This window comes from Rhipicephalus microplus, chromosome 6 (assembly GCF_043290135.1).
Source record: "Rhipicephalus microplus isolate Deutch F79 chromosome 6, USDA_Rmic, whole genome shotgun sequence".
Lineage (NCBI taxonomy): Eukaryota > Metazoa > Arthropoda > Arachnida > Ixodida > Ixodidae > Rhipicephalus > Rhipicephalus microplus.
In genome coordinates this window covers 102,932,469-103,216,897 of record NC_134705.1, presented here as the reverse complement: position 1 = coordinate 103,216,897, position 284,429 = coordinate 102,932,469, and the positions used below count along the sequence as shown (strand labels likewise).

At 44.2% G+C, this 284,429-nt stretch overlaps 1 protein-coding gene across 1 annotated transcript; it reads right to left on the bottom strand.

The window, feature by feature from the left end:
• Positions 1–88,489: 88,489 nt before the first annotated feature.
• Positions 88,490–224,437, bottom strand: LOC142765966 (uncharacterized). Its single transcript, XM_075867774.1, has 16 exons — positions 224,282–224,437; positions 218,455–218,514; positions 214,101–214,139; positions 210,765–210,791; positions 205,041–205,088; positions 184,316–184,363; positions 179,250–179,297; positions 178,380–178,427; positions 160,795–160,842; positions 157,785–157,832; positions 150,750–150,800; positions 128,506–128,553; positions 109,089–109,136; positions 104,422–104,469; positions 102,824–102,871; positions 88,490–88,611 (listed from the first exon to the last, which is right to left on the bottom strand). The coding sequence occupies exons 1-16, from the start codon at positions 224,372–224,374 to the stop codon at positions 88,546–88,548; spliced, it is 816 nt and encodes a 271-aa protein (XP_075723889.1). The 5' UTR covers positions 224,375–224,437; the 3' UTR covers positions 88,490–88,545.
• Positions 224,438–284,429: the final 59,992 nt, after the last annotated feature.

Genomic DNA, 284,429 nt, shown 5'->3' with positions numbered 1-284,429 from the left:
GTGACGTGAAACAAGTTATTTTGCGCTCATACTGGCTGTACCTGTGCTTATTATTTTTGTGCGTACTTTGTGTTTAAAATTAACGTGAATAGCTCATCGAATGTTCAGCTGTGAATGCTGTTCGTGCCCTTCGTGTGTGTATCCTTTCTGTCCGTTGTATACTAATAAAGAGAGCACTGCACGATTTTATCCACTTGCCTTTATCCGCGTGACGCTCCGAAATCTTGCTATCGCAATCATGTCTTCACCTTTGCAGTGAGAGTGTGACTTTCCTCTCGAAATCTAGCAACTGGAAGAAGGAAAGCTGAGTGATGTGGCTTTGCCTCAACATTCCCTTTATGGGGAGCCCTGCCGCGGTGGTCTACTGGTAAGGTACTCGGCTGCTGACCCGCAGGTCGCGGGACTGAATCCCGGCTGCGGCGGCTGCATTTTAGAAGGAAGCGAAAATGCTGTAGGCCCGTGTGTACAGATTTGGGTGCACGTTAAAGAACCCCAGTGAATCTTTCCCCTAATTTCCGGAACTCTCCACTAGGCGACTCTCATAATCATATGGTGGTTTTGGGAGCCTCGTCGCAGTGGTCTAGTTGCTAAAGTACTCGGCTGCTGGCTCGCAAGTCACGAGTTCGCATATCGGCTGCGGCGGCTACATTTCCGATCGAGGCGGAAATGGTGTAGACCCGTGTGCTCAGATTTTGGCGCACGTTAAAGAACCCCAGGTGGTGGAAATTTCCGGAGCCCTCCACTATGGCGTCTGTCATAATCATATGGTGGTTTTAGGACGATATACCCCACATGCCAATCATGGTGGTTTTGGGACCTTAAACCCGACATATCAAATCAAATCAACATTAATGGAGAACCCTGCATACGCTTGCCTCGATAGCGGTGAACAGAGCGTGGGCCGATAGTAGGCCGGTTATCAGCCAAATTCGTTATCTTTTGTGGCCTACGAATCGAAACTTGCCGCTTTTTCATCGGTACTAGTGTAAGCTCTTCAATAAACTCGAGTAATCGGGTCCTGTGCACAATCGTTAAATATTGACCTCAACAATCATGTAGCTTATCGAACAAAGCGACGTGTTTTGAGCCAAACGTCGCCAACAGCCGTTGCAGGTGGAACTTGAAAAAATCAAAATAAACGACGCGTAGTAATATGTTTATAATTCGTCCGAATCTGTTTCATTATACTGATTTGTAAAGTGACAGCGTCTCGTGGTCAAAGCGCATTCACTGTGCCTGAGAGACACGCCCTGTGAATATCTGCGATAGGCATGTAATAAGTGTTTTGTTTGTTCAGGGTGACTTTATTGACATCTAAAAAGATTATAAACGAATAAAAATGTATTTGAGTAGTTACATGCACAAAATGATGGACGTATTTTAGTATTTATTTGTAAAACATGTAACCTGTCATCCGAAGAATTCGGGTACTATTATGAGGACACCGGCTGATGTGCCATATATTGTACTCATTTATACATACCATCTCTCATATCTTCTGTAGCCAAAATAAGTAATGTTGTTTGTAAATATGACCGACACAAAGCAAGTGAACGAAAAATTAATGCCACGAACATGAGTATGCGACATGTGGTATTTGATCAAACTGATTTAATAACGTTGAAGCCCTTCACAAAGAAGCATAAAAAGTAACGGTGGGGTTAAGGAGCCTTGGATATATTCTGCTACGGTTCACCGCACCAAAGGGAACTTCAAAGCGGAAGGTTGCACAGAGGCGAAGTACACGTAACCTGTGTTTTTTGCCGCCTCTTTTGCATACAAACATGAAATCAAACAAGTCATTGGGCAGTCTAGGCGGAATGTTCTTCAAACATAGGTGAGCCTTTGAGTGTGTTACGGTTTCAAAACCTAACAAAATACCAAATGCCTTCAAATGTGTCAAAAGAGCTTCATGCGACAAAAAGCTGCTTTCTTTGAAACGAATGACTATCGTGACATTACACATTTAATATAGAAGAAAATTGTAAGCTGGGTGTGTGTGCAGGAGCCGACATTTTGACGAGCTGACACATCCTAAAGGCGGCAGCTTACTTTCCTAGCGCTCATGTGCACATGCTTTTCACCATGAAAAGGGCTATTTCAGGTAACATGGATTTCCTTCCTAATTTCATTGCTTCGTTGATGTTTTTTTTTACAGTGCCTCTCACCATCAGCCCAAGTCTTAGTATACTTCGCTCCAGTCTCCCGTAGCGCACGCAGCTGTCCAATCAAGGCTCACTCTCGTCACAATATAACACCACATGATGAGCACTACTACAACTCGGGACATATCAACGTTGACTAGGACCATCTCGCTGTTAAAACAAATACCAGGTAATCAGAATCACTGCCATTTATAGCGATTGTCTGACATGAAACTAGAATAGGGTCGTTTTCGAAACAATTTGATTCTCCGGTGCTTCTTTGTGATAGTAAAAGCCATTGTTATGGCCTCACTTAGGTTCTGGCTCAAGAAGTGATTTTTATTTGATTCCATCAATATTGGGCGCACAGAGCACAGTGCCTGCGCCAGAACCTATTTTCTGTGACACGGTATCCACGCCGTCACCCTATTGTTCACAGTGAATCTCTTGTCATGTATACTGGCAATCACATGTAGCGTGTACCCGAATACCACGACCCGTGATATGTTCCACAAGTGGCTGGTGGGAACTATGTTCTGGCGTACGGGAAAGGAATTTATTGATTGATTTGTGGGGTTTAACATCCCAAAACCACCATATGATTACGAGAGACGCCGTAGTGGAGGGCTCCGGAAATATCGACCACCTGTGGTTCTTTAACATGCACCTAAATCTGAGTGCTTGGGCCTACAATGTTTCCGCCTCCATCGGAAATGCAGCCACCGCAGCAGCCGAGATGCGATCCCGCGACCTTCGGATCAGCAGCTGAGTACCTTAGCCACTTGACCACCGCGGCGGGGCGTACGGTAAAGAGAACTCAAGACGTTCATAACATGACCAGCGGGTTGTGTTTGTTATTCAGTGCCGTTTTTAAGGCTTATTTTCTACGTACCAGGATGAAAGAGGAGACCACAAGAGCCGCGAAGCGTAGGTGGCGTTACAGAAACGGCCAAAACGAATTTGGTTCCTTATAATGTTTTTGCAATTAACACAGTGGTAAATGAATTGATAAATATACCAGCTAGAGCATTGTCCATGGCACATGCTGCAATGCGTCCGTTTTATTGAAGTACCTGCATTTCATTGGGCATCTTTCCCGAAATCTTCCCAAATTTAAATTTGTTGAACTATCACCCCTTTGCTGTCAAAAATGAATTGGTTTTGTCTTAAATGCATTTCTTCCACAACTTTGTCTAGGTTAAGTGATGAGCTTAAATAGCCAAGAAATGAAGGTCGCTAAAAGATAACATTTAGATTATATGCATGTACAAGATGTAGAGTAACAGTTGAATCGACGCGCTTACCATATTCAAATAGGCAAGGGCTGTGGTCCGCATAGCAGTTACCCTTTGTTTGCTAATCACTGCAAGACCTTCCCAGTGAAATCAATGACTGGCAGAGACCTCGTGAGTTTCTTCGAACACAACAATGCCCGTTTCCGCATTCCGTGCTGTTTATGCAATTCCAACCATATTGTTTGTTCTGCAAGCAGTGAACACCACGTGTTTTTCATTATTTACTGAATTAATAATTTAGTGAACAGATGCAATGCTCAGTCAGTATTGTGCAGGCCAGATGCAATTATCAAGTCTTTTTGTTTAATCAGAGTAGAATAACAGAATTATTTATTTTTATGATTAGCGTTAATATGTCACTGGGAGAACGAAAATTGAAGTACATCGCTGTTAGGCACGAAAAATTAATTATGCCAGCTCTGGTCTTACCTGTTATGCTCTAAGAAAAAAGCCATATCATTTTTGTGTATAAATATGTAACGCTTTCTAACTCTGCGCGGGACATGCAACGCGCAGCGTTGCATGGCCCGCGCAGCGTTACAAAGGCTACGATACTTAAAATTACCTATGTATGCTTTTTCTCGCAAGAAATACACATACATGATATTGACGTGTTGTTACGGTGCTCAGATATGCGCAATAACTGCTTTTTAATTGATAATCACACAAGTATGAACACTAAACTTTATGCAACATTGGTGGCCACTGTGGATTAATTCGGCCGTTTGGAGTATCATTTGGTTCCTTTGGTGCCGTTTAGGGTACCTGTAAAGGTGGACACACAGACCAATCTACATACAGACGGACGGACAGACAGACAGGCAGACAGACCAAAGTTTTTGCGTCACCCCGCCTTGGTAATCTACTGGCTAAGGTACTCTGCTGCTGACCCGCAGGTCATGGGATCAAATCCCGGCTGCGGCGGCTGCATTTGCGATGAAGGCGGAAATGTTGCAAGCCTATGCGCTCAGGTTTGGGTGCCCGTAATAGATCCCTAGGTGGTCAAAATTTCCGGAGCCCTCCACTACGGGGTCTTTCATAATCATATTGTGGTTTAGGAATGTTAAACCCCATATATCAATAATTCACTCAATCATAAAGTTTGCGTCAAACAATCCTAAGAAAGACTGTAGTCTTTAAAAAAACGGGGTGGACATGTATGGCATTAGCACATGTGCCTCGTTCATTCACACCCTTGCGTCCAAGAGCCGTAAGGCAAGTGCTTTTTTCAGTGTAACCACCGCAGCGGAGACCTCCCCGTAGACGTCGTGCTACGGGATGCCCGGATATATGATATGCAACGTAAGAACTTCGATAAAAAAGCCAACAGCAATTTATGTGTGAAAAGTGCTTCCCTACTAACGAACATTGCAGGATGAAGTGACCTTTGTTGTCGGTAGGGTAATTGAAAGTATCTCTTCAGCGTGTCTAAACGTTTACATTGGATTAAAATGTAGATTACGGTGATTGCTTTTCCGCATCTTTCACACAAAGGTAGGTCACCACAAGAAAAAAGAATTGAATGTGTAGTGTGTGTTTGTCCTGTTTTTCACCTTGAAAGCATTACTTCTGTGTGGCGTGATTTTGAAATCGGCGGCCGATGACCAAGTATCGGCTTGATAACATGCAGTCGACTACCTGTGTGGGTCTTATGTGCTTTGCCAATAACACCTGAGCTTTTGGTTTATAAAAAGTTTCAGGTCAAGTGCATAAATTGGTATCGATCTATTGGTAGTGGTTTCGTTGGCGTATTGACCTAGCTGGTCCAGCAAAACATTAACTTTTATTTTGCCGTGCTCTGGCACCAATGGCACACTTCAATATGCTGTTTGGATGAGTAGAGCATGCACAAAAGTAAGTAGAGCGAGACAAAGACGGGTTTTTGTGCTTTTTAAGAGTTTTCAGAACTTTTACTCCGCTTAGAGAATCTGTGCATTATATTTTCTTCTGAAGTTTCATTTCTTTATAGTGTTTAACGGCCGCAAGTATTGCATAGGCTTCAGCAGTGAAAACAGTTGTATCGGACTACAGAACACCGGTTTCCGAAAAGTATGGGCTGATGGCTTCGAACAAGACAGAAGTGATCAATTTTTAAGCATCCGTAAAGAACTCAGAACATGTATATTTCTGTTGTAGTTCTAGGAAGTGTGTCTGAATAGGTGCAATAAGCGCGTGCTTCGTAACCTCCAAGAAAGACACGTCGCAGTGACAGGCATGCGGTGGCAGGCATACTGCGGGAGCCATCAAACGGTGCTCAAATGGTACACCGGTTTCCTTCTCTAGACCTCTCACATGGAATGAGTAGGGCTGTCTCAAAGAAGACCGTGTTTAAAACACAGTGGAACTTTGCATGTCTCTACATGTAGAATGCTGAGGGTGTTCATTGTCTGCGTTCACTTTAGGAGCATTTAAATGACATTTACCATCACTGTAGGTGGAGGGACCATTCATTTAATTCCACGTAAAGGCTTTCTATGGGGCTAGTGCGAAAAGCGCCCGTAGAGAGGCGGATGCCTAGATGATGAACTGGATCAAGCATGCTAACGGCAGTACGTGTCGCAGACTCATATGCTATTGACCCATATTCTAGGCGAGTACGTTTGAGGCTTCTATACAAATTCACCAGACGCATCTTGTCACTTCCCACATTGTGCGTGACAACACATTTAGAACATTCATGGTTTTTACGCACTTGTTTTTAGATTCTTGATGTGTGGTATGAAGGCTAGTTTTGTGTCCAGTATTAGGTCTAAGAATTCATGTTCCGTATTAACAGCAAGGCGTTGCCCATGCGAAAGAACATCAGATTCGGAATGAATGCCTCTCTTCGTAGAGAACAAGATACATGTGCTTTTCTGTGCAATCAGTCGCAACCCGTTTTCTTCAGTCCAATGAAAGACTGTTCAACCGAACTGAATCTGCCGCTCACACTTGGCCAGATTACAAGTCTTAAAATCAAGCTGGACGTCGTCGACATATGTACAGTAAAACATATTTCTAGAATAAACAAGGGCAAAAAATTCATGTTGATAACAAAAAGAGGGCAGCTAAGTACACCACCTTGCGGCACTCCTGTTCCTTGTACAAATGTGTGGAGAAGAAAGCCGCCCACTCGAAAACGGAACTTCCGATTTGACAAGTAACTTTCAATTATGGTGCACGTTCTGCCATGCGCGCCATTGTGGGACAGGTCTCTGATTATTCCGAAGCGCCTTGTTGTATCATAGGTCTTTTCGATATCGACGAACACAGAGAGAAAATATTGTTTATAAACGAAAGCGTCTCTTATCTGTGTCTCGATATGAACAAGCTGGTCGGTGGTTGAACTACCCTGTTGCAACCCGCACCGAAATGGGTCGATCGTTTTGTTTGTTTCGAGGTAACGTACATGTCGGCACTTCGTCAAATTTTCAAAAAGTTTGCACAAGCAGCTTGTAAGTGCCATAGGCCTATAACTTGAAGCTGAAGAGGGTTCTTGCCCTCTTTCTAATTTGGAGTAATAATACCCTGTTTCCGCGAAGTAGGGATAGCGCCACAGAACCAGATAGCATTGTAGAAACGAAGTGAGGTTTCTTGCGTTTTGATTACTATGTTTTTCAACATTTCATACACCACATGGTCAGAACCTGGGGCGGAATCACTGCAGGAGTTCAGTTATGTTCGGAGCTCAGCTAGGCTGAAAGCGTGTTTGTACGCCAGATATCTTGTACATTTATGTTCGAGTTTTTGCTTTTCTATTTTTTTGATGTATTTTTGGAAAGCATCGGTATAGCGTGACGAGATGGACACCCGTTCAAAGTGTGTGCCGAGGAAGTTTACCTGATCTTCCATGGTGTCACCCTGTGTGTTTACTTGTGGGAGTGTGTGTACTTGTCTTTCTGCTATTCTACCAGCCATGTTCCAGACGTTAGCCTGCTGTGTACATGAATTTTCTTCCATAAAAACTTCTGCCAGCTTTCTCTTCTGGTCTGCCAACGCGTTCTCCTGTCTTGAGATTTTCAGCTTTCGGCTGTCGGTGAATTCTGAAGCAACTTCCATGCTTTGTTTTGCTTCTTGCGCGCATTTCGGCACTCAGAGTTCAACCATGGCACACGTCGTTTTCTATGGTGTTTATTTGTTTGTGGGATGCATTTTTATGCTGAATCATAAAACATGCTGTAAAGCAAATGACAGCGGTATCCATGCTTCAAGTACATATGTTGCGCCAACTTAAACAAGCGATGGTGTAAAACTGTTCTAAGTCAGCTTTGCTTATGATATTTTGGGAACCTGTGGCGGGAATTCAGTTGATATAGTCGTGCTCAAAACTACAGAAAAATAGTCACTTGCGTAGAGATTAGTGATGACTTTCCAGTGCAGTAGAGACACAAGCTATGGAGATACTATGCTTAGGTCTATGGAGTAATATTTATTGTTATTGAGGTTATAATAGCTCGGTTCTTTTCGATTCAGGAGACATGCACCACGACAGAATAGAAACTTTTCAATCTGTCGACCGCAGGCGTCACAACGAGAGTCACCCCATAGCTCGCTATGCGCATTGCAGTCTCTGAATTGAACATAAGGTTCCTGAAGTTCATCGAATAAGGACTGGAATTCATGTTTTTGTAGGTAATGGCTCCGAGGTACGTAAAGGGCACAAATTGTGATCAGTTGGCGAAAAGCACAGCGCGAACAGCCTCAAGCTGCCTCAAGGGATGTTTGGAGTTGAAAGTGTGTGCGTGGAATCTCTTGATTCACTAGGATGGCAACACCTTCAGATGATGTCACGGCAGCATCACAGTCCTTTCGCAAAACAGCGTATTTACATGGAAAGTTGGTGTGTTTTAGATTTAGGTGTGTTTTCTGTACACACAGCCCTTTTGGTGAGTGTTCCTTTAAAATTTGTTCGACATGGTAAAGGTTCCTGAGAAGGCCTCTGCCATTCTATTGTATAATTTGAGTATATATCGTGGAAGTAAAGTTGTGCGGTGTGTACAAAAAGCGAGTGGTTGTTTAGGCGGGAAGTGGAAATTCAAGGAAAAGGGCTATCACCAGGCCCCAACATCTGCTTTTTGTTTTCTTTACGCGCACCAAGGAGCCAAGCTGCTCTTTCGGCTCAAAGGGTACCGACATTTCCATTGCCGCTTCGAAGGCACTGGATGCCTGCGCTGCGAGCTACAAGATTGAAATCTCAGCCTCACATGGTGAGAAAAAGCCTTGAAACCTGAGGTTCCTGGACTCTCCTGAACCTGTTCGCGAGAAGGCGGAGTAGACTGGACTACAGCCGCCTTGGGGGCAGGGGCCACAACCACCGTCTCGCTATGCGCGGTCCGAGGGAGTGACGAGGGCTGGTACGGTGGTGCCCCCTGACGCGCCGCATCAGCATATGTTCGGCCAACAAAAGGCGAGGCTTCTTGTCGGGCTTCTTTATATGCGATGTTCTCTTTCATCTTCGGCTTTATTATCTTTTTTTTTCTTCCAGTATGTACAGGTACGTGAGTACGCGGCATGGTTTGCGTCATAGTACATGCTCTGCGACTGCTCTTTGCGATTCTCACACACGTGGTCCAGGACTCCACATTGTGCACAAGTCTGGCGACCGTGACATCTTTTAAAACCGTGGCCATACCTATGGCAATGGAAGCAGCGATGGAGATTAGGTATGTATGGCCTGTGAGAGGTCTTTATGTACCCTGTTTGAATGGTTTCTGGCAGTTTACTCGAAGCAATTATCAGTATGAAGTGTTTCATTCGTGTTTCGTTGTTGTCTCTTTTGATGATTATTCTCTCTACATTAGTCAAGATTTGGCTCTTTCCCCCTTCAAAAGTTCAGTCTTAGTTCACGTAAGTCTGTGTCAGATATCACTATGCAGGTTGTGTTCATTGATCGGTGTCGTGTTACGATGGCCGCTGTGCCACTGAAATTCGAGACACCGTCTAGCTTTTCAAATTGCTATTTTTCCGGAACTGTGAGGAGTAGGTCTCCGCTAGCCATTTTGGTTACGTTGTACCCAACCCAAAGAATTTGAGTAAGACGCTTAGCAACTGCAATGGGAGATGCGGTTCTGGCCATTTTTCCAGTTTTCTCAGACTCAGTGATGTGACAGTGGGGAAATGTTTCTGTTGGCTGGTTTAAAAATTTTTCATTCGCACGTACCCGCTTCAAGCCAGACCGATCCGTAAGTAGGAGGAATGCTCTATGCACGCCGGTCCTATTTTTATTTAGCAGCTTTGGCAACCACCCACATGGAGCCCAACGAGGAACGCAAGTTTGTAAAACTAAAAACTTTCATAAGCAAGTCGTACACTGCCACCATAAACCAAGGCGCCTAAACCAAGGTAGACTGTTAGCAAACAGTTATCTCTTCACTTCCAGGAAATTTGGAAGTATAAAGAAGAAACAAAAAAGACAGAAAAAATAAAAAGGCGTGGAAAGAACGATGAAGACAGAGAAAGGAGAGAGAAGGATAGGAAAAAGGCAACTGTCGATTTCCCCTAGGTGGGTCAGTCCAGGGGTGTCGCCTACGTAGAGCTAGGGTCAGAAGGGTATGTTGCTTCTGCCGAGGGACCTTAAAAGTCCAAGCACCCTGAGTCGGCTCAACACCCAGTATTCCTTTTTCCCCAAATACGACTCAGCAACGCACGGCTAGGCGTGAGAGAGGTCAAACCCCCCCCCCCCCCCCATTAGCTCAGGTCCGTTTCTTGCTACGCATTAAACGCCTGTTTGCGAAGACGCCCCTGCGGGGATTGAGAAACTTTGTGTGACTGATTCGTTGAAAAATAAAACTACCGAAATTCAACGACGTAGTGCGAATTAGTCGAGTATCTTTGCTGCAATTATTATATAGTTACTTTTTGTTGTGTTTGCCAGAAGGTGATTTGATTGGAGCCAGTTAGATAGCTATACAGAAACATCGCTACCTCTTTTGTAAAGCTTGTCTCCGCTTCAGCTGTGAGAAAGATATTGGTATCATCCGCGTAAAAAATTTAGTCTTCTGAGATATAATCAGGTTAATCATTTATGTATGCTAGAAAAAGAAAAGGGTCTAAAATAGAACCCTGGGTAATTACTCTGTTGGTTGTTTTTCAGGATGATGTCATGTGGTTCACATCTACATTCTGTCCGGTTTGTGAAATACGTGCTAATGAGACCTAATAGTGCTCCACGAATACCATACATCTCTTGTTTTTGCAGCAGTGTGCCGCGATTTACAAGATTGAAAGCTTTTGTGAGCTCCGTAAGTGGACCCATAGGGAACAGTTTTTCTAAATTTATTTTAGTTTTTTTCCACGATGTTGATTAACGCTGTCTCAGTCGACTTCCCTTTTATCTACCCGTATTGTTTTTAGCATGCATTTTTCGGGCTGTCAAAAACTTGCCTAGTTGGTTTGTTTTTACAATTTCGAAAATCTTGAAAAACGGTGACAATAGGGATATTGGTCGGTAATTTGACGTATTCGTCTTATTGATTTTTTTAATAATGTCGCAAGCTTGTATATCTTTCTGCCTCGGAATTGATCTTGAGATAAACGTTTTATTGATTATATGGGACAGCGGTTTGCAAATAACAGTCCAACAATGTTTTAACAGTGATACCGACACCATGTCTAGGCTCGTTGAAGAAGTATTTTTAATGCGAGAATTACATTTTTCTCTTCATGTGTATCGATGGGCTTGAGAAAGAGAGAATGGGAAGGGTTGATTCGTGTGTTCAAGTTTTATTCGCATGCATGTGAGTTATTGCCAATTAGGTTGTTGTTCATTGTCGTGAAATAATTGTTGAAGCATTCAGCAATGACAAAATGGTCCCTCCATTTGTGTCATTCATCAGGATTTCACATATAGCGTTTGTGTTACAAGTGTTTAGGGTGGTGTTCATGACTTTCTACGTAGTTTTTGACTCGCCTTGATCTCGCGTAATTTTATCATAAAAATAATTTCGCTTATAATTCATACACAATGTTTCAAGTTTTTGTATATCTAGTACTTAATTTCTAAGTTCACATTTTATTCTACTTGCTTTAACTTTTTATACACGTTATCCTTATGGTTTATTGACTTTAACAGGTCACTCGTTAGCCACGATTTACGCTTAAAGTTCTTGTTCGAGGTCATGCAAATACTTCACCCAGTTTTTTACATCTGTTGAATATCCTCATGAACTGCTCAAATTTATCGTTGGTAGTATCTGCTGAATACACAGTGTGCCAATTTTCTGTCGTTAGCGCATTGAAAATGATGCCGTAAATGTGTGTTATTTGCTTTAGAGCAAATAGCGCTCTTTTCTGTCCTTGTTTTTTTGCTTCCGTAGTTGCGAAGTAACTACTTTTAGGTTGCACAGTTGTTGCAGTCAGTTGCTTTAGAGAAATGCACGACTGGCTCCTACATGGCGAAGACAGGCAGATGATCGCTATTGTCAGATGCCAATGTTCTGCTAGTGAACTTTATGTCTGATATGTTGGTCATGATGCGATCTAATACTCTCTTGCTCAAGCTTTTAATGCGTGTAGACCATTTATTCAGAAGTTGCAATCCATGACTAGTCAGCAAGTCTGTATACTTATAAATGTTCTATCGACGAATGTCAATTTCAGTATAACCTAAAAAATTATTTGAGTGTGCTTGCTATTGTTGGTGCTAGGCCACTCATGTAATTCAGCTAGAAACTAATTTTTACAGTTATGCTGGTATCTGTACACCACACCTACTGATGTGCATTTCTTTTCAAGCGGTAGATCTGTTTGGGCGGAGTTATTTGGAGGTACTTAGATAACAAGTACTTCACACCATGTGGATATAAAGCTACGATTCGCCGTGGTGGTCTAGTGGCTAGGGTACTCGGCGCTCACCCGTGGGTCGCGGGATCGAATCAATATTGCGGCGTCTGCAATTCCGATAGGGACGAAAATGTTGTAGGCCCGTATGCTCAGACTTGCGTGCGCGCTAAATAACCCCAGGTGGTCAAAATTTCTGAAATCCCGCCCCCCTACGCCGGCTCTCATAATCTAATGGTGGTTTTAGCACGTTAAGCCCCACCTATCTATCAATTTAAATGCTATGTCTGTTTTAACTTTGTACAATGCGTCATTGTTTACGTAAAGAGCTACACCCCCATGTGCAGTTTACGCACCTGTCGTTATTGATAAGCTCCGTCTACAACCAAGCTCCAAGTCATAACCGGGGAGTGGGTATGATTGAAAGTGTTTTCAGACAACCAGACATCTGATAAAGCAATGAAATGAAATGTGTGGTGTAGTGTATCGCAAAGATCAACGAACTCATTATGATGTTTTCGCAGGCTCCTTATGTTGAGATGTAGCAATGACAAACTGGATGAGTCACATAACTAGCTACTAAATACTCGTGGTTCCAAATGCTCAAATGCAATCTCGTCAGTTTTTTTTGTTTGTTGTAGCTTCGCTTCACATGATGACGTGTTAATAATCTGGTGATCTTATTTTGCGAACTGGACTGGTTTTTTTTTTTTGCTTTTATGACACATTTATTCGTCCACATATCTGCCTTTGCTTGCTTTTCTTCTGCTTCAGCGCTTCGTAAATAAATAATTTGTTTTCGGACTTAGGTGGTCGTTAAAAACACTTGGCTAGAGTCTTTGCTTTTTCCAAGATCTTTCGCAGTTAGTCGACTTTTCTTAGCTCATTGATTGAAGATGATCTTTTTGTCTGTGGAGACGACCCCACAAATCATATTACTTGCTGTAGGATTAAAAGTAGTGGGCACTCTGTGATAAGTGTAAATGTCTGCAGGAGCAATAATGCAGTCTACTTTAATACCGATGCCAACCATCACTTGCAAAAGATTTTCATCTGTAGCGTTAGGTAATCTGCGTATCTTAAGGTTATTCAAGGGTGAATATTGTTCTGACTGTGCGGTTTGTCTTGTGAGATTAGCATTCACTTTTTTAGGTCTTCGTTGTTATTTTACAGAGCACTGCTTTCAGCGAGAAATTTGTCCCGTTCAGTTTTGATACTGTCATAGTTGTTGCTCAAAAATGCCAGGCTATTTCGTATTTCTACAATTTTCTGTTTTTGAGATAGTGCTTTTTTGAAGAACAGCAAGTTAAGGGTAAAGTTATTCTGACACCTCCTAAGGGAAGCTTTTAGGAGTTTGATTTGTTTTTCAAGCTCCCCAATTGACAGCATAGTATATACCAAAGAGCGATCCTCAATAGCCTTTTTTTAGTTGAGTTGAAATGTAATAAAATGACTATTGCGCACCTGAAATATCACAGAAAAACGTTTCAGCCTTTTCTGTAGTATTGGCGGGGTCAGGGCCATACGGATCGCTCAATTGAGGACGGCGTCAGTGTGTTCCCTGATTAAATAGGCGCTCACAGCAGGTAGTGTTCCCGTAATCTTGATACACAGCAGGGCATGCAGTAGCGGATGTACGGCAGGAAGGCCTAGCCGCATTCAATGCTTGTAAGCGTTATTGTGGCGGGAGCAGCTTGCGGCTCATACGGTCATTGTTAAATGATAATCAGAAATATGACAGAACGACGTTTCAGCCATTTCTGTCGAATTGGCCGGGGCTGGGCTATGCATATCACTCAAACAATTTCCATCGAAGAGCTCAAGTTTCCGAAATAAGTGATATATGTATTATAAATATAGGGAAAACACGGAAAACTTTCGCTAATTGTGAAACTGGCTATTATAACTTCATGAAGTTTCAACTGTGAGATAAACACTTGGTCGTATTAGGGAAGCTCTACGATACAATGAGTCCCTATTTGTTGATCATTATTACGCTCTCATGAATTGTTCGTAGGTTTGATTGGTATGTGGGGTTCGACCTTCCAAAATCACCATAACTATATGAGAGACGCTGTAGTGGAGAGCCCCGGAAACTTTGACCACCTGGAGTTCTTTAACGTGCACCCTAATCTAGCACACGGGCCCACAACATTTCCACCTCCATAGAAAATGCAGCCGCCGCCGCCTGGAATTGAACTCGCGACCTGCGGGTAAACAGTCGAGTACCTTAGCCACTAGACCACCGTGGTGGGGTATCGTTAGTAGGTCATTTAAGATAGGAAGATATATCAGTGCTAGAGCCCACGAACATGTTGCACAAAAACTATAGGTTATGAAAATAACCAAGAAATGTTACACATAAGTGTGGCTACGTTCCAGCTAAAGACATACCTGTTTACAACTACCAAAACAAAGGAGCTTTATATTGCGAATTGTTATTTCTGTATTGGCAGAAAATTAAGCAGTGTTTGAGGATGCCTAATCGGAGATGGTTGTAAATCATCAGCCTTTATTTTTCTAAACAGCTGGAAGTCTGTCAGTTCAAATTTTTCTGATATATTTACGCGAAAAAATGGACGATATGCTAACATGGCACTGTGGCTTATGAAGTTAACCTTTCTTCCTGGCACTAAGGCTTAATGATCCCGACGCAAAAAAAAAACTTACATGATATCTTGGAGGAAAATCTGACTGTTGCTGAAAATTAAAGTACTAGGCTTTCGTTTCAAATTGATAGATAGCGAGCAGCAGTAAAAACGTTACTGCAAGAGCGTATTGCATGCCTGGCTTACGTTGTGCTTATGTAGAATTCAACCTAATCAAATTATCTGAAACCAAGCCAAGAACGCGCAGATTTATACGTCTGCCACTGTCATCGTTCCAATTGCACGCCTTTATAGTGCCTTAACGTATTCTTGACAGGACGTTAAAATGCACAAAATAAAGACAATGTCGGCAGACTGACGTAAAATTGGTGACACAAAATTTCCACATTTCGTGAAACTGTGCTAAGCTGCGTTGTATAAAATTGTTGAGTAGCCACTTTTTTTAGGTCAAAACAGGTCTAACGTGTGATAGATAGATTTGGTATTGCTGAATCATACATATTTTACTATACCATTGTGCAATGATGTCAGCGTGGGATTTTTAGAGGCGAAAGCTCAGGAAGAACGTCCTTCAAATGATAACCCTCTTCTTCTCTTGTTCACAGCTTCCCATATGTACAATGTCTTTCTGCCGTCGTTCTAGTTTTCGCATATTATCACTCTCCTGGTATAACCGTTGCTATACGCATTAAAAACAATGGGTTCACAGAAAAGTTTAAAGTATTGCAAATAGGTGAATTGCAGAGAGATTATAATCTGTTATCCCGAAGAAACTCTTGAAAGAGTTCGAGGGACAATGCTATGGGAAACCACCAACGTTTAAATCAGTTTGGTCACATGCTAGTGATTTGCTGGGGGACATCAGACAAGGTAGTTCCACTGGGTCTTGGCTGGCGGATAATAAAACTTAGCTATGGGCATGCTCAGTCTAGTTGGTCTTTTATTATTTTTTCTCGAGCTCGAACATCTATGGAAAGGCCAGCGCTTGAGTGTGTTGTAATATATTTTTTCCTTTTCTCGGGACAATGCTTCATTAGGAATGAAGACATAACAAAGCTTTGACATACGCAGGTGCTTCGAGAAAACTTGTGAAAGACGAATATTACGCTGATGTGGTGTTGAATAAAAATATCTCTTTGTATTATCCACGTGGCATGGAAGCGAAAACGTCAATGGGTAAGTATGGTCACATGGTACTTTAATTTGCCGAAATTAAAAGAAGATGAACATGCTTGACTATTCCTAACAAAAATCATGGCATGTATGTCATGAATGTGATGAATTACATTTCATGGTAATGCGGCTCTTGTGGTGGTTTCGTTCGCATGGCATGTTGAAAAGCTGGTATGGCATGGCATCATCACTAGGCGAACACAAGCGGCAGACCCTAAAATGAAAATCATTGCATGCATGTCATGTAACAACATGAATACATGCCACACTCATGATGCGCTCGCAGCCGTTTCGCTAGCGTCACATATAATAAATTTGGTATAACAGTACGTGAATGAATGATGACGATATTTGACTTGTGCAAACATGACAATCATAAGATGAGTGTAATCTAACAACATGACTACATGCCACGCTCACAATGCGCTGGCGGTGGTTTCGCTAGCTTCAATTATACTAACTTTGGCATCATGGGTCGAGAATGGACGACGAAGGTATGATACTGGTGCAAACATGTTAATCATGAGGTGCATGTCATGTAAAACGTGACTACATGCCATGCTCATGATGCGCTGGTGACAATTCGGCTAGCTTTTTGGGACGTAAATGGATGACGAAGGTATGATACTGGGGCAAACATGATAAACATGAGATGAGTTTATGTAACAACATGACTAGATGCTAGGCTCAAGATGCGCTCGTGGCAGTTTCGCTAGCTGCACATGTACCAAACTCAGTATTACCCGACGCGAACGCACGACATAGGTCAATGGCACATTCAAACATGATTATCACGACATGCGTGTCGTGTAACGACACAATTACATGCCACACTCATGATGCGCTCACGGCCGTTTCGCTAGCTTCTCATATGCCAAATTTTGTATTACGTGACGTCAATGGATGACGAAGGTATGTGGCTGGTGCAAACACGAATATTATGAGATGCATGTCATGTGACGACATCAGAAGATGCCACAGTCATGGCGACAATACACTTCGACTTGACACAGCGTGCATACGCGCGGCATTGCCACGCCAGGCACCGGTCCTGCCGTACACTCGCAGGCGCGCGCCGCGCTGCGTTGCTTTGACGCATGTGCGTTTCAGCGCGTTCGGCGACCCACCGTAACGAAAAGAGGCAGACGCAGTGCTGCCTGGGTGATCCATCGGCGTTAAATGCAGCATGTCGCATTTTGCGCCGCTTGCCATGGGGCCGCACCGATGGACGATGGTCGCGCCGGCCGCGCATAGCGTGAGACTATAGAGTTCTCGCGTTTTGCTAACGTATATCGTCGCTGTGCCCAGCGTGTGCCTGCGTAAACGTTATGTTCTAGTATATTGGGTTGTTATGATGCACTCGTGGTCGTTTCGCTAGCTCAAATATACCAAATGTGGTGTTACGTGACGTCAATGAATGACAAAGGTATATTACAAGTGCAAACATGATAATCACGATACGCGTGTCATGCAAGAACACGACAACATTCATAGCGTGCTCATGGCCATTTCGCTAGCTTCACTTATGCTAAATGGTGATTTTGGAGCATTAAACTCCACATATCAATCAATAAATTGATCGCATTTACTGAATTATGCAACTTGTGACGTGAATAGATGACGAAGGTAAAAGAAACCTCAAAACATAATAATTATGACGCGGAAGTCGTGTACGGCATAATTTACCTTCACCTGGTAACGTTGCGGTGATTTTAAAGTGACATATCAGCTTTCCTCATTCGTGCTACGCATATCACCAATTCCCACTTTACGTGGAATCTGGCAACCTTTAGGAATGAATTTGTGCAAGCTAATGATGCTATAATTATTCTGCGAAGATTCAGTTTAACAAGAATCGGAAAAGCGGCGTCTTACTGCTCTACGCGTCGTTGATGATGACGTCATAGTGCCACCACGCTGTAATGTAATCGTGCTTGTCGAAAACAAGACATTTCGTTACCCCGAAGAAATAGCGAATAGAAACGTTGGGCTGTTCTTAAACAAAAAAAACTGCGTGGCGAGGGTCTTGTTCACCTAACGAATGGTCGCACAGTTGTCCTTCTTAGGAATTTTGTGAATGAATGTCAACACATCGAGCAAGGTATGGTTATCACCTATTTCCACGAGTTCTGCACGGCGACCAAACTATGCAGCTTGGCGACAACGCCAACCACTCCACAAATGACTTGCAACGTCGATGCATCTGTTAACGTCAACCATAGGCTTTCTGAATTCCAAAGAAACGATGGTATACCCGTATAAGATAATTATCGGACTGCTTTTTAACCATCCTCTAAGGTGCGATGCAGGTCTATTGGAAAGCACAGGCTTATAACAGAAGAAGCCACCAGACCAATTTGCCAGCACCAATATCGAGTATCACAAAAGGAAAGAGACGTCATCAAGAAACATATGTGGAGGAAATGCTTTCAGATGACGTGATCCAGCCTTCCAGCAGTTAATTTTTCTCTTCCGTAGTGCTTGTTAAAAAGAAAGACGACACCATTCTATTCTGCGTAGACTATTGGAAACTGAACAGCGTAACCAAACGGTTCGTATACTTTCTGCCGCGTATCGTCGTTACACTCAATCGACTACAGAATGCAAAATATTTCTCTTCCCTTGATCTCAAGAGCAGATGTTGGCGATTTGGGATGGATGAGCGCGACCATGGAAAGATGGCATTCATAACCCCAGACGGCCTCTACGAATTTCAAGCGCTTCCTTTCGGCCTGTGCACAGTGCCAGCGACGTTTCAGGGAATGATGAACGCTGCCCTCACGGGACTGAAATGGCCGTCCTGCTTGGTGTACTTGGATAACGTTGTCGCCTTTTCGAATACATTTCACTAACATTTATAGTGACTTCACACATTATTAAAGCCATTTTTCCAGCAGCCATGACCATCAAGCCATAAAAATGTCACTTCAGTTTTGAAGAGCTGCCATTCCTCGGACACGTCGTCAGCTCCGAAGGTGTTCGTCCAGATCTCTGAGAGACAACTTCTATCATGAGGTTCCCGACACCCAGAGACAAGAAGTCAGTACGTCGCTTCCGGAGTTTACGCACGCAATATCGACAATTCGTGGAAAAGTTTTCGAACATTGTTTACTACTTACTAATCTAACAAAAGGTAACGTACCCTCTATGTAGGAAAGGGAACAACAGAAAGCATTTGATGAGTTAAAACATTGCCTGCAAGCATCTCCAATTCTTGCCCACTTTGTTGAGACTTTCGAAACTGAAGTTCAGACTGATGCGAGTAACGTTGGTCTTTGAGTCCTTCTAGTCCAACGGCAAATGGCCAAAAAAAAAAATGCTAGCGTACGCCAGCCGCAAGCTTTCGAAAGCTGAGACAAACTACTCTGCAACCAAAAAAAGGGTGTCTCAGGCTCATCTGGGCCATTGGTAAATTGCGAAAGCATCTCTACAGTAGACCATTTTGAGGAGTCAGGGACTACCATTGCTTATGTTGGCGGGCAAATCTTAAGGAACCCTCTGGCCGACTAGCGAGATGAAGCTTTAGGCTACAAAAGTACGATATGAGCGTGGTGTAGAAATCTTGAAAAAAGCACAGCGATGCGGACCGCCTGTCACGCGCACCATAGGACACAAGTGAGTCGGAGGAAAAAGAATTCCCGTTTTAGGCCTCGTCCAGGCAACATAAATTGCTGAACAATAACAAAATGACCTCTAATTGCGGCCGCTTATTCAGCATCTCTAAGGACTCTACGTTAGAGTCTCGGCAACTTTATCTAGAGGGCTCTCTTCGTTCTGTCTTCGAGAAGGGGTCCTTTACAAGAGAAACTTCAAGCCCAATGGTGAAAAGTTTTTATTAGTACCACCTCCATTTTTACGAGACGAGATTCTGCACGCATGTCATGATGAGCCAACATTTTGACATAAAGGTATCAGCCGTACATTCCTCAGAATTCAGCTAAAACACTACTGGCCAAAGCCGCTAGCATCAGTGTAGCGCTATGTGAAAACTTTCCAAGAGTGTTTAAGACGCAAACCTTAATTCGTGAAACCCGCAGGCCTCTTCCAGCCAATACAATCACCGAATGCCCCGTTCCAACAAGTCGGTATGGATCTCCTAGGCTCGTTTTCGACATCGACTGCAGGCAAGAAGTGAATAGTCATAGCCACCGGCTATCTCACAAGTTACGCTGTGACTGACTCGCTGTACAGTGCAACAGCTTTTGAAATTGCCAAGTTCTTCATCAGACACATAGTCCTTAGGCATGGCGCACCCAGCTTCGTGAATACAGATCGTGGCAGAGCTTTTACTGCAGATCTAATGAAATGTCTTATGCGCATGACCCATACAAAACAGAGAAGAGCTATGGCATACCATTCTAAAACAATTGGCCTAACGAAGTGCCTGAACAGAACTCTGACTGATATGCTTTCAATGTATGTCAACGTTGAACATAAGCTGTGGGATGATATACTGCCCTACATCACGTTAGCATATATTACAGCCGTCCAACAAACAATGGGAGTTACAACATTCGAACTTGTGTACGACGGAACAGTTGCCATTCCTCTGGGTGACATGTTACCACTGAATGATAAAAGCAGCAATCCACCCGACCTAGCATGACTTCTTGCAAAAAGCCGAGAAAGCTCGACAGATGGCGAGATACGGTATACGCCGCCAACAGCGTCTCGACTCCTACAGGTACAATCAGCGTCGTACCGAATCGCATTATTAGCTCGGTGACAAAGTATGAATATGTACCCCAGTGCGTCGCCATGAACTCTCTGAAAAACTTTTTACCCGATACTTCCGGCCTTACGTAGAACTACATCGCGTAAGCGATATAACGTACCAAGTCATATCCGCTCTACACGGGAGCCCAAAACGTCGCAACCCTACAAAGGTTGTACATGTAGTTCGGATAAAGCCCTAATATGAAACGTCATCGGAAAACTAGTGACGCCTACCAGGATTCTATTTACTGCCTGACGCATCAGGACGATGCGTATGAGGATGGAGATTATGCCGGGAAATCTTGCCTGCATTCAAACAACGCGCCCATCACCGTGCGCACAGCAACACACATGCGCGCCGTCTTGTGTCGCGCCAGACGATGATGGCACGAGCACCCAGCTGGACCCGGCTGATATGCGCCACGCGCTCTGCACTTCTCGTGGAAAGGAAGAAGAAGGCACCTGAACGACATCTTTGGTGTTTGGCTGACGCGTAGTTCTACGACCACAACCACTTTGAGTTGTGGGCACAGGTTTGCCCTTTTTTATATACTTTTTATTATACCCTCGAGTCCTTCAACATCGCTACAATAAAATTGGGAAAGAATATAAAACGTTTAGGCAGAGGCGTTGCAATATAAAGACGGAAAGAGAAATATGAGAAAGGCAGAGATGGGTTGTAAACTGCAGGCACACCCGGATGGCTATTCACGCAGGGGAAAAGGAACAACTTGAAAAAATAAATTTGTAGACATCCGCTTGATTCATTGGAAATGGCAATGAAAGACGAGATGTTTCTGCGAGTCATACAACATGAGTCTGGGTCTCATCCGCGGCCACTTTTCTTGCTGTTCTCGTATCATTTCTGTCCTGACACGATATATAGAACGGAAGTTTGGTTGAACTGAGTTCATTTTGCTAAGTTATGATCGCAGGCATGCAATTTGTTCGTACAACCACGACATCTTAACAATGTTTTGGTCACGCGTGGTACTGTATAGCAGGAGAGGTTTTGCAGGGAAAAAATGTTTGACATGAATGCATTTTTTTTTGCGTGGAAGGGTCAATATATGTGCTTATACAACTGGCGCACTGAAGTCGACGCACTCCTAAGTAGACTGCACGATATCGTCAGCAGAGGGCTTTTTCCTGCATTGCGTCGCATTTTCGGTGCAGTGTAATAAATACTTGGTTTTCTAGAAATATGTACGTATCTATCTTCAATAGAAAGAGCACACTCAAAGCGCATACCTTTAATTGCTGCGTCAAGGATAAAAGTGAAGTTGCTTTGGGATCTAATACGGCATAAGTATGAACGTATTCGACAATATAAAATTATTTGCAGTTCAGCAAGTGTTAAAACATCAGCCGGGTGTTTTACTTGTGTCATCGACAGGCTTAGAGATAGACAGAACCCAATATCTGAGTTCTAGTATCTAAGAATAACTATTGCGTTTAAAAACTGGCGAGTGGTGAAGCATGTAGTAAAGGGTGTTTCAGCTCCTCTGACGTGACGTTTCGGTAGGAGAGAAAGTGAAATAGTTCACTGAAGAGCTCGTGTTATAAAAGGAGTGGAAGGGCGAAGCATTCAGTGTTTTGAAGGATAGCTCTTTAATGAAACACTGTTGTTTGCAAACTTGAAACTGCGGATACAGGGAAATGTTTTTCAGCTCCAGATACGGTGTCGGCTATTTGGTGGCATAGCTGTTGCCTTCATCTTCAAAATGAGTGGCATTTACTGAATATCCAACGAGAAGTCGTTTATAATGTATCTGGACGATGTTGTTGACTAAGTGGTCTTATACTGTAAGTGAACGTTTTTTCATGAACCTGGTACATTCAGTCGACGCCCAGTAATAACAATTTTTTTACAGGTGCGCTGCCAAGCACCCATTTCAATGCACTTCAGCACACGATTTAAAACATGGATGACCTAACAGACACAACAAAGAAAGGGTGTGTAGTCACGGCTTTTTCGTGCCATTCTGTCGCCACGAAAAACATGCACACCCTTCAGTAGTAAGAAATGGCATAACGGCAATGTAGATTTTGCCCTTACAGACATAATTGAATGTTTAGACAGTACATTTCTCAGTGTATATTAGTGTTTCGCAGCCAAAGCACCGTTTTACATGGATGCACCAACGTTGAAGCGTGGTGGTACATTTCCACCCCGACGGCTAATGTCGATGAACAATGAATAAACAAACCATTGTGTTAGTAGCGTAGATGCTAACGGCACGACTGCAATAAAAGAAAGAGGAGTCATAGCCAAAGGAGCATCACATACTGGATGCAGAACACACGCTAAGGTCGCCATGTCGTGGCATGTTCGTGTGACTGAGGACCACCACCAGAAAAGAGGCAAGCGCTAAAGATTTTCGGTCACCCTGTAGGCATTCCCGCATTTTTTTTGGCGAGTGCCAGCGAGAAGCGTGGGACTACAGCCAGGTAAGGTTAGCGTGTCGCACAGATATTCTGTGATTTTCAGTTTCGAAGGGCACTATGAGCGAAGTCGACGCTTTCGCAAAGGTTGCCACCTCGCGTAGTGTTTTAAGGTGTTGAAGCACTTGTGATTCTATCTAAAAAAAACACACCAAGCCTGCGTGGACCCCACAGCACAGTCACATCAAAAGCTAGAAAAAAGACCTTTCAAAGCAATTCTGAACGCTCTTTGGGCGCAGTGGGCACCCAGCACACTTACCAGGTACCCATAACGCCAATATTAATCGTAATGTATTGGCAGTGGGCCGACATTCGCTATGCTTTCATTCATCATACTTCAAAGAAGAACAGTATCCTCTAAACACTTGCAAGGAATTTTGCGCCAATTCTTTATGTAGTGGCTGACGACGATGAGAAATTATGCCTGAAGTGGGTAACCGCCACAGTGATTAGGTGATCAAGAACAAGCTGTTGTTATGGGTTTCAGCATTAAATGACCCACTGGCTCAGCTATTTGCAATGTTTGACGCCTCGTGTTCCTTTGTTCTAAAATGTTCTATTACTCATAATACCGTGGTTTTTACCCCGACATCGATCCTATCTGAGGCGTGTTTGCGAAGAAGTCCTAAACACTGGCACAGCTCAAGTAATAAAGAAAAAATAAAGCAGCGTGGCTCGGCGGCAGAATACTGTGCTCACACGCAGTGTATATGGGTTCAAACTTTACTGTGTGCTCGATGTATTTATTTATTCAGTTGTTTTTTTTCTTATTTCGTGCGATAGTGGTTACGGACGCCAGCAGCAGCGGCGGTGGCGGTGGACAACAACGATACTGGGCGTGACCCGTGTTGTGATCTCATGACATACTTCACTGTAAAAGTCACCAAGTCAGTGTAGCCATAGAAAGCCTTCGCCCAAGAACTACCGTGGCGTCTGATCGAAACAGAAGAACACGAACCATCTCTCTTGATGACAAGTTATGTATCCTGACACAATCATTGCTATTTTTTTAGAAACACACCAATAACAATTCATGCCAGGTGATTTCGTGGAAGAACGTCCTGTCCATGTTACTCAGTCCCACTTGCTTGCGTTTCTTACGACTATATTAAAATGTTCACCTCGAGGTTGCAGGGAGCCTGAGGTAATTGGAGTGGCAGGTTCTGTCTCCTCATGGCCGAACGAAAATTGTACACTAGTGCATTCTAAGACATTAGAGGCCGACCTGTAGATAAAGCGCCGTCATTATGTATAAGACATTCGGAGCTATGGTAAACTCTCGGAGAAGGTCCAGTGATCATTCATTTTGTTCGAATATGAAGTCTTATTGTTGATACAGTTGGCCCAGGGTTTATGAGACTGACTAATTCTGTCAATTTAAATTTTACCGCTTTGATTTTGTGAGCCTTAGATACTGATATCCGTGTTCTCTCGACCTGAACATAAAGGAAGAGCGAATACTGTTTCCGGACAATCATGAGGTCTGGTATTCGGGTGCCCTGTGACGTTTTGAAGACTGCCTGCCTTCTAACTGGCCATTGCTTTTCTTCAAGCCTTTTTGCCACAAGTCTTGCGTCATTATCATGATATGATACCAGACACATCACATGCATGTGGCTCTTCTGCAGGATGTGGCTGAGTGATTAATCAGAATGACAGCCTCCCCTGCACCACTTGTTCACTTTTTTGCTGAGACGGCATCGCAGCAACTTGCGTTTTCTCAGAAAACTCATTCCCTCTAACAGCCACCAAGAGGAACCCCTCACCTTGCTGCATCTAGCTAGCGTTCTGCCACTAAATAATTTGTGCCACTCAGATAAGCAGAGCCCCGAATAATCTTTTGCGGTTGTATTAAAGGGCTAGTACAAGTGCTGTGTTTTCCTAGGTTCCAGGAAGAATTTGGGCCACGTAAATTTGGGCCTCACCAACTTGCAGCTGGTGCTCGCTGCCATCACAAGTATTACAGAAGGTCATCAGAGCGCCTCCGCTCAACCAAATGCCACAGTGGTAATTACTTTCGTAGAGCGATTAACATAACTCTAGAAGTGTGCTGTGGTGTCCCATAACAACAGCAACGCCTCTTTACAGTCTTTGGTCGCGTGTAGCCCCGTCACACATAATTTCTCTTGCTGGAGAAATTATGTTCTCTTGCTGAAAACGGTTCTCTTGCTGGAGCAATGCCTTCTTGTGACTGTAACAATAAACAGCACAGCAGGCGCCAAGGTTTGATGCCGATAGGCCAGGTGACACCCTCCTGAATAAACAGTGCTTACGTGTATACTCCATGCATGAATTCTGTGCGTAGTATAGGTATATTAGCGGAGAAGGGGGGCAAGGGGGACGCTAGCTCTACTACAAAACTTGTTGGGCTGAGAGCCCCCCCCCCCCCCCTTTAGACTGTGGTTTCTCTTGGCTGCTCGCTGGGGTTAACCAATTATAAGCAAGGCGAAGTTTTCCCTCACCGCAGTAAACACTAAAATATGCTCTCACGGGAGAATGAAAATGCTACGAGGCAATGATACAACAATTTAAAATTTAGCGAAAATTTTCGCTGTGATATTTTTCTTTGCAGGCTCTTTGTGGTGTGGGTCGCCTATGTGATGCTTTCACGTCTTGTGCTGTAGTATTGGAGAGAAGCAAGCGCAGGACAGGGACCTTATAATAGGACATCCCTTTGTCATGATCGTATTCTGCTGTGACTTGTTGATGCAGTTAAACCAGTAAAAGCATTTGCAGCTTCCGTGAAATAATTTTCTTCCAAAATGTTATATCATCACCGCTGCTCTGCCGAACTGGTTACGAGCCAATGAGTGTGACAAATCGTTTCTGATGCAAGTTTTTCCGTACTGAAAAGTCAAAAATCATTTCCCCTTCAGTCTCTCATGAACCTTATGAGCGTTGCTTCTGCTAACTAGAAGCCTCAACGGCAGCTGGCCATGTGGCCTCTAATGTATCAGTGGACTCAAGCTCAAGAGGAAACGCAGCTTTTAAGCATTCCCCACAGCGTGACCCTCCTGACAACGAAGAAGGTGAGAGACCGTAGTTTTTAGCACTATGGAGGCTTAGTTGAACTCAACTTCAATTGCCTTTTACAGCTCAAAATACATCTCAGCCAGCAAACAAGCACGCACGTGCAATGCTGCTTCTTTCTCTTTATTCCTCTTTCTATCAGAAAGTATGAGCTCACACAGATGCATTCACCCACAAACTACTAAACACCGTAATGCTGCAAGTAGAGATATGTTATCATACTCATAATTCATCTCGCTACCTGCTCTAAATAGTCGCTTTTTATGTGATTGTCAGCTAGGCTACTTGAAGTACATTTGGAAGAAATCGCTATCCAGCTTCGTGACGTCATTTCTCAAGCAGGTAATTTTGTGGCACACAGAAAACTTTAAGTGCCAAAGACCCAATGGCAAACAATATGCCGTATCGAAAATAATTTATTTTTCTATTTTTTACTTGGCTGTTCATAAATGATCATTACGCGATAGATCACTTTCAGGTCAATTGTTGCCTTGTTTGACAAGGTGATGTGGTGTGCATGACAAAGACTGTTTACGCTAATCATATACAGCTAACGACAGTTTACAAACGAAGCAACGAGAGTAGTTTAACGTTATAAACAACCACACACATTTTGTTCTTGCAAAGGAAAATTTGGTTTACCCCGTTTGTAATGGCATGTGTATGCAAGTGCCTGGGGGTCCCTTAGGAATGTCAATACAGATGCAGTGAGTGTATACAATGCTTACGTCGCTAACACTACAAATTCTTCATTTGAAATAAAAAGTTGACAAGTTCTTATTAAGTTAAACTGTTATATGATCGTAGCAATATTATTATAGATTGCACACTGCAGTAACATTGTTCAGACTATTAGCGAGAAGGCAAATTATAATACACAAATGGCTGAATATATCGAAGAAAGTTTAATGCTTGTTATGAAAAAAATATAACAGCACTCATTCGTTGAAAAACTGTAGTCGATCCTTCCATCATAAAAATCGGCCTATACCATGAAAGTAAAACGCATCTATATAGGTGTAATGAAATATTTACTGCACATTGATAGACAAAGGTTCGTTGTAGGTACGTTTTAGTGCTCCGCCGCGGTGGTCTAGTGGCTAAGGTACTCGGCTGCTGACCCGCAGGTCGCGGGTTCGATTCCCGGCTGCGGCGGCTGCATTTCCGATGGAGGCGGAAATGTTGTAGGCCCGTGTACTCAGATCTGGGTGCACGTTAAAGAACCCCAGGTGGTCAAAATTTCCGGAGCCCTCCACTACGGCGTCTCTCATAATCAAATGGTGGTTTTGGGACGTTAAACCCCACAAATCAATCACGTACGTTTTAGTGTATATTTTTTATTTTTATTTGTTAGACAATACATGATTGCCGTAGTGCAGGAGAGGAAAGGCGACATTATGAGTCACCTGACTAGGCCTATATCACCACACCACACAATCTTCACACCGAGAGACTGCATTGGCAAAAGAAGAGAAAAAGAAACAGAAAAAGATACAGCAACTATAACCTCGTTCAACATGGGTGTGTCCCTGTTGACACTTCATATATTTTCATCATGAATTCTAACATTATTGGTACATTTATTAGACAATCCATCGTTGTATCTTTATATGTTAACCGCTAAAGCATAATCAGAGAAAAAGGTGCCTTAGTAAGATGAGTGTGAATTATTGGACGCGCAAATTGGGCTAAGGCTGACGTTTCTCAGCCTGAAGTGTGATTGAACTTCGTAGTATCTAAGAAAGCGCGTCGTGTTATATCTGTGTACTCAAATTCATTTACAACTGCATATATATATATATATATATATATATATATATCTATATATATATATATATATATATATATATATTTATATATACATATATATATATATATATATATATATATATATATATATATATATATATATATATATATATATATATATATATATATATATTGTATGCCCAGACGATCGCCAGGCACTCTTTCTCCGTGACGGTGTAGTTTGTCTCAGCTCTCGTGAGCGTACGGCTTGCATATGCTACGACATATTCAGGGAATCCGGGTTTGCGCTGCGCCAGGACAGCGCCGAGGCCTACACCGCTGGCGTCTGTGTGCACCTCCGTCGGGGCCGTAGGGTCGTAGTGGCGTAGAATGGGAGGAGATGTCAACACATGGCGGAGCTTCGTGAACGCGTCGTCGCACTCAGACGACCACGAATTGAGGGACCCGTTACTTCCAAGGAGCTTCGTCAGCGGTGATATGATCGTGGCAAAGTTTCGTATGAAGCGTCGGAAGTACGAGCACAGGCCCACGAAACTACGCAGTTCTTTGACGGACGCAGGTTTGGGGAATTCGGCCACGGCCCGAAGCTTGGCTGGGTCAGGAAGAATGCCATCCTTGGACACGACGTACCCAAGGATGGTGAGTTGCCGTGCTGCAAAGCGGCACTTCTTCAGATTTAGTTGCAAGCCGGCATTGCTGACACGTGCAAAAACTTCTTTCAGACGTTGGAGGTGCGTAGAGAAATCTGGAGCGAACACCACAACGTCATCGAGGTAACACAAGCACGTGTGCTATTTCAAGTTGCGCAGAACGGTGTCCATCATGCGCTCAAAGGTCGCAGGTGCATTACATAGACCAAACGGCATGACGTTGAATTCGTACAAGCCGTCGGGTGTGATGAACGCAGTCTTCGGTCGAGCGTCATCAGCCATGGGTACTTGCCAGTACCCCGAGCGCAGATCGAGAGAAGAAAAAAATTCGGCTCCGTGAAGGCTGTCAATTGCGTCATCGATGCGCGGCAGTGGGTAAACATCCTTGCGAGTGATCTTATTGAGCCGTCTGTAGTCTACACAGAACCGCGCAGAACCATCTTTCTTCGCAACAAGAACAACAGGAGACGCCCATGGACTGTCCGAGGGCCGAATAACGTCGCGTCTGAGCATATCATCAACCTGCTCGTTAATTTCCCGACGTTCAGCAGGCGACACGCGGTAGGGACGGTGCCGTAATGGTGGATGGGCACCAGTGTCGATACGATGCGTAACAGCGGACGCACGACCGAGAGAACTTCGCCCGACATCGAAAGAAGAACGATATTCTCGCAACAGGTTCAGAAGCTGGGAACGCTGTACCGACGTGAGGTTGTCATCAATGCAAGGGTCAAATACATCAGGAGATGACGAATCAGAAGTGGAAACAGCACTGATGGTACGCAAATTGGGACAACGCGAGTCATCAGGTACGTCCAGGACTTGTGCGTTATCCACTGGTTCCACTATGCCGAGACATTCCCCTCGAACCAAGGTAACAGTGTACGGGGATGGGTTGGTCACGAAAATAGAGGCGTTGCCCTGGGTGATTTGCACGGTCGCGAAAGGTACTAGCAACCCTTTCCTTCGGCAAGCACGGTCGGATGGCGAAACGAGTGCAATTGTGTCGGAGAGTCCAGCGCAGTAGACAGATACACCCATCGTGGAGCTTGGAGGCACTATGGTATCGTCTTTCACGAGAATCTTGCTCACTTTCGAAGAACTGTCTTCCGGCGTCAAATGCGAGAAGGGGGAGAGTTCAATTTCGGCAGCGGCACAATGGATGACGGCGTCGTTGCGGGAGAGAAAATCCCACCCCAGGATGACGTCATGAGAGCATGCGGGAATGATGATGAATTGGGCGACATACAGAACGTCCTGAACGACAACGCGAGCTGTGCACCCTGCTGTAGGATGGATACGATGCAAACCGGCGGTACGAAGGGACAATCCAGAAATTGGCGTCGTCACTTTACGAAGCAAGCGGCAAAATTTTTCGTCCATAACAGATACTGCAGCTCCTGTGTCAATAAGAGAAGATGCGTGAACACCGTCCACAATCACGTCAATGACATTAGATGGGCGGCTCTGAGGGCTTTCACAATGCGATAGCATCGCAGTCCTTGCCTCGGGGACTGCGACGACTAGTTTTCCCGCTCGTGCGCAGCTGAACTTGGCCGCATGGGGGACGGGGAACGACGTCGTGGAGACGGTGACCTACGAGAAGATGAAGCTAGGCAAGTTGGCGGTGGCATAGACGGCGTTTCCTCGTGATAGGTACGCCTAATCTGGCCAGCAACAGGCGACGAGATATGGGGCGTCTGTACGCGAGTGCAATAACGTGCTACGTGGCCGGCGTAACCGCAGGCAAAGCAAATGGGCCGGTTGTCGGATGTGCGCCATCGGTTCGCCGGGGTAGGTCTTGTCCATGACGCAAGAGCCGATGGACGGAACGGTGGCTGGAAAGGCTGCAGGGGGTGCTGGAGCTGAGTCTGAGAGGTCACGTCAACATACGTAGCCGGCATACCCGCTGCAAAGGATGGAGGTCGTGCGGCAGCTTCGGCGTAAGTCAGTGGGGCGGGCGCTTGAACGACTGGAGGCGGCCTGGCGACCACTTGGGCGTAACTTGGGGGTACAGGAGCCGGAAGCTGTTGTGGGTGGTACGCAGGCATAACCTCCGCTATTTCCTGCTCAATCGCTCGGCGGATGGGGGGAAAATGGTAGTGGCCGATTGTTGAGCAGCCGGTGGGTGGGCGAAGGGCAGGAGAGAGAACTGCCGTGCGATTTCCTCACGTATGAAGGACTTGAGGTCTGCCAGCAGTGCCACCTGGTCACAGCTCGCCTCCAAGCCTGCAAGCCCTGCATCTCGTGGTGTGGAGCGACGGGTCATCGAACGCTGCCGGCGGAGCTCCTCGTAGCTTTGGCACAGCGTGATGACCTCAGCTACTGTGCCTGGGTTTTTGGCCAGGAGCATCGTGAAGGCATCATCGGCAATGCCCTTCATGACGTTCCGGATCTTGTCTGATTCGGACATGCTGTCGTTGCATTTCTTGCATAGGTCCAAGACGTCTTCAATGTAGCTGGTGAATGATTCACCGGCCTGCTGAGCGCGTTCGCGTAAGCGCTGCTCGGCTTGCAGCTTACGAACGGCAGGGTGGCCAAAAACGTTGGTGATAGCGGTCTTAAAATCGGGCCAGGTTGCGAAATCAGACGCGTGGTTGTTATACCACATGCCGGCCACACCCGCGAGGTAGAAAACCAGGTTGCCGAGTTTACCTGCCTCGTCCCAATGATTGGGGACGCTGACGCGTTCGTACATGACGAGCCAGTCCTCGACGTCGGTGCCATCCGCGCCGGTGAAGACAGGTGGGTCGCGGATGCGGGGGACACCGGAACATGGCGTCGGCGCAGGAGGAAGCGTTTGCTGGGCGGCGTCTTGTTGCATGGTTGATGGCACGGTACGGGATCTAAGCTCCAAGGGCATCGAATGTGAACCGAAGATGGTTGAAGGGCACAGCACTCTCCACCAAAATGTTAAGGCGTTTAATAGCCGGTCCACAGCGAGCAAGCACAATGGCGACAGTAACGGCCAAGCACGGGCTCTCAGTGCGAGCGGCGTCCTTATTGGGTAGCCCCACTAGAAAGTACTCAAGAGTTCGACCCATTTCATAGTTCGGAGGCTTCGCTACAATATATATATATATATATATATATATATATATATATATATATATATATATATATATATATATATATATATATATATATATATATATATATATATATATATATATATATATAGCGGACGTCTGATAACCCGTTCGTCTTCCTTGTGCAGTTTTTCCTCGGCCTGCTTCTCACCTCCGGTGGGGGCAGCTTGCGATCCGGGGAGAGCACTACGGCGCAGGCCCACAGTCTGGCGTACTACCATGCGCCAACAATCCCGTCCTGCACGTCATCGGAGATGTCGCCTCATCATTCGCCGTTACCCATCCTGATTCTGACTGCGCATGATCAGCACCCAGGACCACCCACCAGCTCACCTACAAAAGCTCGTGCAGCGCACTCGACGCTTCTTGGGCACGGTGGCACTTCAGGCATGCGGACGTCTGATAACCCGTTCGTCTTCCTTGTGCAGGTGAGGAAGAAATACGGAAAATGTATACACTCTGACGATCCTTTTTTGTTTGTGCTACCGTGCCCACGGCTTTCTTGTATGCCATGTTGTGTTGGGATGTTTTTGCGAAAATTACTACTCTTAGGGGGAGACATCGAGACTAACCCGGGACCTGCGCAAGATCAAATCGCAAGCGCACTAAAAGAAATCGCCGCGGATATTAAGTTCATCAAGGAAAAGCGTCTTGTCGATATTGATAAAAAGCTAGACACTTTATCAAGACTCGAAGAGAAGGTTAGTCTCTGTCAGGATGAGCTTGTCAGCATGAAACGTGCATATAAATTGCTGGAAAGGAAGGTCGACGACCTCGAAAACAGAAGTAGGCGATCGAACCTAATTGTTTATGGCCTACCTCAAGTTGACGGAGAGACGAGTGAAATTCTTGAACAAGCAGTGATTAAGACTATTGTTCAGGACACCCTCGGCCTTGAACGAGTTTCTATCAAACGAATACACCGCCTAGGACGAGCGGAACGGAACAAAAATAGACCAGTCATTTTCAAGCTGCTAGATTTCAGGCAGAAATCATCGATACTTAAAAGTGGATACAAACTGAAAAACACCAGCTTCTCAATCGGAGAAGACATTTCGCCTAAAATCTGAGACATCAGGCGAAAGCTATGGAACAGCGCCAAAGAAAATCGAGAAAAGAAGGAGAAGGTGTCGTTAGTGTTTGATAAATTGTTCATCAATAACCAAGCCTTTACTTGGGATGAAGAAAAGAACGACAAGGTTCTCGCCCAAAAAAAGGACGAGGTGTGATCAAGACCGCGAACTCGGCAAGCTCGTCTTCACGCAAAATCGAAGCCTTGACTATATTGAATGTTGACGCAAGAAGTGTTCTAAACAAAATAGATGCTCTCGAAAATCTTCTACTAGAATACAGTCCTGATATAGTAGGTGTCACTGAAACATGGCTTTCTTCCGAGATATACAATAGTGAAGTTGTTCCTCCAAATTATTACGTTATCCGTAAGGATAGACCTTCTCGTGGCGGGGGCGTCGCTCTACTCATAAAGAAATGCTATTCATATGTATCGCTTCCAGCTGTAACAGATGCTGAGGCAATTTTCTGCCGGATTCTTTGCGATAGCACTTCTATATTCGTTGGATGCGTTTATCGAGGTCCGTCATCCGGACACGAATGCATAACTGCAGTTCATGACTTCATGCAGCATCATGTTCGCAACTCTCGTGTCCTGCTTATGGGAGATTTTAATCTCCCAGACATTGACTGGACTACGCTAAACCACACATCATCTGCCTCGGACGCTCTTATAAACATAATGTTGAACTTTAGCCTTCAGCAAATCGTGCTATCTCCAACTCGCTTACAGAACACTGCCGAGAGCATATTAGATCTGATACTGATTAATCAGCACTTCCCGGAAGACCGTGTTCGCACTGACGTAGTTGACGGCATATCAGACCATCAGATAGTCATATGCTTGCTGCCGCTTGACTCCAGTATTGCATGTGAGCAGCGTGAATCAACTGTAATTGATTTCAAAAAAGCTGACGATAGAAGCATATTAACCCATCTCGCACATGAGCTCGAAAACTTTTTGCAGCTAGCTTTTGACGCATCCAGTGATACTAATCTACTTTGGCTAAGTTTCAAATTTATTGTTATGTACTGTGTCACTAACTTCATACCAAATAAACACAAAAAAGCTCCAGGGAATAATCCTTGGATAACACGTGAGGTTATCCAGGCCAAGCGTAGGGTAAAAAGGTTGCGTGTGGCTGCGAAAAACCATAAGTGTAAATCATCCATCCAACAGAAGCTGCAGTGTGCAAAATCAGAGTTTAAGCAAAAAAAGAAAACTGCCAGACAATATTATTTTAGTGTTACACTTCCAAGCTTTATTAAAAACAATCCAAGCAAACTTTGGAGATACCTTCGCACTAGCAATAATACACAGTCGCACACGGATTCAGGGGAAAGAACGGAAAAGGCTAACGAGTACAACATTTTTTTCCAATCAGTGTTCACGACTGATAATGGTGCCACTCCTCCAGTATTATCCCTCGATTCGCCAAGCATCGATCACCTAGAAGTCACAGATACAGAAATACTGAACTTGCTTCTTAACTTAGATCCTAAAAAATCGAGTGGTCCAGATGATATTCCTAACGAGTTCCTTAAGAGGTACGCGGAACGGTGTAGCAAGTTTCTTGGGTTAATCTTTCGAAAGTCGCTTACTTCATGCCAGCTGCCAGATGACTGGAAGATTGCAAAAATAATACCTATTCATAAATCAGGAGAACAGTCATTGGTTTCAAATTACCGGCCAATATCCCTCACTAGCATTTCATGTAAGCTACCAGAGCATATCATCCTCAAACACATAACTGTTTTTCTCAAGAAAATAAACTTTTTGTCTCCTAATCAACACGGATTTCGTAGTGGCCTGTCCACTGTTACGCAGCTAACGGAGGTAGTTCATGATCTAGCTTCTACCATAAATAATCGTGGCCAAACAGACATAATTTTACTTGATTTCTCCAAGGCTTTCGATCGCGTGTGTCACAGAAAGTTACTAATTAAACTGAAAAATGCGATAGGAGAGGGGTTATTGTTTTCTTGGATAGAAAATTTCCTAACAAATCGCTCACAGTTCGTGCAGTATGAAGGTCATATATCAAACATAGTCCCCGTAACTTCTGGGGTCCCTCAAGGTTCCGTCTTGGGACCACTACTATTTTTAATTTTCATAAATGACCTCACGTCAAACATTACCTGTAATAAAAAACTGTTTGCAGATGACTGCATTATTTATAAGGAGGTAACCAGCTACACAGACCACATTAATCTCAATGAATGTCTAACCAAGCTAGCAGATTGGTGCGCTAAGTGGCAAATGTCCATCAAAGTGAAAAAAATCCGCAGCTATGACGGTAACACGTAAGCAGAATCCATTGCAATTCATCTACACCATTCATGGTTCACCCCTGACTAATGTTGTGCAGTATAAGTACTTAGGCACTAAATTAACGTCTGACCTGAGATGGGATACACTCATAGCTAACGTCACTGCGGCCGCGCTGCGTAAACTTTTCTACCTAAAAAGACGATTTAGAATTGCAACAGCGCCCGCAAAACTCTTGGCTTACACCATGTTCGCGAGACCAGTATTAGAATATGCTAACGTAGTTTGGTTTCCTTATACGCTAAGTGGTATTAGTAAATTAGAGGCAGTACAACGCAAAGCCATACGGTTCGTACACAACAAGTTCAAACGTACAGATTCTCCCACTAACCTTCTGGCTTCTTCTGGCATTGAAAAACTAGCTACTAGGGCAAAAGAGGCACGCCTGAGGTTCTTGTACCAGTTGTTACATGGCCACTACAAGGTAGATGTGTCTAAGTACGTCACATTTTCACAGTCACGTCCTACTCGTCATAAGCACAAACACAGCCTGCAAGAATATTCCTCAAACAGTGACGTCTTTAGAAAATCGTTTTTCCCACTAACAATACGCGTATGGAATAAACTGAATGCAAGTGCTACTAATGCCGACACACTATCCGCATTCACCACAGTGTTATAAACCATGCGTAATCTACAGTAGTGTTTCAATGCTTCACATACCTTTGCTATTTTCCTCTTTTCTTTTTCTTTTTTGCACAGCGCACTGTAGCAGACCAGAAGGTACTGGGTGAGGCTTCTGTATGACAGTTGGAATGTTATTGTTTGTTCTTCATGAATGTGTACTACCTGCAATGTGCCCTCTGTAATGACTCCAACATTGGAGTCGACAGTATTGCAAATATATATATATATATATATATATATATATATATATATATATATATATATATATATATATATATATATATATATATTGAAGCTGTAGTGAAGCCATCGAACTGTACCTTGGAGTTGGAGTCCGTGCTTGGCCGTGACTGTCGCCATTGTGTATGCTCGCTGGTTGCCGGCTGATAAACGCCTTAACCAATTGGTGGAGTGTGCTGCGATTCCCTTTGATTCCTTCGGAGCTACGATCACATACCCTGCCATCTACCATGTCCCACGATGCCTCTCAGCAAACGCCTCCTTCCGTGCCACCCCCATGTCCCGGTGTCCCCATCATCCACTTTCAATCATACTTCACTGGTGCCGATGGTACTGACGTGGAGGACTGGCTCGTCATTTACGAGCGCGTGAGCATCTCCCCAAAATGGGACGAGGACAGCAAGTTGACCGCATTGGTGCTCTACTTCGCGGTCATTGCCAGTCTGTGGTACAACAATCACGCGTCCGATTTTGCAACTTGGTCCGACTTTAAGACCGCTATCATCATTGTTTTCAGCCACCCTGTCGTTCGTAAGCTGCACACCGAGTAGCGCTTACGTGACCGCGTTCAGCAGGCTGATGAGTCATTCACTAACTATGTTGAAGATGTCCTAGACTTACGCAACAAATCCAATCGCACCATGTCCGAGTCTGACAAGATGCGGAACATCATCAAAGGCATTGACGATGATGCCTTCACGATGCTGCTCACCAAAAACCGTGGCAAAGTGGCTGAGGACATCACTCTGCGCCGGCAGCATTCGATACCCGTCACTACACACCACGAGCTGCAACAATTGCTGGCTTGGAGGCGAGTTGTGACCAAGAGTAGTTGATTGCAGACCTCAAGTCTTTCATCCGTGAGGAAATCGCGCGCCAGTTCTCTCTCCTACCCTTTGCCCCTAGCCCCCACCGCCTGTTCAACAATCAGCCACTAACCTTCTCCCTCCCATCCGTCTGGGCGATTGAGCATGAAATAGCGGAGGTCATGTCTGCGTACCACCCACAACAACCTGCGGCTCCTGCGCCCCTGAGTTACGCCCAAGTTGTCACCAGGCCACCTCAAGTCGTTCCAGCGCCCACCCCTCAGAAATACGCCGAAGCTGCCGCTCGAGCTCAGTCCTTTGCAGCTGGTATGACCACTATGTATGTTGACGCAACCCCTCAGCCTCAGCTTCAGCCCACCATGCAGCCTTTTCAGCCACCATTCCGTTCATCGGCCCTTGTGACATGGGTGAGAACTTCTCCGGCTAACAGATGGTGCACACCCGACAACCGGCCCATCTGCTTTGACTGCGGTTGCGCCGGTCACGTAGCATGGTATTGCCCGCGCGTACAGCCGCCTCCCATTTCTTCGACTGTTGCTGGCCAGCTCAGCCATCTCTATGACGATGAACCGCCGTCTATGCCACTGCTGTCTCGCCCAGGTCCATTCCCTCGAATATAGCCGTCTCCACGACGCCATTGCCTGTCCCCCATGTGGCCAAGTTCAGCTGCGCATTAGCGGCAAAACAAGTCGTCACAGTCCCCGAGGTAAGGACTGCGACGCTATTGCTAGGTGAAAGCCCTCAGAGCAGCCCTTGGATGTCATTGACGTGCTTGTGGACGCTGTTCGTGCATCAGCTCTTATTGACACTGGAGCTGCCGTATCAGTGATGGAAGAAAATGTCTGCCGCTCAAATCAAAAATTGACGACGCCACTTTCTGGATTGTCCCTCCGTATTGCTAGTTTGCGTGGTATTCATCCTACAGCAGGGTGCACAGCTCGCGTTGTCATTCAGGACGTTCTGTATGTCGCCCAGTTCATCATCAATCCGCATGCTTTCATGACGACATTCTGGGAAGGGACTGTGTCTCCCGCCACGACGCCATCGCCTATTGTGCTTCCGCCAAAATTGAACTCTCACCCTTTTCGCATTTGACGCCAGAATACAGTCCCCCGACACAGAGCAAGAATCTTATGAAAGATGATAAAACAGTGTCTGAATGCTTGACAATGGCTGTGTAGGTCTACTGCGCCGGTCTCTCTGACATATTTGCACTGGTTTTGCCATCCGCGTGCGCTTGTTGCAGGAAAGGGTTGCTAGTACCTTTCTCTAGCATGCATGTCTCCCAGGGCCACGCCAATATTTTTGTAACCAAGCAATCCCCGTACACGTTACCTTGCTTCGAGGCGAATGTCTCGGCAGAGTGGAACCAGTCGACGACGCACAAGTCCTGGACGTTCCCGATGACTCGCGTTGTCCCAGTTCGCGTACCATATTGCTGTTTCCACTTCTGGTCCATCTAGTGCTGAAGTACTTGGCCCCTCCATTGCTGACAACTTTACGGTTGTATAGCGTTCCCAGCTTCGGGACCTTTTGCAAAAATATCGTTCTTCTTTTGATGTCGGACGAAGTTCTCTGAGTCACACGTCCACTGTTTCGCATCGCATCAACACTGGTGCCCATCTACCTTTACGGCAACTTCCATATCGCGTGTCGCCTGCTGAACGTCGGTAATTACCGAGCATATTGACGATATGCTCCGACGCGACGTTATTCGGCCCTCGGAAAGCCCATGGGCGTCTCCTGTTGATCTTGTTGCGAAGAAAGACGGTTCTGTGCGGTTCTGTGTGGACTACAGACGGCTCAATAAGATCACTCGCAAGGATGTTTATCCACTGCTGCTCATCGATGACGTGATTGATAACCTTCACGGAGCCGATTTTTCTTCTCTCGATCTGTGCTCGGGGTACTGGCAAGTACACATGGCTGACGACGCTCGATCGACGACCATCTTCGTCAAACCCGACGGCTTGTACGAGTTCAACGTCATGCCGTTTAGTCAATGTAATGCACCGGTGACCTTTAAGCGCATGATGCACACCGTTCTGCGCAACCTAAATTGATACACGTGTTTGTGTTACTTCGAAGATGTCATTCTCTTCGCTACAGATTTCTCCACGCATCTCCAACGTCTGAAAGAAGTTTTCGCACGTGTGGGCATTGCAACCTTGCAACTAAATCTGAAAAAGTGCTGCTTTGCAGCATGGCAACTCAATATCCTAGGATACGTCGTGTCCAAAGATGGCATTCTTCCTGGTCCTGCCAAGCTTCAGGCCGTGGCCGAATTCCCCAAACCTGCATCTGTTAAAGAACTGCATAGTTTCGTGGGCCTGTGCTCACAATTACGACGCTTCATACGAAACTTTGCCACGATCATATCACCGCTGACGAAGCTCCTTGGAAGTAACGGGCCCCTCAATTCGTGGTCATCCGAGTGCGACGAAGCGTTCGCGAAGCTCCGCCATTTGTTGACGTCGCCTCCCATTCTACGCCACTACGACCCTACAGCCCCAACGGAGGTGCACAGGAAGTCAGCGGTGTAGGCCTCGGCGCTGTCCTGGCGCAGCGAAAACCCCGATTCTCTGAATATGTCGTAGCATATGCAAGCCGTACGCTCACGAGAGCTGAGACAAATTACACCGTCACAGACAAAGGGTGCCTGGCGATCGTCTGGGCTTTTACAAAGTTTCGACCTTATTTGTATGGTCGCCCATTCAATGTCGTCACCGACCCTAATGCACTATGCTGGCTTTCATCATTGAAAGATCCATCAGGCCGTCTCGCCCGTTGGACTCTTCGCTTACAAGACTACGACATCCGTGTGCTGTACCGCAACGGACACCAGCATGCTGACGCTGATGCCCTCTCACGCTCCCCTCTACCTCAAGACGGCGTGCCCTGCTCAGTAACCTCAATTGCTGTATCTGCCATCGATGTTGACATCCTCGCTACCGAAGAGCGAAAGGATAATTTGATCGCCCCGCTGATCGACTTGCTCTATGATCCGTCCGCAACACACCATCAACGCGTGCCTTGCGTCGTCGAGCTCACCATTTCGCCATCCGTGACGGCCTCCTACACCGACGCAATTATGACTCTGATGGCCGGCAGTGGTTACTCATCATACCCAGCCGTCTGCGGTTGGAGATATGTGAATCTTTCCATTCTGATCCGCAATGTGCGTACTCTGGGGTATTCAAAACTTACCACCGCATTCGACAACGCTACTTCTGGCGCGGGATGTACCGCTATGTGCAGCAGTTCGTTCGCTCTTGCCTCACTTGCCAACGCCGTAAACCGTCAGCCCACATGTCGCACGCCGGTTTGCAACCGTTACCTTGCCCAGACCGTCCCCTTGGGCGCGTAGGTATCGATTTGTATAGACCACTTCCTCTGACGTCGGCTGGTAACCGCTGGGCCATCGTTGCCGTTGACCATTTAACGCGATACGCCGAAACCGCCACTCTCCCTGCGGCTACTGCGCGCGATGTTGTGTCCTTCCTGCTGCATCGATTTATACTGCGCCACGGACCACCCAAAGAGCTTCTCAGTGATTGAGGCCGTGTCTTCTTGTCAAAAGTCGTCGAAGCCATTCTGACGGAGTGCCATTCTGTCCACCGCAAAACTACTGCTTACCACCCACAGACGAATGGCCTCACCGAACGCTTTAACCGCACCCTCGGCGACATGCTTTCTATGTACGTCACTGCCAACCACACTAATTGGGATAATATACTGCCCTTCGTCACCTACGCCTACAACACCGCCCCTCAGAGTACGACTGGTTTTTCACCTTTCTACTTGCTGTACGGAAGGCACCCGTCGCACACCATGGACACGATACTCCCCTACACGCCGGATCCATCTGAGTGTACACCTTTTTCCGAGACAGCCAGACTTGCTGAAGAGTGTCGTGGGCTTGCCAAGACTTTTACGACGCAAGAGCAAGAGCGGCAGAAGAGTATTCGTGATGGCTCCACCACTTCTGAGCCCACGTTCCTTCCTGGTGCGCTTGTATGGCTCTCGATCCCGACCTCTGTATCTGGCCTCTCTTTCAAACTACGTCCCAAATACGAAAGCCCGTACCGTGTCATCGATCGCACCTCACCCGTCAACTATCTGATCGAACCCATTGAACAATCTTCGGACATGCGCCGCCGTGGGCGAAACATCATCAACGTTGAGCGCCTGAATGCTTATTATGACCCGCTCATAGTAACAAGCTGTTAGGTCGCCAGGCGGCTCCCTATTCGACCCCGGGGTAATTTTAGCGAAGCCTCCAAACTCTGAAATGTGTTGAACTCTTGAGTACCTCCTAGTGGGGCTACCCAACAAGGACGCCGCTCGCGCTGAGAGCCCGTGCTTGGCTGTGACTGTCGCAATTGTATATTCTCGCTCGTTGCCGGCTAATAAACGCCTTAACAATATATATATAGATGATTGTATATATTGTCACGGAGTCGTGACGTGGCCAAAGACAGAAGATTTTCAGTTGGAATTTAACTGTTTATTTGGGCGAACCCCTGCCCGGTAAACGGAAAGTCTGATTACAGTAGCAGTCTTGGACTGATAGCGGCGAACGGAGCGTCGGCTGTCGATGAACTACGGTAGGCGGCGAAGTGCGTCGGCATTTTTACTCTTGCCATCGAATGTTCTAGCGTTATTGCTGGTGGTGGCGTAGGTTCCAGAATAATCTGTACAGTTCGCAGAGTGGGCGTGATTTTATCGAAATGATCTACTTAAAACCGTAAGCTTCTCGAAAACTGCACGCGCGTTTTGCGCTGAGAATTGTGTAATGTTTTGGCGCGATAACAAATCTTGAGTAATGGAACGTGGCATTGCCCCCCTTTGAAAAAGGCATCGTCCCGATGCTTTAACTAAAGATGAAGGTACACCAATAATGCAAGAAAGTACAATGAATAAATTACGATACAATAACAATACAAAAACATTGTTTCAGTTTGTTAACGCGCATGAAATGGCTTGAGGCGCGCGAAATGGACGACTTCAGGGCGCGCTCGGCGTCGTTGAGAGTTCGTGATGCCGTCGGGGACAACGTCGTAATTAAGTGGGCCGAGAAGTCGAACCACCCTGTACGAACCGAAGTACGGTCGCAGAAGCTTTTCACTTAGTCCACGTCGGCGTATCAGCGTCCATACCCAAACACGTTCACCGGGCTGGTATTCCACGAAGCGTCGTCGAAGATTGTAACGGCGGCTGTCGGTTTTCTGTTGATTCATACGGAGGTGCGCGAGTTGTCGGGCATCTTCGAAGCGTTGAAAGTACTCACGCACATTGAGGTTTTCTTCGTCGGTGACGTTGGGTAACTTGGCATCGAGCGTCGTTGCCGGGCTCCTTCCATAGACCAATTTGTATGGAGATATCTGCGTCGTCTCCTGCACCACCATGTTGTATGCGAAGGTCACGTACGGAAGAATGGCGTCCCACGTCTTGTGTTCGACATCGACGTACATTGCTAGCATGTCGGCGATGGTCTTGTTAAGCCACTCAGTGAGGCCATTGGTCTGTGGGTGGTACGCTGTCGTTCAGCGTTGGTTTGTCTGGCTGTATGCCAAGATCGCTTGAGATAGGTCGGCAGTAAATGCAGTTCCTCTGTCGGTCGTAAGGACCTCCGGGGCGCCGTGAGGTAGCACGATACTTTCGACGAAGAACTGAGCTACCTCGGATGCAATGCCTTTTGGAAAGGCTTTTGTCTCAGCGTAGCGGGTGAGTTAGTCGGTAGCTACCACGATCCACTTGTTTCCGAAAGACGACGTCAAGAACAGCCCCAGTAGGTTCATACCAATCTTCTGGAAAGGTCGGTAAAGTCATTCGATTGGCTGCAGAAGTCCCGCTGGCCTTGTCGGCGGTGTCTTGCGTCGCTGACAGTCCCGGCATGTCCTCACTTAACGAGTGACGTCAGTGTTAATGCGCGGCCAGTAGTACCTTTCTTGTATCCTCATGAGCGTGCGAGAAACACTGAGGTGCCCTGCCGCCAGATCGTCCTGCAGGGTCTGCAGGAGTTTTGGTCGCAGAGCTGAAGGCACCACAAGGAGGTACTTGGCTCGGAGCGGTGAAAAGTTTTTTTTTTTGAAGAAGACCGTTTCGCAGGAAGAACCACGCAAGTGCGCGCTTGAATACCTTCGGGACTTCGGTGGTCTTGCCTTCGAGGTATTCTATTAGGGACTCAAGTTCCGGGTCGGCCCGCTGTCGTTCAGCAAAGTCGTCGGTAGTTATCGTTCCCAGGAAGTAGTCGTCAACCGGGTCGTCGGGTGGTGGTTGGCCGACAGGCACACGAGAGACAGTCGGCGTCGGTGTGTTTTTTGCCGGACCCTTAAATGACAGTAATGTCATATTCTTGAAGGCTCAGGCTCCATCGTGCGAGTCGACCTGAAGGGTCCTCGAAGGTGGCTAGCCAACACAAGGCGTGGTGGTCGCTCACAAATTTGAAGAGCCTGCCGTAGAGGTAGGGGCAAAATTTCGACGTAGCCCAGATGATGGCGAGACACTCCTTTTCTATTGTGGAATAATTGGCTTCTGCTTTGGATACCGATCGGCTAGCGTAACTAATAACTTTCGAGTCCGTGAGCCCTCTGAACAAAAACGGCGCCAAGGCCTACGCTGCTTGCGTCAGCGTGTACTTCTGTCTCGGCGAATTTGTCGAAATGGGCAAATAACGGAGGCGTCTAAGGCGATGTTTAAGCTTTTGGAAAGCGTGTTCCTGTGGCGTTTTCCACTTGAACTCCACGTGGGCCTTGGTAAGGTTAGAGAGAGGATCGACGATGCGGACGAAGTTTTTCACGAGCCACCCATAACAGACGCACAGGCCCAGAAATCGGCGCACCGCCTTCTTGTCAGTGGGCGGTGGGAAGTTGGCAATTGTGGCTGTTTTCCGTGGATCGGGATGAACTCGACTTGCTAATAACGTGCCCCAGAAACAAGAGTTCCTCGTATGCAAATCTGCACTTTTCTGGCTTCAGTGTGAGTCCGGACACCTTGATGTCTTGAAGTACAGCTTCAAGGCGCCGAAGATGCTCGTCGAAACTCGAGGAAAACACGACGACGTCATCCAAGTACACAAGGCAAGTCTGCCACTTCAATCCTGCCAGTACTGTATCCATAACGCGTTGAAAAGTTGCAGGTGCTGACAAAGGCCGAATGGCATCACCTTAAACTTGAAGAGGCCGTCCGGTGTTATAAACGCCGTCTTCTCACGGTCTCTTTCGTCGACTTCGATTTGCCAATAGCCAGTCTTGAGGTCCATTGACAAAAAGTACTTGGCATTATGGAGGCGATCAAGAGCGTCGTCTATTCGTGGGAGAGGATACACGTCTTTTCTTGTAATTCTGTTCAGGTGGCAATAATCGACGCAGAAACGTAGGGTTCTATTCTTTTTCTTCACTAACGTCACGGGGGATGCCCATGGTTTTAGGACGGCTGCATAATGTCATCCCGCAGCATTTCATCAACTTGTCTCTTCATGGCCTCACGTTCTCGCGTCGAAACCCTGTACGGACTCTGACGGAGGGGTCTGGCATTTTCTTCTGTTATGATGCGATGGGGCAGCATTTTGGCAAGCGCGTGGAGGAGGGGCGTGGTGGCGGGCTACAGCAACATAGCTCATAGCTTGCAGCTGAGGCTTTTGACGCTGAGAAACGCCCAGCGATTGCTGGATCTCCTGGCGTACGACGTCCGCGATGAATTCCGCGTGAAGCTGCGCTGAAGGAAGTAATTTTCGCAGCTCTTCTTGCACGATCGCTCGGATCGTCTCACGCAAGTCAGTGGTTAAAAGCGCTTGAATGCCGGCGTAGCTGGTAGACGAGAAGCTACGGTTATATTGCCGCGTGCGCATCTCGAGCGTCTTCTCTATCGTAGATGCTTCTCAAATAGATTGGGCGACCGTCTATGGCGGGTTCTGGTCAGCCCGGCAAAGAGTTACTGCTTTACTCCTCGCATGAGAAGGCGGACCTTCTTCTCCTCGGACATGTTGGAGTCAGCGTGGCGGAAAAGTTTGATCATATCTTCAGTGAATAGCACCATGTTTTCGTTTGGCATCTGCATGCGGGTTTCAAGAAGAGCTGCGGCCTTCTCCTTGCGCACCACACTTACGAAAGTGTTGAGGAACCTGGCGCAAAGATGTCCCACGTTGTAAGGCTTCGCTCTTGATTCTCGAACCAGATCCGAGCAGCACCTTCTAAGGCGAAATACACATGCCAGAGCTTGTCATCGTCTGTCCAGTCATTGAAGGTGGCAACGCGGTGAAACCTTTCGATCCAGCTTTCCGGGTATTCCAGTGGCGAACCGTGGAAAGTCGGCGTCTCTTTGGTTTGCCGGAGCTGGAGTGGTGCAGGCTGCACGGGGGCGGTCAGGGTTGCTGTAGTGGATGTCGGGATCCACGTCTGCATGGCTGCTTCAGGAAAGGGCCCGTACTCTGGTTGTAGTTCTCTCTGCATGCGGCGTGTTTGTTGTTCAGGGTTAGCGTCTGTGTCTTCTTTGACACTTGTGCTGGGGTCGTGGCTTGAAGGAGGCGTCCGGTACATGGAAGAAACAGCACCTGCACCTGATGTCACGGAGTCGTGACGTGGCCGAAGACAGGAAACTTTGTGTTGGAATTTACCTGTTTATTTGGGCGAACCTGTGCCCGGTAAATGGAAAGTCCGATTACAGTAGCAGTGTTGGACTGATAGCGGCGAACGGAGCGTCGGCCGTCGATCAACTACGGACAAGCGGCGAAGTGTGTCGGCATTTATATTCTTGCCATCGAATGTTCTAGCATTATTGCTGGCGGTGGCGTAGGTTCCAAAATAATCTGTACAGTTCGCAGAGTGGGCGTGATTTTATCGAAATGATCTACTGAATTTCGGAAGCTTCTTGAAACCTGCACGCGCGTTTTGCGTGAGAATTGTGTAGTGTTTTGGGGCGATAACAAAACTTGAGAAATTAAACGTGCCCATATATATATATATATATATATATGCTATCAAGTGAGGTACGTTCGCCCCCCCCCTCACTTGCGAAAGAGTTGGAGGGGGGCAGTCTCACTGCTGCGTAATGACTGAGACACTGCCGGTTTCTGTTTCTGCCAATGGCGCCGCTGCATGACAATATAAGCAAATACGGCAACACGAAGCACTTAATTAATAAGGCCGTCGAAAACTCAAAGCACTCTCTCTCTCTTTTTTCCGTAAAACATTGATGGTGACAGACCCATCATAGGTAATCTTTAAGCATATGTTGGCAAGTGCACAATATGAAAACACCTATCTTTTGTGTTTCGCCTCTAATCGTGGAGGCTATACTTTATTTCTGAAACAGGACTGCTCACTACAGAACTAACGATGACGTACTTCACTGATCAATTGTCTGTTCTCAGCATATCACAAAAATGTTTACCAACCAAGGAAGAAGCAATCACGTATGCCCATCCTCTGCACATTATACAAATTTTCATATGCGAAATTTTTCCAGTTTATTTACCAAGGGCGGCGAGTATAAACACACAAAATAGACAGCTACCGCAAAATGACCATCATTATTTTAATAGGGTAGCAGTCTTATCGCACTACTTCAGTTCTTTTTCCTGCTGGGGAGATTTTTGGGAACCATCTATGTCAAAAACTGCTTCTATAAATACTAAATTTCCTGTATGGCATACAAGCGTCATCGCTTTTCCATCATGCCCTCTCAGAGAAACAGCGAATTTCTCTGACTGTTTCGAGTAGCGACATTTATGACAGTGTATTGCCACAAAGTGGCCTTTTGAACTGTTACAATGTTGTAAATTGGTAGCGTTTGCGAACGTCATCATTCATTTCCAGCTGCAGCGTCGAGGCACTCAAATAGCGGATTATTGCACATAGCTTTCCGATCATTGCAAAGAAAGAATCGTTTTCATTGGCATGATCAACTGCGCCTCTGCAATCTCTTTACGGCTTTTTCCCCGCATTTAAAAGTGAACCAGACAGAACAATAGAGGATTGGAATTTCACTATTCCTTTTAATAATGCTATTGGCATGTGGAACACGCCAAATACAATATCTGTTTTTGCCACTTCACATAAATGTCTATTGCGTTTTTGTATTTATTACTAGCGGCATGTGAAGCTTGCCTAAACATTCTTCAAAATTTTCCATTGCTTTTTCTTAAAGTTGCCCGTAGAAAACCTATTTTGCAGCCACGAGTATCACTATACATTATGCAATAACTCACTTCACAACAAACAAAATGTTCTTCCGTCAGGTAATACGAATAAGGTGTACTACGCAGTCTAACACCTTCATGTGTAGGGGATGAAATATTTTCATGTTTCTGAGATTCGGTCTCTCCATATCCATAAATTATTAGCAGTGGTTTCTAGTTATTGGGTGGTATGGGGGATGTGAAAAGTTCAGTAAACCTAGCGGCACAATTTACTATTAGTGCCCCGCCCATAACATATCTGTTTGTTTCCCTCTCATGATGCTGCCACTGGACAGTCGAGGTCACATTCTTTGCAATTCCGTCTCCACACCTTTGCGTTTATGATATAATTTACAAAGCTCCGACTCCAACAAGGTGAAATGTAGAACCACGTGGTTCTACATTTCTAAGTTATTCATTGAAAACAGTGTGAGGATTGGGTAGCGGGATTAAAAGCTCCGGTACAAATTCAGATTCTCCAGCTCCACATGCCAGCATTAGAATGCACAAAAAGAGTATTCATGAAGTTTACTAAACACATAAGTGGACAGAGAAGACTAATCGAAAGTAGCTCAATAGGAAGTATCGAGAAATATTTGTAGGCACGAATGCACTCCTCGAAGAAACACAAAAAGTTGAAGTGAAATACAAAAATTACCGCATATTCATGGGGTGAATGATGATTAATGGGCGAAGCTCCGGAGGGATTCATCGGTAAACTGTGAATCTTCCGTGTAATTCGCCCAGTCGATCATCATGTAAAGACGTGAGAAACGCTGTGTGTGTATATACACAAATCAACTTTTATTTGTTCTTAGACGGTGGATGGCTTCCGATGTCCCTTGCCTCGCGCGCTCGCACATCGGGATTCTGTCTGCGAGCGCGCGCTGCTGCCGCCTTGCGCTCTCTCCGCTGTGCAGCCTTATCCATCCGGCGACTCCGAGCGTGCGCCAACAGCGAACGGATTTTATTACAACGCTCTCCTAGCGTACGTCGCCACACTAAATCGAACGATTGCCTTCAACCAATGACACGCGCCATATGTGACATCATTCCTATTTTATAAGATCTCGCGTCTTTCATCAACTACAAGTACCGCTTTCTAGTTTATAACATCTTGCATCTTTTCATCATCAGCTACAAGTACCACCATCTAGTAAACACTACAAGAACTAAACGAGAGGTGGCTACATACAGGAGACGGTACCGCCATCTAGTGAACACTGCAAGAACTAAACTAGAGGTGGCTACATACAGGGGACGGTACCGCCATCTAGTGAACACTGCAAGAACTAAACTAGAGGTGGCTACATACAGGCTACAGGGGACGCACAGCCCACGCCCTAAGGAGCTTCGCCCCTAAAAGTATTGTGAACCAATACCTTTTTTTTTTGAAATGTTTCAATTGCGTTGTGTTGCAACATATAGGTTATATGAAGAGAATACATATCGTTTAGCGCAAAAAGGCGCAATTGCTAAAATTTAAAAAAATGAATTGATTTATTATGTGTGCTAGGAAGTGTTTGAGCACTTGGAGACGTCAGCTTGTGTTGCATAAAGGAACCTTGGAATATTCCCATTGTCTAGTAGGTTAAAATGCAGTGCTTATTTCTAAGGATGCTATAAAGATAAAATGATTGTCTTTTTGAATTTTGAAAGACGCTAACAAAAGCCATACAAGTCGCTAATAGTCAAGAAAGAATTTTTTGAATACAGAGAATGTATTTGGAGTTTGTTTAGCACATACACTACTACAAATTGCTTTTTTGATGTTTGAGTCGCTTCCGCTTAGACCAGAAGGTGCCAGTACCCCACATAAAAGGACCATACATTACCAAGACACGATAAGGGTAAGTTTTAAAGAATATATTGAAGTGCAGCACGGAATTCGGGAGTAGGAGAAATGCCGCGATCAGTTAGAATGTTCTGTTTGTTCATATCAGTGGGCCATGAGGAAAGCATATGTCCAGGAATGAACGTATTCAGGCTGATGATTATCACAAATATAAATGCTGACAGTTCTCTGCGTACAGTCAGAAGTAAGGTTTCATCACTTTTTTTCGTGCGTAGGTGAGTTTAACCTATGTGCATTGATAATGAACCGCATTCTCTTTGATTTAAACCACTAAAGCACTGTATGAAAGGTCAACCTCTAAGAAACTTATTTCGCTAATATGGAAGCTCATTTATTTTCTCTGTACCACATAATCAACAATTAAATTCATGAATCCGAACTTCGTGCGTCTTTCATTCTTGTAGGCATCTGAAAAAGAACAATATGTGTTGTAGGCAACCATAAAACGAACGAAAATTTTTCCCTTCAAGAATACTCTGCAATGTTGGCCACAGCCACCTGTGCTCGGAACGTGCTTTCTTTTCTCAGCTGCATCTTCCTGACCCTGCACAGGTACACCCACACCTACCACCCTCGATTCCTTCACAAAGACCTACGTCACTTGTTTTCGGTGGTCTTCATTCTAATTGGAGCTTATAATCTTGGGACAGAACACTCGTGCTAAAGGCACCTACTGCTTTCTCGAATTTCTCTCTGCGAACCTGACAACGTGTACTGGGCGAGTGATTTTCACTTTCTACGCGCGTACCTACGATTCGCCTACGGCCTTTGCACTAAAATCCCTCCCTATGAACCAGTCCACCTGTGCTCCTCACCGTTTTTCCTCTGTCGTGCTGTAACGAGAGTAGTGTTGGTAACGACTGTGTTCCCGTCACCTTAATGGCTTTAGTTTCATCGCAACCGAGAGCCCGTCATGACACGATGATGTGCATATTATGAGTACCGTATATTGGCATAATACAAAGGCCGTGCAGCACATGTATTTGACTGAGCCCTCGCAGAGTATTCGTAGAGTTCAATACCTTTTTATATAGCATTAGATATGTGCAGAGAGGTACCATACGAATTGCTGGGCCTGTTGTTACCTTTTTTCTGAAGCACTATCGAGTACATTCGTGGATCTGCAGTTGACGATGCGACTGCCAATCAGAATATCTGCGGTATTCATTTTCAGATAATCATGCAGCACTCCAGATAGGAACACCACATACGTACTCACCGTCTGCACCGCGCTGTATTTTTTTCGGATAATGTTTACTCAATGACAATTATATTCGTACTTGATAAACTACTAAATATTTTTATCTTGTTATATTGTTTATTCCACTCTTCTTTTTACTTGTTTCTTAGTTAGTGTTGGTTTTATCAATTTACTCATCTCTCTGTTTTCACCACTACTGCTAATTCAGTAAATTTTGTAATCCCATTTTGAACAGGAGGTCCCCCTGCAGCCTTGTGCTTTCCGACCTCCTCCTGAATATATACTTTGTATACTGTTCCTTTTTCTGTACTAATAACTGAAATAAACTGAAACTGAAACTGAAACTTCCCAACTTGCAGTGATAACTGTGTTTTTGATTCCAGCGCAAGGTATGTATTCTTGGCGTCTATTATAATTTCGCCCTCACAGACAATGATGGTATAATGATTTCGTAGCCTAGGTTGCTGAACGCTATCAATCTATAATTTCCACTATGTTTTTGCTATAAATGGGAGGGTTAGGATCGAAGGACTGCGAATGACAAACCGAACATTGATTAGTACGGAACTGTCGAGTTCGTCATAGGTTTGCACTTGCTGCATGCCATTTTACCATTATGTACGTCACAAATGTGACAAATTTGTAATTAGAAACAGTATGCGTGCTGTTCTTCCGGAATACCAAGCAGACTTGATAAACTGAATACGCTGAGCATCAAATATCATTTTTTTTTCGGGATAAAAACTTGCCTGAGATAAACCAGGGCATGTAGTTCTGGCATTTCAAGGCGATGTGGGCTGAAATAAGGATTGTACCAATGTTAAGAACAAAGAACACACCAACGCTTATCACAAATCTTTCAATTTAACACTCGCATTTCGAAAGAAGTCTTTCTAACTGTGTGCTACCCTATGTTACACTAAGAAGATTTACTATGGGTAGCTGAAGACAAGGTGTGCATTTAATGACCACTTGAAGTACATTTATTTAGTAAATAAAGATTACCATATATATGTAGAGGCAATGTTTTTTATTGCATTTCACAAAATAAATCATATATTAATCGGCAGGAACCGAGGCATTCATTTTAGCTTTGACGATTGTTTCTTGGTTTGAATACTGATGCTATTGAAAGATTGCTAGTTTCTTCATGTATGAGTCCTGTAAGCGGGCCTTCAGTGGGTTGCTTGTTTTTTAAGAAAGAAGTAGGTGCCAGTAAGCTGATAACACCTTGCGTTGGTGCATGACTCTTTTAGATGATTTTTTACGCAATACGTGAGTCTAAAATCATTTATAATAAATAAATTGGTCTAAAGTCAATCTGTCATAATCAAAATTTATAGTTTATTTGTTGATGGCCACACTTTTTATTTGAGAACTGCACAAAACGTGCTGTGAGTCTTGCCTCGAGATTAACGCTTTTAATTGAGGCGTCGTACTCATAATGTAGGAATCATCAAATCACAGCTCTTCCTGGTTTTTGTTTAATGTTTTCGTCATATAATAATTATTCTCTGCTAATATTTCATGTTGCAAATAAGCATGTGGCCAGCATGTGGATTTCATACAGAACAGAATATTTTGGCTGGTTAGCAATCACGTGGAATTACGCGTAGTCTAAGATTGGCAGAACGTAGGAATGTAAATAAAATAAAGACACCTGGTCGTACGTACAATTCCTCATCGTCTTGATATTAAAGTGGGACGTGCTTTTGGAGCCTCACGGTTTCCTAGAACTATATTGAATCTACCACAGGCAAATAAACAAACATAAAAGAATGCAAAACAAAACAACTACGGTTTTCAGGAGTGCTCGTTTCAGAATTAGGTCTCATCTTGACTGCTCTTTGTATCTTACTATAGAGAAAGTTAGTGTTATTGTATTCTCTACATGAATGAATGAATGAATAGACTTTTTTTAAAGTCCGGCAGTTCTACCGCGCGAGGTGGAAGAAGGGAGGATTACCCATGTCCCTTCCCACTCTCCGTTGATTATTATGGTGGTGCCTCAGGATTATTATAGTGGTGCTCGGAGTCCTTGCACCCGGGTGGCATCTTCAGCTTGCCAGACAGCCTAAAGCCGGGCGGCCAGCTCGTCGCTTGTGAGTGCCGCCTCCAAATGGCAGAGCAGCGGACGCCGCCGATCGGCAACAGTGAGAGAAGTCGCGGCGGGGGCCGGCCACTGCCATCGCAGAGTGTTTTATTATAGGGCTCATTTCTTTATTTAGTATTTCAAGGAGTTCAATAGACAATTATTTTACGACTGTCCTATGTAGTTTTTTCATCTACACACATTTCTCTGTAACACTGACGCTGTTACCGAAGACGCCAGGCCAACGTGGAAAGCGCTGCCCAGTAACAACGAAAACAAGGAGAGCGGCCTTTCAGAGCGTTTTCGAAGCACTCCTTGGGTAACTACTGCAAGCACACTTGCTTGATACCCAAGAGGCCATTTTCAATAAATTTATTTAGGTAGTAGGCTGGCATGCATTATGCTATTTCTCATCATTCTTCTGAGAAGCATGTTATCCGCTAATAACTTGCAAGGAATTTTGGGCCAATTGTTCATGCAGTGGTTGACGACGATGAGGAATCATGGCTGAAGTGGATATGCGCCATAGCTAATAGGAAACAAGAACAAGCTATTGTGATGGGTCAGATCATTGGACGACCTACTCGTTACGCTATTCGCATTGTGCGACGACTGGATGTTCTTTTGCTGTATCAAAACACTTTATCAGTCGTATTAACGCGATTGCTTTCTCGTCATCGCGGTGATATTGTGAAATAGGTGAAGGAAGACGCGTTATGCTGGAGTTCAGCATTGTGGATTCTTCCTAAAGCAGTGAAACTGCTTTTGCCAATGTATCTGGATGTGAATTATCATTTTCATGTAAGGCCACTTGTGTTGTTGCTTTGGCTTGTTATGTTTCTTCTTCTGATGGTATGTGCAGTGTTCACAGAGTGAAATGAAACATAGCACTACGAAACGCAAATACTTTTGTTGTCACCATTAGCAGTTCAGCTAATATTTGTGTAAAGTTAACTGTAACACGAACATCAGAGCCAGCGTTGCCTTTACACACCAAGCTCCCGTGGTTTGAAGCAACTGAGCAAACTAGCCCTCATACAGAAATAATATCTCTTGTTTTATTTCGTCAGTACTGTACGTGTAATTTTACACCAACAATAATGAAACATATTGTCATAGAAATGCCTTTTCGCCCTGCAGTGCTGTGTGACCGCTTCCTAATGCACACCCGCTAGACTTCAAGTATCAGTTTAAGTGAGCAGAAAATTGAAACACTTACGCTACTGGGACTACGACCGACAAATGGGAAATTCGAGGGAGATTCAGGCTGAAAAAAGGATAGCATGACAATCAAGAATCAACAATACTGGCATGTACTTTCAAATAAAACCCTACTAAAACATAAGTGTTCATTGAGCAGTTCAAACGTATCATTGCTTCGCAAAAATTGACAAAAAAAAATGGAAGCATGACCTTTACCTCCACAACGAACAACATAGAATAATTTACAAGTTAAGCACAGTCACTATATATATTCTAGTTTGATGATGGCTGCTATTTTGTCAGTTGGATCTACGTCAGACGTAGATGTGGTGCCGCAGATGGCTGTTCCAGCCTTACCCTAATCTCTCAGTTTTGCCCTTACATCACTGCTCGCACTCACTTCCATCTTCCGTATATTCGCTGAGCTATCATAGTCAGACTCTGTGCGACATCGTTCTAAGTGCGTGATGCAAAGTGACATGAGATGCGTCAGATGGTGACCGCATGATTTTTCTAAACATCTACATTCAGATGTCCCGAAAATTTCATTCGTTCTATGCAATGTACACATGAAAAAAACATAACTCAAAGGCTCTTCAAAACATTTAGATTCTGAAGTTTACAGTGAAAATTTTATCAATAGTAGTAGACTTTCGTTTCTTGGTTGGAAACGGTCAAACTCTATTCGTTTAAACTTCCATCATTTGAGATGCTGAGGTCTGGGGTAGAAAAGCCTCTTCACGGGCTTGGCTAGGATCAGGGCCCTGTACAATATGCAGGGATAGCGAAATGTGAAGGGCAATACAATATTTTATGTGAGTGGACAACGGCTGAAGTTCAAATTTTCTTACACATGAAAAGAAACTAATGGCTCAGTGAATTAAAGAAAGAAAGAAAATGCCACATTCCCGCTGTTTAAACTTCAATGAAATAGCTGTGGTGTAACATATATCAAACAACATTATGTCGCTAATTTAGAACAATAAATAATACTGTAAACAAGTACATATATATTTACATAAGAAATTTCTAAAATATTATTCAGTGATTGAATTATTTACACCATTACGAGGCTCTGGCCAATATATTTCTGTTTGAGTTTCCAGTAAATATTTTTTTCATAAGCTGATTAGTGTTTTAAATATACATTTTTTCAGCAGAGAAAGGTTATCAGTGAAAGATAAGGAATGGAACGACTTTTTTAGGTTTTAAGAAAAATGTAGTCTGAGTTCAGCAGCAAACTTTGATTACAAATCATGCACTTAATCTACTCAAAAATAAGATGGCTTATTTTGTAGCAGTTTGGAGCTTTCATGGTCGGCGCAAAATGCATGTTTGAATATATTATGCTCAGTTCCGGACCTAAGCACTAGGTTGATCACAGTATTGCACTCTTGCGCAAGTAGTTCTAGACAAAAGCAAGAGCCACTCAACAAGCCTCCTTTTTATATGTTGCGTTTACACAGGGAAGTGAGTGTTTCCTCATGGAAAGAGTACTGCGTACATATTTGCGTAATACATTTTGTTCGATTAGTTGTTATTTGTTCTTTCATTCATGATATGATCTGCTGCGTAGGAAGGATGCGGCTGCGCGAAGTCCACCTGTTTATAAAAATACGGCAGAAACATAACCTGAATTCTGATGCTGGAGCGAAGCTCCTTAGAAACCAGTCCACATTATTTTATTTTAATAGGTTCAGACCAACTGATCGATGTTCAAGCGCTGCACCGTAAAAGTACGAGTTACTTTCGAGTAGAGAAGCAAGTGGTACACGGACTCCTGCGCGTGGTCGGTATGAGCGCTGCGTGTATTCAGCGAACGATTTGGGCACAACCGTCAACGATACTCTGGCTGTAAGAGAGAGAGAGTTTTAGGGCAAAGCCGCAGCTCTTCTGATGACTAACGGAGACCTACGACACCTACAATTGACATCTTGTGAGCCTTAGAAACGTTTATGCTAGAATGGGTTGTCACCTGTGATTCGGTCAAGTGACAGCTGCTTCTGTTCTCTGGAGGTTTTGTTGAATAGTGTTTAGCACTAAAATTATAGCAACTACAAGCCCTACGTGCTCACGCATTGGTCATTCAATGGATGCCTCGTGTCTGGTGGTTGCTCGCGCAGCCACGTGAACCTCTCGTTAAGGCAATGAAAGTTTATGGAAGGTCTTGCGACGTGTGATCCACTGTCACAGCACCGGACATTTTGCCAACATAATTTTTGTGCTCCTTGTTTTCTTGCCTCTGTTTTGACCTATTACAATGAAGTTTCCCAGTAATGCAAGGATAGTGCAAATTATTTTTTTGGGACAGCACCTTGAGTCATCACTGTGATTACTTCATTTCCTTTACAATTAAGTTCGAGGTCATTATGGTAGCCTGACCTCGGGGATCCCTCTTCTTTCTTCTGTTCCCCTTTGTTCTGCAACGAGCGCGACTGCGGCTGCTGATGCTGCTGAAGCTACTACTAATACTACTACTACTATTATTACTACTACTATTACTACTACTACTACTGCTACTACTGCTACTACTACTGCTATCGTGGCGACGATTACGACAACGATGGCACAGGTTCAATAAGAGAGCTTTGCTGTCAAAGTTGTCGGGCGAAAACCAGAAGTTTGCACAGAGGGACAAGGAAAGCAAAGCAACTACCAATATGGATTGAATATACGTGAAGTAGGGAAGGAGTTTTGCAGAGATCTGTAGAGTAGCCGGGACAACATTGATCCTAATAAAGAACCAGCAGTAACCCAGATGATATCCCATCAGTAATGACACAAGAAGTCAGGAAAGCCTTCGCGGGAATGCAAAGAACCCTAGCTGCTGATGAGGATCAGGGGGCTATAAATCTGCTGAAAGACGAAAAACAGATTGTGTTGGAAAATCAGGCCACCTTTTTACGAAGTGCCTTCCGAAAAAAGAAGGTTCCAGAATCTCGAAAAACGCTATAATTTCAATTGATAAGAAAGGACACAAGGACTTGAAGAATTAGAGGCATATTAGCTTGCTCTACGTCGTATACAAGCTTTTTACACAGGTAAATACTAACAGAATGAACACAAGGTTAGCAATGATTCAGCCAATGGATCAAGCAGAATTTCCTACAGGTGACTTCACAAAAGACTATATTCATACCAATGATCAGCTGATAGAGAAATGCGGGAAATACAACCTACATAAGGCATTCATACATCAAAATCCTTAAGCATAACCTTCATACATAACGACAAGGCGTTGGACTCGGTCGAGATATCAGCAATGATGCAGGCACTTTGAGATCAAGACACTGACGAACCCTACATAAACATACTGTAAGCAATCTTCAGTGGACTTGCTTGCTGAATTCCGTGCCCAACAGCTGTGCCCCCACGATCTCCGACGACAGCGCAGCTCTGGCTGACTGGTTCGTTCTCTGCCGTTTCCTGACGCCATGAAGCTCTCGCTGAGTGGTACCTTGTCTTCGGACTCTTTATACCGTGTCCTCGAACATGGTCGAAACAGTATGTATTCTTCTCATCTTATCTTTACTTCTCAGTTTATTTTTGTTAATTTCTCTCTATCCTCTTCCCTCGTGATCCACTGTTGAGGTGTTGTACTCAGATAAAGACACTCTTTTTTATCCTCTTTTCTCTCATTTATCAATCACTTACCTCAAAAAATCTACAGTGGATTCACAGCACCTAGAGTTCATAAAAAAGCGACGAATTTCCAATAAAAAAATTATGTAAAAGAAGGCACAGTATTTCCGACGCTATTGACCGCGTGTTTACAGGACCTTTTCTTGTGCCTAGACTGGTAAGAGTTTAGGAGGATAGCGCACAATATCTCGGTAACCAGCGTTTCGCTAATGACATTGCTTTGATGCGTAATAGTGTGGACGAATTACAGCTCCTGATTACGGAAATTTAGGCGGAAAGCAGAAAAGTAGCTCTGAACATTAAATGCATAAAATATGTGCAACAGTCTGAGCAGAAAACAATGCTTCTTGATAGGTGAAAAGTCGATGTAAGTTGTAAATAATAATATTATGTGGGGTTTATTGCCGCAAAACCACCATATTTTCATGAAAAAGGCCCTAGGGCAAAGTATTGACCACCTGTGACTCTTTACGTGCATTAACATCGGAGCAAACGGGCCTACAACATTTTTGGCTCTACAGAAACTGCAGCCGCTGCAGCCGGGACTAGATTCCACGACCTGTGGACCAGGAGCCCAGTGCCTCAGCCACTAGACAAGTGGTGAAGGATTGATTGATTGATTGATTATTTAGTATGTGGAGATTAACGTCCCATAACCACCATAAGATTATGAGAGACGCTGTAGTGGAGGGCTCCGGAAATTTTAATCTTCTGGGGTTACTTAACGTTCACCCAAATCTGAGCACACGGGCCTACATTTCGGCCTCCATCGGAAATACAGCCCCTACAGCTGGCATTCGATCCCGTAGCCTGCGGGTCAGCAGCCGAGTACCTTAGCCACTAGACCACCGCGGCGGTTCAAGTTGTAATGAAATATGTCTACTTAGGGCGTGTAATAATCGAAAAGTCGAACCTTGAGAGTCAAAGAACTAGAAGATTAAGATTGTGGCGAAGCGCATTTGCCAGGTACTTTCAACTCATGAATGGTAGATTGTCACTGTCGCTGAAAAGGAAGGTATATAACAGCTGCAGCTTGCCCAGCACTTACCTATGGATCACCACCCTGGAGGCTTAAAAAGAAGGTTCGGCCTAAATTGAGGATGACACTGAGAGCGATGCAAGAGAGCGTGATTGGTGTAACCTTAAGTGACAAGAAAATAGTACAGTGGGTGATAGAACAAAACAGCATATGAGATATCATACTTGAAATGGAGAAGAATGAATTAACATGGGCCGGACACGTAGCGCGTAGGCAAGCTAACCACTGGTCATTAAGAATAACTGACTGGATTTCCTGAGTACGCAGACGCACGAGAAAAAGATAGATGATTAAGTAGCCCGATTATATAGAACAAGTTTCCAGGTTAACGTGCCAACAGAAAGCACCAGATATGATTGATTGGTGGATGATGATAGAGGCAATGACCTTGTAATGAGCTGATTATGATGATGATGATGATGATGATGATGATATTGTGAGCGCGACAAGCGAATGACTCTTTATTCTCTTTGATATCATCATCACCTGTACATCTTCTTCATCTAAAAAGATCATCACCAGCGTGATTTGAGCTCGATCCTGGCTGAATAAACCGGTTCCTCACAAGTGGTGGACTGTGCTTTTCGTTCCCTCAAGTCCTCTCGCCCGTTCTCGCTGGAGCTCCGCTCGTGTCGTCGCATACAACCCCCTGCTATGGCGTCCCAAGAAAACCCTGGCCCATCCAACGTCGCCGTCCTACTGCAGCCACCGCCACCCGCTCCGCCCAACAACACTCGCCTGCGTGATCCACTTGTGTTTTCCGGTCTCCGAGGCGATGATATCGAAGACTGGATCAAGAACTACGACCTCGTCAGCGATTTGAACAGGTAGGACAATCCACAGAAATTGCGCGGCGTCCCATTTTACTTGTCCGATGTTGCGAAAACTTGGTTCTGGAACCACCACCCGGATCTTCCCGACTGGGACACTTCCGAGCAGCAAATTCGTCAGGTATTTGGTGCCCCTGCAGTTCGCTCTGAAGCAGCAAAAAAGAAACTCGCCGAACGCACGCAGCTGCCGGGTGAATCTTACACCTCTTATATTGAGGATGTCCTTGCACTGTGCAAGCGCGTTAACAACGGCATGTCTCAGAACGACCAAATACGCCACATTATTAAAGGCATTAACACCATCGCCTTTAAGGCCCTCGCCACGCAAAATCCGGCCACCACCCAGGACGTGATAACCATCTGTCAGCGACTTGACGAGCTTCAGCCTCTTCGCGTTTGCTACGATGCCACCGATGTTCGTTTGCCTGCAACCCTCGACTTGCGCGCGCTTATTCGCGACATCGTACGTGAAGAGCTGCACGGGCGGTGCTCTTCCTATGCTGCGGAAGTTACTTTACCTCCTGAAAAAGATAGCTTGCGAGACCTCATTAAACAAGAGATCGCCTCCGCATCGCGTGCGACATGTTCCAACAGTCTCTGCGTGCGCCAGACGCGCACGTACGCCGAAGTTGCCGCGCTCTCTGCCGCACCCACCGTTTCTGTGCCTACAACAGCAGACCATACGCCTGTGGTTTCGTTATCGCCGCCAGCGCTTGCACCACCTTACTACGCACCTCAGCGTCCACCTCGACCAATCTGTTACTACTGCGGCTATCGAGGACATATTGCTCGGTTTTGTCGAAGGCGCCAACAAGACGAGCAACGCGGCTACGCTCCCGAAGAACATCGAAGCTTCCGGCCGACCATGAACTACCTAAGACCAACCTTCCGATCGTCCTATTATCGTTCACCATCTCCTACTTACCATACGGACATGCCTGAGAATTCCCGTACGTCTCGCCGCAGGTCGCCTTCGCCAAGTCGCCATTCAGTGTCGCCTCTAAGGCCCGCCTCCCATCCCACAAACGCCCACGCGGAAAACTCCCCAAGGCAGTTTTAGGAGGGGAAACTGCATCCCTTGGACAGCTAACAATTCCTCCAGAGCGGCCATCAAATTTGATAGTAGTGTTTGTAGAAGGTGCACGTGTTGAGGCTCTTGTAGACACTGGCGCTGCCGTTTCGATTATTCGTGCTGATTTTTGTTCCCGCCTTCTAAAAGTCACCACACCTTATGGCGGTCCACCTCTACGTGCGGCGACCAACGCTCTCATTCGTCCACTTGCGCAGTGTACCGTTCGTGTTTGCATAGAAGGCATTCGTCATCACATTGTTTTCCCGGTATTTCGTGAGTGCACCCACGCTCTCATTCTTGGGTGGGATTTCTTGTCTTTTGCGTCCGCTTTCAGATCATGTCATCAGCGCCTCCTGCATCTAAATGCCACTGACTCTTCTCCGGTTGAACACGGTGGACGCATCCGCCTTGTCACCAAGTCAGATTATGTAATTCGGCCATACATCGAAGAAATTATAAGTGTTAATTGCACCGACATTGTGGATGGCGACGTACTAATTCTCCCTTACGGTCATACCTTACGTAGGGGCATTGTGACCACACCAGGGCTTATTCGCTTCTTCGATGGGTGTACGTACCTAACCACCATAAATCAAACGCCCGAGTGTGTACTGCTCCCTTGTGGCTCAACACTATCTTGCGCGGTCGACAGTGAGCCTGTTGCGATTGTTACTCTTTCGAACAACAACCACATCGATGTTCCGAAGTCAAAATCACTGCCATTCAATGCCTCTGCCACACCTGTGTCCGCAACAATAAGCAGTGAATTAACACCTGATCAAACTGAAGATTTGCTCGCCCTGTTAAATAGACACCGTTTTCTATTTGACGTGAACTCGCCCGCCCTCAGCATGACTACCACCGCTACTCACAGCATCCAGACTGACGGCTCTCGTATAGTACATCGGCGTCCATATCGCGTGTCTCAGGTGGAACGTAAGTTCATCAAGGAAAACGTCTCAGACATGCTACGACGCAACATCATACGTCCTTCCTCGAGTCCCTGGTCATCCCCAGTTGTTCTCGTTCAAAATAAATATGGGACAGTGCGTTTCTGCGTCAATTACCGTGCGCTAAACAAAATAACGCGCAAGGATGTTCATCCCCTCCCTCGGATCGACGATGCACTGGATTCATTACAGGGCGTAGAGTATTTTTCTAGCCTCGACCTTAGATCAGGCTACTGGCAGACACCAATGTCGGAGTCTGATAAACAGAAGACCGCCTTTTCAACGCCAGATGGGTTGTACGAGTTCAATGTGATGCCTTTTGGACTCTGTAATGCACCCGCCACCTTCGAACACATGATAGAAGGCGTATTGCGTGGTTTGAAATGGAAAACATGTTTGTGCTATCTCGATGACATAGTAAAGTTTTCATCCACGTTCTCGCAGCATCTACAACGTCTTGACGAAGTCCTCACATGCCTTGCAAAAGCCGGTCTAAAGCTTAACACCAAGAAATGTACCTTTGCTAGCAAGACAATCAAGGTTCTCGGCCACCTTGTCAGCAAAGAAGGAATTCGGCCCGACCCCGAGAAGCTTGCCGCTGTCCTCGATTTTCCTCGTCCACTACGTCAAAAGGACCTGCGCAGCTTTCTTGGGTTATCTTCGTACTTCCGGCGCTTCATACGTGGTTTCGCAAAACTTGCGTCTCCGCTCCATTAAGTCCTCGCAAAGAACGTCCCCTTCATTTGGTCCGAAGACTGCGAAAGTGCTTTCACGGCATTGAAGCAAGCCCTCACGTCGGATTCGGTACTGTGCCACTTTGATTCCACGGAAACACCATCCTTCACACCGACGCAAGTAGTCATGGTCTTGGTGCGGTACTCTTGCAGCGTGACAAAAACTCATGCGAACGCGTCGTTGCTTACGCAAGTCGTGCTCTTACCACTCCAGAAAAGAACTACACTATCACCAAGCAGGGGTGCCTTGCTGTTGTTTGGGCAGTGCAAAGATTCCGACCATACCTTTACGCCCGTCATTTTACCGTCGTGACTGACCATAATGCCCTATGCTGGCTTTCATTGCTGAAAAACTTAACGGGTCCCCTCGGTCGCTGGGCGCTTCGCTTACAGGAGTATGATTTCGATGTCGCCTACAGATCTGGGAAGAAGCATCTAGATGCTGATGCTCTATTGCGCTGTCCTTTGCCCAGCGAAAGCCACTCACCATCAATACTCCAAAATGACAGCACCTCTCCAATCGCAGCGCTAAGTTCATCACCTGCCACCCTATCCGTCCTTGTTTCACAACAACGTGTCGACCCATACTGCCGCAGCATTGTTGACCACTTGACTGGCTCTACTACTCCTTCAAACGCCAGACTCCGTCGATAACTTAAACAATTTAAGTTTGTCAACGATGCTTTATGTCGCTACATTTACCACATCGATGGCAACAAGTGGGTACCCGTCATCCCACGTTCTCTGCAACGTGAAGTTCTGGAAGCCTTTCATGATGATGCAACCGCCGCTCATCTAGGCTATCACAAGACTTACGACAAAATACGAAGTCGTTGTTTTTTGCCTGGCCTCTCTTCAGCCGTCGCTAAGTACGTCACCTCCTGTGTTCATTGCCAATGGCGAAAACGACTGACAACTACTCCGGCTGGCTTAATACAACCTCTTCCTTGTCCCACTTCGCTTTTTGAAGTCGTTGGAATCGACTTGTATGGCCCTCTTCCTATATCATTCAATGGGAATCGCTGGATTGTCACGGCCATCGACCACCTTACCCGCTACGCAGAAACAGCTTCTATACCATCTGGGACTGCCACCTAGATCGCCGATTTCTTTCTTCGCCACATTTTTTTGCGTCATGGAGCTCCACGCATTCTCCTCAGTGATCTTGGCAAAGTCTTCCTATCTTCCATTGTCGAGCAAGTTTTGCGGGCCTCGAACACTGTTCACAAGACCACTTCTAGTTACCACCCACTGACCAACGGATTGACTGAACGGTTTCATCGGACCCTATCGGACATGATCGCCATGTACATTCACCCCAACCACACGAACTTGGATGCAATTCTACCCTTCGTGACATTCGCCTATAATACGACTGCTCAACGCACTACCGGCTTTTCTCCATTTTTTCTCGTCCATGGTCGCTCGCCGAGTTTCGCTCTGGATGTCTCATTCCTTTCGGCCCCTGCACCTTCGACGGCTCCTTACTCTGAAGAATTCCTATCTCGTCTCGCACACTGCCGTCACCAGGCCCGTGTCAACACCGGCCTCTCTCAAGACACTCGAAAATCTCGCTACGACTCGTCTCGCCATGTTGTGAGTTTTTCCCCTGGTGACGAAGTTCTTCTATGGACCCCACTACGCGTCCCCGGCCTATGCGACAAATTCATCAGTCGCTTCATTGGGCCGTACACGATGGTCGAACAGACATCTCCTGTCAATTATCGCGTTTCTCCTCTTAGCACTAGTCCTGATCATCGTTGCCGAGGAACAGAGATAGTGCACGTATCTCGTTTAAAGCTTATGCGCGACGCATTTCATAATACTGTCAAGCGACCAGGCGGCCGCTTTCACCGCGCGGGGGAATTAGTGTGAGCGCGACAAGCGAATGACTCTTTATTCTCTTTGATATCATCATCACCTGTACATCTTCTTTATCTAAAAAGATCATCACCAGCGTGATTTGAGCTCGAGCCTGGCTGAATAAACCGGTTCCTCACAATATTTATGATAATGATGATGATCACCATCATAACATGTAAATATAATTTTACTAGATACGCCACCTTTGATGCTTCTACAGTTAATTTGTATGGTATGCTAGTGGCTAGCTATAGAAAATGTACCAGGTAATGTTAATTAATAAGTGAGATTTAACGTCGCAAAACAACCATATGATTATGAGAGACTCCGTAGAGGAGGGTTTCGGAAATTCCGACCACCTGGGGCTTTTTACGTGCACCGAAATTTGCGCTCACGGGCCTACCTCATTTCCGCCTACATCGGGAATGCAGCCGTGGCAGCCAGGATTCGATCCCGCGATCTGCGGGTCAGCAGCTGAATTTCTTAGCCACTAGACTACCACGGCGGGGCCACCAAACGAAATTACCGATCATTCCTTCTGCCCACAAGAATGCCAGTTCTGGCGTTGTGAGCCTGTTTAGAAAAGTGTAAGCAAGCCAGACGACATGTACGATGCTGTCAAGAACATCACTGATTCCCTCGTTTTCTTTAAGATAAATTACTTACCGTTCTTCGTCCGGAACTGCCACGACTGGGGCGTGATTGGGGTTGAAGCTAGAAAGAATACAGTGTAGCATTCAAGAAAGACAAATGCAAGCAGGTAGAGATAAGCACAACTCTATATCTTTAATAAATGCAAAGAATTTCTTAGCGAACATGTGCGACTTTAACCGCATCTGTCTGCCTAATAATCTATCAAGCGACCTACGACCTTTAGCTCTCCTGCCAGTTTCGATAATGGGATCTATACCAACGTTTCTATGACATAACGTGCCTGTACACACGCTTGACAACTCATAACCTGAAATAATTGATAGGTATGTCATGAGTGTCATGATTTACATATCGTGGTCTCGCAGCTCTTGCAGTGGCTTCGTTAACACGACTTTTCAAAGAACTGGTATGATATGAATATAGTACATGACAAGCGCAAGTGACAGGCCCTCACGTGCTAACCATAACATGCATTTCAGGTAAATCATGACTGCACGCTACAACCATGGTGTGCTCACGGTCGTTTTGCTAGCTTCACTTACACCAAACTTGGTATCACGCGACATGAATGGATCACGAATATAAATGACACGTTCAGCATGGTAATCGTTACGTGCCTATTATGTAAAACATGAATACCTTCTACGCTCATAGAGTGCTTCTGGCAGTTCCTCCAGCTTCACAAACACCAAATTTGGTGTTACATGATGTCACGGGGTGAGAAAGGTATATGAATTGTGCAAACATAATAATCATGACATGAGTGCTATGTAGTAACATGACTACATACCACACTCACGATGCCCTTGCAGCCGCTTCGCTTGCTTCACATATGCCAAATTTGGTATTACGTGACATGAATGGATGACGGAGGTAAATGACATATCCAAACATGATAAGTATGATTTGAGTGTCATTAGAGCATGACTACACGCTAGACTCACAGCTCGCTCGTAGCAGTTTCGCTTGCCTCCCATCTACCAAATTTAGCGTTACGGAATGTAAACGAACGATGAACACAAACGCCCGATTTAAACACGATAATCATCACAAGGAATTGATGTGCGGCATAGATGACCTCTGCCTCGGAACGTTGTGCTGATTTAGAATGACATATAAAACTTTCTCATCCGCACCTCCCATTTATTGGATTACCACTGTACGTGGGATCTGCCAATTTTAAGCAGTGCTACTTGAGAGTTGAAGTGAAAATGTCAAGCTATATTGCATTAGAGCGTAAATTTATTGGACAGGCTTAAACTAGCTGCAGGATGTATTTCCGACAATATTCCAACGTTTACGTACAATGATTCCAAGGTTTTTGTTAGCGTTAGTAGCACTTCTAGAGGTTGTAATGCCAGACTCTATGGTTTATCTTCTAAAACTCTGTTGAGCCTGTGCGATAGATTGCATCATTTATGTTAAAATTTATGACTGTTATAGTATCTCACGAGTGTTTAACACCTAATAAAAATACAAGCGTGCAACACATCAATCGATACTCTCGCCATATCCTTCAAGGGGGCCATTTAAATATTTTTAATGATCTGTTGCAGAAGCCATGCAACAGTTGCCAAACTAAAAGATCTAAAACGCCCAGCGTCCATTACTTGCATCTCAATATTGTGTGCGCGAGAAGCGTCTAAAAAACTCAACAATCTGAAGCTCCTGAAAATCATTGCAACAATCTGACTTTCCGGAGGAATCCCAACCAAGACCACATGCGCTCTTTGTCGGAAACCAGTCAAATAATTGTGTTCTAGTGATCTTATCTGCACACTTCTTGAAGTTACTCATAAATATATATATTAATTATTTATTTTATTTATGATTATATAACATTGATGATAACTTGAAGGTATATTTGAAATCGAGGGCGTCGTGCTCCTTAGGATCATAAAAATCGTGCTTGATTTGGTCGGTATCGGAATCGTGCATAATAGCTGGTGCACTGCAGAATACCTTCTTTTCATTAAGTCGTACTAAGCATTGCAGTTTTGTTTTGCTTATACATTTTTTGTGTGCTTACGTATGGTTGTGTACCCTAAGTACGCAGGAGTGATTTATCCGCTTTATACAGAAAAACAACCCCTATCAGCCTATGCGTCACCTACGTTCTTCAGAAAAACGCCTTTTACGAAATGTGTGGTGTTCAAATTCATTTTTTGCGCTTTCAGGGTATTACAGGCGAAAACTCGGCGTCTATTGGCTAGAACGCATGTTTAACATCCTTTTTAAATTTAGGTAGTCAACTTTTAGATTTTAATGTTTACATAGGTTGTATATGGCTCAACTCATCATGAATATCGCAAACAGTAGTTCTCTAATATATCGAAGAAATTTGGAGAAATAAAATTATTTCTAATGTTTTAACCAAAATATTTTAGAAATCACTTTTTGTCTACGTGAACACCACTTAAAATTCGCAAAATTGTTGAAAGTTGCGTGAAATAAAAATCTCTATTTAAAAACCATTTGCACAACCTCTCAAAATTCGCTTTGTTCTGATTTTTGAGCATTCCGCTTTAGTTGTAAGATAGTTCTTCATGGGTGCGCTATAATTTGTCCTTCTTAGCACGTGCGCAAAGTGTCAGCACATTCGGCAGTTTTTATACAAAGTTCGCAAAACTTCATAAATTACGTGTGGAGTAACATTCATAAATGTAGATTTCTCATATATTTTTTCGCTTGTGCGTGGTGTATAGGCTGCAAAAGAAATACCTGAAATTGACAAAAGCGCTAACTTGGCATATGTTGAGACGTCCGTATACATTCAAAGGTGGTTGAAATAAATAGGAAGAAACGGGCCTACCATTCAGTATTATACTATTATTCTTCGCAAAAAATCCAACGTAATTTTTGTTTTCGTGAAAAGAACATTTTCGTTGCACACAGAGAGTGCAACATTTGCACCTTGTTATGCCCTAGCGCAACGCGTTTTGTCTCAGGTTGAGTGTGCGAATCACAATTTTCCTGGAGTATATCTCTCTTCGTTGACTTTCTGTGCTCCTTTGTGCATGTACTTTGTCACATATACTAAGCAACACATTAGAAATGTTTTTAGCTCATCATTTGTTGTGCATCTGACATGCAAGGTGAACCTCATACGCAGCGTGTTTAACCTTAACTGAAATGCAAGTCGAGAGGCAAGGTTTTCTAACATCACAAACACTATAATTTGCCTTAGGATAAAAACTTATTATCATAACAAATAGAACCAATGTAAAAAATGGAAGATCCAGCGTGCAGTTGGAATCAATGATATGCGAAGCTTAAGTATGAATGAAAAATGTTACTATGTCACTTTAAAATCAGCACAATGTTACGAGGTGAAGGTCAATGATGCCATACATGAATTCCGTGGGATGATTATTACAATTGGTTGTGTCGTTTACCTTCTTCATCTATTCACGTCACGTGATACCATACGTAGAGCTAGCCAAACAGCCATGAGCATACTATAAGCGTGGTATGTTGTCATGTTCTTACATGCCGCGCATGTCAGGGTTATCATGTCTGCACCCGTCACATATTTCATCATCAATTGACATCACGTAACACGAAATTTGGTATATGTGGAGCTAGCGAAACGGCCGTGAGCGCATCACGAATGGCCCAATATACTCTAATGTTGCGTTTACACGTACGCTCGCAACGCACAACGATGCTACGTTAGCACAACGCAAGCACATTATAGTCTGATGTCAGGCGCTACCAGCGTCCGTCGGCGCGGACCGACGGCAACCAGCGCGAAATGCGATATGCTGCATTTCGTACCCATGCCATAGAGTAACATTACTCTATGCGGACGCGTTACGCACACTACACTGCGTCTCCCTTTTAGGAGCGAAACTCTTTAGAGCGGCAACCGTTCGTCCACTGTAGTATGTAACAAGTGTAACATTTTGACCTCCAAGGTGGTGCCGGTGAGAGACTTCTTCTGTGCGTTGTTGAACAATAAAAAATAGTGCTCAATGTACATGTCGATGGTTGCTAATGGGGAATGCGAGACAGGAGCATTCGGCTTTTAGTTAACGCACAGGCTGCGATCACCATTAGCAGCCATAGGCATGTACATTGAGCACTATCTGACAAGAAAAGGTTGCTACGTTATACTCGCTGGGTGTAACCTCCTTAGATTTAGAAAGGTTTAGCGAGCATTGAGCCACAGTGCCATGAATAGAATGAACTTGTATATAGCATGAATGAACTTGAGGTGGTTAAAATTGGGAAGTAGATACGAAGCGCAAGCCATAAGAAAGTAAAAGCCAAATTCTCCGCCTCTCATTTCCCATTAGCAGCCATTGGCATGTACATTGAGCACTATCTGACTGAAAAAGTTTGCTACGTCATACTCGCTGGGCGTAACCTCCTTGGTTTTCGAAAGGTTTAGCAAGCGTTCGGCCGCAGTGCCATGAATACAGTGAACTAGTATATACCATGAACTCGAGCTGGTTAAAGGTGGGAAGTGGACCCGAAGCGCAAGCCGTAAGAAAGTCTGCGTGTGCCACCTCTCGTTTAGTCCCTGGAATGCCCACTGGATGGCGGTGCTTCTATATGGGGAATATATGATGAAAAGATGCGAGATGGTGGTACTCGGAGTGTTGAACAGATGGACGAACGGACACATAGACAGATGCATGGATGGACGCATGAACGGACGCAGGGGCGGCTGCATGGACGAACGCAGGGACAGACGCACGAACAGACGCACGCACGGACGGGCTGATGGACGCATGGACGGTCACACTGAGGGACGCATGGATGGACGGAAGCAAGAACAAATGGACGGACGAATTCTTCGCCCCGCTCTCCATCATTCACTCCGTAGATATGCTGCCATTTTTTTTTCGTGACGGAAGGACGCCTGACGCACTGAAACGCGCATGCGTCATAGCAACGCAGCGCGGCGCGTGCCTGCGAGTACATGGCAGAACCGGCGCCTGCATGGCGTGGCAACGCCGGCGAGACGCGACGAAATGAACGCCGGCGAGCACACCCACCACGTTATGTGGAAATGTATTGGCGTCTTGACGGTGACATGTACTCATGTTCTCACATGACACGCATCTAGTGATTATTAAGTTTGCACCAGTCACAATTCTTCGTAATTCATTGACGTCACGTAGAAATTTGACATATGTAGACCTTGCGAAACGGCATGTATTCATGTTGTAACATGACACGCAAGTCGTGATTATCATCTTTGGATTTGTCATTTACCTATGTCGTTCATTCGCGTCCCGTGATACCAAGTTTGGTACATGTGAAGCTAGCAAAACGGCCGCGAGCACATCATGAGCGTAGCGTGTGGTTATGTTGTTGCATGACACGCATCTTATGTGTATCATGCTTGCATCAGTATCATTCGTTTGTCATTCATTCAAGTCCCATAATAACAATTTTGGTATAAGTGAAGCTAACTTTCAAAACGGCCACGAGCGCATCAAGAGCGTGGCGCGTAGTCATGTAGTTACATGACACGCATGTCATGATTTTTATGTTAGGGTTTCTCGCTTGTATTCGCCATGGAATCATGTCTCACCATACCAGTTTTGCAACATGTCATGTGAACGAAACCATCGCAAGAGCTGAAGGACCAATAAATATAAATCATGACAATGACATACATGTCATGATTTTCATGTTATGACTAGTCCAAAATGTTTCTCATATAGTCATGTTATGCCATACGAAATTTGGTATCGATACCAATATTGAAACGGCCATGAGATCTAAAAGTTGTAGGCTGAAAGATGGAGAGATAGATAGATAGATAGATCAATAGATAGATAGATAGATAGATAGATAGATAGATAGATAGATAGATAGATAGATAGATAGATATGCTCAAAGTCGCCGAAGTTCGCTAAGAAATGCTTCGCATTTAGTGTTGTTGCTGACCAGCCTAAACACAACAAGGCAAAATTAAACAGAGGTAGGACATGCTTTTATCCCCTTTGCCTAGCTGGTACTGTGTTTGTTTCACTTGCCATATTCAATAATATACTTGTCCTACTTGATAATTAGATTTAACGTCCCAAAATCACTATACGATTATGCAAGACGCTTACTTACCCTTAAAGAACTAGCAACGGGACTTATGGGGCTTAATGGTGGCGGAGACTGAAAAAGGCATAGCATGACAGCTTTCACTGAAATATATTGACATTTGAATAATCACTATTGTGCCCTTGCTGTAACACCATTCTTTTTTGTCAAATCATCTTGAATGAAACACTCAACCTGCTCGAAGCAGCAACTGGTTTTACGGGGCTTAGTGTTTGCGTTGACTGTGAAAATCTTGAGAAAACATTGTTGACTAAGATACAGACTCCTTCAAACAATCTTTAATCTGTGCTGGTTTCAGAGATAGTGATGTGTTTCGCACGTCATCTTGAACAAAAAACTCACCCCACTTGAACCAGTGACAGAGCTGATGGGGCTTAGTGGTGGTAGAGACTGAAAAAATAACAGGGCAAGTTTATACTACCCAAGATACTCACACATTGCCTGATCATTGCTGTATGCTTATTTTAGCAGCTGCAGTCGGTGGTGATGACCATGATAAATTAAACACTTACACCACTTGAACCATATGAGGGATTCCGGGAGCGCAATACCGGAGACTGAAAAAAAACACAGCATGGTCATCTTTACTGAGGTATGCATGCATGCAGATAATCACTATGTACGTTTATTGTGGCCTTTTCGCCTTGTTTGTCTGGTCGTTCTGAATAATATACTTACCCCATTCGAACCAGTGACAGAGCTGATGGGGCTTAGTGGTGGTAGAGACTGAAAAAAAATAACACAGCAAGTCTATACTACCCAAGACACACACACATTGCCTGATCACCACTGTATGCTTATTTTAGCAGCTGCACTTGGTGGTGATGGCCATTATGAAATAAACACTTACATCACTTAAACCAGATGAGGGATTCCGGGAGCGCAATGACGGAGACTGAAAAAAAACACACAGCACGGTCATCTTTACTGAGGTATGCACGCATGCAGATAATCACTATGTACGTTTATTGTGGCCCTTTCGGCTTGTTTGTATGGTCGTTCTGAACGATATACCTACCCTATTCGAACGAGCGACAGAGCCGATGGGGCTTAGTAGTGGTGGAGACTGAAAAAAATAACACAGCAAGTCTATACTACCCAAGATACACACACATTGCCTGATCCCCAATGTATGCTTATTTTAGCAGCTGCAGTCGGTGGTGATGGTCTTGATGAATTAAACACTTACATCACTTGAACCAGGGGAGCGATTTCGGGAACGCAATAATGGAGACTGAAAAAACACAGCATGGTCATCTTTACTGAGGTACTAAAGAATGCAGATAGTCACTATGTACGTTTATTATGGCACTTTCGCCGTGTTTGTCTGGTCGTTCCTAATGATATACCTACTCTATTCGAACCAGCGACAGAGCTTATGGGGCTTAGTGTAGGCGGTGACTGTAAAAAATATGACACAACAATAGTTACTTAGATATTGACACCAGCACACACGCGTTACTGTGTGCGTATTTCAGCGATAGTAATCTGTTTCGCTCGTCATATTAGCCAAAAGACTCACCACACCTTGAGCAAAAGACTCACCAAATTTATAGGGCTTAATGGCGGCAGAGACTGAAAAAAGATATAGCATAGAAATCGTGAACCAGATGCACACACATGGATGTATTCACCACTGCATGCCGATATTAGCAGTAGTGTGGTTTCGACAATCATCAAGACTTAAGACTTACAGCACTTGAACCAAAGGTGGTACTTTTTGGGCTTAATGGGGGCAAAGACTGAAAAAAAAAGCACATCACGGCATCTTTGCTGAGGTATGATCGCATAAGAGTCAACACTGCATGTTTATTTTAGCAGTAGTGCTTCATTTTGTTGGTCATCATGCACAAAAGACTTACCCTACTTGAATGGGTACTAGAACTAAGGGGGCTTAATGGCGTCACATACTGAAATAAAGTGTAACACGTCAGACTTGACTAAGATAAACGTTTACATGGCCTCACAATCACTATCCATTTTAGCATTTTGGTTTCGTTTCTGATGGACATCATTAATGAAAGACTTACTTCACTTGAGCCAGCCACAGAACTTGCGGGGCTAAGTGGTGGCGGAGACTGGAAAAGAGCGTGGCGCTGCAGTGTTGACTGACATATACACAAAAACACTTGTACTATCAGCGTCAGATGAAACCCGAACGGCGGCAGGCCTTCGCGATGGTATAGTGCCCGTCATTCACTCATCATCATGAACAGGCACGCATAAATGCGCAAAGTGGCCGAACAGAGTGCATGCGCCAGTCAATGGCGATAACTGGACGGCGTGCACTATACCATCTCGAAGATTTGCCACTGTTCAAGTTTCATTGGACGCGGATTGTACACCTATATACGCTTTTTTACGGTAGCCATGTGTATTGCCGGATATTAGCAAAAAAGAAAAACTTACCAGGCTTGGTCCAGGCCTGGGACTTCCGGGGCTAATTGGAGGTGCAGACTGAAAAAAAGTTCAGTGCGTCAATCTTCACAGATATAGGTCATCAACATTAAAAATCTTGCCTAGTTTAGCCAGAATATTAAAATTGTATTCAAGAACGCTGTGTTCCCTTGGCATATTCCCTCGGAAGGTCAGGGCCCGGATTCACAAAACTCACTTACGAAAACATTTTTGCGCAAGAGAAATTTTGTTGCGTAAGTCGATTCACGAAACGAAAAAACGTCGTAAGAGGCCATAGTTGTCACATCGGCCGCTGCCTATAAAGCGCGCTGTGACTGCCCGGGAACATGTCAGCGATGGTGATGCAGTTGCTATATTTGCTTACGTCACCGAAAAGTGCTCGTAAGTGGATTCACGAAGCGAAATTGTGCGTAAAAACAGCATGGCTGAGAGCAAATCCCAAGAGTGGTCCGGACCACTCTTAGGAACAATGTGGCTACTTATAACCTGCTGCCGCGGCGGTATACTTTGGTGCACTGGCTGGTTTTGAGTTAATTCACGCCCATTAAGGGCTGCCTGATGACTGCTGGTGCGTTTTTATTTCTTTCGGTGCTTTGAGCTTCGCGTGTTGTTTCCCTTGTATGCAGTGGATGGTGTTGACAACCACCATCGTCCAATAAGTTTGAAGTCGCAGTAATTGAAGAATTCTATTCGGCGTCAATGGCATAAAACTACGCATGTAAAGATTTGTGGTTGGATGAAAACCAATGTGATACGTGAATGGTCGGTGCATTCGAAAGCGGCATGGCATAAGATTAACCTTATTTGTTATGTTGTTGTGTTGCGCCCCATTTCATCCAATTAAAAGTGCGACTCGAGATCCTTGCCTCATTGGTGGAAATTACCACCAAAGAGGTTAATGGGAGTACATTCTTTGCACGCTATTGGAAAGAAAAATGAGAGGAAGTTTTCAGTGAGTGGTTGATAAAGTTTGTGCTCTAGTGTACTTTCATTGGCTCTAACTGTCCAATGGCTGCGATCTCTGAAATACAGCTGTCGATACACTTTGGGACGATCTGGAACAAAGCATATTTTGTAAACCAAAGCGTATTAGGGGTACGCGTGATTACGCATGGAACTACAAACAAATCATGCATCTTCACCTTCACTCTTCAGACACCGATATGGACCGTGATAATATGGCAAGCAATCGGAATGAAATGACCCTAGTAACTTTGTATGACACCGAAAATATGCAAACCCTCACAATTCTGGAGCAAACCTTGGCTGAATTCATCCCTGCATCAATTACAAGCCATTTAACTTGGCGCACGAACATCATTCAAAGGTAGAGAGAGCCACTGCCATGTATTTTGTGCGACGCAGCGACCACTTGACCTGAGAACAATAGCGTTGCGAAGGCGAATCCGCTGTCGCATGCTCTGATCGAAGCAGACGGCAAACGCGAGCAGACGACGGCTTGGCTGACAGGCACAGCTTGTGATTGGTTGTGAAGCAATACCCTCTACATCAGCTCACTCCTTGACGTTGCCAGAACACTTCTTTCATCTGGCACGCCTGTCCTGTTCGTCATATCACCCCCCTCGCACATAAGAGAAAATTTTGTCACGCCGTGAAAATAGTGCAAGTACTTTCTAAGAGCTCTCTTATGTGCTGCGCAGTTGTCGAAAACAACATGGCGTCGTAAACAGCATATCGGTCGGTGCGACTTTCAGCAAACGCTTCTCGCAAGAGTTACTTCAGCGTTTAACCGGATGTGTTGTGATTACAGCAGCTCTTTCGGTGCGTGTAAGCAGTGCGGAAAGCTGTGGCAGTGCAATGGTGTACGGTGAAGCGCAGCGAAGCCTGTGCGTCGGTGTGGTTATCAAGCGGAGATCGGCGTCGATGTATCGACGGCAACTAGCACTCGAGAAGCCTGCAATGTGTGTTTGTGTGCCGGTAACAGTTCGTTCGCTTGGCTTTCCAGTCTCTCAGTTTGGTGCTGTGCGACATTTCGGATTGACAGCGTTTTGACACGTTACTTGAGTGACCCCAAGTACGTACGGAAACGTATGAACTACGCGCTCGGTTCTTGCTTCGCCACTAGTTAGCCCGTACGCTTCTATTTACTTGAGAGCAATGCACTGTTCGGGAGTGAAACGATGTTCGTTGTGAACAGTAGTGCTGTGTTGACGTTCCAAGACTTGTGAACAAGCTTTGCTCGTGTGACCGAAAATTGAAAGACAGCGTTGATAACAGTTTTGCCCTGCGAAGTCGTGGTGGGGCAGCTTGGCGCTTTTGTTTGTTAAGTCGTCACTTCTCCTTTTTGTGATAACCATAATCCTAGCGCTGTGATGTGATCAACCAAAACTGCGAGATGCTACATTCTGTTGTGGATCGTGTTAATTTGGAAGCGCGCCTAGACTGTTCTTCGGTAACAAATTGAGAGTTCTATGTGGCAGCGAGAGCCCGTGAACGTCAAGCTTCCCTCCAGCCTTCCCAAACAAGCAAAGATTTCACTGGTGCCTTGCTTTGGATGAAGTTGTAGGCCAATATCGCCTAACTACAGGTTTCCGAGTTCGTCTGGCCATCGTTTTGCACGGAACTAGAGTCTTGACAACAGCCGGTCATGGCCTGTTCTTACACTTTATCAATGGACGTGCACGCCTGGCCAGCCCTTCATTGCTGTCATCGGCAGCTTCCAGTCTGCAGATGCCCTTTGCCTGTTGGCCGTACTTGGTTTCTTATGACACCGACGGCTACTAAATGCTGCCTTTGGTGAGTTCAGCTTTCAGAACTAAATTTCACCGGTACTATAATTCACGCAGTTCTATAACGTGTGCAAGTTTTTAAGCCCATCAGATGTAATGTTTCTCTATGGTAAGTTGAAGCATGAACAATTTACTACTACTGTTTAATACATACATATATTATGGAGCAAATACATAAAAAGTTTTTTGTGATTTGATACAAGTGAGCTCTTGTTTGATTATGAGGTTGGGCCTGTCGATTGACCACGTTTGATAGTTGGAAAGTTAATGTAAATTTATTTTTCAGGAGCCAGGCTGCACTTAAAAAATTTATGTTATTTTGGAAAATTAGTTCTATAGACGATTACCACTGTGGTAGTACTATACTTCTGTAGGACATATATATTGCGGTACGTAAATTTTACATGAGGCTTCAGTTTATTTCAAAGTGAATAAAGCAGATTTTGGTCACTTTAACGAAGTGATAGTTTCCTCAAATAATTATTAGAAGTGAGTGCTTTTAATGATTGTTTTTAATCAAATATCTCGTTTTTGGCTCTTCACAGATCGCAGAGATTGGTTTTTAAGGTCCTGTGATGCATCGGTTGCACATTCTGGCACATCAATCCTCATCATTACTTGGAGCACCTGTACAAAAATAGGAACGACACGTTCTCCCTAACTGTGCAAGCCTATGTCACTGCTGGGACTGTTATCATTCAGCGGATGTGGCGTGGAAGCATGCATGGCAGCCTCATCTGGAAGGACTGCAATCTTCTTGGGAGCTTCGAGGGCACAAAACTGCCTAACGGCTGGCTGCAAGGTTAGTTTTTCTTTAATACATACGATTACGTGAACACCACACACTGTGCACAAATTTAAAACCCAAGCATGGTTGCTTTCAGTGGATACCTGTAATATTCTTACACATAATTCTTATTCAACATATATAGAACTAAATTGCAAGATAATTGAGAATGTTGAAAGCTGAAAGCCTGCAGCTTATGAATGAAACTCCAATAATCTGAGACTCAAAAGCTTTTGCTTTGAAATGAGCACAAATACTTTGATTCCTTATTGAGCTCTCGAGCTTGTGACTCCCTCTGTGGATCAAGTGCTCTGGAAGGAAATAGCAAGTGGGTGAAAATTGCCTGGTTGTTCACAACTTGCAAGTAAAAAGACCTATTGAAGAAGCCTCAGATGACATAGGGCCAGTAACTGCATCTTTCACCTAATGTAGCTTTTTCTCTCTCAGTGCTGTTGCTTGTGTTTCAGCCGAACATGTTCACCACGATTGCATAGTGATATATATTTTTCTACAAATTGTACCTGACGTAAGTATGCATTGTTGATCTCTAAAAGTGACGTTCAGTGTGTTTCAAAATCATGGCTTCTCATTTCTCTGTCTGTGGCTAGCCTATTTCAGCAGCAGAGCGATGCAGCTAGCACACATGCAATCCAAGTCATGGAGCGCTCCTTTGGTGTTCTGTGCAGGACGCTCCATATCCATCCGGCAAGACACTGGTATCAACAATAATCGTGAGTGTTGGTGGCACCTGTAGGAGCCCGTTGTGTTTGTTGCGAATGATTATTTCCCCTGATTAAGTGCATTTTTGAAAGCTTTTCATCATTTAGAATGATAGATGTCAGCAACAAGCACACTCATAATCCACAAGTTCTTTGTGTGTTCTAGACTGCCCATTTGCTCCTATACGCAGTACGGTGAGCTGGCTATGTTAGACAGCCTTAAAGTTATGAACATTGGCTGTTGTGTTGTAATGCAGTCTAACTAGTGTTTCTTAGTGAACTTCTTTGTGGTCTGCTTCTCGCACCTAGTGTCAAGTCAAAATAGAAAAAACTTTATTGGCTTTTTATGTCTGGCAGAAGTTTCATGCCTTCATCTATAACATTGTCGTTTTGCTCTTGTATTATATTAAATATATTTTCAGTCTTCACTGTTTGTGTGTGTGTGTTGAGGCTTGTCATTGGCTTCTGAAAATACAATATCTGTAAATATGAGCACATAATTGACAACAATACACTCTTTCATGTAGCATGGTTGTAACAATGATCTGTATTTTTCTGAATTCCAGCAGTAGTAAGGGGTTCGGTGCTCCACGGTCATGTACAGTGTATCAAGAACAGAGCACAGAAGACCAACAAGTATAAAGGGACTGCCAGTGACTGTTCTCCTGCTCAAAGTTTACAACAGCAGAAAGAGCACATTGTGATGTCAGGAGCAGCTGCTGTTTAACTTCTTAGCAGTGCATTATTCAGCAGTTCATTTGCTTGCATTCAAAACTATTTAAATTTTGCATGGAAGATACCAAACTATGATACTAATTTAAAGGCTGCTGTAGTGTTAGTGGGCAAATATTTTTGAGCTGAAGTTTTTAACATGTGCGTTAAGTGTCTGCGTGCCTCTACATTTACATGCCAGAAATCACATCATCCATGGTCGTCAATGGTAACTGTGTTTGCATTCTTTGTAGTACAAGAAGTAAAGCCATGGATGCAGTAATCATGTATTTAGTCGATGTAATCCTTCAGCGTACACTCATCTGTATAGCACCAATGATGCCATGAGTGTATAAGCTCTGGGAAGTGAATCTATGTGGATTATTTATTTGGAAGGAAGAGGATCATCACTACTCCTACTATATCTTAACAGTAGATTTTAGTGCTTGGGTATTATCCCACTGCCTGTCCGTCCTTCCACAGTCTACTTATCTACTGTGTAAGTGTAACTTTTTAAATGTATACTTTGCTCGGATAGGTTTGTTCATAATGTAATGCAAGTAACTTATCATCTACGCAGCTCTACTGAGACTAGAAATAAAAGTATTTATTTTTATATGTAGCTATAGTATGCATTCACTTGTGTTTTTCTGGGTGCCTGTAAAATTGTTTACCCCTACAAAAGTGCTGGTATACTCTAATATTGAATCTGGCATCTTAAAATAGTTTGTTAGTGGAAGTAAGAATGTGTTTACAACCAATATTACTATCCTCAGATGAACTGTGAAAACTCTGTGGAAATTTATTTACATTTTTTAACTTTGTGAAGGCAAATGTTGTTATGTTCTTTTATTGTGGTTCCTGTTTCATGCAAATGACACATAATTACTTTGCAGTGGCATAGTATTAGTTGTTATTTTACACATATGTGCTGAGCAACATCGCAGTTGAGGCCAACAGCAAGACATACATGCAGTGCACTGGAGCATCACCTCACATAGTGTACACTCTTTGCTCAGCAGTAAACTCAATATTTTTCAAGCAGACTAATAGACAGCTGTATGGGAAATGTGTTGATGTGCAAACTTTGAAGTCTTCTTGAGTGTTTTTCATCATTTTTGTCCAAGTGAAGTAGCTACCCAAGGCCACAACTGGTGGGAATGTGGTGGTTTCCTCTCTCCAAAAGCACTCTTACCAGCTGCCTCAATGTTAGCATGGGGTGAATTCACGAACTGGAAAAATAATTGGTCTTTGTTTTCTTGGCCGAAAGAGTCACTTCCACCGTTGAGCCACCACGACGCGCCAGAATAGAAACATTTAGCTAAGTAAAGTTGATTCTACTTTTGAGAAGTGTTTTGGGGAAACGAAATGGCACCTATAGCTGTCAATATTAACACTGTTTGCATTAAGGAGCTTAGTAGCTTTTAATTGTATTATTCATGTATTGTCTAGAATTTACTCGCGCTGTGCCAACTTTCAGCCCAAGTGTCCTAACATGCTTTGTTAGTGGGTTGTGAATGAGCCAAGCTATGTAAATAAACAGAGTGATATTGCAGACATGTACAAAATATTGATGCACAGCCCTTTTCTTTAGCATGACATTGTCATGGGCTTTATTCTTGTGTTCTTTATAAAAACTGCTTGTCACTGGGCAGTAGCGGAAAATATGCATCAAGCTTTTGTGAGATGGTTCGAGAAACACCGTGTTCAGACATAACAGTGCCGGTGGATTTCTCTCGTAAGTTATTTTCTGTAGTATATTCAAAATGAGTGTATTAGAATTGTTGTTTTATAGCCATTCATTTTAATATTTACACCTTAGTGTATGTATGTATGTATGGGTGTACATATGTATATGTGTGTGTGCGTATATGTATGTATGTATGTATGTATGTATCTTTTATATGAGAATCCGTTTATCATTGGTGAGTAAGTTTGGTAATGATTTGGCTGAATTTGTTTCTAGTTATTTTTCTTTTGAGCCATTATACATTTCAATTTGTTTTCTACTGCATAAAAATAAATGTAACCTTACACAGAATATGTGTGTGTATGTATGTATGTATGTATGTATCTTTTATATGAGAATCCGTTTATCATTGGTGAGTAAGTTTGGTAATGATTTGGCTGAATTTGTTTCTAGTTATTTTTCTTTTGAGCCATTATACATTTCAATTTGTTTTCTACTGCATAAAAATAAATGTAACCTTACACAGAATATGTGCGTTCGAAGAAGTTGTTTCATTTACCAACCTACAGTCATGGGCAATAAATTGGGTAAAATGGAACGAATCTGCGAAGATTAGTTTAGAGCATAGCTACTCTACATGGCATATCTCATACACATTGCGTTGGTTGAATATGTCGATTTCAACCTTTAAATTTTAATCAGAATAAGCAAGCTATCACCCGTGGTTCTATATGTGTGTGATATTTATGCATACTGTGATACCGGTTCGCAATTACAATTAAGGTCACAAACCTAGTCAAGCTGAATACACGAATTTTGTCTATGCACCTTTCATCTGCATTGGAACTCTTGTTATTAAAAATAAATTTCAGTTTAGAAATTTATTCTAGTAACCAAAGCAGGGTATCTTTTTATCACAGAAATCAAATTGCCATTGTTCTGTTCCATTCTGGACAATAGGGGACCCTCTCAGCAGAACTCGATTAACTGCTATAGTTCATTTTAACCATTGACAGCGACATTACACTGAAGCGTGCAGCTTGACAAATAGCGGGAGAGAAGACACAAACTAATCACTCTGTTTGCGTCAGCTCTAACTGTCCGTGCTCTTTGGTCTTGCTGCATGTGATGATGCCCACCAAATTAGCACAAAAGCGTGTCCCTACAAAGGCAGTCAACTTGGCTGCAAGCAGTTAGCTCAGTGCATGTGTAGATTTTCTTCACAACACCGTGAAGACTGATTGCTGCTCAAATATCCAAACACGTGAAAAGTAATATACCAGGTATGATATTGGTATTTCAGCACTGGACACTTTTGCGATAAGAGAGGATGGAGGAGAAAATTATGAACACTGAATTGTTTAATTTTTGAAGGAGCACAGTACAGCGCTTTTGGGTCAAAAGGGGAGTGAAAGAAGCAAGTGCGAAAGCTTACTTCTCAAAAAATTAGTACCCGCCACTACGCATAATGTCAGGCCGGGCCCCCTCTTGAAAAAAAAGCGCTCAGTGATTTTGCGAATCGAACCAAGTACGTTCTAGGTTGTAGATGAGCGCTGTAACCGCTCGTCCACTGCAGCAGTGGTTGCATTCGCCCTATTGCTGATATATCGTCATTCCTTCGAATGAAGCCAAATGCAAAAACGTCCGGTGAAACTTTGTCAAAAATAGAAAAAATAGTTAGAATGCGTTTGCCCAAGGTTACTAGAAGATAGAAACCGCCACGTGTGACTGTATAACAGTGCGCTATTTATTCTTGTACATTACTGTCATGACGTTGGGATAGCCGGCTCTAACGTAGGCTACCATCTCATAGTTTGCCAAATATAAATAAGAAAATAAAAATATATATCGGCCTGTGACAGCACTAATCAACTATTATAAGTTCACTGTCACTAGTGTCACTTTCACTAGATGAATGCTCAGTTTGCTTTCATTATCGTTATTTAGGAAAGTTTTGGCTCATTAACTCAACTCTCCTAATTAGCATTGATTCTCACATCTAAGAAAAGTCACACTTCATCTCGCTTTCTGAGTGGCTGTCACTCCCATATAACGCGTACTCCACTTTTTTATGCTCTCCGAGCATCTGACGCTGCTATGCGGAGACTTTCCCTGACGTCTGCTGGGACAGAAAATTGTCTTTGTTATCTATCAATTTCGAGCTTTCGCGAAGCCGAAACGAGTCTCTCTCTCTCTCTCTCTCTCTCTTCATTCTTTTCGCACGTATGATAACGTCTCTCGACCTCAAGACTCGTATACACGTCCCTTGCTTTGTTTGCGCGCTCAAACAACGCTGGACGAAATATTTGCACCGTGTTTTAAGAAAAGCATTAGCACTGAGACACCTCCCGACGATTCTCCCTCACTTTACCTAGACATATACCTAGGCGTAAGCGTATGCACGTTCTCGCATTCCGGCTTTATAAAAATGCTGCAGTGCATGGAACCAGTGAAATTGCGCTCACAATTTCATTTGATTACTGCTGTTATCTATTTCCGCACAATTCGTCTGCAGGCACCAAAGTCGCTCATGTGTCTTGTAATAAGAATATCGTACCAAAGGCTACCATTGAGCGTAGGTACAAAACACCCTTACGTTCACCACTATACCGTGCTAGATTGCACCGAATTAGTTAAGTAGCAGCGCAGCTTCAATGAAATGTAAGGTAACTGGTCGCGTTAATTAGGGGAAGACATTCGAGGCACATTTTCAAACATTGCATGCATCGATTCATGTGTGGTTTCATTTATGTGGTGCACCTGGAGTGTTGTTTACCTGTACTTGGCGAGATAGTGCATGGATTGCTCGGTGGCTTCAGGCCATCGAGCAATTATTTTTTTAGCTACAGTCGTTGATTAAAGGCGAGTGCTTGGCTTTGCACAGCCCACCAAAACGTCTATTACAACGTACGCGGCATCGCGTGAGTGCTGTAGCAGACGCTCGCGGAACTGAAACTTAGATGCAGCAAATCATTGGCTATCATCGTATACTCTCGATGCTAGACGCTTTGCGTGCTACCTTGATATTATCGGCACACACTTCTTTCTTTCCTTGTCGTTTCATCGGCTATCGTGTGTCCTCCTTGCCCTCTTAAGTGCCGAATAAGTTAAATTCATTCCCGCTCTATAGTAATCCCTCCAGATAAGAGAACTTTTGGCTAAGAAAATGCGTAGCCAAAGAGAAAGCTTTGTGAATTCGGCCCCAGATCTACATTAAAACTTCATGCGTGACTTTGGTTTGGTATTTACGTTTAATGTGGGCAAACATAATTATTGGCACCAAACATTGAGTTATTGGTACATTACCAAAAACCTGACATGCAGCTTATGTATATTTTTTTCAATAATTCACTTGGAAGTGCGCGCTCACATTTCTCTGTCTTCCTCTCTGTTCTCGATTTGAACAATATGACCATAATTGGGTGGTCAATATGCAGTGGCACTTTGTGGGTTTTTTAGACCATCATTTCGATTTTCCCGATTGCCTAGTATGGCCCTTAGGTTTGAATTGCATGAGTCCTGTCTGAATTGTTTTGTATGGTTGATTTTACTTTGTGATCTTACACATACGGTGTTGAAGTGTTCTCAGTTTTTCTTAAACCAACGATAATTTTTTAGTTGAAGCACGCATGTTCTGGGTTACTGAGTGAGCATTGGTGATTTTAATTGATATACTGTGCTTCAAATAGGTGGGAGATACTACTGCATATTTAAACAAAATGTTTTTGAATCACGACTGCTTTGCAGCACGCATGGTGATATAACTATTTTACACTGCGCTTAATTCTTCGTGTTTTTTCGCAGGAAGTTGGAATAGAAATATCAGAACACACTTGCTTCATTTTTTAAAGCAGACAATTATTTATGAATGCAAGGCTAAAATATTGTTGGTGTTTTTTTCCGGTTCAATGCAAGAACTTTTTTGGTGATTTTAGCGATAAGACTATGAAAAACTAGACGAAATATACAAGAATCTGAACTTTTACCGAACATTTGGCTGTTGTACACTGGGACCAAACTGCACAAATAAAAAATTGGTGTGGAAACAAGATTGCAAAAACAAAACAAAACGAGGGTCGTGGAGCACTCCAGTGTCTTTTAGCCAGAAAGCATGCTGTCGCTGACATCGCTTGTACTCTCCGCACTGTACAAACGTCAGCACTTTTTTACATGGAAAAAACTTGGCTTAACAGCACTAGATGCAATTGATTTCCGCAGTGGAAGAAAGTAAGTAACCATATGCAGGCGAAAAACATCTTGATATGTCCCTATAATTTCTTTTTTAAAACCTTTGCACACCGTTAACCGAGGATTGAAGTGTTTGCCAGAAGCTTCATTGTTAATGTCAGCCTTCGCAGGAGAGGACAGGTGTGGCATTTTCCCTGCTGTCACGTCACTGGCGTACTCGAGGAATACAGCTCTTCAGGCACCCATAATCAAAAAAATTCAAAGTGATTGCTTCATAATATTTTGCTCGCTGTTTTGTGGAGCTGCAGATGGACCCTGAATAATTCTAGGGTATGTTGACTACGGATGCTTCGTGAGCGGTCCGGTAGTTGGAACTGAAGTGCGGATATTTTCAGGTGTGCATAGGTTTTCGGTACAAAGAAAGCCCGAACGTCCTTCTACCCCGCTTGTTCTCGTTCCGCTAGCACATCCAGTAAAGAAAGAATTTTGTTCGCTTTCTTTTTCACGGTGAATGGTGTTGCTGGCTCAAACAAATTTGTGTTTGCCAGGAAATTCTCGATGTTAGACTCAGTGATTGCGCAAAAGATGTCACCTACGTATCTCAAAAATCATTTTGGTGGATCGGCGAGCGTGTCTACGACTTGTATTTATATGTTCCCGAACATGAAGTCTGCTGCTGTTGATGAAATCGCGGTTCGCATGGCAGTTTCACTTGCTTGTTTCTAGAAATCATCTTCGAAAGTAAAATTTGGTGTGTTGACGCTGAACTACACTAAGCAGCACATTTCGTCTGCGCTGAGGTTTGTCTTTTTGTGTATGTTTTTACGCCTAATCAGGGCGGTTTGGGTAGTGTGGACGCGAAAGTATGGCTACATCGAGTGATACAAAGCTGTCGTCGTTGCTGGATGTCACCTCCGACATACGCCGTACAAACTTGGTGCTTTTTCTTTTTTTTTGCGCCGTCCTATTCTACATCTGGATGCTGTGCAGATTTCTTACAAGCGTGGTTGACACATTTCTTACATTTGTTGTTCTCTTCTAATTTTGCATGCTGTCCTTACATGTTGTATACAGGACAAGGTGATGTGTAGATATCGGCCCAGCATGCAGAGACGGGATGGTTTTGCGTGAACTATTGGGTGTAACGGTAATCCCGGTTTGTTGATCTTTAGAATATCAATGAATTTAGGTGGCGCACCGTTTCTGCATATCAGGTGTGATTGGGGCGTACCTAATTCTAGGTGGCCTGCAAAAATATCAACCAATTGCTTGTTGAGCTCCCGTTGAATTTTCTAGCGGCACCTATCGTGAGTTTGACGTATTCAGAGGTTTTCAGAAAGTTCTGCATTTTGTCTTCATGCGATTTTCGATCAGCTATTACAAGTAGATTACTTTTGTCTGCTGGTAAAATTGTTATTGTGGAATCTCTTTCAAAGTTCTTGAAGTGAGGCTTTCTCGAACTTTGTTAGCTTTTTCTCGTGATCGTACTGGTAGTTTCTAGAGCATTCTCGTGGCTTTGAGTAGTGCGTTGTATCCGACCTCACTGCCTAGGTGTTCTATACCATCTGCAACAGGTACATTGATATGTGAAACACGGAGTGCTGTTGTATTAAAATTGTGTCATGTAGCAGTAAGCTAGCCTCGTGCACCAATAGTGGTGTTGATGAGGAAGTAACAACGCTTTTTGTGGTTTCACTGTAATTTTGGGGTTTAGCTCTTCTTTAGTGCCGGCAGTTTGACTTTTAAAGATGCTTGATTGATTTAGTCTGTGGTTGTTGTGACATTTCTCGCGGCGTTTCTTTGTTGTGTCTGGAAACTCAAATATATAGGGCACCTGGTACCCTAGTTCCCCAGCAGAAAGTGAAGTGCACTTTATTTTTGCTACGAAATCATCACGAAAGAGCGACTCAACTTGAACTTTCCCATAGTCATTCGGTTTCTCCTCTGCAGCTGAACATTTACACAGTTTTGAAGTTTTGCTAATAAGGTGTACACTCTTGATACTCTTGATGAAGCATTCGTCATCTTCAGGGCCGCGTGGTGCCGATAGACCGCTTGACGCAGAAGTGAGGCGACGAGACTACTCCACCTTCACTAGCATTCACGACAGAGTAATCAATGAACGAATATGTCTATACTACAATGACTGTTGGCAGCGTTGTCAAATGGTAGTTTAGGCTGATGAGAAGGCCGTGCTTGTTAAGATATTCTATGCTGAGAACGACACTCTTAGGTCAGTGCCATGCAATACGAAGCTCGCCGAATCATTCAGTCCATGAGTTAGGATTTGTAGTATTCAAAATTGAGAAAGCATTATGTATATTTATGAAGCTCTCTAAAGTTATTTGCCTTCCCGTGATGCATTCCACGTCAGCTTCGCACCCAATACCCATATTATCACTGCTAAGAAAAGACTACAAACAGGAAGCATTTCTTTGCACACCGCAAGCACCTTTGGCATCTATCTATCTATCTATCTATCTATCTATCTATCTATCTATCTATCTATCTATCTATCTATCTATCTATCTATCTATCTATCTATCTATCTATCTATCTGTCTGTCTATCCATTTATCTATTTATTTATCTCTCTTTCTTTCTTTCTTTTTATCTATCCCCCTACGTTTGTGTGGTCTCCTAATCACCCCGTTAACTTTAGATAAAGTAAGAATACGACTCAATGCTTATGACACGAAGAATTTCACAATCTCATCGCGCGCTTCGTCAAACGCTTTCCTGCTGACAGTGGCACGTATTCGGAGAAGGGTACGTACCACTGGTACGCAGGTATGCGCCACAGGTGATTGGCAGTGCTTACCTTCCAGGAACCTTCCAGGAAGAATGCACAAGGTTCATTTTAACGCAATAAAATTTTAAAAAAGCTGACATTGGCGGCATTAACCCGACAACAATAAACATAAAGTGTCAGGCTTCTCGCAAGAATGAAATCCGGAATTCTGTGTGGCAAGCCAGTACTTACTACACAAAGGCTAGGTCTCACAACAGATTTTCAATTAAACTGTAATATTTGTGAAGCATCAATTGAGAATGCTGGGACGGTTCTCGCAAAAGTGACGCACAGCAAACAACCAGCGTTTCTATGTCTTTTATTTCTCTGCCCTTTAAAGAACACGATGTAATCTTTGCGATTCCGAGTCAAGCAGCGAGGGTTTTCAATTCTGTCACAAGGTCCTCCAATATTCTTGAAAGTAGAAGTAATGACTAAGTGTATTCTCACCATCGTTTCTCTTGTTAAAAAACGGGGCATTGAGGGTTCGTTTCTGGGCCGCTTTACACAACTTTAGACGACTGTTCACTGAAAGTCTACATCTGCCGAGTCTACTGCGTCTTGATTCTACCAGGAAGCGCAATGCCAACATCGTGGCTGCTGTGATAGTGTGCGAAAATTCCCACTTCCTGAAGAAAACCTAGTCGCTTGCTTTCCGTCACATTGACTGCCCGAAAGATTAATAGGTAGGCTCACCCTGAAAATTTCAACGGTTATAACGGTGACACACAAGTGAGTTGAATTTCAAGCTTTAAGCATTGATAGGGTGTTTTCTTACCCAAGAAAACAAAAAATACACAGCTACCAAATAATAGTCTTATTACTTTGATAGCGGTGTGCACGTTCTTCGGTTTCCGTGTAGTCAACCTCTCGCCATCTCTTGTATTTCCGTGAGTGAACGCTCTGGCAATAATGTTCGTACTTCTGTGAGCTCTTGTATAATATTTGCTATACTCTTGTAATATACTCTACATTGTTAGAAAGTTCTTAGGCAGTCATAATGACCACGCGCACGGCCTTCGCCTGGAGGGTGACGCATTTGTGACGGTCGGAGGAAGATGATAGAATGCTTCGAACACGACAATAAGCATTACACAGGACGACTTAGCACCGAGTGATTTTGACTCAACTAGTAGCGTCTCAAGGCAGGAAGTCTCACACATTTAAAAAACACCGTATAATTTTGAGGTGATAAGCTTTATCTAAACACGCTGCTGTACTGTCAAGCAGCATTGACCATACTGCCGAAGACATTCACAAGAATGTTTGAATGTAAACATTTGACAGAAGTCTGTCGGCTTGGGTATGAAACTGGGAGATGATTTAGACTGCAACCAAAAGTTATGAAGAAAATCAACGTTTCGAAACCAACTTGGTTTCTTCCTCAGGGGTAACTGCGGAGACTGCGTAGCAGCGGCGTCTTAAAACACTCGCGGGGTGGAAAATGACCTCCCCTCCTCTCTCTCTCTTGTTTTGCTATGGAGCGCAGTCCATGTAAATACACTGGGGGAAGGGTTCCGAAAGAGCGGTTGACGTTATGCGCTGTACTCTGCATGCGCCACGACTCGAGTAATGAGCTTCTCCTCCAGTTCGGGTTTCTTCAAAACTTTTGGTTGGAGTCTAAATCATCTCCCCCTCACAAAAATACTTGTATCATTGCACACCTAGCAGCCTTTCAACGTTTGTGCTATATGCTTGAGGGTCCAGAATATAATATTTATTTAGACTCAGTTCAATGAATGTAGCGACTTGATCAAGGGTCACGTGGCTTTTTTTATGTTGGCTATGGCAGAGCATCATTTAGTAACTGCCCCGGTTGTCTACCATCAGCTTTTTTTCCATATTGAAACTTTTTTATATAATTTCTGCAAGGAGTTCCACTATGCTTGTTGCCTGTTGTTTTAGGATTCAGCAGGCAACAAGCAGGCAACGTTCTAAGATTGCAGTTACACGTAACTGTTGTGAAGCTACAAATCATGCGTCACTCTCCCCAGTGGTCCAGTGGTTACGGTGCTGCACTGCTGCCTCGCCGGTTGCGTTAGCAAATTTTCGCATTCGCGCTGTGTTTTCGATGAAGGTGAAAATACACGAAGCCGGTGTATTGAGATATCAGTGCACATGAAAGAACACCACTTGATCAAACTTGCCGCAGAGCTCCGCTACAGCATATCTTATCATCATATCTTAATTTGGAACGTCAAACTCCAACAAAGTCCACTATTAACAAATAATACATTGCTAACTGCATCATCATTTGCTCCGATGTGTTGACGTGATCTGTGCTGCATACACAATACACGTTTAGATAGCAGCATCAAAGGCGATCGCATGAATCAGCATGTGATACTTGCCGAAGATGAAGTATAACCGCTTTCAGCGGGACTGAGGGGGGAGCCAGGCTGAAACAAGTACAGCATGAAAATTCTTCAAACAAAAGCAAATAATACAGGTAACCTCAAAATACCAAAAATTTGTTTGTTGTTAAGGAAATTACTTGAACATTAGCAGTAGCAATTGTCTTGTGATGAACAACATTCATTGCTTAGAAATTTTCGGGAGACCTCTTAACAAAAATAAACGGGGCTTAAAATATTCTCGGCCAACAATGAGTTATGTATTTTATAGAGTATGAAGTGCGTCAATAGGAAAGGAGAAAAGTATTTTTACATTCACATTGAGAAAATCACTATTGAAGACTGATTTAAAAAACAAAACGGAATAAAGTAAACATCAAATCAAACAAGGCTAAATGATATATGGAACTAGCAATGTGAAGAAGCATTAAACATAAGCAAATTTCATACACAAGCGAAATTCTAACACCTAAAAGTAGGCAATAGTACATTGAGAATTGTTCTGTAGAGGATAAACAAACCTAATGAGTTCTATGCGTGCTACTGAGTGTTATTGAAATGATGCTAAGTTCTTTTTTTCAATGATGAGAATAAAGATGATTTTATAACTAATAGTAATGAGTTTTAAAGTTAAATGCCTGAAACTACAACGGTAAATATACTATATGATATTTCACACTTTAGGGAGAAACAGATTACGTTGTTTTCAGTTTTGTATCATTGCTATGACATTGCATGAAAAAATTATAACTGCGTGGTTACAACGACTCCAAAGATGATTGCCTCGTTTCTAAAGAAAAAGTTTATTCATTCAGGAAATTGTTCGTGAATAACTATTTTCCTTAAGAGTAGCCCGTTGCGTCCATAGTAATATTTTAAAGTCCAAAATTTTTGCATTACGCGAGGAAGAACCTTGCGAAGAAATGCCACAATCATGACCAGCTACGACACTGAAACAGAGCTAAGTTTAGTAGTCAAACTTGCAAGCTGGTAATACTTTTACATGGTTTGTTTAGACATGTACACTGATGAGGGCTGAATAAAATAAGAGCTTTCACAAATAGGCCGACAGCCAGAAGTAACGTACTACGTACTCCATCTTCAATACCTTGCGATGCCATAGCACGAGAAGTGCAAAACCTATATGCAGAAATAGAGAAAATCGCGGAAACAGTGGCAACTTGCGCCCGCGCAGGTAGGAAATACACTGTGCTATATTCCTGCGCTCTGGAAGTTAACTCTAATATGGGAAAGTCACAAAAAACATCAAGAATAAGAACAATTTCTCAGGCGTATTCATACCAAAAAGAGTGAAGGTAAGACGCCAAACTTCTCTGCCTACAGACAAGACAGGATTTTACGCTAATTATCGCACATGGTGGCCTAACTTGAGCGGGTAGCAACAATTGTAAAAAGAACGTTGGCACAAATAACTCAGCAATAAAATATTGAAAGAATTCGCTCATATGTTCACACCTTCTACAGAAGTCCGCGGTGCGTCTTTGAAAAACCATTGGACCTCAGTACAGCAATCAAAGAAGTGGTACGCATGCAACAAGTACCTCGGACTTCATCAAGAGCGGATGCGGTTAATATTGACCGAAGTGCATAAGGCATCCAACACACGAGACAGATTGTGAACAACAGCCGATGCGGTGCATCCCCATTTAATCTGGAGTCCACGAGTAGAGCATGCGAGACTTCAATACGAAAGTTCCAAATTGGGCTCTTTAGTTTTCTGGAACAAACGGTGCGTCTGATGTGCTTGGTAGGGCACATTGTTTTGTGGCGCGTCGTCACGGCCTTAGAGTGATAAATCTTAGACCGGTATTCCCATGCTTTTAAACGCTTAGATCTCAAAGTGCAAGGTCATACTTTCACCATCTGCGACAAATCTTGGCGTATCCATGAACTCAACTATCATGAGTGTTGGAAGCAGTGGGATCATTGCTTCTTACCGTAAACATCCCACGACATTGATCACTCGCGCATAGAGAATGATTGTCAACAGGTGTACAGTTATAGAAATGTTTATCGGTCATAACTAGTACGTTTTAAAGCAAGAGCTGTTATGAGGTGACAACAAGGGTCGCGTGCGCCAAACTTGTCCGCCAACGCCACCATTGTCTGTATGTACTATCGTGCGAAATAGAAACAGAAAGGTATTCAAAGTCAGAAATCCTGAGCGCCAACCCTGTATGGTACAACTTAGCCACGCCGGTGCTTGAAACTTTGTTAGAAACTGGCCTTAGGCAAGTTTGGGGAAAAGAATCATGGCAATACGAGTAACCGAACCTTTTACAACTGCAAAGGAAAAACCAGGCGTCATACTCTGCGAATGGCGTAACAACGGAGTTATCGGATGGTACAACCACTTACATGTGCTACAGCTATTGTTCTTGATCTTCATTCGCCTCAGAATAACATATTTTTACGAAATCGCTAATGCGTGGCAGGTATCAAGGTTTTTTTCTTAATTGACGAAGCATGGTGCAGTGAAGAAGCGCTACATACGTGTATGGTACTCCACAGGTTTGCGGCTAATAATGTAATGCACCAGAAAGCAAGCGTGCCGGCACTTGTATGTCGATTTTGCATAGTCGTAGTACAAATATTTCTACAAATCACAGGTCATAAGCTAGAAGAACTGAGTATGCCTTCATTTGTGACCCCGACGCCTTCTTGCATTTACAGCAGTTGCCGCCGGGGGTTGTAACTTGTTGTCAAACTCACTTTAGGCAGGCTTGATCTACCACCAATGACACAGTGAGGCTCGAACGCGGGTCCACTGGGTGCCAGCCCAGTATTATAACGCCCCGCTACACCGGTGCTTGTGACTTCTTTTCAACAATGTTTTCAACAATGCCTTAGGCATGCTTGATGTCGGGAAAGCTATCGCGTTAATACGACTTAGAAACTGTTTTAAAACCGCAAAAAACAACCAGTTGTCGCACAATGCGAATAGCGTAAGGAGTGGGCCATTCAATGCTTTAACCCATTTCAATACTTTGTTCTTGTTCCCATATTAACAGTCTTGTCTTCTCTTCTTGCCTAGAAGATCTTGGCTCATACCCACAAGAGGGATTGACCACACTCTACCTTATATTAGATATTTTTGTACGACGCTTGCTAGAAAAAAAGAGAGAAATTAGATAAGAACGATAATACTGTTTCTTTCAAAAACGTGAAAAAGTGCAGAATTTGATAAACCAGAATATATAAAACCAATTAGTAAGAATGAAGAAGGGGACAAAGAATTGTATATATATGTTAGTACCACTAGCAGCGTATCCTTCCGGTTGCATGATTGACTTTATGTAGCGCTGACAAAACAGCACTGGGGCCCGCACCCAACTGACTGGCTCCAAACGATAATAAGGTGGATGTATTAACTGACAATCCGAGCATACCAATTGGTCTCTCAAGAATTATTCGGCGCAGTAGGGCGAAACGGCGGCATGTAAGAAGAAAGTGATCTATTGTTTCCGGTTCATTGCAAACTGAACATAAGTTAGTTAATGTAAATTCTGGTTTGTGGAGATAAAAAATTAATCGAGGAACTCTACAGCGAAATCTTGTGAGGGTCACCTCACATTAACGGGAAAGGCATTTTGCGGTGTTCCGTGTGAATTGCAAGTGCCGGAATTCTTCAGATTTCAGGAGAGATGTTTTGTTGATTTTCAAGAATAACAGGCGTTTGAATCGTTCGGCAGTATTAAAAGGAAACTGTAGAGCTACTAGCACCACAAGTAAATTCAAAGGTGCCGAAGCGAGTGAATCAGCAATTTCATTTAGTACCATTCCAGCATGCCCGGGGACCCAAATAAACCGAACTTCTGATAGGCTATGAGGTACGAGAGACCAAAATATCCTGAGAAGAGTAGATTGCTTTGTGGACGTTAGTTGTGTGCAAACAGACAAAGCATCCGAAATAATAATAGCTTTTGGTTGCTGAGAATTGAGTTTTTGAAGATTCAATGTAATAGCTAGAAATTCTGCGAGATAAATTGGTGTGAAGTAAGGCAATCGGAGCGCAAAAGACAAATTAGGCTGGTGAGAAAAATTACCTACTCAAGCCTTCTGAATATTTCGCAATGGATCCGTCAAAATTACTGCGTAATTGAGAAAACGACTAAGATGGTCTTGAAGCAGGCCTTCCAGAACATGCTTTGGTAGTAACTTGGCATTTTTCGGAAAAAATGTCATCTAAAATTAAGTCAGCTGGCACCGAGCATACGGTTTGGGGAGTTGAATGCTGGAGAGAAACGTGAAGATTTGATAACAGAGACTCGACAAAAATGACTTGGGGTTGTTAAAACCACGTGCGCTTAAAGAAAAAAAATGAATATTTGATGAAAACATTGGCGCATAACCAGTTCAGAAATAATTCCTCATCGTCATCAGACACTGCATGAACAATTGGCACGAAATTACTCGCAAGTGTTTAGCGGCTACCATGCTTCTCAGAATAAAGACGAAAATTAGCGTCGTGAATGCTAGCCTACTACCCAAATAAATTTATTTATATTGACTTGAAGGATATCAAGCAAGTGTGTTTCCAGTAGTTACCCAATGAGTGTTTCAAAAAAGGTCTGCAAGGCCACTCTTCTAGCTTTTACTGTGACTGTGCTGCGTCTTCAGCGCAGGCCTGGCAATTTTCATTGCCTATGATTTCATACACCTTGGACAATTGAGATTCAAACTAAACTGTAAAGAATAAAAGTAAAATCAGAATGGTAATTCAAACTAATGTAAAAATTGAGAATATTACAATAGAATAGAACGGAATTTTCCCGCCCCCACAATTCAAGTTTCACTATTTTTAATAAAGGTTAAAAATTACATTTCACATGCGAAAACAAATAATATTGATGCCTGACAGACGCGGTATTCAATATACGCGCGCAAATTTATGCGTACCCAAGGAGACGAGCGACACCAGCGGCCTGTTGATAAGACATAAAATGCCGTAAGGCTGCGCGCCTCGTTATCACGGGATTTCGACAAAAAAAGTGGGGCAAAGCTCGAGGTCTTTTCGGGGATGGATTTCTTTTGCGGATCTCTTGTTAGGAACGCTGGTACATTTTCCCTCACTTTTCGGGCACAAATTACCCCAAAAGTTATTCTTAAACCATCTGGATTGTGCATAACAACTATAGTGGAGGTGCTGGGTATGTGGCCAGTAGCTCCCATCGGTAGTTAACCCACGACTGAGCCCCTCTAGTACAGCCTTATGACTTAAGATCCACTACATCAAAGCTTTTCTCAGTAACAGAACCGCCACAATTGGTATAGGAGGCATACGCACTGATACGTTTGATACGCCCACAAAAGGAACACCCCAAGATTCTGCGATATCGCCGATGCTGTTCAACGTCGTTATGATCGGCTTAGCTCGGAACCTCGAAAACATTGAAGGACTCAGACATGCCATCTACGCAGAAGATGTTACAATCTGGGTGACAATCGGATTTCTAGGCCAAAAACAAGATCTTCTTCAACGCGCAGCTGATACAATTCATGACTACGTGCGTCAATGTGGCCTCGTCTGCTCTCTGGAGAACTGAGAAGTTCTAAGAGTCTACGGACAAGGATACGATCTGCAAAACTCCATACAAGTCTATACAGGAGGGAAGAAGATTCCAGAAGTGTCTCGAATCAAGATTCTCGGCATGTGGATACAAAGCAAGTGTCGTATAGACCACACCCTCAGACAGCTCTCAAACACTACAGCGCAAATTACGAGGATGATCACCAGAATCTCTAACAAAAGACGGGGTATGAAGGAGGAGGACGCTTGTAGACTTGTACAGGCCCTCGTGGTCAGTAGGATTGTGTACAGTGTCGCCTACCAAACAACACTCCCACAAGAGAAAGAACAACTAGAGGCAATCCTCAGAAAAGCCTACAAGTGCGCCCTTGGTTTACCTGTCAGCACCTCGACAGAGAAATTCCTGAAACTCGTGATAAATAACACAGTGCAAGAACACATCGAGGCGCATGTTGTTGCGCAGAAAATGAGATTAATGTTGACTGCTACGGGCAGGCATACGTTGCAGACATTGGGCATGAGGAATGCGTGTGGAGAAATCAATAACACGGCGAGCATACCAAAGGACATTCGCCAGATCATTGAAGTCAGCCCAATACCTCGAAACATGCATCCAGAAATCCATATGATTCGAAGAAAAGCCAGATCAGAAGCACAAAACAATTTCAAGGCGAGAACCAACGTATTGTACGTTGACGCGACCACATACAGAGAGCACTCCGGGACAGTTGTAAGCGTTGTTGATCACCAACTTAGGGAAGTCAACAGCGCTTCGATCAAAAGGAACAACATCCTCGAGGCTGAGGAAGTAGCGTTCGTGCTCGCCATCACACACCAGAGCGAAGAGTCTACTACAGAAATAGTTACTGACTCGCAAGACGCGTGTTGACGGTACAGCAGTGGACGCATATCCAGTGCTGCCATCCGCATACTCAAGGGAAGAAAAATCAACTTCTCGAGCTGCTCCATTGACACCAGGCCATGAAACTGTGACAGGGAACCAGCGTGCCGACGCCATTGCCCGAGAATACGCCAACCGGGGGGCGCACAACGATGAGGAACCAGCCACAGTTACTAGACGCTATGGAGCAATTTTAGAACACCAGGGAGCCCTGAGGAGGATATATCCTCCCCACAAATACCTCAACAGAGAGCAGTCGGTTGCCTGGAGACAGCTGCAGACGAATACGTACCCCAATCTCAGTCTTCTGAGTAAAATATGTCCGGGAATATACACCAACAAATGCCCGCTATGCAGAGAACACCCTACACTTTACCACGTGACATGGTTCTGCCAACACACACAGGTAGTGCCAAGAAACTGTACGCCAAAACAGGAGTAGTGGGAGGCTGTGCTGTCCTGCTCTAAGCCTGAAGAACATCTCAAGCTGATCGACAGCGCTTGCAAGATGGCAAAGGCCACAGAGGCCCTGGACTGAAGGCTCCACCTTCACTGGAAAAAAAATATTCGTAATTATTTTTTGCATTTCATTCTATTCCCACGACTGAATGGCACATTCGTAATTTTCGAACCACGTTCGTGCGCTGTCCTGCAACGCGAAATAAACTCAGTGCAGATTCCCTTCTTCGGTACATCGGTTGCAGTTAGGGACGCACTCAAAACTCTCCAGCATATTCTCGGCGCCTTCATGGGAATTGCCATGAAAAGGGTCAGGCGTCCGCGGCGCATCCACAACGACATCCTTGGCAGCGACTGGAGGTGAAACGACGTACGTGGAAGCGGTTCGAGACGACATTTTGGTACTTTCACCGGATACAGCTGAGACACTCTAGGCTCTGGTGGCAGGGGAAATTCCGATGGCTCACCGCGTAGATCTAGGACGGCTGGTGCACTGATGAACTGGCGTGAGCTTTATTGGCTTGAGTGGTCGTGGTTCCGGCCTGCTTTCCCGAAGTCCAACTGGGTTTGGGGTCATTACCCTGCTCCTCCACCAGATTTGTTCGTCCGTGAGCAGTTTGTGAGCAGCAGCCACAAGCACAGCTGGTTCAAGCGTTGGTTCTGACGCAGCCTGCAGTTTGCACACCGAGGTGCTGAGACGCGCCCCTGTACCACCTTTCGTCGCTTTTGGACCATATTTAGCCGCAGCAACCAGCCATCTGGCAAAACCTAAATTCACGCCGTCTCCAGCTGGGACGAGGATTTGAAAAGCTGATATATGGCGCACTCCTGATCGAATTCTGCTTTGTTATCACTTCGGCGAAGGTAACCATCTTTAGCGGATGTTTGAATATTGTCAAGAGGGACTACGGGGCTTACCCTTAAACACTGCTGGTTCAATGATTTGGTAACAATCTGTTGAAATCGAGGAGTACTTCTGAACGCGCAAAGGTACTCGCTCCTCGCAGCAGCATCAGTTTCGGTCGACCGTGCCACCAAAGTATCGGTCACCAAGTCTACGCTGATCTTCAAACTCTCCAAGGCGACTTCCCCAAAGCCCACTTCAGAAAAACCAGAATCGGTGACCTGTGGAGGTAAGGCCACTGCCAACGCAAGAAAATAACCTCCAGTGCCGATTTCGAAATGTGATGATGGATACGAGACTGCGTGCGGAAATGGTAACGTCGCTTCTAATTCGTCGGTACTCATAGACGGCTACGAAACAAATCCTTTGGTAGACACAGGCGCGGACTTTTCCACCATAAGCAGGGGACTTGCCCGAGTGCCAAAAAAGGTGCTGATCATTTGAATTGCACCGCAAGTGCGAACCGTCGGGGGACACTTTATTGATCCGGCAGGCATGTGTAACTCTGGACTCGGTATACGTGGTTTCAACTACGTCGCCAGTTTCATTGTCCTATCGAAGTGTGCAAGATATGCAATTGTTAAAATGGACTTTTTGCAGGCCTACGGCACAGTGTAAACTTGCAGGAAACGTGCGTCTTGTTTTTCACGAAACACGGCATCACGAAATTGAAGAGTGAAAAACTATTTGAAGCGCTCCATATTGCAGGCGACGATGTAACATTACTTCCAAGATCCATCACTGTTGTCACCGTAAGAAGCAATGTATACAACGAATGTGAATGAATGGCAGAAAAGAATACTGGGCTATTACTCAAGAAAGGGATCTGTGCAGCAGAAGGTATTCGACGGCGACGTGATGGGTGTGCGAATGTCTTTCAGACAAATTTCTGGAATGAGGTGCAACATCTTGCGAAGGGAACTGGTGATGGTCACCTTCACAATACGTTCTGAATATGGATTTGAATTCTTCTAAGACTGCACCGCTACACTCCGACAGCATAGATTCCATACTCACATCTATCCACAATGAAGCACCCCTATAACAGAACCAGAAAAAGAAAATCGAGAACTTTATATTGGAATAGGCCTCGTGTTTTTCCACGTCATCGAAAGTGCAAAGAACAACCATGATCAAACACCACATCATTATCGATGAAAATGTTACCTACTTACCAGCACCCGTACCGAGTGTCACCAAAAGAGGGAAAAGTCCTCAAAGGTCAACTTGAAAAAATGCTTAGAAACGACGTAATTCGCCCATCGAACAGCCTATCCTCCTTGTTGTTATTGCTGGTAAAGAAAAAGAACCAAACTTTACACTACTGCGTTGGCTACTAAAAATTGAACGTCGTCACCAAGTGGGATGTCTATCTACTTCCAGAGATCGATGACAATCTTGATAGACTACGAGGCGACAAACTTTTTTCCTCTCTAGACCTTAAGAGCGGATACAGGCAAATAGAGGTGGATGAAGGATATCGCGAGAAAATAGCTTTCGTCAAGCCAGATGGGTTTTTCAAGTTCAAGGTAATCCCATTTGGCCTGTGTTCCGTACCCGCCACATTTAAGCTGATAATGGACACTGCGCTGTCCGAGTTAAAATGGCAGTTCTGCCTATCTAGACGACGTCGTGATCTTTCTGGCCACCTTCGACCAGCATGTGGAACGACTACGGACTGTGCTTTAATTAATTAGTTCAGCAGGGCTGACGATGAAGTCTTAAAAGTGTCCTTTTGGTTTTCATTCACTGCTTTTCCTCGGTCATGTGGTTAGCTCTGAATGCATTTGACCTGACCGCGAAAAGACAGCAGCTGCAGAAATGTTTTCTAGACCGACGGATCAATAGGCTGTGAGACGATTCTTAGGACTTTGCGCTTATTAGGGAAGTTTCATCATATATTTTTCGAAGATTGCGGAACCACTAACCCGACTGACAAAAGAAGACACGCCTTTCACCTGGACAAGCGAGCAAGAAGGCGCGTTCAATGAGCTACAGCGGCGACTACTAAACCACCCTGTCCTTGCGCATTTCCGCGAATAAGCCAAAACAGAGATTCACATAGACGGAAGCAATGTGAGACTAGACCCCATCCTCGTGCGCCTGCAAAACGGAGAGGAATGAGTGGTCACATATGCCAGTCGTACTCTTTTGAGAGCTGAAATGAATTATTCGACGACAAAAAAAGAACGTCTGACGGTAATATGGGCCATACGAAAACTCCACCTGTACTTATATGGCAGACCGTTTCTCGCACTGAGCGGCCATCACTCACCGTGCTGGCTCACAGGCCTAAAGAACCCTGCTGGGCGACTTGCTGGATGGAGCCTCAGGTTGAAAAAATGCGACATAACAGTCGTGTAAAAGTCGAGTCGTAAGCACAGTGATGTTGATTGCCTGTCACACCCACCAGTGGAATCTGCACCTGTGGAAGATAGAGACGACTTGCCGTTTCTTGAAATCGTAAGCACCGCAGACGTGACTCAACATCAACGATCAGACGCGGAGTTACTTCAGCTGATCAAGCATCTGGAAGGGCATCCCGTGTGTGTTCCTCGCGCTTTCGTCCGGGAATCCTCGACATACCTGATGAAAAACAATGCTCTATACAAGGGAAACTTTGGGCAAGAGAGATAAATTTCTACTTGTCGTTCTTTTGGCCTTGTGATCCGAAATCCTAGAAGCCTGTGACAACGACCCAGCAGCAGGGCACCTCGGAGTGAATAGAACACTGGCTCACATCAGTACAAAGTACTACTGGCCAAAGTTACTGGATGCTGTACATCATTGGGTGAGGATATGAAGAGATGGCCAGAGACGCAAAACGGCTTCATTGAAACCTGCAAGATTTCTCCAACCAATAGAACCCCCTAAATCACTGTTTCAACAAGTACGAATGGATCTACTTGGTCCGTTTTCTACGTCATAAGTGGGAAACTGATGGATAGTAGTGGCGACAAAATACTTAACATGGTATGACGAGATAGCCTCTCCTCTAACCAGGGGCACGGTCATAGAAGAAGCTAATTTTTTCGTCACTAACATTGTACATGTTTAGGTCATGGTTCCCTAAAGGTGGTTATCACGGATCGAGGAACTGCGTTCACAGCCGATATGACGCAGTCTGCTATGAAACTTGCCCACACAAGTCATAGCAAAACAACTGCTTATCATCCCCCAAACGAATGGACTAAATTAGCGACTCAGGAGAACCCTCACCGATCAGTTGTTAATTTACGTTGACTTAGGGCACCGCACGTGAGACAAAATACTGCCGTACGCCATTTTCGCTTATAAAACTGCTGTGTATGAGACTACTAAAGTGGCGCCATTACAGTAAGTCTATGGTCGAATATTTACCACACCATTAGATGCAATGCTTCTTGTAAGCGACAATACAGAGCACAAGCCAGATATTAGCGAGTTCACTCAGTGAGCCGACGAAGCGGCGCAGTTGGCGCGACATCACATAAAACAACAACGCATTGATGCAAACTGTTACAGCTTTCAGTGGAGAGGAGTTGACTATGAACCAGACGACAGAGTTTGGATTTAGACTCCCATGCGGACGCCTCGCCTATCCGAAAAGCTTCTGCAGTGCTATTTCGACCCTTACCGAGCCCTTCGTCACGTAGGCTCCTTGAACTACGGGGTGACACCGGAAGGACAAGTGAGCTCGTCAAGACGCTGAAGAAGCACAGAAATTGTTCATGTGGTCAGGATGAAGCCATACTATGGCAGGCGATAAACATCGAACTATACACACCCGATCATAAGGAATACATATTTCTCCAATGGAGACCAGGCGTTCAGACCAAGTAAGCAACGCTGCTTCAGCGCATTGGGACGATGCGTTCATGGAGGACGTATAACGATGCAACACAGACGTGGTATTCAAACTACGCGCGCAAATTTGTGCGCCCCCCAAAAGACCAGCGGTCTGATGTTGAGACAAGAAAACGCCGTGAAGGCGCACGCCTCCACAGAACGGGATTTCGACGAAAAAGAAACGGGCCTCGCTCGAGGTATTCTAAGAGATTGAATCTTTTTGTGGATCGCCTGTTAGGAACGCTGCAACAGTATTCTTCACTTTCGGACACACCTTAGCCCCAATAAATAGTTAATATTAAACCGTCTGGATTGTGCGTAACAATTCGGGAGCTACAGATGCTTCTGTGAATAATGAAAAGACCCATGACATTGTCTTTGATCAATTCGGCTGGTTATTTGCCGCGAAATTGCCAGATTCCACCACTAATTTTTAAGCTGGGCAATTGAATATACTATTGGCGCGTTGCAAACTGCTTTCAAGCTAAATCAGTGCAATGATAATGACTGATTCAGTTTTACTATGTACAGCTCTTACAGCTTCAGGACAATGAGTAGAACTCAGCACTACGCGCACATTGTTACCACCACAAATGATTTCAAGTTAGCATAGATCACATGCCACTGTGACACACAGCTGATAAACTGGCCCATTAGGTAGCGCGAGCTTCACTTGATGGACCTGTAACTTTGGTAAGACCAAAAGTCGAGTACAAAGCATATAGGAAATTACCAATGTGTACAGATATGATGGAGAAATTTACTCAATGGACAAACTATGAGCACATGAGATTTTTAGAAAACCTCAATGAAGTCTATCTAGGGATATTGAAGTTATTTTGATCAACATTCAAGGCTGTGCCAAAAAGCATTATTAGTTATATCTCGTCATGAGATATCTCCTCTGTGCCCAACCCACGAAAAAAGAGTAACCTTGAACAAATATTTTTTATCATGTCAGAGGTACTAACGTATAAGGAAAAGAGTTCCAGGTACCCCGTTTTTGGCGATAGGTTTTTAAGTTTAACTGCAAAAAATTGCAAGGTTTACGTGCCTTCTTCATAGTACATTGCCAAAGAAAGGTATTGATGGAGCTTTTATTTAGTCAACAAAATATTAACGGATTCCAACAAAACGGCTGCTTTGTGATGCACTTGAGAATGCTTGTGATATAAATGTCAATTCGAGACAATTTAGGCATACATTGATTTTTATCATCAGAGTTAAACTCAACTGTCTGGTCAGCTCGATGTTTCAGCCTTTAAATATTTTACTCGCACTTTTTAGATTGAATAAATTTTGTGTAACTATTCCCAATATAGAAATAGGCTACTACAAGTTTTCTAAGCCTATTCGCATGATTGGGTATGTGGCAGAGTTTAGAGATAACAAACAAATGAAAATATTGCTTCCCACTACACAAAATATATGGTGATTTATGACATATCGGGAACACTGCAAGCGTACTTGCAGAAATTACCTAAATAGTGTTAAACAAATTCACTAAAAGACTGCTCTACTGACTTACACTGTGACTGTCGTGCACGTCTCGTGCAGACCTGGAAGATATCTGATCTGTGAATTCAATTTTGCCTTCTATATTACGCTTTGTGGCATCGGATATCACATCGGACAAATGTGATATCTGGGTGCCTTCACCTGGTGGTTGTCGGTTATTTCCAATCATAGAAAATGCAGCGCAGCATATCGATATCCCATCAACGCACAATCCAGTCATTGTTCCGCGATCAATCCTATTATCTACATTCTCATCAGCGTCGTCGTCGTGTTCACGATGATGAAGCTGGTGACACATGGTGGTACAGTACCAGCGTATGCTCTATTGTGATGGCAGATGAATAAGTGGGCTTGAACGCATTTCATTGTCTTGAGTGGCATCATGATCAATAAGACCTATAGTGAGTACCTTCCTTGCTTGGGGTGAGCCAGGATGGCAGAAAGAAAACTTTAGGTCTAGAACGTGCCTCTTCTTGATCATCACCATTTTCATCATCATCGTCAATGGTGGCTGCGGTGCAAGAAGCCGATTTCAACGCCAACAGAGAAGTTTAGGTCATAAGGAGCTACGCCTATGAAAACCATCCTCATCGTTACCTAGAAATGCAAAAAAACACAGCACTGCACCACCTGTGCTTTACCTCGCCCTGCCTAGCAGGCGTCAAGAGCAGCTAACGCAAGATGCACGCCCAAATATGGAGACAGTCTGCGCAGCCACAACGCCGAGCTTGCCTGACGAAACAGGAGCAAAGTACGAGCTACAAAACATCCATGTTTCGACCGATAGTGCCGCGACAAGGGCTGAAAATGAGTTTCTGGGGCTGGGTTTTGAACATTCTCGCCAGCTTGGACAGGATGGGTGTTCGGCTCTAATCGATCTACGCCAAGAAAAGACTATAGCATTTTTCGAAATCCCAGGTTAGAGCTCTGAGATACGCCAGCTTCACTGTTTCTTGAGCAGTACACAGCGAGATTAAACTTCTTTTTCTTTTCATTTGAGCTAAAGGTCTACTTTCTTCTGTATTCAATGCAATTGTTATGTAATGTTTCAGTTAACATTAAAGATGCATGGTTTGTTTAGGCATGAAATGCTTACCTGAACTTCGCCTAAGACGACAGTTTCAAGACTAGGAGGAGTTGAAGGCTGAAAAAATAGTACATCTCTCAAAAATGCACTTATATTTGCACAGATATTGATACCCTTTCAAAGTCTCAGTTTAGTGCTAAACGTGGTGCAGCTGCTCATTACAAGAGGATAACTTTTCATCAGTTACAAGCAAACAATGTCTAATTTGGTATCTATAATGGCACCTAAAGATGTATGGAGTCCTGTGTATTATGCTACAAAGTCTACAGAAGCAATCTCTGATCGCTAAATCATCACCTAAAATGACGAGCTCAAATTTGCGCACCATGCAGTAAACCTGTTTAACCTTGGTTCTGAACGCATAAAATTTTGATGGCGATTCCAGTTGCTGATGGCTTTGCCGAAACTGATAATCATGAAGATATTGACACAAAACTTCCACAATCAACACTTCGGACCAGTTAATACCACACGCTAAGATGATACGTCGTTACAGCAAAATGAAGAGTGTAACACAGCTTAGTACAGATATACACAAACGTGAGATTGGTCCAGTGCGCATGATTGCCCTTTTCATCGCTTCAAGGTTGCGGAATTTTTCATCCATTATAGCATAATATTTCAAATGAGACTGAATTGTACTGGGCAATCACTCATAATAGTATCTACCTCACACATTATTAAAATAGGTAGCCAGGCTAATGGACGCATTTTCACATAACAGATATAGAAATTCCAGAAAAACACAATACATTTACCTTTTGTAGTTTTATTTGCAAATTTTGCATCTTCAATTTTCTTAAGTCAGCTGAAGAAGCTAACAATTCTTAAAAATCGAAAAGGACATGGTGAATCAATATTTGGGCCAAAGCACCTCCAAATTCGAGACACTTTACTGCTGTTTTGTGCCTTTTGTTTCCTTTTTATATAAATAACCCATAATAGTGCTTCTTTCACTCGCATTTTATTACAAAAGTGAGACTTTGAACACTGACTTGACCATCAGAATACAGCAACAGGCTGCCTTCAGCGTATGTGCGAAGTCGCTTAATTACAAAATGAGAATAATAGCGAAATTTCACTACTACTGGTTATATATGTACTTACAGAACGAGACATCGTGCAGACTTCAAAAGGTGAAGAGAAGTAAGGTCAAACTTGTTTTCCAGCGCATGGTTAGAACATTAAGCATGCAAGGGGTCTTTCTAAATACTGGTCAGCGAGTTGGCTTTCGAAGCAGTTTTTTTTTCAGCACAAGTTTTGAAAGTTATATATATATATACGTGCTACACCGTGAAAGATTAGTTCATGCAAAACAAAGGTTACTTGAAAGTAGAACTGTGACCAATCCTATGTTGGCTTGTGTGCTAGGAAATTCTAGAGGACCATGGCAGAAAAAGTAGCAGACGTTCCCGAGGACCGTCATATTTAAAGCAAAAGTAATTGCAACGTGCAATTGCCTCAATAATATAAATTATAGGTTCACAATACAAAAGTTTTCCTTCTATTGTCGCGTGTCCCATTTTTACTACGTTCAAGGTAGACATTGCGTAATAGGTTTCTTCAGGATGAAAGACTAGATGATTAGTTACAGATAAAATGCTTACCTTATTTCCACCGAAGAAGACAGTGTCAAGTTTTGGGGAACTGGAAGGCTGGACAGGATAACAGCATTGCATTACACAACTGAATACACATATGCATATAGTCTCTGTGGTTTATGCTAATTAAGGATCTCCAAATAAAGTGCTGTTATTAGTGAAGCTTCTAATTATCAGCAATATAAAATTTTGTGGGTAAATTGGACGCATAAACACTGCAAAACGTAGGAGAGGTTTGCAATATACAAGCAAAACACTCCCCAAATTTCATTCGTAACGCCAATAAATATTTTTTAGCTTTTTATCAGAATCGCTGAGCACTGAACCTAATGTTGTGTCATCAGCCCATTAGGTTATTATGAAGAGTTTACCGTATATCTATAAGAGGGCAGAATAATCTTTTTAAATGACCGCTCAAATCTAAGTGCTATGCAGGAAAAGTTTCAAAGCCTCTTTCTAGGACTTACTATAGCTTCTTACAAATACGTTGCTGAAGTCTGTGTGGCAAGCGATAGCCAAGACAGTATTGTCGCAAGCTTGTGATGTGGAGGAAAACAGCAGTAGCTGTGTTTAGGTCAAAACTATTCACTTAGTGAACCAGTACCTGGAACGGAAGTAGCACAGCCCAACAAAATCAAGCCCCTACATTGATATCGGTGATACAAGCTTGAGCCTCAGAATGATGGTATATGGTTTTCTGTGATCAATGTCGGCATACAGTCATGGCCACGTCTGTGTATAGCGGGCAAGCAGCTGGTCTTGAACTGTGGCATGACTCGTCGCATCCATTACGGGTTGTGCCGTCGCGAGTACATAAGTATGCGTTGCATCGCGAACAAGCGGTGTGCTCGTTTAAACGAACATCTTCTCTCACATTCACATTGCACTTTCACATGTATTTCACAAGACATATATTGTTACGTCTCGACTGAGAATACACGCCTGCATAAACGATGCACTTTTTGTTTCCGTTTGATACTCTGGTCATCTAGACTTTTTTCACGCACCTGTAGGAAATGACATGTTCTTTTAATTGCATGCCTAAATCAGCAAGAAATTGTGCGTCATTCTTGCTGCCGCAATTTTTCAGCCGAAAGTCGCTTCGTCTTATGAAATAGATGTGACAAAAGCACCCTGAGGTAAAGCACAATTTCGGCTAAACAAGATCATCGTTCAGAATTTTCACCCGTGCAGAGGATGTCTGCATGTCTGTAAAGCCACACATGCTCCTGTGCATGCAACCTGACAAGCCACGACGGTCGCACGGTGTCACGATGCAGAGCAAGGCGGCCGCTCGAGCGCTATACAAGGACGTCATAGCGAATGTACATCACTAGCGTGTTGGTGATGGTCTCATTTAGACAGTCGGTTTGACCATTCGTCTTTGAATAACAGCGGTGGTCCGCCTGGATCCATCTCTCAGCAGTCAGAAAAGCCCACGTTAGGCGCATAGTTAAAGACCGAAATGGTTTTTTTGTGGGGGCCTCTGGACCTGTTTTGGGAGACCTATTTCTCCGGCTCTATCATCAAAAAATCGCATGCTCATGTCCAACTCGTTCAAAAAGTAGCGCTTCCGTAGCGATTGTGCTGTCATAAGTACGTTTCTTACAAAACTCCATGCGATGTAAATGTTAATCACATTACATGGTTGCACCATAACTTTACAGAGCTGTTTAGAAATTGAGAGGTGTTTTGACGACAGCTGATGCACATACAGAAGTTCTCACCTAAGTAATCAACCAACACTTGAACAGCTAGAGGGTTCCTAAATCGGGTGATGTGGTCACTTACAACACGAAAGCCATGATTTAGGTTTGCCCTTCCTATGATCATTTCCGAATCAACGTTTTTGTTTGTCGACATTAGCACAACCTTAGAATGTTCTGAGAGTCAAGCACACATATACCTGTTGCCTTTGAGCAACGACTGTCGTAATGTGCTGAGGACACCTCAATTTTCGTACTGTGACGTTTTTGGGACTAACAAAAGACATTTGTCTTTGACACTCAAGAACTTTTTCGGCCTTAACACTTTGGCATCTAAACGTCAGTTTTGACTATATCGGCAACTGAGTGCCACAACTACTCAAGCTGATTCTTATTTGGTCGACTATAAGAAGAGTTGGTAAATCAGTATTTGCTCAGATAGCACATTATAGCGATTAGAACGCTTCACGCTTTGGCCTAACAGTATATTAGGCATTTTTTTCTTTGTTTTACACAGTTATATATGCGCTAGTGTTACGTCACTACCTTGTACGGAACGTACCATGTTTTTAGTAGAACTATTCAATGAACGCACTCAGTTCTCTCATCAGGGCATTCTTCACAGCTCATCGCGCAACGCGTAATCATTACCTGTCTTAATATAGAAATATTGCTTTATTGGAGGTAAGTTATCATGCGAGCCACCTTGAGTTGGTGTTTGAGTCTGGTGAGTTTTGAGTCGGCTGGTCAGTTCCCGCGAAATTGACTGTTTCCACTACTACACCTGAAGCTGAGCAGTTGAACATTCTTTTGGATCTTTGCATACTGCCTTCAAACAAAATCAGTGCAATGATAATGACTCATTCAGTTTTGCTATGTACAGCTCTTACAGCTTCATGACAATGAGTAGCTCTCAGAACAATGCGCACATTGTTACCACCACAAATGATTTCAATTTAGTAGAGGTCGCATGTCTCTGTGAGACAGAGCTGCTAAACTGGCCTATTAGGTAGCGCGAGCTTCACTTCATGGACCTGTAACTTCGGTACTACCAAAAGTAGAATACAAAGCGTATCGGTAATTACCAATGTGTACAAGTATGACGGAGGGAGTTACTGAACGGACAGACTATCAGCACATGATAATTTTAGAAAACCTCAATGAAGTCAAACTAGGAGTTATGAAGTTACTTCGATCAACATTCAAGGCTGTGCCCCAATTAAATCATTATTAGTTAGATCTTGCCTTTAGATATCTCCTCTGTGCCCAACCCACGAAAAAAAGAGTAATCTTGAAGAAATAATAGTTATCATGTTAGAGTGGCTAACCTATTAGGAAAAGAGTTCCAGGTTTCCCGTTTTTGGTAATAGGGTTTTGTGTTTAGCTGCAAAAAATTACGAAGTTTACGTGCCTTCTTCATCGTACGTTGCCAAAGACAGGTATTTTAATTGAGCTTTTTTTCGTCAATAATATTAACGGATTCCAACATAACGTCTGCTTTGTGATATACTTGAAAATGCTTGTGATATAAATGTCAATTGGAGACAATTCAGGCATACATTGATTTCTATCAGCAGAGGTAAACTCAACTGTCTGGTCAGCTCGAAGTTTTAGCCTTTATATATAATAGCACTTTTTAAATTGATTAACTTTTGTGTAACTATTTCCATTATGTATGTAGGCTACTACAAGTTTTCTATGCCTTTTCCCATGAATGGGTATCTGGCAAAGTTTACAGATAACAAACTATCAAAAAATAATACCTCCCATACATAAATATATGGCGATTAAAGACATAGTGAGATTACTGCAAGCGCACATGCAGCAATTACCTATATAGTGTTAAACAAATGCACTGAAAAACTGTTCTACTGATTTACGCTGTGATTGTCTTGTACGTTCCGTGCATACCTGGCAGATCCCTTATCTGTAAATTCAATTTTGCCATATTATTACCGTTTTGTGGCATCGGATATCACATCGGACAAAAGTGATATCAGGGTGCCTTCACGTGGTGGTTGTCGGTTATTTTCAATCATTCAAAATGCAGCGCAGCAAAGCGATATGCCATTCACCACACAATCCAGTCATTGTTCGCGATTGTTATTATCATCTACATCCTCATCAGCGTCATCGTCATGTTCACGTGTATGACGCTGGTGACAAATGATAGTACAGCACAAGCGTATGCTCTATCGTGATGGCAGTTAAAGAATATGTAAGCTGGAAGGCATTTCGTTGTCTTGAGCGGCAACATCATCAATAAGACCTATAGTGAGTACCTTGCTTGGGGTGAGCCACGACGGCAGAAAGAAAACTTTAGGTATAGAACGTGCCTCTTATTGATTATCACCGTTGTCATCATCATCGTCAGTGGTGGCTGCGGCGCAAGAAGCCGATGTCAACTCCAACAGAGAAGCCTAGGTCATAAGGAGCTACGCCTCTAAAAACCATCCTTATTGTTACCTAGCAATGAGGAAACCACAGCTCTGCACCACTTGTGTTTCACCTCGCATTGCCAAGCAGACGTCAAGAGCAGCTAACGCGAGAGGCCCGCCATATACAGAGAAAGTCTGCGCAGACACAATGTCGAGCTTGCCTGGAGTAGCACGAGCAGTGTACGAGCTACAAAACGTCCGTGATCCGACCCGGAGTGCCACGACAAGGGCTGCACGCAAGTTTCTGGAGCTGGGTTTTGAACAATCTCGGCAGCTTGCACATTATGGGTGTTCGGCTCTAATCGATCTACGCCAAGGAAAGACTTACAGCATTTGTTAGAAATCTCAGGTTAGAGCTCTGAGATACACTAGCTTCACGGTTTCTTGAGCAATACACAGCGAGATTAAGCTTTATTTTTGTTTTCATTTGAGCTAAAGGTCTAGTTTCTTCTGTATTCAATGCAATTGTTATGTAATAGTTTCGGATCACATCAAAGATGGCATAGTTTGTTTGACAAGAAGTGCTTACCTGAACTCCACCTAAGATGACAGTTTCAAGACTAGGAGGAGTAGAAGGCTGAAAAAATGAACAGTACATCTGTCAAAAAGTGCACGTATATTTGCGCAGCTATCAATTTTCTTCCAAAGTCTCAGTTTATGGCCAAACGTGGTGCAGCTGCTCATTAAAAGATGATAACTGTCCATCAGTTACAAGCAAACAATATCTAAGCTAGTATTCATAATGGCACTAAAAGATGTCTGGAGTCCTATATAATATGTTACAAAGTCTACACAAGCAATCTCCGATCGCTAAATTATCACCAATATGACGAGCTCAAATTTGCGCACCACGCAGTAAAACTGTTACCCCTGGGTTCTGAACGCAAAAAAATTTAGTGGCAATTCCAGTGGCTGATTGCTTTCGAGAAACTGATAATCATGAAGACATTGACAGAAAACTTCGACAATTAACATGTTGGACCAGTTAATACCGCATGGTAAGATGATACGTCGTGATGGCACAATGAAGAGCGCAACACAGCTTAGTGCAGATATACACAAACGTGAGATTGGTCCAGTGCGCATGATTGTCCTTTTCATCACTTCAAGGTTGCGGAATTTAGCATCCAATATAGCATGATATTCTAAATCAGATTAAATTGTACTAGGCAATTACCTATGATAGCATCCACCTCACACAATAATAAAGCAGTTAGCCAAGCTAATAGACACCTTTTAACATAACAGGTATAGAAAGCGAAGGCAAACGCAATATTATGTGCCTTTTGTAATTTAATTAGCAAATTTTGCTTCTTCAATTTACTTTTTTTGAATTCAGCTTTAGAAGCTGACGATTCTTAAAAACCAAAAAGGAAATGGAGACTCAATATTTGGGCCAAACTCCTCCAAATCCGAGACCTTTTACTGCAGTTTAGGGCCTTTTGTTGCCTACTTATATATATATATATATATATATATATATATATATATATATATATATATATATATATATATATAATAAATAAAGATATATATATATATATATATATATATATATATATATATATATATATATATATATATATATATATATATATATATATATATATATATATGTACATATATATATATATGGCACAACGGGAGCGTTGCGAACAAAGATGAATATATATTTTTCCCAACAGTTTCGGAAGGCGTCCTCACTTCATCAGGCGATGAGTTACACTAACATGAACTTTTATACTTCGTTGCTGTCGCGTCCCTCTCGCCTTGAAAGATGTTCGCAATAGTGAGAGAGAACTAAAAAAAGAAAGAAAAAAAGAAACAGAAGAAAAAGACGAAAAAAAAGAAAAAATAGAAAGTAAAAAAGAAGAAGAACCACTCTCAACACTGACAACGAAACCAAATGTCCGTGTATGTCCACATCCGGTTCTTATCACGTGCTGGTCAGTTCTCGACGTGAGTCGGGCAACCCAAGATTGTCGCCGCGGTGTCGGGAGGGGTCCGTGATGGCGTGCGTGAAGAAAGGGTTTCCCCTTAATAACGGGTCGGTCGGCTCTTTATTTTTCATCTTCGTCCGTTTCCCTTCAATGGTCATCAAGTGAAAGGCGAACATAAACACTTTGTATGTGCATGTGAAAAAAGAAGAAAAAAAGGAAAAAAAGAAGAAAAACAAAAAACAGTGGGCAGATCCAAATCAGTGGGCAGATCCAAACAGTGGGCAGATCCAAAACAGATCCAAATCTGCAACTGAGCACGACGACCAGGTAGACGACGCTCCCACTTCGACTGGTCTCAGCACCGAGAGGGGCGTCCCGTTGGAGCCCGCGAACGCAGGTCTGTCACTCGTGCCTGCCACCTGCACGTCTTCCTCCACCCCAGACAACTCAGGCAGGTCAGTCTTCTCGACGGCAACCTCGCCGCACGCCTTGGAGCCTGCCGCAACTACGGACATCGTCGTGCCTGCTATTCGCCCCCAATCGCGGAGGCATCGCCGTCGACGGTGTCCGAAGATGACTCTCAACCGGCCTTAACGCGCCGTACGTCTTGCAAGCAGCCACTATCACCTACCTCAACGTCTCCCGCAGCTGAAGTTCCTGCCCGTGACATGCTACGACCGAACTTGCGGGATGCTGCCGGACAGACCGCACGTTTTGTACCACCCATGCAGGCGGACAACCACCAGGCTGCCGCGACGAGCACGGGCACGCCACTCAACTCCAAGGCCATGACTTCTGGGCTCCACAACCATCCCTCGGAGCCTTTGACACTGGACGGCAACTACCAGACGTGTGTCCGCAACGCGGGCTCGTTGGTGACACGAGCGACGACGCCCAGTCCTACTGCCTGTCTACCACACTTGACAGCGCATAGAAGAAATCATCGCGTTCGCCGTAAAACAGAACGTCCCCTTTTCAAGCGTGCTGCTATGCAGCCGTGCGTTGCAGCCTTGGCCTTCAAGACGGCGCAAACACCTACGAGGTTTTCCCGACGCAAGGGCCAACCACTTGCCGTGCACATGACTAGCCGCAATGCACGGTGTTTCCGCACCCGTCGACTCGGCCACACGCCCCAGCATGCCGGTCGCAGTGCTACGCGGAGGCCGGTGTTTCATCGACAGAGACGTCCGCACCAGTACGACCGCGACGTTGTTCCTTGTCGACAGCAGGCTCGGCACCCTGTGCGCTGTCCGAGACGCCGCTGTGGCTGTGAAACTTCAGTGCTCGGTCATCAAGGGTGCGTTCCAACCCTTCACACTATTTCGCCCACATTGCCGGCGCGGGCTCTTCAGCGCCTGTCCACAGTTCCAGCTGTGGGCACGTTTGTCAGCCACGTCTACTCGAAACGGTGGGTGCGCATTCGAATGGTCCCGCCACGTAATTGTGGGATGAACGTGTCTATGAACACAGCGACCCGGCACTTCCTTCTTCGTCCCTTGCGCTTCTCCCAGAGTCGCCCACCGGAGACACACTGCTTACCGATGGCCCATAAACGTTGACAACCTGGACTTGCCACATGAACCCTTTATGGATTGCCGTTCATGTATACAGCATTTGTCGCTCTCTTTCTTTTTCATACGCCTTCAAATCGCGCAAAGCGCTAGGGGGGGAGCCCTGTAGTGCCATCATCACCATCATCATTTCTCAACCACCGCGCCGCGCCTCTCGCGCAGCTGATGCTAGCTCGAGCTGCGCGAGGATTAGAACGAGCTCACGCACCTGGCGCGTCGGACGTGGACAGCCACCGCAGCTCCTCTTCAGGCGTGCAATAAAGTGGCTAGATCAGCACGGCCCCGTCGGCCGCCTTCGACGCCGTCTCACGTCTCTCTTCTCACGCCGCTACAAAAGTATTCATGGAGGCGGAGATTACGCGCAAAGTTATCGTGGTATTGGTAGGGTTCAAATTCATTGAATCTACCGGATGACGGACAAAAGGTTAAGCCTCTCGACAAAACTTGAAGCTGAGCGGGTGTGAGCGTTGTGTTAAGCAGATTGAGGACATTTTTCTAATAAGTTTTTGGCTGCTCTTGGCTATCACGTGACACGGGAGTGTCAGCGTCATATTCAAGAGTAAGGGCGTTTTGATTAGGATGGCACTGTAGTTTCGAGTTCCCATTTTTCTCCTCAAAGTTAGGTTGTGGTACGGGTGGTGCCTGGCGTTCTTGTACGGCCTCATTCCTATTTTCCTGTTGCAGAGCAGTGGAGCTTCTGCAGTACTGATTGACTTTTCTTTCTTTTACTACTGAAATTTCGCCTCTCTTTTGTAGTTCATACCTTTCCAGTTCTCTTGCCTCATGCTCTCCGAGATTAGATACCAATTTCTGCGTGGCCTCCGTAAGACTGTATTCGGCGGCTTTACGCTCACTATTGTCCGCATTGACCCGAGTCAGTTGCAAAGACGCTTCTAGTAGTATTGTTTCCCACTTCCCCCTTTCTGCTTCACTTAGTGTAGACATTGAGGGGTTGCAGGCTAGGCGGAGGCCCTTAGGGGCAATTTCGTGAGATAGATATTTGGTTAGTTGTTCCGCGTGTTTTTCGTGGGAGTGGCGACGTCGTCACTGCTGGGACGCTGGATGGCTCTTTGTTTCCCTCGGCTTCCTGTTGTTGAATGGGGTTTGATACTGGAGCTTGCCGTGCAAGCAGTTGCCGCCCATCACTGACTCACTGGTGGGACTCGCTGGCTCGCTGGCCTCGCTGGTGGTAGTGGCGACATCGTCACTTTTGGGGCCCTGGATGACTCTGTGTGTCGCTCGGCTCCTTGTTGTTAAGGGGGCTTGGCACTAGAGTTGTCCGGGCAAGCGATTGCCGCCGATCTCTATGCCGTCGACGTCCATCGCAGCTGCACCCTCGTGTGCTGTGCCAGCAGCGTGACTCCCTCGAAGCTTGCATGTAAGCCGTCAGCAGCCAGGAAGCGGCACAGCGGGAGTGTTGAGAAACAATGTTCGACGAAATAGATGCCTGCTCCCAACAACCCGTAGTGGTAGAGACGGCGAGCCTCTCTGCTGAATCGTTGTACCTCCATATTAAAGTGATTCATTGATCGCCTGTTCGAGTCCCGCTGTCGGCGATTGGGTGCGCGAGGTAGTGGCAGACTAAGATGCAGTGTTTTGATGTTCGGGCGCATCTGTCTCAATCGTTTCAATGCCTCCCTCAACGAATCCAGTCTTCTTGAAGAGCTAGTCTTCAGGATGTCCGTGGTGCCCACATGCAGAAACAACGTGTCCACGCGGTAAGGTAGGTACTCAAGTAGCGCCGGAATATATAAAAACAAAACACCGCCATAGGGGATGAAGCACGGCGTTGATGAGTCGTTCGGGCTGAAGTGCGTGTGGACGTACCGCATGAGTGAGTCCCTGATGACGGCACACTTCGTAGGGTAATTTGAATACCTCCGCGAGAAACGCTCCGTTGATGATGTACTGGCAGCCATGGTTCAGGTCAGTGGGAGTAATAATTCAATGAGCCAGTTTGTCTTCGAGAAGGTATGGGATATGGCACAACGGGAGCGTTGTAAACAAGGATAAATATATTTATTTCTCAACAGTTTCGGGAGGGGTCGTCCCTTCATCAGTCGATGAATTGTACTAACATGAACTTCAAAATTTCGTTGCTGCCGCGTCCCTCTTGCCTTGAAAGGTGTTTGCAAAAGTGAGATATAATTAATAAAGAAAGAAAGAAAGAAAGCGAAGAAAAAAGACGAAAAGAAAAAAAAGAAAAAGAAGAAGAAACAAAGGAAGTAAAAAAGAGGAAGAACCACTGTCAACACTGAGAACGGAACCAAATGTCCGTGTACGTCCACATCCGGCTCTTATCACGTGCTGGTCAGTTCTCGACGTGTGTCGGGCCCCCGAAGATTGTCACCGCGGTGGCGGGAGGGGTCCGCGACGGCTTGCGAAAGAAAGGGTTTCCCCTTAATGGGTTGGTCGGCTCTTTACCTTTCATCTTCGTCCGTTTCCCTTCAATGGTCATCAAGTGGTAGGCGAACATAAACACTTTGTATGTGCATGTGAAAAAAGAAGAAAAAAAGGAAAAAAAGAAGAAAAACAAAAAACAAGAAAGGAGAGTGTACACGTACGAGTCAGTCAGAAAAAACAAGCATGGTCTTCAGCTATCAATATTCGTCACCAATTTCCTCCTGGCTTACATCTCGGAGGCAGGAGAGTCTTCCGGGGTCCTCGTTGATGCCGGCTACCAATGTTCGAAATTTGAAAATAAAATATGCCTCACGCTGTTCACGCTCGCGCCTGTTTGAGAAACCGGACTACAAAAGAGTTACGCTAATATTTCCGGAACTGTGGTTTGGCAGGTGCAGATGTCTAGAAAAAGGTAGCTTCGACAATGAAGTGGCATAGTACCGGTGATTATTGAACCGCCTCCAAAATGGCGTGTCTGTTTGGCCGATATATTTGTCCTCAACCTGTTAAACACAACACTCACACCCGCTCAGCTTCAACTTTTGTCGAGAGGCTTAACCTTTTGTCCATCATCCGGTAGATTAAATGAATTTGAACTGTACCAAGAACGCGATAACTTTGCGCGTAATCTCTGCCTCCGTGAATACTTTCATGATCGCAAGGACTGTACGGACGAGAAGAGATTGATTGGTGGTGACAAATCATGGTGTCCATGTGAGCAGAGGGACAAACACCTCGATATGTATTTATCAGCAGTTCAAAAAGATATTATCAGAGCGTATGAAAAAAATCGGCCATTTCGAAACAACATATCAAAGTCAGAACGAAGGGCACTCGATGAACTACAAACAAAAATACTGAAATTACTATCAAACCGGCTGATAAAGGGGCTGCATAGTAATTCTAAACACGTCGGACTACTTAAAGAAGGGGAACGACAACTATCAGACACAAAATTCTACAAAAAACCTCCAACGGACCCGACTCCCGAATTTGAAAGGGAGATAAAAGTAACCCTAAATAAACTCCGCCGGGACGAGAAAATTACCGGCAAAATAATAATAACAATGTTACTGGCCCATTCTGTTCCCGGTCGATTCTATTTGCTCCCCAAAATACACAAGGCAGGCAATCCGGGATGTCCGATAGTATCCAGTAACAGCACATGAACAGAAAATATATCAGAATTCATCAATTCCTTGATAAAAAACATCCCCCCAAATTTTCACTACTACCTGAAGGACACAAACCACTTCACTTTTCTGGTTTCTGAATATGTAAAATCTGACTCATCAACTAGTGTAAGAGGCGAGGTATTGTTTACACTTCTTGAACTTGTACTAAATTATAACCATTTTGAGTTGAATGGCAAGCATTTCCTTCAGGTCAGTGGCACTGCGATTGGCACGAAAATTGCCCAAAACTTCGCGAGCACCTTTATGGCTTCACTCGAAATCCCATTCATTGAGGGACGCACCTTGAAATCTTTCTACTACAGAAGATACTTAGACTATATTTGCATGATAAGGAACCATGAATAGAGAAGCATTTTTCGCTTCATAGAGGATTTTAACAAGTGCCACCCATCAATTAAATTGACGCACAAAATTTCCAAAACTAGCAATAACTTCTTGGACGTCACTGTCACGGTCATAAATGACCACTTATCAACAAACCTTTACAAAGAGCCAAAAGACCGTCAAATGTACCTACATTTCAACAGCAGCCACCCAAAGCATTGCAAATCGGCTATTCAATATTCTCAGGCCTACCGGTACCGAAGAGTATGCACCAATAAGCGGGAACTTGACAGACACGCAGAACACCTGAAGCATTCCTTATTGAAACAAAATTATCCGGAAGACATTATTGACGATGCCATACTAAGCGCTCATAGCGTGAGCGGGAATGATATAATTAAGGGACCAAACAGAGTATCTAAAACGACTTCTTAAACGAACCTTGTACTAACTTACTCCTCATCAGCACCACAAATCAACAACATACTTTTCCGCCATTTCAACTTAATCATGCAAAGCAAACGACTAACTTCTATTTTCGCGAAACCACCTCACGTGGTGTACCGCCGGGATAAAAAATCTGAAGGACATTCTTGTCAGAGCAAAAACAAGCACCCCCAAATTTCAATCAGGGTGCCATCCCTGCGGAAAAGCTCGATGCAAGGTATGCCCACAGATGGTCACAACACTTGAATCCAAAGCGAACTTCTCGGATTTCAAATTCTGCATAACTGAAAGCCCTAATTGTGACGCCAGTAACGTAATATACATGCTACATTGCAACATCTGCGGACAAGAATATATCGGCCAAAGAGACACGCCATTTTGGCTGCGGTTCAATAATCACCGGTACCACGCCACTTCACGACCGAAGCTACCTTTATCTAGACATCTGCGCCTACCAAACCACAGTTTTGAAAATATCAGCGTAACTCTTTTGCAGTCCGGTTTCTCAAACAGGTGCGAGCGCGAACAGCGTGAGGCATATTTTATTTTCAAATTTTGAACATTAGTAGCCGGCATCAACGAGGACCCCGGAAGACTCTCCTGCCTCCTAGAAGTAAGCCAGGAGGAAATTGTTGACAAAGATAGATAGCTGGAAACCATGCTTAATTTTTATGTATGACTCGTACGTGTACACTGTCCTTTCTTGTTATTTTGTTTTTCTTTTTTTCCTTTTTTTTCGCAGGCACATACAAAATGTTTATGTTCGCCTACCACTTGATGACCATTGAAGGGAAACGGACGAAGATCAAAGATAAAGAGCCGACCGACCCGTTATTAGGCGAAACCCTTTCTTTACGCACGCCCTCACGGACCCCTCCCGTCACCACGGCGACAATCTTGGCTGGCCGGACACACGTGGAGAATTGACCAGCACGTGATAAGGACCGGATGTAAACGTACACGGACATTTGGTTTCGTTATCAGTGTTGACATTGGTTCTTCCCTTTTTTACTTTTTTTTTTCTTTTTCTTTTTCTTTTCGCCTTTTTTTTCTTCTCTTCCTTTCTTTCAATTTTTAGTTCTCTCTCACTCTCGCAAACATCTTTCAAGGCGAGAGAGACGCGGCAGCAACGAGGTTTGGAAGTTCATGTTAGTGTAACTCATCGCCTGATGAAGGGAGGACCCCTCCCGAAACTGTTGGGAAATAATTATATTTATCCTTGTTGACAACGCTCCCGTTGTGCCATATCCCATACGTGCACGAAGACTAACTGGCCCATTTAAATATTACTCCCGCTATATATATAAATATATATATATATAAATTTATATATATATATATATATATATATATATATATATATATATATATATATATATATATTTTAGGAATGAAGATCGATGGTCCGGTGTAATAGATGATTGAAGAGAAGGACGCACGTACGAAATGTGGATTTATTAACGTTTCGGCTGGTGGACCAGCCTTCGTCAGAATGATTGCAGTATGTTACAGGCACTTAATATATAGGTAGGCGGATGTATACACAGGAACAGTGCACCACTGCCAGATGCTATGCGCAATGAAAGCAAGGTACATGCGCATGGTGGACACAACACCGCACTGTGACTCACAATCACAAAAACAAAGATATCGCGTAAAAAATAATAATAATCGCGTCACTGGCCAGTGAGATACCACGAGCACAGAACATATAAAAAATATAGGCAATGCGCCGAGCGTACATAGCACAAGATTGACTCTACAAAATAATAATAATAACGATACATAATGCACTTTTACGAAGGATTAAACATCCATTCACACACACACGAACGAGATAAGTTTGTCGCCGCATGAGGCCGAGCACGCACTGTATTCTACGCAATTATGCTAGCCAGTTTGCCCGCGTTTTCGTTTAAACCCCTAGAAGCCGTTCCGAACTTATGAATTAGAAATGATTCGCGTATCTCACGCTTATAATGCGACGTGAATCCCGCCTCCAATACAGTTGCCCTAAATGATTCAAAACTATGTCCGGTAGTGGCGACGTGCCTTGAAATCGGCAGATGAGGCGTGGAGTGCACATGGGCCTTGTGATTGTTGAAACGGTAGCGAAATGAATTTTCAGTATGACCGATATACTGCAAGTGACAAAAGGAGCACTCAAGCAGGTAAACCGCATTATCTGTGTCACAGGTGAAATCGCCACGAATTTTTAAAGTGAAATTGTTTGCGGAGCTTTTAGCCACAGCGGTGGTTGTCATCTGTTTGCATAACTTGCATCGAGGTTTGCGGCATGGATGGCAACCAACGTGTGAAATGTAATTGTTAGTCCGTACTTTGGAGGACGTGAGGATGTCCTGCAAGTTCCTACAGCGACGAAACACGGCGCGGGGTGGCTCTGAAAAAACTTCTTTTAGGTGATCGCTTTGCGTCAATATGTTGTGATGTTTCCTAAGAATGGCTGCTACATTGGGTGCGGAAGCGCTATGCGTGAGTACTAGGTTAGCATTATTGAGGCTATGGGAATGTTTCTCTGCATTGATCAGTGTTTTTCGGTCAAGCATATCAGCACGTGCCACTGCGTCATCAATCATCGGTGCCGGGTATTTCTGCTTTAGAAGAGAAGCACGCAGTTTATCACAACTAGCGATGAAGTCTGCTTGCTCGGAGCAAAGGCGTTTCAAACGAACAGCTTGGCTATATGGTATGCTGGATTTACAATGTTTAGCGTGACTCCTGTTGAAATGTAGGTATTGTTGTCGGTCAGTAGGCTTTTGATAAAGCTTGGTGGTTAGGTTGCCGTTTATTAGGCTAATAGATACGTCTAAGAAGTTTATGGTTTCAGTCGAGTAGACGTGCGTAAAAGAGATGGAAGGGTGAACGTTATTGAAATCTGATATGAATGAGAGAAGGTGCGATTCACCATGAGGCCAAATAAAGAAAATATCGTCAATGAATCTTTTATAGCATAGCGGTTTTAATAGGCGACTGCGTAAAAACTCCTCTTCAAGCTTCCCCATAAAAATGTTGGCATAATTTGGCCCAATCTTAGTCCCCATCGAAGTGCCGCTGACCTGTACATAATGGACTTCATTGAATATAAAATTGTTCATGTGGAGAATCATTTCAAGTAGCACCGCAATGGTAGTGCTGTTTACTGGCTTATCATCGGAACATTTCTCATACGCTTCTACAACCGCGAAGATGCCATCCGAGTGAGGGATGTTTGTGTAGAGTGACGATACGTCCAGCGTTACCAGAAAGGAACCATTAGGCACGGTAATGTCGTTAACTACCGACAAAAAGTGGTTCGTGTCCCTCAAGAAAGACTGATACGTGGCGGGAAGGTGACGAATCAACGAGTCTACATAACAAGACAAGTCTTCTGTCACCGTTCCGTTTGCAGAGACTATGGGGCGGCCTGGGTTGTTCGGCTTATGAATTTTTGGCAGCATGTAAAATCGGCCAGCAGACGGACTTAGCGGGACTAGTGTTGTGGCTGCCTTATCACATATTTATTTATCTCGCCAGAGTGCATATATCTTTTGTTTTAGAGTTTCTTTGAAGTCCATTGTGGGGTCTGCATCAAGTCGTTTGTAAAATGAAGTGTCATTGAGCTGCCGAAGAGCCTCCTTAATATAGTCTGCTGTGTTCATAACCACGATGGCACCACCCTTGTCGGCTGGCTTAATAGTGATGTCGTTGCGCTTCCTTAATAATTCGATCGCTTTCAGTTCTCCGTCGCGCAGATTTCGACGGAACGAAGTTTTTTGCCTATATGCTTGAATTACATCGCGCTGAACAGCATCAATATATAGATCAAGGTATTTATCGCGTTGTAATGGTGGTGTCCAACGTTTAGCTGACGGCAGCACCCCGGAAGCATGGCTACTGTTATTTCTACCGTGAAAGAACTCCCTCAATCTCAGGTTGCGTGCGAAATTATCTAAGTCACTGAGTAGCTGGAATTCATCGCAATGACCCGTTGCGGGGCAAAACTTCAAACCACGCGATAATACAGACATTTCATCTTTGGACAGACTACAGTTCGATATGTTGACTACGTTTGAAACATCATCCGAACGGGGTGTATTTTCGAAACGGGACGGCGCCGTACTTAAATTTTTAAGGAGTTGCGCGGGTGTGCAATGAGACATCACGCCGTCCCTGAGTAACTTCTTACATTTGACAGCACATATTTCATTGCGTTTCTTTTCCTCGAATATGCACAGCGAGTTAACCTCCAGAGTACTAAGCGGGGTTTGATTACACATATTCTTCTCTTCGTTCATCAGAGATTTCAAAGCCGAGCGGTAATGATTAACAGTAATACGCAGAAGTTCTAGCGAAGACTTCTGTAGGGTGTCTTGCCACCTTTTTGCGTTATTATTTGACAATTGAGAAGTGGCAGGGCGTAGGAAAAGGTTCAGACCTTTTGGTGCAATAGAAGCAGCGAGGTAAGTTTCTAAAGTGGCAGTGTGTAGCTCGTAACGAACTCGTTTTTCCACTGCCCTTCTCATCTTTTGAAATCCCTTGGAACAAAGGTGCGAGGTAAAGTTCTCATTGGCATGCGTCGAAGCTAGTCAATTCTTCGAATTACTTTTTACAGCATCGGAAAATTTTTTTCGAAGTGGATACCTTGGGTGAGCAGTAGGACCAACTGCTTTCGTAGTGGGTCCTGCTTGAGTAGTGGCGATGTCTTCTGTAGCAGTAGATGCCGCGGCGCCAGTAAAGCGTCCCTCACTTTGTTGCAAAGAATGGCCACGGCGGGACAGGATGACGGAAGAACTTGCAGTGGAACCACTCACGCGAGGGGCTGTATCCGCTGTGTGTCGTGATGTGTCGAAGGTCGGGTAGTGTTCCTTACCCCTCTGCGAAGGACAATGGCCAGCGGGTGGCTGGCATTCGGGGGTGGGATTGTTTCGGATCACTCTCGAAGTGCACCCACCATCATCAGTACGATCACCACGATTCTTGTTTTTGCCCGTTGGTTTCCTTAGCAGGGACACGGCTGTGGACGGCTCAGGACCTACCCCTCTAGTAGACGGCGTATGGTGCTGTATAGCTGGGGCACAATCTTGCCAAGATGCAGTGGTTGCTTGACTCGGAGACTCGAAGCACAGTTGTCGGATATGACATGCCACGAGAGCAACGCCTTCAAAGCTGAGATGTACGCCATCCGCTGCTAGGACTCGTGCGGGGGGAAAACATTCGAGTGCATGGTCCAGAAGGTGCGCCGTACTGGAACGTCTGCAATAACGGCGTAAGAGACTGTTGAAAAGGCTGGCTTCACGGTTGAACCGGTGAATAAACCTTTGATTCTTGTATCCACGGCGGCGGTTGGCAGCCCTCGGCAAAATAAGTGTGGCGTAAATATTCCGTATACCTTGATACTCCTTTTGGATGCAGGTAAGCATGTGAATGTAGTTTTCGAAGACGGCACGTGCATTGTTCTTCGTTAAGTCATTGGTGCCAATGTGCACAATCAACGTAGACGTCGTTGAAGGGACAAAATCGATCAGCAAAGGCATGTCAGCTATAACAGCGCCATTATGTGAAACAAAAGCTGGCGTACCTGCCAATAGAGGGTCAAAGTGCTGGAACAAATATTTGGTTTGTGAGTCACCCACGACGACAGTGGAAGGTGGTGCCTTTGGGAATTTCCATGAAATATATTTCGACGTGGTCCTCCGGGAATCCATAGTTGTATAATATTTTAGGAATGAAGATCGATGGTCCGGTGTAATAGATGATTGAAGAGAAGGACGCACGTACGAAATGTGGATTTATTAACGTTTCGGCTGGTGGACCAGCCTTCGTCAGAATGATTGCAGTATGTTACAGGCACTTAATATATAGGTAGGCGGATGTATACACAGGAACAGTGCACCACTGCCAGATGCTATGCGCAATGAAAGCAAGGTACATGCGCATGGTGGACACAACACCGCACTGTGACTCACAATCACAAAAACAAAGATATCGCGTAAAAAATAATAATAATCGCGTCACTGGCCAGTGAGATACCACGAGCACAGAACATATAAAAAATATAGGCAATGCGCCGAGCGTACATAGCACAAGATTGACTCTACAAAATAATAATAATAACGATACATAATGCACTTTTACGAAGGATTAAACATCCATTCACACACACACGAACGAGATAAGTTTGTCGCCGCATGAGGCCGAGCACGCACTGTATTCTACGCAATTATGCTAGCCAGTTTGCCCGCGTTTTCGTTTAAACCCCTAGAAGCCGTTCCGAACTTATGAATTAGAAATGATTCGCGTATCTCACGCTTATAATGCGACGTGAATCCCGCCTCCAATACAGTTGCCCTAAATGATTCAAAACTATGTCCGGTAGTGGCGACGTGCCTTGAAATCGGCAGATGAGGCATGGAGTGCACATGGGCCTTGTGATTGTTGAAACGGTAGCGAAATGAATTTTCAGTATGACCGATATACTGCAAGTGACAAAAGGAGCACTCAAGCAGGTAAACCGCATTATCTGTGTCACAGGTGAAATCGCCACGAATTTTTAAAGTGAAATTGTTTGCGGAGCTTTTAGCCACAGCGGTGGTTGTCATCTGTTTGCATAACTTGCATCGAGGTTTGCGGCATGGATGGCAACCAACGTGTGAAATGTAATTGTTAGTCCGTACTTTGGAGGACGTGAGGATGTCCTGCAAGTTCCTACAGCGACGAAACACGGCGCGGGGTGGCTCTGAAAAAACTTCTTTTAGGTGATCGCTTTGCGTCAATATGTTGTGATGTTTCCTAAGAATGGCTGCTACATTGGGTGCGGAAGCGCTATGCGTGAGTACTAGGTTAGCATTATTGAGGCTATGGGAATGTTTCTCTGCATTGATCAGTGTTTTTCGGTCAAGCATATCAGCACGTGCCACTGCGTCATCAATCATCGGTGCCGGGTATTTCTGCTTTAGAAGAGAAGCACGCAGTTTATCACAACTAGCGATGAAGTCTGCTTGCTCGGAGCAAAGGCGTTTAAAACGAACAGCTTGGCTATATGGTATGCTGGATTTACAATGTTTAGCGTGACTGCTGTTGAAATGTAGGTATTGTTGTCGGTCAGTAGGCTTTTGATAAAGCTTGGTGGTTAGGTTGCCGTTTATTAGGCTAATAGATACGTCTAAGAAGTTTATGGTTTCAGTCGAGTAGACGTGCGTAAAAGAGATGGAAGGGTGAACGTTATTGAAATCTGATATGAATGAGAGAAGGTGCGATTCACCATGAGGCCAAATAAAGAAAATATCGTCAATGAATCTTTTATAGCATAGCGGTTTTAATAGGCGACTGCGTAAAAACTCCTCTTCAAGCTTCCCCATAAAAATGTTGGCATAATTTGGCCCAATCTTAGTCCCCATCGAAGTGCCGCTGACCTGTACATAATGGACTTCATTGAATATAAAATTGTTCATGTGGAGAATCATTTCAAGTAGCACCGCAATGGTAGTGCTGTTTACTGGCTTATCATCGGAACATTTCTCATACGCTTCTACAACCGCGAAGATGCCATCCGAGTGAGGGATGTTTGTGTAGAGTGACGATACGTCCAGCGTTACCAGAAAGGAACCATTAGGCACGGTAATGTCGTTAACTACCGACAAAAAGTGGTTCGTGTCCCTCAAGAAAGACTGATACGTGGCGGGAAGGTGACGAATCAACGAGTCTACATAACAAGACAAGTCTTCTGTCACCGTTCCGTTTGCAGAGACTATGGGGCGGCCTGGGTTGTTCGGCTTATGAATTTTTGGCAGCATGTAAAATCGGCCAGCAGACGGACTTAGCGGGACTAGTGTTGTGGCTGCCTTATCACATATTTTTTTATCTCGCCAGAGTGCATATATCTTTTGTTTTAGAGTTTCTTTGAAGTCCATTGTGGGGTCTGCATCAAGTCGTTTGTAAGCTTTATCAAAAGCCTACTGACCGACAACAATACCTACATTTCAACAGCAGTCACGCTAAACATTGTAAATCCAGCATACCATATAGCCAAGCTGTTCGTTTTAAACGCCTTTGCTCCGAGCAAGCAGACTTCATCGCTAGTTGTGATAAACTGCGTGCTTCTCTTCTAAAGCAGAAATACCCGGCACCGATGATTGATGACGCAGTGGCACGTGCTGATATGCTTGACCGAAAAACACTGATCAATGCAGAGAAACATTCCCATAGCCTCAATAATGCTAACCTAGTACTCACGCATAGCGCTTCCGCACCCAATGTAGCAGCCATTCTTAGGAAACATCACAACATATTGACGCAAAGCGATCACCTAAAAGAAGTTTTTTCAGAGCCACCCCGCGCCGTGTTTCGTCGCTGTAGGAACTTGCAGGACATCCTCACGTCCTCCAAAGTACGGACTAACAATTACATTTCACACGTTGGTTGCCATCCATGCCGCAAACCTCGATGCAAGTTATGCAAACAGATGACAACCACCGCTGTGGCTAAAAGCTCCGCAAACAATTTCACTTTAAAAATTCGTGGCGATTTCACCTGTGACACAGATAATGCGGTTTACCTGCTTGAGTGCTCCTTTTGTCACTTGCAGTATATCGGTCATACTGAAAATTCATTTCGCTACCGTTTCAACAATCACAAGGCCCATGTGCACTCCATGCCTCATCTGCCGATTTCAAGGCACGTCGCCACTACCGGACATAGTTTTGAATCATTTAGGGCAACTGTATTGGAGGCGGGATTCACGTCGCATTATAAGCGTGAGATACGCGAATCATTTCTAATTCATAAGTTCGGAACGGCTTCTAGGGGTTTAAACGAAAACGCGGGCAAACTGGCTAGCATAATTGCGTAGAATACAGTGCGTGCTCGGCCTCATGCGGCGACAAACTTATCTCGTTCGTGTGTGTGTGAATGGATGTTTAATCCTTCGTAAAAGTGCATTATGTATCGTTATTATTATTATTTTGTAGAGTCAATCTTGTGCTATGTACGCTCGGCGCATTGCCTATATTTTTTATATGTTCTGTGCTCGTGGTATCTCACTGGCCAGTGACGCGATTATTATTATTTTTTACGCGATATCTTTGTTTTTGTGATTGTGAGTCACAGTGCGGTGTTGTGTCCACCATGCGCATGTACCTTGCTTTCATTGCGCATAGCATCTGGCAGTGGTGCACTGTTCCTGTGTATACATCCGCCTACCTATATATTAAGTGCCTGTAACATACTGCAATCATTCTGACGAAGGCTGGTCCACCAGCCGAAACGTTAATAAATCCACATTTCGTACGTGCGTCCTTCTCTTCAATCATATATATATATATATATATATATATATATATATATAGTCTAGTAGATCCTCCGTGAGCGGTCACAACGTGGTTTATTTCGACGTTTCGGCCTAGAGTCTGGCCTTCATCAGGAATAAAGATACAGTTTGTCGGTGCTCAGCTTTATACAATCTCAAATCAGAGGGCAAGGAAAGAGGGAAAAAAAGGAAAGAAAAAAAGAAAAGAAAAGGAATGAAAAAAAGGAAAAAAGAGAAAAATGATATACGGTGGACGCCCCTCGGGTGCCCCCCTTCCACTTTTCCTTCCACTTCCCCCCTCATCTCTCTCCCCCCTCTCCCCTTCACCTTTCTGATGTTAGCGGTCTGTGTATGTTTCCGTTCACTAGCGCATTCCTCCCGATCAGACGGCCCCTCCTGGCACTGGCGGTTCGGTGTGGGGCAAAAAAGAGCTTTTCAGGAAGTCCTAAGCCTTTAACTACTCGGGGTCCCATGAACAATTCGTCGTAGAAAGACGGGGGCCGCGTATTGTGGCAGAGGCTGGTCAGCGGGCATTTTAGGAAGTTCTAAGCCTTTAACTACTCCGCGTCCTGTCAACATTTGGTCGTAAAAATAGGGGTGCCCCGTATTGCGGTAGGCTGTGCAAGCGCGTGCAATGCAAATTCCTGGCCCGCTTCTAAATTACGCGTGTCGTGGGGGCCTCCCGGCTGTGCACATGGTTGCTGTTGGGCATGTCGTGCATGGCACAATTGATTGGGTAGTAAAATAAAACAGAAAACAGACGACAGCTGCACTTAGGAAGAGTAGTTACACTTGGAATTGTTTTAGGTTGTCCAGTGCCCTTCGCAGCTGCAGTGTCGTGAACTCAGTTACTATTTTCATTGTTGCCATTATTGTTTTCCAATGCTTTAATTGCTGCAAGTGTACCAGGATTCTCATTTATTCCTCTATCAAGGGTGTTAAATCGGTGGATAAGGTATGACTCTCGTTGTTCACGTTCTCGATTAGATTTAAATCCCGTCTCTAAGAGCGTTACTGATAGTTTGTCGAATGCATGGTCGGGAAGATTGAGATGTTTTGATAGAGGTATACTTGGGGCTGATTGCGCATGGGCTCTGTGATTATTGAAGCGAACCCTAAATGGTGTTTCTGTTTGTCCGATGTACTGCATACCACACACGTTGCATTCGAGTAGGTACACCACATTAGAGGAATCGCATGTTAGGTTTCCTCGTATGTTAATCGAAAACTTGGATTGCGTGCTGGTTGCTTTGTCTGTTTCTCGCATCGCCTTACATACAAGACATCGTGGCTTTAAGCAAAGGTGGCATGAATTATTGGGGGGTGATGTGTTAATTTGGGAGTGGACAAGGGTGTCTTTGAGGTTACGTGGTTGTCGGTAAACGACGCCTGGAGCGGATGGGAATGCGCGTTTCAGACGTTCACTTTGTTCCAGAATGTTGTAATGTCGTTTAAGGATTTTGTTTACATTGGGGAAGTTTGTGCTGTAAGTCAAGCAGAGGTTTGTTCGTTGTGGGCCTTCTCGTGGTGGTCGATTCATAAGTAAGTCTTCACGCTTTAGTTTTCTCGCTTTTTGAACAGCGTCAATAATTACATGTAAGGGGTATTTTTGTTGCTCGAACATAAGTTTTAGCCTCTGTGAGCTCATGTCAAAGTCAGCGTCTCTAGAGCAGATTCGCTTAAACCTTCTGATTTGAGATTGTATAAAGCTGAGCACCGACAAACTGTATCTTTATTCCTGATGAAGGCCAGACTCTAGGCCAAAACGTCGAAATAAACCACGTTGTGACCGCTCACGGAGGATCTACTAGACTATATGTAACGCGCTACGGCCACTCAACCACCATGCCTGCCTATATATATATATATATATATATATATATATATATATATATATATATATATATATATATATATATATACATACATATATATATATATATATATATATATATACATATATATATATATATATATATATATATATATATATATATATATACATATATCTTTATATATATATATATATATATATATATATATATATATATATATATATATATATGAAACCCAAAGGAGTGCTTCTTTCACTCGCATTTTATTACCAAAGTGAGACATCGAACACTGACTTGACCATCACAGCACAACAGAAGGCTGTCCACAACGTATTTGCGAACTCGCTTAATCACAAAATTTAAATAATGGCGAATTTCCACTATTACAGGTTATATCTGTACTGACAAAACGGGACATCGTGCACACTTCAAAAAGTGTAGAGACGTAAGGTCAAACTTGTTTTCTCGTGCATGGTTAGAACATTCAGCATGCAAGGGGTCTTTGCAAATAGTGGCCAGCAAGTTGGCTTTCGAGGCAGTACTTTTCTTTAGCACAAGTCGTGAAAGTGATCCATATATACCTGCTACACCGTGAAAGATTAGTTTACGCAAAACAAAGGTTACTGAAAGTAGAACTGTGACCAATCCTATCTTAGTTTTTGTGCTAGGAATTTGCAGAGGACCATGGCAGAAAAAGCGGCAGACGTTCCCAATGTCCTGTTTTTGTGTTGGTTGGTCCCGTCATCTTTAAAGCACGAGTAATTACAACTTGCTATCGCCTCAATATTATAAAATATAGGTTGACAATAGAAATGTTTCCCTTCTATTGCCGCGTGTCCCACTTTTACTATTTTCAGGGTAGACATCGCACAATAGCTGTCTTTATGATGAAAGACTATATAATCAGTTACAGATGAAACGCTTACCTTATTTCCACCGAAGAAGACAGTGTCAAGTTTTGGGGGACTGGAAGTCTGCACAGAACAATAGCATTGCATTCACCAGATGAATACACATATGCACTTAGTCTGTGTGGTTTATGCTGATTAAGGATCTCCAAATAAAGTGCTGGTATTTGTGAAGCTTCCAATTGTCAGCCTAATCAAATTTTGTGAGAAAATTGGACGCATAAACGCTGAAAAACGTAGAAGAGTTTGCATTTACAAGCAAGACACTCTCAAAAATTTATTTGTAACGCCAGTAAATATTTTTTCAGCTTTTTAACAGAATCGCGAAGCACTGAACCTATTGTTGTGTCATCAGCCCATTAACTTAATATGAAAAGTCTACCCTATTCCTCTAAGAGAGCAGAATAATCGTTTTAGGTGACCGAATAAACTAAGTGCTATGCAGGAAATGTTTAAAAGCCTCTTTTTGTTACTTACTATAGCTTGTTACAAAAACGTTGCTGAAGGCTGTGACGCAAGTGATAGCCAAGACAATATTGTCGCATGCTCGTGATGTAGACGAAGACAGCAGTAGTTGTGTTTAGGTCAAAACCATTCACCTAGTGAATCTGTACCTGGCAAACGGAAGTAGCACAGCCCAAGCAAATCAAGCCCCCACAATGATATCGGTGATACAAGCGTGGGCTTCAGAAGGATGGCATATGATTTATTGTGATCATTGTCGGCGTACAGCGACGGCCACGTCTGTGTATAGCACGCAAGCAGCTGGTCTTGCACTGTGGCACGACTCGTCGCAGCCATTGCGGGTTGTGCCGTCACGAGTACATAAGTATGCGCGGTTTCGAGAACAAGCGGTGGGCTCGTCAACCGAAGATCTGTGCTCTCACATTGCACTTTCACATCTATTTCACAAGACATATATTATTGCGTCTCGACTGATAATACACGCCCGCATAAACGACGCACTTTTTGTGTGCGTCTGATACTCTGGTCATCTAGACTTTTTTCACGCACCTGATGGAAAGGACATGTCTTCCTCGCATGCCTGAAGCATGCCTAAATCTGCAACAAAACGTGCGTCAATCATGCTGTCACATTTTTTCAGTCGAAAGTCGCTTCGTCTTATGAAATAGGAGTGACAAAAACACCCTGAGGTAAAGAACATTTTCGGCTAAACAAGAACCTTTTCGAGCATTGTCTCCTGCGCAGAGGATACCTGCATTACTGAAGAGCCACACATACTCCTGTGCACGCAACCTGACAAGCCAGAACGGCCGCACGGTGTCACGACGCAGAGCAAGGCGGCTGCTCGAGTGCTATACACAGACGTCATCGCGATTGTACATCGCTAACGTGTTGGTGATGCTCTCATTTAGACAGTCGGTTTGACCATTCGTCTTTGAATAACAGTGGTGGTCCATCTGGATCCTTCTCTCAGCAGTCAGAAAAGCCCACGTTAGGCGCATAGTTAAAGACGGAAATTGTTTTTTGTGGGGCTTCTGGACCTGTTTTGGCAGATCTATTTCTCCGAATCTATCATCGACAAATCGCATGCTCATGTCCAAATAGTTCAAAATTAGCGCTTCCGTAGCGATTGTGCTGTCATAAGTACGTTTCATACAAAACTCCATGCGATTTAAATGTTTATCGCATTACATGGTTGCACCATAACTTTACAGAGCTGCTTAGAAATTTAGAGGTGTTTTGACAACACCTGATGCACATACAGAAGTTCTCACCTAAGTAATCAGCCAACACATAAACAGCTAAAGGGTTCCCAAATTGGGCAATGTGGTCACTTACAACACGGAAGCTATTATTTAGGTTTGCGCTTCGTACGTGATCATTTCCAAATTGACGTTTTTGTTTGTCGACATTAGTTCAACAGAACCGCTCAGTTCGGTTCATTTGTTCTAATTATTCCCGTACTGCTAGCATGTCAGAAATGAAATCTAACCTTGACCTACCCAATTTAACTGTCCGGAGGAAACTGGCGCGACTGCATTTTTTTCATAAGATATTTTTTCACAATCCATCAATGAAGCGAGACCTCATTTCACAACCGTCATACCACTCATCGCGCATTGATCATCAGCATAAGGTTGCCATTCCATTTTGCCGCACCAAATTCTTTTCAGCAGCCTTCTTACCGAAAACAGCCGCCGATTGGAACCACCTTCCCTCTTCCGTTGTATCAATAACAGACCCTTTGTTATTCAAGACTGCAATTTCTCAGCAATGCTTGTAACTATACGCAGTTTCCATTATCTATCTTTGTCTTGTATGTGCTTGAATTCTTATACATTTTTAGTTGACTTATGTTGCCTTCCTGATTTGCGCATCTGATACTTGTTTCTTTATTTTGTCTTTTTTCTTGTGTGTAATATATGTTGTACCCACCCCCTCTGTAATGCCCTACGGGCCCTGAGGGTATTCTAATAAATAAATAAATAAACATTAGAATCTTCCGAGAGGCAAGCACAAACATACCTGTTGCCTTTGAGCAACGACTGTCGTATTGCACTGAAGGACACCAAAATTTTTGTACTGTGACGTCTGGGAACTAACAAAAGACATTTGACTTTGACACTCAAAAACTTTTTCGGCCCCAACACTTTGGCATCTGAACGTCAGTTTGACTATATCACCCTCATAGCACCACATCTACTAAAGCTGATTCCTATTTGGTAGGCTATCAAAAAGGATGGTAAATCAGTATTTGCTCAGATACCACATTATAGCTATTAGAACACTTCACGGCTTGGCCGAACAGTATATGAAACATTTTTTTTCTTCGTTTTACACAGTTCTATATGCGCTAGTGTTACATCACTACCTTGTACGGAACGTACCATATTTTAAGTAGAACTATTCAATGTACGCACTCAGATCTCCCATCACGGCATTTTACGGCTCATTTTGGAACGCGTAGTCATCCCCTGTTTCACCATAAAATTATTGCTTTATTGGAAGTAAGTTATCATGTGAGCCGCCTTGAGATGGCGTTTCATTTTGTGCTGTAGTTCATAGAGGAGGCTCATAAAATGCTTTTAACCCACTCATTAGTTCTTTAAATTGTCTTTTTCGCCTGTGAAATCATCTTCATTATCATCAACATCATTACAACCAGCCTGACTATGCTCACTGCAGCACAAATGCTTCATCCAATTTTCGGCAGGTAACTCGGTTCAGTGCTTGCTTCTGCCACTTAAGTTGCTACTACAGAGAATGCTCCATGTGGTGGCAACACTGGTGAATAACAGATGGCTGCGCTTTACAAGTTCAACGCGGCAGTTTTGCGTGGCGCTAGGCTAAGGTTTCTTGTAAAACCGAAAGTTGGGCGAGTTGGTGATAGTTCATGGTTACAAATAAGCAGCGCACGACGTTTTACAAAAGAGAGACGATAGGGACACCGCTGCGGTGTCCCTATCGTCTCTCTTTTGTAAAACGTCGTGCGCTGCTTATTTGTAACCATAAGGTTTCTTGATTGTGGCATTGTGTCATATTGTTCCACTGAAGGTGAAAAGCTGCTGGCTGCGAACCACCTTATTGTCACGAGCATAAAGGATTTCACTTGTGAAACAGCGGAAATAGTTGCGCTGTGCGTGCAAACATTGAGCCTCTATGGTGAACCACGTCTGATTTATTACAAGTTTAAGAAGCAGCCTAGGGGACCTGATGTTAGACAAAGCAGCTGTAATAAGTAGCGGATGAAAGGTGCAAGCTGTTTTGCGCCAGCCAAGGCTTCTAACAGTGTGCTTGGTAACTACGCGGCCACCTGCCCTTCTGATCGCGTGAATTTAATTTATATATACTGTCGCGTCATAATTTAAGTTCCCATGCTATTCACTTCACTACAGAACCAAGCGGCGTCTGGACCAGTGTATATTGAGATAAAGCAAATTGTTAGTTCGATGGTAATAGAAGTGCTCCTTCCTTTTCGTTCACCGATCCAACGTGGGAACAAATCTCTTTTCAATGTTGATCCTGGCGGCATCTAAACACTCGCTTGTTCGTGTTAACATTAGTTTATAATGAAAACACATAGATGAACGCACACTACGCACGCTTCAAATGCACATACATATCTATATGAACAAGCATACACGCAGGCTACGCACGTGCGTCCTTCACGCGCGCGTTTTGTGCTTGTATATACACAAATGCGAAATCACAAATGTTCGGGAAAAGGATTCAATAAACATATTTTATCAATATTTAGCATTGCGACTTGAATAGAAAAGAAGCCTATGCAAAAAATACAGTCACACACGCAACGCAACAAATTTCCTATAGTGCTTGGCTCTATAAGCAAAACTATACAAACCAAATATCAATAAGAGGCTGAATATCAGTTAAAAATGCACGGATGCTATTCAATGGTGTACTCGTCGAGGAGAATTAGATTTTTGCAAGAAAATGGATTAGAACCAATTTCGGTAGTGTGTGTCACCTTCTTCCCAATTCGTAAGTTTCACATTTGCAGTTTTCTCCGTCGCGCATGTTCTGCATCCTGTGGGAAGTGACAGAAGACGATGCCATGTTTCAACTGCAATGCAACGCATTGTGGTACACTGGTAGGTTGGTTGGTTCCTCAACATCTTGGCCCAACCCACCTAGGGGGATAGGCCATGAATGGAACGGTGTCTTGCTTTTTAAATCTATTCACTTCTTGAAAGAGAAGTTTGGAATAATTAGCTAATATAGGTAATAATAAAAAGGTGTTAAATTTCTAAAAAAATCTTGAAAAGGAAACATATACACATACAAAAAAGAAAACAAACGAACTTAAAACAACTGAAGCTACTAATTTTTAGCATTTCAGTCTTTTAGATTCTCGTAAGAAATTTGTAACAGCGGTAAAAACGCTCCTGTGGCTCAATCCAAATGCGGCTGCGCCAAATGAAAGAATCACCGGAAGTGTCAAGTTTAAGTCCAACTTTCGAAGGGGTACTTCTAGTAGATTTTCCCTTTGAGTTTTGAATTTCCGGCATGACAAAAAGAAGTGCTCCAAAGATTCCCTCTCATTACAATAAAGGCAAAAAGGCGACTGTGCCAGACCCGACCTGTGAAGGTAAAAGTTCAATGAGGGGACTCGACAATGCAGCCTGGTAATCACTATTTCTTCCTTTCTTGATGAACACCACTTGTTCTTCGAAGGGAATTTCAGCTGTGGGAAGTCTGATACAAACAAAGGGGATTTTTCAAAGTTATTGGCCGTTGTGCGTTTTTCAAAGCATGCTGTTGATATATATTCCGAAGTAGGCAAAATAGGTAAAACAGGACAATCAAGGGAAGATAGAGCTAGTGAATTTGCATGCTCATTCAGAGCTAAACCTCTATAGCCTGGTACCCAAACTAGTCGGACGAGTCGCACATGTGTAGGAATAAGCGAGTATAAAGTTTCTAGGGTTGGTGAGCTTAAAGTTGGTGAACTTAAAGTTGGTGAACTTAAAGCAGTACAAACCAAGAGACAGTCTGTTAGAACTATCACCGCTGATAGATCTTGCGGCACTTTACGCAATGCAAGGACTATTGCCAGTAGTTCAGCTTGGTAAATAGGTGTAAAGTCGGGTAATCGAATTGCGAAAGCCCAATCTAGCGAGGATGATACGATTTCTACGTCAGCCTTCTCTTCATAAACCGAAGCGTCAGTAGCTATCCCAATGAATGTTTCTAGATTGGCCAAATGATCTTCTAAAATGCTATTTATATAATGATATGGTAGTTTTTTTGCGTTCTTAGGATATATATCGTCCAATTCTATCCTAATTGCATCTACAGTGTTGAGCACAAGTGTTTCCCAAAGGTTAACTCTTAAGGGCTCCAAATGTTTCTGAGTATTTATTACTTGAGGACACCTTAATTTAGGTCACTGATAATTGAAGAATGAGGTCTGCTGGATAATGAACACATACTGTGCCTTCCGCTGAGGTGATGCGTAGATTTTAAGGATGTACGTACTGTTAGAATATAAAATATTTTGATATGAGAAGGCAGACGGGATTCTTCGTATATGATATTGTTGGCAACATATTGGGGTAGCCCTAGGCATAAGCGTAAAGATTCGCGTTCTAGTAGAATCAGTGGTCGAACTTTGTAGGCCGGAGCGCCAGAAAATCAAAGCACAGCCGAATTCGAATATCGGTTGAATGTACATGCAATGTATCATAACGAGCACGTCTCTACGCAAACCGGCACGATATTTATTGAGCATGCGCAGCATCCCTACGGCACGTGCTTCTTTAGCAGCCATGTTTTCTATGTGGGGACTCCAGTTAAGTGTTTCGGTGTAGGTTACCCCCAAGTACCTAACTGACTCGACCTGAGGTATGGCGTCCTGTTGGTACATTAGTGAAATTCGCACTGTGCACTGGGGCACCCTGGAACGGTTACTAGACATCGCTTTTTTTCTTTTTTGGGGTCGTGCGTATGGCATTGCGAAAAAAAAGGAACTAATCGTCCGCTTCTGAACGCGCGCATTGTAGTAACAAATTTCCTTTGAAGGTTCACCCTGTTATTGTCGACTCCAAGCGTGGCTGCTATAGACAGCGAGCGCTTAGTTGCCGTCGAGAATACCTGCAATCTTTCTAATCTCATCTTCGCATATAATTTTCTCTCTCCCCTTCACCCGCTAACCTTCTTTTCGAATCAACTGTGTGGTCCCTATTGACTAGCAGTTATCTTGAATTCGTGTTACGTACCCTGCCAAAGACGGTTTCTTTTTCTTGCTTTCGACTATGACGTCCTTAATACCGCATTTTCTTAATGCTCTCTGCTCTCTTTCTGTCTCCTATGGTTACACCTATCATTTTCTTTTCTATGGCACGTCGCGTCATCGTCAACCTACAACTTATGTTGAACCTCCTCTGTATGCATTCAGGATTGTGCTTCGCAGGTATGTACCACAGAGATGCAGATGCTAAATACCATGCTCTGAGGGGATAGTAGCAATCTAACATACATGACTTCAGAATGCTTGCAGAATGTGTTCCACTCCACTCTAATTCTTCCAGTTACTTCAATCTCGTGGTTCGGCTTCAATGTTACTACCTGTGCTACGTACACGTACACTTTTACAGCTTTAAGGGAACTGCTACTTATCTCAAAGCCCTGCCTTAGTTCAAGGCAGTAGTACATCACTTTTAGTTTCTGCAGTTTGATTCTGATACCTATATTTCTGTTCTTTTCGTCTAATTGAGTAATCATTATTTGCAGTTTTCCCCCTGAATTACTCAGGAATGCGATGTCGTCGGCGAAGTGCAGGTTAATAAATTACTGACCAGTAGCTCGTATCCCAAATTCTTCTCATTATAAATCTTTGCATGCACGTGGTCAATAGCAATGGGCAGATCATATCAACTTGTCTCACACTCTTCCTTTGTGGTATTCTGTCAATTTTTTTATGGAGCACTAAGGTGGCAGTTGATTCGCTGTAGATATCTTCCAGTATGTATATATAGGCTCCATCCACGCCCTCATTTTGGAGTGTCTGCATGCTAGCTGATATCTCTACTGAATGAAATGCCTCCTCGCAATCTGTAAAGGCTACATATAGCAGATGGCTTCGCATTTGCTTAATGCACCCAGATGATTTCTCAGTCACCTGATTCACAGTAGAAGTGTGGGCGATTGTAAAAGTGCGTGCAAAATATCGTGCCTAATACTTTGGTTGAATTATTTTTGATAGTGTCTTGAATTAGTTAGCATTTACCTTTGTAAATGGCCTGTATACAATGAAGAGCAAGCTCATCAGCCTGTAATTCCTCAAGTCCATGTCCTCTTTTTCATGGATTAAGATGATGCTAGTATTCTTCCAGGATTCTCACACTATCTCCATCAACATACTTTTCGTAAAAAGGGTAGACAGTTTTTCTAACAAAATATACCCTTCGTCTTTCACCTGGTCTTATGTTACCTCATTGTCTCCATTATTTTTCCCTCACTGCATGCTCTTTGAGGTTTTCCGGAGTTCTTTCACTACTGCTGTTATGTCATTTGGTGTGCTGCTATATTTCTGACACTCTGGTTGTGGTTACCCCGCCTACTTTACAGATCTTTGTAAAACTCCTCCGCTACTTTAAATATTCGCTACTTTAGCTATTCTACCCTTGTATAGTTACTTCGCCTACCTTGTCCTTTAGTGCATACATCTGGTTTTCGCCAATCCCAAACTTCTTCTTTGCTGCTTTGACGCTTCCTCCATTTTCTATAGCGTGTTCAATTCTCTGTACGCTATGCTTCTTACTATAGATATCTCATGCTTATTCATCATTTTTGAAAGCTTCGCTAGTTCTATTTTGTCTGTTGTGCTTTAAACTTTATTGTTCGGAAATCTATTCATAAAGCTTTTTGTCTCATTGTAAAACTTGCTGGAGTCCTGTCTAATTACCATGCTTCAAACTTCCACTCCAGACTTTATAATTACACACTTCATTTTTACCATTTATTGAATCGATGTCAAGGCCGTTTCTTTCAATAGGAGCCGATTATCTGCTCTGAAGACAGCCTTTGATTTTATGTACTTTACTTCTCAGTGCTAGCTCAATTATTGGCGTCTTGCAAATCAGTTTCTCTCGTTTTATTTTCAAGTCTCGGTGAATAGGAGACCTTACCTTTCTATATTCACTGTATCCTTTTTTGCCAAGCACTTCACATCCCTCACAATGCCTGGGTTTGCACTCATTTTAAAGTACATTTCATTTTTGCTTACGCAATTAGGGCTCCTCTAGGTCCACTTACTGTTCACTAGTTTTCGGCAGAAGGTAATAAAGATCCGCCAACTATTGCGTTCTGTTAACTCCTTTAATTACTCCACTCCGGAATTTATAGTACCTATACCATAATCACCTACTGCCTGTTCTTCAGCCTGCTTCTTCCTTACCTTTGCCTTGAAGTAGTTCATCAGTATAGTATGCTGTGCCTTTACGTTACTAATTACTCACTCGACTTCTTCGTAGAAGTTCGAAATATTACGCCCATGAGATTTCAGTGGTAAGATGCAACAAAATCAGTGCAATAAGCAAGGCATAGCTCATACCAATGCCGTTACGCGAAACTCTCATTCCACGAGGTGAAATGTTTGCTGCCTAAAAAAAGAAAAATATTCGACGCCAGTACCTGGCAATGAATTAACCACAGGTGAGCACAAATGCTGTGAAACTTCACCTACGCGTGCATGAGCCGACGAGCGGACGCCACAAGAGACATGAACATATAAGGAGACAGCGTAAGCAGCTACCACATCGAGCTCGCCCTGTAGAGCACAAGCCTAGCTCGACCTAGAAAAGGCGCGTATTCCAACAAGGATTGCAACGACAACGTATGCAAAAGAGTTCCCGGCGCTAAGGTTTGAACATTTTCGCCATCTCTGAGATCTGCTGTGGTTCTACCCTAATGTATTAACGACGAGATAATAGAGAAAACATCTGTAAGTAATGTCAGCAGTAAAAGCTAAGGAAGACCACGTTCTCTGTTGATTTAACGTTACCAAGTGCAAGTAAATATCATTTTCACATGACCTTAGGTTCCGCATTTCTGTGTACGAAAGACAAATGTTACTCAATAGACTTGTTTTACGCCGAAGATTGTATAATTGTTTACACATAGAACACTTAACGGAATTCTATTTCGGAAGACAGTTTCAAGACTAGGAGGACTGCCAGGCTGAAAAGAGGTATGTACGGCACTCAAGAAATAGATAGACACATGCGCACAACTTCAGCTTTTTCATTGAATCAAGTTTTAAAAATTAGGACTTTACATATGCGCAGCTACTAACACTCTGCCACAGCCACAGTTTATGGGTGTAACATAGTGCTGGTGATCACTAAAAGGCGTTAAGGGATTGCATTTACAAGCAAAAAATACAATCAACTTGAGACCTCTGGCATAGCAAAACATTAATTTTGTCTGTAGAGCTCATAATTGTGTACAAAAGAAATATATCTTCCAGCCTTGGTACTCAACCATTATGAAGTTAGTGTTCATTGTGGCTACTGAAGACTACGCAGCGGCTTTTAAACATAAGCATAATAACAAGAAATCGGTCTACGTTGAATATTCATTGAGATGAAGCGGCACGTTAGCTTGATGCATCGTAATATTTAAAAAGTGCGAGCCAGTTGAGCCCCAAGAAGAACGGAGGCTCGGGGCTGAACCAGTACGCATGTTTATTCCTTTTCTCTCTTCATTGTCAAAAAATAAGCATCTAATATAGCAATTTAGTGTTGAAATAGTTGCCTTGATCCTTTTCTTCTTTTCTGGTTGGTGGAAATGAAAACTCTGCGATTTATACATGGCACAGGTGCTGGAAGCACCACAGTTCATTTCTGTTTTGCACCAACAGCTTGTCTTATGCAAGTAAATCCAGGTAAATGAGATGAAGAGCTGAGTTTATGTCTTAATACGATAGTCATTCGGTCATTCGTCAACACCAGTGACTTTAACTGAAGGAACGAAAAACGTTTATATGTAAGATATAATTTTATTTATTAGGCACTGAATCCTTCACAACTAACAGATAATGCCAGGAGGAATATATAGGATGTTATTTTAAGAAATTGTATTGTACATTTGATGACGGGAACGTGGATCAAAAATCAATCCACCGACAGAATTCAAACCTAGGACACTCGATTAAGGCTTTCAACGTCTGCCGCTGAGCTGATGTGAACGTTCTCTTTTCAATAATTTTGAAGGATTTACATGTGCATTTAGATATCCAAGCATCAATCAGGGCCACCTAATGCGATTGTGGCGAGAGTAAAGTGCTTTTGCTGCGATATAACGATATGGACACTCTCGGCTGCATTTTGCCGCTGGCATCGCTGTTGATTACCCTTATACGTATGAGTACTCATATATTGGAAACACAAGAAAGAAAACTAATTGAGAAAGAGACCAAGCGTGCGGAATCGAACGTGGGACGTCTGAGTCATCATTGCTAGGCGTTAACCAATGAGCCGCCGTTGAGCACCTCCTTCTCCGTTCACATGGCAAGCTATTTAAAGACAATTGTCTTGAAACTAGCTTAAAAATTTTGGTCTGTCTGTCTGTCTGTCTGTCTGTCTGTCTGTCTGTCTGCACGTTTTTCTGTTTGTCTAACTTTAATGGTACACTAAACGGCACCAAAGTTACCAAATGATACTCAGAATGGCCGACCTCATCCGCAGCGCCCACCAGTATTCCTGAAGGTTCAGCGTTCACACTTGTTCGATTGTCAATTAAGAAGCACATATTGCGCATAACTGAGGCACCATAACAACACGTCAATAATATGTATTTGATTTTTTACGAGAAAACGCATGCAGAAATATATTTAGCAATTGTAGTCTTTATAACACTGCGCTGCCCATGCAACACTTGCGCGAAACGGCAAGTGTTTCCAACGCCTAGCCAAAACTACACGCTATTGGCACCTAGCCGTCACTTTGCGTTTTACACCTTATCACCTCAGAGACGGGAGCGCATGGTGCGCGCCCTGTTTTCCATGATAACTGCCAGATAGTGCTCATGTCTCACGTGTGACGTGACTTGATTCACTCGTTCGTCTCCGCTGCACGCTCGAGCCACTCTGACGCAGTGCCTCCAGAATATCATTCAATGATTTTCTTGCGCAGAACACCAAATAAACGTTTTGTGCACTCCCTCCAGACGCAGACAATCGTCTTTTGGCGACATTTGCGGTGTAACATGCAACTACGAGGCAAATCTTTTATCTACCCCTTACCGCTCGGGCCGGCCATCTCGGAGTGGTCGGGAGTGGGGTATCGTGTTTTCAGCCATACCAGCAAGATGGCGCAATGAGCACGCGACATCACATCACGCGGTGGCGCGCGCGCTTATCTCCCGTGCGTACTTTGCCTTGCTTATGGAAGGGGAGCGATGCTTCTTCTCGCGCCCTTGTGGAGAAGAGGATCGTACGTCTTGGCTCGATCGGGGATTTACCTGGAACAATTCTGTTCGAGTTACCGGGCGCCCAAAGGTCACCACAATCATTGGAGTCTCCGTTTCCGAAAAGCGCGTACTTTTGAGACAGAGTGAAGTAACAACTTAAATGCTTAATCGCGAGCATCTTTACTCGTGAATACGTTTCGTGCGCCAATTGTGCTTGAGAAACACAATGCACGCTCTGATCTGCTTGCTATTCTGCACGTGACTTTTTAATTTGTTGCTATCGCGCTCATTGCTTCGCCTTTACCGCAAACTGTGACTTTCGTGTGTATGTGTGCGTGTGCGTGTGTGTGTGTGTGTGTGATTGTGTGTGTGTTTGTGTGTGTATAATGACAAGTGTCTTTCATTTTTTGAGAAGTGGGCTGCCAAACATGCTTAAGTTTTAGAAGAAGAAAAGGAAATGGTGGTTTACTATTTGAAGCAAACTTTCCAAGCATTCCTAGCGGTGGTATGGCACTATAGCGCTATTTTATGCCCTTTTTTACTTGCTTTAGTCCTTCTTTTGCACTCATTTCTTCACCGAAGTAAGCCCCCGCACACTGCCTCGTTCATCAGCAGTCGACCACTGGCTCCCAATAACTTATTTATGAGCTCACTGAATCATGAAAGCAAATTGAAGGCCCAATTTTACTAATGCTGGTTCAAGCCACAGCGACGCAACGGGGCATCTCCCACTCAATAAATATGGAGACATTAAGTCAACCTTTTTAGTAAGTGTTGAAACAGCAACACTCGTTCATTTTTTATGTGTAAATACTGCTGAACAACTTTTGCCTGCGAGCCATTTTCCGTTCTTTTGCAGCTCACGTGGTAATGGTAATTTATACCTATTTTATTCAATCCACGCATTTAAAAATAATTTTAAGTAGAACTGTGACACAAATTGCATTAGGATTTGTACTAAATTATTGTGGAGGCCTGTGTCAGAAGATGGCTCACAGCTCTTTCTGTACCGTTCTGCTTCGTCATGTGTACATCAGATAGCGGCAGGTACTTGTAATTGCATCATTAGTGTATTTATTCATACATTGGAGATAATAAAGCTATTTTGTTCCATTGCGCCTTGTCCAGTTTTCACTATGTTAACGGTGGACGTTGTGTGATAGGTTTCATTCACGCCAAGTATCACTTATTTTGGTTAGAGAAAGACGCTTACACAACTCCACCAAAGTAGACACTGTCTAGGCTTGGGGTACTGGAAGGCTGGAAAAAAATATATCATTACACTCAAAATTGCATAAACACATAAACATAACCTTGGTTGTCTATGGAAAGATTTGAAAGGGCTTCAATTGAAGCCGTCGAATTTGTGAAGCTTCCAGTATTCTGCCTAATTAGGATTTTATTAGTGAAGTATTTGCATCTACGAGCTAGCATAGGACAAATAATTTGCGATTTGCAAGAAAGACGCATCAAAGTTTGTATTTCTAATGCCATTCAGTACCTTTTTCAGGTTTCTGAAAAAAATTTACTCAATACTAAGGTTAGCTTTCTGAGTGTCATAAGGCGAGTAATATATAGTAAAAGGTTAGCTCTAGCTTTAACAGTCCACAAAACTGTCACTTTTATGTGACCAGCTGAAATACGGGTGCACTGTAGGGAAGGTTTCAAATCCTTTTTACGATATCCAGGTACTGATGACTGTGCACCTAGTCAATAATATGAAAATGTTGCTCAACATCTGGCTTGAGACACTTCCGGTGTCTTTTCTTTGCGTTCTTTGGTCCCTTCATCTGTCTCTGGCGCATCGGAATGGAAGATGGCCCACGGGAATTGCTTCAATTGTCTGAATCATACCTTAGTACCAGCAGCTTTCTTTTTCAATGTTCGCCGTCTGATTTTCATTATGTGCGAGGCAGAGCTAATATAATTGTTTTTTTGCATAGAAAAACTGCAGATTTTGCTTCAAAACAAAACGCTTACCGCACTTTTACCAAAACGGACAGTCCTGAGACGTGGCGGACTGCCAGGCTGAAAAAATAATAGAATTACAATAAAAAATTGATACGCACGTGAAAATAATTTCTGTTGGTGACAATCAAGCATCTGAAAATATAAATGCTTCCAAATGTGCAGCTTCCTATACTCTTCCACAGCCACCTTTATTTAGAAAATTATGCGCATCTACGCTCTGCAATATCCTAATGTCGTTGCTTTTTGCAAGAAATACATGCTGATGTTTTATTGATATTGCTGTTACATATATACTCAATTTTTCGGACAGTATTGTTCAACACTGATGTTGATTTTGTGCCATGATGCCAGCGTTGTATCATGCCAATTTTACATAGCCTTCGCGAACAGCAAAACCGCGACTTATAGGAGACTAGCTCAAATCTGAGTGTAATGCCGGGAACGTTTGAAAGCCTTGTTTTGTTCATATACTGAAGCTTGTTGCAGAATCTATCTGCTGGCGGCTCCAAAGCTAGTAATAAAGATGGGACAATGATAGCATGGTGGTGAGGGAGATGGAGGCATCAATCGGCTTATTTAAGATGAGGCAGTTTCTTTGGGCCAACCTGTGCCCAGAAATTGATAGGAGCATACCAAAGCTATTCAAATCATACAGTGAGAGTGGCGAGGACAACGTTGGCCGATGAGTGAACTGATCTGCGAAGGTGTGCATCTGCATTTATACGTGCAACATGAAACACTGCAGTTTTATTACCGGTGCTCACGTAAGCTCTCAAGCAAACTTTACCGTGGTACACGTTAAAGAAACCCAGGTGGTGAAAATTTTCGGAGGTTTCCATTATGACGTCTCTCATACTCATAATCATAAACCTAGGGGTCAGAGACCACGAGACCACTGCGGTGGGGCTACGACTACTACTTCTACTACTACTACATACATCGCGACGCACGACCCATGGCTTGAGGAGCTTTGACCCTAAAAGTTTCTGAGTTAGTCAATGCCGGCTTATCAGGCTCCAGAGCTGAACTCAGTCACACCCCAGCCTGATATTCCACGTGACATCGTTGAAGTTTGGCTGTTCCTTATTCTTTGTTGTTGTTTATGGGAGCTGAAAACCTTTCTGGCTTCTTTAGTGTGTTGATGTTGGGTAGAACGGTGTCGAGCGACGTTGGTGAGCGTCTTTCATATACGAATTGTGTGGCGTCATCCGCGCCGTTTTTGGCATGGATACGTTGTAACAAAAGGCACGCATGGAAGGTTGACATACCATTTCTTGTGTTCGGCGGTTTGCGTGCTAGTCAGCATGTTAGCGATGATCTTACTTAGACGCTCATTGTGGCCTTTTATCTGTGATTCACAGGTGTGATCTGTTGGTTGCTTCTTCGGTTGTGTCTCAGGATTGCTCACGTTGAATCAGCACTAAAAGGCTTAAATTATTTCGTGATTGTGACATCTAGGGCTCCGGTACAAAGGGAATGGTCTCAATGAAGACCTTTGTTATCTAGGTGGCACAATGTTTTGCAGAGCTGTTTTGGTATTGCGAGACGGGCAGTGGGCAGTTACGTTAATCCACGTTTCACTGCACGTTGACATATGGAAAGGCCCTAGCAAGTCTATGCCGATGTGCAAAAGTGTCGACAAGAGGGATCGACTGGCCTAAATCCTGCTGACCTTGTCCACGTTGTCTTGCGTTACTGCCAGTAACGAATTACGAAAAACAGGCACCTCGAAGGACGTAAAACAGAAGAGGCCCATGTACTGTACGATATCAGTGTACGATAACGCACAAGTGCACTCAAATCTGAGCAAACGGGCCTTGAAACCAGTAGAGCATGGCAATGTTGATACTTGTCCTAATAGACATATTCCTTTACAACTTCCTTCGTCTCTTTACGTATCGCAAAGTGCTCTTTTCCATCGAAGCTGTTTCACATTACTTTAGTTTTTTGCATATTTTATTTTCAGACCTACTTTCTGTTTTCTGTGTCCAGTTTGTAATTCTAAGCAGAAATTTGTCCACTGAGTTACTCACCAAAGCAATGTCATCAAGGCAATGTTTTGAGGTCCTGTACCACCTTTTTGCGTTTCATTTTCATGCACATCAACCACCCGCGACGCATACGCTCAAAGTAACAATCACATAGAAGTAGCTAGATAATTTGCAAGACTCGTCAGCTGACAAGAAATGTCAAAGTGGGAGTGCGATCACTCCGACACTGCGGAAACTTTGAAACCAAAAAAATTGAGTCTTGAGTGAGAAAGAAAGAAGTTAGGAGAAATATATGCCAAAGAAGGATGGCTATCAAGGGCACTAAGGTGGCGTAAGCTCGCAAGTTCTGAAGTTTGGTATTGTGGTAGACATACCTATTTCTACAAGCGCAAGTGGTCATACTTTTTGTTACTAGTGCCATTGTCCGCCATTGCCTTGTGAGCACGTTCTTCACTTTGTGTCTGGTGATCGTCTTCTGGTAAGCTCCAAAAACATTAAAAGCAATAATATTTGCTTCAGTACAAAAGACTGAATTAGGTAACAAATCGGTCAGGCTGGGATATAGTCATATCAGCAAGCACCAACGAAGACGGTACGAGCCAAAGAATGTACGATGTGCCTGTGGCAATCTCCCTTGACTGGCAATGTTTTTGATTAGCTCGGCATTGAAATTAAGCATTTGCCCCACTTGAACTTGCACGGGAAGCTGGACGGGGTGGTATTGGAGTAGAGACTAAAAAGAAGTATTGCAATACAGTATTCACTGAAGTGCACAGACGTGCACAACGGCTGCTCTAAGTAAACGTCTAGTAGCGTTAGTGCGAATATCAGTATTAAAATGAGTGTTTACACAATTTAGGCAAATACTGCCTATCATCCATGTTTCACAAAAGGCACACTCGTATATAAAATTATCTCTAACTTCAAACTGCCCGTACCGTAATCGTTCATGCTTCAAGTATATGTTATAGAAACATTCATGTCATCGCTGGAGGCTTTGTTAGTACTATAGTGACCTGTACTGGTGCACTGTAGCTTGAAGTTAATGTATTCTGATGAGAGTGATAGCCTTGCCTTGATGGCATCACCTTGAATGTTTTGTGTATGGCATCTTCCCTGTCTGAAATTACTTCTAATAATCACAAAGTTTCAGTAATTTCACACATGACATATGTTGCTTGTAATAAATTCGTTGTCTATAGCCAGTAGTTCTTGATTTTAGGCGCGGTTTTCAGAACAACCTTAGGAACAAGTGCGCTGAACATTAGCCTTGAACTGGCATTTCCGTGGAAAAATTGCAATAATTGGGTGTTGGTGCGCTAGGGGCCCCTCTGACACCTAACTGATATGGAGTGGTGAGTTAGTCTACAAGAAGACTGAAGGCAGAAAATCTTGGTGCGAATGTGCCTATGCCACTAGTCAGTGGACAGCGCTGTCGAATGAAATTATAAGTTGATAATCGGGTGTTATATTGCATTAATCGCGTGTTAATGGCGTGTTGACAATCGCGTGTTATGCGTCCTCCGCACTGAGTTTAGACACTCAGTGCGGAGGATGCACCTCTTTATTAATGTCATACGAATGCGAAGCCCGCAGGACAAGTCGGTGTGTTGGTAACGCTTCTTGGTGTGTCGATGTGAGTTAGTGCAATTATGTTTGTTGGAGCTCAGGTACTTTTAGTGCAAGCCCACAATGTATGTACTTGCATCACCACAATGTTGCGCAACGAAATATTGATGGCTAAGTGAGAATCTTCACATTTCGGAAGAAGGCGATGGCAGAAAACCCTTGTACATTGATGAAGAACGACCAGCATCTCTGGAAGGGGCTTTTTACTTATCCGCACGTTTTCAAATAAATCAACGTAATTGTTATTGTTGTGCCTCACCGCGGTGGTGTAGTGGCTAAGGTACTTCGCTGCTGACCCGCATGTCGCGGGTTGGAAATCCAGCTGTGTTAGCTGCATTTCCAATAGAGGCGCAAATGTCGTAGGCCCATGTGCTCAGATTTGGGTGGCCGTTAAAGAACCCCAGGTGGTCATAATTTAAGGAGGCCTTCGCTATGGTGTCTCTCGTAATCATATGGTGGTTTTGGGACGTGAAAGCCCACATATCAGTTGTTGTATTTGTATCGGGCGGTCAGAACTCTGATTTGCAATAAACGATGTCCTCGTCCTTTCATCGAGGAAGATGTATAGGGGACCCAGCACCTCGCTGCAGTTCTTTTGTGGGAACTCGTGACCAGATTGTACGTTTGACGCCGGCTTTCTGCTACTTCTTATGGCAAATAATGAAGGCTAGCGGTAACTTAGCCTTTGGTATTACGAACTTATAAGGTGACACAGCTGCTGGAATACTGGCTGTGCTCAATATATTCTTAGGTTCTTATTGTGGTAATGTTGATAGAGCTATGGGTGTGCCTGATTCTGCAGTGTGATGCTGTTATCTTCGTTTCATCGGCTTGCTTTGCATTTCGAAGAGTGCGTTGGGCTAATGAACAGAAAAACGGCGTGCGAAATGCCTTGTTGTTTTGCCGGTGATGAACCTATGAATATATGAGATATAGTTAGCTGTTTTATATTCAAGCAAAATTACACTGGGTTTACCGTAGAATGGCAGCAGGTTCATCAGTCACCAGTGAACAAATTACCGTTGATTTGTATGTGTGGGTGTGAGGGGGGGGGGGAGGGGTGTGCGTGTAGGTGCGTGCATATACGGATGCGCGAGCTTTATTGAGTATTCTAGCAATATTGCTTCCAGCTTGCGTAAGCTATAGAAGGGTCCTAAGTTTTCATGTTGCGCGTGAATTCATTATCTTAAAGTAACGTCCTAAAACAGCTGTTAGTCCCTCTGGTGTTCCCTGCGCGTGTTGTCGGGAACCATCCCAGTCACATTACAACAGTATTGTGGCCGCACATATTGATTCTCGACGCAGAAGCCGCCATACTACTGTACAATATCGCCTTTAAAAAGCTTCTAGCAACTCGGATTGATTTATCACAATGAACTAGAATCAATAGGTCTATTGAAACAGGCTACTGAACTCAAACAAAATCAATTCAAATAAAAAAAGATGTGGGCCAGCTTGGGCAAAAAAGTGAAACAATGCGATTTTGGAAAGACCAAGACCCATGTACAAGGCATATAGTCGGGAACACAAGCTTGCACAAATACTGGTTCAAAGCCAATAATTCAGGTTATGCACATGAAAGTAAATATTGTGAATATTTCCATAGAAATAATTGAAATATTCTCACCAAAAAGTCAAACCTACGCGGAGAATACACAAAACAACAAGCAAAAAGAAAGTTTTGTGACAATGGAAACCATTGTTTGCATAATAATTACGATCAAAATGCACAGAATATATATAAAAGAAAATAAGTACCGCAAGGCTATTGTAAATTAAAATAATTTTACACTATTGTAGCTAATGCTTTTTTCACTACAGTGTTCATTTTTCATGAGGCGACGTAAAAATAGTGTTCTCCTATATCTTTTATAGTGCAGTTTTCTATTTCTACTTCGCTACTCAGCAGATTGTTCAGTAATTCAGGCAAACAATACCGCAATATCTGTCTTTTAAGGAATTGTTCAAGAAATCTTGTTTTCACAGATTTCCACTTAAATTGATGAGATTTCTGAGATCATGTTGATTTGTTTGCAAAAGCTTTGTATTGTAAGGCTAATTTCCAGTGAAACATATTATATACAGGCACAACGTTGAAACAAAGAAATCTCTTGTTAGCACGTGATATGCAACGTTTTCCCTGGAACGAAAAGCCCAGTTTCGAAACATAAATATGTTATTATTGTTTCTCTCTGTGGTATTTCCCCACACCAGAAATCAGTAATTAATATTTGACAAGATAAGCGCATTTCGTTCGTTTTATCGATACTGGAAGATTGTGTCAAAACTTTGCTATTTTTAAACTAAAGAGCTCTTGGCAACACAACGCAATAGCTGGGTAAAGGGAAGCTGTTTTATTTAATTTGGTGCGTGACCGCACCTCAATGTTCAATAATTAAACTTCAAGAGCCCTGAATACGATTTCTTACACTATGGTAAGTAAATGGACTGGACCTGGTCGCGTAGGGTTTCGTAGGGTACAGCTGCGTATGTTTAGCTGTTAAAAGACGATAGTCTTTCTTGGGGACCTTCGACTGAAAAATTTTGGTCTGTCTGTCTGTCTGTCTGTCTGTCTGTCTGTCTGTCTGTCTGTCTGTCTGTCTGTCTGTCTGTCTGTATGTGTGTACGTTTGTCTGTTTGTCCGCCCTAACGATACCTCAAACGGCACCAAATGGCCAACCCCTTCCGCAGCGCCCACCATTATTGCTCAGGGTGTAGCGTTCGTTGTTGTGCGATTGTCAATTAAAAAGCAAATATTGCGCATATCTGAGATGCCATAACAACACGTTTATGTTTTGTATGTCTGCCTTTACACTAGAAGAGGCACACACAACTAACTCTCAGGACTGTAGCGTTTAGAGCGCTGCGCTGACAGTGCAACGCGATGCTCAAGGAGGTGTTTTCAACGCTTTGATACAAAGCCACGGTGGTGGCACCTGCCCGTCGCTTTGCATTCTACACCTTATCACCTCCGAGACTGGCGCGCATCTTTTTCCGCAGTCACGTGCGCTTTCGTTTTTGTAGACAACTGCCAGATAGCGCTTGTGTCTAGCGTGCCTAGATCCACTTCTTTGCCTCCACTACACGCTCGAGGCACTCTAACGCAGTGCCTTCAATATACCATTCACCAATTTTCTTGCGCAGAACATCAAACAAACATTTTGTTCACTCTCTCCAGACGCAAGACTATCATCTTTCGACAATATTTACAGTGTAACATGCAGATTGGGGCCAATTGTTTATTATAAGTTAATATTCTAGTCTTTCATATCCTTCGGTGGAGTACAAATATCTGGCGCTCTTTCCTTGAATACCACTGTAATCATTGTCGCTGTCATCTACGGTGCTTGCATATCTGTGAGGAATTAAAGTGGCTGAGAAACATCTATAATAAATAAAATTTTGAAAATTACCCACGATTTATTGGGATATGAGACCGAGGTCCTCTGCGTCGACGTCGAGTCATTTACCTCAGGTATATGCGGGTGCTTCAAACATACTCGCAGAAAAACTCTATACAGGCATCATGTAGCATAAGAGTTCGCATAAATCTATGTATTTTAGGGTGGTTTAGGAGCAGAATAACAAGAAAGGTTAAAATACCGAGTAATCATCACGCAACGTGATGGCGCAACGAGTGTGTCGTTCAGTGTTTTTCACCTACTCAATAAGGTTGACCCATATTTCGTTACATGATCTTCCACGCACAGCATCAACAAAGTCCACACAATACTTAACAGATGGTTAGTGGGCCCCGCGCTTATGTGTAAAAAGACGAACCTTAGTGGATTGGGTGCATTCGTATACCAGAAGCATCTTGATTAATGACGAATGCGAGACCTTGAAGAAAGCATAAATTTCAAAGACAGCTCCCCTTGCTGAAACATGCAGCTGCATTGCAAATTCGCATGAGAGTATGTCACATGAATTGGTTTAACTTTTTAAAGTTATTTCTTTGCGTACTTCAAAGCAGGAATTTCGCTGTGTGTTTCTGTTGGTCAGTGTGTCACACGTCTCAACGCGCAATACTGCACAACTCGGCAAAAGTTTCAGTACTGCCGAAACGCCCAGCCAGCCTGACATGCTTGCTCCATTAGTACCTGTGAAGATCGTCTATCAAAAAGCAAGTATCAAGCATATCTGAGGTAAACACACGGACTTGAGTATTAGGCCTGTGTTAATTTACATCTCGAATGCAGATATACGTAATTGTGAAGGCAGAAGTGTTTACTTTGCTGCACTAACAATGCAACGCTATAAAGAAAAAGAGGTTGTGTCTTAAGTTTTACTAAAGCGACATGGTTCTGCAACCTACCAGTGGCGTGCATTCTAGAAAACTTCCATTTCTAAAAACAATTGCCAGATTGTGTTCATACCTAACGGAGCGCCTCCTCACCAATCTTTTTACGCACAATGTAAAATGAACATTTTCTTCTCTGTATTCAGAAAGAAGACTGTCTTCTTTTGATGACAAGTGCCACCAAAGCACGCAGCTATGCAAGTATGCTTTATAAGTTTTCTTTTTTTTAAGCATTCCTAAAGAGGTCTCTATAGTATTTGTACTCCAATGCATGTTCTAATGTTCACTTGCTGTTACAATATTGTTGTTTAATGATAAAAATACCACGCTTTTGACCAACACTATAGGTATTGTAGTGTTAATTTCACCGTCCTCTGATCTGATGTTGTAAGTACAGTTTCAAATACATTTGACAGAAATAATATATAGCAACATTAATAAAGACATTATCTGAATGAGGATGAAATACTTGCCAAAGTTGGAATAGGTCCACTGACATCTCTAGGCCTTCGGGGAAACGCAGCCTGAAAATTACATAGCGCAAGAAATACGTCAAGCTGAAAAATAAAAGCAGTGTACAGCATAGAGCCAGAAAGATATTGCTTTACAGTGAAAACTGTTTCGAGATCGCAACAAGGGTCATGCGCAGTTGTCCGACGCCTTCACTGCAGTTGCGACCCCGCTGCAGTGTTTTTGTGGCTAAGGTACTCCGCTGCTGACCCGCAGGTTGCGGGATTGAATCCCGGCGGCGGCGGCTGTATTTCTGTTGGAGGCGGAATTGTTGTAGGCCTGCGCGCTCAAATTTGGGTGCACGTTAATCATATGGTGGTGTAGCGCCCCAGAATGCGGCCCTCGTCAAAGAAGTTGGCATTGGGCCACGCGGCGGGTGCAGCGTTATTGTAGAAAAATCATTTAGAAAACCGAACGCTGTCGGGGAGGGATCTTTCTCGTGTTAGCTCATACAGGTAATGGTGACCAAATAAAGAACACATAGCCCCGATCATCCGCATGGATCTTGCCAGCGCTACCACTAATGCTACCGGTCCTGACGCCCAAGAAGACGCCAGACCTAGCGGTGCTGCAGTCGCTGCGATTCACCATGTCAACGTGCCACCATTTTTGCCCAAAAACCCCAGCACATGGTTTCCGCAGGTCGAGGCGCACTTCCGTCTACGGCAAATCACCAGCCAACAAACAAGGTACTGGCAACTGGTGTCTTGTTTACCTTCGGGCGTAGCCGACGACTTAGCTGAAATGTCAGCGTCGCCGCACCCAAGGCATCCCTACGACATGTTGAAGAGAGCTATCATTTCCCACGAGTCTAAGTCCGAACACAGCAGACTTCAACAGCTCATCACGGCTACAGAGCTTGGTGATCGTCGCCCATCACAGCTCCTGCGACGCATACGCCAGCTTCTTGGCGGCCCCTCCGCCCCCCAAGAGGAGAAGCTGATACGTGAGTTGTTTCTCCAGCGCTTATGGGAGAGCATGGTCCCGATCCTCGTAGCTGCAGGAGATGTCCTAGTAGACACACTTGCTGAAATCGCTGACCGAGTGGCGGACTACTCGCGGGCACGTAGTTTCAATGCCGTTACCACATCGCCACTGGCCGCCGCTGCAGACCCGGTACTCACGAGCATCGAGAACCATTCGGAGGCTCTTGTCAGGCACCTCGATGACTTTGTACTTGAGCATCGTTGACCGTCACCCAGGTTTCTAATGCACAGTTGCTCCGCGACGCCCCCACGTTCTGCAAAACTTCGGCCAACCAACGCGCCGCGGGACGTCTCATCCTCGACCGTGTGCTGGTACCACCATCGATTCGGTGCATCTGCTCGCAAGTGAACTCGCCCGTGCTCCTGGTCGGGGAAATGCGACGACCGTCCACTAACGGCGGCAAGTGGAACTGGTCGAAAATCATGCCGCCTTTTCTATGTTTCTGATAATATCACTGGCGCTTGCTTCCTAATGGACGCAGCAGCCCAGGTTAGCATCATCCCGGCCACATTTGCAGATCGCCGTCGCAACGAACAGACCAGCTCACTCCAAGCGATCAAGAATTCCGCCATTCGAACATACGACCAAAGCCCTATTACACTTGACCTTCGACTACGCAGTACGTTCCTCTGGATTTTCAACTTTGCTGACGTCTCGCAAGCTGTTCTTGGAGCTTACATCCTCAGTTTTTTCAGCCTTGCTGTGGACATGCATACTCATCGTCTCAATGGTCTCAACACCTACCTCTCCATGAACGGTGTACTCTGCACTTCCTCGCTAACGGGACGCCGAGATATCAAGCCCGCTTCCACGTATGCAAAAATACTCGCCGACATTCCCAGCATGACGAAGCCGCACACCAGAGAGTCACCGGTGAAGCCTTTCATCACTCACCATATTGTGACCACTAAACTTTTCGTTTTTACACGACCCCGTCGACTATATGGAGAACGTGTCGCAATCGCCCACCGTGAATTTGAGCTCATGCTTGAACTCGGCATTCTGCAGCCTTTCTCCAGCAACTGGGTGTCGCCATTCTACATGGTGCTGAAGAAAGATCCTGGCGACTGGAGACCATGTGGGGATTACCACGCTCTCAATGCCCACACCTTATTAGACCGCTATCTACTTCGTCACATACAGGATTTTACGCAAGATTTGGCTGAGTGCACAATCTTCTCTAAGATTGACTTAGTGAAGGCCTACCATCAGATTCCTGTAAAACCCGTCAACAATCCGAAGATGGCCATCACCACCCCATTTGGTCTGTTTAAATATATAAGGATGCCTTTTGGATTGCGCCACTATGCACAGACCATTAAGCGCACCATGAACGAGGTCACGTGGGGTCTCAATTTTCTGTTAGCCTACCTTTATGACCTCCTTGTAGCAAGCTCATGTGGCCCTGAGCACGAAGCCCAGCTGCGCACCCTGTTCCACCGCCTGAATGATTACGGCCTCGTAATTAATCCCAATAATTGCTTCTTCGGCACCGCTACATTACAGTTCAAAGGCAGCCTTGTCACTACAAAAAAACCCAACCACTCGCCATCAAAAAGAAAGCTATTCAAGACTTTCCACCCCAGGCTTCAAAGAGACTCCGAGAATTTCTCGGCCTAATAAACATCTATCCCTGCTTTCTTTCAAAGTGTGCCGCATTCCTAAAGCCCTTGACCAAACTATTGACTAAAAAGAAAGACCGGACTGCACCACTGGAGTCAACCGAGGACGCTGCATATGCCTTCGACACTGCCAAGAAGGCTCCGGCAGATGCCATCATGCTCATACATCCTGTCCCTGATGCCCCAACTCATCTCAACACCGATGCATTCAGCGTTGCAGCTGGCGCCGTTCTCGAGCAGCATGTATTAGGTTGGCAGCACCTTGGTTTCTTTCTCGCAAAACCTGAAGCCACCAAAGGCAAAATACAGTACATTTCCCCGAGAACTAGTCGCGGTACACCTCGCCATCAACAGTTTCGTCATTTATTGGAGGGCCGGGACTTTTGCGTCGTTACAGACCACAAGCCCTGACGTTTACCTTCCATTGCAATCGCAGCAGTTTTACTGCATGGGAGATACGTGAATTGTGCTTTATTTCCGAAGTAACTTTGGTTCTCAGACACGTACATGGGCAGGAAAATGCTGCTGCTGATGCACTATCCCGCATCAATGCCTTGTCAACCCAGCCACCACTAGACATGGAAGAGCTAGCAGCTGGCCAAAGCAACGATCCTGAGCTGCATAGTCTTCGTTCTTCATCCACGTCTCTTTAAATTACGTGGTGGCCGCTTCCGTTTTCTACCTCAATATTAACGTGTGAAATGTCTATTATTGTCCCTTGACTCTTCGTGCCTTCAGCTTTTCGTCGTGCAATTTTCGATCAATTGCACAACATGAGTCATTCTGGTATTCGTGCGACCCAGAAGCTAGTCACATTTCGTTTCCTTTGGCCAAGCATCAATGCTGATGTGCGACGCTGGGCGCGAAACTGCCTTGAGTGCCAGCGGGTTAAAGTTCCCCGTCAGACAATCTTGGCAACATCCGCCTTTCGGCCTCCAGACGCAAGGTTTCCCCACGTCCATTCCGACATCGTCGGCCCGATTCCGTCATCGCATGGAGCCTGTTACCTGCTGACATGTGTGGATCGCTTCACCATGTGGCCGGAAGCGTTTCCAATTTCCGACATTACAGCACCAACAGTTGCCAAAGCTTTCACAAAGGGCTGGGTGTCGCGCTTCAGATGCCCTTCTGTCGTCACCACTGATTGTGGTCGTGAATTTTAATCAGCCCTTTTCACCGCATTCGCCAATATCCAGGGCATTCGACACTCATCCAACTGCCTACCATCCTTCCGCCAATAGCATAGTCGAACGGCTTCATCGGCAATTAAAACCTGCCCCCAATGCTCACCAGCCAAGGGAACGTTGGCTCGACCACCTCCCCTGCGTACTTTTGGGCATCCGATCAGCATTGAAAGTGGATCTCGGCTGCTCATCGTCCGAACTAGTCTATGGCGTCTTCCTGCGTCTTCCAGGAGAATTCTCGGAGCCATAATTGCGACCTTCCACTCACGATGCCTCCACGTACACTCGAGAGATGCACACCACGTTTCGGGAACTTGCTCGTGTGATTTCTGCCGACTGACTCTCCCAGTCTGTTTTCGTCAGCCAGGATCTGCATGACTGCAGTCACGTCTTCGTTAGGCGTGACCGAATACGGCCATCACTCCCACCAGCCTATGATGGCCCATTCCGCGTACTCGATGCTACACCTAAGACGCTCACGCTGGACTAAAAGGCCGTGAAGACGTCGTGGCTGCTGACCAACTGAAACCTGCATATATCGCCGCTCTCGCAGCCACGGGATTTCGATCTTTTCTTAATGCCCACGTCCAAGCATGTTCACTGGGTGACTCCTGTGGTGACTCCTACGGCGCTCGCTCCACGGGAGCAAGGGGGGAGCCCTGCAGCATCCCAGAATGCGGCGCTCGTCAAAGAAGTAGAAATTGGCATTGGGCTGCGCGGTGGGTGCAGCACGATAATAAAAAAGTCAGTTCGAAAACCGAACGCTGTCGGGGCCAGATCTTTCTCGTGTTAGCACCGACAGTGGTTTTGAGACGTCAAACACCACTTATCAATCAATCAATCCGCCGAGCCGCCGGTATGTGAAACCAGAACGTGCGACATTAAAAGAAAGACCTACCGTCGAAGACATAGTGGGGCTCGAATACCGGTTTCCTAGGTGCCAGCCTAGTATTCTACCACTGAGCTGCGCTGGCGCTTGTGACCTATTGGAAAATATCGCACCAAGGTCACAGTGGGTCCCGATGCTGGGTCCCCTGGGTGCCAGCCAAGTATTCTACCACTGAGATGAACTGGCACTTGTTACTTGTTGGCCAAATTGTCTTTTGCAGGCTTTACGTCGGAACTGCAATCGCGTTAAGGGAACTTATAATGCGTTTTAAAACAGCGGAAAAACAACCAGTTGTTGAGCAAGGAGGAGGAGGAATAAATGAGCAATGCAAAAAAACGTAACGAGTGGGCCATCCAATGCTCCAAACAATTAACAAAGCAGTTCTTTACCTATCAAGGGCGGCGCATACTACTTCAGCCATAATTTCCCATCGTCGTCAGCCACTGCATGAACAATTGGCACAAAATTCTTTGCACGTGCTTAGCGGATACAACGTTTAAAGAATAATGACAATAAATAGCACAGCGAAAGCCATCATACAACCCCAAAGTTTATTATTAATGCCCTAGTGGACATCAAGCTAGTCTGCTTGCAGTAGTTACCAATGAGTGTTCTGAAAAGGCTATAAAAAGGCGCTCTTCTAGCGTTCGCTATGACTGTGCTGCGCTTTCCGCACAGGCCTGGTGTTGTTTTCTGTAATGCAGATCGTTAACACAAGCAAGAATTATCCAGCTGTCGAAATTGGCAAGAGTTACAATGCACATAAATTCTTCAGTACAAGGTCCCTACTCAACAGCGAATTCTTTGCTTTGAGTGAAAAAAGGGCCAACTAATCTACAATAAAACTATTTATTAAGCGTCCATTTTTCGTAAGGCCTACTTGTCTTCAAAATTACTTCTTTAGATGCCACCCTCTTCAATTAACACGAGCGAAGTACTCGGACAAAGAATGCCGCCCCCAGGACTAGTCAGTGGCAAGAGTCATCTATGGAAGCCAAGCGTGGAGGCTGCTAATATAGCATAAACACTCTGTTGCTAAGACCACTGCTTACAGGTAGTGGTGTTATAAATAGTGTCGCGATAATTTTACAGTGTGGTTGATGTAAGGTGGGTCAGGCTGAATTTCAAGACAACGTTACAAACCTATGTGATATAAAGTGAGAAAAACTTCCAGATAAGTTCAGTAAGCTGAGGCTTATGAAAGTAAAATGAAAATGGTGACGTTGTTTTGATGTCACCATCATGTCAAGAAAATTCACTTATCCAGGCGCATGATTGAAGGCTGATTCTCACAGTTATATGCACAGTTTCCACAATCTGGACGCCTCCATAATTTCACAAAGGGGTCCAATAGCATTGCAGATGAGATGCTTGGTAGTGGCTGAACCTCGCTCACTACGCATTTGTGTAAGAAGAGGCCAATCATGTGTGCTACAGTGGTACGTTAATTCTAAGCTTATCTAGAATGCTTCGCATAGTTGTCGTGATAGAAGTTCGCCTCGATTGATTGACCTGTTAAGCCACTGCAAGCTCTTCTGTGGCATTGTGAAGTTGGCGACAGAACAATGCACCTACTTCCAACTGTATGTTTTTATATGGCAAGATGGCAAGCTGAGCCGGTCTTTCTACGATCATGCTTATATTTCAGTTAGGCGCACTGAAAAACATGGACAAGGTTGGGTAGACAGGACGGCGCGTAACATAAATTTTCAAACAGACGTAGCACACTTATGTTGACCAAGTGCGTAGTCGCTAGGCGCAATGCCTAGGTTCACAAATCAAAATAAATGAAACAATGTCTTGACCATTATTCATTCAGTCAATCAATCAATCAAGTGTATGTATGCATATATCTATCTATTTTTATGTTTATATGTCAATTTACCTATCTACGTATCTACCTATAAATCTGGCTATCCAGCCTTGTTCTAAGATTTACAACACAGCTGCAAGAAGGCCTGATTAGGTGCACACCTATCAGCTGCACTGCTTTTTTAGAATCGCACCTCTATGGCAGGCCGCGGTAATCTAGGGCAGGCCACATTATATTCTGTAGATCAGTTAGGCCATTGTATCTTGATCATAGGAGTTAAGGCTCTCTGTAGTGGTACTAGCAGTGCAAGTACTGGCAGTAGTGGGAGTTGTAGTAGTAGTAATCGTAGTAGTAGTAATCGTAGTAGTATAAATGACAAGAGCATAAAGTACTATAAGCAGCACACGAAGAAAATGGCAGTAACAAATGAATGTTCAACATGCCTCACTGGTCTTCCGCTGCTAGCATCAAGTTCCTTTGGCTGGACATTATGAAACACTTACCCCACTTGGACCAGCAATAGGACTTGTGGGGCTTGATGGCCGCGGAGACTGAAAAGAGTAAAGCATGACAATCTTGGTACTTGTCTTAATAGACATATTTTTTACAACTTCCTTCGCCTCTTAACCCATCGCAAATTGCTCTCTCCTGGGAAAGCTGTTGTACATTACTTTAGCTTTTGGAATATTTATTTTGAGACCTACTTTTCTGCTTCGCACGCCCAGTTCTGCAATCTCAAGCTCAAATTCGTCCCCTGATTTACTTATCAAGGCCTGTTTCACCTTTCTGCGTTTAATTTTCCAACTGTAACCACCCGCGACGTATACGCTCAAAGTAACATTAACATAGGAGTAGCCGAATAATTCGCAAGACAGGTGCGCACCATTTGTTCGTTGACAGGAAACGTCAAAGTGTGAGCGTGACCACTACGAAATAGCGGACTTTTTTAAACCAAAAACGTCCACTTTAAGTGAGACAGGAAGAAGGTAGGAGAGAATATACGCCTGAGAAGTACAGTCATCAAGAGCATTAAGGCGGCCTAAGCTCGCAAGTTCAGAAGTTCGGTATGGAGGTAGACATATGTAATTCTCCAAGTGGAAGTCGTCGTACTTGTTTATTACCAGTGAGATTGTCCACCATTGCCTGGTGAGTAGGTTCTTCACTTTGAGTCTGGTGGACCTCATCTGGTGAGCTATAGAAACATCAAAGCTAATTTTTTGCCTCAGGATAAAAGACTGAATTAGGAGCGAATCGGCCAAGCTAGGAAAGAGTCATATAAGCAAGCACCGAGGCACCCCTACAGTTTGTATAGCTAACCAATATTATCTAAATACGCGAGTAAATGCTTTTTCGCTTGCCTCTGTTGCGCGAAGCTGGGGAAAAGGCTCAGGACACATTCAACTGATAAAGTTCTTTGGGTTAACAGATGATTGCAGTGTTCATACAGCACACGCTCATCGGCACACGCTCGGCACTCAAACAGGGTATGTTTTACAGTTTCTATGGAGCCACAGTTATCGTAGTATGGACCGTCTACTTGACCGAAGCGTTACCGTAAATTGTTTCCATAAGCGCTGTTCAGCCAGAGACGGTGATAGAGACTTTCCGAGGTGTCGAGGGATTTGGGATGGGATACTAGTCCTTAGATGTGGGTCGATAGAGTAGAAGAAAGCATAACGATGTGTCGGGAGATTTTAAAGCCTCTTCTTTTCTTCGGAAGCAAGCCTTTTAGCAAGCTGACAAGCATCTGATTTAGTGAAATACGTTCGCCTGTAATTTTGCCGTTGAAGTCTTTGCGGGCTGCTTCATATGCTTTCTCATTGGCCAGTATACCACACCGAGCCAGTATTCATTGAAATGATGTATCGTGACCCGCGATAATAGACAAGTGGTGTAAGTATGTTATATCAATTGAAATCGGATGATAGTTTGGCTTCTTTAGGAGGCAAACTGTTATTTGTAGAGCTCCCTTAGAGTCGGTGAAGATCACCCATTGGTTCGACGTTTGACATAAGATGTAGAGGACTGCTTCTGTAATTCCATGAAGTTCTGCTGTCATTGATCATGTCCTGCGTTGAAGCGGATATGATAAACTTTGTCCTGTATGAAGAACATAGAGGCCATATGACGAGAACTTCTGAGTAGTTGAGGCGTCAGTATAAATATGAGAGTTTTGAGTGTAATTCTGGGCTAAGTAGAAGAGAGTTGTCTGCAGCAGTGTCTTCTGTGCAAGACCTCTTTTCGTTTCATTTATTCCTGTGATACACTGTTTAATATTAAGAGTTGAAAGCGTCCACGGAGGCTATATTGTAAACGTGAACTTCTTCGGTTGTCTAATAGCAGTAAGTTCCTGCATTTGCACAGCATGGCCGAATCCTGAATATCTGTGGGTGAGATGTATGCGGTACAAAAAGTGCTTTTTTTTCCTGTGACATGCCGGAAGTGAGTGCACAATATTTCATGAGGGCAGATGACATGTAGCGGAAGATATCCTGCTTCTGCTACAGTTCTCAAGCCCCATGAGCTCTTCGGAAGGCCTAGACAGATTCGTAGGCAATTGTTTCTTGCAGCCTCTAAAGTTCCCTTGTCAGTTGGTGATAATCGGGGAAGCGCCTGTAGGCAATAACGCAAGGTTCCTTCAATATACGCTTTCTGAAACAGGATCATTGATCCGCACCTGTATCCTCAGCGTGTTCCCACCATGAATTTGGAGAGTTGTGATGCTGAAGGTATTCTCGCTTGAAGTTTCTTCACCTGAGGAGACCAGGAAAGACTTCTGTCGATGACTATTCCAAGATATTGCTCAGATTGTTCATTGGTCAGTGGCTGGCCACTGAGGAGGAGCGGGCTTTTGGTCAATTTTTTTTTTCGTGAGTGCGATGGCTGTGCTCTTTTCTGGAGTAAAGTGCACACTTCTAGAAGCCGAATACGCGGAGAGGTTCTGTAGAGCTTTTTCAAGGCGTTGTTTGGTAACAAAACGCGAACCTTGCACTCCAGATACATATACCGTCGGCATAAAATATCATGTGCACTCCTCGTGGCAATATTCTTGTTATCTGTATCAAGGTTATGTTGAAAAGGAGTGGACTGAACACTGCACACTTGGGTAGGCCCTTCTCTTCTGCGTAGAACTGCGTGGAATAGTTTGGAGTTCACATATATATTTTCCGTTCTTTTAAATTGCTCTCAATCCATATCATGCTGTCAGCAGACATCCCTACCTAAGAGACAGAAAAATGTATGTAGATTTACTTTTTTGTCAATTTAATTTCTAATACTTTTTCTCTCTCTCTTCTTTTTTTTCAGTCCCAAATCCTCTTCCACGCGCAGAGTATTAAGTAAGCGACAAACACACGAATTTAAATTATCTGCTTTTCAATAAAGAGTTTTCTCTCTCAAAGCAAGCACCAACAGAACATGGTACCAGCCAAATATTGTACGACGCACCTTTGTCAATCTTTCTTGACTGACATCATGTTTTGATTCGCTCGGCATAATGAATAAAGCACTTACCCCACTTGGACTAGCAGGAAAAGTTTGGTGGGTTAATGGAGGCTGAGACTGAAAAAAACGTGTACCAATACAATTTTCACTCAAATGCACAGACGCGCATAACGTCTGCTGTAAGTGTATGACTAGTAGCAGAAGTGGTAATATGACTATCACTATTACTAACAGAAGTATTACCATCATTTTAGCTACTACCGCCCATCATTCATATTTCACAAAAGACACAATCGTATTTCAGAAGATATCGAGCTGCTAACTTCCAGTTCCGTAATGGTTCATCCCTCAACCATAAATTATTGAAACATTCATGTCATCGCTAGAGGCCTCATGATTACTACAATGGCCAGTACTGGTGCACTGTAGCTTTAAGTCAATGTAAAATGTGAGACTGGTAGCTTTGCCTAGATTACATCACCTTGAACGTTTTGAGTTATGGCGCTTGGTATGTCTGAAATGACTTCTATTAATCACAAAATTTCAGTGATTTCACACGTGAGCTGTGTTGCTAGAAATATTTCATCGGTTGCCACTAGTTCTTAATTTTAGGTGTGGTTTTCTGAAAAACCTTAAGAACAATTGTGATTAACATCAGCCTTGAAGTAGTAATCCCGTTGAAACATTTCAATAATTGAGTGTTGGTGCACTAAGGGCCGCTCTGATGCCGAACTGATATGGAATGGTGAGTTCACATGCAAGAACAGTTAGGGTGGAGAAACGCGGCGCGAATCTGCGTATGTCACTAGTCTGTTGACAGCGTTGTCTAATGGAATGAGAAGTTGACAATTGCGTCTTATAGTTTTAGAAACTCAGTGCGGAGGATGCGTCTCTTGATTAGTACCATATTTTTGCGAAGTCCATAGAACAACTTGGCGTGTTGATAAAGATTTTTGGTGTGCCGATCTGAGAAAGTGGTACTATGTTTTATGGAGCTCGGGGGCTTTTACTGCATGCACGGTATGTATGTACTTGCATCAACACCATGCCGCGTAAAAACATAGACGGCTAAGGGGAAACCTTTATATTTTGATGATAGAAATTTGCAGACAACTCCTGTACACTGTTAAAGAACTACCAATCTCTATGTAAGGGGATTTTTACTTATCGCACGTTTTTTTTTCAAATCAACGTAGTTCTTATTGGTGTGTCCGGCAGTAAGAACTGTGTTCTGTAACAAACGAGCTCCTCATCCTTTCTTCAAGGAAGAAACCTGGGCGACTCAGCACCTAGCCGCAGTCCCTTCTGTGGGAACTCGCGACCAAGTCGTATGTTTGACGCCGGCTTTCTGCTACTTCGTATGGTGACATATCGAAAGCTAGGGGTAACTTAGGCTTCGGTATCACGAACGTATCAGGCGAAACAGCTGCTGGGATGGTGGCTGTTATCGAAGAATGGATAATTCCGCAACGTGGTAAGAAAAATAGTGCCAGTGGTGTGCCTGTTGCTGCAGCGTGATGCTGTTATCTTCGTTGCACCGGCTTGCTTCACAACTCTACGGCTGCGTTGGGCTCATGCACGAAAAAAAAACGGTGCACGAAATGCCTTGTTGTTTTGTCGTTGATGACCCTACGAATGAATACTTGAAATATAGGTGCTTTCAGTTCTAACAAAATCACACTGGATGTACCGTGGAATGGCAGCAGGTTCATCAGTCACTGGTTAACGAATCACCAGTGATTTTAAGCGTGAGTGTGAGAGGGGGGGTGCGTGTGTGTGGGTGCGTGTATATGCGGGTGCGTGAACTTTATTGAGCATTCTACCATTTTTGGTTACAGTTTGCATAGGCTCTACAATGGTCCTAACTTCTCGTGTTGTGCGCGAATTCGATATATATTTAGACCGTCCTCAAACAACATTGAGTGCCGCGCTAGTTTCCTGCGCTGGTTGATCGTAAACCCTCCCTGTCACATTATAACAATAATTCTGCCGCATATAGTGATATTAGACGCAGAAGCCACAGTATTACTGAACACTGTCGCCTTTAATTATTGCTTATAGCAACTCGGGCTGATTTAGCACAAAGCAGCAGAATCAAAAAGTCGTTTGAAATAGGCTACTGGACACAAATTAACTCAAATCAAAGTTTATTTAAATCTTCAAAGATGCGGGCAAGCTTGGGCAAAAAGTGTAACAATTCGCTTTACGAAAGCCCAAGCCCTCATGTACAAGGCACACAGTAGAGAACACAAGCGTGTACAAATACTTTTTAAAAGCCAATAATTCGCGTTAAACACATGAAAGTCAAAGTATCGGGAGTATTTTTATAAAAACTAGTTTAAATACTGTCGCCGAAAATTCAAGCCAACGCGGTGAATAGAGAAACAAAAAACAAGCGATAAGAAGTTATAGTGACAATTGAAATAATTGTCTGCATAATATTTATTCTCAAAATGCACAGAATATGTATGAATGTAAATAAGAACTACGACTCAATCGTAAACCAAAATAGTTTTCCATTAGTGAATGAAAATATAACATTCATCAGTACAGTTTTTATTGTTGCATAAGCCGACTTACGAAAGTGCTCTTTAATAACCTTTAAAGTGCATTTTTCAATTTCTATTTTGCTACTCAGCAGATTGTGGAGTAAGTGAGGCAAGCTATACCATAAAATCTGTCTTTCACACTCAGTTTCTCAAAAGAGAATGGCCCAAGTGTCTTGTATACGCTGAGAACAAAACAAAACACTTCTACTTAGATTTGTTAGATCATGTTGATTTTTTAACAGAAGCTTTGTATTTTCAGGCTAATTTCAACTGAAACAAATTCTGTGTCTGCATGACGTTGAAACGAACAAATGCCTTGTGTGCACACGATATGCAACGTTTGCCATAGAACGAAGAGCCAATTTTCCAACATAAATATTTTATGATTGTTTCTCTGTGTGGAATTTCCTCACATTGAAAGTCAGTAATTATTGTGAGACAAGCTCAGCGTATTAGAGAGCATTAGTTTTTTCAATACAGGAGGAATGTGTCGAAATTGTTCTTATTATTAAACTGTGGAACTTTTGGCTATGCAACGCGAGAGCTCTGTGCAGACACGCAGTTTTATTCGATTTTGTACCTGAGAGCGCCTCAGTGTTCAAAAAATAAACTTGGGGAGCCTTGACCAATATTTCTTACAATATGGTAAGTAAATTGTACATGACCTGGTCGCGTAGAGGTTCGCTATATCCCGTACAGCTGCGTTTTTTAGCTTTTCATTTATTATAAGATAATATTCTAGTCTCTCATATACTTCGGTAGAGTACAGGTGTCAGGCGCCCTTTCCTTCAATACCGCCGTCACCATTGCCATTGCCATCTACGGTGCTTGCATACCTGAGAGGCATTGAGGTGACTGAAAAACATATAATAAATAAAATTAGAGTAAATCATCACAATATATTCGGATATGAGCTTGATGCACTCTGCGTCGCCTTCGAGTGTAGTTGCTTCAACCTTACTTGCAAAAAGACTCTATACAAGCAACATTTGGTGTAAGTGTTCGCATAAGCCTATGTATTTTAGGGTTGTGTACGAGCAGAATCACAAGAAATCTTAAAATACCGAGCACTCATCATGCCACGTGACGGCGCAATGAGTGTGTTCTTCAGTGTTTTTCACCTACTCAATAAGCTGACCAAAATTTCCTTACGTGATCTTCCATGCGCAGCATCAACAAAGTCCACACAATATTTAACAGATGGTTGGCGGGCCCCGCGCTTATTTGTAGAAAGAAGAACCTTAGCGCATCGGGAACTCTCGTATACCACAAGCTTCTTGATTTATGGCGAATGCGAGACCTTGAAGAAAGCCTAAATTTCAAAGACAGCTCCCCTAGCTGAAACATGCAGCTGTATTGAAAATTTGCAAGAGAGTATGTCACGTGCATAGGTTTAACTTTTCAAAGTTTTTTCTTTGCGTACTTCAAAGCAGGAATTTCGCTCTGTGTTTCTGTTGGTCAGTGTGTCGCACGTCTCAACGTGCACTACTGCACGACTCGGCAAAAGTTTCAGTACCGCCGAAACACCCAACCAGCCTGATATGCCTGCTGCATTAGTACTTGTGAAGATCGTCTATAAAAAGCAAGTATCAAGCATATCTGAGGTAAACACACGGACTTGAGTAGTAGGCGTGTGTTATTTACATCTCGAATGCAGATATACATAGTTATGAAAACAGCTGTGTTTATTACGCTTCACTAACAATGCGACGCTATAAATAAAAAGAGGTTGTATCCTAAGCTTTACTAAAGTGACATGGTTGTGCAACCTACCGGAGGCCTGAATTCTAGAAAACTTCCAATTCTAGAAATAATTGCCAGATTGAGTCCATATCTAACGGAACGCCTCCTCACCAATCTTCTCACACACAACGTAAAATGAAATTGCTATTATCTCTCTCCAGAAAGAAGACTGTCTTCTTTTGGTGACTTGTGCCACCGTAGCACGCAGATATGAGTGCAATTCTTTATGTTTTTTGAAACATTCCTGAAGAGGTCTGTTTATTATATTTACTGCAAGGCATAGTGTCATGTTCATTGGTCGTTGCTTTATTGTTGTTTATGATCGAAATAACACGCAATCTACGAACACAATAAATATTGTACTGTTAATTTAGAATAGGTCAATTCTAAGTTTGAATAGGTCAACAGCCATCTCAGAGCCTTAGGGGAGACCGAAGCTGAATATGATATAGCGTGGCAAATGCGTCAAGCAGAAAAAAATGTATTGTATCTGCATGTTAGTCTGCAAATGTCGTTGAAACATGGTGGTCTTGCGTCTGGAGAGAGTGAACGAAACGTTCATTTGATGTTTTGTGCAATAAAATCGGTGAATGGTATTCTGGAGGCGCTGCGTTAGAGTGCCTCGAGCGTGCAGCGGAGGCGAACGAGTGGATCAAATCACGTCACACGATAGACATGAGCGCTATCTGGCAGTTATTTGGAAAACGAAGCGCGAGGCTGTGAGACAGGAAAGCGCGCCCGTCTCAGAGGTCATAATGTGTGTTGCGCAAGGTGACGGGTAGGTTAGACTACAGTGTCCTCTTAGCAAGGCGTTGGAAACTCTTGTCTTTTCGTGCAAGCGTTGCATGGTCAGTGCAGTGGGATAAATGCTACAGTGCTTAAAATTACCTATAAATGTCTTTTCTAGTAAAAGACGCACACACAGATTGTATAGGTGTTCTTATGGTGCCTCAGATATGTGCAATAGTTGCTTTTTACTGACAATCACGCAAGCATGAAAGGGGGAGCTTGAGCAACGCTGGTGTGTCCTGCGGATGGGATCTGCCGTTAGGAGTATCGCCTTGTGCTGGTTAGAGTACCCGGTACCGTTAGGGGGGACAAACAGACAAATTACATCCAGACAACAGACCAACATTTTCGCGTCGAAGGTCCCCAAGAAACACTGTCGTCTTTAAACTACAATGCATTTACTGCATAGCGCCGGAAAGATATTGTTTTACTGCGGAAGCTGTTATGAGATCGCAATCAGGGTTACGCGCTGTTTTCCGACACCTACGCTGCATTTGCCGCCCCACCGCAGTGGTTTAATGGTTAAGGTACTCGGCTGCTGACCCGCAGGTTGCGGGATTGAATCCTGGTGGCGGCGGCTGCTTTCCGTTGGAGACTAGCGTGCTCAGATGTTGTAGGCCCGCGTGCTCAGATATTGGTGCACGTTAAATCATATCGTGGTTTTGGGTCCTTAATCCTCGCATATCAATAAATCAATTCGTGGCAGCGGCCGGTATCCATAACCACATCGTGCGAAATTAGAAGAAAGATCTACCGTCAAAGACACAGTGGCGCTCGCATACCGGCTCTGCTGGGTGCCAGCCTAGCATTCTACCACTGAGCACGCCGGTGCTTGTGACTTGATCGAAAGCATCGCACTAAAGACACAGTGAGGCTCGAACCCGGGTCCACTGGGAGCCAGCCTTGTATTCTTTCACTGAGCCGAACTCTTACTTGTTACTTGTTGGCCAAATTGGTTTAGGCAGACTTGATGTTGGGACAGCCATCACGTAAATACAACTTACAATGCGATTTAAAACAGCGAAAGAACAAACAGTCATCGCACAATGCGAAAAATGTAATAAGGATGCCGTCCGATGATCCAACCTATAGCAAAACCTTGTTATTGTTTACCTCCTAACTGTGGCGCATACCCACTTCAGCCATAAATCCTCATCATCGAACGATTGGCCCAAAATTTTTTGCAAGTGTTGAACGGATACCACGTTTCTCTGAACAATGACAAAAAAGAGCATAGCAAATGCCGCCCTGCAACCCAAAAGTTTATTAATAATGCCCAATTGGATATCAAGCTAGCGTGCTTGCAGTAGTTACTGAACGAGAGTTTTAAAAAGGCTATGAAAGGGCGCTCTTGTACCTTTGCTGTGGCTTTGCTGTGCCTTCCGCGCAGGCCTGGCGTTTTGTGTGTGTGTGTGTGTGTGTGTGTGTGTGTGTGTGTGTGTGTGTGTGTGTGTGTGTGTAATGCCTAATGTTGGCACTAGCAGCTGTCCAGCTGTCGAAAAATTAGCAAGAGTTACATTACAGAAAAGCTGTTCAGTAGAGGGCTTTTACTCGACCACAAATTGTTCGCTTTGAGTGAAAAAATTGCCAATAGTTGTAGAATAAAAGCATTTAGTGAGCGGCCATTTCCTGCAAGGGCTACTTGTCATTCTCAAAGTTACCCCTTCAGATGCCACCCTTTTGAATTCACGTTACGAAGTACTCGTACAACGAATGCAACCCCCAGGACTAGCCATGTAATAGTGACATGAGTCATCTTTGAAAGACAAAATTGGAAGCTACTGTTAATAAGCGCCCACACCGTTGCTTTGACCACTGCTTACAGGTAGGGGTGTTAGAACTTGTGTCGCCATAATTTTATCTGTGATCATTGTGAGCTGAATCAGGCTGAATTTCAAGACAACCACACAAACTTATGTGATGTAAAAATAGGTAAATGTAAAGATATGTTTAGTAAGCTGAGACTTACGAAAGTTAAATGAAAATGGTGACAGTGTTTTTATGTCACCCTATTGCCAAGAAAATTTACTCATCCAGGCGCACTATTGTAGGCTGATTTTCATAGTTACGCGCAGTTTCTGTATTTAGGACGGCTCTATGACTCCATGAAGAGGCTTCGGATTTGATGATTATGACGCAACCCAGTGGCGGTTCCTGACTAGAGGAATCTGACATTACGACCAGCGGTGCTTCTGATTGGATGTTGGTGACGTAAAGGTCTACCTGGTGCCCATAAAAATACTAAGCGACGCGTTGCCAGCAGGTTACCTATGTGTCAGAGAGCAGCCGACATATGCGTCAGAAAGAAGACATCCCAGCTCTTCAAGTCCCCAGGCTGTCAACCCCATTGCCGAATTCGTAACGCCTCTGTTTCGATGCTGTACATAAACCTGACCTTAACTCACAGTCGTCTTGTCCGCTCCTCTTTGAGTTCTGCGCAGAAGCAGTCGCGAGATAAATACCATACGCTACCAAACGGCTAGTGACCTTGCCGACGAGTTTCGGAGCAGTGGCGCCTTCAAGTTCGTGTTGGCGTCGCACCTCGTAACGGGGTATGGCAGCTGCAGAATGAGCCGGTGTCAGCGACATAGATGTGGTGATTTACTGATGTTTTCACCTCAGTTGGCCAGACTACTCTAGCAGACGTTATAGTAGTTTATAAAACGGCTGTGTGAAGCATTCGAGTGAGCTTAGATCGTTACAAGCCAAGTCGGAGCGCTTGCTTTAAAACCAAAGTTATTGCAGAGGGTGTCAACACGGCAGTGTTGAGTATTACTTAAACGTCTTGCCAGTCGACTCATAGCAGGTGCGGCAAGTTGATGTTTAAAGGAAGCAGACAGCAAGAGGCTTGTGTGAATTCTGGAGACTCTTTAGGGGAAGGATCTCATCGAAGTTTGTGATGAACTTGGCCTTATTTTAGGTCGTCCGAAACAAAGCAAGCAATCTTTGAGGCCATAAGGGATACAGGAGTGACGACGGGCGAAGTCGATGAGGCCTGGGCGAATATTAAAGCACGCCGCGAGGAGGCAGGAAACGAGCAGTTCGTGAACGCGAAGAAGCTGAAAGGCGAGGACGCCATGAGGAGGCTGCGAGACAGGAGCGCCTCGAGTTGAATCGAATAGAATTGGGGAATCCTACACTGTTCGCGGGTGCCTAGCGTAGCTTCTTCAACAGTTCAGGTCAGCAGCATCGAAGTCGGCACTAACTACTACCATTCGTAATCGGTGAGACTTGGCAAAGTATCTCGTCCAGTATGAACACGTCTGTGAGCGAAATGCCTAGGAGCAGTCTGTTTGGGCGCGGAACCTTTCAGATCTTCTTCCCGGCCAAGTGTCCGACGTGATAACGTGCTTGTCGAGGGAAGCGTTTGCGAGTTATGACAAAGTTAAGGATGTGCTTTTGAGACTGTGTAAGTGGTAACCCAAGGCTTTCCGGCAAAGGTTCCGGTATGCTAAAAATGGAAATAAGTCACACGTTCACTTCGCGTTTCGTCTTAAAGCCGAATTCACTGAATGGCTCAAAGGCAAAGGTGTTCATGAAAATCGCGATAAAGTTGTAGAATGCATTGCATGGGAGCAATTCTACCACTGCATCGAAGAGCATGTCAAGCTTTGGCTGCAGGACAAACTTGGTCAAGTACAAATAGACAAGGCAGCAGAGTTAGCTGAGGAGTAATATACTCGCCGAAACTTCCATAGCAGGGCAGTGCGAATTGAAAAGAATTAAAAGAAAGAGGGATTTTCAGAGAAGCCTGATTGACGGAAAGGCACTCCGCACCGTAATTTCAGGAAGGAGCCGTCTCTTACGAAGGACACTGTAGGGAGTGGCAAACGGAAGCGGAGAATTAGAGTGAGGTTCCTATACAACGCACTGATATCCCACGGGCGTTTGGAATCACGGAAGCCGCTAATCTGCTACAACTGCAAAAAAGAAGGGCACATCACGTTAAACTGTAAGCAAAAGTTTTCTTTCGCAACAATCCGAGAATCGGGAAAGAACATATGGTTGTTAGAGCCGTACCTCCAAGAAATTAGTGTGAATGGGAAAGCGTGTCGAGCACTTCGAGACTATGTGGCAACCTTGTACGTAGTCCATCCTTCGTTGGTGTCTCCAGAAGACTCAACAAGAGAATGCGTGTGGAACAGGCAAGTCGCCGAGCAGCAGAGTGCTTACTTACCAATCGCTACGGTTGTCAATGAAGGCCCGTTCGGTAAGGTTCGCACCGAAGCGGCTATGTCTGCATCGCTTCCCGATCGTTTTCCTTATCTTTTTTTTTTCAATAACTCCGAGCAGCTCCTCAAGAAGCAGGGCAAATCATTCTTCTTCCACTTAGCGTAAATGGCCCTCACGCGATCACTAGCGCGGCAGCTTTTGCAAAAACTTGATCCCATTCAGTGTAGTGAAACACCACCTGCTAAAGAGGCTGATCTATGTGACCTTGGCGGCGAGGCGATGATGCCTCCAACATGTTATTCTCCAGATGAGTCACTCGAGCTGCCCTTCGCAGGTATCAACGCAGGTATCAGGCACTCCTTCTTTCACTGGCGCCGTCACCATTGCCATTGCTTTCTACCGTGCTTGCTACCTGAGAGGCATCAGATTGACTGATAAACAGGTATAATAAATAAAAGTGGAGAAAATACCTACAATTTTTTAGAGATAGGAGCCCGACACCGTGTGCGTTGGCGTCGAGTTATATACGTCTTATATATGCTGGTGCTTCAAACTTACCTGCAAAAATACTCTATGCAGGCATCATATGGGGTAAGGATTTGCATTAACCTATATAATTTAGGGTGTTATAGGAGCAAAATAACAAGAAAGATTAAAATACTCAGCAGTGATCATGCCGTGTAATGGCGCGACGTGTGTCCTTCAGTGTTTTTCACCCTGCTCAATAAGGCTGACCCATCATTCTTCCCATGATCAGCTCCATGCAGCATCAACAAAGTCCACAATATATTTTTCAGATGTGTGGCGCATCCCGCACTTATACTTGAAAGAACATTGGCAAGTTGGGTGCTGTCGTACACCACAAGCATCTTCATTTATGGCGTATGCGATACCTTGAAGAAAGCCTAAATTTCAAAGCCAGCCGTCGTTGCCGTAACTTGAAGCTGCACTCAGAATTTTCATGAGAATATGTCACGTGCGTCGGTGTGATTTATAAAGACCTTTCTTTGCGTACTTCAAAGGCGGAATTTCGGTCTGTGCTTCTGTAGGTCAGTGTATCGCACGACCCGGCAAAATTTCAGCACTGCCGCAGCACCCAACCATCCTGATATGCTTGCTGCGTTCGTACTTGTTAAGGTTGTCAATCAAAAAGCAAGTATCACGGATATTTGAGGTAAACTTATATACGCGTGTATCAGCGTGTGTTAAATTATATCTCGAATGCAGATATTCGTAATTCTGAAGACAGCAATGTGTATTACGCTGCACTAAAACAATGCGACGCTATAAACAAAAAGAGGTTGTATCCTAAGCTTTACTAAAGCGTCATGGTTGTGCCACCAACCAGTGGCCTGAATTCTAGAAAACTTTCATTTCTAGATAAAACGAAAAATCAACCTGTTATTCTCTTTCTTTCCAGAAAGAAGACCTTCTTTTTTTGACAACATAGGCCACTGAAGCACGCAGATCTGCGTGCAATTTTTTATATGTTTTCCTTTTGAAACATTCCTAAAGCGGTCTTTGTATATTTGTCAAGTTCTTTGGCCGTTACTTAGTTGTTGTTTATGATCGAAATTACACGCAATTGCCTAACACAATAAATTTTGTCTTTTTAATTTCGCCGTCCTCTGATCTCATGTTGTAAGTACGGTCTCAAATACATGCGACAGAAAAATTATATAGCACCACCAATGAAGACGTTGTTTGGCTGAGGATGAAATACTTGCCCAAGTTGGAATAGGTAGACTGCTGTCTTCGGAACTTATGGCAGACCCAGGCTTAAAATGATATAGCGTGACAAATACGTCAAGCTGAGAAACAAAGCACACTCTACTTCATAGCACCGAAAATATATTATTTTACCACGAAAGCTATCATGAGATCACAACCAAGGTCACGCGCAGTTGTCCGACGCCTCCGCAGCAGCCTCCACCCCACCGTAATGGTATAGGCGTTAAGGTACTCGGCTGCTAACCTGCAGTTCACGGGATCAAAGCCCGGCTGCGGCGGCTGCATTTCCGATGGAGGCGGAAATGCTGTAGGCCCGTGACTTGAATTTGGGTGTACGTGAAGTCGTATGGTGGTTTTAGGGCGTGAATCCCCACATATCAATCAATCAATCAATCAATCCGCTGCAGCCACCCTATTCGTAACCACATCGCACGAAATTAGAAGAAAGACCTACCGCCAAAGACACAGAAGGCCTCGAAACCCGAGTCTGCTGAGTGCTAGCCCAGAATTCTACCACGGAGCTACACCGGTGCTTGTTACTTGTTGAAAACATCGCACCAAGAACATTGTGAGGCTCGAAGCCGGTTCCGCTGGGTGCAAGCCCAGTATTTCACCACTGCACTGAACTGGTACTTGCTACCTCTCGCCAATATGCCCTAGGCAGGCTTGATGTCTGGACAGCAATCACGTTATTAAGACCTATTTAGCGTTTTAAAACAGCGAAAAAACAACCAGTTATAGCACAATGCGAAAAATGTAACGAGGGGACCATCCAATGCTCTAACCCGTTACAAAAGCTTGTTCCTGATTACCTAATAACTGTGGCACATACCAACTTCAGCCATATATCCTCATCATCATCAGCCGCTGCATGAACAATTGGCACAAATTTCTTTGCTAGTTTTTTTAGGATACCACGTTTCTCAGAAGAATGACAAAAATGCTATAGCAAATGCCGTCCTACAACCCAAAGGTTTATTAATAATGCCCATGTGGATATCAAGCTAGCCGCTTGCAGTAGTTAACGAACGAGTGTTTTAAAAAGGCTATGAAAGGGCGTTCTTGTAGCTTTTGCTGTGACTGTGCTCTGCCTTCCGCAAAGACCTGGCGTTTTTTTTGTGTGTGTAATGCCTAATGTTGGCACTAGCAACTGCCCAGCTGCTGAAAATGTAGCAACAGTTACGTTGCACAAAAGTTGTTCAGTAGGGGGCTTTTACTCGACCACAGGTTCTTTGTGTTGAGTGAAAAATTGCCAACAGTTGTACGCTGAAAGTGTTTAGTAAGCGGCCATTTTCCGTAAGGGCTACTTGTCGTCCTCAATATAACTTCTCTAAATGCCACCTTCTTGGATTCACGCGAGGATGCACTCAGACAACGAACTCCGCCCTCAGAGCTAGGCATGTAATAGTGGCGCGAGTCATATTTGTAAGCCGCGCTTGGAAGCGGCTGTTATTACACGCCCCTTTCGTCACTTAGACCACAGCTTACAGGTAGTGGTGTTATAAATTTTGCCGCCATAATTTTACACTGTGACTGATGTGAGGTGTTTCAGGCTGAATTTCAAGACAACCACAAAAATTTATGAGACGTAAAGTGAGGTAATTTTCAGGACATGTTTAGTAAGGTGAGACTTATGAGAGTAAAATGAGAATGGTGACGATGTTTTGATGTCATCATGGTGTCATAAAAGTTTACCTATCTAGGCACACTATTGAAGACTGATGATCACAGTTACGCACAGTTTTCATTATCTCGACGCTTCCATGATTTCACAAAGGGGTTCAATGACATTGCGGATGAGGTGCTTGGTGAGGATGAGGTGCTGAACTTGACTCACTACGCATTTGTTAAGAGAGCGCCATTTCCGTGTGCTACAGTGGCGCGGTAATTCCACAGTTATCCAGAATGGTTCGCATAGTTGTCGTAATACAATGTCGCCTCCGTATCGACCAGTTGAGCCTCTACAAGCTCTTCTATGCATTGTGAAGTTGGCAACAGGACAATGCGCTTACTTCCAAATTAATGTTCATAAACGGAAGCTCAGGCAGTCATCCTACCATCATGTTTAAATTTGAGTAAAGCGCACTGAAAAACAATGTCAAGGAGTTGTAGACAGGAGGGTGCTAAACCACAATTTTTGAACAGCCACGGCACATTCATGTTGATAAGTTTGCGTATATATATATATATATATATATATATATATATATATATATATATATATATATATATATATATATATATATATATATATACACACATGTATATAGATTGGTACGTCTACGAGAGGGGTTTATTCAGAGCCGACGTAAAGGTCGAATCGACGGTATACAGCAGTGAACGCGCAGCAGCGAGCTCTTGCAACCAACCGAACGACCTCTTCTGCCACCACCATGTTCCCCACTACACAGGTGCACACACCTAATTTACACATGTAGTAACATATCTCTCCGCGAAGACGAAGCCCACTGGGCGAGTCAAACAGTCTCTCGAGGAATAAAGCGCTTCAAACGTGCAACAGAGACAAGTTCGGTTTTTGCAGACCGTCGGCCGTTTGAATGGAGATGCGCTATGCGGTAAACTAAATCACTGATACGGTCTACAACAAGATAAGGCCCCGCGTATTGCGCTAGCAGTTTCTCGCTCAAGCCGCGTTTTCTAGTTGGTGTCCACAGCAACACTTGGTCGCCACAATTGTACGTCACGTGTCGGCGTCGGCGATCAAAATGTGCCATCGAGCGGTCCTGCGAAGCAAGAGCACGCAAATAAGCAAGGCGTCTAGCTTCTTCGGCCCGACAGATGATCTCGGATATGCAGGGATTATGGTGGTCCGAACACGGAAAGGTGGTATTCAGGGTATGACGAGGAGGTCGGGCATATAGAAGAAAGGATTGTAGCCGGTAGTTTCATGCTGAACGGTGTTAAATGCATATATGATAAAGGGTAGAATACTGTCCCAGTCCTTGTGATCTGATGCAAGATACATAGACTGCATGTTTGAGAGAGTTCTGTTCGTTCGTTCAGTTAGCCCGTTCGTTTGGGGATGATATGGCGTAGAGTGCCGAAACCTTGAAGCGCAGACACGAAGCATCTCTTCAGTCACGTCTGCTGTGAATTGTCGGCCACGGTCACTGATTACAATTTTGGGAAGTCAATGTCGTAGAATTACAAAACGTAGCATAAAGGAAGACACATCGGCTGCAGTTGCCGATGGTATGGCAGCTGTCTCGCAGTACCGTGTTAAATGGTCAGTGCAAACGACTATCTAGCAATTTCCATCAGAAGACCGGGGAAAGGGTCCAAGGAGTTCAATCCCGACATGCTCGACTCGAGTTCTAAAGGGGGGCACCGGATATAATTGCCCTAAAGGAGCACTTGTTGGGCGCTTATGACGTTGGCACTTGTTACAGCTAGACACGTATTGTTCCGTCGTCTGGCGCATTTTGGGCCAGTAGAATCTTTATTGAAGACGGCAAAGAGTTTTCGCTGGGCCTAGATGAGCGGATGTTGGGTATTCGTGCATAGCCTGCAAGACATAAACGCGAAGACTCTTCGGAACCACCAGAAGATATCGTGAGCCGGTGTTGGTGTAGTTCTTTTTGTAATTTAGCCTGTCTCGGATGCAGAAGCGCGTAGGCAATGATTTCGGTTTGGTGGCCAGAAGCTGTTGCATGGTGCTGTTCTTGTGTTGCTGATCCTTAAAGGTGTGGTTATCGGGAAATGGTTGGCCGAGTGATGCAATGTAGGTATCGAAGGTGTCCGCGTCACATTCCGTCGTTGGAAGCGGTAGTCGCGAAAGACAATCTGCGTCAGCATGACAACGGCTCCTTTTATAGGAAACCGTGAAGTCATATTCTTGTAGATGAAGTGCCCAGCGCGCCAGCTGACCTGATGGGTCACGCAGATTGACCAACCAGCAGAGAGTATGATGATCTGTCACGACGGTAAAGGACCATCCGTACAGGTAGGACCAGAAGCGCTGCACTGCGAAAACTACTGCAAGGCATTCTTGCTTTGTGACAGTGTAGTTACGCTCGGACTTGCTGAGCGAGCGACTTGCATACGCTACGACGTGTTCTTGATTATCCAATCGTTGAACCAGGACAGCACCTACACCAATACCGCTGGCGTCTGTGTGAATCTCAGTGGGCACCACATGATTGAAGTGTCGAAGAATCGGATGAGACGTCAAAAGAAACTTCAACTCTGAAAAATGAGACTCGCATTCCGGGGTCCAGTCAAACTGCGCACCTTTCTGAAGCAGACACGTGAGCGGATATGCGATATTGGCAAAGCCACGAATGAATCGGCCAAAGTATGAACAAAGCCCCAAAAAGCTGCGCCGTTCTTTCACCGAGTTTGGTTGCTGAAATACTTCCACTGCGGCCGTCTTGGTGATATCCGGTCGCATGCCTTCTTTGTTTACTAAGTGTCCAAGGACGAGTGTTTGGCGCACTCCAAAACGACACTTCTTTGAATTGAGCCCCAAGCGTGCTTTGCTCAGGCAGTCCAGCACGAGGCCAAGGCGTGTGTTGTGCTCACAAAAGGTGCACCCAAAAATTACAACGTCGTCCAAGTAACACATACACACTTCTCACTTCAATCCATGCAGAATGTGGTCCATAAATTGCTCAAAAGTTGCGGGCGCGTTGCAGAGTCTGAACGGCATCACATTGAATTCAAATAGTCCATCTTTTGTAACAACTGCCGTTTTATCCTTGTCTTCGTCGTGCATTGGAATCTGCCAGTAGCCTAACCTCAGATCCACAGATGAAAAGTAACAGGCCGATGATAGACAGTCGATAGCATCATTAATTCGCGGGATTGGGCATACGTCTTTTTTAGTGATGGCGTTGAGATGGTGGTAGTCAACACAAAATCGCCATGTCCCATCCTTCTTCTTCACTAGAATTACGGAGCGGCCCACGGACTACATGAATCTTGAATTACATTTTACTTGAGCATCTCGCAAACCTGTTCATTGATCACTGCACCTTCCGAAGCCGATACACGATATGGTTTCTGTCGGAGAGGTCTGTGAGATGTCGTGTTGATTCGGTGTTTTATACGAGAAGCAGGAACTGACGGTGAATCATGCTAAGTGAAATCAAAAGTACGGGCATGTTTGCGCAGAATACTCGCTAAGTTATTACGTTCCTTGGTGCTGAGTGACTTATCAATCATAGCCACAATGGTGGTGTCTCTGGCGTGCAGATTATCGGAACAGGTCATATCCGGAAAATCATTGCTTTCTGCAAGAATGGCAAGCGAGAATACTTGATGTTCACGATTCTCTGCAAGCTTCACACCCTCCGGCAGCACTGTAGGTTCATCATAGCAGTTGATTACCCATAAACCAGTATGCCCTTGCGCAACCGATAGCGTGCAGTAGGGTATTAAGACTGTCCTCTTTATGCAACTGAGATGCACGGGCTCAACAGTTGCGTCAAATGTTTTCTCGCTTGCAGGTGAACAGACAACAGGGACACATTTTGCAGACCATGGCGGCACAGTTGTGCACACAGACACGCAAAGAGCACTTTCTTGAGAGGCCGATTTTTCCATAAACCAACTGGGATATCGTAATCTACTGTAATTTGTCCTGTGCGGCAATCGACTCATTCGCGACCGACCAGCAAAATGGCCAATACCTTCGTCATGACCCCGCCACCCAGAGGTGGGCAGCACCCGCTCAGCAAGCTCGTCACCGACCCTTCACAGCTGAGCGGTCTCAGCATTGGTTCGGTGAGCGTCCTGTACCAGTCTGCTACAACTGTGGTTCGAAGGACACATTGCCAGGTATTGCAACTACCGGCAGCCACCAAGGTACGACCAATCACCGAGATTTAACCGTTCTGGCGTTACCCCGGCAGCTCCATCACTCTGTTACGTCTACGAGAGGGGTTTATTCAGAGCCGACGTAACGGTCGACTCGACAGTATACAGCAGTGAACGCGCATCAGCGAGCTCTTGCCACCAACTGAACGTCCTCTTCTTCTGCCACCACCATGTTCCCCGCTACACAGGTGCACACACCTGAATTACACTTGTGGTAACATTGTATATATATATATATATATATATATATATATATATATATATATATATATATATATATTCATATATATTCATATATATATATATATATATATATATATATATATTCATATATATATATATATATATATATATATATATATATATATATATATATATATATATATATATCAGTCTACCTTTTTATTTGTGTATCTGAATATCCAGCCAGGCTGAATGGTTTACAACACAGCAGCAGCAAAGACTGATTAGGTGCATGCCTATCAGCTGTGCTGCCTCTTTAGAATTGCACCTCTTGAACAAGCTGGGGTAGTCTGGGGCAAGCCACACAATAATCTGTGGATCAGTTAGGCCATTGTATTTTTCTTTTGAGCATAAGAGTTAAGGCTGTCTCTAATGGCATTGGCAGTACAAGAACTACCTGTAGTGGTAGTTGTAGTAGTAGTTGTAGTAGTAGTAATAGTAATGGAATAAACGACAACAAGAGCAAAAAATCTGCATCATCGGCAGCACAAAAAAAACATGGTACGACCAAATGAATGTTCAACATGCCTCACTGGTCTTCCGCGCCTGGTATCAAGTTGCTTTCCCTGGGCATCATGAAACACTTACCCCACTTGGACCAGCAATAGGACTTGCGGGATTTGGTGGCCGTGCAGACTGAAAATAACAAGGCATGGCAATCTTGATGCTTGTACTAGCAGACATATTCCTCAACAACTTCTTCGCCTCTTAATCTATCGGAAAGTGCTCTTCACTTCCGAAACTGTTTCACAATACTTTTGTTGTTTTTTGCATATTTATTTCCAGACCTAGTTGTCTGCTTTCCGTGTCCAGTTCTGTAATCCTAAGCTGAAATTCATCACCTGAGTTACTCATTAAGGCAATGTCATCAAGGCCTGTACCACGTTTCTGCGTTTATTTTCTTGCACTCACACCACCCGCGACTTATACGCTCAAAGCAACAATCACACCCAATTCGCAAGACAGGAGCGCGCCACTTCTCAATTGACAGGAAACGTCAAAGTGGGAGTGCGACTACTCCGACACTACGGACACTTTAAAGCCAACATTGTGAACTTTGAGGCAGGAAGAAGTTACGGGACAATAGACGCCTTAGACGGACGGTCGTCAGGAGCACTAAGTCGTCCTAATCTCACAAGTTCCGAAGTTCGGTATGGTGGTAGACATACGTATTTCTGCAAGCGGAAGTGGTCTTGCTACCAGTGCCATTGTCAGCCATTGCCTTGTGAGTACGTAGGGGAACATTTGCTTGTAGGCTATAAAAATATCAGAAATAATAATTTCAGTCTCAGTATAAAAGACTGAAATACACAATGAATGGGTCAAGCTAGGAAATAGTCATATTAGCAAGAGCCAACAAAGACGGTACGAGCCAAAGACTGTACGACGAGCTTGTGTTGATCTGCCTTGGCTGGCACTGTGTTTGGATTCGCTCGGCTTTATAAATAAAGCACTTACCCCACTTGGAATAGCAGGAACGGTTGGGTGACTTAATGTAGACGAAGACTGAAAAAAAAGTGTAGCAATACAAACTTCACTGAAATGCACAGACGCTCATAACGCCTGCTTAAGGTGTATTACCAGTAGCAGAAGTGCTAACATCATTATCACTTTAATAACAATAGGATTATCATATTTTGCCAAACACTGCCTATCAATCATATTTCACAAAAGGCCAATTCGTATAGCAAAATATACCTCGCTGCCAACTTCCCGTTCTGTATTGGATCAACCCTCAAGTATAACTTATAGAAACATTCATGTCATCGCTGGAGGCTTAATCAGTACTACAGTAGCCCTTACTGGTGCACTGTAGCTTGAAGGTAATGTAACGTAATGAGAGTGAGAGCCTTGCCTTGATGACATCACTCTAAATGTTTTGAGTTACGGCCTCTGCCGTGTCTGAAATGATATCTATTACTCCCAATATTTCAGTCATTTCACACATGAAGTATGTTGCCAGTAATATTTCATCGTCTATATCCACTAGTTCTTGATTTTAGGCGTGGTTTTCTGAACAACCTTAAAAACAAGAGTTATAAACATGAGCCTTGACCTTGCATTCATATGAAACATAGCAATAGTCGGGTGTTGCTGCGCTAAGGACCGCTCTGACACCGAACTGATAAGGGATGGTCAGTTCACCTGCAGGAACACAGAAAGAAGAAAATCCCGATGCAAATCTGTCTATGCCAATAGTCTGTTGACAGCATTGCCGAATGGAATTGCAAGTTGACGATCGCGTATCATAAGTTTAGAAACTCAGCGTGGAGGATGCATCTTATAATTAGTACCATACGAATGCGAAGCCCGCAGGACAAGTCGGCGTGTTGATAGGATTCTTGGTGGGCCGATGTGAGTTAGTGCTAACATGTTATTATGTTGGAGTGCTATTATGCTATAACGTTATTATGTTGTTATTTTGCTATTATATTAGAGCTCGAGAACTTTTCGTGCATGCCTGGTATGTATGTACTTGCATCAACACAATGTCGCGTAAAAATTATGAATAGATAAGTGGAAATCTTTACATTTCGGAGGAAGGCTACGGGAGACAACCCTCGTACATTGATGAAGAACGACGAGCCTCTTTGGTTGGGGCTTTTTACTTATCTGCACGTTTTCTATTAAATCAACGAAATTGTTATTGCTGTGTTCGACAGTAAAACTCTGTTCTGTAACAAGCCATCTCCTCGTCCTTTGATTGAGGAAGAAATATAGGCAACCCCGCGCCTCGCTGCAGTTCCTTTAGTGGGAACTCGTGACCAGGTTGTACGTTTGGCGTCAGCTCTCTGCTACTTCTTATGGTGAATTATTGAAAGCAAGCGGTAACTTGAGCTTCGGTATCACGAACGTGTCAGGTGACACAGCTGCTGGCATAGTGGCTGTTATCAAATTATGGATAGGTCCGTAATGTGGTAATAATAATGTTTAGAAAAATACTGGTGAACTATTTGGAGTTCTTGGCACTCTACTATGGGAGAGCACTAGGCCGTCCCGAGGGCCTTCCACTGATACACAAGGGATGATTAGGTACCTCGTGTCTCCCCTAAGAACCGACAAGACTTTATGACGAAGTAAGCTTGATGCTGCAGCTTGATGTTGTTTTCTTCATTGCATCGGCTCAAACAACTATGAGTCCCGCTGGGGTTCCCTGTGCTGGTTGATTGTGACCCTTCTCGGTCACGTTACAACAATATAGTGGCCGCGCATATTGTTGCCATATTGTTAACGCAAAGGCAGCCGCATTACTGAACACTCTCGCCTTTTTAAACAGCCTCAAGCAACTCGAACTGATTTACCACAAAGCAGTAGGATAAATAGGTATAATAAAAGAGGCTACTGAACTCAAATAAAATCAAACCGAATCAAGAGAAGATGCGGACAAGCTTGGGCAAAAAGTGAAACAATTCCCTTTAGCAAACTCCAAGCCCCTCTGTACAAGGCATACAGTCAAGAACACAAGCATGTACAAACACAGATTCAACACCAATAATTCGTGCTACATCCTTGTTTCTGCATGAACTTGACATGCATCACCGCTATCTCTGGTGTCTAACAGTACCTGCATGATCCTTCTAATGAAGGCCTCGCATGGCAGCATGTTTAGTGTAAGCAAAAAAGTATTGTGTCATCAAAGAGAATACCAAGGCTACTGAACTTATTAACCTTACACATTCAATCGGTATGACAGAGTGTGAAAAGATCACGATGGGTGTGTTGCAAGAAATTGTCTTGCTCAAGGCAACCTTGCGTTGTACTGCTCATTAAGCTAGGCCAAAAAGGGGCTCAGTAGAACTTTTTCTTGTTCTTCTTTCACGTGTAGTTCTACCACGCGTAACACTGCAGCAAGATACTCGTGATTTTATTTTTAAAAGCATTCAGCGAAAGGTTAGTGTTGTGTCAGTGTTCCAGAAAAGAACAACAACTTGACTACAGCAGTGACAGTCGTTAACTGAATGAATTTCTTTCAACATGTTGATGACGTCTGTATACAAGAGAAAAGAAAAATAAGGATTTTAAAATCAAACCTTGTTAACGTAAACAAAAAAGTAAGAGTGAGCTCAATACAAACTTTTGAAGAAACCGATTAGTCACTTTGTACAAGAAAGAAGTTCGTCATTTACTGCAACACAATACCAACTATTAAGCATATGGCGATGCAGTAGATTCACAACAGACAAGCCAAGATGAATGTTTGGAAGCTTAACCAGAATCAGTAAGTAGCCCACTACTTCATAAGCCTTGCTCAACACGCAGTTGACTGCGTCCCCCAACCCTCTCTGGCAAATATATAGATCAGGAGATTAGCGTCACGAAGCTTGCAAGATTTGTGATAGTTAAATGGTCAGCTCGAAACACGTGTTGATTAGGCATCAATAAAATTTTCAGTATAATATAAAATATTTTGCTATATTAAGGTGGGAGTGTGCAGAGAACGACGTAGAACACGACTCTAAAGGCATATAGGGGGAGGGGGGGAATAGGAGGCGCTGCTGTCTAGGCCAGCCCTGGTGGATCAGCTGCGACTGATCCACAAAGCTGCACGGATGGCTCGTGCCAGTGGGGCTCTAGAATAGGGGCACAACCCTGCCGTACAGATTTTGCTCTTCACCCTGTATATTCCGCAGGGCACTGGAGTTCTAGCCTGCCTGAATTATGTATATAATAAAGCTTTCTACTACTAATATTTAAGGGTCAGCTCAAAGTTTTTCAATGTGGCATACAGTAGAGAATTCGGGCCATAAATAAAAAAAGATTTGTTCTAAGGCCCTACCTAAAAACTGGGAGACCACGCACACCTTTGCCAAAGCTGCAAAATGTGTAAGCGCTCATGCAGTTTATAAATATTGTAGTAAGTACTGAAGCAAATACACTACCATACGCCTTTATTATGGCGGAACGATGACATATCGTCCACTAAATAAGGATGACTTTAGGCGCCTAATGATTTAGCAGATGAGCTTTTCTTCCAGCGACAAATGACTGGTTGAGCAGAAGAGCTTTGCTTCCAGTGACAAAAAACTGGCTGTGCTAACTGCCTTGTTCTAGACTGTGAGGCCTTATAGAACGGATGAAAAATGCATGTCAAAGCCCTCACCACTCCGATGCGGTCAAAGTCCAATAATAATAATAATAATAATAATAATAATAATAATAATAATAATAATAATAATAATAATAATAATAATAATAATAATAATAATAATAATAATAATAATAATAATAAGAAGAAGAAGAAGAAGAAGAAGAAGAAGAAGAAGAAGAAGGAGAAGAAGAAGACCTGGCATATTACACGCGAAAAGCCGGGCTTGTTTATAGGCAATCCATACGGGAGAGTTGCGGAAATATCAAGATTTGTGGTCTGCATGAACCTGCACTCTCACAACACAGTATGCGAGCATAGATTGTTTTATTTATTACAAATTTGAATGCAGTGCCCTACTTATTTTATTTATTTATTTATTTATAAGAGTACCCTCAGCGCCAAGAAGCAATATAGAGAGGGTTATAAATACATAATTGATAATCAATACATATTTATTGGATTCGTAACACAACAGAAAAATGATAATATATGAAGCATTGGACTCCACAATCAAGAATTAATGATGACAACAAAATAAAGTGCACATAACATCATAACAAAGGCAGATTTAAAGGTGGCGATGGCAACACCATTAGTAAGATGATTTTATTGCGAAATTATGCGGGAAAATTGTGTTCTTAAACGACTCAGTTCTGCACTAGTATTCTCTAACTTTGTTAGAATGGTCAAGTCGTGTTGAGATATAATGCTGTTGAAATGTGTACTTATCTTTATCTATGCCTGTTTTGGAATGAATTATGCTTTGATACATTTTTAATCTTAACTTTTTACTCCGTTTTTTCAGAGTTTTCCACCCTAATTTCTCCTCAGCAAGGGATATGTTGAATTGACATCTATAATTACTGAGAACAAACCTTACGGCTACGTTTTGTACCTTTTCTAGTGCCTTGATGTTCTGTTTCAACCACGGGTCCTAAGCTGTCCAAGCGTTCTCTATTATAGGCTGGACGTTCATTTCATACCGCAGCTTTTTTGTTTCCATCGGAAAGTGTCTGGCGTTTTTACACAGGAAGCCCAACAGTTTACAGGCTTTAGCTGCTACATATTAGATGTGACAAGCCGAAGATGACGTTCCCATTAAGAATACTCCTAAATACTTGAATTCTCTCACTGACATATTGTGGTTGCTATTTAGGATATAATAAAACTTGTTAGTTATCCGCTTTCTTGTAAATAAAATTTTTACTGTCTTGTGGTAGACCTCATGTGGTAAGTTTTTCGAACATCAAAAATAACATTATTTCCCCAGAATAAAATGCTTAGTGATAAAGAATACATCGAGTTACAGAATACGCATGAATGCAAGCTCAAGCAGGACATGCTATGAGGTAAGAAATACATGACATGTCATAGTGACACTTCCATCCTTCGCTTGATGCTTCAATTCGTTTGCCATTATAAATAACTCACTTACCCTTGTTGGACTACCAGGCAATGTTGTAGGAGATAATGGAGGTGGAGACTGAAAAATAATACAAGATGAAAACTGTTACCTGCGTACACACCTGCACGTTACCTTTAGTGTACCATTTTAGCACTGGTATTGACACAGCTCCAGTAAATATTTCAGATTATTCACGTGTGGAGCAGAGAAGATGTGGAAATTTCAAGGATTCAGTTTTCCTTCTAGACTCATTATTATTTGAAACCAGCACAAAACAGTCCCAAGTATATTATAGGGGGTATCATAAGTAGTAAAGGTAATCTAAATATCAAGAAAAAAAACGTACAACCTGTAACCTTCAAATGCACGGGTTATACGAAGCAACCAGATTTGCGTTAAATAATGTTCTATGTTAAAAGAATAAATATTTCAGGTAATATAACGGCGCTTGAAGATTATTCAGGAGCGTTTGGGTGGTATTGTTGATGTAGAATAAATTTTGAAAATGGCGATGAGCCTTCCTTTGGAACAGCTAACTCAATTTTAACACACTCGCGATGTCTTATTCATAATAAATTGTAGACTTCCTAATTAGTTCGTGACCATAAGCACGGGTTTTTTGAGCCATTCAGTGGGCCTAAGTGGTGTCGATCATCACTCATGAGGATTCCTTCCTCTTCTTCGCGTATTTCGATAGAACTTCCTGTCGGGCTAGCTGGTGTTCTCCCAGACATCAAATGATTTAGCGCTAACAGTAAAAAAAGGACAGAGGTTCATAAGTAGAGAAGAAAACAGTGCGCCAGGCAATGGCTTTTTTTCATTGTCCTATTTTTTTCAGCTAGTTCTTACTTTTTTTCAGTTTGCGCTAGAAATGTGACGTCTTCAGTTGTTCTTGCGTCAACGGATAACGCAACGCAAAATTGAGGTGTAAAGGGTGACTTCACGTCTGATAACAATCAAGGAGAGGTGATAGATGTACGACTATACCTATACTGCTATGCTTCACTGAAGCAGGAGTCGGCAGTATTTTTAGGTGGTGGAGCATCTTTGCGCAAAGTTGACATAGCGGGGGCCGCAACACCCTTCGAAAAGGGGCGGGGGTGGATTTTGCACGCAAGTAGAAAAAAAGTTTTGTGAAGTGACATGCCATACAAAAGCGGAATAATATATTTTCTACATTCTCTGTTATTGAAAAACAAACTTAATATGCAAGCCAAAATTTTACTTGAGGTAAAAGCTACCGTTATGGCCTTCATACGGAAAAAATTAAGGGAGGGGACGTTCTGATATCTTACTTGGAGCCTCACCAAACTGCTCCGCGGGTCGCAGGTGGCTGACCCCACGTCTAGAGCGTTGTCGTACTTAATCTTATGAAAATAAATTACCATTCTTTGCGTGTATATTAAATGCTGCTGATGAGGTCTCTTAAAGACCGCCATACGATTACCGATCCCGCGGAACAAGTCGGGGCTCTTGGTGTGCCAATTGCAAGAAGCGTAATTATCCTCCACGAAATTAAGCAGCTGTTATGGAGTTCGCGAGTCGACTTTATTTCCATGAGCTTCGCGTTCGAACATCTAATCGCACTGTGAAAGACAAGATGAGGGGAAAGAGCATTAAAAGAGGAAGGACAGGGAAAGACAAGAGGTTCCACAATGCATGAAGGGGCAGGGGGGAGGCTAGAGCGCTTACACCAGTTATTAAAAATTTGTGCTCACGCCGGGTTGAAAAACAAAACGCGGTTGACAGGGCTGCTCGCTGAAGTTTCATCTGTCTAAATTAAAGCCTCGTGAAACGTTTTTTACCAGAAATCTGCGACTTCGCTAGTTAACGTATAGCCAGCTGCTACTTACAGTACTCTATTAAAGACGTATCAAGGCACACAGCTACCGATATTATCATTGCGTTTTCATTGGTATCCCGTAATTTGGTTGAAAAATTTATCGCATAATGTGCACAAGCGCGGGTGTGAGACTGTTTTATTTATGGGAAGGTCTTGATTTCTAGCTTAAACGGTATTCGAAGTATTAAAAAAACTACCCGACCCGCGAGAGGCCTGGAGATTGTGCCAGTATTGAACCAGCAAATCAAACATAAAGATTTAGCCATTTATGATTTGCTATAGTTTTCACAAATTCAAAATTTCTGGCGCGAGTGCAATATTACAGGTGGACTTCAATTGTGGGAAGAAACGTAGATATATTGATGCACACTTTTTAATTGTGATAGCAATATATGGACACTCTTGGCTGAATTAGCCGCCAGCGTCGGCATCGACGTTGACGTGGGAGTCGCCGTTAAGTACCATGTATATATACGCATCTATATACATGCAACGCAACAAAGAAAAGAATCATGAAAAAGACAAGGGCGCGGTGCATTGTACGTAGAACCCCTGAGTCATGAATGCGAGGCATTAACCGCTGAGCCATGGAGAAGCACGTCCTTCAATGTTTAAATGGCAAACTGCTTATATATACCACTTACCGCTGGTAAGGGGCATCTTGGGAGGGGGGGACATTGTGTTTTCAGCATTACCACAAAGATGACGCAAAAAGTGCACGGCAGCGCGCACTCTCATCTCCAATGTGCAATTTGCCCCACAGAGGGGGGAAGGTGGACACTCGCTCAGGCACCCTTATCTCGCAGTGGGGAGGATCGTACGTCTTGTTGTGTCTGTTGCTTTTACCGGAACAATTCACTTGCAGTTACCATGCGCACAAAGGTCACTGCAATGGTCGTACAGTCTCTTCTTGCGCAAAAAGCGCGGTTTTCAGACACAGCGAAGTAAAAACTAAAACGCTTATTCGCGTTACTCTGAACCGGTGAGTACGTTTTGTACGTTATTCGTGTGTGAGAAACGTCGGGGACGTTTTGATGTGCTTGACAATCTGCGCGTCACCTTCTCACCATGCCATTTGTTGCTATAGCGTTCTTTTCTTGCCTTTGTTTCAAAGCTGTGACGTTTCCATTAAAGTAGGTGATAACTGGTGATCAGGCAACCACTGCTTCCCTAGGCGATGCAATATACATGAGAAATCAGTACAAAACACTCCTTCCTTATTACATACTTACAGATGAAATATAAAGCTACATTGCGCTATTAACTAATTTCATAACGTGAAACGGACCGTCGAACACGCATTGACCTTCGAGACGTGATCTAGTCTTGGCTGGCACGGCACGCTCCAGGCTAGCCTCTGAACTCGTCGGCTGCTGTTCCGAGCGTGTTGAGCATGGCTCTTGAGCGGGTTTACCTGAAATCGCCCTTCTTCATTCATCAGCTGCTTCTGGAGTCATCAGCTACGTCTGGCGTTGTACTCCCGTCGGGAAAGCGCGGTGTGACAGCTCCTAGTACGTTTTGTTGTTTGAGACATTGTCCAGGCGCTCATCAGTTTGTTTCTAGGGTTCCTCAGATTGTTTTTGCCGTTATCCTGTTTGATCCAAAAGCAAACGGTAGCCTTGGGGTCAATTAGTCAGTTTCTCTGACATCGCTGACAGTAACGTACATATTTTTCATTTTTTTTACTTCAGCAGCTATCATGCAATTCTACCGGAGTCTCACATTTGTGGTACGTTGAGAACTCAGTCTTCATCACCTTCTATGGTGAAGCTGTTCCGTAGTTATGCCGAATGCCAATCCCTCAAAATGCAATCTCTCATCATGGCCAATACACTGCGTCTTTTTTTATCAGGTTGGTGATATCCGCTGCTTTAACGGTACACTGCCGACAGCTTTGGATACAATCACGTCTCTAGGTGGCTGTGGTTTGTCTTCAAACCTGGGGGCTGTAAGCCGCTACCCGTACAGGGTATGCACCCCTGCACGTCACCGAGTGACGCAAGAGCCATACGAAACAACCACGGCATTAGAGATAGAACCTCTATCTCAGATGTAATAGGCAACAACGAGCTTCTTCAAAGCTCGTTTGTACCCACAATGTGACTTCTTTTCGTGGTCGTGATTTAAAAGCTCGAAGACGGCTTCCTCCGTTTTGGTCATTCCCTTGAGGAAACTGCTGTAGAATTTCAGCAGCCCTGATAAGGCCTCTAGATCCTTCTTAGGGGCTAGCGCTTGCAGGGAAATGTCAGGCTCGCTTTCGTTTGAGTGGATCCCTGCGTTATCAATATATTGTCTCAAGATGGCAGTGCTCAGTGAATGAATTTACCCTTCTTGTTAATTCGTAACTGTGCTTTTTGAAAAAAAAAAGACAACCCAGCCTCTAGCCTGTGTGTTCTGCTAAGTTACGCCCGAAAATCAGGGCATCATCAAGATAAGCCATAACGACCGGAATACCTTACAACAGCAAGTCAATGACTTTATAAAACGCCCACGACGTGAAAGAAATTCCAAATGGTTGTAGGCAGAACTTCTGTAGCTCAACGATAGTGTTAACAGCGATGACTTCGGCTCACACAATATCAAAATATAAACTTTATTCAGCTTCAGCTGGTTAGAGCTTAGTGACTCTGTTGCCTTACCCGAGAGTCGATAACATTTTAGTAGCAGTGGCCGAAGAACTCTCGCTAATTTTACTGCTTTTCTTACCCTGTTTACCACAAAGACGTAAACTACCGTGTTTTTTCTGTATCAGGACGAGCGGAGTTGCGTAGTTGGAATACTCGACTAGTTTTCAGACGCCCCGTGGCATCGAGTGGCTCACCGCCGCAACCATATCGCGTTTTAGTGCTACTAGAACTCTTCAAATTTTGATGATTGTTGGTTTGATGTCATAATTCCATTCTATGTGCACTCCTGTTGCACTTCAGCCATAAAAGTCACTGTGGAATGCCTCAGAATATCGTGAAGTCATGTTTTCAATAATCTTTTACTGAATTTCATGCTGCCCAACACCCAACGCCCTAAACCAGTTCCACCTAAGCAAAATAGCACGTCTTCTTTTCCCTAACCACACAGACTGCTTTGCTATCGAGCCCACAAGTTCCACTACAACTGTTTCACTACCAGCAGTAGGCAGTGCCTCCTTTGACATCGTTAGCAACGTTGTGCTTCATTCTCAAACCCACACACCACTTTTTTGCTTTTATTACATTGATCAAAAAGTTCCTTCACTCGCAATACAGCACGACACTTCTAAATCAATTTCTATGGGTGAATTGTGTGCTTGAATCTGTGTTCGTGCCATTAATTTTTCTTCTCGAGCTTTCACTTGGCAAAAAGATTTTAACTCGGTGATTTCGTAGGCCCCTTTGTTTTTACCCTCTTTTTTCTTCTGCTTGTGTGAGATCTTTCTTTGAAACATTTGAATCTCGTTTTTTGAACGACACTTTTGCAGTGTTTGCTGTTTTTTTTCGTTTTGTACCTAAAGCATGCCACCTTTCTAGAACTGGCTAATTGCAGACGTGCATATCATTGCAGCGATAGCAACTGGAATTTTCTTTTGCAGAGTCTATTTTTTTGCGAGTTGCTTGAATTAGGCCAAGGCTGTTTTTTGTTTACACTCGTTGCTGGTTACGTATGTATATCTGCTCTTTTGTTGTAGCTTCAGCTGTAACGGCCATAGTGCACACGATCTCGAACGCAAAGTTGTGCTCTACGAAAAGGTAATGCTGAACTCTTTCGTCATTGGCGCCACAGACGAAACGGTCCTGAAGGATAACAAACTGCGGTAAATGCATGTCAACGAAACCACCGTCCTAAATTTTCTTTCGCAAAGCCGTCATCACCATTCACCTGCTCTCTTCATTATCATCATCTTCATTACCAGTCTGACTACGTCCACTGCAAGACAAAGGCCTCTCCCATGTTCCACCTTTTAACTCGGTCCTGTGCTTCTCCCTAACCTATATATGCGCTGCTAACCTTTTGAAATGAACCCCCGCTAGCTTATTCAAGCGTCAATCTTTTCCAGTTGGGAAAACTCTGGTGCTCAGGGAAACTTCATTCACTAGCTTAAAAAGCTCGATTGCGCTAATGCAAATAATGATCAGTGGTTGAATGACCTGCTCTCTTGCCTACAACAAAATCTTGGCATGCCATTGGAAAGGCCACCGATGCTGGTGCTTGCAAACACACGTCTTGATTTCGTCCAGCTTGCCGTGGTCTATATAGTGAATTCACCGGAGTTACAATGATTCCGCACGCAGCTTAGCCGCAACAACTAGGCACAACTGCCATCTCAATGTCAACTTGTTGGTGACGCAAAGCACCAATGTAGGAAATCAGTTGGACACTCAGCGCAAAAATGAACGTGCTTTTATTGACAAACACTCATTTAAAGGCATCGGTGATAACTGGCGATAGGCCACCGTGGCCTAAATAGAAACTACGCAGAGAAAAGTCATGTGACGTCAGTACATACCAGCGAGCAAATAGCATTCGCCGAAAAATGACGAGCACTGCCACTAGTGACCGTTCATTTGACCATTTGTTGTCTTTTGCATTAGCGCAGTCGAGCATCCTAAGCTTGTGACTGAGGCTTTCCTGAGCTCCAGAATTTTTCCAACTTGAAAGGTTGGACGTTTGAACAAGCTAGGGGGGCTCATTCCAAAATGTTAACAGCGCATATAATGGTGAGGGAAGGCTGATAGAACTGAAGCAAAGGGCGCAAAGAGTCGAAGTGCAAAAAAAATTGTAAAACGACGAAGCAGTGATGGTGGCACCCTCCATGCCGACAACCATGCCTACTTATATTTCTTTGTTGTCTCGCCCCCCCCCCCCACTCATGATGGTCTGTATGCCTTTCTTATCAAACTAAAGCTGCCTCACCGAGTTGGTTTAGTGACTAAGGTACTCAGATGCGGACCCGCCGGTCGCGAAATAGAATCCTGGCTGCAACGGCTGCAGTTTTCACGGAAGCGAAAATTCCGTAGGTCCGTGTGCTCATATTTGGGTTAGCGCTAAAGAACCCCAGGTGGACGATATTTGCACAGAGCTCCACTACGGCGTCTCTATAGGCCGAATGGCATTACGTTAAACTCGTAACGACTACCTAACGTAGAAAAGGCGGTCTTCTTTGTCTGCTTCTTCCGTTAAAGTTTGTTATTATTCGGACCGAAGGTCAATGGTGAAGTATTGGGGCGTCTTGCAATGAGTCAAATGAATCATCTATATGGGGCATCCGATATACATTCTCTTGAATAACCTTGTTAAGCACGGTAATCAGCACAAAATGGTATCGATACATCCTTCTTTTGTACCAACACAATGGGTGATGACCAAGGACTGGCAGAAGGTTGTATGATGTTTGTTTTTAGCATATCGGTCAAGTTCTTCTCGTTGATTTTGCACTTCGCCAAAAAGACTTGATAGGGATGATGGCGTAAAACAGTCTCACCTTCAGTATTGATGGGATGATGTACAACTGTGGTCTGTCCTGGTGCCGAAGAATGGGCGTCGAAGGAGGCCTAGCGTTTCGTTAGCAAATTTAGCAACGCGTAACGTTGAGAAGCAGAAAGGTCAGGATTTATCCCAGGATCAAAAGAGGAGGAAGTAACAGGCTGGCCCTGGTGTGTCTGAGGGGGCGAGGCATCAAGAGAGACCAAAGATACCGGGTGAGTATCCACATACTACGACACTGCAGAATGTTGGGGTAGGAGAACAGGCTCTGAAGTAGAGTTCAGGCCAAAAATTATGGCAGCACTGCCTTTGAACCACACCAAGCTGGAGAAGAGTACAACGCCACAAGCTAGAATGTGGCTGAAAGGGGTGAAAAACATATCAGCTTTAGCACGAATCGAACATGTAGAATTGATGAGTTGCTCCTGACCTCATGGAGGGATATGAAATTAGAAGCTGTGAGAAAACGAAGTAGTTTCTCGTTGATGCATTCGCTGCAGTGATCGCTCTCAGTCATCTGGACTACACGTTGACTTCAAGAAATAATGCAGATTCTGATGAGAGAAAGTCCCAATCAATAATCAGTTCATGAGCACACAAAATCAAGAAAGCGGAAGTGTTGGTATGACTCATACTATCAATAAAGAAGCGTGCTCTACACTGGGCTGATTGTCCTAATATTGTTCCATTGGCTCAATAAAGGATGATTCAAGGTACGGCATTCCTACTTTCCGCAATAGAAAACACAAGTCGGCACGCATAATTTAAATAGTTTTTCCCGTGTCCAATAAAGCCAACATCCGCACACTTTGCACAGTCACCAATACCATGTTTGACGATCGTTCAGTAGAGCTTGGGGCATTTCACCGCGATGCAGTTTAACATCCGAAAAATTAACAGATCCCACGTACAGTGGGAATCGACGATATGCGAAGCAGGAATGAGAAAATTTGATAAGTCATTTTCCAATGAGCACATTGTTACGAGGTGAATGTAAATGATGCCGTACACGGCTTCCATGCCAATATTATCATGTTTGAATGTGTCGTTTACCTTTGCCATCTATTCACGTCACGTGATACCAGAATCAGTATATGTGGAGCCAGCCAAACACCACGAGCACGCTATGAGCGTGGTATATTGTAATAATCTTACATTACACGCGTGTCAGGGTTATCATGTTTGCACCAGCCGTATTTTTTTGTCATACATTAACGTCACCTAACATTAATTTTGGTATGTGTGGAGCAAGCCAAACGGCCACGAGCGCATCATAAAGGGATGAATATTTCATTGTGGCGTTGACGCGCGCGCACGCTGAGCGCAGTGACGCTACGTTAGTAAAACGCGAGCACTATATTCTGACGACAGGCGCGACCGGCGCGACGAGTATCCGTTGGCGCAGTCCAATGGCAACTGGCGCGAAATGCCACATGCTGCGTTTCGTGTCGATGCGTTACCCAAGCAACACTGCGTCTCGCTCTTTCCGTACTGAGAGACGCCGGACGCGCTGAAATGTGCATGCGCCAAAGCAACGCAGCGAGGCGCGCATCTTCGAGTATACGAAAGGGCTGGCGCCTGGCGTCGCAACACCAGCACTGTGTCACGTCAACATGTTTGGCGCCTTGACTGTGACCTGTCGCCATGTTTTCACATGACCCACATCTCGTAATTATCATGTTTGCACCAGTCACATACTTCGTCATCAATTGACGTCACTTAATACAAAATTTGGCATGTGCGAAGCTAGCAAAACGGGTGCAAGCGCATTATGAGTGTGGCATGTAGTCATGTTGTTACATGACACGCACGTCATCATTATCATGTTTCTATGTGTCACTTACATATGTCGTCCATTAGCGCCGCGCATTACCAAGTTTGGTGCATGTGAAGCTAGAGAAACGGCCGCGAGCGCATCACAGGCGTAACATGTAGTCATGATGTTACATGACACGCATCTCATGCTTGTCATGTTTGCTACAGTATCATATTTTCGTCATCCATTCACGTACCGTAACATCAAATTTGGCATATGTGGCGCTAGTGAAAGAGCCGCGAGCGCATCATGTTTTTGTAATTTAGTCATGTTGCTACATGAAACGCATGTCATGATTTTCATGTTAGTCTGTCGCTTGTGTTCGCCATGCAATCAATCCATACTATACCTGTTTCACATCATGCCATGTGAACAAAACCACCGCAAGAGCTGCGGAACAATAATATGTATATAATGACATTGATGACATTCATGTCAATATTTTCATATTGTGACTAGTCTGATATGTTCTTTATAGAGTCATGTTATGCCATAACAGGTTTGGTATCGATAGCATTATCGAAACGGCCAGGAGATCTGAAAGTTATAAGGGGATAGATAGATAGATAGATATATAGATATATAGATAGATAGATAGATAGATAGATAGATAGATAGATAGATAGATAGATAGATAGATAGATAGATAGATAGATAGATAGATAGATAGATAGATAGATAGATAGATACGCTCAATGTCGCCGAAGCACGCTAAAAATTGCTTCACATTTAAAACTGCACTGTTTAGTTTTCCGTTGCTGGGCAGAAAGTTGAGTGACAGGCCGAAGTGGTGACACAGAGCGTCGGTGCGGCGAAGGAGAGTGTGGTTGGGAGGGACGTGTATTGTTGTTCACGTTGGAAATGTGCACATGAGACAGAGATGAGTGGTTGAATGGACTGTTTGAATAACGGTATTAGCCTCGAGCACATGTTTCAACACGTTCAAAAGTGGTATGACTGCGACGTTCATCTTGCTGCCGACGTCAGCAGAACCGGGAAATGTGTCCTCGAATACCACAGTAGTATCAATTAGGCCATAGGGCCCGCCAGGAAGACTGGTAGGTAGGGTTTGGTGGAAGGGCGACTAAAGGTGCCCAATGGTCGTGATCAGGCACAGGTGTTGAGAATCGAGATAGTGAGCGTTGCATTGAAACAATGTGTGGGTACGAAGTGGTTGATGGGCAGGGTGGAGCATGGTTGGTGCTGTGAAAAGCTGACAATTTTCCCTAATAATGCCACGCAGATAGCTTGAGACAGGTCGAGCGAAACATTGTTATAAAGGGGTACACTATAGGCTTTCAATTATTCATGATTATGGCTTCAATGATGGATCAGAGGTTCACACTGTTTGCCAAGGGGTTCTCAGAGAAGTCGGGACGCAGGCGGATTGACTCCAAGGTATCAAGACACTGGCATACAGAGACGACGTCAGAAACCGTCCGATGGTTGTGTGCGGTGAGGGTGTTGTAAGTGGTAGGTCCGATACCCTTAAGAAAGTTTCGGACACAATTAGCTTCTGGCAGGATCTCGTCTATACGGCGCAAAGTGCAAGCAAATCTTCAATATAAGAAGTGTAGGACTTACCGCAATGTTGAACGCGTTCTGCCACTTTCTTTCGAGCAACTTCCTGAACGGACGGTCAGTGTCCCGGAAATAAGTCGGAGTTGCTCTTTTAATTAAGGGAAATCACCGAAGTCACTCTCATGAATTAGGAAAAACGTCTTGGCAACCTGAGAGACGTAAAACTGGACGCGTGCTAATTTCAATGTCTCATCCAGTACTAGACACCTACATGGTCATGGTTGTGGAGCCAGTCTTTGACATCTTCGCCAGGCAGACCGAAGAAGATTGGAGGCTCCCGAAGAGGGTTTCACCGGGCTGGAATCGGCGGCTGGCGGTTAGGCCGGCGGGTGGTTCAGTTGTGCTTGCCTTTGCGACATGGTGCTCTACTGGCGTAAGCAGCGTCCCGAAGAGAGCTCCAGGGGCTGGCTTTCTCTCAATTCCACGAGACTTGAGATAGATCGGAAATGCCTTTGCAGCTCCTTCGATAAAAGATCAGGCCACACACACTCAGTTGGTTTCCACCTCGCACAGAAAGCAATGAAATTGGCGCTCAATTTAAACGAGTCAGCCGACATAGCTACGCGAGGTCTAGTACACCAAGCAGCTATCGCAGGGCGTGCCACTGTTGTTTCCAAGAAACGAGACTCTTTCAGCTCGTAATATGAACTGACAGAACATTTTTACCTGGCGCAATAAAAATACTCTTCAACACACAGAACCTAAGCAAAACTCTGACTCTGACACTCAGGCTCCTTTAAATAGGGTTGCACCATAATTCCGCACTTTTGGAAAAGATATATCTCAAAATACATTCTAGTAGTGCAAGTTCTATTTGACTTGATGTAGCTAAATTGGCACACATGTTCTGGCTGTGCCCCCGATTACGTTCTGGTAAAGTCAGTACATAGTTGAAACGGGCAAATAAGTCGATGCTATCACACCTCAATCAAGTCTTGCTCGATCAAGAGCTAGAAATGTTGTATATAATACAATTACAGCACTCTGGTACTTCTGCAGGTGGTGGTAGGAAAGTGTACCCGCGAACAGTGCAAGGTACAGCATTACTGGCTGTCTGTTTTGCGACATTTTACGGCGGAAATGGCGTGCAGTAAAAAATGGATACACACTCGGCTTTGTATTCTTTTGGGTCGCACCTCAAAGGTAGTGCACCTATTGCCAGGGCATCAGCCACTTCGGTTTTGTTGCCCTTTCGAAATTTTCATGTGTACTGGTTTGCTGCCAGTATTAACAACAATTCATGCCTTCTAGGTTTCGCTAAGTAGGGGTCAATTTTTCGTAGCAAAAAATACAAAAACGTAGCTGATGCTCAGGGTAGAGTAAAACTGATTAGCAGAGAAACTTGTGTAATTTTACAAGCCGAAAAATGAGCACGAGCGCTTCCCTTTCATCTTGAGCATCATTTCACTCTGCTGGTGTCAGATTTCGTAAGGCAAAAACAATTTGCCGTTCTTGCCGTCAGGCATTTCATGAGTAATAACAGCTTTATATGGCACGCCGGGCCACTGCACTGAAGCACAAGTTGCTTCGAAACGTGAAAGTATGTAATTGTTCGACAGCTCATAAGTAGTAGCTTAGTTGGTTGAAAAGACCATACTCCAGACTAGAACCATGTCTGCTCTTTTTTAGCATCTGCAGCAACAGTTTTGCTACCATTGCTAGAATCTTACTGCACTTTCCATGAAAACTGAGCAAGCGTAATTATGCTCTGAGTTCAGTCACGTTTCTGGTTGTGGAACATTTTTTGTGGCCTTAATCTTCTTAGTAGAATACATGCTTTCTAAGCTGAGCTAATGGTCTAGATAGCACAGAGAGCGTAATGAATCAATTTTCCTTTCTCTGTTTTCTAAGTCATTACACTCTCGCTTAAGCATATTAAGAAAATTTTTAATGTTTTAGAACACTTATTCACATCTTTGCACGCAATTAAAACGCTGTTCATGCTGCAGCGCACGTTATTTTTTCCTACTGTGAGCACCGCATTCGCCGTGTTTGAAAATGTTCACTTCTCCATATTCACCTTAGTTTTTTTTACATTATAAACATTACTGTGCGCATCTTCTTCATTTGAAAAAATCAGTCTGGCGGGTTCGCTGAATTACCAGCGTCGAGACCACGACATCGCTACTGCCTTGCAATGTGGTAAAGGCTGCTGTCGATCGTCAAGTTGTCTCTCACCTTGAGATCTTCATAAGCTTCGTTTCGGTCACTTGTTGATAAGCTTGTCTGCTGTCATGGCCAACAAAACACTGCCTGGACCATCTGGTAGCCCCTACTAACCACTCCTCCCCACCTGGATTGTTACCGCCGCCAGGGGCTTCTATTTATTGTCACCCCTCTACCACGCGACGATATCAAAGTATGGCTAAAGGAGCATGACTGGTCGAGTGTGTTTCACCAAAAGTACGCACCACAGATAATTCCCTACTTCGCCTTCTACCTATCAGACGTTCGAAAACTGTGGTGTGTGGCAAAGCCTTCGAACAGTGGGTCGTCCTCTCACGCGCCTTCTAGTGGGTCGCCCTTTTCGCAAAAAGAAGAGCAGCTCGTGCAGAGAGTCGGTCCCCGCATTGACTGTCGCTGTCGTAAATCATCGCCGAGTGTCCGGCAATAAACTTCTTAACAATTTGGTGGAGAGTGCTGTGCCGTTGAAAAACCTTCGGTCCGCATTCGATGCCTTTGGATATTCGATCTCGTACCCTGCCTACTACCATGCATCAAGACGCCGTTCAGCAAACACTTCTTCTTACGCCGACGCCATGTCCTAGTGTCCCCCGCATCTGCGACCCTCCTGTCTTCCCCGGTGCAGATGGCAACGATGTCGAGGACTGGCTCGCTATGTACGAACGCGTGAGCGTCCCCAATCATTAGGACGAGGCAGGTAAACTCGGCAACCTGTTATTCTACCTCACGGGTGTGGCTGGCATGTGGTACAACAAGCGCGCATCTAATTTCCTGACTTGGTCCGCTTGTAAAACCGCTGTCGTCGACGTGTGCGGCCGCCCTGCCATTCGTAATCTGCAAGCCGAACAGCGTCCACGTGAACGAGCACAGCAGACCAGCGAGTCTTTTACAACTTGCATCGAGGACATTCTTGACTTGTGCAAGAAAGTCGACCTGAACATGTCAGAGGCTGACAAAATCACGCATGTTCTAAGAGGCATCACCGACAATGCCTTCACCATGGTCTTGGCAAAGCACACCCGCACACTGGCAGAAGTCATTACATTATGCCAAAGGTGCGAGGAGCTGTGATGGCAGCGCTTGATGACCCGTCGACCGCCACCACGTGATGCTGATCTCTCGACCTTGTCTGCAGTTCCTGACCACACAACTTTTTTCGCCGAAATCAAGTCATTCGTGCGTGAAGAAGCTGCCCACCAGGTCTCTTTACTGGCTTTCGCTTTCACGCAACATACTAAACAGTCATCAAGTACACTTCTACCTCCGCTCTGCCGAACAATTCAGCAGGAAATCGCGGAAGTCATTCCTGAATACCACCAGCCGCCTCCTGTGTCTGCGCCACTCAGCTACGCCCAAGTGTCACCAGGCCGCTCCACCGATTTCTGTGGCTGTCCTCGTAAGTTACACCGTCACCATCGCGACGCCCCAGGTCTTCGGAGAAACTGTATCGCCTACGTACACTGACGTCACCCACGTGCCCCGAGTGCCACCCACCATGCAAATATATCAGCAGCCGGCTCATCCATCGCGTTCTGTGACATGGATGGGACGCACGAACCGATGGCGCACTGCTGACAATCGCCCCATGTGCTTTGCTTGTAGTTGCGTCGGTCACGTAGCACGCTATATCAATCGTGTGCAGCAAGCTCAGGTCGCCTCCAACTTCTCCAGCCAATCAAGCCACTCTTATGACCAACCGCCGCCTAAGTCACCGTCGTTTCACCCCGCTCTGTCTACCCGCCGTTCACCATCTCCGCGACGTCACTCACTGTCGCCGATGCGGCCACGTCACTCGAGGGCGACCAATAAAACTAGTCGTCGCAGTCGACGAGAAAAGGGCTGCGACGCTGTCGAAATGCGGAAGTCCTCAGAAAAGCTCGTCGAACGCGATCAACGTGATTGTGTATGGTGTTCGTGCATCTGTCCTTGTAAATACCGGAGCCATCGTATTCGTCATGGACGCAAAACTTAGCCGAATACTGCGCAAATTGACCACGCCACTTCCCGGGCTCTCCCTCCGTACAGCCACCGCCTAAGGCATTCACCCTACAGGGATGTGCACAGCCCGCCTTATGATTCAGGACGTGATGTGTGCGGTCGAATGCATCATAATTCCTTCATGCTCTCACGACGTCACCCTAGGATGGGATTTCCTCTCCCTGCCTGACGCCGTCATTCATTGCGCACCAGCAGTAACGGAACTCACACAATTCTCTTCTTTGACACCGGCCGACAGTCCATCTGCTGCAAGCAAGTTACTCGTCAGAGACGACACCCAAGTTCCTGCAAAATCGTCCGCGGTTGTGCCGGTCTACTGCGCAAGCCTTTATTACACCGCTGCACTCATCTCGCAATCTCAACGTGTTCTCATGAAAAAAGACTTGCTGTTTCCTGTCGCGACTGTGCAACTCACTCACGGCAACACCACTATTTTTGTTGTGAACTCATCCCCGCACAGCGCTACATTGGTGCGAGGGAAATGTCTCGGCAGCGTAGAACCCATCGAAGACGCACAAGTTAAGGATCAGCCCGATGACATGCACTGCTCAAGTTTCAGTTCGCTTAGTGCTGTTTGGACATCTGCTTCATCATCCCATGATTTATTCGGTCCCTCCATTCCCGACAACCTTACGCTGGGCCAGCGTTCCAAGCTTCTGGGCTTGCTGAAAGAATTCCGCTCTTTTTTCTATGTCGCTCAACCTTCTCTCGGCCGCTCTTAGACCGTTACGCATCGCATCGACACAGCGCACAGCCACACTGCAGCAACGTCCACATCGCGTATCTCCCACAGAACACTGTGTAATCAACGAGCTAGTCGATGACATGCGTTGACGCGATATTAGTCAACCCTCTTGCAGCCCCTGGACGTCTCTTGTCGTTCTCGTCACAAAGAAAGACGCTTCTGTGCGGTTCTGTGTGGACTACCGGCGCCTCAACAAGATTATTCGTAAGGACTTGTACCCACTACCACGGGTAGATGATGCGTATGACAGCCTGTAAGAAGCAGATTTTTTTTCATCCCGTGATTTGCGCTCAGTGTACTGGAAAGTTTCTATGGCTGAGGACACTCCACTGAAGACCCTTTCTGTCACCCCCGATCACTTGTACGAATTCAACGTCATGCCGTGTGGACTGTGCAATGAACTCGCCACCTTTTAGCACATGAGAGAAACTGTTCTGCGTGACCTCAAATGGTACACGTGCCTGTGCGCCCTCGATGACGGCGTTGTTTTCGCTCCAGAATTCTTGACGAATGGTCAACGCCTTCGCTATGTTTTAACGCGTCTGAGTGACGCCAGTCTGCAACACAATCTAAGGAAGTGCCAATTTTCAGGTCAGCAGCTGACAATACTCGGCTGCGTCGTGTCCAAGGACGGAATTCTCCTTGATCCAGCCAAGCTTCGGACCGCGACCGAGTTCCCCAAGCCAACATCCGTCAAAGAACTGTGCAGTTTCGTAGGACTCTGTTCCTACTTTCGGCACTTCATTCGAAACTTCGCGACTATCATATCACCGCTGACGAAGCTCCTTGGAAGTAATGGGCCTCACTTATTGTGATCATCACAGTGCGACGACGTTTTCACAACACTCCGTCGTTTGTTAACGTAGCCTCCCATACTCAGCCACTACGACCCTTAGGCCTCTACAGAGGTACACACAGATGCCAGTGGTGTCGGCCTCAGCGCTTTCCTTGTGCAGCGCCAACCTTGGCTCCCCGAATATGTAAAGGCGTATGCAAGCCGTACGCTTACTAAAGCCGAGACTAATTACACCATCACCGAGAAAGAATGTCTGGCGATTGTGTGGCCCCTACAAAGTTCCAGCCTTATTTGTATGGTCGCCATTTGGTGTCGTCACCGACCATTCCGCACTATGCTAATTATCGTCATTGAAAGATCCCTCAGGTGGTCTCGCACGGTGGGCACTCCGCCTGCAAGACTACGACATCCGCGTGCTGTACCGCAATGGAAGGCAACATGCTGACGCCGACACCCTGCCGCGCTCTCCCTTGTCTGACGATAATGCCCACAACTCGGCGTCTCACTTTGCAATTTTTTTGATTAGCATTCATATCATTGCTAATGAACAGTAACAAGAATGAATGAATTGCCTCACTGATAGTCTTGCTGACTGATTTATCCACTCGCCGTTGCGGCGATTGGGTTATCCACTCCATCCACTCGCGCGTTGCGTCGTAAAGCCCAACATTTCGCCGTTCCCGACGACCTGCTCCACAGGCGCTATTACTACAGTGACGGCCACCAGTGGCTACTAGTCATAACTCGCAGTCTGCACTCTGACATATGTGAATTCTTTCATTCTGATCCGCAATGTGCGCACTCTGGGGTATCGAAGACTTACCACCGCATTCGCCAACGGTACTTTTGGCGCGGCATGTACCGCTACGTGCAGAAATTTGTCGCTCCTGCATAGAATGTCAGCGCTCCAAAGCTTCAACGCACCTGTCGCCGGTAGGTCTGCAACCTCTACCTTGCCCTGCCAGGCCCTTTGGGTGCGTTGGCATCGATTTGTATGGGCCACTTCCACTGACGTCGGCTGGCAATCACTGGGCCATTGTTACTGTGAACCACCTCACGCGATACGCCGAAACGGCCACTCTCCCCATGACTTCAGCGAGCGATGTGGCCCCCTTTCTGCTCCAACGATTAATTCTGTGACGCGGGCCACCACAGGAACTGCTCAGTGACCAAGGCCGCGTCTTCCTGTCTGAAGTCGTTGAAGCCATTCTCAAAGAGTGCAACGTTGTTCAGCGCAAAACTGCTGCTTACCACCCGCAGACGAATGGCCCGACCGAACGCTTCAACCGTACGCTCGGCAACACGCTCTCCAAGTACGTCGCCGCCGATCACACAAATTGGGATTCCATTCTACCCTTCGTCACCTACGCATATATTACCGCTCCTCAGAGCAATACTGGCTTTTTACCTTTCTTTTTATATATGGAAGGCACCCGTCACACACCATCACCCCGATACTTCCGTACAAGCCAGATCCGTCCGAGTGGGCACCTATTTCTGCTACAACCCATCTTGCTGAAGAGTGTCGAGAGCTTGCAAAAACCTTTACTGCGCATAATCAAGAGCGGCGAAAAAGAATTCGTGCTGACGCCAGCACTACTGCGCCCACGTTTCTCCCTGGAGCGCTCATCTGGCTCTCGATCCCTACGACTGCAACTGGCGTATCTTCAAAACTATTGCCAAAATAACAAGGCCCCTAACATTTCGTCAAACGCACTTCCCCTGTCAACTACTTGATTGAACCCATCGAACCATCTTCGGACATTCACCGCCGAGGACGTGACATTGTTAACGTGAAGCGCCTCAAGGCCTACCATGACCCGCTCATTGTAACCAGCTTTTAGGTCGCCAGGCGGCTACCTTTTCGTACACGGGGTAGTTGTGACAAAGCCTTCGAACAGTGGGCTGTCCTCTCCAGCGCCTTCTAGTGGGTCGCCCTTTGCATAAGAAGAGGAGCTCGTGCAGATAGTCGGTCCTCGCATCGACTGTCACTGTTGTGAATCATCGCCGAGTGTGCGCCAATAAACGTCTTAACAAGTGTTTTAACCACGAGAGCAGCTTTCTTGGGTGGTGTGTCTTTGCTCAACAAATAATGAGAATTTTCAAACGCCAAGCGTCCCCACTGAAATCTCGAAGACGAAGCTCGGCGTTCGCGTACAGCACCCTCGTGAGACCTACGCCTCACACATGGAAGACGTCTTTTCCCTTAGCCGCCACGTGGACTCGGCTATGTCCGAAGCCAACCGCGTTCGACCCATCCTCAAATGAATTGACCACGTCGTGTTGAACGCTATGGCCAACCAAAACCCTAGCTTCGTTGAGAATGTCATCACGGCCCGCCAAAATCACGATGAATTGCAGGCCATCCGGCTGCACCAAGACGTCTGTGACACCTAGCCTTCGTCAGACACGTGTTTACGTACTGATTTTCGATTCGTGAAGAGCTCACGTGCAAGGGCTGTTATTTCCGCCTGCCCCTCAGCCTTACTGCTCGTATGCTAGTCTACGCCACAAAAAAGAGCTCTCTTTCACAGCTTGCCCTCTCACACCTGGATATCCCCCACCGCCGCTAACTCCACGCGTGACGCATGTCCAAATCCATGCAACGCGCATTGGTCTAGTCTGTGCATTCTGTTCTTCCTCAAATCAACTTAGCGACGTGTGTACTAGGATCGCCTGTCTCATCTCTTCTAGCACTCTAGCCCCTTGGCGCTCATCTTGCCCTGTGTGTTTTTACTGAAGCATCCGAAGACACATCTCACAATGTCACAATAGCCAGCAGGACGAACGCCGAGGCTACGACTTTTATGTATGGATTTCATCTCTTGGTCAGTACCAGTAGCGCCGCATCTCACCACGTTTGCTTTACTCATATTCGCCACCCGACGCACCTCGGACCAATCGCTCAGGACCCCCGCTCCCCTTCTTCTCTTCGACGCCCAACATCGCTTTTACGACCAGTCACCTCTGGCCCGTTTCATCAAGGCTTTGGTGTGGTAAGGTACGCCCATAAGCGTTTACAGAACAATCTGGGGTGCCTTTCAAGATGAGATGTTGGCAGGGGGAATCAAGCCCTGTACCTCTAGAATCGGAAGCAGCCATTGTAACCAAGTTACCAGCACTGCAGACTTCTCGGTCGTTCTTGTATATCCAAAGGTAACATCAAAATAATTTAACGGTAGCAATAAAACAACACGGCCATATACGGTCGACAGGATGTTGACCACTTTGGAATCCTTGAAAAGCCTCCGACTAGGGTAGGTCAAAGGAATTTAGCAGAACGCAGTAGAATGATCAAATGAAGTACTCTTTCTCAAACAGAGTCCTCTACTGAAAAAGATCAGTGACGATACAACTCATGAAATATACAAACCTTTGTTTAGGCCTGAGTACTAAGCGTGTATCAGCGTTTCCTAAGTTACCGTACAGGGCCCAGAGTATCACTTCTAGATACCATTCAAATATTGTCCGCCGCTGGTCTTTAGTGTCATACTCTTGATTATAAGTCTCGTACATGTTCATACTTTTTCTTTAGCGAATTTCTGGGTTTTTCGCTTATGTGCTTTTAACTCATTTTGTCTAAGCTCGGCAAATTGAAAGTGGGGTATATATATATTATGACTTTACTGGAGGTAGTGCGACAGTACTCGTTGGTCGAATCCGTATTTTGTTACAGCAGTTAAACTTAGCCAGTGCTATACAGCAGCTTGTACACTTCAAGTTCAATATTATAGGGCTCTGACGTGAAATTAGCATCGGGCTGCGTGTGGAGCGAAAAAAATGTTACAAGAACAGCCTCGAAAATGCTGCCCGACATTCGCAAAAACACACTCACTAATATAGGAGTAATTCCACTTTCTTGGCAGAACCTTTACTCAAAAAATTCTACACAAATACGGTGAGAACAAATAATCAGTCCAGTCATTTTAAATATTTACAGTTATAAACTGTTTACCAGTGTCTCCAAGGATGTCCAAGGGCAGCTGAGCGCATATTTGCCACTGCGCGATTGACTCTACATTTTCATTATCACTATGCATGTTTCACTTCCAAAGAACGTGATAGATTTCTCGACATACATGCTAATGGTTATTGCGAGGATCCCCAAAATAGCTATATTTCTTGAAAAATTCAAAATGGGTGAAACATGGAAGCTCTATGAATGACAAGCGAGTTTTGTAAGAGATTCAATAAAAAGAGGAGCTCTAATCCGCTTATTATAAGGAAAATCGGCAACTGTTTCTCACGTTTTGACTACGTCTGCTATACGTAGGAGGTAGACATAATACAGAAAAAGAGATGACTTCTGTTTCTGTATTAGAATACAATACTTGCCCATTGTGGAATATCCCCGGTAGGCCCAGGATTCCCGGACCACCCAGGCTAGAAAGAAAATAACCTGACAATTACACCAAGGCAGAACAAGACAAAAAAAGACAACTGCTTAGCACAAAAATAGAGACAATCAACAAAAGACACATTACACGAGCAGTGTACAGCTATCTCAGCTATGAAAATGGTTTGCTATTGAAGAGAAAACTATGCTATCTATTTCAACCGTACTTATTGATTATGTTTTGTAGAAGTAAAATAATTGTCAGAGCCACATCAGAAAGTGTGGCACTGAGCTTTTTGTAACGTAATACGGCAAATGGAATAAAAAACGAACGCAATATACTATTTTCAAGTATTGAGTGATTTAACAGAATACAACTCAAGTAGGAGTAACTGTGTAGGTAACGGCAGAAAACATTAGTACCTCCAACTCTACACGCGGCGTATGCGCAAGTTGCTTTCATGAAACCCTTAAAACCCTCAATGGTTCAGTTTGTGCATCCTGTTCTTGCTCAAACCAACTTAGCGACATTGGCCCGAAGTTCACGTGTCCCATCTTTTCTGGCATCCTGCACCTCTTGGCGCTGAACTCGCCCATTGTGCAATTGTTGTGGATTTTGAGGGCACACCTCACAGTTTTGTCGCAAATGCTAGCAGGACAAACGTTGAGGTTACAACTTTTATGAAAGAAATATGACGTTATTATCTGTTCAATATCAGCTAAGACGCTTGTCACACCATCATCTCCTGGCCTGTACAACAGAGCCTTTTTTTGCCACGAACGGTGCGGCTATGACTTTAATAAAAGAATTAAACGTCAACTTCTGGTCAGTACTAGGAGAGACAGTTTTTACCACGTTCTCCCGTCTTCGTCACGTGATGCACCTCAAACCTACTGCTCAGGATTACCTCACTTCCTTTTTCCTCTTATACGCTCAACATCACCTCTATGCCCAGTCAGCACTGGCCCTGACTACCGATTCACAAAAAAAAAGCTTTTGCAGATTTTGAACAAAAACTGCATCACCCGGACATACACTAACGTGTCCAGAGGACCGGGCTAAATTGTTAGTATATGCTGAAGGGGTGCCTAATCAAGCATTGGTGGACACTGAGGCTACTACTTCTGCTGTTCATGCAAATCGGGGTGGTCCCCTGCGTAAGGTTACTACACCTTATAATGGCCTTGTCTTACTTTGTTCAAATAATATAACAATAGAGCTATCAGCAAAGTGCACTATAAAGTTAGCAATGATGAGATCCACCACCGTATTAAGATTGTAGTGTTCACTTTCTGTGCATATATGCTTATCTTGGCATGAAACTTTTTCAGATGATGCCGCTTTCATCTCTTGTCAACAACACTCCGTACATATCCAAGAGACTGGCTTTACTGATCCGGAATATTCGTCACGCCACCACCTATGAAATATCAATCATTTCGTAGTGCCACTAGGTCAGGAGCAAGTTCATACGGGTGCCTCAAACTTCAGTGACCATGTTGATGTTTCAGTCGCTGTATCAGCCCGTTGTATACCTCAAGGCATTGAAGTAGCCACGGGGCTTGTTTGTTTCACCAACAGCAGCGCCTTTCTTCTATGCAGTGTCACAAATGAGTCCATACTCCTTCTGAAGACGCTGTTGTTGTTTGCGGCATTGACGCATAAGCTGTCTCTTTGATGACTGCGAATGAAAATGCGGTGGAACCACACACACCTACAGATGCTACTTCTGCTAGAGCTATAGCCAATTCAATCATCAATGACCAAACTGCACCCCTAACACAAGAACTGCTTGCATTGTTCCCCGAGCATGAATATTCCTTCGACGTTCAATGTACTGTTTTACGACAGGCTTCAGTGACAGCTCATCACATACACACTTACGGAGCTTCTGTTGCCCGCTGCCGACATTATCGGAGATTTCCTACCGAGCATAAATTAATCGACAATCTCGTGACAAACATGGTAAGCCCAAATGTCAGCAGGCCTTCCACTAGCCCTTGGTTGTCACCTGTTGTTATTGTACGCAAGAAATACGGTCCAGTGGAATTCTGCGTCGAATACCGTGCGCTGAATGACATGAAACGAGAAGACGTATATTCGTTGCCTCGCAATATTGATGCTTTAGATTCATTGCAACAAACAAATCATTCTTCCAGCCTTGACTTACGCTGGGGTTAATGGTGAATTACATGCATGAAGATGACAAGAGAACAAAACAAAATGTGCCACACCCAACGAATATTATCAATTTATTGTTATGCCATTTGGCCTTTGCAACGCACCAGAAGTCAGAGTGAATGATGGACACGGTATATAGGGGCCTCAAGTGAAAAAATTCTGTCTTAACTTGACGACATTGTCATATCTTCTTCAACATTGGAGCAACACTTACAACGCCTGGACGAAGTCGTGGCTGCTGATTCCAAGCTGACTACCAAGAAGTGCCATTTCGCAACCAAAACTATTTTAGTGCTTGAACATCTCGTCAACAGAGATCGCACTCGGCCTGATCACGACAAGATTAGTGCCGTTCTTCACTTTTCGACGCATCAGCGCTCCAAGAAGCTCCATAGCTTTCTCAGTTTCGTTTCTTATTTTTGGAGCTTTATATGCAACTTCACCACCATTTCTACATTACTTCACTAGCTATTTTCTTGGGAAACATCCTACGTTTGGTACGAAGTGTGCCAAATAGTTTTTGACACCTTGATGTATTTTTAACATGACTTTTTTGTAATCTGATGACAAATAAAGCACGTAAAATAGTTTTGCATCACTACCTTTTTTTGATCAATTACTCTTATTGTAGGAATGAATAATGGTGTACCTTGAGAACAAGGTCAATTGTGACTTCAGCGTTACCACAAAGCCGCAGCCTATGATCTCAACGTTTTTGGAAATGCAACATTGTCACATTGACTCACTCGTGTTACTACAAATTTTATCTTCATTTCGTGTGGCTGCTTTCCAGCTGCTTCATGCAATGCAAAAGACACAGGCCTGGCTCTACAAAACACAGAGTAAGCTTCTTGTTTAGGACAACCTGCACTTCATACTTCCTGATAGCGGCTAATATTGGGAAGAAGACCTGCACGTACTTCTCCTGATACGAAGCATCTGTATTATCTATACCTAACTAGAACAATGACTGCCAAGTAAGTTGAATTTTCTCAAGACATGTGCCGTGTATAAAAGCTGTACTTTCGCTCAGCTTCATGCACAATAAGAACTGTTTCTGCGCTTTGATAAAATAGGTTTTCACGACAACCGTGGTAAGTTCCCATATACCATGTGAGAAACACGACTGATACGTCTCGTCAGAGACCACACTCACCACTGCCCTTGTGTCGACTTGTATAGAAACGCTGTTTGCATCTCTGATCATGATAACTATGTAGCCCTTATTCTTGATTTGCCTGATGAATTGTGGCACGCGTGCTTCGTGTGCTCGTCATCCTTGAATGATACCGACATGATATGCGTTCGCTTTTGTAGAGTCTTGCATGGTCACTTATTGTACAAATGACCTACTTCAGAGCACCCGTTCAATTTATTGTTCTTGTATCAACAGTCATAGAGATCATGCGCATTATCTACACGAATACGCTTGCTCTTCTTCTCGTTCTGCTGCACCAATATTTTCTTTTGTGCAGCCGGTTTACTTCGCGATGGAAGGCATTCACAATTGAGTATCCACCTGCAGCTTGCAGTTTTACTGTTTGATTGGCTGCTAGCAGTCACGCCAAGGGACCTTGCAAGCAGTTTGGTAGCTCAAAAATTCTCCTATGAAAAAAGCCCTTTGAATGCCTTCGCTGTGGATTGCTATCACAAGCTTATCGCGTATGCCGTTTTTTAGAAATAAGCCAGAATCATGTTTGTGAACCTAGTACTTTTTTCACTGATACAGTCATCTACACTTTAATGCTGAAGCTTAACCATGCATTTACATCTGCCATTACAGCGATATTTGACGTCGGGGAGCAGTAATGGTTTTTAAGTAGAATCTTGACTTATTCGAAAGTTTTATCCATGCAAGTGATGGTACAACCTAATTCTCCAGTACCTCATACTCCTAAGCCCTGATCATTGTGCAAAGTATTCAGTCTCTTTACCAGAGCTGTCGCATTCACACTGACAAACTGCTCGAAATGATCTGAATAGGAATCTTACGTCTCAACCTCCTCTTTCTCATCCAACCTCGACAGGGCTGTAGCTAAAGCACACGAAAATTGAAGTTATATGAAGGTATTGTATTGTAGCCATCTCTACATTTCAGCACCCGTTGCTGCGTTGCCAAGCCCACGCTACTTGCCACTTTTAAAACACCGTACGCGTCACCTGTAGGCGTCCGCTACGTCAGATTTATGGTTGGTGCACTATCAAGCAGGATCTTTTAACAGCTTGCTCGTTGCAGGAACGTCTCCCATTGGTGTTGCTTCTCAGTGGGTAGTCAACGCACGGCAGGCCCAAGCGAAGAAGTCTCATTCTCGATCATCATTTTAATTACTTGACAGCAGCACACAGGTCCAACACACCATATTATGTTGGCACATCAATACGTTTCAGCTTTATATGCTCCAGCGACAGTGACGTCACGAAGTTCTGGGCAGTAGCGGACGCTGGCCAGTGTTATAGTCATTCTACTAGGCCAGAACAGAAGGCCACAAGGTTCCCAGAATACACTCTTTGAATTATTAGTACGCAGCTGCCACAAGTACCTGCTGCACAGCACCTCAGAGGCCTTGAAAGTCGTCCATGCATACATTTTGTGTGGCGGGCTCACACTAAAGAAGTATGCGCTGGGTACCAAATACCAGAATAGTATTGCACAAAGATGGCCTTTAAAATTAAAAGTAATCAAATTATTTCAATTTAAACAAACCACCAAAAAGTGGTTACAATTAATAGCATTCCTACATTGCTTCGGAAACTTGATGTTGATTTCCGTGCTTCAAGAGAGTCCATGCTATTGTCTCGCCAAGGAACTGAATGCTTTTGTCCCCGGCACTTCTCTGGTGCTAGAGTGATGATGGAAACAGCATGACTCAACTCTCTGAGACACAAGTATATCGATGGCCATCAAAAACAGCAGGTTGATAAAGTCCATCAAACAATAGTTGGTATGTCGCGCACCGATCACCCTGACCAGACATTGTGTCTACAAACGCGTACAAGATTACTTCGCACATTGACGTTATCGAACGTTAATTATGAGATCACTGGGGGCTTAGCCAGCGGGAGTCGCTGAGTGCTTGAATTAGGTACTTGGGGTATTTGCAGTACTGAACGTACATTTAGCACAGATTTTAAAGGTGCAGCAATTGCTGCAAAAGCAAAAAGTTATGCGAATATATTATTGATTGAAATATTTCCAGTAGTCGTTTTCTTTAATATAATTGGTCTCGAAACCCTCAAGTAACGAAACATTTACCGCCTTCTTTTGTAGAAAGAAAGATTAGAACTTGCGATCTGTTCCTGTACTGGGCTCTGAAAGGAAGCACTGTTTTTACGCTCTCTTAGGCGTCCGCTTCATTTCATTCTTGTGGCAGCGCCCACTCAAAAACATGTCTAAAAATTGTATAATTTAAAAGCACACAATTCTAAGCCATTTTTTTTTGTCTAAGGGTCGTGCATCTGGTAACTATTCTGTACCAACTTCAAATGACAGTAATGTATCTGGTCTTAAGAGACCACACTTTCTTTAGTATAAATCACTTGCCTCTGGAAGAACTCGGGGGCGCCCACGCTGCGAAAAGAATGATTGCAATAGCAGATTTATTATACATGCAAAACTCAGTCCTCAAGCAAGTTTTTAACGAATGTAGATAGCAAGACGCTGTGTGATTTAGCGTGAACAATAATCAAGAATTGTCACTATGAACATCTCAGCAATGTGTACCTCTACACTGAACGTGCTAGAATAATTGCAGTTAAAATTAGAAAATACGAACTTTTAAAATTATACTATTAGTGATTGTTTTTTTCGCTTACCTTTCGTTGCATTGTATACACTGAAGTTATTTCGACATTCAGTACAGACACAATATATACAATAAATTTTTGTACGTCTGACCGGCTACCACATTTCCTCTCATCTTGTGCTTTGCCAAGCTGCCAGTGTCCTAGAACTCTGTTGTGTCTCTTTGTCGCCACAGTCTACCATCACGGCTAGCGCAGGGAGCTACCAACAGTGTGGCAGGTACGTGATACACTACATCACGATGTGTGTTCCCGTTTATTCTTCAACGTTTTTGAGGGTTTGCTAGAAGTGACTTTGATGGGTGGCACTAGCATTAATACAATTACTGGTAGAGGTTACGCTGCGACGTCATGAGGGATGTAAAACACTTTTCTGGTCTACTTTTGCTTTGCCGTCGTCGCAACAGCGGGCGCTGCATGGCCATCGAAATGCATCAAATGAATACCTAAATTGCATTCTTACCATCTGATGCTGTTTAGAGCCGTATTCTTGTTTTCATGCTTTTCAGTCATCACCGAGACCAAACGGGTGCCTGCTGATACCTTGCACAAAGGTATATCGGATAGACAAAGTCCTCTAGACGTTCTCGCTCTCATTCGGGTCGACGTGACCCTATGCTCGATCACGAAATTACTGCGCTTGAAAACACCAATGAATCAAATCAGCATGAAGTATGCGTTACTACTTCCGTCAAGAGAATACACTCTTGGGTAAGTCACAGACCCTTCCACTGTCATCTACTGCCTAGCTCTAGTATTTCTTTGTTGGCATGGTGAAGTTTGCGGTCAATAAGTTGGAGGCGCAGTTACAGCCTCATAGCAGCGACGTTATTGAACTTAACAGTTGGTAGTGGTACAGTAGAAATGGGTGGCAGTTCTAACCTGGTAGTCCATCCGACCAAATGTGCTTAAAGACTGAGTTCTCCAATCCATCTGGGACTGCTGCTTTATATTCGAGCTTATATGTGGCCTCTCATAATTTTGACTCGTTTGTCAGGGCCCCACGATGGCCTGGAACTCTTCCGTTAACGACCCCATTAAGGGTGCTGCTCTGGAAGCGGTGGAGCTGCGGTTCTTTTTTATTGCGAGTCAATGCGGGGCGACTGGCAAAAAACATGGCCATGCTGACGTGAAGCATGCCTCAGTCCTAGGAATCCTACAAGAGGTCTCGCTGGTACCCTGTACAGTTCTCAGGTAAGCTTGCTTCAAAATTACATGAGCTTGTCAAGCCTAACCCGGTGTTGGTTTCACACTGTAGCGTCATTGTCATCGCCTTGCACAATTATAATTACTCACCCACCAACATGCCGCGCGTCTTGGTGAAATGATGTGAAAGTGCATGAAGAGTTCACCCACCTGGTGGTGGGTGAAGTTGTGAACGCTGGCAGCCGCGGTGCTCTGTTTCAGCCATCGCAATAAAGTGGCAAGCTTGCCATGGCCACGTCGGCCACTTTTAAAACATCGTTTCATGTCTCTCTGTCACTACGCAATGAATGCCCGGAAGGCGGTGTCAAATATTAATCTTTACAACGAGCTCGCCAATAGAACGATATAACTCTGAAGCGCTGTTGGGAGGAGAAAGTGGTCGCTGCCCTCCATGTGGCGGTATGCTTGTCTAAAGAGACTTAAACATAACCTCAAGTGACTCAGGTGTCTATTGTGTCGCGGACGAGAGGATGTCGCAACAGTAAGCACCTACAGTGTCACCGAGCAACAGGACACTGTGCGCTATCTAGACGGCTCCGCATACACATTCCAGTGTACCTTCCCGATCCTTGAAGTGCAGCTGCAAGTGCTTCATGAAGTAAATGGGTTCTGCTCTTCATGATGAAAAAAAACTTTGACGGCGTTCGATAGGCACAATTACCTAAAAATAATACGAGAAAGGGATACAGGAGGCTTCATTCAGTCTAAAGTTGCGGGCTTCATAAACTGTGCCATTGAACCGAGGAGATACAAGGCCGCCCATACGCTGGGCCCTTGGTCAATTTTGGCGTTTTTGTGGCCTCATTTCTCGTCCTGGTTGCTACGATTAAACAAATTACTGAGGGCCCAAGAGTCACCAAAGTTCACAAAGGATCTCCTTATTTCGAGTTTTCGTGTAGGCCTAGCCCCGTGCAATGCTCCAGCAAAGATGTCGGAGTTGTCAACATCAAGACGTTGGATCCAGAGCATACGCGCGATCAAAGACCACTTCGAGCATTTTTTTGCTTTCTTTGTATCACTATGTATGTTTCTTTTTTCCTAGTGAATCAGCATCTACAGATGTCTACTTACCCATCATGATTACTGTAGATCACGCTTTGGTGGTAGGTGCTTAGACTACTTCATATTCTGTTGCTTGTACTTGTCGTTTATTGTGATGGTTTTCTCGGAAGGGCATGCTCTTCACGCTAATCTTCACCAGAATTGTTAGTACAACGACCTGTGTATCTGAATGAAGGTACGTGTGCTCGCCGTTCTTTATCCTCTACTCGTGGAGACGAGCACTGATCGAGGAAAAAACGCAAGCCAAAAAAGGCAAATATTTATGCAATTCAGGAAATCATTTGCACCAACGGACGTTTGTAATACTGCTTTTACGGCAACACTTCAAAAAGTTTCAGCGGCTGCCTATCTGGCGTAAACTGTGCGCGAATACAACATCACATTATAATTTCAGCTACTCGGTTGGTTTCAGGTCCTTATACCTGTGATGGGCTTCTATACTAAGTAAGCCCATCGCTTGGTGTGTGGCCTGACGACTTTTTGTGACCTTCCATAAAAAAAAACGTTGTTCTCAAACCAAGAATTGCTATAAATTGATAAGCAGAAGAGTGTGCATACTTTGTAAAAGAAAATGCTTTGTTATGTTGCAGTAGTTGACTGCAATGAATATATTGCTACAGCGCATGCTTTGTGGTTTAGGTACTGTTTCTTCCTGCCACATTTTCATAAAAAATCCAGCATTCTTCATAGTATTCTTTGGAACACGTCTAGTGTGACTCTATGGGTTCAAATCTTATTTTATTTTCTCATGTTGTACTGCGTTTCTACGACACTTATAAAAGAATAAGCGATGAAACGAAATACTTGCCCGAAGCGGACCAAAAATGCGACGGTAAGCTTCACGGAACTGGAAATAATACAGTACAACAATGAGGTGTTAAGCATAGGCGAAAGTAAATAATTTCTTCTTCACGTCAAAATATCAGTTTGCCTGTGTGTCTGAAATGTGCCTGAGATTTTCAGAGAATAGAGAAAGAAGTATTCACTAGAGATCGTAAGAATAAGTACTGTAGCCGCAGACATGTTAAGATGAATAAACACATATTTCCGAACTTCCGAACATAGAATAAAAAGTTCGGTAATTACATTTCTCAACACTGCAATTAGGAGGTTGTGATAAAAGGCGGAGTATGAGTCTTTTTGGCAAAAGGTCTTCTCTACTTTCAAATTGTGAAAGTGATCTCCAGTATTATTTGTGTTCCAAGTGAGTTCACCCAACTTTCCGGGAAAAAAACGAAACACGTACGAGTGCAACTGCCATTTTCATCTGGGACGTCCTGAGTTATTCAACCAACATTTCGTGAGTGTGCGGGGTTGCTTGCCACTATGAAAACTGTGGCACTCATAATCTCTTTTGAAGTCAGAAAACAAATAACGCGTTTTTGTACCTTCCGATCGTTTTGTACATAATACCCCAAAACACCCAGTTAACAATAAAAAGAAGAATAATTGTGCCACTAGGAACAGTGCATAAAGCCCAGTTTCATGAAGACAAAACATTTAACCTACACTGCACATCGTAACATGTTGAAACCTTGAGCGAGTCCTTAAAAATTTGGCGGAAACCTTCTACAGTCCAAAGAATGTTCTGTCTGTTGATACGTGGTACACACATCTTCATTTTTGGGTGAATGTGCGGATTGTGGAAGGTTAGAGGAGAGACGTGTGTGTGTGGCAGTCATCCAACTAACTCGACTGCTACAACGAGACATCCGAATCTGACAGAGGCGCATCGCCATGCGTGTCGCTCTGCCATCACATGGTTTCTGAGAGTGAGCATGGCGAGATTGCCAAGTGTGTGAACTAAAGGGCGTCTTCTAACGGCTGGTTCATTTTTAAAGTTTATTTGGGAAAAAGGGTACACCTCGCAGCCGGAAGTTCTTGCGCAGATCAATTTGCAAGTTCTTGGTACAAATAAAGAATTTTTACTCAAACACGTGTGCTGGTTTTCCAAGCCCAGAGCAAGAAAGCCGCTTTCGGAGATCATCTCTAGCTATTTTAAGCTTCTGTAGAATGGCATTGTCGCGTCTTGTATTGGTCGCCCGATGAGAAAATCCTGTTAGTACCGCGTTTCTGAAGCAAGTTGTTCGGTTGAGTAAGGTGGTGTACCCACTCACCGTAAGTCGGGCCTCATGCGCACGGCTAAAGCAAAACAAAAACAATAAATAAAAATGACCTTCTCACCCTAAATCAGATGCAAAATTATTCAAGTTTAGGTAGCAGTAATTTCGTATGTTCAAAGTATTTGCCACATACTTGGAAAAGTGATCGAAAACTGCCTAGTAAAAACGGTTTTTTCAGCAAAAAGCATAGTAGAATGAGTGTCTTTGGAGCAAAAATAATTTATGTTTAAAAAAGAGCTAGAAGCGATAAAAGACAGTAACATTTCGCTGTTTGCAGATTGCACAAAAAATGTGGTATACAGTATTCGTAGCACATGTAACCATCGTGCCTTAGAGCAGGCTGAGTGATGCTGCAGCGCAAGTTCAAGGGGACACTAGTCCAGTCTGATAGCTCTCGCTAACGCCCATCTGGCTAGGCATTGTCAGGAACATGGGTGCAAGCCTCAGGCTAGCAAATCTGGCTTGATGTTAGAAAACTTGAATAAAAAAGCAAGGGCATAGCGAAAGTTCAGTTAATCTCAAATCTTAAAGAAACGTACGCTGGCTGCACTTTCATTGTTTCATTACAAAAAAAATCATTCCATTATTCATATATTTACGACAGAGTTTTACTTTTCTTACTTTCCGCTGGTAGTCTGTTGCCGCGAGCGCTCTAATGCTATTCGTAATCAAAATAAATAATTTTTATATGCAAGAATGGTTTTTTCACTAAACCAGAGATATGACGTTGGCTACTTAAGCAGATCACTTTACAACAATAAACCAGTTCTTACATTGCTACATTGCCTCGTTTCATATACCTTTTCATTCATTCTTCTTTGTGTCATGCAAATTGGCTAAGATATCAATTAATTTCATCTAGGCGAGCTATGAAGTCATGAATGTTTCGGCAAGTTGGTAAGACATAACTGAAAATGCGAACAGCGTCACTTAGTAGTACTTACACCGTAACTTCAAAAGTAAAAAAAATAAACAGGGAAGGAGTCTGACTTTCAATTAGTACATTTTATAACAATTGTTTTGTTTTTGTACTATCGTTTTTTCAGGCAGCGGTTGCGTCTTAGAATGGGAATCCTTTTAATAAAAAAACTATCGTGTGCGCAGGTACTTTTTCGGCAGCAGCCACATTCAAGTTCTCTCTTATTGTTAAGGTCTTTATGTCGGTTGATGATTTCATAGTAAATTTTTATTGTTCGGATGGCAACTTTGAAGTTGTCAACAGTACTCTAGCTTTGTTTGAGGATCATTTTCATCCACTGGCACTTACACACTGGTTACCATCTGGCAATTCGATTTGGTTCTTGGACCTAACATTGGGTTTTCGGAGCAATCATTTGTGCTGGCTGTTCACACCAAGAAGTGAAAATTCACTTTCACCTTTACACTCAGCTCATTCGAATTCGGCGAAGATAGTTATCAACATTGTTTGTTTATGGATCGTAGAAGGTGACTCGGCAAACTGCGGTTTGAAAGGTCGAGCTGCTCTTAGGCGCTGGTTACTCAAGCAACCCCAATTTACCATTGTGGAAAGGTTTTGAACTAATTTTAATATCAAGGGGGGAAATCTCAGCGTTACATTGTGTCAGTATGTAAGAACTGTGTTACAGTCCCTTTTACGTACAACGTTTTGCGTAGGCTATTAGAAATCTAAAAACGCATTGGCATCACTGTTTTCTTTATTACAGCGGAAAAGCTATCAAAGTTTTGGAAGCTGGTGAATGATCCGGCTCGAAATGAAACACGGGACATGCTTTGTTCCTTGTGTCACTGGTGTCATGTGTCTTCTTCCACTACCCTGCGGTAAGACATACATAAGGCAAAAAGAGAAATGTTTGCATGGCCATTTAAAAGAGCCTGATCTTAAGGTGCACGATGTGGTTTAAGGACACCACAGACTTCACTGCCGTGACTGGGGCTGCGTTTCCTATTTGAGCATTTTTGGGTAGTAGACAGGTGCACCTCGCCTGCCACGTTCGAGCAACCTCAGGCCCGCCACATAAGTAAGATTTTTGGTACCTGTGTAAGATCTGCATTACTCAAGCTTCAGCAAAAGGAGGCTTCACATCTCAATCATTTTTAAGATGTGTACTGGCTTCCAGGTGAATCAACATGTGGCAAGTGTTTTGTTGGAATTGTATCGCACTGGTTGTTAACTGCACCCTTCTACGTATGCCCAATTTTTCATCAATATCTTCTATAAAACATTGGTAAATGTCAGTCATCTTCCCTGTTTTTGTTTTTTGCTTCCGTAGTTATGCTGCAACAACAAATAATTTGTGCTGTTCGTATTTTCAGCTGGCTATCAGTATCAACTAGACCGGTAAGGCCATCAATGCTCCTATTACAGTTTATTGCCCGCAATTTTTATTCGAAACATTTAGCAGCCCAGATTCAACCGGTCGCGAACTCCGAATGAACACAATGAGAAAATTGCGGTATGAAATTCACAAATTCACAACTGTCTTTTAGATAAAATACTGATGTCTGGACTCTAACAGGAGTGCTGCGTTAGGTAACACTATAGGTTGTGCTTTAAACTCCAAAGTAGTCGACATTTCTGGTAAGCCTACGACGTACATCTAGCTAGAAAACTTGTAAAAAAATATGGCAACCCACATATTGACGTTTTACTCAAGACAAAGAAAAACATATCTAAAATAGAAAATTACTTGCTGACTTCTGCACATCCAACGAATTCTCAAAGGATGTGGCATCTGGCAATATTAGGTTTTCATAGAGTAATGTGCAAGGTTTTTAATCTAGCTAGAAGTTCACCGGCTTTATTTTGAAAAATTTGAAACTGATATATGTTACCCTGCCAGGCTTTGAATGAAACAGTGCATATATTGCTGCCTGGGAATTCCTTGTTTACGTTTTCATACCCTTTGACATTTATAGGTATAACATTTGGCCAGGCAGAATAAAAAGTTTTCATGTTTTTTTATCTGTCTTCGATAAGAAATGTGTACTAAGCAGATGCAACATCAAAATTCGTTCAGTCAACAAATATAATGGTTTCAGTTGCAATAAAAGACTTGCCTGAGTATAAGCTCGACTGTATCTTCCATGAATCACCGGACGCCCGAGTGGACGCCGACTCTGAAAGTATATTCGTATAAGCACTTAGAATGAAAAATGCATAAATATGTTTGCAGCTAACTACATCAATAAATTAGGAGAAGATGGACAGCACAAACAGGTGCCAAATTACTACTGCCTATCGCTGCAATATTTAAAAGCAAACTCAACACAACTTTAAGTTCCTTTACTAGGAACTTTACTTGTGTGAATTTTGCAAGAAAATGCCTGGGTTTTAATTAAAATAAAAAGAAAGTTTCTTAGCTATTTGCTTCTTAGCTATTGCCACATTTCACGAGTAAACTGATGAAACCTCTTCTGGTATTATTCGTGTCCGGGATATCCTTCTAAGCAGAAGTTATAAATATAGGCATGACTATTTTTAGGTAAATATTTAAATGTTGGATTACTACAGTTTTAGGCCTTTTTTAAAGAAAAACATTTTGTTAAAGGTACAATTGTAATAACAACGTTCTTTTGCCTCAGAAAGGGTGGATGGCATTCTGAAAAGAGTCACAACAGTTTGCATTTTTCAGAAAAATGCGCCTTTTTTTGATAGAAAATATGTTCGCAAAAAAAACTTTTTATAATGTGTGTTCCGCGGTGCAGTCACAGGATCACGCGCATTCGGGGTGATTTTAAAAAACTTTTCTGTGAGCGCAAAATCTCACCACTTCGTGGAAACACTGGTCAGTAATTCTGTTTCTTTTTGCTATGAAAATTGAAAAACTACAATTCCTTTTGTATTTGCAATTCAGTTCCCTTTCAATAATTGTCAAAAATTGTAACAGGTCATGAGTTTATTATATTGCATAAAAGCTACCATAAATGGCTAAGTTACAGATTGGAAATTGTAGAAAGGCTTGATGCTGAAGTGAACACTAAAACATTGTTATCCTTGGTGGTGCTTCTGTACTCTGAGTGAATTATATGCAACCTGACTGATTGATATGCGGCTTTTACATCGCAAAACAGCCATGTAATAATGAAAGACGCCATAGTGAAGGGCTGCGGCAATTTTCACCACCAGAGGTTCTTTAACGTGCACCAAGTCTGAGAACACGGGCCTATAGAATTTCCGCCTCCATCGAAAATGCAGCCGCCGGAGCCGAGGTGAAATCCTTCTACCTGCGGGTCAGCAGCCGAGCACCTTAGCCACTAGCCTACCGGGGCGGGCCGTGATGTGTAAGTGTGACAAGGGGTGCCTGAGATTGTACGTCTCTTATTTCTCAGTTGTGACGTCCACATAGCTTCTATCAAACTGTTTAGCTTGGGATTTTAAAAAGCTAACAGTGAATACTGGTGGACTTAAGACGGTCAATCAGTAGTCCACCTAACTTAACCACAGCATTTGTGAGAAAACTTAAACCACTCTCACAACCTACTAAGTGAAATATACTTCGATTTCTAGTGCACGTAACAAAGACACAGAGTTTTGAATTCTGACTGACCACGACTACTCTAATTCCCAAATGTCAGTCCATTAGGAAAGCCTTGAATATACACGTATGTACTTCATCAATATTTTAAATTTGAGTAGTGCAGCGCTTGCGATTTATAGCCACAAAACGCGTTTGCAACATGCGATGCCTTCTCTTTCTGGCCACGTGCACTGGACGCTTCGTTCAGAATCTTAGCCGGTCATCGCCTCGCGAGGGTCACATTGTTCGTTTTTATAGAAACGACGGTGAGTGGAATAGTTCCACTTATCTCATTATATTCTAAGTCGTGCGCGCAAGAATAACTTCCCATGTAGCTTCAATTTAGAAGGTAAACTAACTCTTATGAATGCCGATGTAAGGTAAAACACAAAAAAAGCTTCTTAAACTACCGAAATAGAAGAGTGCTGATGCTAATTAGAATTGTTTTTAGTAGTGGCCCAAAATGTTCGCGGCCCAAAAGCCCTTTGCATATGCACACTTTGTGTCAGTCAGGAGGGAAAAGCTTTTGGATAGGGCCTGCAGCGCTTTAAACGCTCCCCCTATTCTAGAATGAAATCAAGTGGATACTTACGGGGTCTTTTTCTTTGTGAGGCACATTATTACTAAGAAGTGACATATAATAACGCCACAAAAAGTAAACGAGCTGTTAATAAAAGTGTGATGTTATCGTGAAGGTGTAAGGGTGGACGAAAGATAACTTGCCACCGGCAGGATCTAGACCTTGGAGTTTCAAATATTGCATGTGATGCTATACCACGAGCTGTGGTAGCTCTACTGTAGTGTAGACCTAAGGTAGGAGAGGATGTTACAGAGCAACACAAGGGTGAAATTGAGTTTTCCTATTATTCTCTTTGTGTCACCATTGCTTGGCTACAGCGCTGCTGTAAGTTTACCATGAAGAGGAGAGGCAGAAGCACGGCTGAACAGATACAGTTAAAGTCAAGGCAGGGTATATACACCAGGGATACGTGCGGAGTGGAAAACTGCTACTGTTCGCACTGACAGGGTTGGAAAGTTGAGCGATGAGCTGTAGCGGGGGCGCACATGTGAGTGTAGAGCAAGGAGGCAGAAGCCAATTGCGCTGAGAAATCGAGCAATGGTGCTTCAGCTTTAGCGATCATGTCAGCTCAATTTGATATAGAATTTGAAACGACAGATGGCAATGTTTAACTCCTCTAAAGCCTGATAAATGATAGTGTTTATGGGCAAGTTTTTCATTACATTGCATTCTGTGGGTGACGCTCCCGATCAGCTCCATTGTTGATTGTTTGGAATCACGTGTTAGTTGGGAATCTCCGGCAACAATGACGCACTTCCACTGGCTTTACACTCAAAGAAAAATTCTCTCCCATGTATGGCAGATTCTCATTGCAGCTTTTGGGTTTTTCGTGCATCAAGTGCTATCGTTGTATGTTGTATCAGAGCTACGTTAGTACTAGGATACCTTCATCACTGAGCTTTGAGCATCAGTTATTTTTTGTTGCATACAAACGGGAGTTCCTTATTGTTCTTGATCGCTCAACGTATAGGCTAGCGAACCAAGCCCAGCTTCGTTATTTTCTCTGCCTGTCTCCTTCATTTCTCTCCTGACAAGACAGAAAGGGAGCTTTTATCATACGAAAGTATTTAGACTGCGTGACACAAAACGCTTGAGAAGCGTCATGGTCGCAATGCGTTTGAGAAACGCTTGAGAAGCACATGGTCGCAATGCGTTTGCATCAGTGCTCAGTGCTATTGTGGTAGCTAACAGCTCACAGCCCAGCCCTGTGAAGTTGAAAAATGTGAAAAAGTTTAGAGATAACCTTGCCACAGTACATTGTGAAGAAATGCAGTGGTAACCACCACATGCATTTTTACAAGTAGACGTCAAGGAATTTCTGGCTTTCCTGAGTGTTTAATACTCCGCTCTTGAACAGCACATCGCTCCTATAGCAAGTGGTGCTAGTATTTCCTCTACGCAGTGGTGTTACTAAGAATAAAGTTTTCGAGTTTTCTATCATCCTCAGTTAATATCAAAGCGTACATATCCTCTTCGCCTCAATGAGATTCATCACCCACCAAATAAATATTCACAGACGTGTTCTAATTTACGGTAATATTTGAATTTAATTGAAATTTAAACTTCGAATACACTAAACAAATAAATTTTTTTTTCTTGTTGATTTGTATTTAGGAAAACCCAAATCGCACAAAAATAATGCATTGTGAGTGCCCTATTCGTATACATTAAAATTCGTCATGTCCTATGTATAGGATACAAGAGCTTAGTAGTTGTAAAATAAAGTATGATGAGTTAAACTACCATTTTTTGTTACTCTGTTAGATTGTGCAATCATTGTGAGAGTAGCAAGAAGTTACAACGAATAAGTTGCAGCACACAAAAGGTCAAACAATAGTCTTTTTGCTCGTGATACACAGTCTGTCATAGAACTTCAGTGGCGTGGTTCTAGCTATTCGACGCTTTGAACAAACATAAAAAATTATTGTCAAATTAATAATTGCAACACCAAAACTATTATCGCAAAGTAGAGCGCAGTTGAGTAGAACGTACTCCACTTTACCTCCACCTTAGAAAAAAAATTCCTAAATGTTGGACTGAACTTCGTCAATTGAAATAAAATGTAATGAGAGCTTTGAATTTCAAGAAGTATTAATGTAACGAAACTGCAAAGAGATGAGTGAAGACAACCATAGTAACAGTGAGGTTGGATATATAAGAAAATATTTACCAACATCGAAATATAATTTAAATATAGGAGGACCACTTCACTCTACAATCTTAAAGGCTTTGAAACTACAAGAAACTTTTCTAAGGCATTACCAAACCTCACGTCGTTGTGGCCAAAAGGCAAAACTTGTAACAAAAGCAAATTTTGTACACTTAGACTCAGTCTCATGAGTCGAAAAAAACAGCAACTTAGGTGTTTTTCCGCAAACAAGAATATCTGTTGCAGGCAATTAGGTAGTATACTGTTGTCTCATGTACTTCGAACAAGAAACTGTGCGGGGAAGCTGCCAGGTAAGCTCTGCGTAAATAAAAATTTAGATATGAGACCTAAAAACGTAGTCTTCTGGTTACAACTTCCAGTTCTCTTTCTCGACATATTTTGCTGTTCCCACAGTGTCTGAGGTGCTGAAGTTATATTGCAACCATTATTATTGCCGCCGAAGGTTTTATAACACAATTTTTCTTTATTTTACCACCTCTAATGAATTCAAATACCAGTATTACTTGAGTAAACCAGCCATTGATAGATGACTTAGCTAGCGCATCCGCCATTTTATTCCAAAAAAGGTCCTTATAACCTGAAAGTGAAACTTGATATGTGTAGGACTTAGAAATAATAATGGAATTGGAAATTGGGAGTTTTTATTTTCTGAGAGGAAAAAACGCACTGATAAAAATTTGCCATATTTACTGTAGAACTAGTTGTTGCGGGCAGTTCGGATTGCTAGAATGATACCTCAAATTTTTAGTACACAAATGGGTGCAAAAATTATAGGCGAATGGCGAAGGACCAATCTAGAACGAGCGAGAAAATGCCAGTCCCACTTATTTTCTCACTTTGGGAAACATCAGTTGCAATGACTGTCAATACTAGCATGCGCGCCAAGTGATCACTTCAAATGAGTCTAAAAATTCCAAGCATCGTCGTCATTGTCTAGCTCCTCCCCCCCCCCCCTAATAACATCGTGCAAAAATTGACTCGAAGTCATTACGTGCATTCCCACTATTGGAGACACAATACATATTAGCATCAGAATATTGGCAGGTTTCTCAACTACAATGAATAACAAGACATAAGATGCTATCACTAGACTTGCAGCTCCGGCTTGCAAGTGGATTCTGACGTCTTATTATATGACGCAAAAGTTCTCCATTCGTGCAGGCGAAGTGTTAGTGCTATGAAAAGCCATTTTCGCAAAAATATTGTTAAGCTTCTTATGAACTACACGTAAAAATATGACGGCTCCTGGTGTATTACCTAATGCATAAGACATCAGCAAATATTCGGTTCCATTGAGCGACGTAATTTTTGGCTTCCGCGACCTTGCCTTCCATTTTGTCGAGTCTCGAAGAAGCCGATCATGAAAAAACAACTGCTTATGTTTTGTCGGATGTATTGAGGGGACATTATACACCTGTTTCAAAACTGAGTGAGCTCTGTCACAATTAGCAGCAAACGTTTTTTGTGTTCTTTTTATAGGACACCAACGCCGAAAGAGTTTGTATCAGAATATCTGACTTCTTTACACGAAGTGGAGAAATTGTTTTGAACCGTACAATATCAGTGTAACTATCTTAGGATTCCTCAACATTGATAGAATAAAAAATGCATACTTACTTTTTTCCCCTTAGGGCTGATTGAGTCTTTCACAAACAATGTCAAAAGTATTACCATGAAGTAGAATAGAAAGCAGCCAAACTTCGTGTTCATATTGGAACCAAAAGTTCTCCCTAAACAGACACATAGAAAGTCTTCTCATGAGACATGCTCTGTATAAATAGAAAGTTGCACTGAGGATTTTTTTCTAAACATCTGCAGCATCTTGATACAATATGTAAGGAAGCTCGCTGAAGACTTCAATTATGACAGATAGTTCCTTTCTTGATTTTTCTTACTTTATGCGGATGACTGGCTGAAAACAGGCATGCATATCTGGAACGTAATTATTATTTTGCACGTCTACTTACCAATCACTCTTTGGAGACTCCAATAGCTTGTAAGTAAAAATGCATAAGACGATAACCAACTCGGCATAGACTCCGCCGCTGCATTCTTTCTGCTAATGCGAGAAGTTTTTCGCGAGCTTTTCGCACGCAATTTCAAGGCAAACTGTCCTATGTAAATCCTCTTCCGTGGTCAGTCTCAATTGTGATTAAAAAGAAATGGAGAAATTTCTTAGGTGCTTTCTTCACTTGGTCGCTGCTAACAACTCACTCGGGAGCTGAATGTTTCACGCCTAACTTACCACATATCTTGCGTAAATAATAAAAATCATGTTAAACGCACCCTTTAACACCTTTCGCGGATGGTTTGTAAACGCTGCAAGTGTGTTCTTTTGGCTCCCGAGAGCGTATTAAAACATAGGATGATGCTGGCGGGTACCGTACTTGCCACCTTCGAATAACGCATCTGAAGATCTACCGACTTAGTGACCAAAGTAGCCACCCGCTTATTGATTGAATAATTGATATGTGGGGTTTAACGTCTCAAAACCACCATATGATTATGAGAGACGCCGTAGTGGAGGGGCTCCAGAAATTTTCACTACCTCGGGTTCTTTAGGGTGCACTTGATTCTGAGCACACAGGCGTACAGCATTTTCACTAACACCTAAAACGAAGCTACCGCAGTCGGGATTCAATCCCGCCACGTCCGGGTCAGAAGCCGAGTACCTTACCCACTCGACCCCTACGGCATGGTGGCCTTCCACTTACAGAACATTGGATCAGCTTATAGACTAATAGATGCTATCTATTATTCTAAAAGATAGAACAATGAATAGAAAGACAGCGTCACCAGCAGCCACTAAGGTTAGTGTGAAAAGCTCGAATTTCACCTGTTGACGTCAGGTAACACGTGGTATTATTAGGAGCTGGGAGCTAAACAACTGGTACGAGAGTTGTGTTCAGGCAGACTTTTCGCCTTGAGGTTTTATTGGAAGGATGAGTGGTCAGAGAGGGGTATAATGTACGCGATTGTTAATAAGAGCAATGCGTTGGGCAGAGCTTCTTGGTGGAACTTTTACATGCATCGGCTGTTGTTGGTTTAGTAGATTGAAAGAATTGGCTTAGTTTAGCTACACTAAAGTCAATGGAGTGTTTGCAGAATGGCAGCCGACTCGGCAAGAAACCGCCAGTAGTAGTTGATAAGCCCGACGAAATTAAGAAGCTTCTTCGTAGTTGGCAATAGTCATACCTTCCATTCAGGTGGCCGGTGCAAATAACTCACGAAGATCCTCACAATGACCAAAGAAGTGTAGTGCTCAAACTATGAAGTCGCTCTTCACTAAGTTGCCGAATAGTGATTATCTGCTGAGTTGCATGAAGACTTCACTTTTGTGAAAGTTTGCATTTCTTAAGGTGCCGAATATGAGGATGTCGTCTCTGATTGTCAGGCAGCTGGCCAAAAAACAAAAAGCTGGCGAACACAACATTGCAAGTTTTTTCAGGTGTATCGATGACATACAAAAATATCAAAGATGCTGAAATGGGTTGTGATCGCGATCTCTAGTAGGTTTGAAGGTTCGACATTTACATGAATGTAGGCCTTCTCGAAGTTTGTTTTGTGTAATGTGATGCTTGCATGCAGCGAATAATGAAGCCCTGTGTGTGCCGTATCTCAGTGCCGTCCTGCGCCGTTACTTCGTAGAGATTGCGGCAGTCCGCACATGCTCCCCAGTCACCTGAGTTTAGGGACCATTAGTAGCGGTGATGCCCAGGCAAGATACGAGGGTCGCTCGAATGCAAATACGTTTGGAGGAATTCTTGACGTGCAGCCTTGTAACGGTCAGGACCGAAACAACCAGCGTGCGCAGGCACCAGCGTTAGCACTTTCGCAACGTTATGAGTGACATTTGGCGAATGCCATGTTCGAGAGAGAGACCATGGCAGAGCTCAGAAAATTATTCCAGACGCCAGATTGTAGAGGGGAGACTCTGGCATGACCTCGCAAGAAACGCAACGATAGTAAATTTGATTTTTTGCTTTGAACTGTGAGGTGGTTCTCACAATCAATGTAATGTCAGCCTCAGAGCTTGACCAAAAATATAAATTGCCAATAAATTGTTCATATTGACCCGTGTATACATATAAACAAAAACGAAGATGGTTGGATTCCGCGGACACAAGGTAGTTGGCCTCTGGCTTGACTCGAAAACGAAGAGGACAATCTTGCGGCTCAGCTGTTTTCGCTGCTTTCACGCTGTTTTCGTTGTCTCAAGGCGTACCTGTGCTTTGTTCGCCTTGTACCGCGACACTCATGGGGGTGCTAGATCGAAACCCTGTCTGATGCTCCACACTCCCACTGGAAGCCATTCATCCAGTCCAATTGCATTGTCACCAATTGCAACTCCTGTGCATCGTTTCAGTTGATGGTTGCGAGGCCTCACGCCAGAGCTCAATCTCTCGCCGGAACGTCCCAGGCACCGCTCACCTAGGCCAATGGCCAACGCAAGCTTCCAACAAGTGCCCCGAGGCAGCTTCTCGATGCACCCATCTCAGGTGACCATTTATCAACCACTCGTTTCTGATAGCTTTAGTTGCGGCGCCCATGAAGACACTGACGACTGGCTTGACCACTACGACCGTGTTTCCAAGATTAATCAGTGGCCGGAACAGTAAATGCTTTCTCGAGCTTATTTCTACCTTGAAAATGGTGCTCTTACTTGGTATGAGAATAGGGAAGCCGATCTATCGACTTTGTACAACTTTCGACAGCAGTTCGTCGATACCTTCACCAATGGCGATCGAAGTGACCATGCACTGCAATTATTGGAGCTACGGGTTCAAAAACCCAACGAAACCAATGCAATGTTTCCCGAAGACATGACTCGTTTTTTCGTTGAGCTAACCCGCACATGACAGAAGATAAAAAGTTGAGTTACCTCATGCACGGTGTCCAGCAACAGCTTTTCACCGGGCTACTGCGCAACCCTCCAAGTACTGTGGCTGACATTATCGAGGAAGCTACGGCTATCGAGCGGGCCCTTCATCAACGCTGCAGGCAATATGACCGCATGTCGAGCAATGTCCAAATTATTACTAGTGCTATGACGTCTGAGAGTGAGAGTTCTTTGCGAGACTTGACTAGCGAGATAGTTCGCGAGGAACTGCAGAAGTTCCGGACTACGGTTGCTCATACGCCCATTGCTTCCCTCGTTGAAGTCGTGCGCGACGAAATTCGCCAAGCGTTGTCTACGTCTGGTCTTGATGCTGAGCAGCGTCCCATGAGCTACGCTGCCACTCTCCGACGTCCACCACCCGCTACGCCGACGCCATACCGCCAGGCACCAATGGCCATTTGGTCACCGCCGCAAGAGCAGACACTACAGCAACCACCCATGCCACAGCCATACAACCAGCCATCAACAGCCACGCCATGGGCATCAACGCCAGGGGAGACGCTCAGACGTCCACCGACATGAAGAACAGTTGCATAGCACACAGTCGACAGGCATCCACTTTGCTTTCACTGCGGAGGTGCAGGCCACATTGCCCGTCATTGATGGCATCGAGGCGATTCATTCCATTCTGTTCGACCTTCGTTTGACATTCGACGTGCCAATGACAAATACATTGCACGCCGCGACGACACCTCCTTCTACGGAGCCCGTTCCTACTTCGAGGAAGGCCGTACTACTGCAGAGGAAGCAATGCCTGCTACCAGCCTGGTCTAGGACGCCAATCCCACTCTCCGTCTCCCGCGCGTTCTCCTCTGTGGCACCGCGGCAACTATGCGGACCTTAATAAAAGTACGTAATCTAGCCTACGCCGGAAAAACTGAGGGTGGTGACTTCCGGGGGCAAGGTTGCAGGCCATGAAGATAGCAAAAAAGCCCCTACTGCATGACATCGTACAGCCGAAAAGTCGTGAAAGCGATGAAATTATGGCTGCCGACCTAAGTATTATTCTTGACGGCCAGCAAGTGACAGCTTTAGTCGACACCGATGCCGACTTCTCTGTTATAAAACAGGACCTCGCTGACAGCCTCAGAAAAGTGAAGACGCCGTGGACGGGCCCTCACATAAGAACGGAAGGGGGCCAGTTATTGATACCCTCTGGAAGATGTACAGCAAGAATTGACATCAGAGGTTCTCCTTTCACTGCGTCGTTTGTCGTTATCGGGCTTGCTACAGAGATGTAATCTGTGGCATGGAATTTTCATGAAAATTCGGCGCCGTCGTTATTTTCCCGAAGAGTTTGATTACTCTCTGCAATAGTACGTGCTTACTTGATTTTCCAGAGGCACGAGCAAACCAACTGCGTCTTACTGATGACGTCGTGGTCTTCCCTCCTATGTCATGCACGCTTGCTTCTGGGGCCGCCACTGTCTACTTTGACGCCGAAGATGTGGCAGACCAAATAAACTCATTATTCTTCACCCACGGTATTTCTGTCACACGAGGTATCGTAAGAGTTGCTGCTGGACGCACGGACCTACTGCTGACCAATTTTAGCGCTAAGCGCAAGCACCTTCCAAAAGGCACGGCACTGCTTACTGCGACGATGTTATAGATACCAAAGGCTGCTTGGCGGTAGTCTACTAAACGCTAAAACTCGATTCAGCGCCTGTTCTAGATCTTAGCATTACTTTGCCGGAAGACGAGCGAAGCAGACTCCTTGAGCTATTGGCCGAATGCCAAGATTGCTTTTCGACAACATCAAGAGTTGGCCGCACGCCTCTATACAAGCATCGGATAATTACCAAAGAAATGGCGAGACCTACTAATCAGAACCCTTATCGCGTGGCTCCAAAAGAATGCGAAGCGATACAACAGCAGGTTGACAGAATGCTCGAAGATGACGTCATTCAGCGTTCACAAAGCCCCTGGTCATTGCCTGTGGTCCTCGTTAAGAAAAACGACAGAAGTCTGCGCTTCTGTGAGGATTACCGGAAGCTAAATCAGGTGACCAGAAAAGACGTAGATCCACTACCTCGTATAGATGACTCTCTCGACAGACTTCGATATGCTCGATACTTCTCTTCAATGGACTTGCGCAGTGGATATTGGCAAATCGACGTAGACCTGAGAGACTGCGATAAGACTGTTTTTGTGACACAAGATTGGTTATATGAATTTCAGGTCTTCCCATTCGGTTTGTGTTCAGCGCCTGCCACCTTTCAAAGACTCATGGATACCGTGCTTTGTGAGTTGATGTTGAAAACCTGCTTAGTATATCTGGACGATGTCACAGTGTTCACCGCAATGTTTGACGAGCAGCTTCAAAGGCTTGAAGTGGTCTTACGAGACATACGGTGCGCGGTCTTTACGTTGAAGTTTCAGAAGTGCCACTTTTGCTACAAAGAGCTGCAATTTCTTGGTCCCGTCGTCAGTCATGCAAGTGGTCATTCCGATCCTGAGAAAATCGCAGCCGTCACACAGTTCCCTGTGCCAACCGATAAAAAGGCTGTCCGACGCTTTCTTGGCCTCTGTGAACATTGTCGGCAATTCATCACTGACTTCACACGCATAGCATCACCGTTACCTCGCCTCAATAGAGATGACGTCACTTTTGAGTGGAAGAACGAAGAGGAAGATGCTTTTAACGATCTTTGTCAGTGCTTGCCCACTTTGACGAGAGAGCCCCTACGATGCTTCATACCGATGCTAGCAATGTCGTTCTGGGAGCAGTGCTTGTGCAGCAGCAAGAGGGAGCAGAAAGGGTAATCATTTACGCAAGCAGAACGTTAACACGTGTTGAGGTCAAATACTCCGTGACCGAGAAGGAATGTCTCGCCTTGGTATGGGTGGTTACGAAACTTCGCTCGTATTTATAAGGCCGCCCCTTCAAAGTTTTAGCGACCACCACTCACTGTGTTGGATAACAAGTCCTAGACATCCTACAGGGCGATTAGCGCGTTAGAGTCTCAGGCTGCAAGAGTTCAATATGGTAGTCATACATAAGTCAAGCAAGCGACATATGGATGCTGACTGTTAGTCCCGTTCACCCATTGAGCCGTGAACCCTACCCGAGGATGAGGAAACGGCATTTCTCGGTGTCCTCGATACAACCACCATTGCGCTGCAACAACGAGACAACGCTGGATTGCTTGGCGTAATTAACTTCTCAGATGGCAGATCTCAGAAGGCACCGAGAGCTTTCGCAATAATGCAGTCATCGTTTTGTTTACAGGACAAAGTACTCTAAAAAAAAACTTTTCGTCAACGGGATCCGCCTATGTGCTCGTCATCTTAGCAGCCCTTCACACCGAAGTACTCAAAGCATGCCACAACGAGGTGACCTCTGGCCATTTGGGTTACTCGAGAACGTTGGCCAGAGTACAGCAATGGTATTACTAGCCGACACTAACCACAGCCGTGAAGCACCACGTTCGCACCTGTATCTACTGCCAGCGCCACAAGTCACCACCGAATGAAGCAGCTGCCCTCCTGCAACTCGTGCAGGTCCCAACAACTCCATTCTACCAGATCGGCATGGATATTTTGGGCCCACTACCTACTTCTCCTGCAGGAAACCGCTGGGTTAACATCACGGCAGATTATCTGACCCACTTTGCCGAGACAAAGGCCATCCAGAGAGACACAGCAGCAGAGGTGGCAAGATTTTTCATCAAGAATATTGTACTGAGGCATAGTGCACCAACCGTCGTGATCACATACACAGCAACTGCATTTGCGGCAGCTCTTTTGGATCACGTCCAAATGCTGAGTGAAACAACGCAGCGTAAGACCACCGCCTACCACCCACAAATGAACGGGTTGAAAGAGCGTCTAAACAAAACCATTGAAGACATACATGCTTTTGATGTACGTAGACGTTGAACACAAAAATTGGGATGCACTCTTGCCATACAAAACGTTGGCGTACAACATGGCCTAACAAAAAACGACCCGCATGACCCCATTCAGCCTCGTTCATGGGAGAGAACTATGAACTGTGTTAGATACGATGTTACCGCACGAAGGTGACGACATAGACGGAGACGCCGACACGTTTACGGAACGCGCGGAATAAGCTAGGCAACTTGCACGTTTACGGATCCGCCAGCAGCAAGAGTACGATGCAGACCGCTACAATGCTAACCGCAGAACAGTTGTCTATCAAACTGGTGACAAAGTCTGGGTTTGGACACCCGTACGGAAACGAGGACTTTCTGAAAAGCTCTTAAGAAGGTACTTTGGGCCATACCGAGTGCTGCAACAACTGAGTGACGTCACTTACGAAGTTTTTCCCGACAGTTTGTGTAAAACGAAGTGTCACCAGCACCATCCTGAACTCGTTTACGTACTGTGCTTGAAGCCTTACGACAGCGAGTGATTGCGCGAGACTTTCCTTAAAAAAACTGCATTGTTGACATCACATCGGGTTGATGCTCTTTGAGAGGGAGGCAAATGACCCCTGTCTACAAGTAAACGAAAACGACGATGGGGTGATTTAGCGGACACTAGGTAGTGGACCTCTGGCTTCACTCGAAAACGAAGAGAACAATCTTGCGGCTCACGTGTTTAGAACACGCTGCTTTCGCTGTCTCAAGGCGTACCTGTGCTTTGTTCGCGTTGTACCACGATAATATATTTGAAACAAGCAAGCCGACTCTTAGGATATTCGCTTCAAACGTTTTACGTTTTAAAAAATGTCAAGCGCAGTATACTTCTCTTGGTTGGTCGGTATGGCTGAACCATAAGCTCTCGTGATATGTTGTGATTAGGCTTCCTCTGAGGTCCTGCAGCATCCGACGAAAAACGCACACTTAGGCATCTATGTCAATGAGCTACGGGACCTGGATGACGCCGTCTACGACGTGGAATGGGCGGCCGTATATATAAATAGGAACACTCGACTCTTTCAGTGTGCGTTCGTTGCATTCTCCGAAACAGAGAAGGCCAACGTTGAAAAATGAGTACGTGCTGCTTATCGTCTTGGTTGTGATACCAGAGGGCATTTAGAACAAGGGTAGTCAACGTGTCATTACTTGAGCGTCCGACCAGAATTTCAGGGGCCAGAAGGTTCACTCTGCGAATGAGGTCTTCATACCTTTAGTTGGTCGTCGTCGTGTGGCGCATATAAAGAAAAAATATCGTGGTTTCGAAATCGCTCATTGCCACTGGTCACCACTTTTCTTTAGTAGGCCATATCTTTCATTGAGCTGAGGGTTTCGTCTACTACTCATTGAAAAGTATGCAAGAGAGATGGAGCAGTCATTGCAGGAATAGTGCTCAAAATGAATGTGTTCAGGGCTGAAGATTATTCCGCAGTCGGATTTCGCATGCGTCGTTGATGCTCCGAGGGCTTTCTTTCACTGAATTCCTGCTTTTGAGCAGCTGCTGTATTCTACGCTATCCCGAATCTGTCATTCGCTACAGGAACTGCGTTTTAAGGCTGTGGTGACAGTTGTCAGGAGGCGGATAGTGCAGATTGTGTTTTGCGATAGAAATGGCTGCCGACGCTACAACACCCATGATATAGTCGTAACTTGCTGTTCGCTATGCTTCTTGGTGTTCCTGCATAAATGAGTCGATGCTCAAAACTAGGAGATTCATCACCATTTCCGGAATCTGTGGCATCTTGACAGCAGCGAAAACAGTGCCAGGTACAGTACTGTTCGGCGTTGCACTGCTTCTAGACACAGTGTTCATGACCGACTGGCACACATGGCCTATTTATAAAACGGCGGTAGTCATAAAAGTGCTGTACATAGGTTAAGGCACGAGCTTATGGAACGGTGCCATTAGACAACTCGGTAATCACTTATGGAACAACTTGAGGTGTTTGACCTCCTACATAATTCGCTTGACAGACGTTTGCAAAATGATGACCACAAAGACAACAAACCTTCCAGGAAAACACAGAAAAAATAAAGGTGTCCAGAAATAATCGAAACAAAATATGTTCAACAATTTGCATGAACATCATTAAGTGCTTCAGACAGGCTCCTAGAACCAGACAGACTTTTGCTTGTCGAAGGCACCTCGTTATCCTATGCTTGTTGCACTTACGCTACGTCTACGCTGTGTCGCTGACGTGGAGCGTAATTTTTAGAAGGACCTAGAAGGACATTGCAAATGGACGTTTCACAATCAGAGTGAATAAATAGGTTGTCAAATCAGTAAAACACCCAAAGGTGTAAATGATAATTGAAGCAGAGACATACCGTGGCGCCATCATGCGGAGGAAACCCTGTGACGTGCGTGGTTGGATTGCTCCACCACCCTCCCGTGCGCAGCCCGCCGCCTCGTCTCTTCTGAATTATTTTGAACGCAATCAGTAACACACTGCTGGACCTTCTTTCCTGACTTTACTAAGTGCTAAATCACTGCCCTGGAAAAGCGTTGCTTCTGATAATGTTATACCGCCAGCGTCGTCTGCTATGGCCGCCGAAAAGAAAACTACAGGGGCCGAGTGCGCTGCTTCTGTAAAAAGTAACGAGTCATTTCATGTCAAAAAAAAGAATCAAATAAGTATTAACTGAAAAAACTTATCTTCGCTGTTAGAAATGCGTGCAACCACTCTATATCATTCATTGAAGGTTTGCATCTAAAAACTTGTCTCTGATGACACTCATGCGCAATTTACACTTTTTTAGCGCACATGGCCTTACGAAGCACAGCGCAAGTGGATTTCCCGCTTTGTGAGAAGCAGCTTAGAATTCTCACAGCCGTAAAATTTCTGCTATGATTGCGGGTAAACGTGAGAATTATGAACGCACATGCCTCGTTCAGTGTTGTAAGTTTTCTCCACGGCACGTGACTAATATTTACCGAGCTAAATTTCTAAGGTGGCTACACTTAGCACATTTAATTGCCATCAATATACACATGGCTTAAAATGAAATATTAATGTTTGGTATAGTCCCTGTGCAACTACCAAGATGACATTTATGACGAGAAAATTTTGATCAGCCTGCCGTGTCACTTTGAGCCCTTAAAGGAGCTTGCAACGAAATCTTTCGTACCGTGGTCAAAACGCCAATTACATGTTTCAGTGAAATCTCCAGTGTCCAGTTGTCTTTTTTTTCTTAACAGCTTCACTGATAGGCTGTGTAATATTCCACTGCAGCTTTTGGAAGAGGAACCACTTTTGAAAGCTAACTACGTTTTCGCCTATAGGTCAAATCAACATGGAGAGAAAATGACAGTGGCAATAGGCCCAATTATTTTATACTCCTAAGCAAGCATCTGCACAATCTAAGGAGAGAAGACGTTGAGGTTCACAATAGGTGCCCCTCGATGACCCTAGTGCTCGATGGCAGTGTGAAGGAAGAGCCGTAGTTAGGCGAAGCGATGCTTTATTGCAACACACAGGCGTCTGCCCGGGTCTAAACCCGAACCTGCGCTCTCCCATTTCACATTGAAACACCCTATTTTCAAGCCTCGGTCAATTAGACGATGTCCAAACAAGCCAATCACACGTGGGGTTATAACCACCACCGATTGCATGAACACTTTTATGATGGACACGGTAAAAAACAAGCACGTCGCCATACACAACACGCGAAGAAATAGGCTTTTCGCGCGTCACACTCCCTCCAACATCAGGCCGTGCGCATTTCCATCAACTGACCTTTGTCAGTAGCCGTTCTCAGGCTCGAGCTCCATTTGCGCTCTCATTAAACGTCGCTTCGTAGAAGTCTCCTTAAGAGCGGTGAGTACACCATCAGGCTGTGTGCGCTGACAATGTGTGCATGCGACAGCGAGGCACCCCGTCATTCAAACCACACTCGGTAATAACGCATCTCAGGGGGGCCAAGCTTGCCCACATGCCGTAACTGGGCTTGGTCGGCTCAGTGGCAGCGACCATGTGCCATTCCTAAACGACACACTTGCATGCCAACAATTATTTAAGACAAGACGACCACGCGTCTTCTTCTTGAAAGACGCGCTCCCGGGTAAAGTTTCCCCCTTTTCGTCCCTAACTATGGTCACTTTGACGGCTGTGGCCGTTAACCATGTGAATGGCGGAGTCTCGTTTTTACCATGCGCGGGAACAACAATACTCCGTCTTGTTGTTCCTGCGCAAGAAATTGTATTTTCTTCTTTTGACGAATACATTTAGCTCTTCGAGAGCAATTTGTTCAGGAAAAAATATTCGTCAGTATGACATGCATCCGGAGACTTTACGACAACCTGCTTGAAGCGTCTGAAACAGTTCTGGCACAAAATTTCTTCTTCCGTGATGAATGAGGTCCTTCTGGACTGCGCGTACGGGAGGAGTGGCGTCTAGCCACGCCAGACACACTGGCGCCGGCGCGTGCACAGCTATTCGTCTTCGCTGTGCAGTCGTTGTCTGACACTGCGCTGGCGTCACTTGATAGAACCTTTGACTGGCGTTCGCAGGTAGGTAACGCCATGGAGAAGGAAAGCGCAAACGCTGCTCACAGGCGCAGAAGAGGCGGGAAGCTTATCTCATCAGATCCCGAAGTAGTTGCCTGGGAATCAATGGTTTAGCGTGCGAAGAATGAAAATAAGAAGGCTAATAATCCTCAACAGTCTGGAAAGCTAGGAATAATCAGCTCAACCTTTGCTAATGTACGTATATTTTGGCATAGCCGAGCTAAGCCACAGAAAATTTTTCAGTGATTTTCCTAAAATAAAATAATAATTTGCTCTTCAAAACCAACTGTTTCTGTTCTTCTTTGTCAATCCATCAATCAGAAGAACATATTCACGATCTAAAACTACTGAAAATGGAAATTATTGCTCCTTGCTCACTCATTGTTGTGGTGTTCGATTTGCGTCAACTTGGCTACATTTCGGGCTTCGTAACTCCTACGTGAAAAGTTTATTGCAACATGTTTTAGAGACTAATTTAACACCCGTGATTGGCTTTTTTTCTGAAAAGTTAAAAGAAAAACGGAGGTGGTTTTTTAATGATCTTCAAAAAATAGCATTTTTACAGACTTGTCCTAAGTTGAACATTTTAGTTAGCGTTTGAAGTCACTCTCAGCAATTTCGTTCAATAAATTTGTTAAACTAACATGTTCTCATAAATTTGTGTAGCATCTCAATAAAATCCCGTATCCGCGAAAAAGCTGGTTGCGGCTCAATGGAGACTTTTATATTTTTTTTCGCGAGACCAAAACTGGTTTTGTGGTCTTGGGGATTCAAAAAACAAGATATATTTTTTCAGCGAAATTACAAGAAAGAGACGAACATCACCGATGTTCTTATCTGAACACACCCTGCTAGGTTTTTTGCAAGCTCTTTTTGCGAAAATTTCTGCATTGTGCCTAAAATTTCTGTTGCACTAAAGAACAAGCAAGAGTTCGGTAACACCGTTATCACCCATTTACTTTTGCCTACCAGCACCTACCGACACATTCATCTGTGCACTCGCGTACATGCTCGCGGGAACACTGCTCACCCGGGCCCACCGGCGTTTCTGAGCCTTGGTGGCAGATGGCGTCGTCGGCGCTTTGCACATCGCCTATACACCATGACAAAAATGGGGGGGGGGGGGCACGTACTTGGTGTGCCACCCCCTGGCTACGATACTGGTTGATGAAAACCCATGTGGTTGGGTACACACATGAATACGCACAGCTTGAAGAAAGGGTGGAAGTGTCACAGACTGCGGTTAGGTTACCCAGGCGCGACAAGTAAGCTTTAGCAAAGACTGGAGCGGCCGTTGTATAATGTACAAAAGAAGAACTGACCGAACGCGCAAAAGCAACTGGCCACAAAATAGACTGGAATATGGTAAAACAAACGAAAATAAAATGAAAAAACTGGACTTCCGGGCTATATCATAACTTCCTGACAATGCATACATTGGCAAACATTTTTTATGTAATGACGGCAAATTTTCCTACATGTACACACCTACGTCCTATTTTGAAATATCCGTCATCAAACTGTTTTGTGAGCGACGCTGTCGTACGGAACCTGAAACGTTCTGCCTTTTTGTAGACATAACCTTCATGGTCAGTGCTCGTTAAAGCTCCATAAGCTCGAAGTAACAATCCGAACAACAGAGAAAGAGAGAGAGGACAGTGGCACCACCAGTGGCCATAATGTTCATGGTCGGTGCTCGTTATTGTCTCATAAGCTCGAAGTAACAATCGTAACAACAGCGAAAGAGAGAGAGGGGACAGTGGCACCGCCAGTGGCCGCGACATTGCCCTCATGTACGTAGCGCACTGTGGTATGCCGCCGGTGTGTTCCACTGAAACTTTCAGGATTGCGTAGTTCGCAAATGTATGCACACATGAAGCTAGAGCAAAACAATGCTGTTCAAAAATGAAACAGTGAGAATTCATGGGTAAAAACAACGAATCCAACCACCACCTTCATCAGAGCGAGGAGAAATCACGTGATCTAATCATGCACGTCACAGCGATTGCAGCGCTCGCGCTTCCCGTGTTGGGCCTCGCACATGCCACCCAAAAGTTCGCTAACACATGTATTACGACTTGAGAGGCAAGAAGTTAACGAATTGAAGTTGCGCACGGCACCGTTGAGAGTTTATAGTGCTTCATAGTGCCTTCCGAATAAACCTTGTCCTCTAAAGCGCTTAGCCGTCGAAATAATTTGTATGGCTATAACTATCATCAAAGAAAAATTTCACAGAGTTCACGTCGTCGTGTCAGCGGGCACAATGAAACACGCTCGCTGGGCTGGTTTTCCACAAAGCATCGTCAAAGTTTTTTCTGTCTGTAAGATTCGGTAACATCGTGTCAAGCGTCTATTCCGGGCTCAGTTCACAGACTAAATTACATAGCGTCATCTGCCTCATTTTTTTGTATGACAATGTTGTACGTGAAAGTCACGTACAATAAAATGGCATCTAACGTCTTGTGCTCGACATTGACGTACATGGTCCGCATGTCATTCTCGATTAGCCGCACAGTCAGGCAGTTATTCTGCGGGTGGTAGGCAGTTGTTTGGTGGTGGCTTGCCTGACTCTTTATCAAGATGGCCCGAAATATTTGGGCTGTAAAGGTCGTGCCGATGTCGGTAATGAGAACTTCAGGGGCGTCTTGACGCAGGACGATGTCTTCAATGGAGAACTCAGCTAACTCAGAGGCGCTGCCTTTGGAGGAGCCCCTGTTAAGACGTTTGGAATAGCCTAGTTGATTCCATATCGACATTTTGGAATGATCAACGATGTGGTTAGATGGGCTGCGGGAGGTCCGATGGCCTTGACTGCGGTGTCTTGCGTCACTGTCACAACGTGGCTTCACGTGGCGAGCGACGCAAGGCGTGCATGAAAAAAATTTAACCAACTCATGACGCTGCATATTTCATGATCGAGTGGGGACAGTAGTGTTGAGAGAGCAGGATTTACTCTTAAGTAGGGCTAGCAATAATAACTTTCCAAAGCCACGCAAAAGTTACATCGAACAATAATGCCCCAATAAATGTACATATGACCAGATCGGTTCCTTATAAGAAATGATATGTTCATAATGGGCTATGTTAAGGCAAATATGTCACAATTGTGTACTATGCCAACCTTCAGGCACCGTATCATATAAACCTACATTTCAAAATAGCGGTATAAACAACGACCCTGTAACACTTATAAAGGCAAATCATTTCAAAATATATTTCTGAACAACATCAGTTATAAAGTATTTTTATTCTTCTTTACTTCTGATAAATCTCTAACCTTCTCAATAAAGGAGTTCGTAGAATATAAGTAAACAAAATCAAATATATTTATTTATCACGGGAAACGTTTATATGGAACCTTGTTATTGTTCTACATGCAGTTACCTGACGAAATATATAGCCCCTTGCCTCCTTGCTGTAGTCTAAGTCTCTTTTAGTCAGTAGCTTTTGGTTCTATACCTCTAAAGTCGACCTTTGTTATTTCTTGAAAGTATTATTATCTTAGTATGACTCCAATATTTACTCAAAGCAGATTTCGGCCTATCAATTTTCCCGCAGTTACACATGATGGTTGCGATGTGGGCGAATATTACAGCTGTATTTTATATTGATGTGTGCGTCATCGCTTTCACCTACACTTATAAGAACTCGTCCTTGGCGTAACATATAGGATCAAAGACGGCTCACTCCACATGCTCAAAATACCTTAATAAAATTCGAAGAATGCTGGTGGTTCTCCAAGAGAATTATTATTTCTTTTCTACTCCGGAAAAGAAATAATAGACTGATGATAGCGGTGATACCAAGCTAAACTCGCACTTGAGGACCGATGAATGCGTCAAATATTTAACTCATTTCTATATAAGGGTCGTGATGCTTCATCAAGTCCTGTAAGAACAGTGTGCCTCAAGGCCGGGGTATTGCACAAAGAATCCAGTGACATCCAGCGACATTCTTTTTAGTCCTGTGTGAATCAATATGATGAAGCGACTGCTCCTAAGGTTGAAATGCTGCAGTCAAAACAAATCGGTAAACTCTCCTTAAAAACATTACTCAACACCCACAAATATAGAAACACTCAATCTATCCCCGCAATGTATTCAACAAGTGCTCGTAGGAAAATTTATTGAGCTCCTTGCAATAAACGAGGGACGAATATAGTAAGATTATTGCTGCCAGTTATGCCCTCATCGGCAACAGTTTTTGAACGAGTTACCCTAAGTAGCCATTCTCCAACTTTTTTCAAATACGATACCAACCGGCCCTGTGCCTGGCTTACTTTTCTGCTTTCTCTCTTGTTATACTTTATACTTTTTTCTTATCAATTGCCATTCTTGTTGTCTAAGAATACTGGCAGAGGAAGACGTTTAGGATAAGATTTCGAAGCTCTTAGGCAACACGGAAATCGGGGGCAAGTGAACCTTGGCATGTATGTGCCTTACGACTACATTAAACGCTCGTTTTTTCGAGCTCAGTTAAAAGAACCTGGCACTAACACAGCCCGGTGCATCAATATAGGGGAACACTTACAATAATTTAACCAAGGTGGTATCCATAATAGTTAATTCAGATTGGAAGCTCCTTGGCTTTCATTGTTGTTCGCATACATCGGCCTGTTAGGATCAGAATGTGTTACAAAACCAATAGAAACGCAATTTACTATAAATGCAAAGCTACGGTGCAGCCACGATTCTCGTACATATGAGGATTCTTACGATGTGCTAGAGCTCTTCGACAATCTGAAAATGGCGCTCATAGAGTATAGCCAGAAAAAGTACAAGGAAATGCAAATTATTGAATGCTTTTGCTTTCAATCCGTTAACTCTTCTACATAAGTGAGCAAGTTTTGTAGCATAGACAACGTTATATAAGGGCATTAGCACTCGCTGCTCACATAAAACCAAATCGCCGCTTGGTTATTGCGAATCCCTGGCTGATCAATTATTCACGCTTAGCGTAAGAGCTCCATGGTATTATTTCCCGGTATGATCCACCACACACATTTAGTAGCGCTAGCTTGGTGGTGACAAGTCTAGATGTAGCTTCTTTCGCTTCTCTTTGCACAGGTTGGGGACATGTGCGTTCATTCTAGTGCCAAGCCACTGATTCTGACTGCACATAATTTTGACAACTTTATACTTTATGCGAGCTAGAATAAACGAGATCTTACTGTGCTTTTCTTTTTTTTCTACACATTACTCCATGCACCCTCCTACTAATTGTTTCCTTCTTCAGTGTGTGGTTTTTCCACCCAGATGCAGTGAACTATGGACGGCAGGCAGCACTTCGATTGGTACATGGAGTGATAACAACCTTGCATTCTTATATATGAGGCCAGAAAAAGAAGCATCGTAAAAAAATGTGACCATGACAAATCTTGAAGAGAAATATTCCTTGAAAAATGGCTCTTTGAGGATAATTTCCTCACTAATGAATACTTCTTTTCTTGAAAAGTGGCTTATAGAAATAATAATGTGGCCAGCACAGCTTCAGGGGTCACAAATTTTCAATACACGTATTTGTGCAGAGTTTGTATTTGGATATTCTGAGTTATAGGCCGGCGTGATATATAAAAAAAGAAAAAAAATTAAGCATCGGTACAAAAGGTGCCTCAAAAACTTGATACGCAGCTGTGCCAACTGTTCAGGGTCCGGAAGCTTTCGTCAAGCCTTTGTTTGCATTGGCGATAATGTAAGGCTTGTTTTCCAATAAAATGTTTATTGGGCTCGCTCTATAGAATAAAATGACTCACGCAGCAGAGAAACAAGGCGCCGTTTACCCACGTTTGACTTTACTGACTATTGCCAGCTTTTATGACATCTTATGAAAACAATAATAACGTTGACAAAATGCCTGGACAAGAAAAAAAGAATGCGAGATCTGCGCGGAACGTGCAACACAGACACAATGAAAGTTGTAAGACATGCCTTTCAGAACCTTTTTTTAAACAATGCTTTCGAAGCGCCTAAATGCACCACTTAATAGAACCCACTACGTCATTTATTATTATAGGGATGAAGCTTGTAAAGACGTGGGTTGGTAGTCACCTGTGTGTAAGAATGGATATATATATAGTAACCACCTCACAACATATCCATGGAGTGAGTGATGATGAGGGGGGCGAAGCTTCGGAGGGTTTTATCGGCAAATCATGAATCATTTACTGGCTGCGCCCATGTATCGTCTGCCTGTCTGTCTGTTTGATGCACGGATGGACGGATGCACGGACGGACGAACGCATAGAAGGACGCACAGATGGAGGTGGGGGCAGCCAGATGAATGTACGGATGGACCGACGGAGAGATATACAACGAACGGACGCATGGCCGAGCGCAAGAACAGAGGATGTACGGACGGACAAACGCACAGACGGACACACGGATAGACGTATGGGTGGCCGGATAGACAAACGGACGAATGCATGGACGAATGGACTGATAGATGAAAGAATAGAAGACCACACGGAAGGACAGATGGACGCAGGGACGGACGCTCGGACCGACGTAGCAAAAACAAACGGATGGAAGTTAGCATGGATGGACTGATGGACGCTTCGCCGCACTCATCATCACTCGCTCCATGGGTATGCTGCAATTTTTTGTGCAGTACGGAGACATTCATTATGCTTCTTCATTCATCAGAAAAGCGCGGTTCCCGCTAAACACTTGGAAAGAATTTCCTGAAGTATTTTATGTTGCGGGTGATGACGATAAAAAATTATGCGTAGCGCTATTGTGATAGATCGCACAATTGGATGACTTACTCATCATGCAATTTTCATTGTGTAAAGCCTGGCTGCTCTTTAACTCATGTTAAGTCTTTATTTCACACTATATTGCGATGCCTCTGCCGACACGATGCTTTGCTAATGTGAAATTGCAACAAAGATTGAAGCGGGTAGATGAGTGGTGGAATACTGGGTTGGCACACAGTGGACTTGACTTCAAAAACTAATGTGCCTTGGGTGGTCTTAATTTGCTTTCAACACACACACGCATATATATATATATATATATATATATATATATATACATATATATTTCATTTTATAAAAATATTTCTGAACTTCTGAACGCATGAACCACCCATTCTGCAGCCCTGGCGTTCTTCGCCAGGCCACCAAAGCGGACATCCTTCGGCATAATAACGGCGAGATACTTATAGATGTTACTAATGACTGCAATTTCCGTATCACCAGCGCGCCATATATTCTAAGGCAGAGTGGCTTTGTATTGGGAAGGCAACATCTGGCGACGAACGACCAAGCGGCGGCGCCACAGCGTCCTCCCTACAAGTGTACCTAAAGGGGGACAATTGTGCTCTAAAAAACAAACAAATGACCTCTAGATGGGACGGGAGCACGCTAACGCCGCGAAAAAGTTTTGATTGCATGGGAATTTCCACTTTACGTGACACCAGCAAGAAGCGACGTCGTCGGTGTCACGAGGCCATCGTCGCCAACTAAGCTCGCGAGATCTTCAGCGGCACCCGTCAACTCCCCTACGTGTACCAAGAGCTGGCCTGGTCCGTATAAAACTTCTTATTGTGACTTTTTTATGCTGTACTTTATTATAACAAACTTTTACTAAGTGTAGTTGTGTGGACAGCAACGGACCTAGACGTTCAGAAGCGTGCGCATGATTGTCGTTCCGTAATTACTTTCTTGTATCTCTTTTTAATTTCCATATGGTGTTACTTTATTAACATTCCGCGGTGTGGTTACTTATACTTTCTCCTACGTTCCTTTAGAACATTGTCTGTATCTGTTTCTTTTCCTTCGCGTGTTAGTGTTTTTTTCCTCTGTTATTTTCGTAATTTTCTTGTCAATGCTCTTGTTTTAATTAAGTGCTTGTTTTTGTTTATTCAAATGTCTATGTCTGCCCTATGAGTGCAATGGTCATACCTATACATCACCACAAATGCAACCCCGCACGAGTCGACCGACCTGCTAATAAATTTGAGATGTACCACTTCGAGGCTTTTCAGGCGTCGTAGGCCGAAGCGTGAAGTGGATGCCTGCGAGTCTGTCCCGCGTCGATGTTAGATCGGTGTGGCCTCACCCAAAGTGTCTGGCAATAGACATCATTTACTGCTGGCCGTACACCGAACTCGTGAGGAATATGAGCGAGTTGTCAGCATAACCGCTGAAATGGTGAGATGGCCTCCAAGGGTCCGCTCGGTGCTCCGCTCGTTGCGTTTCGTGCGCTTGTCTAACGTAGAGTTTGCTGAGCGGCGCCTGACCGCGAATGCGTGCGTGCGTTCTCTCTCGCGGTAGACGAAAATTGTATACATTTAGCTTTCACCGAGACGATTGCGCTGTAGGTACAGAGCGCATGGGTGTGTCTCTGCACTCTGCACAGTCCCTGTTTTGGGAAAAGGGCGCTTGATCAAACACAGTGGAGAGACGTGAACAAGTTATTTTGCGCTCATACTGGCTGTACCTGTGCCTAAATTTTTTGTACGTTCTTTGTGTTTAAAATCGATGTGAATAGCTCATCGAATGTTCATCTGTGAAACTGTTCGCGCCCTTCCTGTGTGTATCCATTCTGTTCGTTGTTTACTAATAAAGAGAGCACTGCACGATTTTATCCGCTTGCCTTTATCCGCCTGACTCTCAAAAATCTTGCTATCGCAATCATGTCTTCACCTTTGCAGTGAAAGTGTGTTTTTCCTCTCGAAATATAGCAACTGGGAGAAGGAAAGCTGAGCGATGTGGCCTTGCCTTCCCATTCCCTTTATGGGGAGCCCCGCCGGGGTGGTCTACTGTTAAGGTACTCAGCTGCTAAGCCGCAGGTCGCGGGAATGAATCCCGGCTGTGGCGGCCGCATTTTCAAAAGAAGCGAAAATGCTGTTGGCCCGTGTGTACAGATTTGGGTGCACGTTAAAGAACCCCAGTGAATCTTTCCCTTAATTTCCTGAGCTCTCCACTAGGCGACTCTCATAATCATATGGTGGTTTGGGGAGCCCCGCCGCAGTGGTCTAGTGGCTAAGGTACTCGGCTGCTGACCCGCAGGTCGCGGGTTCGCATCCCGGCGGCGGCGGCTGCATTTTCAATCGAGGCGGAAATGGTGTAGGCCCATGTGCTCAGATTTGGGCGCACGGTAAAGAACCTCAGGTGGTCGAACTTTCCGGAACCCTCCACCACGGCGTGTCTCATAATTATATGGTGGTTTTAGGAAGACATACCTCACATATATACCATGGTGGTTTTTCGACGTTAAACCTCACGTATCAAATAAAATCAACATTAATGAAGAACCCCGCATATGCCTGCCTCGATAGCGGCGAACAGAGTGTGCGCCGATGTTAGAACGGTTATGAGCCAATTGCGTTATTTTTTATGGCCTAGGAATCGAACCTTGCAGTTATATGATCAGCTCTCGTGTAAGCTCTTCAATAAACTCGAGTGTTCGCGTCCTGTGTGCAATCGTAAAATATTGACCTCAACAAACATGTAGCTTATCGAGCAAAGCGACGTGTTTTGAGCCGAACGTCGCTAACAGCATTTGCAGGTGGAACTTGAAGAAATCAAAATAAAGCACGCGTAGTAGTATCTTGAGCATTCCTCCGAATTTGTTTCATTATACTGATTTGTAAAGAGACAGCTTTTCGTGGTCGAAGCGCATTTACTGTGCCTGAGAGACACGCCCTATGAATATCTGTGATAGGCATGTAATAATTGTTTTGTTTGTCAGGGTGACTTTATTGACATATAAAAAGATTATTCACAAATAAAATTGTATTTGAATAGTGACATGCACAAAATGATGGACGTATCTTAGTATTGATTTGTAAAACATGTCACCTGTCATCCGGAGAAGTCGGGAAATAATATAAGGCCACCTACTGATGTGCCATATATTGTACTCGTTTTCTCATACCATCTCTGGTATCTGCAGTAGCCAAAATAAGTAATGTTGTGTGTAAATAACATACGTCCATATGCGGCGATGGAGTAGTGGTTAGAGAATCCGCCTCGCATGCAAGAGGTCCATGGTTCAAATCCCGGTGCCGCGCAGTTCCTAACCGGATTAAAAAAAACCGCGTGTTGATGGAACTGCATCAAGAGGCCTGGGTTGCGGCCTCACTGGTAACCACCGCCGGGAACGCACTCCCTCAACAGAGAAGGATTGGCCACCCTGGTGCAGTATCTGGCCACTACCTCCCACATGCATACGTCAAATAACTCACGGCCCGCAGTCCCTAGCAGCTGCGTAGCAACTGACCACGGCGGTGGTCAGATCTGCAACGCAGCAAAGGGTGCTAAGAATCTCTGGATCCGGACAGGCCGCCATTGGAACCTGAACTTGGCAACGCTTAACGCTAGAACCTTATCTAGTGAGGGACGTCTAGCTCTACTATTCTAGGAGCTAGAGGGTGTTAAATGGAATATAATAGGGCTCAGTAAGGTTAGGAGGACAGATGAGGCCTATACGGTGCTACCGAATGGGCACGTCCTTTGCTATCGGGGTTTGGCAGACAGAAGAGAACTGGAAGTGGGGTTTCTAATTCACAAAAACATAGCTGGGAACATAGAGGAATACTATAGCATTAATGAAAGGGTGGTAGGTATTGTAATTAAACTGAATAAAAGATACATGATGAACGTAGTAGAGGCTTACGCGCCTACATCCAGCCATGATGACGCTTCAGTTGAAAGCTTCTATAAAGACATGGAATCGGCATTGAGTAAGGTAAAAACACAGTATACTATAGTGATGGGCGACTTTATTGCAAAGGTAGGGAAGAAGCAGGCTGGAGACCAGGCAGCAGAAGATTATGGCATCGGTACTAGAAACGCTAGAGGAGAGCTACTAGTAGAAATCGCAGAACGCAATAATTTACGGATTTTGAATACTTTTTACCGAAAACGAGAAAACCGCAAGTGGACATGGAGGAGCCCTAATGGCGAACATAAGAACGAAATAGACTGTATAATAAGTGCACAATCAGGAATCGTGCAGGATGTGGAAGTGGTTGGCAAGGTACGATGCAGTGACTATAGGATGGTACGGTCTCGAGTTCACCTAGACTTGAAGAAGGAACGACAGAAACTGATACGCAAGAAGCCAATCAATGAGCTAGAACTGAGAGGGAAAGTACAGGAATTCAGAGTGTCGCTGCAGAACAGGTACTCGGCTCTTAGTGAGAAAACCAACCTTAGCGTAGATACAATGAATGATAATCTGACGAGTATCATTACGGAGTGTGCAGTGGAAGTTGGAGGCAGGGCAGTTAGACAGGACACTGGCAAGCTTTCCCAGGAAACGAAGAACCTAATTAAGAAGCGTCAAATTATGAAAGTGTCACGTACAACAGACGAAATAGAACTGGCAGAGCTTTCAAAGTTGACTAATAGACGTAAGGTATGCGGTATAGGAAGGTATAACATGCAGAGAATTGAACACGCTCTGAAAAACGGAGGAAGCGTCAAAGCAGTGAAGAGGAAACTTGGGATAGGCAAAAGTCGGATGTATGCACTAAGGGACAAAGAAGGCAAAATACCTAGCAATATGGATAGGATAGTTAAAATAGCGGAGAAGTTTTACAGAGATCTGTACAATAGCCTAGAGAACCACGACCTTAATACTATAAGAACTAGCAGTAACACAGATGACACCCTACCAGTAATGATAGAAGAAGTCAGAAAAGCTTTGGAGAGCATGCAAAGAGGCAAAGCTGCTGGTGAGAATCAGGTAACATCAGATCTGCTGAAAGATGGAGGACAGATTGTGTTAGAAAAACTAGCTACCCTGTTTACGAGGTGTCTCTTGACGGCAAGAGTACCAGAGTCTTGGAAGAACGCTAACATCATCTTGATACATAAGAAAGGAGATGCAAGGACTTGAAGAATTACAGGCCGATCAACTTGCTCTCTGTAGTATACAAGCTATTTAGAAAGGTAATTTCCAATAGAGTAAAGAAAACAGTAGAATTCAATCAACCAAAGGAACAAGCAGGATTTCGAACAGGCTACTCAACAATCGACCACATTCATACTATCAATCAGGTAATAGAGAAATGCTCAGAGTATATCCAATCACTATACATAGCCTTCATAGATTACCAGATGGCGTTTGATTCAGTAGAAATGTCAGCCGTCATGCAGACACTGCGGAATCAGGGCGTAGATGAAGTATATTTAAACATTCTGGAAGAAATCTACAGGGGATCAACTGCCACCATAGTGCTTCACAAAGAAAGCAACAGAATATCAATCAAGAAGGGTGCAAGGGAGGGGGAAACAATCTCCCCAATGATATTTACCGCGTGCTTGCAGGACGTTTTCAGAAGCCTAGAATGGGAACAGTTAGGAATAAGAGTTGATGGACAATACCTTAGTAACCTGCGCTTCGCCGATGACATTGCATTGCTGAGTAACTCAGGGGACCAATTGCAACTCACGATTACGGAGTTAGACAAGGAGAGCAGAAAGATGGGTCTTAAAACTAATCTGCAGAAAACGAAAGTAATGTACAACAACCTCGGAAAGGAGCAGCGCTTCGAGATAGGTAATAGTACACTTGAAGTTGTAAAAAACCATGTCTACTTAGGGCAGGTTATAACCGCTGAGCCGAACCACGAGATTGAAGTAACTAGAAGAATAAGAATGGGGTGGAGAACATTCGGCAAGCACTCTCAAATCATGACAGGTAGATTGCCACTATCCCTCAAGAGGAAGGTACATAACAGCTGTATCTTGCCGGTACTTAGCTACGGAGCAGAAACCTGGAGACTTACAAACAGGGTTCAGCTAAATTGAGGGCGACGCAGCGAGCAATGGAAAGAAAAATGGTAGGTGTAAGCTTAAGAGACAAGAAGAGAGCAGAGTTGATTAGGGGCAAACGGGGGTTAAGGATATCATAGTTGAAATAAAAAATTTGAAATGGACATGGGCCGGGCATGTAGCGCGTAGACAGGATAACCGCTGGTCACCAAGGGTAACTGACTGGATGCCCAGAGAAGGGAAGCGGGTTAGGGGGAGACAGAAGGTTAGGTGGGCAGATGAGATTAAGAAGCTTGCGGGTATAAATTGGCAGCAGCGAGCACAGGACCGGGTTAACTGGCGGAACATGGGAGAGGCCTTTTTTCTGCAGTGGACGCAGTCAGGCTGATGATGATGATGATGTGTGTAAATATGGCCAACACAAAACAAGTGAACGAAGAATTAATGCCACGAACGTGAGTATGCGACATATGGTATTTATCAAACTGATTTAATAACGTTGAAGCCCTTCACCAAGAAGCAAAAAAAATAAGGGTGGGGTTTAGGAGCCTTCAATGTATTCTGCTACGGTTCACCGCACGAAAGGGCACTTCCAAGTGGAAGGTTGCACAGAGGCAAAATTTACTTAACCTGTGTTTTTTTACAGCATATTTCGCTTACAAACATAAAATCAAACAAGCCTTTGTGTAGTCTATGCGGAATGTTCCAACATCTTAGGTAAGAATTTGAGCGCGCTATGGTTTCAAATCGTAACAAAATACCAAACGCCTTAAACAGTGTCAATAGAGCTTCATGCAACAAAAAGCTGCTTTCATGGAAACGAATTACTATCTTGACATTACACGTTTTATATAGAAAAAAACGGCACACTGGGTGTGTGTGCAGGAGCCGACATTTTGACAAGCTGACACCTCCTAAAGGCGGCAGCTTACTTTCCTAGCGCTCGTGTGCACATGCTTCGCACTATGGAAAGGGCTGTTTTAGCTACCGTAAATTTCATAGCTAATTCGATTGCTTCGTTTAGGGTTTTTTTTACAAAGCTTCTCACCGTCACCCCAAGATTTATTATACTTCGCTCCCTAGTCTGCCGTGGTGCACGCAGCTGTCTTATTCCTACCGAGGCTCACTCTCGTCAACTCATAAGGCCATATAATAAGCGCTATCACCCTTCGGACATATCAACGCCGACTACAACCAACTTGCAGTTAAAAAAAAGACGGGGTAGTCAAAATTGCTGCCATTTATAGCAGTTGTCTGTTATGAACCTTGAATAGGGTAGTTTTCGAAAACAATTTATCGCTGGTGCTGCTTTGTGATAGTATACGTCATTGCTATGGCTTCGCTTACGTTTTGGCTCAAGAAGGGATTTTTATTTGATTCTATCAATATAGGGCACATAGAGCACTGCGCCGGCGCGCCAGGACCTGTTTTCTCTGGCACGGTTTCCATGCTGTCACCCTAATTAATATTCGCAATGACTCCTTTGTCATGTATAATGTCAATCACAAGTGGCATGTACCGTAATACAACGACCCGTGGTATGTTCCACTAGTGGCTCGTGGGAGGTATGTTCTGGCGCACGTGAAAAGGAACTTAAGGCGTTCATATCATGACCAGTGGGTTGTGTTAAGTATTCAATGGTGTTTTCCTAGGCATAATTTTCTATTTACCAGGACAAAAGAGGAGACCACAAGAGCCGCAAAGAGTAGGTAGCTTGACAGAAACGGTAAAAGTGCATTTGGCTCCTTATAGTGTTTTCCGCACTTAACACAGTGGTAAAGGAATTAAAAAAAAACACCAACTAGAGCATGGTTCATGCCATGTGCTGCCACGCGTCCGTGATATTGAGGTACCTGAATTTCATCGGGTATCATTGCTGCAATGTTCCCAAGCGTAATTCTGTTGAATTGTCACCCGTTTCCTGTCAAAAAGAATTGGCTATGTCTAAATGCATTTTTTACAAAACTTTGTCTGGGTTTAGTGATGAGCTTGAATTGTTCAAGAAATCAGTGTCGCTAAAAGATATTATTTAGATTATACGCATGTACAAGATGTAGAGTAACTGTTGAAACGACGCGCTTGCCATATACAAAGATGCAAGGGCAGTGATACGCATAGCAGTTACTTTTTTTGATAATCACTGCAAGGCCTTCTCAGTGAAGCCAATGGCCGGCAGAGACCTCGTGAGTTTCTTCGAACACAACAAGGTCCGTTTCCGCATTCCGCGCTGTTTCTACAATTCTAACCATATTGTTTGTTGAGCAAGCAGTGAAAACCACGTGTTTTCTAATAATTACTGACTTACTGAATTAGTGAACAGATGCAATGCTCAGGGTGTATTGCCCTGACCGGAAGCATTATCAAGAAGTCTTTGTTAATCAGAGTAAAAACACGAAATCATTTACTTTATCATTAACGTTATTATGTCCCTGAAAGAGTGAAAATCAAAGTACTTCGCTAGTAGGAAAAAAAGGCATAAGCCTTACTCCGGACTTACCTTTTGGGCTCCGAGAAATGAACAATGTCATTTTTGTGTATAAATTTCAGGTTGCGAGGCAATCTTTTTTCATCTCTCTTTACGGAACAGCACTAAAACAAAAAACTTTACACAACAAAACGTTACTTACTTGAAAGAAAACATATTCACAGTTGTCGGACTGCATATGTACCAAAGCTGTGCTTACAAATATGGAAAACTTGCGAATATATGAAACTATTTTACAATATATATTTGCACGATATTCTTATTGTTGATTTATTTATTTCTTCGGAATTGGCAATATTCTCAGCTCGAAGCCAATATTTGCTTCCAGCTCGCTCTATGGCAGTCGTGGCATGAAGACGGCCCTTGCCGCGAGATAGCGGCATCGATAAAATGGCCACGGGAACGAGCATAATGTCACAAATCCAAGTGTGACTATTTCAGCGGTTTTCAAAAGGAACACCACGAGCCAGCAGGTCAGCACGGCCTCATAATATTATCGTTGTTAGTGAAAGTAAAATCTCAACAATTAATAATTATTTTATCTCAGCGGGCTTTCGTACTCGTTGAACAATTATTGTTATAATTTCAAACCTACAAGACGTAACACTTGAATGCATGAAAAAGAAATTTAGTACAAATTCCTAACGTAGCACAACCTTTTAGGAGCAACTAACGCAACACTTAGAGGCATCAGCATAAAATTGATTGCCATCACAGTAAAGGTGTGCTGAACACGAGTGACAAGCTCTGTACTGTGATGTGAAGCTGAAATAGTTGTAAAAAGTGTTCAAAGTGTGATTGCCGCCAAGTGACGATAAAATTGAAGATTTCTTATTGGTCCATTGTTGACACGGAGGCTTTAAATTGCGCTAACAAGCAGTCGTTTTTGGTTTTACATCGTGGACAGAACGAAAGTATACGCGTGAAAAGATACTGGGACCACGTCATCTTCGGTAACTTTCGCGGAGCTGCACTGTCCCTCGACGGAAGGTTTCTAGCATTCACTGATCTATAATAACAGACAGAGTGCTGTATATGTACGTGAGGTTCAAGTACGTGACGCGACGTGCTCAAGGATTTCTCACTGCGTTCGCCAACCCTATCAAAAGGCCCTGTGGCTGCAGGCACTGTTATTTGCCCGAAAAAAACAAACTTAATTTACACAAACATTTAAATTTTGATACTTGCATGATGCTATTAGAATTCACTAGGGACCGAAGTGTGAATAACAACCCAAATGAAAGCATCTCTTTAAGCCCACTGCACTCACTGGGTGGCTAGCTTATCAATTTCTAACAGTGTCTAGGTTGCTATTTTATGAGCGGGAATACATCAGCGTCTATTTACCTCTACAGTGGTCACATTGGGCACTGCCGTATAAAAACAAAGAACACGTCTTTTGAGAGATCCCCGCTGTAGTGGTCTGGTGGCTAAAATACTCGGCGGCTGACCCACAGGCCACGGAATTGATTCTCGGCTGCAGCGGCTGCATTTTCGATGGAGGCGAAAATGATGTAGGCCCTTGTGCTTTGTTTGGTGCATGTTAGAAAACCCCAAGTGGTCAAAATTTGTGGAGTCCTCCACTACGCGTCTCTCATAATCATATGGTGATTTTGGGACGTTACACCCCACATATAAATGAACCAATCGTCTTTTTAAACCTTTCTGTTGGCACTCACAATATTAGTCTGGTGAGAAACGACATTTGATGAACGACTTTCGCCTGTTTATTTTCTGGGTATGCTGAATTTTGTTCACACAAGTGTTGTGGTTCTGCTACGTATCGATGCTCGAGGAGACAATTCATAGCATGTGCTACATGCCAGAGGCGTATGCAGAAACTTGTTTCGGGGAGAAGTGGATGTCTTGGACCCCACATCAGACCAATGCCCACATGTGCTTTTATGTTAGTGTGATGGAGTGCCATTCTATTCTGTGTATCCAATAGTAAAATGTTATGATGAGGCACGGCTGCCACCCCTTCGCATCGCCGCTGCCAAGTCTCGGTGCATTTTGTTTAAAGAAATGACTCTAAATTTAGATTCAATTGACTTATTCAATATACATGCAAAATGAAATATCTACATCAGTTTTGTTATAAAGGCAGGGCCCCATAACTCGCACAGGATTTGTGAAGGGGGCCCTTATGTCGCATTCTGTTATACAAACACTAGAGCACGCAAAAAACTAGTATGACGGGGATAGAAGGGGGGTAGAATTCAAACAAGTGATACGGTATGAACCGATGTAAGTAAACTTTGTAACAGGTAAACGACTGGCGTTTTGTTAGGTCTGCTGGTAGTTTGTTCCAAAGATGTGATGTAGTCTGTTACTTCATACTTCATACTGGTTAAAGTACGGGAGGCAACTGATTGTATCAGATTGATTTATTGATTTGTGGGGTTTAACGTCCCAAACCCACAATAAGATTATAAGAAACACCGTGGTGAAGGTCTCCGGAAATTTCGACCACCTGGGGTTTTTAACGTGCACCCAAATCTGAGCACACGCGCCTACAACATTCCTGCCTCCATCGGAGATGGAGCCGCCGCCGCCGAGAGTCGATCCCGCGAGCTGCGGGTCAGCAGACGAGTACCTTAGTCTTTAGACCACCGCGGCAAGGCGACTGATTGTATCAGGTCTGGGGTGTTTCGGTAACTAATTTTTACAGAAGGACACAGTATAATTTTATTTGTGACTTTATACAGCAATACAAGAACATTGTAATCCATGCAGCGTTTCATAAATGTTAAGTAATTTGTGTGCAAATGTGTTGAATCGGTTCGTTTCCGAAAGAAAATAGCTCGATGTGCTGTGTTCTGTGCTGCGATAAGTGGCAATAAAGTGGTGGGGTATGTGAGTACGTAAACTGTAATGGTGTATGTAATGTGTGAATGTATCGAACAGATATATAGTGTGCGAATGGTGTGAAAAGGGTGTGCAAAGAAAACATTTAACGCAGTTTATACAGTATTAGAATTTTCTTATAGATAGTGTTGTTTGATGTATGTGTTTATGCCAGTTTAACCGACTATCGGCATGGACACCGATGATGATGATGCTTAGGGTTTCATGGCGAGAGGGCCATTTGATGGCCAAAAATTTGCGGTTCAAGAGACTAGAGATATGGACAATGATTACGATAAGCGGCTGTATAAGGGCCTTAAAATTGCTGACGCTGGAGCGATTAAAAACATAGAGGTAATAAAATCACGACCATGCCGTGATGTATGTTTGGTGTCAATAGATGACGAAATGTTGTGATAAGAAGAAATCAAGGTGGACATGTATGTCGTTAACACAAGTGCCCAGTTCGTGCACACCCTGGCATCCAAAGGCCGTGAGGCAAGTGCTTTGTTGAGTGTAGCCTTCACAGCGGAGACCTCTCTGTAGAGGTCGTGCTAATGGATGACCGGGTATGTGATATGAAATGTACGAACTTCTCTGAAAAAAGACAACAACAATTTATCTGTGAAAAGTTGTTCCCTACCGACGAACATTGCAGGGTGAAGAGGTATTTGTTGTCGGTAGGGTAATGAAAAGTGATGTCTTCTCAGCGTGTCTAAATGTTTACGTTGAATAAAATGTAGGGTACAGTGACTGCTTCTCCACATCTGTCACGCAAATGTAGACCACCACCAGACGAAATAAATGAATGTGTAGTGTGTGTACGTCATGTTCTTGACCTTGTAAGTGTTACTTCTGTGTAGCGTAATTTTGAAACTGGTGGCCGATGACCAAGTCCGCTTGATAACATGCAGTCTTTTACCTGTGTGTGTGTCTCATGTGCACTGCCCCTGAACTTTTGTTTTAATAAAGGTTTCAGGTCAAGTGCAGGAATTGCTATCGAAGTATTGGTAGCGGTTTCTTTGGTGAATTCAACTAGCTGGTCCACCAAAACCTTGGCTTGTCTCACGCGATGCCCCGGCACCCAGCACACTACAATATGCTGTTTGGATGAGTAGACTGTGCATAAAAGTAAGTAAAGCGAGAAAGGGACGTTGTTGTTATGCTTTTAGGGAGTTGTTAGATGTTTTACTGCGCTTAGCGAGTCTGTGTATAATATTTCCTTCTATAGCTTTATTTGTTAAATGTGTTCAACGGCCGCAAGTATCGCGTAAGCTTCACCAGTTAACATACTTGTATCAAGGTGCAGAACGCCGGCTTCCGAAAAAGATGAGCCGACGGCTGCGTATGAAACAGAAGTGTTGGATTTTGAGGCATCCGTAAGGAACTCAGGCATGTGCATTTCTGTGTAGTTCTAGAAAGTATGAATATGTGCAATTGGTGCGTGCTTCGCAACCTCCAAGAAAGACAAGTCGCACTCAATCGCCTGCTATTGCAACGGTGGCAGGCATACTGCGGGAGCCATCACACGGTGTTCAAGTGGCACACCTGTTTCCTTTGTTAGGCCTCTCACACGGATGAGTAGGGCTATTTCATAGAAGGCCGTTTACTAACACAGCGGAACTTGCCATGTCAATAATTGTAGAATGTGAAGGGTGTTCCGTGTCTGCGCTTATTTTAAGATAGTATTCAAAAGATATGCCACATCTATGTAGATGGAGGAACTACTCATTCAATTCCATGTACAGCCTTTGCATGGGGCTAGTGCGAAAAGCGCCCGTAGAGAGGTGCATGCCCAGGTAATGAACAGGATCAAGCATTTTAAGGGCAACAGGTGTCGCAGACTGATATGCTATTGACCCATAATTTAGGCGAGTACGATGAGGCTTCTATACAAATTCTTCAGACAGTTCTTGTCACTTCCCCACGTAGTGTATGACAACACTTTTAGAACTTTCATGGCTTTTATGCACTTGATTAGATACTTGATGTGTGGTATGAGGGTTAGTCTTGTGTCCAATATTAGACCTAAGAATTTATGTTCAGTATCAACAGCAAGGCGTTGCCTATGCAGTTGAATATCAGATTCGGAATGAATGCCTCTCTTCTTGGAGAACAAGACACGTGCACTTTTCTGGGAATTTAGTACGAATCCTTTGTTTTCTGCCCAATTGTAGACTTTTCAAATGAAGCGGAACCTGCCACTCACACAAGGCCAGATTATAAGACTCGAAACCATGCAGGACGTCGTCAACATATGTTAAGTAAGACATATTTCCAGAGATAGATAATCGCAAAAAATTCATCTTGATAATAAAAAGTGCCTAGCTAAGTACACCACCTTGTGGCCCTTCTGTTTCTTGTACAAATGTTTGGGAAAGAACGCTGCCCACTTGTACACGGAGTGTCTGATTTGACCATTTACTTTCTGTCATCGTAAATATTCTGCCACGCGCGCCAAGGTGGAACAGGCCTCCTAATATACCAAAGCGCCGTTATGTATCATAAGCTTTTTTTTGATATCGAGGAACACAGAGAGAAAATATTGTTTGTGAACGAAAGCAAGTCTGATCTGAGCCTTGATACTAACAAGGTGGTCAGTGGTGGATATATGTTCTCAAAACCCGCCCTTGAATGGGTCAAACAAATTGTTTGTTTCCATGAAATATACAAGTCGGCAGTTGGTCAATTTTGTGGAAATGTTTGCACAAGCAGCTTGTTAGCGTAATAGGCCTCTAACTCAAAACTGAAGGAGGGTCCTTGCCCTCTTTCAGAATTAAATATTATTAGCCTCCTTCAAGGAAGTAGGGATATCGCCAGAAAGCCAGATATTATTGTACAAGCGTAGTAAAGTTTTTTTGCGTTTCTCTTGGTAGCTTTTTCAACATTTCATACACCACTTAATCAGAACCTGGGGCGAAATTACTGCAGGAGTTTATTGATCTCTGGAGGTCAGCTATGCTGAAAGTTTCGCATTAGCCTTCGTGTATGGCCCATTTGTGTTCAAATTTCTGCTTCTCAATTTTTATTCTGTCTTTTTCTGGAAAACATCAGTATAGTGTGACGAGGTGGACACTCGTTCGATGTGTGCTGAGGAAGTTCGCCTGATTTTCCAAGGTGTCATCGTGTGTGCTTAGAAGTGGGAGTGTGTGTACTTGTCTTCCTGATACCCTAACAACCATATTCCAGACTGTAGTCTGTTGTGTATGTGAAGTGATTTCTGGTAACAACTTCGGCCAGCTTTCTCTTCTGGCCTGCCGACTTATTCCTCTGCCCTTCGGAAGCAACCTCCATGCTTTATTTTGCTGCATGCGCACATTTCGGCACTCGGAGTTCCACCATGGCACACTTTGCTTCCCAGGGTGTCTGTTTGTGGGATGCATTTTGTTGCTGCAGCAATCAAAAACGCCTTGAAGCAGTTGACAGCCGCATCCATGCTTCATGTACATATCTTGCACCAACTTAAACAAGAGATGGTGTAAAACTGTTCTAAGTCGGCTTTCCTTATGAGATTTTGGGAATCAGTGGCGGGAATTCAGTTGATATAGGTGCACTTGTAACTACGGGAAAATAGTCACTTTCGTAGGAAGTAGTGATGACTTTCCAGTGCAGTACAAGCACAGCGATAGAGATACTATGCTTAGGTCTACGGAGAAATATGTATTGTTGGCGAGGTTATACTAGGATGGTTATATTCGATTCAGGAGACATGCGCCGGGAAAGAGAAGAAACTGTTCAATTAGTCAGCCGCGGGCGTCGCAATGAAAGCCAGCCCATAGCTTACAATGTGCATTGAAGTCTCCAAGGAGAACATAAAGTTTTGAAAGTTCATCGATTGAGGACTGGAAGTTATGTTTTTGTAGGTCATAGCTCTGAGGTGCGTAAACGGTACACAATGTGATCAGTTTGTCGAAAAGCACAGCTCGAACAGCCACTGCCTCAAAGGATGTTTGGAGTTGAAAGTTTGTGCATAAAATCTTCTGATTCACTGTGGTGACGACACCTCCAGATGATGTCACGGCATCATGACGGTCCTTTCGGAAAACAGCGTGTTTACGTAGCAAGCTGGTGTGTTTTAGATTTAGGTGTGTGACCTGTACACACAGCACTTTTGGTGAGAGTTCTTGAAAAAGTTCTTGGACGTCATCCAGGTTCCTGAGAAGGCCCCTGACAATCCACCGTATAATTTGAGTACTTATGGTGAAATTAAAATAGTGTGCTGTGTGTACAAAAAACGAGTGGCTGTTTAGGTGGGGAGTTTCAATTCAAGTAACAAGGCTATATCGAGGCCCCGTTATCTGCTTTTTATTTTCTTGACGCGCTCAAAGGAGCCACGCTGCTTTTTCGGCACCAAGGGTACCAACGTACCCATTGCCTCCTCGGAGCTCTGGATGCCCATACGTGCGACCCGATAGTTCGAAATCTGGGACTCGTCTGGTGAGGCGAAGCATTGAGAGCTGAGGACCCTGAAGTCTCCGGTCTCAGTTCACGTGTGGGCGGGGTAGTCTGGACTAAAGCTGCCTTAAGGCAGGCGCCACAGCCACCGGCTCGGTATTCGCGCGGGCCGAAGAAGTGACGGTGGCTGGTGTGGCGGTGCCCCCTGACGCGCCCTATCAGCATATGTAGGGCCATAGAATGGCCAGACTCTTTTTTTTCTTCTTTAAAAGAAATGTATTTTTCACCTTCAGCGTTATTATCTTCTTTCCTTTCATATAATATAGACAGGAACACGAACACGCAGCATTGTGTCCATCACAATTTACGCAGTTTGGCTGCTCGTTGCAGCTCTCAGACAGGTGGCCCAACTCCCAATTGTGCACAAGTCTGGTGACCACCACAGCTTTGAAAGCCATGGCCATACCTCTGAGATTGGAAACAACGACGTGGGTTTTGTATGTATGGGCTGAGAGGGGTCTTCGTATACCCTGTTTGAGTTCTGACAGTTTACTGAAAAGAAACGTGAGTATTGTTTTGTTGGTCTTTCGTTGTCTTTTCTGATGATAATTCTCAGTACATTGGTCGCATTTTGGCTATTCCACCCCTCCAAAAGTTCGATCTCGGTCAAATCAAGTAAGTCTGTGCCAGATATTACTTCGCGAGTTGTGTTCATTAATCTGTGTGTTGTTACAATGGTTGGCATGACACCGAAAATTTAGAGACTGCCTTGTATTACAAATTGTTCTTTGTCGCGAACTTCGAGGAGGAAGTCTCCGCTAGCCATTTTGGTTACCTTGTATCCAGCCCCGAGAGTATCAGTAGACACCTAGCAAATGCAAAGGGAGATACGGTCCCGGCTTGTTTTCCAGTGTTCTTAGAGAGAATGACGTGGAAATGAGGAAATGTTTCTGTTGGCTGTTTTAAAGAAAATATGTCATCGGTGCGTACTCGCTTCAAGTCGGTACGATCGGTAATTAATGAGAATGTTCAATGCATGCTGGTCGTATTTTTATTCAGCAGCATTGGCGACCACACACCATGAAGGCGAACGAGAGACACAAGTTCGAGAAGACTAAAAACTTGCATACGCTAGTCACACAACGGAACCATAACCTAATGCGCCCAAACCAAGGCAGGCTATCTGCACAGGGTTAACCCTCCCCACCAGCGAAATTGAAAAAAAAAAACAAAACGACAAATAGATAAAAAGTAACGGCAAAGACGAAGTTTTCGCGCGCGCGAGAGTGATAAGAAAAGGCGACTGCTGATTTCCTTTAGATTGGTGAGTTCAGGGGTGCCATCTACGTGAAGCCAGGGCCAAAGGGGTGTGCTGCCCCTGCCGGGGGGCCTTAAAGGTCCAACCACCCGGGGTCGGCTCAACCCCCTGAATCCCATTTTCTCCGGACACGGCTTCGCTACGCACGGTAGGCGTGCAAAATGTCGAAACCCTCCATTAACATGGGTCCGTGGTGTCGCTACACGCCAAATGCCTGTCTACCCAGGCACGCCAGCGGGAAGAGATGGTCACTGATAAACTTCACATGACAATCTGGCTGAAAAGTAAAGCTATCGAAATTCAACAACATGGCGGTTATTAGTCAAGTGTTTGTGTAGTGGATACTACATAGTTGTTTTGTTGTGTTTCGGAGAAGGTGATTTGTTTGCAGCCAGTTAGGTAGCTTTACCAGGACATCGTTAACTTTTTTAAAGGTTGGTCTCCGTTTCAGCTTTGAGAAAGATATTGGTATCGTCCGCGTATAAATATCAGTGTTCAGATATATAATCATGTAAATTATTTATGCATGCTAGGAAAAAAAAGGGCCTAAAACGAAACTCTAATATATTCTTCTCTTAATTTTAATTGGGATGATATCATACGGTTCACATCCACATACTGCCGGTTTGTGAGATACGTGCTAATGAGGGCTAATGGTGCTCCACAAATACCATACTTGTCAACTTTTTGTATCATTAGGCCTTGATTTACAAGATATAAAGCTTTTGTGTTGTCTACAAAGATACGCATAGTTTGTTTTGTTTTTTACCGATGTTAATTAACACAGTCTCAGTCGACTTTCGATTTTATGTACCCGTTCTGTTCTCATCATACATTTTTGGGCTATAAAAGCTTTTCTAGCCGGTTTAATGCCACTTTTTCGAAAACCTTAGAAAACGGTGACAATACAAATATTTGTCGGTAATTTGACATATTCATCTTATCACCTTTTTTAATACTGGTAAACCTTGGAAATATTTGACTGTGTCGGAAATGATCCTGATGTAACAATTCATTGATTATATGTGACAGCGATTCGAAAATAACAATTGAACAATGTTTCAACAGGGATACCGGAACTCAACTAGGCTCATTGAAGAAGCATTTTTCAAGGCGAGAATTTTATTTTTCACCACATGTGAATCGATGGGCTCGAGTAAAAGATCTGGAAGGGTTGCATTGTGTGTTCATGTTTTTTGTAATCATGTGTGTTATTGACAATTAGGTTGTTGTTCGTTGTCGTGAAGTAATTGTTGAAGCTTTCAGCGACAATAGAAGGGCCACTTACAGTTGTGTCATTCACCAGGATTCCACATGTAGTACTTGTGTATCACGTGTTTCGGGCGGTGTTTATCAATTTCCACATAGCTTTTGAGTCGCCGTGAGGTCATGTAATTTTAGCATAAAAAGAATTTCGCTTGGAAATCATGAAAAAACATTTAGGTTTATTCTTGTGTGTCTAGTACTTACTTCTTAAGCTAGCATATTGTTTTCACTTAAATTTTTATAGACGTTATCCCTACAATTTACCGTCTATTAAAGTCCCGTAAGGTTTACGTTAGCCACAGTTTACGCTTTATGTTCCTGTTATATGTCATGCAAAGACGTTCACCCAGTTTTTTTTTACATCTGTTGACTATCTTCAGGAACTGCTCAAATTTACACAGAGTGCCACTTTTCTTTCACAAGGGCAATGAAAATGCTGTCGTAATTTAGTACTATTCGCTTTAGAGGAATGCACCGCTAGTTGCTACATGGAATGGTGGTGAAGACAGTCAGATTATTGGTAATTTCTGATGCCAATGTTCCTCTAGTAAACTTTATGCCCGATATGTTGGTGGTGATGTCATCTAATATGCTCTGTCTTCAGCTTGTAATGCTTCTTGGCTGTTCAATTAGATGTTGCAACCCGTAAGTAGTTAACAAGTCTGCCTGCTCATAATTGCCATTTCGATAAATTCCAATGTTGATACCACCTAATTGCATAATTTGAATACTCTTGTTATTGTTGGTATAAGCCAATCATCCAATTCAGCTAGAAACTCATTTTTATTGTTCTGTGGGGACTGGTAGACCACACCTACTAATGTGCGTTTATTTTTATATGGAAAAACGTTTTGGGCTAATTTATTAGGAGGTACTTTGATAACAAGTACTTCGCACCTTGTGGATTTAAAAGCTATGCCTGTAGCGTTGGTCCAGTGGCTAAGGTACAAGGCTGAAGATCCGCCAGTTTCGGGATTGAATCAATGCTGTGGCGGCTGAAGTTTTGGTGGAGGCGGAAATGTTGGAGGCCCATGTGCTCAGAATTGGGTGCACGTTAAAGAACAATAGGTGGTCGAAATTTCCGGAGCCCTCAACAACGGCGTCTCTCATAATCGTATGGTGGTTTTGGGAGATAAAGCCCCACATATCTTTTTAAACGCTATATCTGTTCAAACTTTGTATATTACGTCAATGCTCACGTAAAGAGCTACACCCCCATGCGCAGTTTTAAAACTTGTGGTACTAAATTAGCTCCGTCTACAACCAAGTTCTAGGTCATAACCGGGGAGTGGGTATGATAGGCACGTGTCTTCAGACAACCAGGTTTCTGATAAAGCAATAAAATGAAATGTGTGGTGTACTGTTTTACAAACATCAACGAGCTCATCATAAAGCTTTTGTAGGCTCCCTACGTTGAGATGTAGCAATGATGAACTGGACGAGCCAAATAACTGGCTAATGAAAACTCGTAGTTCCAAAAGCTCAAATGCCATCTCATCTATGTTTTTGTTTGTTATATCTTCGCTTTACAAGATGAAGTGTAAATCATCTGGTGATCTGATCTTATGAACTAGACTGGTTGTTGTTTTTCGTGCTTTTAAAACACATTGATACGTCCATAAAAACTGCGATTGCTTGCTTTTCTTCAGCTTCAGCGCTTCAGAAATAAATGAGTTGTTTTGCGGATTTGGGTGGTCGTCGAAAACACTTGGCGAGAGTCTGCTTTTTTTCGACATCTTTCGCAGTTAGTCGAGCGTTCTTGGCTCTTTTCTGGGAGGTGTTCTTTTTGTCTCTGGAGACGAACCAAATATTATCGTTATTTGCTTGAGGGTTATTAGCAGTGGGCACTCTGCGATTGGTGTCAATGTCTGCAGGAGCAATAGTGCAGTCTACTTTAGCACCGATGTCAACCATCAATCCCACAAGATTTTATTCTGTCGTGTTTGGTAATCCACGTATCTTAAAGAGTTTCGAAAGTGAATATTGTTCTAACTGCGTCATTTGTCTTGTGAGATTAGCAATCTCTAGCATTCTCTTATTTAAGTCTTCGTTGTCTTTGTTCAGAGCGTTGCTTTCAGCGGGAACTTTGTCCCGTTCAGCTTTGATACTTTCATACTCGTTGCTCAAAAATGCGAGGCTATTTTGTACTTCTTCAATTTCCTCTTTTTTGATATAGTTATTTTTCCTCCCTTAGAGCAACTTTAGGGTAAAGTTGATCTGATAACTCTTTAAGGAAAGCTTTTAAGAATTTGATTTCTTTTTAGAGCTCACCATTTGACGACATAGTGAATACCAAAAGAACGATCCACAGTAGCCTTTTTAGTTGAGTTTAATTGTAATCAATGAGCAATACGTGCCTGAAATATGACAGAAAGACTTCTCAGCCTTTTTGAAGTATCAAACGAGGCTGGACTTTGTCCGTCGCTCAAATGATGACGGCGTCGGTGTGTTTCCTGCTCAAATAGGCGCTGACAGCACGTCGTCTTCACGGAATCTCGATACTCTGGAGGGCAACTGGACATGCCGTAGCGAATGTACAGCAGCCAGGGGTAGCCACATTGAATGCTTGTGGGTGTTGTTGTGGCGGCAGCAGCTTGTGGCTGATTTGGGCAGCATTAAGTAGTAATCTGAAATGTGACAGAAAGCTGTTTCAGCCTTTTCTGTAGTATCGGCCGGGTCTGAGCTATGCGGATCGCTCAAATGATGACGGCGTGAGTGTGTTCTCTCATTAAATAGGCGCTGACAGCAGGTGTTGTTCACGGAATCTGGACACGCAGCATGGCATGAAGTAGTGCATGTACAGCAGGTAGGCGTAGCCACATTCAATGCTTGTGAGCGTTGTTGGGGCGGCAGCACCTTGCGGCAAATTTGGGCAGTGTTGAATGGTAAGCTGAAATATGACAGAAAATCGATTCAACCTTTTCTGTTGTATAGCATCAGGCTTGGCTATACAGATCATTCAAATAATTTAATTCGATGAGATGCCGTTCCCGCAATCAATCATTTATGTGTTATAAATATAGGGGAAACACTAAAACGTTCGCGAAATATAGAGCTGGCTATTACATCCTAATGCAATGAAGTTCCAACTCTGAGATAAACATAAGCCGTATTAGCGAAGCTCCACAATAAACGTATTCCCTACTTATTGCTCAATATTAGGCTCTCACGTATTGGTGGTAGGTCATGTAAGATTCAACGATTTTTCAGTGGAAGAGCCAATGACACAGCTTTGTTAAAACGTATTGCACAAAAACTATAGGTTATGAAAATAACCAAGGACTTTTGCACGTCAATATGGCTACATTAAAACTAAAAACATACCCGTTTTACAAATACCAAAACAACGAAGCTTTGTATTGGGATTCGTTATTTATGTATTGGTGGAACATTTAGCAGAGCTCGAGGATGCCTAATTGAGGCCGGTTGTGATTCATCCAGCTTTAATTTTCGTAAAAAGCTAGGAGAATGTAATTTCAAATTTTTCCATAAAAATATGCATAAATGGACGGTATGCTAACATAGCACTCTGAGCCTATCAAGAGAACCTTTGTTTCTCGCACTAAAGCTTACTGATCCTGACAGAAAAGAAAAACTGACATGATATCGTGTAGAAAAATTCAATTATTGCTTAAAAAACAGTAGGCTTTACATTCAAATTGACCGATGGCGAGCAAGAATACAAACGTTACTCTAAGTGTGTATTATATGCCTTGATTACGTTGTGCTTATGTGAAATTCACCCTAATCAAAATATCCGAAAGCAAGCCTAAAACGCGCAGATATATACGTCTTCCACAGTCACAGTTTCTATTGCGCGCCTTTAGAGTGCCCTAACGCCTTCTTGACCAGTTGTTAGAATGCACAAAGTAAAGACAATGTCGGCATACAGACGTAATAGCGGTGACACAAAATTTCCACATATCGTGAAATTATGCTAATCTGTTTTGTATAAAATTGCTGAGTAGCCACTTTTTTTAGGTAAGAAGGTCTAATGTATGATAGATGAATTCGGTTTTGCAGAATTATACAGATAATAATAACTATACTAATGCGCGAAGATGTCGGCGTCGGGTTTTCAGAGGCAAGAGCCCAGAAAAAACGTCATTCAAAAGATAACGCCCTTCTTTTTTGTTCACAGTTTCGCATGTTGTCACGGTAATAATATCAATGCAAGTAACATTCTAGCAAACAGGGAAACAATCGCGGCTGTGGCGGCTGCATTTTCGATCGAGGCGCAATTGTTATACGCCCGTGTGCTCAGATTTGGGTGCACGTTAAAGAACCGCAGGTGGTGGAAATTTCCGGAGCCCTCAACTACGGCGTCTCTCATATTCATATGGTGGTTTTGAGACGTTAAACCACACCTATCAACCAATCAAACAGCGAAACAGCTTCGATCGAGCAGCCCGAGTTCATCATCGTCTTTCTGCCGACCAAAGCCTTCGACACACACAAGTAATGATGGCACTAGCCACGCAACAGCCAGAAACCCACTACATGCCCGTGTCATTACTCCCCCTCTCTAAAGAATCGACTCGATGGTTTCAAGTGTATGAAGGCAAGAGCAAGTCTCCAGCGTGAGTAATACGGCTTCATCCTAGCCACGTGGACGATGTCTGGCTGGGCACCTCGACGGGAGGTCTGCACGCTGGGCTCTGCGATAACTTCGTAGTTTACATCACTGAGGCATGAAGAACCTGGCAAGGGCCGAAATAACGACGCAAGAGCTTCTCTGAGCGGCCGCGTTGGCGTACCAAACTCCAAGGCCATACTTTTTCTTTCAGATGTTAGGTGACTTCTCGGTGCCGAAATTTGTACCTATGAGTATCGTGTTGTTGCTGAGAGCGAATGCGCAAGCGAACTAGTTGTCGAGCTTCTTCGGCGCGCTGCGCATACTGGTCAGCATTTTCGGTAGTGGTCGTAAATGCGTCAGCTAAGTGCATGGCGTCTAACATCGTGGTAACTTCGCGACCGTGAAACAGGCGGGAAGGTTTATATCCTGCAGTTTCTTGCACGGTGGTGTTATATGCGAAAGTTACGAAAGGGAGGACACTGTCCCGGTTTCTTTGGTCTACGTCGACATACACGGAAATCATGTCTGTGATGGTCTTATTGAGCCGTTCTGTTAATACGTTTGCTTGTGAATGGTAAGCAGCCGCTCGATGATGTACGGTGCGGCCGAGTGTCATCACTTCTTTTAGTAGTTGGGCAGTGAAGGCCGTGCTTCTGTCTGTTTGTATGTTAGAACCACGGCCGGTGTACCATGGCGGAGGACGACAGCATGAAAGAAAAAACCACGACATCGCTTGCCATACCAAGCTGGAGTGCTCGTGTTTCACAGTAACGGGTTAAATAGTCAGTCGCAATTGATATCCAGCGATTCTCCGCTGAAGATTTCGGAAATGGACCTAGCAAGTCCATGCCAACTTGTTTAAATGGTTCTCGGGGTGGCTCCACAGGGTGTAAAAGACCGGCAGGTTTCATTGGCGGAGTTATGCGACGCTGACAGTCTCGGCAAGCTTTGACGTAGTGCTTGGCGGTACGGGACAGTTTGGGCCAGTAGTACGTGTGGCGGATACTTGCCGGAGTACGCGTGAACCCTAAATGCCTGGAAGATGGTTTGTCGTGTCACGCCTTAATGATGTCGTCTCGCATCACAGATGGTACGGTCAGTAGGGCGGTTCTCGAGCGTTGGAATCAAAGCTCCGCTGGTACAGGACGTTGTCACGGAAGAAAAATGATGAAATTGTGTGCCTGATTGTTCGTGGTGGCTGTTCAAGCTTGTTCTCGAGATAGTAGATGATCGGACAAAGTCTGTGTCATCACACTGTTTTTGAGCCAAGCCAGAGGCTGTGGCGGCCATGAGGAATCTTTCGTCATCAGTTTAATCGGAAGGAATCGACTCGACTGGTGCACGTGATAGGCAGTCAGCATCGGCGTGCTTGCGTTCTGACTTGTAAACCACTGTAGCGTCAAATTTTTGTACGCGGAGACTCAATCGAGCTAGGTGGCCCGAGGGGTCTTTGAGGCCTGCAAGCCATCACAAAGAATGGTGGTCGGTGACTACTTTCGTTTCAGCCAATGATAACGTACGACTGGCGTAGGCCATCACTCGCTCGATACCTTCCTGCCGTTGCACAAGGACGGCGCTGAGGCTGACATTACTTGCATCTGTATGCACTTCAGTATCGGCATTTTCGTCGAAATGACCGAAGTCTCGAGGCATCTGCGTAGCTCGCAAAAAAGCTTCGTGTTGTTCTCGGGCCCACACAAAAGCAACGTTGTCTCTCGTGAGTTGGTTTAAGGGTTCTGCTATTTTGGAAAAGTTTAAAACGGAGCGACGATAGTACGCACAAAGGCCCAGAAAACGGCGTACATCGCGTTTCTTCGTCCGAGTGTGAAAGACAGCGACAGCCAGTATTTTCTCGGGGTCTGGGCGAATTCCGTCACTGTTGAAAACATGGCCGAGAAACTTGAGCTCTTCGTAGCCAAAGTGGCATTTTTCGGGCTTGAGCGACAGGCCAGCTGTTTGTAGCGCCTCAAGTACTGCACGAAGACGCTGAAGGTGCTGCTTGAAAGTCGATGAAAAAACGACGACGTGATCTAAACAGACAAGACACGATTGTCACTTGAAACCGGAAAAAACTGCGTCCATCATTCGTTGAAAAGTCGTTGGAGCAGAGCGCAGCGTGTAAGGAAGCACCTCGAATTCGAAGGGCCCGCCAGGAGTAATGAAGGCGGTCTTTTCCCGGTCACGCTCATCGACCTCAATTTGCCAATAACCAATGCGTAGATCCACCGATGAAAACTATCGGGTGTTTCTAAGGCGGTCGAGTGAGTCGTCGATGCGAGGAAGCGGATAAACGTCTTTCTTCGTCGTGATGATCAGTTCGCGAGAATCAACACAGAAACGCAATGTGCCATCTTTCTTTTTCACCAACACCACTGGTGATGGCCATGGGTTTGTAGATGACTGAATGATGTTAGCAAGCATTTGTTGTACTTGGTCATAGATTGCGTCTTGTTCTCTGCGGTAAACTTGATAAGCATTTTGTCGAATAGGTCTTTTGCAGGGCTCTGTTATGATTCTGTGCTTTGAGACGGGTGTCTGTTTGATTTTGGACGTCATGGCAAAGCAATCACTGAAGGAAATCAGGAGGAAGCGAAGACTCTTTTGCTGTGAATTTGACAGTGCGCAGTTCACATCAAGCTTAACCGACGACTGTTCGTCGTCACGAGGACCAGAAGAGAGTTGCGCGAGTGAGAAGATGGCTTTCGAGTCTCCGATTTCTTCGAAGTAAGCGATTACACACTGCCATACGAAGTGCTGGTATTCACGATTGAATTTGTTTAGTAGACTTTTCCGAGGCTCTTGTGTCAATTCTATGAGACCACGCGCGACGCATACTTGACAAGAGAAAAGCATGGATACATTGCCTTTCACAACTCCGAGAGCCATTCTCTTGATGTTACTCAGCACGTTAACCAGAACACTGGAACAGGGCGGTATGGTCACTGAATCGTCGAATACAAGCAACGCCATCATACGCGATTCACAATAATAAGAATGTTCGTTACTTGAAAACGTCACCAGCAATTCTCGGAGATTTATTATAGCCCCATATTCTCGAAGGAAGTCTAATCCCAAGATGACCTACCTGGAGCATTGCCGCAGTATGGCGAAAGTCCCGATGAAGGTCGAAGCGCCAATACGTACTCGGGTAGTGCACTTCTCAACCGGAGTCACTAGATAACTAGTCGTGGTACGGAGCTGCGGACCGTTCCGTGGCGTCACCACATTTCGGAGAGCAGACGCGAAGTCACCACTCATAGCGGAGTATTCGGTGCTAGTATCCACGAGTGCGGTGGTCGAGTGATTGTTGACGTTTATAGAAATACTGGCAGAAAGCGCTGCATCCCTTCGAAAAATTTCGTGATAGAAATATCGGGGTCGTCAAAGTGTCATGGCGGAGGATTTTTGTCAGTTCGGTCAAAAGCGGCCCCACCCCCAGAGGCCGCTGGCTTCAGTTTTCCTGGCGTGGGCCAGGACTTGGGAACCTGTTTCGTACACCAGAGAACGTGGCGTAACGACTAGGCGAGCCGAGGTGCCGAGGAGAATGTGAGCGTGGCCAGTGGCTTTGGGCAGGAGGAAACGGCTGCTGCACTGCTCGGTATTGCTGATTATCGCAAGACGCTACCCATTGCTGGGTCGACGCGCGTAGGGGTGAAACCCTTCAAGGCCCATCGTGCGATACGCACACTGGTGGTACAGACGGCCCACTTCGCCGCAGTGGTAGCAAAGAGGCCTGTTGTCAGAGGTGCGCCATACGTCACATTTACAGGTGACTTCACGTGGAACGTCATACTGGAAAGTGCTCTCGTAGTTATTTGCTGATGCGAATTGACAGGGCGATGGTGAGAAAGTAGAGGGTGGCCGGCGTCTGACAGACGGTTGAGGACTCCTCAATGCTACGGCGTAAGGCAGAGCAGGAGCTTGCGCAGGTATTGAGAGCAATAGTTTGGCCACCTTTCTGAGTTCATCGCGAATAATGTCGCCAAGAACAGTCGCACTTGGGTGAGCAGAAGTGGGACGGAATTTTTCGAGCTCATCGCGGACCACCCTCCGCACGAGCTCGTGGAGTGCTAAGTCCTGTTCACAGGTGAAAGGTGACACCGCGGCGACAGAAGCTTTGTGGTCGTACTGGAGAGAGCGTTGCTGGAGTGCCCCTTTTATGATAGTAGCTTCCGCGATGAACTCATCGACAATGGTTGGGGGCTTGGATTTGAGTCCAGCAATAAGTTGCTCCTTTTCACCCCACACGAGGAGTCCAACTTTTTTGTTTCTACCATACCTGGGTCAACGCGCTTAAACAAGCGTGATGTGTCTTCGACATACATGGCCACGTTTTCGTTTGGCTTCTGAACCCCGCACTGCAGAGCCTGCTCGGCTTTACTTTCCTTTCGGGATTTCTGAATGCCTGGTATAGCTGTCGCTGAAATTCTTGCCAGTTGGTGATAGATGGCTCATGGTTCTCATACCAGATGCGAGCATAGTCTTCAAGTGCTAAATTAACGTAGCGACGCTTCTTGGTGTCGTTCCATTCGTCGGCAGCTGCTACCCGATTGAAGTGGTCTAGCCAGTCGCTACGTTTTCAAATACATTACCATGAAACGGCTTCGGGGTGCGTGCTGCGTAGACGATGCTTGGGGAGGATGTGACTTGTTCTACGTTGCTCTCTTGCGTCTGACTTGCTCTTGTGGCGGTCATCCTTGCCGAGCTCGAGGGACCGAATCCAGGAGGTAGTCCTAGCAAGCGGCTGCTCAGGCGAAGTGCCAGGTTTTCTTCTGGAATCGATCAAATTGTGGCAGAAGCTTCAGTGGCTTGAGTTAAAACTAGCGAATTGGGATTGTACCCAGCCACTCCACCAGTTTGTCACGGTAATAAAATCAGTGCAAGTAACAGTGTAGCAAACAGCGCAACAGCTTCGATCGAGCAGCGCGAGTTCGTGGTCGTCTTTCTGTCGACCAAATCCTTCGACACGCACAAGTATTGATGACACTAGCCACGCAACAGCAAGAAACCCACTACATGCTCGTGTTAATATGTACAATGTTTGTTTCGGGCGTCGTTCAATCTTTCGCTTAGTATCAGTAAACACTCTCTTGGTACACGGGTAGCTACAGGCAATAAAGAACCAATGAGTTCACAGAAAAGTTTAACGTATTGTAACTACGTGAATTGCAGACAGATCTCAATCTGGTAACCCCAAAAAAACTCTTGCAAGGGTTCGAGGGACAATGCTATGGGTAACCACCTACGTTTAAATCACTTTGGTCACATGCAAGTGATTTGCTGGGGGACATCAAACTAAGTAATTTCACTGGGTCTTGGCTCGCGGATAATAAAACTTGATATGTGCATGTTCAGAGTAGTTGGTCATTTATTATTTCTTCTTGAGCTCGAACATATATAGAAGGGCCAGCGTTTGAGTGTGTTGTAATATTTTCTCTTTTTTCAGAATAATGCGTAATTAAGAATAAAGACGTAACAAAGCTTCGACATATGTGGGTGCATAAAGAACACTTGTGAAACGCAATTGTTACGCTGATGTGGGTGCGATGAGAAAATATCACAATGTAATATTATATTTTCAATGTTAATTCATGAGGCATGGGAACAAAAACGACAATGGGTAAGTACGGTCACTTTGTATGCCCCGCCGCGGTGGTCTAGTGGCTAAGGTACTCGGCTGCTGACCCGCAGGGCGCGGGTTCGAATCCCGGCTGCGGCGGCTGCATTTCCGATGGAGGCGGAAATGTTGTAGGCCCGTGTGCTTTGATTTTGGTGCACGTTAAAGAACCCCAGGTGGTCTAAATTTCCGGAGCGCTCCACTACGGCGTCTCTCATAATCATATAGTGGTCTTGGGACGTTAAACTCCAGATATAAATCAATCAATCACTTTGTACCTTACTCCGTCAAGGTTGAAAAATATAGCTGGTTAGAAGCCGAAATTACAACGAATCAACGGATCATGCCAGGTTTGTTGTAATATTAGGTATGCAAGTTTAGAAGCTGAATCATAATTCGGGTATTTTTTACACGTTTATGGTGTATTGACTTGAGAAAATCTTGAAAACATATCATGTAATTGGAAAAGAATATATAACGTTTATACAGAAGCGTTACAACATAATGACGCAGAGATAAATAATAAAAAGACAAGGGAAATATTGTCTACTGCAGGCATGCCCGGATGGCTATTCACACAGGAGAAAAAGAACAATAATTAAAAATTTAAAGTTGGTGAATTTACCAATGTACACGATATATGCAACGGAAGTTTATTTGAACAGATTTCATTTTTCCAAAATAATATTGCAGGCCTCTCATGTGTTCGTACAACCACCACATCTTAACAATGTTTTGGTCACGCGTGGTACTGTATGCCAGGAGAGTTTCCAAAAAATCAGTTTTTTGACATGAATGCATTTTTTTGCGTAGAAACGCCAATGTCTGTGCGACTATTCAACTGGCGCACCTGCCTAAGTAGGCCACACCATATCATCAGCGCACAGCTTTTTCCCGCATGGCGTCGCATTTTAGGTGCAGTGTAAGAATTATTTGGTTCTTTAGAATTACGTGCGTATCTATTTTCTATGGAAAGAACACACTATGTAACAGTTACGTTTAAATGTTGCATTTCAGATATGCGTGATATTAGCTTTAGGATAGAATACGTGCATAAGCATGAGCGCATTTGCCAGTCCAAGATGACTTGCAGTTCAGCAAGTGCTAAAAATTTGGCCGAGTGTCCAAATTGTGTGACCGACAGGCATAGAGAAAGACAGAACCCAATTTCTGTGTTCGGGTATTCTAAGAATAACTCACATTTAAAAACTGGTGAGAGGCAAAACGTGTTTTATAAGGTGTTTAAGCTCCTCTGAAGCGAATTCAGAGAAAGAGAGAGAGAGAGATACAAATGTTTTGTTGAAGAACTGAAGATATAAAAAGAGGGGAAGGGCGAAGCATTCAGTGTTTTGGGGGATACCTCTTTGATGAGACAATGGTTGGCCAAACCCGAAACCGTGGATATAGGGAAAAGTTTCCCAGCTACAGATACGTCGCCCGCGATTTGGTGGGATAGCTATTGTCTTCATCTTTTGAAAGAGTGGCATTTACCGAATATCCTGCGAATAGCCAATTGTAATGTATCGGGGCCAATTTGTTGACATAGTGTTCAATTACTGTAAGTGAACGTTTTTTGTCAACCTGGTACGCTAAGTTTACACACATTAATAAGATTTCGTTTAGAGGTGCGCTGCTGAGCACAAATTTTAATGCACTTCGGCGGATGATTTAAAACACGCATGACCCAACGGACAGAACAAAGGGAAGGTGTGTAGACACGGCTTTCTGGTGCCATTCAGTCCCTCCGATAAAAAGTCAGCTCTTCAGTAGTAGGATTTGGAATAACGTGAGAGTTAATTATGCCCTGCAGTCGTAATTGAATGTTTAGACGGTAAATTCCTCATTGCATATTAGTGTTTCGCAGCCAAAGCACCGTTTTACATGGATGTACGAACAGTGAAGCGTGGTGCTGCATCTTCACCCCGATGGCTAATGTGGATGAATTATAAATAAACAGGCCATTCTGTTGGTAGCATAGATAATAACGGCACGAGTGTAAGAATACAAAGATGCGCTATAGCCAAAGGAGCATCACATAATGGACACAGAACATGCCCTAAGGTCGCCATGTCACGGCTTGTTTGTGTGATTGAGCACCACGGCCAGAAAAGAGGCAAGCGCTAAACGTTTCGAGTCGCCCTGTAGGCATCCCCGCAATATTTTTTTGGGCGAGCGCCAGCGAGAACGTTATATTACCGTTAGGTTAGGTTGGTGTGTCGCAAAGCTATTCTGAGATTTTGAGTTTGAATGAGCGCAATCAGCGAGGTCAACGCTTTCACTAATCTCGCTACCTCACGGAGTATTTTGAGGTGTTGAAGAAACTGCAGTTCTGTCGAAAAAACACTAAACCTGCGTAGACGTCGCACCACAGTTGCCTCAAAAGCAAGAAGAACGGCTTTTCAAAGCAATTATAAAAGCTCTTTGGGCGTAATGGGCATCCAGTACGCTTGCTCGGTACCCACTACGCCAATAATAATTATAATTTATGGGTTGTAGCCCGATATTCCTTATGGTTTCATTCATCATTCTTCGAAGAAGCCTACTATCCGCTAAACACTTGCAAGTAGTTTTGCGCCAATTCTTCATCCATTGGTTGACGACGATGAGGAATTATGCCTGAAGTGGGTAAGCGTCACTGGTAATAGGTGATCAAGAACAAGCTGTTGTAATGGGTTGGAGCATTGGATGACCCACTCATTACGCAATTCGCAATGTGTGATGGCTGGTGGTAATGTGATGTTCTAAAACGTTATATTACTCATTATACCGCGATTCTTTTTCCGACATCAGGCCTGTCTGAGGCAAGTTTGCGAAGTCCTAAACACTTCCGTAGCTCAGGCGATAAAAGAAAAAAATATCAGCGTGGCTGAGTGGCAGAATACTGGGCTAGCACGCAGTGGATATGGGTTCAATCTTAAGTGTGTGCTCGGTGCTTTTCTATTGATTGATTTTGTTTTTCTCATTTCACGCGATAGTGGTTACGCACGCCCGCAGCTGTGGTAGTGGCGATGGACAACAGCGGCACCGGGCGTGATCCATGTCGTAATTTCTTGACAGATTTCGCTGTAAAAATCATCGAACCAGGGTAGCCACAGAGAGCATTCACACAAGAACTGCTGTGTTGTCTGGTCGAAACAGAAGAACTTATCTCACTTGATGACATTTTATATATCCGGCCAACAATAGTGATATTTTTTCAAACACACCAAAAACAATCCACGCGAGATGTTTCCGTGGAATAACGTCCTGACTTCGTTACTCAGTCCCACTAGCTTGCGTTTCTAATGAATGTGTTCAAATGTTGTCCTCCGGACAGCAGGGAGCCTGAGATAATTGGAGTGAAAGATTCTGCCTCCCCATAGTCGAACCTGAGATGTACACTGGTGAATTCTAAAACATTGTAGGCTGCCTTGTAGACAAAGCACCGTCATTACGTTTAATACATTCAGAGCCATTTGGAAGCCCAGGAGGAGATCCAGCAATTTTTTATATGCTTTGATTACCAAATCGTATTGTAGATACAGTACGCCAAGGGTTTATAGAACTGAGTAATTCCAGCAATAAGTATTTTTCCGCTTTGATATTGTGAGCCTCAGTTACTGATACCCGCCTTCCTACGACTTGAACATAAAGAAACAGCTAATACTGCTTGCGGACAATTATGAGGTCTAGTATACGGGTCCCCTGTGACGTTTTGAAGAGAGCCTGCCTACTCACCGACCATCCATTTTCTTCAAGCCTTTCGCCACATATGTTGCGACGTTATGATGACATGATACTAGAGACATCATATGCATGTGATGCATTCGGTGGCACTTCTGCTGGATGTGGCCGAGAGATTCATCAGGATGACAGCCTCCCCTGCACCACCTGCAGCACCTGTTCACTTTTCTGCGCTTATTATTACGGTTGAGACGGCATCGCAGCAATGCAATGTGAAAGGGCACTAGGTCGATGAATTGCTTCCTCTCAGAAAATCCCCTCCCCCCCTCAGCCTCCAAGAGGAAGTATTGGCATTGCTGCATGTATGTAGAGGTTTGCCATCAAATGATTTTCATCGCTCAGCTACCCAGAATTCCAAATAATCATTTGCTGTGGTAATTAAAAGGCTCGCACACTTGCCGTGTTATGCTTGGTTCCAGGAATAGCTTGGGCCACGTGAACTCAGGCCTCGACAACTTGCGCCTGGTGCAGGCTGCCATCACATTTAATACAGAAGGCCATCAGACGCCTCCACTCAACCAAATGTCGCAGTTTTTGTAATGCGAATAATTGACTCTAGACGTGTGCTGTGGTGTCTCGCAGCAGCGACAAGGCCTCTTTACTGTGTTTCTCTGTAAACCAGTCAGACATAATTTCCCGCAACTGTATGGGAGTTCCCTTGCTGGAGCATTGCCTTCTTGTGGTCGTAAGAGTGAACAGCACAACAGGCGTCAATGTTTGATACGGAAAGGCGAGGTTACCCCATCCTTAATATCAAGCGCTCACGCGTATTCGCTCATGCGCACCTTCTCAGCGTAGACTCATACACTGCCGGTTACTGTTTCTGCCAATGGCACCGCTCCATGGCGATATCAGCAAATACAGCAACACAAAGCAGTTAGTGATTATAGCCGTAGAAAACTGAATCCACGCCCTCTATAATTTCGTAAAACACTGATGATGACGGAGCCGTCAAGTTAATCTATCAGCACTCGGTGGCAAGTGCAGAATATGAAAACACCTATCCTGTAGTGTTTGACCTCTATTCACGGAGGTCATACTTTTTATTTAATACCAAGACAAGACTTCTCGCTGTAGAACTAAGGATCACGTACTTTGTTGATTATGTGGGTGTTCGCCGCATATTACAGAGAAGTTCAGCAACCTACGAACAAGCAACCAATTATGCTTCTCGTTTGTATGATATAAAATTTTCATATGCACGGTGGCAGGTATAAATGCGCCAAATAGACAGCTATCACAACATGAATGGAATGAAAAAACTTTATTTCAGTCCTGCAGGACGCGCTTAGCGCGTAGCGGGCGTCTCCCACGTAGGGACCGACAGGGAGTACCTGGCGCCCGCTTCGTGGGCCTGCTGGACGGCCCATTGCTGGTCGACGAGAAGTGAGCGCCTGAGGGACCTCTCCCACTTGCTTGCGGTAAAGTCGGGAGGAGTTGTTCTACACTCCCAGAGCATGTGGGCGAGTGTCGCTGTGTGCGCACATGATGGGCAGTGTCGCTGGGGTATGCATCGGGATAATAAACGTGAAGCATGGCAAGGTTTGGGTACGTGTGTGTCTGTAATAGGCGTAGGGTTAGTGCCTGCGGTCGGTTAAGTTTCGGATGTGGGGGTGGAAAATGCGGCGTTCCAGGTAAATGTGCTTTGTAATTTCATTGTACGTAATTGGTGCATCCCGATTGGTATCTGACCCAGCAAGATGAGATTGCCCTGTGGCAGTGCGGTCGGTAAGTGCGCGCGCGGCATCATGGGCGACCTCGTTCAGGTGGTATAGGGCACCCGGCACCTGGCCGAGATGGGCGGGGAACCAGATGACAGTGTGGTGCTTCAGGGCACTCGGGTCCGCATTGTGCAGGATACGTAACGCCTGGTCGGAGATGACTCCGCGTTAGAAGGCTTTGATGACCGGCCTGGAGTCGCTGTAGATGAATTCCCGTTTGCTGTCGAGCATAGCTATAGCTATAGCTACTTGCTCCACTACTTCGGCGTTTCGGGTGATGATTGTGGCTGAGTTACGAGTATGCTGCGCAGATGATACCGCGACCACGGTGAAGGCTTGGTTTTTGCGATAGGCAGCGGCGTCCACGAACGAGACGTTGTCCGCTTCCATGTCTATGCGCTTGAGAATGGTGGTTGCCCGCGCAAGGCACCTGCCTCTGTTGTATTCGGGGTGCACATTTCGTGGTATGGGAGCGATCGGGATAAGGTCGCGGATTTCATGGGGATTTAGAGTAAACTCTGGGGGGTCCCTGGCCCTAGAGGAGAAGAAGCCGAGCTCGCGCAGATAATGGCGGGCCCGCCTTAGTGGTAGGGAGTCGGGTCAATGGCACGTGTTCCTGAGCTTTGGCGATCTCTTCTAGCGTGTTATGTATGCCAAGCTCGAGGAGTTTGTACGTGGGAGTGGTGATAGGGAGGCCAAGGGCTCGTTTGACCACCTTGCGAATAAGCGCATTGAGTTGATCGCGCTCAGCACGTAGCCATTTGTGTATAGCGGCAACATAGGTAAAATGGCACAAAACAAACGCGTGTACGAGACGCAGCAGGTTGTCTTCTTTAAGGCCATGGTGCCTGTTGGCTACTCTACGTACGAGTCGTTTGGCATTCTCAGTCTTAGTCCTGAGCTTGTGTACTGTTTGGGTGTTGGTTCCGCGGGACTCGATGATCATGCCGAGGACCTTGATGGTGTCTACCCTGGGTACAGTACGAGAATCTCTGGTGTGGAGGGTGATATTGCGTTCCGCCGGAGGTTTTCACCCTTTGGGCTAGGCACTCCGGCGTTTGGGCAAATATATCAACAGCTTCGACTTCGTAGGTGAGCACCTGAGACCAGTGTGGTCGAGGTAAGACTCGGCGGTGTCGATAGCCTCTTGCAGGGCGGACTCAATGAAGCCATCCGACCCTGTGGAGCACCATATGGTTACATCATCCGAATAGGTAGTGTGATTTAGCCCGTCGATTTTTGAAAGTCGTTCGGAAAGTCCGATCATCACGAGGTCGAAGAGCGTGGGTGAGAGGACGGATCCCTGAGAAGTGCCCCGCTATCCGAGCTCCACTTCTTCCGACACTAGGTCTCCTACGCGGAGGACGGCTCTGCGTCGAGTGAGAAAAGAGCGGATAAAGCAGTAAAGTCGATGACCTAGGCCGAGGGCTGCGATCGCTTTCAAGATTGACGAGTGCATTATTGTATCGAAGGCCTCTTCTAAATCGAGACTGAGTATTGCACGCGTGTCCCGAGTGTTTCAGCCATCCAGAATTTGATTCTTTAGGAGTAACATGGCGTCTTGAGTGGATAAACGTGGTCGGAAGCCAATCATGTGGTGCGGGATGCAGTCGTTATCTTCGAGGTATCGACCAACCCTGTTGAGGATGACGTGCTCAGCAACCTTGCCCACGCACGACGTGAGATATATGGGGCGTAGGTTGTCTAGGCTCGGTGCCTTTCTCGGTTTGGGTATGAGAACCCTGTGAGCTAGTTTCCAAGCATCGGGTATCTCACTTTTTTTCCATATCTCGTTGATATTGTCGGTGAGGTAAGTGACACAGGAATCGTCCTGGTTGCGTAGGAGCTTTTTAGTGATGCCATCGGGGCCAGGGGCTGAGCGGCCATCGAGCTCATGGAGAGCTCGGCGCACATCTTCAATAGAGAAGTCGACGTCTAAGTTAGTGTTGTCGCTGCCAGAGTAATCAGAGTGAGGGGTCACAGGGCCCGTGGGAAGCGGGAGATAATTTTCCACGAGGTTCTTGACAACATCTTCCGGTGACACTGTCCGTTTAGCCTGATAAAGTATCTTCACGATCGAATGACGCTGATTTGTGCAGGTGTTGGTTTCATTGAGGAGGTGTTTGAGTAAGTTCCACGTTTTGCCATTTCTAACCTGACCATCAATCGAATTACAAATTTCGTCCCACTGCTGTTTTGAAAGGATGCGGCAGTGATCCATCATGGTCTTGTTCAGCTGAGATATGCGTTTGCGTAACCTCCAATTAAGGCGCTGGCCCTTCCACCGGGCCAATAGAGACTGTTTGGTCTCTAGTAGGTTGGCGAGACGACTGTCCATCTTTTCAGTTGGAAGATCTGTGCTGATAGTTCTGGTTGCCTGTTTACATCAGCTTTGAGCTGGGCCATCCACGTCTCGAGGCTCGGTGGGGTATCGGGAGGAGGTCGTTCTGCGCGGGTCTTACAAAGGAGGTCCCAGTCGACCCACGTGTACGGCTTGGTCTTCCTGCTTACTGTGGGGAGGTGTACAGCTAATATGAAGTGGTCGCTGCCGAGATCTACCGTGAGGTTGGACCAGTGGGCGTCGGAGATATTCTTGACGAAGCGTAGATCCGGCGTAGTATCTCTTTGCATGGACGTACCAGTGCGAGTGGGGAAGGCCTTGCCCGTAATGAGAATAAGGCCCATGTCATTCGCATTTTTCCTCTCCTACAAATGAATCAATCATTCGCATTTTTCCAAAGCTCGTTACCTTTGGGTTTGTCGTACGTGTAGCCCCAGGCGCTATGCGCGGCGTGAAAATCGCCTGCAATCACTAGTGGGTTAGGCCCCGCGAGACGGACAGCTTTCTGGAACAAGCGTGTGAATCTTTGTCTATGGTGGCTGGGACTACTGTATACATTGAGAATGTATATGCTTTGTTGTATTATGTCGCCAGGGAAAATTTGGACCATAACGTGTTCAATTTCGGGCACATTGAGACTGTGCGCTGTGCAGGTAATCTTGTTAGCGACCAGAGTGGCAATACCGCGTCCTCCCGAGGGGCCGGGCAACCACTGGTATTCGGAAAACGTGGCGGTTGGTACTACAGGCTCTTGTAATAGCATGATGTGAGGTTTGGCTTCGTGGCTACGGAGGTATTGCTGCAGGAAAGCTTTCTTGTGGGTGAAGCTCCTGCAGTTCCATTGCCAGATTCGCAACTCGTCAATTGGCCTGGATATCTTGAAGCATTTAGGAGTCGGGCTGAGCACTCGGCGGGTGCATAAGGGCCGCGTGATGCGGTGGACTGGGCACGGCTGTACGTTGCGACAACGGCTTACCCGTGGCAACGGCAGGGGCGACGACGTGATCAAGATATTGCTCCACTTGGCCCAAACGATTACCGTGTACCGCAAGATTAGACTGCACGAGAGCCATACTTTCGCCAAGAAAGCGAAGGCTTTTCTTAATCGCCGATAGCGTGCTCTCAATGTCTTCTAACTCTGCCTTTAAAGCTGGCTGGTCGTGGGCGACCGCGCGTTTCTTGAATGCGCTCTCGCCGTCGTCGTTATTGGCGCCTACGGGTTGCGGCTGCAACGGGCTGACTGCATTGTCCTCGTTGCCGGTTGTGGGCGTAGCAGCGCGTGCGTTTCTGTCAGTTTTTAGTTCGGCAATTGTGACTGTGAGCTTGCGTATTGTTTCTTTCATCATCGCATTTTTGTGCTTTAAAATCGCTATCTCAGATGTGGTGTGCATATCATGCTCTGGGAGTGAACCGAACCCTACCTGTGATATAGTGTTTCCTTTTCTCCGGACGGCGTCCGCCCAAGTGAGAGGTCCCCGCTTATTCTTGTTGGCGTTGCCTGGCGATGGTGGTGCTGATGCGCTAGGCGATCGTTGACGCGAGGCCCCGGTGAAACTGGGGTGAGGCCTGGAACCGGCGTGAGGCCCGGAACTAGAGTGGGAGCCGGAGCGTGACCCGGGCCGAGAACCTGAACGGGAACCGTGACGTGAACCAGAACGAGACCTGGAGTAGCCTCGCGATATAGATCTGGTTGGGGTCCCACTTCGCGCGCTGCGGTAATGTGTCCGAGGGTGGCTACGGGACCTCGATACATGCATGGTGCGGTTCCTGGGACGACTCCGGGATCGGCTGCCATTTGAATCGACCATCTGTAGAAAGCTTCGAGGCCTGGTCGTCGTCAGCGGTTGCGTTGAACTCGTTCATTGCTTCGTAACTGTTGTATCGTGTCGAGTGTGCTCTCTCCCATCGTCGTTGGCGCACCACGTATGGAGTGTGGTAGCGTTCTTTACATTCCCTGTCGGCAGTGAGGTGGGCTCCTCCGCAAAGATTGCATGTTGGTTTGCAGCGGTGTTCTTTTTCGGGGTTCGGCACGCTGCAGCCTCTGCAGATGACGTCTCCAGGGTTCGGGCACACGTCCGCTCGATGGCCGAGCCGACCGCAGGCGTAGCAAATATCTATCTCTCTACGGTATAGTGTACATTGAAGTACCACCGATCCGTATCGCACAAAATTGGGCACACAATGTCCATCAAAGGCCACGATCACTGCAGTGGTACTGCTGATGCGCTTGGCAGCCAAAGCTAGAGGATTGCGGTCGTTGACAATCTTCGCATCAATGTCCGCCGAACCGTCTTGCACGAAAATCCTTCGAATGACGCCTTTGCATGTAGAATGTGGTGCCGCTTCGTAGGCACTAACTTCATAGGTCTTGTCAGCGATGCGGATTTCTTTAACGCGCACGTAGCGATTAGCATTTTGTCTCTTCGCCGTGCTTGCTACTAAGATATTCTTTTTGTTGTTGGGGAGGAGCTTGTCTGCTTGCTGCTCTGATGGGCTGATACCTGCCGAAGTCGAAATGGCTTCAGCGATTGTCGTTGGGCCAACCCTAGCGATGTTATGACCCCCTCTTGGCCTAATGATAATGCAGATGTCGTTCTTTGGTAGGTGAGGCATTCGGCTTGCTCGAATAATCTTGTTCTTCACATTTTCTCTGTTGCGGGGCTTGTGCTCATTGCGTTTCAAAGCGCTATATGACGGCACACGTTTGGAGCCTTCATTTTTTGCTCGGCGACACGAGGCGGTCTGCCAGCCTTGGTCTGGCGTGATATCTTCAGGGTCAATGTCTTCCCCTGTCACTTGGTACTCCATCGCTCAGCGAGACAGTGCGGCTACGGGGCGCGCGAGCAAGCACGCGCCACGTTAGAGCAAAGAAGACACTCGTCAGGGCTAGCTGTCGGCGGGCGAGCGACGATGGCGGAGGCGAAATAAAATGCAAGAAGCAAGCACTCACTGCGCCCAAATTGTGTCGGCAGAGTCCTTGTGTCTTCTGGAAGTCGTTGCACTAATATGACGTTCAAAGCACAAAGTTGCGTCGCAAAAACGTTGAAAAAAGCAGGAGCCGTAGTGGAAGCGTTCGCACACTTCGGCTTCTTCTTCCTCCCATCACAACATGATCACTATTATTTTAATAAGGTAGTAGTTTTATCGTCCTGATTCAGTGTCTTGTCTTGCTGGTGAGATTACTGGGAATCATCTATGTCTGAAGCTGCTTCTATGAATGCAGAATTTCCTGTGTGGCGTAGAAGCGTCACGGCTTTTCTTTCATAGCCTTTCAGTGAGACACTGCATTTATCCGACTGTTTCGATTACCTATCGTTACAACAGTGTAATACCAGGAAATGGCCTTTTAAACTCTCACAATGGCGCAAATGGGCACCGGTTGTGAACGCGATCATTTGTTTCCAGCTGCAGCTGTAAGTGAATAAAATAGGTGATTATTGTGCGTTGCTTTGCAATCACTGCAAAGAGAGAATCGTTTTCTGTGATGTGATGAACTGCGCCTCCGCAATCTATTTACGGCTTTTCTCCCCCACATTCAAATGTAAACAAAACTGAACAAGAGAAAATTGATATTTCACTTTTGCTTTTTAATAATAGAGTTAACGTATGCGACACGTCAACTACATTTTTACCTCTCTGCGACTTCCCATAACTGTCTTTTGCGTTTTTTCATCACTAGTGGCATGGAAAGCTTGCTTAGGATCCTTTAAAAGTATTGCCAGTGTTCTTTCTTGAAAGTGCTCGTAGAAAAAGTAATTTGCAGCCACGAGTATCACAATATATTTTACAATATCTAGCTACCGAACAAACAAAATGTTTTCCTTCAGCTTGTATCAATAACGTGTACTACGCAGTATAGCAACTTCACGTGCAGGGGATGAAACATGTTCAAGTTCCCTAGAATTGGTCTATTCGTATCGATAATTTAAAGCAGTGGTTTCTAGGTAATGGCTAGTATTGCTGATGTGCGAAGCTTCGTAAAAAAAGAGGCACACATCAATATTCGTGCCCAGCACAAACATTTCTATTTGCTGTATAGTGCTGTCACTTTTTTTACGATCGCGCCTCCATGCTGGTGCATTGATGATGAATTTCATGGAGCTTCAACTCCAACAATACGCTTCTTGATACTGTGGATTCATCAGGAACGCTTGCGGTGATTCTAAACCAGCCGCAAGGCAGCGGTTTTCAGTGCTTTCAGATCATGCGTGTTAAATACAAACGTTAGAGTATTCAAGTTTATTTACCCACAAGACCTTGTTCTATGTTTTTGAAATCATTGATGAACCAAAAAAATGTCAGATTTGGGTTGGGGAGAAAAAGCTCCGATAAAAACACTTGACGCCCTACGTGCCAGAAATAGAAGGCAGAAAACGTTGGAGCATTCATGAAGTCATTTAAACACGTAAAAGGACAGAGAATATTAGCCAAAAGTGGCAAAATAAGAAAAATCTTTTAAAAATTGTAGGCACGCTTGCACTCTTTGAAGGACCACAAAAAATAGAAGTAAAATAAAGTACAAAAAATTGTCGAAACTATCAATTTTTTTCAAACGTTTTATTCCTTTTTTTGCTACATGTAGGTGAAAAGAAGAGAAGCCTATCTTTAGCGAAAAAAGGTGCAATTCCTACAATCAGAAATTAAATTTTTTCAGTATGTGTGAAAGTGAAAACTTTAGCATATAGAGACCTTTGCTTGTCTGGCATAGACAAACCTTTCAACAAGCCCATTGTCTAGTAGGTTGAAATTCAGTTCTGCTGTTTAAAGGGCCATTCACCACACAGCGTTTAAAGATAAGTGGGTGACTTTCACCTCTCCTTCATACGCACGATGAATCATCCTCGCCCTCAGTTCTTGAACGCACGTGAACAATGTCAGCACTAAGCGCTAAAGCCTATCAGAATATCGCGCTTCTCGGCTACAAGATGTTATCGCCGCTTGCGCACTTGTGCACTCACAAATTGAAGTTTGATCGATTAATTATGCACAATATTCATGCGAGACAACGAAGCATGGATGGGCGGCTGCATGGCGAAGCAGCGCAGGAGACAAATCACATGTGATATTTTGCGTAGATCATCGAATCGAGAACATTTACGCTGTATACGCCCCGGGAACTACTGTCTGCGTCACAGTAGTGAGCCAAGAAGGACGAGATATATCAGCAAAGAATATTGCGTTTTTTTCTTGCATTTTGGGAGCCTGGTGAGTGACCCTCTAAGCATGCTATGCAGATAACTTGATTTATTTTCTTAATTTAAGCTCTTAAATATGCTAAGAAATAAAAGTCATACAGGTTGCCAAGTATTCAGACGGAGTTTATGAAATAAAGACAAAGTATGTGCAGTATATTGAAGATAGGCAGTATGATGTATTGCCTTTTTTGATGTTTGAGTCATTTTTGCTTCGATTGCGAGGTGCCAGTACCCCAAACAAAAAATTCATAGATAAACAAGGC

What these genes read in the sequence shown, in the direction of transcription:
- LOC142765966 (XM_075867774.1), bottom strand. Translation starts at nt 224,374, where the DNA reads ATGAACACGAAGTTTGGCTGCTTTCTATTCTACTTCATGGTAATACTT. An exon ending in CTATTGCTGGTCCAAGTGGG is followed by an intron (nt 160,843 to 178,379) that starts GTAAGTGTTTCA and finishes CGTTTTTTTCAG; the next exon opens with TCTCAGCCTCCATTAACCCA. An exon ending in TCTTCTTCGGTGGAAATAAG is followed by an intron (nt 109,137 to 128,505) that starts GTAAGCGTTTCA and finishes TCATTTTTTCAG; the next exon opens with CCTTCTACTCCTCCTAGTCT.